At 39.8% G+C, this 255,454-nt stretch overlaps 6 protein-coding genes and 3 pseudogenes across 8 annotated transcripts; 6 read left to right on the plus strand and 3 right to left on the minus strand.

Annotated features, from left to right (window-relative positions):
• The first annotated feature begins 15,907 nt into the window (after positions 1–15,907).
• Znf483 (zinc finger protein 483) lies at positions 15,908–33,468 on the plus strand. The gene is made up of 6 exons (XM_090330426.1): positions 15,908–15,987; positions 17,877–18,363; positions 22,156–22,241; positions 24,405–24,531; positions 25,606–25,690; positions 31,873–33,468. The coding sequence occupies exons 2-6, from the start codon at positions 18,000–18,002 to the stop codon at positions 33,389–33,391; spliced, it is 2,181 nt and encodes a 726-aa protein (XP_090186552.1). The 5' UTR covers positions 15,908–15,987; positions 17,877–17,999; the 3' UTR covers positions 33,392–33,468.
• A 9,413-nt stretch (positions 33,469–42,881) lies between these two features.
• On the minus strand, positions 42,882–72,174 carry Ptgr1 (prostaglandin reductase 1). 3 transcript variants are annotated; one of them, XM_090330427.1, is made up of 11 exons: positions 72,074–72,174; positions 63,488–63,604; positions 58,719–58,833; positions 56,217–56,262; positions 56,020–56,076; positions 52,618–52,785; positions 51,906–52,023; positions 50,999–51,154; positions 50,192–50,300; positions 47,374–47,492; positions 42,882–43,020 (listed from the first exon to the last, which is right to left on the minus strand). In XM_090330427.1, the coding sequence occupies exons 3-11, from the start codon at positions 58,822–58,824 to the stop codon at positions 42,910–42,912; spliced, it is 990 nt and encodes a 329-aa protein (XP_090186553.1). In that variant the 5' UTR covers positions 58,825–58,833; positions 63,488–63,604; positions 72,074–72,174; the 3' UTR covers positions 42,882–42,909. The 3 variants fall into 3 exon arrangements, with proteins under 3 accessions (XP_090186553.1, XP_090186555.1, XP_090186554.1); XM_090330429.1 differs by lacking the exon at positions 63,488–63,604 and having other exon boundaries at positions 72,074–72,162; XM_090330428.1 differs by lacking the exons at positions 63,488–63,604; positions 72,074–72,174 and adding an exon at positions 61,660–61,732.
• A 118-nt stretch (positions 72,175–72,292) lies between these two features.
• On the plus strand, positions 72,293–93,526 carry Dnajc25 (DnaJ heat shock protein family (Hsp40) member C25). Its single transcript, XM_090330430.1, has 4 exons — positions 72,293–72,688; positions 85,150–85,302; positions 87,583–88,053; positions 93,099–93,526. The coding sequence occupies exons 1-4, from the start codon at positions 72,359–72,361 to the stop codon at positions 93,219–93,221; spliced, it is 1,077 nt and encodes a 358-aa protein (XP_090186556.1). The 5' UTR covers positions 72,293–72,358; the 3' UTR covers positions 93,222–93,526.
• Positions 93,527–97,494: 3,968 nt separating this feature from the next.
• Positions 97,495–102,362, plus strand: Gng10 (G protein subunit gamma 10). Its single transcript, XM_090330431.1, has 3 exons — positions 97,495–97,613; positions 100,841–100,972; positions 101,646–102,362. Exons 1-2 carry the CDS (start codon positions 97,533–97,535, stop codon positions 100,964–100,966), a joined length of 207 nt encoding a protein of 68 aa, XP_090186557.1. The 5' UTR covers positions 97,495–97,532; the 3' UTR covers positions 100,967–100,972; positions 101,646–102,362.
• Positions 102,363–103,744: 1,382 nt separating this feature from the next.
• On the plus strand, positions 103,745–105,297 carry LOC150065784 (thioredoxin domain-containing protein 9 pseudogene; annotated as a pseudogene).
• Positions 105,298–110,095: 4,798 nt separating this feature from the next.
• Shoc1 (shortage in chiasmata 1) lies at positions 110,096–186,503 on the minus strand. The gene is made up of 30 exons (XM_090330432.1): positions 186,414–186,503; positions 182,887–182,967; positions 178,748–178,856; positions 175,302–175,389; positions 170,914–171,095; positions 165,655–165,820; positions 165,329–165,431; positions 162,993–163,146; positions 160,634–160,735; positions 158,401–158,509; positions 156,531–156,619; positions 152,910–153,152; positions 151,189–151,233; positions 149,422–149,771; positions 148,548–148,644; positions 143,128–143,256; positions 141,811–141,987; positions 140,153–140,257; positions 134,405–134,583; positions 132,569–132,641; positions 129,522–129,591; positions 127,537–127,712; positions 126,485–126,602; positions 125,516–125,627; positions 120,058–120,179; positions 114,395–114,488; positions 113,356–113,487; positions 112,594–112,743; positions 110,848–111,772; positions 110,096–110,306 (listed from the first exon to the last, which is right to left on the minus strand). The coding sequence occupies exons 2-30, from the start codon at positions 182,929–182,931 to the stop codon at positions 110,206–110,208; spliced, it is 4,545 nt and encodes a 1,514-aa protein (XP_090186558.1). The 5' UTR covers positions 182,932–182,967; positions 186,414–186,503; the 3' UTR covers positions 110,096–110,205.
• LOC150065786 (transmembrane and coiled-coil domains protein 1 pseudogene) lies at positions 120,378–122,288 on the plus strand (annotated as a pseudogene).
• On the minus strand, positions 124,551–125,216 carry LOC150065787 (acyltransferase PGAP2 pseudogene; annotated as a pseudogene).
• Positions 146,140–146,702, plus strand: LOC150065788 (large ribosomal subunit protein eL6-like). The gene is given in 1 exon segment (XM_090329179.1): positions 146,140–146,702. A coding segment is annotated over 1 exon segment (534 nt). The 5' UTR covers positions 146,140–146,168.
• Positions 186,504–255,454: the final 68,951 nt, after the last annotated feature.

Below are 255,454 nucleotides of genomic sequence, written 5' to 3' on the forward strand. Positions count from 1 at the left end.
TAGATGACGAGTACACAGCATTGAACTCCAATCCTTTTTTTTTTTTTTTCTGTTTTGTTTGATTGGGAGCACTTTGGGGGTGATTTTTTTACTCATTTGTGTTTTTTAGTGATAAGAGCCTCCATATACTGGCCTGGAAGTGCTAAAATTACAGGCATGTTCCTCGATTCTGGAATTCATACTCTAATAGACACCCTGTATTTTTTTAATTTAACACTGCTTCCAGAATAAGTGTACAATGAAATACTTACAAACATGGGCCATGCATGATAGTGTACTAACCTATAATCTGTTCTGGAGGTATAGATCAGAAAGATTATTTTAAATGGCCAATGAGCCAAAAGTTCATGAGATCTCATCTCCTAATTAAAGCTAAGTCCAGTGGCTTTCCCTCGTCATCCTAGGTGAGAAGCATAGAATGATTGTAGGTTCAAGCCTTAAAGGCATTAGGAAAAGCCCTTATTAGGGAGATAAGTAAAAAGGGCCGGAGGCTCAAATGATAGAGAACTTGCCTTAAAAGTGCAAACCAGGGCTGGGAATGTGGCTTAGTGGTGGAGTACTCACCTACCATGCGTGAAGGCCTGTGTTCCATTCCTGAGTACCACATAAACAGAAAAAGGCAGAAGTGGTGCTATGGCTCAAGTGGTAGAGTGCTAGCCTTGAGCAAAAAGCAGCTCAAGAACAGTGCCTAAGCCCTGAGTTCAAGCTCCAGGACTGGCCAAAAAAAATGCAAACCAACTGAGCACTGATGGCTCACACCCGTACTCCTAACTACTCAGGAGGCTGAGATCTGAGGATTGCAGTTCCTGGCCAGCCAAGGCAGGAACATCTATGAGAATCTTATCTCCAGTTAACAACCAGAAAACAGGAAGCGAAGCTGTTCAAAGTGGTAGAGTGCTAGCCTTGAATGAAAAGCTCAGGGACAGACAGCATACAGTCCTGAGTTCAAACCCTATAGCCAAAAACACCCACAACAAAAAGTGCAATACCCTAAGTTCAGATGCCACTACCTCAAAGAACAAAAGTTATTGATCCAATCCCCTCAATAAATATGGTATCATACTCTTATCATTGAAGCTACAAAGGAAGCTGAGGTTGAGAAGATTAAACATAGTGCACACATCATGTGATCCCAGCAATGCTGGGAGCCTAAAGTACATGAATTATGGGGTTCAGAACCCCACTATCTTGTCTGTGTGTATACCACCAACAATACAGAAATGTGTAAAGACTTCTCCCTGCTCCCTTCACCCCATACCCACCCTACCCTAAATGCATTCTCCAGAAATTCACTGTCAACAGTTTGATACATAAAAACAGTTCTGTGACCAAAGTGACTATTCCTAACATCACAGTCTTTTTGTTCTATTGGGATGAAAGTGGCAAAGCAAATAGGCTAGGAACACTTTCCTTTGTGTTGACAGCCCTAAGCTCTTCTGTCAGAAGCTTATAGGCTGATCTTTGAAACCCAGGAGCTTATAGCTCTAGGCCCTAAAAACTAGAGGCTTAAGGCTCCAAGGTTTAACAGCCAGAAACTTTTAAGTGCTCTGGATGCTCAGGTCAGAGGCTTATTGATCTAGGTTTTGAATACCAACAGGCCACAGCGAGTCTGTTACAGCTCCTTAGTTTTAGATATCCAAGCCCTTGGCTCTTAACCATTCTTGGCTTTCTGGAATTCTCCAAGCAGCCAGGCTTGCAGCTCTCACTGAGGCCAGGGCAAGATACATCCTTCAAAGATATGCCCCAGAAACCCACTTCTACCAGTCAGGCTCTAATTTCTGCAGTTTCTACCATCTCCCAATAGTCTATTCAATTGTGAATCAATCAATGGATTGAACCATTGGGTAAGTCAGAGCTCTCCCTTTCCAAAAGCCCCCCATCTGTGGACATCTGATTGAGAAGAAACATTCCACACATATCGGATCCAAACCATAATAACTATGTTACATTTCTCCCTCCTTTATCTACTGAAATGATTGGATGACCATTATAAGTTGATAAGTAGTAGTTGAAAATATTTCTTGAAGCATGTTAAGTCACAGCAATACAGACTTAGAATGACATACCTATGACATTGGTTTACCTTGTTACCTCAATTTAATAGGAAAGTAGATTTCTGTAGCCTAACAATGCAACAGTGGTATAAAGACAAAACTCTTCCAGGCGCTGGTGGGTCCTAACTACTTAGGAGGCTGAGATCTAAGGATCTCAGGATTGCTGAGATCGGGGTTCAAAGCCAGCTTAGGCAGAAAAGTCTCCATGAAACTCGTATCTCCAGTTAACCACTCAAAAATTGTAAGTAGTGCTGTAGCTCAAGCACTAGCCTTGAGCACAAAGAGGCTTATGGATAGCACCAAGGGCTCGACATCGAGACTCAGGCCAAAAAAAAAAAGTAGCTTAAGACAAAACTATTTTGTAGATGCTGTATTCAGAGCAATTGTTATACTCAAAGCAATCAAATGATCTAAGCTTTATCCTGCTGCAAGCAGAAAGATCTAGGCTACCCTCCCAGATAAGAAACATGGACAGAGCCAGGCACGGTGGCTCACGCCTGTAATCTTAGCTCTTCAGGAGGCTCAGATCTGAGGATCAAGGTTCAAAGCCAGCCCAGGGACAAAAGAACTTGAGACTCCATTGAACCTCTAGAAAATGGGAAGTCAGGCTTAGCTCAAGGATAACCTTGAGCTACCGCCCTACCCTTGAGCCAAAGAGCTCAAGGACAGTGCCCAGGCTGAGTTCAAGCCCCATGACCCACAGAAAAACAAATAAACAAACAAACAAAAAACATGGATAAAGTTCAACCCAAGACAGAGAATGTGTGAAACATCTGCACAGTAGGCACTGTGCCCTGTAGGTGTGTGCGTTTCCTTTTACTGAGTTCTCCATCCTCACCTCTGCTTGGTGGAAAGAGGTAATTTAATAGTAATATAAAATACCAAACTTGGTGATTCAGAAGAAAGTTTTATTTTGTAGGTGCCCACTTTCCAGGATTTAACCTATACTTAAGGGGTGGAAAGAACTAGATTGCATTCTCAGGACCCAAGTTCATCCTAACTTCACTAAGAACTTTGTGGCTACCTACCCATGGAAAGTAGAAATTTCAGAGGAGAGGCCAGGAGGTTGGCCTAGTGGTAGAGTGCTTGCCTAGCATGCACAAAGACCCAGGTCAATTCCTCGGTAACCACATACATAGAAAAAATCTGGAAGTGGTGCTGAGGCTCAAGTGGTAGAGCTCTAGCCTTGAGAAAGTCCAAGGACAGTGCTCAGGCCCTGAGCTCAAGCCCAGGACAGGCAAAAAAAAAAAAAAAAAAAGAAAGAAAGAAATTTCAGAGGAGAGTACTGAGAAAGACATACATAAAAGGTAAAGATTAAAGAGAATAGGATTCCTAAATGCTAACGAAGAAAAAAGTTGAAGAATAAAAATCACTGGCTATGGGGGACAGCAAAAGACAGGATCAGGAGCCTTGCTGTCTGCATTGGAGCACCAGTTTTGTCACATTATTTGCTGCCTAAATTGGCTCAGTAGCTGAGTGACCTTGAGTAAAGTCAATTAACCTCTCTATACTTTGGTTTCCTTATTAGTAAACTGGATTTAATAATAACATCTTCTATATAAATCAGTAGTAAGGATGAATGTATTAATGTATGAATATGCACAATGAATGTAATGAACATTATACTCAATTGTTGATCCTATATGCTCCATGTATGCTTGTTGATTGACTCCTTTCTTTACGATAATATCTACACATCTTTCTGGCATGGCTAAGATTTTACATATGAACAAATGAACAGTCTAAATCAGAGATCCATAATAGAAAGAAATAATATGTTATTTTATGAACATGAAAGACGTTCTTCATTAAACATGGAGGATACTGCAACAAACTTGGGACATTAAAAGGCTTAAATGGAAATGGTATTGTCTTACTTGGCAATACCACTGGATGTATGCAGTTCTACTTTCAATATTCATAACAGAAAAGTAAAGTTTACTACTTCATACATTGGATATGCTGTCAAGTTGAGTTTGGTTTTTGTTTTTATTTTATCCTGTCCTGGGGCTTAACCTCTGGGCCTCGGCACTGTCCCTGAGCTTTCGTGCTCTACCACTTGAACCACAGCTCTACTACCAACTTTTCATGGTTAGAGACAAAAGTCTCACAGACTTTTCTCCTGGGCTGACTTCAAACTGTGATCTTCAGATCTCAGCTTCCTAAGTAACTAGGATTACAGGCATGAGCCAGAAGCAGCTGGCTCGACTTGCTATACTGTGACTTTTTATATTTAAAATCACAAAGGAGCTTTCCTTAAAGACTTTGGTCTAAGAACTTATTCTTGATCAGATTGCACTCAAAGTATATTTTACACAATGCTATTAGTATAAACCAAATAGAATCCTTTAATTTGGCCTACAGTTGCTATATTGGCCCCAAATGTCTTGAAGATCTCGTCATACATAGTGAACTATAACCTAACTTGGTGTGTAAACAGACTATGACTTGTTGGCAAGGAGAAGCTAAGTCTCAGCCAATCAGAAGGGGTGAACTCTTCAGACAGATACATTCTGTAGCCTACGGCGCTATCTCTGTACTTCACTTCCTTTTCTCTATATAGATATGACCCAGTCCTGTGGCGGAGCAGACTTTCTAAACCATATTTGGTTCAGACAGTTGTTCCTCCTTTCTGGAATGCCAAATAAAACCAGTTATGATTTGCAAAGTTATATGTGTTGTAATTTTGTGTTTTAACAAAACACATATTATCTGTCCAGTCCCATTAAATTCAGCTCTGGAATATTGTTTTCTAGTACTATAATTTATTACAGAGCAGATGCCTTATTCTCTGTAGCTGTGCTAGCTCTGTTAGCCTATAGAGCTTTGCCTTGGGTTTTTACATGAGCTCATAGAGCTTATTTGCCTCTATTAACATTTTAAATTTCAGAGGAAGGCTAGGGATATAGCTTTGTGGCAGAGAATTGCCTAGCATGCACAAAGACCTGAGTTTGGTCTCTAGCAATGAAAAAACAAAAGTTCAAAAATGAAAATCTACTTAAGGAAATTGGTCATGTAGGCAAAAAATAGATGTTTCTAGAATTTAGTGCCAGAAAGCTTTTTTATTTTTCAGGAAAACTTTAGTATTTTCTCTTAGTAGACAGTAAAGAATTCAGTAATTCATTTGTGATTCATTTTTTGTACTAATTTAGTCTCCAATGCCATTCCACTGTTGCACCACATTCGATTTATTTGTATACTCAGCTGTTTTATAAATGGGTGGGGAAGGACAAAGGATAGGCAATGATTTCAGCAGCTGTTGCAATATTCCAGGTGAAAATAACAGAAGAAAGCTGGATTTCAAATTCAAGGAACAATTGAAAGAGGTAGGGATTGGAGACCAGACACCATTCCCAATATTTCCAGTTTAGAAAACAAATAGGTTTACATTCCTAAACATTCCTATATAGGAATAGTTCTGAAGGTTGGGGGAGAAGCTGAGTTTAAAATATGTTGCTTCATTTAAACAAATAAAATTTCTCCCCTTCCTATCTAGTTACTTTCAAAATGGTAGAGAAAAAGGAGAGAGATACATAGAAAAGACAAACATCAAAGCTGTAAATAAATTAGAACATTTCTAAGCCAGCAAGAAAATCAATTATGACTATGAAAGGTCAACAGAGACAGATTAGAGATACACAACTCTCCCTGGGGCACTAGGACTGGGGTCAAGCACTATCACAACACTGTTAAAACTTTTAATGTTAATAATATGCCTTTATTTTTTTATTTTTATTTTTTTGCTAGCCCTGGGGTTTGAACTCAGGGCCTGAGCACTGTCCTTGGGTTTTCTCAAGGCTAGAGCTCGATCACTTGAGCCACTGCACCACTTCTGGCTTTTTTTCTATATATGGAATCGAACCCCAGTCTTTGTGCATGCTAGGCAAGCACTCTATCACTAGGTCAAACTCCCAGCCCCATAGTAGGCCTTTATTATGAGCATCTCCATTTGATGTTTACCTTTCCTTTAAAGCTAAGAAATAGATGACAGGGGACAGTTTGAGCCTAATTTGCACTTACAACCTTTCCCTGGTACCCCTATCTGCCTAGAGGGAAGGGCTGTCAGCCAAACACAAAGCCCAACTGTCTTTTGAATAATACCCCAGACATCTGGAGAAAGCTACACAACAACCACAGCTCCTTGCTTTCAAAACACAACTCTGACTTTTGACAGCTCAATTATTACAAACAAGCTAGAGTTGTACTTCTCACCTCAAAAGCCTCAGTGAACTCTAGCTAGATGGCTTCAGCAATTTCCACCCAGGCCAGAGAGCAGCACTACTTCCTTTGGTATCCTAGCAAAAAGCCCGTGATTGGTATAACACAGACCTTCATTAGCATGAGGAAGCAAGGTGATTGGTGCATGCACTGTGTGTCTTTTCTATTATAGTCTGCATTGATTGGTAAAGACATTCTAGCCACATGCCTGGCCAAAACAGATTATTTTTCCAGACAATGGAGAGATGAACTCTTCCTGTGCTGTCCTCTGGTATTGCAACCCTAAGCCCAATAAATGGTTTCTTTTGAGTGATCTTTTCTTATCTACTTTTTTGGTTGGTTGGTTTGGTTCCCTTTCTAGTTTTGTTTTGTTAGCAACAGGATCTTGTTTAATTGTCCAAATTAGCCAAGAAGTCACTGCATAGCCCATGCTGGCCTCAAACTGTCAATCCTCCTACTTTAGTTTCTCAAGACATAGTATTACAGACAAGTACCCATGAAACCATACAACACACAGTATCATGAATACATCTGTTATCTCCAAAGTTGCCTGTGTTTCCTGCTCAAGGCTGCAGTGCCAAGGCGCTGAGTTCAAGCTCCATAACTGTCAAAAAGAAAAAAAGAGAGCCTGGAGTATGGCCTAGTGGTAAAGTGCTTACCTAGCATGCATTAAGACCCAGGTTCTAGTCCTTGGTACAACATACCTAGAAAAAGCTGAAAGTGGTGCTCAGGCTTAAACGGTAGAGCTCTATCTAGCCTTGAAAAAGCCCAAGAACAGTGCCCAGGCCCTGAGTTCAAGCCTCAGGATGGCAAAAAAAAAAAAGGAAGAAAAAAATGTAACCAGGGCTGGGAGTTTGGCCTAGTGGTAGAGTGCTTGCCTAGCATGCACGAAGACTCAAGTTCAATTCTTTGGTACCACATACACAGAAAAAAGCCAGAAATGGTGCTGAGGCTCAAGTGGTAGAGCTCTAGCCTTGAGAAAATCCAAGGACAGTGTTCAGGCCCTGAGTTCAAGCTCCAGGACTGGCAAAAAAAAGGAAGAAAAAAATGTAACCAGGGCCGGGAGTTTGGCCTAGTGGTAGAGTGCTTGCCTAGCATGCATGAAGACCCGGGTTCGATTCCTCGGTACCACACACATAGAAAAAAGCCAGAAATGGTGCTGAGGCTCAAGTGGTAGAGCTCTAGCCTTGAGAAAGTCCAAGGACAGTGCTCAGGCCCTGAGCTCAAGCCCAGGACTGGCAAAAAAAAAAAATGTAACCAAATTATGTAACTGTAGATCCTCTGTACATTACCTTTATAATAACAATTTAAAAAAATTTGGTGGGCCATGGAGCTTGAACTTGGCCTGGGTGCTGTCCCTGAGCTCTTCAGCTCAAGGATAAAGCCCTACCTCTGGAGCCACAGCCCCACTTCCCATTTTCTAGAGGTTAATTGGAGGTAAGACTCTCAGGTTCTTTTTTTTTTTTAATGTTTTCTTTTTTCATATATTTTTATTGTAATTAATTGAAGGGTTACATTATATTCACCAGATAGAAGGTGCATTAATTCAAATACATTGATACCCTTTCTCATGACTTGGTCCCCATTTCCCTTCCCCCACCTCCACCCCTCATCTTGTTTTCCTCCCTTCCCTATCCGACTTTAAATAACCAAATATACATGTATACAATACATTAGATAACCAGGTGAAATACTGTAACAGTATGAGATAACCAAGGGACAGCAAAAGAGATGAGAGATAACATAGTACATTAAGGACAACAATCACTCATTATATGGCTTTTGTTTCTATATCCTGGAGGTCCTTTCATTTAGTATCATTCTATATGGCCTTATGTATTTCAGTTTTGTTCTATTGTAAATCTCTGCTAGGAGAGCCCAAGGTTTCTACTGATTATGACAAATGAGGGAAACCATTGAGCCTATGTTCCTTTGAGTCTGGCTCACTTCATTTAATATGATTTTTTCTAAGTCTTTTCATTTCCTTACAAATGAGATGATGTCATTCTTTCTGACAGCAGCATAGAATTCCATTGTGTATAAATACAACATCTTGTTGATCCACTCATCAACTGAGGAACATCTGGGTTGGTTCCATATCTTTGCTATGGTAAATAGTGCTGCAATGAACATCCTTGTGCTAGTGGATTTAGTATGTCCTTGTTTCTGGACAATTGGGTAAATGCCAAGGAGTGGAATTGCTGGGTCATAGGGAACTATGTTTAGTCTTTTGAGGAACTGCCATACTGCTTTCCATAGTGGTTGAATGAGTTTGCACTCCCACCAACAGTGTAGTAGTGATCCCTCCTGGCCACATCCTCTCCAGCATCTGTTGTTATTAGTTTTCTTGATCCTGGTCATTCTAACTGGAGTGAGGTGGAATCTTAGAGTTGTTTTGATTTGCATTTCTTTTATGGCCAGAGATGTCGAGCATTTCTTCATGTATCTATAAGCCATTCTTATTTCTTCTTCAGAGAAGACTGTCTTTAAGTCTTTGGCCCATCTTTTAATGGGATGGTTGTTTCTTTGGAGATTAGTTTTGGAGTGATTCAATTTTTTGAGCTGTTGATATATTTTAGATATGAGGCCTTTGTCCATTGTATGGTTAGTGAAGACCTTCTCCCACTCTGTAGGCTTTCTAGGTAGTGCTAGCTATGTCCTTTGCCATACAGAAGCTCTACAGTTCAGTGCAGTCCCACTTACCCAGACTGTCTCTGATTTGTTGTGTTTCTTGGTCCTTACTAAGAAAGTTTCGACCTGTGCCAAGGAGGCCTAGTGTATCTCCTATTCCTTCTTGTAAAGTTTTCAGTGTATCTGCTTTTACCTCCAGGTCTTTGATCCATTTGGAATTAATCCTGGTGCAGGGTGATAAAGAAGGATCCAACTTTAGTTTTCTGCAGATGCTTAACCAGTTCTGCCAGCACCACTTGTTGAAGAGGCTGTCTTTCTTCCATTCTATTTTTTTGGCTCCCTTATCAAAGATTAGGTGGCCATAGGTTTGTGGGTTAATATCTGGGTCCTCAGTTCTATTCCATTGGTCTTCAGGCCTGTTCTTGTGCCAGTACCAAGCTGTTTTGATAATTATAGCTCTGTAATAGAGTCTAAAGTTTGGTATTGAAATTCCTCCTGTGCTGTTCTTTCTGCTAAGAATTGTTTTTGCTATATGTGGTCTTTTATTATTCCATCTGAAATTTTGGATTGCCTTTTCTATTTCTTTAAAGAATGACATTGGAATATTGATGGTATGAGTCTCAGGTTCTTTTGTGCCAGGCTGGCTTTGAACCTTGATCCTCAGATCTCAGCCTTCTGAGTAGCTAGGATTACAGGTGTGAGCCACTGCACCCAGCGTACAATTTAAAAATTTTAATAGATTGTTTACAACTAAAAAATAAGAACGCTAAATAGAACCATATAACATGTATCTTTTTGTGTCTGGCTTCTCTTACATAACATACTGCTTTTGAGATTCAGTCATATTTTACATTTGCAGTATGTCACACTTTTTTCTATTGTGTAGTATTTCACTCTATGAAAGTGGGAGTCTATCTGTTCACCAGTTGTGTTTTACATATGAAGTACTCCCCACCCCGCCTCCAAAAAAAAAAACTCATGTGTTGAAATCCTAGCCTATAGCTAGTGGTAGTAATGGGAATGATTGGCTACCGACGGCTCTTGGACCCAGTCAAAGGATTAATTACTTGCTAGATTCATCATACTACATCACTAGGAACTGAAGCCTAGCTGAACTGTGCCCTTCTTCCTCTTCACTCCCTGACTGCCATGACATGAGCAGCTCTCCTCTGCCATGTCCACCGTCATGTCTTACTACAGGCCTAAAGCAACAAAGCCAGCCAGCCATGAACTAAATCCTCTAAAATCCTGAGCCAAACAAATCTGCATCGGCTACATTTTCTCATCATTGTGACAAAATATCTGTACGAAACAATCTAAAGAAGAAGAACTTATTTTAGCTTACAGCTGCATAGATTTCTGTCCATAGGTCTTTGACTTTGCTGATCTGGGCCCACAGTGAAATGGCAGGAGGAACGGGTGAAGGAGGCAGTAGCTGTTCACCTCATGGCAGGCAGGAAGGAAAGATAAAGAGAAAGGAACCAAGAACCAGGTATATAACCTCCAAAGGCAAGTCTCCAATGACCTGCTTCCTTCATCTTGATCCCCAAGTTTCTACCACATCTCCAAATAGGGCCATTGTCTAGAGACCAAGTATTCAACCCATGAGTCTGTGGTGGCATTTCACATATGAATCATAATGAAATCCTTCCTCCTTTAACTGGCTTTCTCAAGTACTTTGCTACTATGAGAAAAAGACTCACATAGTGTCCAGATGGGTGTGACATAAGTTAGTAGTATGTAACTTCAAATGAGCTCATAACTTTGTGGGAACATCTTGCTGTGTTTTTCTAGTCATCTTAGATGCTGTCTAACAATGCCCTCCACCAAATCTTTTTATTTATTTATTTTTATTTTTTAATTATTCAGGCTTCAGTAAAAAATTCTGCAGACCTCAGTAAATAACTTCAGATATGACCAGTCCCATATCGTCCTTGTATCTACATTCTTCCTTGCATCTATGCTTTGCCTTGCCTCTTTTCATTCCTTATGAGGAACAATGGACTCAGTACCTCACACTTGCTAGACTGGTGCTCTAGTATTTGAATTATGACTCCAGCCTTGCTTTTGTGATGATTATTTTTGGAGATAGAATCTAGCAAAGTTTTCTGCCTGAACTAGTGTCCAACCCCCAGACCTCAGCCTCTAGAGTAGCTAGCACCACTATTGTGGGCTGTTTCTGCCTCATTCGGGTTTCTATGTCCATCCTAAAAGTTTTTAGAGTCTTCACTTTGCAGAGCACTTATTTGTTTTGCATCTTCAGCTCCTTTTTCTCTAACGAATAATTTGTATTTCTTTTTGGACAGATTATTTCCGTTTCTTTCCTTTCTCTTCTGGGAACACTTCTGGGGCTTTACACAGCCAGGCTGGAGGGTGTTTTTTTGCTTCGTTCATTTTGTTTTGTCTTTTCAGGATAGGGCCACCTGGAGTATATCATGGGCTTCCTCAGCTCTGTGGTATCCCAGCTAAGCCAGGGAAATGAGAACTTGGTATCATTGAAGCAACTCGGGCATGTAAACAAAGGATCTCCAGATTACACTGTCAGGATCCTAAAGAGGTATCTCAAAGGCTACCTTGGGTAGAAGAAGCCTGGACTTCAGTCAGGAGTATCCTTCTCTCATTTGTATTATTGTACTAGAATTTTTTTTTTGAGCTAGGGCCTTGTGTTGTCCAGGCTGATCTTACTTCAATTCATGATCCTCCTGCCCCAGTCTAGTAAGTATCTTGGGTATACAGGCATATACCACCACACTCACACCCACAGTCAGAAAGCAACAACTTTCAAACACTTGTCCTAGAGTCTTGCCTGGAGTCCTAGTCTGCCTTCTCCCCACTAGAAACAGAGGAAAAGTGTGGTTTCTCCTACGAAAACTCTCTTCTATCCAGAGCTGGTCTCTTCTATCAGCTGCCACTTTACCATCTGATTGATCTTGGGCAAGTCTCTTATCTGCACTGTGTCTTATTTTCTGTAAAACAGAAGATAGAGAAGAGTGGTGAGCAGAAGCTTGGCTCTCTAGTTTCCTTAAACTGGAATGGTCCTAGAGGGAAGGCAGGAAAATCATCCTTTCCTTGATATCCCACTCTTCCTCTTCCTCCCTTCCTCTGCTTATTCTTCCTCTTCTCTATCTCAATCCCCCCTCCCCCAGTGCTGGGCATCAAAGTCAGGGCCTATCACATTCTGTGCAAGAACACTGCCTCTGAACTTTGTCCCAACACACTTCAATCACCTTCTATTGCCTCAGGTAGTTATAAAGGTCAACCCACATTCAAAGAAGAAAAATATTGATACTCCCTGTCACAGGAAGCATATCAACATTATACAGTAAGAAGAACTCATAAGACAAGATATGTATATGTATACACATATACATATACACATATATTTACTTATTTACTTTTTTTGGTTGTAGAGCTTAAACTCGGGGCCTGGGTACTGTCCCTGAGCTTTTTGTTTCCACTCAAAGCTAACACTCTACTTTGAGCCTCAATACTACTTCTGGTTTTTTGGTGGTTAATTGGAGATAAAAGTCTCACAGACTTTAAGGGTGGCTTCAAACTGTGATTCTCAAATCTCAGTCTCTTGACTGATTAGGATTACAGAGGCGAGCCAGTTAAGACAGGATATATATCAGTGTGACTTATTTTATAAAATGTAATCTTCCATTTGAATTCTTTGGAACTTTTCATGGTGTCTACCCATCAACAGTTGTAATTGTTGAGGGGAGCAGGGACTGGTGCCATCCAGAATGCCTAAGAGTTCCCCCGCCCCATTGTGGAAGGTCGACAATGGTACAGCCCAGCCACCTTGACCTCCCCACCCCCGCAATGAGGAGGGATATGTGGTACAGCCCAGCCACCTTTGCCCTTCTAGGGAGGGGCAACCTTGACCTTCTCCCCACCCCCATGAGGAGGGATATCCGCTTGGGTGGGGAGGGGCCCTGCTTTGTGTGGAGACCTTACCAATTTGTGCACCAGTTCCAACTAAGGTGATAGGTAAATTCGAACACTGGACTGTGACCTATTGGCTACCTGCGTGTGGCCGGAGCTGGTAATGGTCCCTTTGTGTAAGTGACTATCCCATTGGCCACCTGTGTGCCCACATGGGTTTTGCCCTTAAAAACCCTGCTTGAGAGCCACTCGGGGTCACAGTGTCAGCTCCCGAGTCTGCACTGAGTCCCTGGCCGGTCAGTTCACCATCTACTTCCCCAATAAATTCACCTTTTTATATGAGACTGTCTCTGTGTGGTGGACTCTGGTGGGACGTGGAATCACCACCTGGAGGGATGTGGAATCCCCTCCTCTTGACCCCATAACAGTAATAAATCTCCTAATATTACCACCTCTTCATGTTATGCATCTTCTTTCTAGTGTCACTCAAACTACATTTATTTCATGTCACCATTATCTAACCTGGGCAATTGCGACAATCTCCCAACAAGACAAATCTTTTCACTCCAGCCTTAGATCTTTCCAATCTCTTCATATGGAAGCCAGAAGTTCACAGCCCACTTATATATTCATAATAATGCTAATCTTCAAGACCTACCAGACTGCTTATATATGATGCTAATTTATTTGCACTTTCCTGTTTCCTTACTGATGCACAACCCATCAGTCATTACCATGATGGTTGATTTAAGTCACAAGTTGCATTTTGGGCTATGAGTTCTCACATATGGCATACTCTCTGGTAATATCATTTATTTATGTGATATTTCAACTAATTACACTATTTCTTAAAGGATAGTCCAGGGACCACTGGTAATAGATGGGCAAGAAGTTTTTGAAGAAACTATATGATTCTAAGGCATACCAAAGTTTGAAAATCACTAATTAAAAGTGTTTCTAATTATTTCAGTTAAAATAATGCGCTGGCCTGGGAATGTGGCTAGAATATGGTAGAGTGCTTGCCTAGCATGCATGAAGCCCTGGGATCCACTCCTCAGTATCATATGTACAGAAAAAGCCAGAAGCGGTGCTGTGGCTCAGGTGCTAGAGTACTAGCCTTGCGATAGAGACCAGGCCCTGAGTTCAAGCCCTAGGACTGGCAAAAGAAAAAAAAAGAGCTTATTTCTTTTAGGTTCTTCTGCCTTCTCTAATTTTCCCACTGATATCCCTTTTATCTTTAGCCATCCAACTGTGTGTAAGTGGGGTTGTGGTAGCAGGAGAATAATATACACTAAGTCTGGAAGCTGGGATTCTCCTTGACTCTGCAGCAATCCTGTTTCCTCACTCCCTTGCTGTTTATGAGAAGAACATAGTAGTTCATTTACCTGAGCTTGCTCTGAGCTTTAAAAGTCTTGGGGGTCTTGCTTCACTCTTTCCTTTGAGGAGAGAATGTTTTCCCATCTCCATCTCTTCAAGTGTCATTTCATTGTTGAATAAATCTCATTATTAGATGAACAATTCTTCAGAACAATTCATCACTGCAAATACCATTCACATACCTGACAAATATCCATTGAGCACCTCCTGCAAACACTTCTACAGATCTTGTGCAGAGCCTGGAAACAGAACATGGAGCAACCTAGATAAAAATATTCCTCTGGGGCCGGAAGTTTGGCCTAGTGGTAGAGTGCTTGCCTAGCATGCACAAAGACCCAGGTTTGATTCCTCAGTACCACATACAAGGAAAAAAAAAAAAAGCTAGAAGTGGTGCTGAAGCTCAAGTGGTAGAGCTCTAGCCCTGATAAAGCCCAAGGACTTTCTCAAGCCCAGGACTGGCAAAAAAAAAAAAAAAAAAAGGAAGGAAAGAAAAGTATTCTTGTGGAATTCATATTTTGATGGAGAAGCTAGAACAGTCAGTAGCTAGTAAGCAAGAAGATGATATGGTATGTTAGAAGGACAAACAGGTGTGATGTGGATTTCCTGCTACGCCAAGTCCTAGGAGAGTGTTCCAGGAGAACTATAAGAATGGGACCCCAGGAAGGATCACAGCAGCAAAGCAGCTTGGTGAAAAAAGGTGAGACCATCATGACTGCCACAGGCATGTATGCTAGAGCTCAGAGGTTATGGGAGAACAGATTTCATCAGGTCTTGTGAACCTCCAGAAAAAGACAAGAATCTCAGGCCAACTACTGTATAGGTCATGCCTGAAATCCTAGCTCCTCAGGAGGCGGAGATCTTAGGATCACTATTCCAAGCCAGCCCAGGTAGAAACCATCTGAGACTCTTTATCTCCAACTAACTACCCCTCCCCCCCAAAAAAAATTAGGAGTAGAGCAGTGACTCAAGTGGTAGAGAACCCGCCTTGAGCAAAAACTGCTAAGGAACAGTGCCCAGGCCCTGAGTTTAAGCCACAGGTCACCAGCATCAAAGCAAAGCAAAGACTACAAACTTGGATGACTCTGCATAAAGTGGGAAGGCTTTGCAGGGTTTTAAGCAGAAGAGAATTAAGTCGTATATTTTTTTTTGAAATGACTGCTCAGCTGGGATGTGGATAATGGTTTAGAGAAGAAGGGGTGAATTGAGAAGCTATTGCAACTGCCCAGCAGAGTCTAGATGGTGTTTTGCCATCTTTGGATGGTAATGGCAGGTGTGGAAGTCAGAAGATTCCTATTTAATTTAGGTGTTGGCTTTAAAGTTTGCATGCAATGCATGGCTCCTATATCACAGCAGTGGAATTTTCCCCTTTGTACTTCTGGGAATGATAGTAGTAGGAGAAGGTGAGGAAGGCTTGAGGTTGCCTAGAGCAGCATGTAGAACTCAAGGCCTGACGAAGTCCTAGGCCTCTAGGCCTCTAGGCCTCTAGGCCTCTGGCGCAGCAATAATTCTGCAGCTGACCACCCCCTCCTTCCCCCTCCCCCCCACCCCAGCTGCTTCCCAGTGACCATGCGCAACAGGGCAGGTGGGATCCTATGGAAAGCACAGGACTGGCTGGGAGCCCGCCCACCGCCCTCAGGGACTTGTAATTGGGAGTCTGCGCAGGCGCTCTGGCTCCCCGGGGCTTGCGCGCGCAGCCGCTGCAGCCTCAGGCGGGGGAAGCGCGTCGCGGAGCGGCTGGCTGCGGCTGCGGCTGTGGCTCGCGGCTGTGGCGTACCCAGGGCCCTTGGTCTGGGAGCTGTAGCGGAGCCGTCGGCTCTGAGTGAGTGAGTGCACATCTGGGGCGGGACGGGGGTGGGGGTGCGCAGCAGACGGCCCGCCTGAGCAGTGCACGGCGGCGGCGGGAGGCGGGTGTCCAAGTCATCTCCCCCCACGTCCCACCTGCGCCCTGGGGCTCACAACCTCGGCACCCGTGGTGTTTTGTGCGGGAGAATTCCGTGTCGTGACCCTGGCCGCGTGAGGAGGGTGGGGAGGGGCGTCCTGTGCCTCTGGATGGTTAGCAGCATCCCTGGGTTTGTTATCTTCGAAACCAGTATCCTTTCTCCCCGGTCCTGCTTGCCAAAAAAATTCCCCTAGATGACCTCCCCCCCGTCCCCCCCTCCCTTTGGGAACAAGCCCGCCCTCCCCTTCTTCCCCGGGAAAAGCACGTCAGCCTGCGTCACGTTTTCACCCAGCTTCTGGTGCAAGCTCTGGGGCTGGAGATCCGTGGTTCTCCATCACTACGGAGTCCCCGGTACCCGGCGAGGCGCTCGGCCCACGGTTAGCGCCTCAGGGCGGACAAAGGAGTGAGGGCCCCTAAGGTCGGACAAAGGAGTAAGAGGCTTGCTGTGTGCAGGCCCGCGCGCCCCCGCCCCCGCCGTGACTATTGTTATGGTAACGGCAGTGGTTAGGTATCCTCTCCCTGCCCCCCCCCCCCCCCCCCGCCGTGGGGCCTTTTAGACGGCCTTGTCGCTTCTAGGAGAGTGACCCTTAGCCCGACAAGTGCACCCCGGTCCCGGTGAAGCCCGGTCCCCACCTCCCGGTAAATAGCCATTGGTAGAATAAATAAATGGATGCCATTAGCACATGCCAGTCTGTGTGCCAAATTGCATTTCGGAGATCCCACCGAGGTGACAGTGGAAAGGAATCGCGTTTTGAAGAAGGGGTATAACAGTTTGGCAGGCAAGCCCAGAGAGGCAGCTTTCCGAAAAGATGGAGAAGCCAAGGAGGGGAGAATATAGAGACAGGAGGTGGGGGATGGAGGGTGTTGGTATTTCTTCGTGGCCTCAGTGCCAAGGAAATAAATAGCTAGAACTGGAGAAGACGTTCGTGCAGACATACCTCTAGATTGCCCCGCGTTGGCCTCTATCTGCGATAATTGGTCAAACAGGGAATTGCAAGCAAGGGGACAACAGCATCAGTTTTTTGCTTAGTCAAAAAAGAAATCCTTTGGCTGCCGTAGGAGGCTTTGAAGGAACCTGTGCTTTGGCAGTTTTGTGGAGAGGAGAAATAAATGGGGGAGTGTCTTAAAAAAGAAACAATGTTACTAGAGCTTGGTTATTAAGTATGGGAAAAATAAGGAGGAAAAGAAATTTGGTTGTCAGCCATGAAGTGAAGCTTCTGAGTTGAGCAACCGGTAGAATGCATGTGGCAATTCCCTGATGGAGGACATGCACTTTAACGTTTTTCACTGCATCTCCAGTGAATCTTTTCTGTTGAACTTTGTTTATGAAGAGCAGTATTAAGACTGAAGTAACTGTTTACCTGAAAAATATCTTTAATTGCCCTTAAGTAACGCTTGGGCTTTTGTATATACATTTTCCTTCAAATAGAATAGTTAGGCAAGTCTGTTGTAAACCTCTTGAAGGGGTGTCCATGTATGTATGTGTGCATGTATATATGTCCACATATGATGTATTTATATATTATAGAGTATAAGTGAATTCAGATACCATGTAAAACTGATACATATATAAAAATGCATATATATTTATAAATGAATGCCTATATCCATATGTATTTGTATATGTGTAAATATTTATATATTGCATATATATTTGTGTAAATTATTCATATCTATTAACCAGGTGTAATATCTGAACCAAATGAATGTTTTCAGAATTATCAACAGTTTGTGTTACTTATTTGATGTCTTACATTTCTTTTTGACAGTTTCGGCAAGACTATAAATTGAATCATTGGAGCCCTTGATAGTTCACTGTGTATAGCGTGTTGATGGACAGTATTGATATTCATATAGTCTGAAAGGAACTAGATTCCTGCTGGCGACACACAATGCAAGCTATAGTGCCCTTGAAAAAGATGACAGCCATCTCCCCAGACCCTGCAACCGTGGCCTCACATGCAGTAAACAAGGCTCCAAGAATGGATACCTTCAGGCAGAAGTTCAGGTGGTTTTGTTACTCAGGAGAGGTTGGACCTAGGAAAACCTTGAATCAACTCTGGGAGCTGTGCACACAGTGGCTGAGACCCGACATTAACACCAAAAAACAGATTTTAGAGCTCTTAGTGTTTGAGCAGTTCCTGTCCGTTTTACCTGGAGAAATGAGGATTTGGGTAAAGTCACAACGTCCAGAGAACAGTGAGGAGGTGGTGACCTTGATGGAAGACTTGTCCCAAACACTTGAAGAAAAGGAAGGTGAGAGTTATTGGTGGAAGAAGGAGGTAGGGGAATTCTCAATGTATCGAAGTGAGCTCCTAGCAAGGTACCAGTGGTTCACACTTGTAATCCTACATACTTAGAGGCTGAGATCTGAGGATCACAGTTCAAAGCCAGCCCAGGCAAAGAAAGTCTGTGAGTCTTTTATCTCCAGTTAGGTGTCAGAAAGCCAGAGGTGGAAGTATGGCTTCAGGGTGGAACACTAGCCTTGAGTGAAAAGGCTATGGGACAGCACCCAGGCCCTGAGTTCAAGTCCAGTACCAGCACACACACACACACACACACACACACACACACACACACACACACACAAATACACGAGAAAGAGAGAAAGAGAGAGAGAGAGAGAGAAAAGCTCTTCTTCAAAGGAAACCATTTTCTGCTAAGGATGAGTCTTAAGGCCAAAAGTAAGAAAGGGGTAATTGTAACTGTATACTCACAAATACAGTCTTGAGTTAAGCACTCCATTTTCCTGTCTATCCCAGAACTCATGGTAGAAACATTGTATATCACTGCAACATAATACTTGTTCAGAGTTAGAGCCTCTGTTTGGACATCTCAGCAGTATTATATCCTAGAAAGCAAAGAGATTTCCTTAAATGAATCCTCTTATATCTTTGATTATGTATGTCTAACTCTTAATATTTACTAGTTGTTTTTAATAAAGCTGCCTACAATTCCTAAGAAGGTAAGATGTCATTGTCCCTATTTGGGCCATGTTGGTGCCTTTTTTCAACAAACAAATAACTGGGTAACACTTGAGAGCAAAGCATTATCCCAGGAGTAGGAAATCAATTAGCAGATTAAAAAAAAAAAAAAAAGCTGGGCTCTGTGGCTCACGCCTGTAATCCTAGCTACCCAGGAGGCTGAGATCTGGGGGATCAAGGTTCAAAGCCAGTCAGGACACAAAAGGACCTGAGACTCTTTTTTTTTTTTTTTTTTTTTTTTTTTTTTTTTGCCAGTCCTGGGCTTGAGCTCAGGGCCTGAGCGCTGTCCTTGGACTTTCTCAAGGCTAGAGCTCTACCACTTGAGCCTCAGCACCAGTTCCAGCTCTTTTCTATGTATGTGGTACCAAGGAATCGAACCCGGGTCTTCATGCATGCTAGGCAAGCACTTTAACCACTAGGCCAAACTCCCGGTCCGGACCTGAGACTCTTATCTCCAATTAACCTCATTAACTTCAAGAAAATGGGAAGTGGGGCTTGGCTCAAGAGTAGGGTGGTAGCCTTGAGCTGAAGAGCTCAGGGACATTACCTAGGCCGAGTTCAAGGCCCATGACCCACCAGAAAAAAAAGGAAATGTGCTCTTGCCTAAATACAGCATATACATTTGAAGTGTTTAAGAACTCACTGTTGGGGGCCGGGAGTTTAGCCTAGTGGTAGAGTGCTTGCCTAGCGTGCACAAAGAACCAGGCTCGATTTCTCAGTAGCACATACATAGAAAAAAGCCAGAAATGGTGCTGTGGCTAAAGTGTTACAGCTGTAGCCTTGAGAAAGCCCAAGAACAGTGCTCAGGCCCCGAGTTCAAGGCCCAAGACTCCAAGACTGGCAAAAAGAGAGAGAAAGAGAGAGAGAGAGAAAATTCACTACTGTACTATTTAATATATATATATATATATATATATATATATATATTTTTTTTTTTTTTTTGGTGGGTCATGGAGCTTAAACTGGGCCTGTGCACTGTCCCTGATCTCTTCAGCTCCAGGCTACCACCCTATCCCTGGGCCTGGGTGCTGTCCCTGAGCTCATGGCTCAAGGCTACCGCCCTACTCTTGAGCCAAGTCCCACTTCTTGTTTTCTTAAGGTTAATTGGAGATAAGAGTCTCAGGTTCTTTTGTGCCCAGGCTGACTTTGAACCTTGATCCTCAGATCTCAGCCTCCTGAGTAGCTAGTGTTATAGGTGTGAGCCATCGAGCTGCCCCCCACGCTACTTAAATATTTTAAAGCTGAGAGGTTCTGGAAGGAATGTACCTTCCGTTGGGGAGCTTAGAAACAAACAAAATATTGCGGGACACAGTTGCTCACACCTGTAATCCTAGCTACTCAGGAGGCTGAGATTTGAGGATCGCGGTTCAAAGCCAGCCCAGGCACTAAAGACCATGAGACTCTTTTTTTTTTTTTTTTTTTTTTTTTTTTTGCCAGTCCTGGGCTTGAGCTCAGGGCCTGAGCACTGTCCTTGGACTTTCTCAAGGCTAGAGCTCTACCACTTGAGCCTCAGCACCACTTCCGGCTTTTTTTGTATGTATGTGGTACCGAGGAATCGAACCCGGGTCTTCATGCATGCTAGGCAAGCACTCTAACCACTAGGCCAAACTCCCGGCCCCAACCACGAGACTCTTATTTCCAATTAACCACTAGAAAACCAGAAGTGATGCTGTGGCTCAAGGGATAGGGCAGTAGCTTTGAGCTGAAGAGCTGAGGGACAGCGCCCAGGCCCAGAGTTCGAGCCCCACGACTAAAAAATAAAGAAATTGAAAGCATTTTTTGATGAGGTAGATATTAAAGATACATATTTGAGTTTTCATTCATAATCCTATCTCCACAGTTCCTACAACCTTTGTAATTTACCAACTGACCAACAATAGATGACTCATTAAAATATTTGTCCATTTCAGTTCCTGAATTTTTTATTCTGGATCAGCTCCAGAGCAGTCAAGGTGACAGTCTCACTATTATAAGTCCCTTTCAACCTTACTGAGTTTGCCAATAAGATGATTTTTGGAAAGTACCTAAGAAATCACAGCATGGGGGGCTGGTTGCCAGAGGAACCATCCTGTACCCCCAAAGAGGTTTGAAATTCATATCCCAGCCTCTACTAACACAGGGGCAAATGGGTGAACTAAAAATCAGTGATTTAATCAGTTACATGTACATAATAAAGCCTTCTTAAAAATCTAAAAGGATCAAGGAGGCTGAGCTCTAAGGATTAAGATTTGAAGCTACCCCAGAAAGGAAGTCCTTAAGACTCTTAATCTTCAGTTAGCCACCAAGAAGTTGGAAGTGGAGCCATGGCACAAGTGGTGGAACACTAGCCTTGAGTGAAAATGCCTAAGGGACAGTATCCAGGCCTTAAGTTCAAACCCCAGGACTCATGCGCGCACACACACACACACACACACACACTACAAAAGCCAACTAACCAACCAACAAAGCAAAAATCCCCAAAGGACAGTATTGGGAAGAGATATCCAACAGGATGCTTCCTGGAGATAGTGTTCCTGCAGAGGATGTTGATGGAATTTGTGTCCGGTTGTGCCTAAGCCTTGGGTGATTTCAGAGGCCCTAAAGCCTCTTCCAATGTGTTCTGCCCTATGCAACTGTTGCATCTGACTGTAGGCTAGGAAGTAAAGTATTTTACTGACTTCTATAAGCCATTCTAGCAGAATAATTCAACCCAAAGACAAGGGTGCAGGAGCACTAGCCATGGGTGAGAAATTGCAGAGGCTGAAACAGGCATCTGAAGTAAGGGACTGTGTTATCAGACTGAAATTTCCACTTGTAGAATCTAATGCTGTCTCCAGTGCCCAGTGTTTGAACTGACTTGAATTGAATTAGGGTTCTAACACTGAACTGGTGTCCACTGGAAGATGCATTTAGAAACCTGTGACCTTCCCCAACCTGCACATACATCTAGGAACACATGAGTTCTGTGTTGTGTAATGAGAGAAATTAAATTGATTTCCTCCTGTGTATCTGGGGAACATGGAAGAGTTTAGCTTGAAAAATCCATCTGAAAGATGATGGACTGCTTTTTTAATCTCCATCCTAGATCTGAGTGCTCAAGATTCTGTTGCTTGCAGAGAAAACTCAGGAGAAGATGAAATAGTGGCTGTTCCTTCAAACAAGGAATCAAGTGTAAGTTTTCTCTCATTGGTTTTCATCACTGATTTTGAAGAAGTAACTGGACTGTTAATGATGTAAAGATTCAAAAATCATAGACTAGAAATGTGGTTTAGTGGTAGATTGCTTGTCTAGCATTCATGAGGCTATAGGTTCAATTCCTCAGTACCGTATAAACAAAACAACAAAAAAAACCCCAAGAGGGCCAGGAGTTTGGCCTAGTGGTAGAGTGCTTGCTTAGCACTCACAAAGACCCAGGTCTGATTCCTCGAAACCACAGATACAGAAAAAAAAACAGAAGTGGTGCTATGGCTCAAGTGGTAGAACTCTAGTCTTGAGAGATCTCAAGGACAGTGCTCAGGCCCTGAGTTCAAGCCCCACAACTGGCATTTTTTTTTTTTTAAGTCAGTAAGACAAGAAACTTTACAGTTCATAGTTGAATTATCAGACCATGTCACGTCTGGTACTAAAGAAAGATGTTGAACAGTTAGCTCTAAATAAAATTGGGTATAAATGGAATTATATTTCATTAATATGGTTAAGAACATCTCTGTGACAGTGGTAGAATATAAACAATCCTCACAACGTGAGTAAAAAGCTGAGGAATTACTACTATGAATCAGTATTTTCTGAGTAGTCTAGGCATTAGGTGAGTAGGTGTGATTGAATAATTCTGGATTCTTTGAATGGGCCGGAAGTACCATCACAGGTATCCTTTATACAGAAGGACATGGGGAGATTGAACATAAAGAGGAGAGGACAATGCAAAGAGAGAGGTGTTTGGATTGACAAGGCCTAAAACAAGGGAGGCCAAGGAAGGCTGAAGTCACAATGGCTGGAAGAGGCAGGAAGTGGATTCTCTCACAGAGGCTCACAAGAAACTATAGCACTGTCATATGCTTTAAGTCCTATTTCTAGCCTCCAATACAGTGATAGGATTTCTTTCTCTTGTTTTAAGCAACCAAGGTCATGGTGATTTTTTTCAGGGCATTAACATACATATGTGCATGTGCCAGTTTTAGTTCTGAGGTTTGAATTCCGTATTGTCCTTGAGCTTTTTTTGTGCTCAAGGCTAGTGCTCAACCACTTGACTCATAGCTCTACTTCCAGCTTTTTGATGGCTAGTTGGAGATAAGTCTCTCAGACTTTCCTGCCCTGACTGATTTTAAACCATGATCTTCGGATCCTAGCTTCCAGAATAGCTAGGATTACAGATGTGAGCTCACAGATTGTTTTTGATTATATATATAAAAAAATGTTGCATATAACTAGAAGTTCACATTTGGAATGAAGTTGTTAGTAATATTGTGTACCTTTGCAATTAAGTTACATTATTTCTGAAATAATTGATGATGTAAGTTATGCCTTTCACTTCCAATTTGCCTTTTTTTTTTTTTTTGCCAGTCCTGGGCTTGAGCTCAGGGCCTGAGCACTGTCCTTGGACTTTCTCAAGGCTAGAGCTCTACCACTTGAGCCTCAGCACCACTTCTGGCTTTTTTCTTTTTTTTTTATTTTATTTTATTTTATTTTTTATTTTTGTAGTGGTATTTTTTTATTGTAATTAGTAAAAGGGTTACATGATATTTGCCAGATAGAAGGTGCATTAATTCACATACATTGATACCCTTTCACATGTCTTGGTACCCATTTCCCTCCCCCCCCCACACTCCCCACCCGTCTTGGTTTTCCCCTCTTCCCTATCAAATTTCAAATATCCAAATACAAATAAATTCAATATATCAGATAACAAAGTGAGATACTATACCAATATGAGATAACCAAGGGACTTCTGGCTTTTTTCTATGTATGTAGTACCAAGGAATCGAACCCGGGTCTTCGGGCATGCTAGGCAAGCACTCTACCACTAGACCAAACTCCCCGCCCCTAATTTGCCTTTTTAATCTTAGAAATCAATATAGTAGGAGTTAATTTGATCAATGTTAGACCATTTAGAGAATTGTTGCACCATATTTTACCACCAGACTCTGAGTAGGAAATTCAGGGATTGTGTAATACCTTCTTCCTACATCTTAGTAAAAGTGGTATAATAGCTACACTGTCTTGCATTGAAATCTTCAAAGATTAAATACCATCAGAATGGTTACTCTGTATCCAAACTTCTCAAATTCGTTAGCGTCAGGTTGGAAATAATGCAGTACAATTCTTGTGGTGTCCTAGGAACCCATACTGTTTGAAGAAGTGGCTGTGGACTTTTCCAGAAGTGAATGGAAGAAGCTGAAGCCTACTCAGAGGGAGCTCTATAAGGAAGTGCTGCTGGAAAGCTTAAGAAATCTGGAATCACTGGGTAAAGAAATTCTTCCATGGTCTAGCCTCAGTCTGTGTGCTGTGTTATGTGAAATGCTTGAAGTTTGTTATTCTGGGCATCGAAAAACTTAATAATGACTAATCCTAAAAATAGATCTTAAAAATGTATTTTCTGGGCTTGAATTTTGGCCTAGTGGTAGAGTGCTTGCCTAGCATGCACGAAGACCCAGGTTCGATTCCTCGGAACCATATATATAGAAAAGCCAGAAGTGGTGCTGTGGCTCAAGTAGTAGAGCACTAGCCTTGAGAAAAGCCCAACAACAGTGCTCAGGCCCTGAGTTCAAGCCCCAGGGCTGGTCTTTTTTTAATTTTTTTTGTAGGTCATGAGGTTTGGACTCTGGGCTGGGTGCTGTCCCTCAGCTCTTCAACTCAAGGCTACTGCCCTAAGCCCTTGAGCCACAGCCTCATTTCCTGTTTTCAAGTGGTTACTTGGAGATAAGAGTCTCATGGACTTTAGTGCCTGGGCTGGCTTTGAACTTTGATCCTTAGATCTGAACCTGAATAGCTAGGATTACAGGCATGAGCCACCATGCCCAGCTTGAAATATTTACTCTTAAAACTAGATCTTAGTTTCATCAAGTTGGGAGTACGGATCGTCATTTGTGGCCGTAAGTGCTATGCTTTTCTCCATTTCCTCCCTCTTTGAGTTCTAATATTGCATCTGTGTGTGTATGTGTGTGTGTGTGCGCGCGCGCGTGCGTGTGCATGTGTTTGCTTATGTGCATGCGCGCATGCATGCACCCACATGCTGGGCTTAAACTCAGGGCCTTGCACCCTTGCTAGAGTTTTTCACTAAAGGCTGGCTTGAGCCATAGTTCCACTTCTAGCTTTTTGCTTGTTAATGGAGATAAGAATCTCTCAGCTTTCCATGCCGGCGTTGGCTTGTAATTGAGATCTTCAGAACTCAGCTTCCTGAATAGCATTACACACATGAGCCACTGGCTTAATAATGCATTTTTAGTCCTTCCTGGAGAACCAGAGTCCTTATATAAATACTGTTGCATTTGTATTCTGTGTACAAACAACCATTTTATATTGTTTTCTCTATGAGCAGGCTTTCAAGTGTCCAAGTTCAACTTGCTTTCTCAGCTGAAGTGGGTTAAGTTGCCAAAACTGCTGGAAAAAGAACTATCAAAAGAGTCTAAACCAGGTAAGCTAGTAAAATGTAGATACGACAGTGCAAGTGGTTGTTTACCAAGTGAGTTGGGACAAGGCCTTATGCTGGGCAGGCACCTTGGTAAAATACAAAGAAAGATGGTTAAAGGAGAGGGTTACCTTCTTGGAATGTTAATGTTTTTGTTTTGATTTTGAAAATATAGGAAAGTTCATTAGCAAAGGAACATACTTTTTTTTTTTTGTGGGTCCTGGGGCTTGAACTAGGCCTGGGCTCTGTCCCTGAGCTCTTCAGCTCAAGGCTACCGCCCTACCCCAAGCCAAGCCCCACTTTCCCTTTTCTAGAGGTTAATTGGAGATAAGAGTCTCAGGTCCTTTTGTGCTCAGGCTGGCTTTGAACCTTGATCCTCAGACTCAGCCTCCTGAGAAGCTAGGATTATAGGTGTGAGCCACCATGCCCAGTGCAAAAGAACATACTTTCAATAGACCAAAAGCATGTCATTCCCAGAGTGAGATAACCTAAACCTAGAATATTCCTTTTTTTTTTTTTTTTTTTTTTTTTTTGTCAGTCACAGGGCTTGATCTCATGGTCTAGGGGCTGATCTTGAGCTCTTTTTCTCAAAGCTAGTGCCCTACTACTTTGAGCCACAGTGCCACTTCCGGTTTTCTGATGGTTAAGTGGAGATAAGAGTTTCATGTACTTTTCTGCCTGGACTGGCTTTGAACCATGATCTTCCTATCTCAGCCTCCTGAGTAGCTAAGCTTATCAGTGTGAGCCACCAGCTTCTAAAGAAGTATACATGTCAAGACATACTATGCCATAGAAGAGACTTCCTGGGGAAAATGATGAGATAAGGAAGTGATGAGATATGGAAGGAAACTTGACAGATCAAGAAGAGCTTTCTGCATGACACAGATAGAAATTCTGTGAATGAGAGGAAGAGGAAGGAAGAATGGGGAAGAAGGATCTTAACTTGAAGAACAACTTTTTTTTTTTTTTATTTTGGTCAGTCATGGGGCTTGAACTCTGGGCTCTTCAGCTCAAGGCTACAGCCCTACCCCTGGAGCCACAGTGCCACTTCCACTTTTATGGTGGTTAATTGGAGGTAAGAGTCTCATGGATTTTAGTGCCCAGGCTGGCTTTGAACTGTGATCCTCAGATCTCAGCTTCCTGAGTAGCTAGTATTATCAGCATGAGCCACCATGCCCAGCTCTCTGTCCTTTTTTTAAAAATTTATTTTTTCATCAGGGTAATGTGTAGAGGGGTTACAGTTACATTTGTAAGGTAATGTGTACATTACTTCTTGAACATTGTTACCCCTTCCCTTGTTTTTCTCCCTCTTTCTCTCCCAGTGAGACTCTTATCTACAATAAACTCACAAAAAGCTGGAAGTGGCGTCGCTCAAGTGGCAGAGCACTAGCCTTGAGCAAAAGAAGTTCAGGGACAGTGCCAGGCCCAGGATTCAAGCCCCAGGGTGGGAAAACAAAACAAAACAAAACAAAAACATGCTATTTATATCGGTGTGATGGTATCATATTTTAATAATGGCACAGAAAAGGAGCTGTAGGAATACAGGTTCCAGAGCCACCATGGTTTGTCTTACCATTTTCCAACTTTATGATGGCACAAAGGCATTTCAGAATTGGTAGGAACTGCACCTTGAGTTCTGAATGTCTGTCTTTTCCTTGGCTAACAGTACACAGTACAATACTGTGTTGTAAGGCTAGATGAGGGCTGAAACTGTAGGCACAAAGGGGAACAGCCAGTGCCCTGACTGTGTGTGTTGCTGAGCAGTGATGTTCACTAGCTTAGGCTATTAGATGCACTTCTCACTGTGGATTTTTTTCAATTCATGGTTTATGGTGGGGCTCACTTGGATGGATTTGACCCTAACATAAGTGGAGCAGTGTCTGTACAGAGGACCAAAGATTTCTTAGCACTCAGGTCTTTTTTGTTTTGGTCGGTCATGGGGCTTGAACTCAGGGTCTGGGCGCCGAGCACCAGTGCCTGGCAGCACTTAGATGTTGAAACAGGAGTTGACCTAGTAGAAAGAATATTCATCCATTTTTGTTAAAGGGAGAAAAGAAATACATATATGTTTAAATATATGGATGAGCTATAGATGGATTTTTAATAACTAGAAAATATTTGTATTAACACTGTTGCTCAAGATAGGTAGGGGTTTTGTGTCCCCTATTATCCTTCCCTGTATCTTCTTACAATTTAACTTTTAGCTTTCTTAAAATTTAACCTTAAAAAGGTCTATTAATACCTATATTTATTTTAAGAAAAGAAGTTATCTGTCTACATTGCTTTATTTCATCTTCTAACAGACTTATTTTTGTCAACTTGTTGAGTATTTCCAGTATGGTTATATAAGTAAAACATAACAGTGTAAACAATATTTTGAACTATTTAATTCCTAAAATTGGTTCATGCTGGGCCCCCGTGGCTCACGCCTGCAATCCTGGCTACTCAGGAGCAGCATCCAGGCCCAGAGTCTAAGCCCCACAAACGAACAAAGAAAAAAATTGGTTCATAAGCTTTTTAATTTCATTTTGTTCCTGTTGTTCTGGGAGTTGAACTCGGGATCTTGTGCTTGCTAGGCAAAGTGCCCTAACACTTGAGCCAGACCTCTAGCTCTTTTGGTTTTTGTTACTTTTCACATAGAGTCTTGCTTTTTCTAGGTGGACTTGAACTGAAATCTCCCTATTTATACTTCCCACATAGCTAGGATGGCTGGTTGCATGTACCACCATGCCCAACTTTAATTTTATTTTTTTGCCAGTCCTGGGCTTGAACTCAGGGTCTGAGCATTGTTGTTAGGTTTTCTGAAGGCTAGAGCTCTACCACTTGTGCCACAGCACCACTTCTGGCTTTTTTTTTCTCAGTATGTGGTACCGAGGAATCGAGCCCAGGTAGAGGCAAGCACTCTACCACTAGGCCAAACTCCCAGCCCTAAATTTTTTTTTTAAATTGTTTATTTATTTTTCTATGTCATGGGCCTTGAACTCTGGGTCTGGGAGTTGTCCCTCAGCTCTTCAGCTCAAGGCTATTGCTCTACCACTTGAGCCACATTGCCATTCCAGTTTTCTGGTGGTTAATTGGAGATGAGAGTCTCACAGGACTTTAGTGCCTGGCCTGGCTTTGAACCAAGATCCTCAGATCTCATCCTCTTGAGTAGCTAGGATTACAGGTGTGAGCCATCCGTGCCTGGCTCCAACTTTTTTTTTTGCCAGTACTGGGGCTTGAGCTGAGGGCTAGGTACTGTCCATGAGCTTTCTCATCTCTAGTGCTTTACTACTTGAGCCACAACTCCACTTCTGGCTTTTTCTGTGTATGTGGTACTAAGGAATTGAACCCAGGGCTTTGTGCATGGTAGGAAAGCACTCTACCACACTCCCAGTCCCCCAACTTTCTAAAAAATTTACTTCATTGTTATTTTTGAGGTGATGCACAGTGGGGTTACATTTATATACATCAGATAATAAGTACATTTCCTTTCACACAGTGTCACTGTTTCCTCATTCTCTCTCATTCTTTCCCTCTCATGTCCACCCACAAGTTGCATAGTTCAGTTTCATCAATGTTTAGTGCACTCTAGTGCTGCACTTCTTCACCCTTGGATTCTGTGCCCTCCACCACCCTCTCACAGATGTGCACATGAATACACCATGTATAAGGTAAAGAATACAGAAAAAAAAAAACTTATCAGAAAAAAAAAACTTAACAAAAAATTCTTTGTTTCCATATCTTTAAGTTCAATTCAGTATATATATTATTTTATACATATATGAAAAGGTGCTTGGGTATTGCACCTTTGTGATTTTCTCTTCTACAAGTATCCTCTTTTGGGCTTACCGTGTATGAGTATCTAGAACCTTGTGTAATTTGTCATATCCCAGTGTGTTTTAGAGCTAACTTCCTCCTATCAGGGAGAATATGTGTGGTTTGTCCTGCTGATCTTTTTAATATTATTATTTTATTTATTTATTTTGCCAGTCCTGGGCCTTGAACTCAGTGCCTGGGTACTGTCCTTGGGCTTTCTCAAGGGTAGAGCTCTACCACTTGAGCCACAGCACCATTTCTGGCATTTTGCTATGTATGTGGTACCAAGGAATCAAACCCAGGTCTTGGTGCATGCTAGGCAAGCACTCTACCACTAGGCTAAATTCCTGGCCCTGTCTTTCTGATCTTGCATGTCCAACTTTTAATGATTAAAATAGGGTTTTATTATCTTTTTGTTTCATCTAGCCTTGAACCACAGTCCTTCCCAGTAGCTAAGGTTATAGGAGCAAGCAACCACATAATTGGAGAAAAGTTTTGTTGTTTTTTTTTTTTTTTCACAAGTCCTGGAGCTTGAACTCAGGGCCTGAGCACTGTCCTTGGACTTTTTTTTTTTTTTTGCCAGTCCTGGGCTTGGGCTCAGGGCCTGAGCACTGTCCCTGGATTTTTTCTCAAGGCTAGGGCTCTACCACTTGAGCCACAGCACCACTTCTGGCTTTTTGCTATGTATGTGGTACCAAGGAATCGAACCCGGGTAGAGTGCATGCTAGGCAAGCACTCTACCCCTAGGCCAAACTCCCAGCCCGAGAAAAGTATTTTTGACAGACAAAACAGTCAATAACTATAAAAGAATGGGTTGAGAACTTGAGCAGGTAACTGACAAAATTTTAAATAGTTATAAAAATGTAAAAATATTCAAACTAATTATATTTAGAGAAACAATATTATGAATCAAATTTACAAATACTTAACAAAGATCATTTGATCAGCAATGAGTATTCACATGTTTGTATTCCTTAGGTATACTACATGCAATAGTATAATCTTTCTATCTTTTGGTTTACTAATTCTGTTTTAATGACAGTGGTGTGAAAATAGCATTCCCCCTTGGTGTTAGGGGTTGAACTGAGATCTGCATACACGCTTAGTATACACTGTCACTCAACTGCACCCCTAGCCCTAGAAAAGAATTGCTAAACAAATGATACAGTAGATTATTATCATGTAAGTGATTGTAGCCACCTTAGGAAGAATTAACAGATTAGAAACAGTTGTAAGTGAGAAAAGTGATAATATCTGCACATACTTTTCTATCTAAGATACAGAAAATATCCTAGAAGAAAATTCATGTAACTTTTGGGGGATTTTTGTATTTTATAAATTGTCCTTTTCTGGCATTTGAAAGTGATTATGTGGCCTTCTCATAACCTTTGAAAGTCTCACCTAGATGACACTGTGTTGTGATGAACATTTTGTATAAAATAAGTCAAGTGCATGTCCTTTTGTGTCTGGCTAACATGTATGTAATACATGTCCCTGAACTTTTTTGCTCAATATCAGTATTCTACCACTTGAGCCAAACCTCCACTTTCTGTTTCTTAGTGATGGAGTCTCATGGACTTTCTTATCTGGGCTGGTTTCAAATCATAAGTCTCAGATCTCAGTCTCCTGAATAGCTAGGATTACATGTATGAGCTATTGTTGCTCAGTTTATGTTGGTTATTTCTCTTTCTTTTTTCTTCTTCTTTTTTTTTTTTGCTAGTCATGGGGCTTGAACTTGGGGCCTGAGCACTGACCTTGGGCTTTTCTCAAGGCTAGCACTCTGCCACTTGAGCCATAGCACCACTTCCAGCTTTTTCTTTGTATGTGGTACTGAGGAATCAAACCCAGGTCTTCATGGATGCTAGGCAGGCATCCTAACCACTAGGCCAAACTCCCGGCCTCTTTTTATTTTTTTAATTAATGTTTTTCTAATGTAATTATAAAGGTGACGTACAAAGGGGTTACAGGTAATGAGAACATTTCTTTTTTGGACATCCTATATTTGTTGTTTTGAGATAGTATCTTGCTTTATTTATGTTCTTGCCAGCCTAGACTATGATCTTCCTTCTTGTATTTCCTTGTATCACTGGGAATGACAGGTACTTAGCTCCAAACCAAGACATTGTGCTTCCTCTGTAGCTGGGATAACAGATATGTACTACTACATCTAGCCAGAATTGGTTAAGATAGTATCCCTGGAACTCCAGTCTCTCAGGATTATAAGCTTAAGCAACTGTTCCCATTCTGGTTTATAACACACTTAATTGAGAACTGTCCAAGTAGTATTTCTTATAATCATTACTGTCTGTTCCTGTTTCAATTCTAAATATAGCAATTGGAAGCACTTTGTTTTTTGTTTCTTTTAGAGGATGAGCCTAGAAGTAATTTGGATAATCTTTTGGAAGAATTTACCTTAGAGAAAATAATAGAAAAATGCTTTGAAGATGATGGTTATGGCTTCATGACAGAATTCCAGAAACATCATGGCATTTCTGAGGAGGATGGAGGCAAACGGAGACAATCAAAAGGAACACAGAAAAAAACTCATAGGAAAGGTGATAAGGGAGAAGAAAGTGACACAGAAAAGAGCGTCACTGGAAAAAATTCCAAGAGAACTTCTGACCTAATTAAATATATGAGAGCTTATTTAAAAAAGAAGAAGTCTCAAAAGTCTAATGAAGGCAAAAAACCCTTCAGTTTCCATTCAGATCTTGTCTTGAACTGCAAAGAACATACTGCAGAAAAGTCTCGGAAACATAGTGAGAGTGGAAAGGGTGTTGCTCACTCTTCATCTCTAGCTGAACATAAGAAACATCGGAAAATTCACTTGAAGTCTCAGAAGTGCAGTAAATGTGGGGTAACCTTCACTCAAAGCTCATCTTCAAAGAACAGCACCTCTACATGTAAAAAATGTCGGAAGAACTTACGTCAAGATACAACTGCAAATAAAGATAAGAGACCTGAGAATGGAGAAAAAAGTCGTAAGTGTGGTAAGTGTGGAAAATGCTTCGGCTATTCTGCACTTACCAAACGTCCTAGAAATCTTACTGGAGAGAAGCCCTATACGTGTATTAAATGTAGAAAAGCCACCAGCAGTGGCTCCTCACGCTCATCAGGTCGTGGAAGTCCCACTGACGAAAAGCTCTGTAAGTGTGATGTGTGTGGGAAAAGCTTCACTGTCATTCACCACCTCATGAAACATCAAAGAACTCATACTGGAGAAAAACCTTACTCCTGTAAAGACTGTGGGAGGGCCTTCAGTGATAGCTCATCTCTTAGTCAACATCAGCGAATTCACACTGGTGAGAAACCATATAAATGCAGTGAATGTGACAAATCCTTTAGTCACAGCTCTTCCCTTACCAAACATCAGAGAATTCATACTGGAGAAAAGCCCTATAAGTGTGATGACTGTGGCAAAACCTTTAGACAGAATTCTTGCCTTACCCGACACCAGAGAATCCACACTGGAGAAAAACCCTATGTGTGTAAGGAGTGTGGAATGGCATTCACCCATTTTACATCTGCCCTTTATCATCAACGGCTTCATTCAGGAGAAAAGCCCTACAAATGTGATGAATGTAAGAAAGCCTTCTCCTCTCATTCCCTCCTCAGTCGTCACATGAGAAGTCATACTGGGGTGACACCTTACAAATGCAAGGAATGTGGGAAAGTCTTCAGGCAAAGTTCATCTCTTAATGAACATTTCAGAGTTCATACTGGAGAGAAACCCTACGAATGTGATGTTTGCGGAGCAACTTTCCACCGGACCTCACTCCTTGTAGAGCACGTAAAAATTCATGCTAGAAATAGAAAATACCCATGCAGTAAGTGTGATAAGGTATTTAAAAGTAACAATAGCCTTGTTAAACACCGGGTAGTTCACTCCACAGAGTGATTCATGGAACTAGGAAGGGGGAGGAGAATTGAGTCCAAATTTTGCCCTTCTTTTATTTTTATTTTTTTATTTATTTTTTTTTTGCCAGTCCTGGGCTTAGCTCAGGGCGTGAGCACTGTCCTTGCACTTTCTCAAGGCTAGAGCTCTACCACTTGAGCTTCAGCACCACTTCTGGCTTTTTTCTATATATGTGGTACCGAGGAATCGAACCCGGGTCTTCATGCATGCTAGGCAAGCACTTTAACCACTAGGCCAAACTCCCAGCCCCTTGCCCTTCTTTTAAAACCTGGGATGTAAAGTAATTAGGAACTGCAACTTTAGTGGCGTGGGAACTAGAAAAAGAACACTTCCTCATTCATTGCTCTTTGCTTTGATGACATAAATGGCTGGTAAATAGTGATTAGTTGGTAAGATCATGGGGAAAGTGAAGAAAGCATGTGAATGATTTTAAAAGCAAAATTGATATTTTTTTTCTGGGGATTTTTTTCCCCTCTCTTCTCCCTTCTAGTGTGATGGAAAGAGAAATTGACTGGACTCAGAATCTGAGCCCTGTCTCAGTTTACCAACCAACTCACCTTGCACAAATCATTCAACCTTTCAGAATTTTAGTTTCTTTGTTAGTAGAAGATACATGGCAGCCCGCTGCAGTGGGTCATGCCTGTAATCCTAGCTACTCAGGAGGCTGAGATCTGAGGATCAAGGTTCAAAGCCAGCCCGGGCACAAAAGGACCTGAGACTCTTATTTCCAATTAACTTGTAGAAAATGGGAAGTGAGGCTTGGCTCAAAGGCAGGGCAGTAGCCTTGATAGTGCTCAGGTCTAGTGAATTCAAGCCCCATGACCCCCTTTTCCCCCACCAAAAAAAAGAGAAGAAGGGACATGGCATTAATGATATGTAACTATGCTATGGGAACTCTGAAATTCATGGGAAAAAGTTAATCATTTTTTACTCTTTACACTTTTTTTTGTTTGTGGAGTAGAAAACTCCTTGCAGGATACTGGACTTCTTGGCTTAGTGAGAATATAGTCTACTTCTTGAATATGTGATACAAGACTTCCTAGAATATAATAAACAGAAATGTCAGGGAAGGTCCCTCTCTTATTTTTCTTTGAATATTGGCTCAGTGGTTTGGGATTCCAGAAAAATTATGCCTGAGCCAGCTCCACCATGAGAATAACAGAATTGGGAAGTCAGATCAGCTTTCAGAACAAAGAAACCTATTGAAAATGGCTGTCCTAGGTGGATTTTCTTTTGCAAAAGAAAAATATTTGATATAGTTGCTTATAGTAAGCAAAGGTTTCAATAGGCAGTGCATTCTGCATTCTGCTTATCACAAGTTAAAGGCTGTTAGATCTCTAAATTGCCAAATTCCTATATATAATCTGACTTTCCCACTTAAGAAATAATTTTTAATCCTTTGCCATTGTCAAAGTTACCTTATTGATAATAAGTAAAACTCAAGAAGAGAACATAGAATTGATAAGTTTCGGTTATATTTTCTGTTGTGGAATTAGAACAGGAGGAACAGAACATATGGATATTGGTAGCTATTCCTTAAAAACGTAATCGATGGGAGTCTGAATAAAAATTAAGAAACTTTAAAGACCCTGAATGAGTTAGGTTTGGGACTCAGGTTGTTGGGGTCCAGCAATGCCCCCTTGGCTCAACAGTGGTGAGAAATAAGTTCTTAATAAGAAAAATTACTAATCCAAGAAATTCTGGGTTTATGGAAGTAAAGAAGTCCCTAATGCTAATCTGAGAGCTGTAACTTAATGCACTTATGTTTGAAATACTACTTCTTGTAGGTATAAGGCTTTTTGTTTCTTCCTTATCCTACCTTTCTTCCCTCAAAGCCTGAAATTCAAGTATTATTAAATGACACTGATTTGCAAAGTTTATATCTGTCATTGCCAAATGGACCAATCAAACATTCTAGCCAGGGAAAGAAAATGACTACTAGGAGTCAATCACACTGGTTTAATGTTTCTCTGAAAAGGTATAATTTATAGAGAATTTAGGAAATAATGTTTACTGGTTAGGTTTCTTTCTTTTTTTTTTTTTTGCCAGTCCTGGGCTTGAGCTCAGGGCCTGAGCACTGTCGTTGGACTTTCTCAAGGCTAGAGCTCTACCACTTGAGCCTCAGCACCACTTGAGGCTTTTTTCTATTTATGTGGTACCAAGGAATTGAACCCAGGTCTTCATGCATGCTAGGCAAGCACACTACCACTAGGCCAAACTCCCGGCTGGTTAGGTTTCTTTCATAAGGGGATATTTTATCCTAATATCTATTAAGAATCAAACAAACATTTATCAAAGTATTACCATTCAATAAGTTTTGGTAAGTTCATTGAGTTGTACAACCCTCATATCCAATTTTTGGCATATTATTCTGATAACTGATAGCTAATTAGTATCCTTATACTTACTGATTTGCATTTATTCCTACTTCCCTTCTCTAATCCCAGGCAATGGATTTCTTGTCTGCAGATTTGACATTTTTTATTAATGGGATAAGTGGTCTTTTGTGTTCCTTTTTCATTAACATATTTTAAAATGTATGTGATTGATATCGTTTCTGTTAAAATTTTTGTTTTTTCATTTGTTTCAGTGTTAAAAGTGTTCCATCATTTGCATACTTTGTACGTTTACCATGGAAGGGTTTTTTGGGATCTTCCCCTCAATATTTGGCTTTTACAAGCAATGCTTGTGAACATTAATATGTTAGTCTGTGTAGACAATTGTTTTCATTTTTCTTCTCTCTCCCTCTCTCTCCCTCTCTCTTTCTTCTTTCTTTCTTGTCATGGGGCCTGAACTCTGGGCCTGGGCACTGTCCCTGAACTCTTCAGCTCAAGGATGGTGTTCTAGTGTTCTACCTTTGACTCACAGTGCCACTTCTGATTTTCTGGTGGTTAATTGGAGATAAAGTGTTTCACAGGCTTTCATGCCCAGGTTGGCTTTGAACTGCAGTCCTCAAATCTCAGCCTCCTGAGTAGCTAGGATTAAAGGTGTGAGCCACCAGCACCAGACTTATTTTCATTTTTCTTAGGCATTGGAGAGTGGAATTAATGGGTAAAGTGGCAAATTAACGTTCAATGTCTTAGTAAACTGCCAATTTCTTAAAGTAACTCCTCTCACTTATCTTATAATGGTGGTATATAAAAGAGTTGCCCCAGTGGTTGAAGTTGTATTTGTTATTTTCTTTTCTGGAGTATCTCTCTTGTGCTCATTACCCATTTATATATTTTATTTAGTGAAACACTTATTCAATCTCCTGTCTTATTTACAAACTGGATTATTAGTTTAATTATAACACATTCTTTATCTGGTCATCTTTTATCCACTATGAACTTTCTAAATACTGTACTAACTACAGAAGGAAACCATAAACCCATCTGTACAGTGTCAATAACCAACTTAGTTTAAGTAAGTATACACAGTTTTCTGAAGGCCATTCTCAGATAGTTAAAAATTCATATTTGGATTAACAGTTGTTGTTCTTGGTGGTGGTTGTGGGGCTTGTACAACTCACGGCCCAGGTACTGTCCCTGAGCTTCTTTGTGCTCAGAGCTAGCACTCTACCATATGAGCCATAGCTCCACTTCTGGTTTTTGAAGGGTTAGTCTCACGAGGACTTCTGTCCAGGCTGACTTCAAACTAAGATCCTCAGATCTCAGCCTCCTGAGTAGCTAGGATTATAGGTCTGAGTCACTGGCACCCAGCTATCAAAAAATGTTTGAATTTCTAGCCTTTATGAAATTGTTTTTATACACCTTATTTAGCATTCTTTTTTTACTCTGTGGGTGCTGAAGGCCTTGTTTCTTAAAGTCTTGTTGTAATATATTTGTCTGGGAGAATTTCCTTGAGGTCACAGGAAAAGGTAAGGCTTTTGTCAAAGAGCTGGCTTTTATTTTACTTCTTTTAAAATTCATTTTATGTAAAATATACATCATAAAAGTATACCTCTTGATCCCTTTTTGGTAGAGTTCGGTGATGTGTCTACTCATTTCTACAGTCATCTCTGTCCTGTCCTTCTCCAGAACTTTTGACGTACCCCATTCTGAAACTACGCATTAATAGTTTTCCATTCTTTCCCTCCCAAGCTCCTGGTAAGTGATTGTACTGTCTTTACACATTTAGTTAGTGTTCTGTTTGTGTCTGGATTGTTTCAGTTTGCATAATTGGTAAGCATTCCATTTGCTTAAAATCTTGGATTTCCTAGCACAGGAAATCTTAAAAAAATTTTTTTGTTGTTGTTGGTCATGGAGCTTGAACTCGGCCTGGGCACTGTCCTTGAGTTCTTCAGCTCAAGGCTACTGTCCTAGCCTAGAGCCTAGCCACACTTCCCGTTTTCTAAAGGTTAATTGGAGATAAAAGTTTCAGGTCATTTTGTGCCCAGGCTGGCTTTGAACCTTGATCCTCAGATCTCAGCCTCCTGAGTAGCTAGGATTACAGCCGTGGGTCATCATGCCCTGCCCCCCCAAAAAAAATATTGATAAGGAACCAAAGGTCATGCGTTTTTATTTCATTGGTTCCGAGTGACAATTATTCCATGCCTTTTATGTATGTGTAGTGAACCGTTCTACCATCTCAATCCTTATGACACTGGGAATCTGCTTCAGAATATGATAGAATACAATAAGTATGAATCACATATTAGAATAAACCAATGAGGGAAAAGTCATCTCTTGCTGTCTTCATGATAGAATCTGATCTATCTAGCTGAAATTCCTCAGCAGATAGAATTCTGTCAAAAAAAAGTCGGTCGTTCATTTGAGATTTTAGGCAAAAAAGATTGATGTTTCTTTTGTAAATTTTAATGTTGAAACATAATAGACCTAAATTTCCTTGGGCTTTGTCTTACATGATTCATCTAAAACTGAAGAAGAGTATTTGAAACTTTTCAAATTTTGAATCAACTGGTCTCTTTGTTATTAAAAAGAATATATATATATACATATATATATATAAGTATGTTCTCCGAGGAAAATGTGATTTGCTCATGTATATTCTAAGCATACTTGAAGTTTTCATTTTTTATGTTTCTAAGATTTCTCTTTTCACAGTTTTGTTAGTAAATTATTACATTTAAGATAATTTTTTTGATCTTTCCAAGATTCTTTTGAGTGTAGGGCTTGTGTAAAAAGCAAACTTTCATATCTAGCCTAGTTTACAGACCCAGAACCTATGAAAAGTTGTTTAGGTTATTTTCGTTGGAACTTTTGAGACATTAATGTGGATTCTCTTGACTAAGTTGCTGAGAAATTATGGAGGTGTAAAATTTGTCTTTAACTATTGTGTATTTTAACACTTGAACTGAATGAACAATTTTGTTTTGCTGCTGTAAATTGCGACTGCCATTAGTCTATCCTTCCATTGTGGAATGTATATACAGTGCTTTGCTAGTCGCTTTTTCTATGTACTGTACCAGTTGTACAAGCTTCTGAATCTGCACTGGTTGCTGCCTTAGTAATATGCCTTTGATTAAAATTTAAATATTTTTCCATGGTTTTACCTAGAAAACAGTGAATAGCTCAATTTAGGATTAGAATTTACATATGTGGTATTGTCTTCTGTCTGCATAGGTGTACTCTAACATGCCATCTGTTTGAAAATATTGAAGTCAGTCCATCATGCTATTCCATCTGTGCATAGAAAGAAGTCCAAAATGTAATCAATGTGTCGATTCTGACTAGACTGGTGATGTGTCTATGTGTCACATTAAAAACACACGGTTTTGTATGGGCGTTATAATACAACAGTTTTCTATGCTTCACAGTGGTGAAAGTGAATTGTGTTTCTGTTGAAACAATAAAGTTGGATGTAATAAAAACAGTACTTGATTGTGTTTCAGTATGTTTTCAGTCTAAAGATATGGCATAATTTACATTTCCAGAGCTCAGTAGCCTGAAGTGGCTACCATATTAGATCATACTGGGATGAAGCAATACTTGCCAGCAACAGAAAAACTACGTTAACAGTAGCTTAACCTCAGTAAAAGTTTATGTGCTAGATAGACTAGCAACGTTTTGTTGTTCCTCAACATTTACTAATCATCTGAAATGTGTTGACATCCCATGTCTGAAAAGCAGGGAAAGGGAGAAGCTGTACATTGCACTGCACCATGTTTTCAAACCCTGGTTTAGAAACAGTTTAAGCCATGGGTCACAAGTAGGTCAGCAGGTACCCTAGGGTATTGCAGAGGTCTCATGGGGACTTCCCAGCCCCACCGAAACAAAACCAAACCTAAGTGAAACTCAAAAGTTTCTTATTCAGGGGCTAGGAGGGTGGCCTTGTGGTAGAGTGCTTGCTTAGCATGCACGAAGACTTAGGTTCAATTCCTCAGTACCATAGAAAAGCTGGAAGTAGTGCTATGGCTCAAGTGGTAGAGCTCTATCGTTGAGAAATCCCAAGGACAGTGTCCAGGCCCTGAGTTCAAGCCCCAGGACTGGCAAGAACAAAACAAAAACAACAAAGTTTCTTATTCAGACTCTGGACTTTTGAGTTTGAGTTGACAAAACTATGTTCTTCATGCAAGAAAAGATAATGACCAGGGCCCGGGAGTTTGGCCTAGCGGTTAAAGTGCTTGCCTAGCATGCACAAAGACCCGGGTTCGATTCCTCGGTATCCCACATACACAACCAAGCCGGAAGTGGCAGAGACGAGACACAACCAAACCGGAAAAGTGGCAGAGACAAGACTGCGGCGGCGACAGAGAGCGAAAGAAGCGAGCTGAGCTGAAGTGAACAGAGCCCAACCGAGTGGTGGCCGGAGCGAGCGGGGCCGGAGCCAGCAGGACCGGAGCGTGCGGGAGCGAGCCGAGCCAGAGCCAGCGAGGCCGGAGCGAGCGGGGCCAGAGCGAGAAGGGGCCGGAGCGAGCAGAGCCAGGAGCAAGCGAGAGCTGGCCGGGCCGGAGCGAGCGGGGCCAGGATCGTGCGGGAGCGACTCGAGCGAGCGGGGCCAGAGCAAGCCAGGAGCAGGGCTGGGCCGGAGCGAGCGGGGCCAAGAGCAAGCTGGAGCGAGCCGGGCGGAAGCAAGCCGGGCCAGAACGAGCGGGCCGGAGCGAGCGGGGCCGGAGCGAGCGGGGCCTGAGCTAGAAAGGGGGCCTAGCCGGGCCGCTCGCTCGAGCGGGGCCTGAGCTAGAAAGGGGGCCTAGCCGGGCCGGAGCGAGCGGGGCCGGAGCGAGCGGGGCCAGAAAGAGAAAGGGGCCAAAAATTAAAAAAAAAAAAAAAAAAAAAAAAAAAAAAAAAAAAAAGATAATGACCAAAGACTGTGGCAAAAACAGTCTATGTGCTTACCATGAGCTGAAGACACCAGCCTCCCCTGTAGGTAGGTAAGGATCACAGAAATGATATCTGGTCTACAAAGATTTCTAAGCTGCAGGTTGCAAAACTTTCATGGCCTCCAGATCCTTAGTACCACAACTAATTTTCCAAAACACCCCTAAGCCAAAAGATACCTGCCAGTTCCAAACAGGGCCTGCAAAGTAAACAGAGTTAAGGAATGGATATCCTTCAAAATGTTTGTAGTATATGTATGCATGTGTTTTGTCTCATGCATTGCAATTTGCAAGTTTACAGCAGTACCACTGATTCTAACCTAGCATCAACAATGTTCTTATGTTTGTAAACTCCCTTTTCTTTTTTTCTGTTGGTCATGGGACTTGAACCCTGGGCCTGCACTGTCCCTGAGCTCTTCCGCTCAAGGCTAGAACTACCACTTGAGTCACGGCATCACTTCCTTGTAAACTCCCTTTTTTTTAAACAAATTTTGACCCCCCCCCATTGTCTTTGATCAAATTTGTCATCCTCTCTAGGTAACCATCAGTTACCACCACTCCCTTCCTTCTGTCCTCCACTCAAGCTCTGGCATCCAGCATTGTCCAGCGTTCTTGCTTCCACATGTAAACATTGTCCTTCTGCCTGGGCCTAAACAGCTCATGAGGGCCCCCATGGCTACACACAAGCTTCAGTCAAGGCTCTGACCTTCACACAGTGCTTGCGGGGCATGCTTTTCTATGGCAAAGGCCTCTTCAAACTGCTTAGGAATCCAACTGCCTGCACCAGGCCGCTGACTCCTATGTGGAAATGGTCCTCCCTCAGTGCGGTCACACACCTACCACAGGCCACCTCTCCATGTGGATCTCCTGCTTCCACTGCCTCGGCTCTCATATCTCTGCTCTGCTTGTGCTGCGAGCTCTCATACGAGGCATTCTTCTTCCTATTCCAATCCCTTCCTCGCCCAGCTTAGACTCCAGACCTCTGTCCTCAGGTCATGCTCTCCCTCTACTCCGTGACTTCTATGAACTTTGACATACCACGCTGGGAAGTCCAACTATGACCCAGAAGCCATATCCATTTTGCTTTGAACTCTTAACTCCTTTCACCAGGTGAAATGCACAGTCCAAGTGTCCCTGGCAGGCAGCTGGCCTTCTTGAAACGCCCCCTGCCCCCCTTTACTCTGAGCCACAGAAGTTTACCCCAAACCCCAGCAGGCAGCAGATACCATCTCACATCTTTAGAACAGTAGGAAGCCAAGATACAAAGAGTACTTTTATTTTTTAATTGTATATTCAAATTTCAAACAGTAAAAAGATAATACAACAAAGATTTCTCTAATTCCAATCCTCACAGTAGTCTCCAGAACACTCAACCATTTGAGCCACACCCAGCCCTCCAGTTCTCTCCTTTGAAGATAGTCATAGTAGCTTTCCAGAGTTTTTATAAAGATGTACCTTTTCCCTCATTCACTGTGCTATAATTTCATTTACCCCTTGATGTCTATGAAAGAAGAATTGATCAGCCAAATGGACATCTTCCTGATACTGTCCATAAAGCATAAAACTTAATTGAATAATTGTACAGTGGTCTCACTGTGTTATTTCCATATACGGATATAAGGTACTCTGATCAAATCCACCTTTATTAGGCTTTCTTACTCTTCTTCCCTTCCTTTTTAAAGTATGGCATAATACCTTTTATATCTTTACACCTTTGTGTTCTTTGGTAAGTCTTTAAAGATTTAAATTGTGAATACACCCACACACACTCCCAGTGTTATGTTTAAAAATTTTTGGCAGTGTTGGCAATGGTAGATTCAGACTTTGGTCTGTTTCATTATTGGACTCAAGTACAGCACAGCAGTGTGGGCCCTTAGACCTCTGATGTCAGCATGGTTCACTTCTGGCATCAATAAAGGTACTAGGGGTGATTTTCTAACTTAATTTCACCCACTTTTGCAGGGAGTTAGCTAACACTTATCCTCATTTTACTGATGAGAAATCAGAAATCACAGGCGGACTTTTGTACTCCAAAGCCATTATTATTATTATTTTTTTTTTTTTTTTACCACCACCAAGGGGGAACCAGCGAAGGTAGGAAAATGGATGATTGTTGATTATGAAATTTTCATTCTCCATTACTAATCACAGGCTACTGGAATGTGTTTTATTAGATAAGTCAACCTCATTACAGTTGCTGACTCTTAGATAATTAAGTGATGATTCCATGTGTCATTTTTCTTCATGCTTTCACTATTGTCTTCCCCAAATTATCTCCTTTCATCATTCCCATGAATGCTGCTGGCATGTTTTCAAATCCTTCAATAATATATTCTTGGTACTGGATTTTACCCTGTATTGAATCAACAATGAATACATCGATTTTTACATTTCAAACGACACTCTGTTCTCATCCTGGCCACAGGCTTACTAAGTACATTCTAGAAACCTTTAAAATAGGAGCTGGGGGTTTTGTTTTCTGTGAACTTCGTTTATTTGGGAGCCAGGAGCTGGTGGCTCACACCTATAATCTTTGCTACTGAGGAGGCTGAGATCTGAGAATCATGGTGTAAAGCCAGCACGGGCAGGAAAGTCTATGAGACTCAGTCTAGGTCCTTTAGTGCCTGGGCTGGCTTTGAATCCTGATCCTCAGATCTCAGCCTCTGAGGAGCTAAGATTACAGGTGTGAGCCATGCGCCCAGCTTTCTGGCTTTTTTCTATGTATGTGGTACCGGGGAATCAAACCCAGCTCTTCATGCGTTCTAAGCAAGCACTCTACCACTAGGCCAAACTCCCAGCCAATCATTTTTTATTTTTAAAAATTTTATCAAGACTGATTTTTTACATCATATTTCAAATGTCCTGTTTAACAAACAAGTATTCAAGAAGGCAATCTCTATACATGAGACTTTCATTGCCAGTTAACCACCAGAAAAACCAGTGGAACTGTGGCTCAAAGTAGAACAATAGTCTTGAGCAAAAGAGCTCAGGGACAGCACCCAGACCTTGACTTCAAGCCCCATGATTGACAAATAATGAAAATTAGGGGCCGGAAGTTTGGCCTAGTAGTAGAGTGCTTGCATGAAGACCTGGGTTCGATTCCTCGATACCACATATATATATAGAAAAAGCCAGAAATGGTGCTGTGGCTCAAGTGGTAGAGCAGTAGCCTTGAGAAAGCCCAAAAATAGTGCTCAGGCCCTGAGTTCAAAGCCCAGGACTGGCAAAAATTAAACAAACAAATGAAAATAAAAGTTGGGGCCGGGAGTTTGGCCTAGTGGTAGAGGGCTTGCCTAGCAGGCACAAAGACCCGGGTTCGATTCCTTGGTACCACATACATAGAAAAAATCTGGAAGTGGTGCTGAGGCTCAAGTGGTAGAGCTCTAGCCTTGAGAAAGTCCAAGGACAGGGCTCATGCCCTGAGCTCAAGCCCAGGACTGGCAAAAAAAAAAAAATTAATTTGGGGGTGCTGTATATGATGTATAGAACAGATTATTGGAACATTGTATGACAGCAAAAGAAATATCACCAGCTTGGGCTGGGAGTGTGGTAGGTGCTCACCTAGCATGCACGAAGCCCCTGGGTTCGATTTCTCAGTACCACATACACACAACAAGCCAGAAGTGGTACTGTGGCTCAGTGGTGGAGTGTTAGCCTTGAGAAAGCCCAAGGATAGTGCCTAGGCCCTGAACTCAAGCCCTAGGACTGGCCAAAAAGAAAGAAAGAAAAGAACTATGGCAAGCTACAATTCCGCAATTTTTAAGTAAATGGTATAGAAGCATTGAATAATACAATGCTCTCAGGACAAGTGGAAGGAGATGAAGGAGTTGCCCTTGCCGATGCAGAATCTTCTACATCCAGGGTGTAGAATCATTGTCTCTACTTGGTCCAGTTTAATCTGCCACTCTTTTCAGCTAAGGTTTCTTTTTTCCCCCCCCAATACATGTTTATCTTTTATGTAGAGAGTGGGAGTGAAGACTTCATGTCAGTGTTAGAGGTTTTTCATTTCCCTTTCTGTGATAAGGCACACCATCTACTAAGGAAAACCAGTGGACATTTTCAAAAACTTTTAAAGTTCTTGCTGGGCAGGATTGCAAGCATGATTTACTTAAGAGTCTGACATCTGAGAATCACAGTTCAAAGTCAGTCCAGGAAAAAAAAATCCTTGAGATTCTTTTTTTTTTTTCTCCTTCATCCAAGCTCTGGACTTAAACTCACTATCTGATGCTTTACACTCCATGACAGGCAACCTACACCTGAGTTATGCCTCCAAACACTAAGATTCTTGTCTCCAAGTAACCACCCAAAAAGCTAGAAGTAAAGCTGTGGCTCAAGTGGTAAAGTGCCAGTCTTGAGCTAAAAAATCCTCAAGGATAGTACTCAGACCCTGAGTTCAACCCCAGTACTGGCACTAAAACAACAACAAAACAACAACAAATTGTTTCTTTTTTTTTTTTTTTTTTTTTAAAGTGGCACTGTTTATTTTATTTTATTTTTTGCCAGTCCTGGGCTTGAGCTCAGGGCCTGAGCACTGTCCTTGGACTTTCTCAAGGCTAGAGCTCTACCACTTGAGCCTCAGCACCACTTCCGGCTTTTTTCTGTGTATGTGGTACCAAGGAATCGAACCCGGGTCTTCATGCATGCTAGGCAAGCACTTTAACCACTAGGCCAAACTCCTGGCCCCAACAACAAATTGTTTCTTTGCGTTCACTCCCCAGCACATCGGTTGGTGGGGGGGGGGGACAAAAATGACGACAGGGAAGCACTCTAGAAGCTGAGATGTGAGGATCTTAGTTCAAAAGCCAGACCCAGCCGGAATGTCCATGGGACTCTTATCTCCAATAAACTACCAAAAAGCCAGAAGTAGAGCAGTGGCTCAAAGTGGTAGAACATTAGCCCTGAGCAAAAAAGCTCAGGGATAGTGTCCACCCCCTGAGACTGATGTACACACACACAGGAGAAGGGAGGAGGAGGAGGAGGAGGAGGGGGAGGGGGAGAGGGAGAAGAGGGAAGGAGGGAGGAGGAAGGAGAGGAGGGAGAGGAGAAGGAGAAGTTAGCCTGGACTACACAGGGAGACTCTCTACTCCCTCTAAAAAAGAAATACATTTAGAGAAGATTGGAGTTTTTGTTTGTTTGTTTCTTTCATTTTGTACCAGTCCTGGGGCTTGAACTCAGGGCCTGGGTGCGGTCCCTGAGTTCATTTGTTCAAGTCTAGCACTCTAGCACTCTACCACTTTAAGCAGTTTCACTTCCTGTTTTCTGGTGGTAATTGGAGATAAGAGTCTCACAGATTTTTCTTGCCTGGACTAGCTTTGAACTGTGATCCTTAAATCACATATTTTTTTTGGGGGGGGGGCAGTCCTGGGGCTTACACTCAGGGCCTGAGCACTATCCTTGGGCTTTCTCAAGGCTAGAGCTCTACCACTTGAGTCACAGACCACTTCTGGCTTTTTCTATGTATGTGGTACCAAGGGATCGAACCTGGGTCTTCGTGCAAGCACTCTAACACTAGGCCACGCTCCTGCCCCTTAAATCTCAGCTTCTTGGATACCTAGGATTATAGACATGACTGGCCAGTACCTGGCTTTATTATTCTTTTTATGATGGAAAAAGTAAAGCTCATTATATTTAAAAAGTAATGGCAGTGGACTCTTTTTTTGGGCTTGCAGGATGATTCACTCTTCTGACACTGTCCCAAATTTCAAAGAGATGTTTGCAAACAGATTCACAAGTATCTGCAGCCCTGACAGGACCTTACGGCCCACAGCATGCGGGCAGTACAGCCAGGAGCCCACCTGGGCTTCCCCTGAGAGCATGTGTGCAGCTCACACACACCCTTTGCTTTGTTAACACGAGTCTGGGTGCTGTCACGGTTTTCCATCCCATTTCAGTGATTGGACTGGGAATTTATTGGAATTTAAAACTTAAAAGATCTTCCTATAAAGAGGTTATGGTTGATGGAATACAAATTGAATCCATAGCTGGGGCACTGGTGGCTCACGCCTATAATCCTAGCTACTCAGGAGGCTGAGATGTGAGGATCAAGATTCAAAGCCATAGAAAGTCCAGGAAATTCTTATCTCTAACAATCAGAAAGCCAGAAGTGGTGCTTTGGCTCAAGTGGTAGAGTGATAGCCTTGAGCTGAAGAGCTCAGGGACAGTGCCCAGGCCCAGAGTTCAAGCCCCATGACTGACCAGGAAAAAAACAAAAACAAAACCAAAAATACCCGCATCCATTGCATGATTTCTAACTCAGATTTTTTCCTGACTTCATACTGCTTTGAGTTTACTATATTTTCCTTATTTGATCTCCAGGAGTTCTGCCTCCAGCACAGAAATAAAAACTCTTAAAAAATAAAGAGGCAATGGCCCAGTAGAAAGGGAGAAGGGGATGATGCAATAAGGGGAGGGAGAAAGTAGTGCCTGATGGTCTGGGGTATCAAAATCCTGTTATACAGGGGCCGGGAGTTTGGCCTAGTGGTAGAGTGCTTGCCTAGCATGCACAAAGATCTGAGTTCCATTCCTCAGCACCACATACATAGAAAAAGCCAGAAATGGTCTGTAGATCAGGTAGAAGAGCTCTAGGCTTGAGAAAGTCCAAGGATAGTGCTCAGGTCCTGAGTTCAAGCCACAGGACTAAAAAAATAAAATAAAATAAAATAAATAAGGCTGATAAATAAATGAAGGGGTGACAGAAACTCCTTACCTCCAAGACCCATTGCAGCAATTCTTTCAAAGCTTTCTGGCGAACATCTTCAGGCCAGCGGTTGTAAAGGAACCCTTCCATGCGGAGCTGGTGGTAGATGATCTTCTCTGGAGATGGGCCTGAAAGAGGAGGGTGTGTTTCAGTGACAAAGCCCACAGTGAAAACATAAGCTACCCAAGTCACTGTTTTCCTCCTACTTCTACTTCCTCTGCTCTTTTTGTCCTGATTTATGGGGCTGCTAAGTATTACCATGTACTCTGCATTAGGAAGAATAATGGCTCTGAAAGACAGACTTAGAACCTGTGAATATGTTAAAATCGGTAGCAAAACGGCTTCTGCAGTTGTGATTAAACTAGGAACCTCAGATGGAGAGATTACAATGACGCAGCGTCATCAGTCATTGTAAATTATAAAGGAAAGAGGGATCCAGCAAAGTCAACAGTGAGGGAAAAGTAAAAATAAGTGATGATGGAAGTAGGGATAAGAGAAAGTTATGAGAGCCTCTAGTAGCTAGAAAAGGCCAAGAAATAGATTCGTCATTAGTGAGTCCAGAAAAAAATGCATCTGTTTTAGACATTCATTATAGAGTTTAACCTTCAGAACTATAAGAATAAATTTCTGTTAAGTACTAAGTTTGTGTTCATTTGTTACAGCAGCAGTAGGAAACCAATAAACAAATAGAATCTTTACACAAACCAGACAACCAAGGAACTCATGCTGGAGGCAAGACCAACCAAAAACTTCTCAACAGTTCTATGAAGGAGAAAGAGACCCCAAAGATAGCACAGGAACCCGGCACTGGTGGCTCATACTTGTAATCCTAGTCACTTAGAAGGCTGAGATCTGAGGATCCCAGTTCAAAGCAACCCCCGAGTCTCTTATCTCTAATTAACCACCTGAAAACTGAAAGTGGTACTGTTGCTCAAGTGGTAGAGTGCTAGCCTTGAGCCGAAGAGCTCAGGGACAGCACCCAGGCCCAGAGTTCAAGCCCCACAACTGACAGAAAGAAAGAAAGGAAGAAAGGAAGAAAGAGAGAGAGAGAGAAAGAAAGAGAGAGAGAGAGAAAGAGAAAGAAAATAAAGGAAGGAAGGAGGGAAGAAAGGAAGGAAGGCAGGCAGGCACAGGAAAAGTTTTCTGCACTTCTCAAGAGTGAACATCCTGACGCGGTGGCTCATGCCTGTAATCCTAGCTACTCAGGAGACTGAGATCTAAGGATCACAGCTAAAAGCACTAAAGACTGGCTAACTGGTGGGGCTGAAGATTTCCTCCCTATTCCCAAGCCTGTCACAGCATGAGGAAATTGTTGACTTATGATGGCTCAGATGTTAGTTGCATACTGGAAGAATCCTTTTCTGGGGAGCACAGGTGAATCTGAATTCTATAACAGCACAGGAGTGGCTGTAGAGGAAAAAAACTCTATAGGAAGAATTCAGCAGATTGGTCTTTGAATGTTGTTAATAGGATTCAGGGAGCTGAGTTTTCTCAGCCAGGACTGGGAGCTGTGGGATCTCTGTTAGTGTGAAAAGGGAAGGGACGAAGTAACTTTGGTACAAGAAAATAAAGAAGTGAGGGATGGAGGGGACACTAGGGCACTGGAGGAATCAAATGAAGACATGGAATGTATGAAGAGGCAATGCATGCCCCATTCTTTTTTTTTTTTTTGCCTGGGCTTGAGCTCAGGGTTTGAGCACTGTCCTTGGACTTTCTCAAGGCTAGCACTCTACCACTTGAGCCTCAGCACCACTTCCAGCTTTTTGCTATGTATGTGGGGTACCGAGGAATCGAACCCGGGTCTTCGTGCATGCTAGGCAAGCACTCTACCACTAGGCCAAACTCCCAGCCCTGCCCCATTCTCTTTTAGTGCAAACTGCCAGTATAGTGGAGCCAATGTGTCTTGCTGCTCCAAGAAATTTCTGGCTAAGACTGTGAGGGACATGGCAGCCTGCCTCTCCCTTTACCTGTATCAAGTCACCCTCTATACTCCTAGAAATAGGTCGAATATCTAAAGAGCCCAAGTATTCTGGTTTTTATTTTTATTTTTGTTAGTCATGAGGCTTAGACTCAGGGCTTAGGCACTGTCCCAAGGCTGGCACTCTACCACTTGAGCCATTGCACCACTTCTGGCTTCTTCTGAGATTTATCAGAAATAAGAGTCTCACAGACTTTCTTGTCCAACTGACTTCAAACTGCAATCCTCAGAACTCAGCTTCCTAAGTAGCTAGGATTACAGGAGTGAACCACCAGTACCTGGCTAAAGTGTTCTGGCTTTTTTGAATCAAATCATAGCTATCTTTTTACAACTTTGAAGGAAATAATAGATTTTAAAAACACCGAAAACTTTTAATCATTGATTCTTCTATATTTTGAGATTGTTATTTTTCTATATTGAAATCTAACAAGCTAATTTAGCACAAAATATATGTAATTAAGTCCCCCTTCCGTTCTGCCCTGGGTCCTGGGGCTTGAACTCAGGGCCTAGGCACTATCTGGGAGCATCTTTTTGCTCAAGGCTAGTTCTCTATCCCTTGAGCCACAGTGCCACTTTCTGTTTTTTCTGTATAGTTTTTGGAGATAAGGGTCCCATGGACTTTTCTGCCTAAAGGCTGGTTTTAAACCATGATCCTCAGATCTCAGATCCTGAGTAGATGGGATTACAAGTATGAGTGACCAGTGCCTGGCTATAATGAGGTACTATCCGTTACACTTGCCAGGAATATCAGGAAATCTAATATTTGGACAGCCACTGGCCTATCCATATCTGTGCACTGTCTACTTGCCCAGTCTTCCTATGTCAGAGATTGCGTGCGTGAGCTGTTACCTGGTGGGAGTGCACGATTGCTGTTATATGTAGAGATTGCCCCACAGATTGCAATTCTTCCAAATGTTTTCATCTGGGATATAACGGCATTTGAAAACTCTCCACCTACCTAAACAGACAGGGAAACACACACCTTAAGTAATCTAACACCTGACTTAGAGAATCAATACATCATGATCATTATTTCACAATATGGTTTTATTATTACAGGCATGAACCATCAGTGAGTGTCTGGGAATTTAAGATTTAATTTTTTTTTAATTTATTTCTTTTTTGCCATGCTGGGCATTGAACTAGGCCTCATGCATGTGCGGGGTAGACAAGTAATCCATGACTGAGCTATACCTTCCACCCAGAACTCTACAGTTTAAGTGAATGAAATATGTAATGTGTAAATTCTATTTCACAAATCCTTTTCTAAAAAGTCACGTGTGCTGGGCACTGGTGGTTCACACCTGTAATCCTAGCTACTCAGAAGGCTGAGAAGGCAGGATCGTGGTCTGCAGTCAGCCCAGAAAGGAAATTCTGTGAGACTCATCTCCATTAACCACCAGAAAACTAGAAGTGGTGCTGTGGCTCCAAGGCGCAGAGTGCTAGCTTTGATGAAAAAACTGCTCAGCAACAGTACCCAGGCCCAGAGTTCAAGCTCTGTAACCAACCCACCAACCAACCAACCAACCAACCAAGAAAAAATAAACTTCATATGTATATTCTTCAAATATTCTAAATGCGAACTTCAGAAGTATGAAATAAAATCCTTTACATAATGCTCTATTAATACATCAGATAGATCCAGTTTATACTTACATTATCAAAATAACAATCGTACCCATCCGGAGAGGCTTTTTTCAAAGCTTGCTCCAGAGATTCTTCTGTCTTATAGTTAAAAGCAACATCAATTCCAATCTTTTTCAGATAGGCAACTTTTTCATCAGAACCCGCTGATCCAACAACTGTGCACCCCTAAATGAGGAGAGAAATAGAAGCAATTAATGAGCCAGAAGCCTGGGTCAACTTCTATTCCCATAATATCCAAGGGCAGACTCCCCAAGAACAAACCTTACATCATCCAACTGTCAATCACTGGGACAAAATAATTAGCAATAACAACTTAAGCAGGATGTTGGTAGCCCATGCCTGTAATCCCAGCTGCTCAGGAGGCTGAGATCTGAAGATCTCAGTTCAAAGCTAGCCTGGGTAGAAAAATCTGTGAGACTCTTACATCCTATTAACCAGCAAAAAAATTGGAAATGGGACTATGGTTCAAGTGGAAGATCTCCAGATTTGAGCAAAACGCTAAGGAACACTGCCTAGGCCCTATGTTCAGGCGCAGGCATAAAGATACAGCAACAAAAAGAAATATGAAAGTGCTTACAAACTCACTACTCTAGATGGAGGCCATTCCTCTCCGAACCTGCAATGTTACTAGCTTATCTTTGCTACAGTTTTCTTCCCTCATTTCTCAATCTCTAGCCTCTAACGAATCCCCTCTTACTAGGCTGCAAAGTCCTGGAGGCCAGGGAAGTGCATTGTGCTCACTGGTTCATTTCCACTGCATACTGTGGGTCTCACATAAACGTTACTGGAGGAAAACTTAAATCCACACAGCTCAAGATCAAGAATGTTATAGCACATTTACCTTCTATTAGCCCGTGGGACTGCCTTACTGATAGAGAGGAGAAAAAGGAAACCCTGAGATTTCAATCCAAATTACCTTGAGCTTAGCTATCTGCCCCACAACAGAGCCCACTGCACCTGCTGCTGCATTAACCATCACTGTTTCTCCACTCTTTGCACCACAGATTTCCAGTAGGCCAAAGTAGGCAGTTAGACTAAAGGAAGAAAATAAGCATTTATAAGTATATTTGTTTGTTTTCCCTCTCCTCTCCACTCTCTCTTTCACTCCTGCCCTCTCTAGCCAAGGCTATCTATCTATCCATCTCATACATATGTACATATGTGTATGTTCACATGTGTATATATGTATTCTATTGTGTATATGATGTGTATCATATAGTTGTAACCACCCTTTTTTATGCATTGATCCACTGATGAACTCTTAGGTTGATGTTCTTTTTTTTTTTTTGCCAGTCCCGGGCTTGAGCTCAGGGTCTGAGCACTGTCCTTGGACTTTCTCAAGGCTAGAGCTCTACCACTTGAGCCTCAGCTCCACTTCCGGCTTTTTTCTATGTATGTGGTACCGAGGAATCAAACCCGGGTCTTCATGCATGGTAGGCAAGCACTTTAACCACTAGGCCAAACTCCCGGCCCCTAGGTTGATGTTCTTTCCTTCTTAGTCCTGCCATCTTTTCTTAGACCCATAATGTCTCAAGCCTCTTCTTGACCAAGTTTCAAACAAACCATTTTCAGAAAACCAGTGTATCATGTATTTAAACATGTATATCATGTATATCAAAGAAACTCACCCTGGCATGCCCACTGTGCCCAGAGCCAAAGACAGGGGTAATGTATCTGGCCAATCTGTTGGCAGCTTTTGTAATTTTTTTCCATCAGAAATGGAATGTGTTGTCCAGCCAGAGAAGGTCAGTACAATAGTTCCTGTTGGAAAAGCTGAGTTTTTACTTTCCACAACTCTGAAAGATAAAGCATATCATAGATCTGTGACTTGCCAGGCACTAATAGGTCAAGACTTTAATCCTAGCTGCTTAGGAGGCTAAGACCTGAGGATTGCAATTCAAAGCCAGCCAGCCCAAGAGCATACATGAGACTCTTATTTCCAATTAAACACCAGAAAACTGGAAGTGCAGCTGTGACTCAAAGTGACTAGTTCCCAAGATCTGTGATTGACAAAAAAGAAAGTAAAAAAGAAAGGAAGATTTAAAATAAATAAAATGAAAGTATCAGGTTAGGAATTTAATTCAGTGGTAGAGCTCTTGCCTACAATGCTTCAGGTCTTAGGTTCAAACCTCAGCATGCAAAATTTTAAAAAAAAATTGTGGTTGGGAGTGTAGCCTAGTGGTAGAGTGCTTGAATAGCATGCACAAAGCCCTAGGTTCGATTCCTTGGTATCACATACTCAGAAAAAGCTGGAAGTGGTGCTGTGGCTCAAGTGGCAGGGTGCTATCTTTGAGCAAAATGTGTCCAAGGACAGTGCCCACTGAGTTCAAACCCTAGGACTAGCAAAACAACAACAACAACAAAATAGTAATATTAGCAGGGCAAGGTGGCTCACCCCTGTAATCCTAGCTACTCAGGAGGCTGAGATCTGAGTATTGAGGTTCAAAGCCAGCCCAGTTATTAAAGTCTTGTGAGACTCTTATCTCCAATTAGAAAACCAGAAGTGGCGCTGTGGCTCAAGGGATAGGGCGGTCGGTACCTTGAGCTGAAGAGCTCAGAGATAATGCCTAGGCGAGAATTCAATACCCACAACCGGAAAAAAAAAAAAAAAAATGCAAGCAAAGAAAACTAGTTTAACTCAAGTAAAATAAAATCAATAAACAATTATAATCTTTTTTTCTCTCAATGTTATACGAGTCTATACAATTAATTCTTTTTTCCATGTGAGTAAGAATCCCTCTAACATTGCAGAGTTTTACAACCTTCTAAATTTAATGATCCTCCTATCATTTGATTATTTCTATTATCTTTCCTAATACAAATCACACTTCCATTAAAATTGAGTATGAAATTACTGTCTTCTTATACCTTTATCATTACTAGATAAAACACACACTTTTGTACTCTTGCTGTGCATTGTGCCAAGCTCCTTTCTAGAAGGTTGTAGAAACTCTTTGAATGAGCATATCATCACATCATCTCCAAAACCAGCAGTCTTTGCCAATTTAACAAACAAATACATATTTGTTTCTTTGATTATTAAAATACACACACACACACACACACACACACACACACACACTTACAGTGATGTAAATGTGTATGTGGGGAGTAAATCTAGCACTTGGGGAGAAGGACCAGGAAGATACCAGTTTTCTCTCAGTGAGTTTATAAGTTCCTGAAATCCCAGTAAAAATCAAAATAGAGGGCTGGGAGTATGGCTTAGTGGTACAGTGCTTGTCTAGCATTCACGAAGACCTGGGTTCTATTTCTTGGTACCATATACATACAAAAAAAAAAAAAGGCCAGAAGTGGTGCTGTATCTCTACTGGTAGAGCACTAGCCTTAAGAAAGCCCAAGGGCCGTGAGTGGTGGCTCATATCTTTAGTCCTAGCTACTCAGGAGGCTGAGATCTGGCTTTGGTTCAAAGCCAGCATGGGCACTAACACTGTGAGACTCTTACCTCCAATTAATCACTAGAAAAGGGGAGTAGGGCTGTGGCTCAAGGGGTTGGGAGGTAGCCTTGAGCTGAAAAGCTTAGGGGCAGCACCCAGGCCCAGAGTTCAAGCCCCATGACTCACCAAAAAAAAAAAAAATATATATATAATATAATATATAATACATAAATAAAATTTAAAAAACAGCCCAAGAATAGAACTTAGGCCCCGAGTTTAAGCCCCAGGACTGGCAAAAAAAAAAAAGTACTATGAAAGTCATTTAGCCCTTTTATAAATTACAATAAAAAAAATATAAAAAAAAATTTAAAAAAAGAAAGTCATTTAGACTTTAACATCACTCCTTATTACAACATAAATACTAAATGACTAAACTTTTTTATTTCCTTTTGGTGTTTTGTTTTGGAGACAGGGTCTCAGTAAGACAGGGCCTCAGTACATAGGCCAGGCTGACCTCAAATTCATGATCATCCCGTCTTAGTCCCCGCCTCCGCCTCTCCTCTCAAGGGCTAGGATTACACGCAGGCAACCATCACTACTTGAAAATTTTAACCAATGTTTGGGCACTGGAGAAAGATCATTAAAGATTCAAACATTCGCCATCCTTAACATTCAAAAAGCATTTGCAAATCAAAGATGGAAAGTCATGAAGGAAAAGGTCACAGGATATAAACATAATTGACCAGAAAATTGATTATTAACTCAGAGAAAGGTCAACAGTTTATTCATCTGAGATTGCCAAATTTGATAAGTGCTCACAGGTCAAAAGAAGCAGGTGCTTTTGTTCTAGTGATGGGAACAGGTACTCATACCATCTTTCTTTCTTTTGGTAGTGGCAGGGGTTCACTCTTTCAGTGGCTGTACCACTGGAGCTATGCCCCCCTAGACTGTTGTTTGTTTGTTTTTTGTTTTGTGTTGTTTGGCTTTAGTTATTTTTAGAATACGATCTCCTATTTTTGCATGGATGATAACCGTTCTATTTATACTTCCCATATAACCAGAATGGCAGATACAACAGCTATTTGTCGAGATGGACATTTATGAACTTTTTGCTTAAGCTAGCCTTAAACCATGATTTCTACCTCTCAAGTAACTAGGATTATACTCTGCCAGCTCCTCACACTTCTGTGTGGGCACTGTCCTTTAGCTTTATTCACTCAAGATTAGTGCTAGCATCACTTGAGCTACAGTTCCACTTGGGGCTTCTTGGTGAGTAATAGGAAATAAGAGACTTTCCTGCCTGGGCTGGCTTCAAACCACAACCTTCAGATCTCAGTTTCCTGAGTAATCCTATTACAGCTGTGAGCCACTAGTCCCTGGCTAACAATTCCTCCCTTGATGCTGCTTCTCTTAGGTATTGGTCACAATAACACAAGTCTGAACAACCCACCGTCCTTTTTTCCTCCCTTTCAATTAGTCAGGAAGTGGGGCTGGATTTCCCAGTTGCCTCCAGGATCAAAGAGTGAGTGGACTGTCCAGGGTAAAGGACTTTAGAAGCATTGGACAGAGACGATACTCAGCAGGAAGTGAAGGGGGCTGCATGTTACAAGTCTTGTTATCAACACAAATGATTACCTGGCCACCTGCTCTCCCATCATCATGTCGCCCTCCTTCAATCTTTTGGATGCCACTCTGGAAAAAAAAATCCATTCTTAGCATTAAGAGCATCTTGGAAAAGCTGTGTTAGTGCTACAAATTCACTTGGCTACTTGAGAAGGTGAGTATCAGAACTTCCACTTAAGGCACAGGAACTTTTAGGAGGGAAACAATACCTCATGTAAGGATCCACAGAGAGGAACAAGGCTTCAAGCAGGACCTCTGCAAAACAAAGCATTCCATGAGCAATTAGAAACTACTGTCTGTGCTATTTTGGATTCTAACTAAAGTCTCTCAGCACTATCATCCCTCCCTCCCTGACACCCAGGGCTTAGAGAGCAAACCCAGGACCTTGTGCATGCTAGACATTCACTCTAACCGTCAGCTACTCCACAGCCCTTCCTCTATCCTTGGATGGAAGAGAGAAGACAAGAAGGGCTCTCAGGAGACAGGATAGGAGGGGAGTTCAAAAGCTTCCTTTCTTTAATGAAAGATTGTTTTAAATGTTTATATGCTAGCCTTGAGTGAAAAAGCTAAGAGACCATGCCAAGGCCCCAAGTTTAAGCCCCATTAAAGTAATCCCCTCCCTAAAAAATTGCAAGAAGGATTAAAAAATGGGATGGGATGGGAAGAGGAAGACAGTATAAAATATGATTAAAGTATTTTGTATTCTTGGATATAAATATCAGAATAAAACTCAACCACACTGTACAATTAGTGTGTGTGTGTGTGTGTGTGTGTGTAAGAGAGAAAGAGAGAGAGAGAGAGAGAGAGAGAGAGAGGGGAGAGGTGTCAGTGACTTATGCCTGTAATCCTAGCTACTCAAGAAGCTGAGACTTGGAAGTGGCACTGTGGCTCAAGGGTTAAAGCAGTAGCCTTGAGCTGAAGAGCTCAGGGATAACACCTAGGCCCAGAGTTCAAGCCCCATGATAAGAAGGAGGAGGAGGAGAAGGAGGAAGGAAGAAGCAATAGCAGTAGAAACAGCAATAGCAGCAGAAGCAGCAGCAGCAGCTGAGACTTGAAAGACTACAGTTCAAAGCCAGCCAGGTCAGAAGAGTCTGAGAGACTCTAACTTCACTTAACTAGCTAAATGCTATACTAGAGATGTGGCTCAGTTGTAGAGCAGTGCCATGAGCAAGAAAACCCAATAATCAATTGAAGTGTTCAATAATGAGTACCAGAGAGAGGGAGGGGGAGGGGGAGGAGGAGGAGAGGAAGAAGGAGGAGGGGAAAAGGAGAGAGAGAAGGAGGGGGCGGGGGAGAGGGAGAGGGAAAGAAGGAGAGAGGGAGAGAGGGAGAGAGAAAAGCTCTCACATTTGGCCCAGTCCAGTTAATAATGATAAGAATAAGAATAGGTCTGGGACTGTGGCCTCATGGTAGAGTGCTTGCCTAGTATGCATAAAGCCCTGGATTCAACTCAGTACCACATACACAGAAAAAGCCGTAAGTGGTGCTGTGGCTCAAGTGGTAGAGTGCTAGCCATGAGAAAGCTCATGGACAGTGCCCAGGTTCTAAGTTCAAGCCCCAGGAGTGGTTTTAAGAAAAAGAGGGGCTGGGAGTTAGGCTTGGTGGTAGAGTGCTTGCCTAGCATGCACGAAGACCCGGGTTCAATTCCTCAAAAACAGCCAGAAATGGTGCTGTGGCTCAAGTGGTAGAGCTCTTGCCTTGAGAGAGCCTAAGGACAGTGTTCAAGCCCTGAGTTCAAGCCCCAGGACTGGTTTAAAAAAAAAAAAAAAGAGTAAGATAGGGGCCAAGAGTTTGGCCTAGTGGTAGAGTGCTTGCCTAGCATGCACAAAGACCTGGGTTCGGTTCGTTGGTACTACATACATAGGAAAAAAAAAAAAAAAGCAAGAAGTGGCACTGTGACTCAAGTGGTAGAGTGCTAGCTTTGAGAAGGTCCAAGGACAGTACTCAGGCCCTGAGCTCAAGCCCCAGGACTGGCAAATAAATAAATAAATAAATAAATAAGAGTAACGTCACTTCAATTGCTTTATATGATTTACTTCGTTTGATACTGTCAGCCATTTTTCGTAAGTCCTAGCTAAGATACTACTTGAGGAGCCACATATTGTAACCACCTTGTTACAGTACTCCCACAGGCTTTCCTTACCAATTCTAGTTTATGACAAAAAAAAAAAAAACATGCACTTTGCTTCAGTGAACCTCATGCATACATCTTCTGGAATTTTGATCCCAAGTCTGGGTGGACCATCATGATTTAAATGAGATTGCTAACTTTGCCACTTGATCCTTTTTGCTTTAGCTATTTGGGGGATGGGGCCATGCATTTATAAGCCTGGACCATAGTCCTCTTATTTACACTTCCCCTGCACAGCTGGTATGACAGTCAGGAACCACCTTATCCAGCTATTGGCTGAGATGGGATCTCTTGAATTTTCTGCCCAGCCTGTTTTTGAACTGTGATCCTTCCAATCCCAGCCTCCAGAGTATCTAGGATTACAGCATGAACCAATACAACCTGGGACAACCCTATTCTAAAAATAACAATTTGGCCCAGATAAGGCCTACATAATTACTCAGAAGAACCCAGACTAAACTACCAACCCTTAGAATTATGAATAAATACTTGTGTGAAGTAATCAGGTTTGGGGTGATTTGTTAAGACAACATAGGCTAGATGAAATAATCTCAACTCTGAAGTCCTGAGCACAACATACCTCCATTTTGTAAGGGTGGTAGCTCAGTAGTCTTCAGTTCAAAGTTACTATTTGTAGGGTGACCTTCGAAGTACTTCTTCAGTGTCCAGCTCTTAGCCTGCACCATCCTGAGTGCCTAGAACACAGCAGATGTGTGAGTACACAGCCCCTGACCCTGCACTGAGCCCAGAGAACATAACACTGCTACAGTAACATCTAACACCCACCATATCCATTTTAAGAGTACATATTAATTATATAAAGTAATGGTTTCATTGTGATAAGTTCACATATCTATATACACAATGATATTCATGATGTTTTGATTATATATTTGAGATACATAGATATATGCATATATATCTATATACCCTTCCTTTTCTCCCCTCATTCACACACACACACACACAGATTCCACATATGAGAAAACATGTTATATTTGTCTTTAGAGGTCTAGCTTATTTCACTCAACCTGATGATCTCTAGTTGCACCAATTTTCCTCCAAATGCCATGATTTTGTTGTTTTTTTTTTTATGGCTGATTTTATATTATATATATATATACACACACACACACACACACACACACACACACACACACACACACACACACACACACACACACATATATACATTTTTCCCCCCTGGTCCTGGGACTTGAACTCTGGACCAGGGCATTGTACCTGGACTCCCTTTGCTCAAGGCTAGAAATCTATTACTTGAGCCATTATGCCACTTTTGGAGGTTTTTTTTTTTTTTTTTTTTTTTGCCAGTCCTGAGCTTGAACTCAGGAGCTGAGCAGTCCTTGGGCTTTCTCAGGCCCAAAAATGGCAAAAAAAAAAAAAAAAAAAAAGAATCTCATGGACTTTCCTGCCTGAGCTGGCTTAGAACTGTGATCTTCAGATCTCAGCCTTTTGAACAGCAAGAATTACAGGGGTGAGCCACTGACACCCAGATTATTCACTATATTCTCCGTGCTGTGTTAATTATGCATTTCATATGTATAATTTCACTATATACCCATAACTTTCCTTTTATTGCATTTTCCTTATGCAGTCATCTATTGAAGGACATCTATGTTGATTCCATAACCGGCTGTTATTCATAGTTCCATAGTAAGCATAGTTGTATGGATATCCTTATTGTACATTACATAGATTCTATGGTAGTTCTACTTTTCATTTCATGAGAGAACCTTCGTAGTTATTTCCATCATGGCTGGACTAATTTACATTCTCATCAATGGTGTACAAGGGTTACTCCCCCCCTCTTCCATTCTCAAAGCATCCTTCACTTTTTTCTTTTCAATCCTGGGGCTTGAACTCAAGACCTAAGCACTGTCCTTGGGCTTTCTCAAGGCTAGAGCTCTACCACTTGAGCCACAGCACTACTTCTACCTTCTTTCTATGTATGTCCTATCAAGGAATGGAACCTGGGTCTTTGCGAATGTGAGACAAGCACTCTACTGCTAGGCCAAACTCCTGGTCTTTCTTTACTTTTTGTACTTGAGATGACAGCTATTCTGACTGAGTTAAGATAGAATCTCAGGACTATTTTGATTTGCATTTCCCTGATGGTTAGAGATGTTGAAAATTTTTTTCATATGATTATTGGCCATTTGTATTTCTTTTCAGAATTATTATTATTTCTTTACTTACTGGTTGTCATTTTTTCGTTAAATTTTGAATTCCTTTTATGTTCTGAATATTAATTTTCTGTCAGTTGAATAGCTGGTATTCCCTCACTTTGAAGTTACCTTTTCCCTTTGTGATGTCTGTGCAGAGCAACCCCACCAGTCAATCCTTCCTATTATTTCCTGATCTATTTCATAAAGTTCAAGCCAGAAAGTTAGTGTTCACGCTTGAAACTCGAAGTGTTTTCCCATAGTGGTTTCAGAGATTTAGGTCTTGCCTTAAAGTCAGCAACACTGATCTAGAAACTCTTTCAGATTCTGGGATAAGTGAAGGGTTGATTCCTGCTTCATCTTCTCAGGTCAAGCAAGATACCAGGCACACAGAACAGGCTTGACAGCATGCCTGTCTGGGCCAGGCCAAGGACACACCCCTCCGTCTCCAGGAGGCTATAGCCCCTCACCTCAGATGGAGCATTCCACTGTGGGCCTCACCAAGGACACCGCCCTGGGCTCCCAAGAGACCATAGCCCATTTAAAAAAATTTTTTTTCTGCTTCTTTGTTAAGCCCTATATAAACTCACCTCAAAAGGCTGTGTCCCTTGCGCAACCTCTAATCCCGCAGGAAGGTCTGTGCCTGTTACTGTTCCTGTCCTTCCCTGTTGGTGATCAAGTCCAGGCTATTCCTTGTCCATTCTCCTCCATTTTCCTAATAAGTATTTCATATCTATGATTTCCCTAAACTATAGGCATCTTATCATTGCTAATATATAGATGAGGAAACTTAGGTGTGAGGATCTCCTCACCACACACGCACACACGCACACGCACACCCCAAGGTATGGGGCAATGTAAACCAGCACGTTAAGTTCTTCCTAGGCACCTCTAGGCTATTGTTTCTCTACAGCACTGAACTGGATGTGCAAAGATTTCCAGTTTCTCGCCTCATTAAGTAGATCCTCAGAAAAAGTCAAACACAAAGAACCAAAGGCCGGTCTGGACACCCTCTTGCTCCCGCCCTCCGGAAAGCCACTCCTCCTTCCTCAAGCAGCCGCAGGGACGCACGGAGGCCACTGGGTGGCGCCGCCGCTCTACTGCTTCTGCGGGAACCAAGGTCCGTTTTGGGCTCCGGGGTGGACATCAAGAAGGCGGTTCAGGCTGCCCGGTGCTGCTCGGGCACCGTCCCTGGATTCCCACCCCGTCTCCTCTCCCGTACCAGAGGCCGGGCGGCCCCTCCGCAGCAAGCAGCTCTGCCCCCGCAGCAGGCCCCCCTACCCCCCCAGCCTGCAGGGTATCCCTCTGCTCCAGGTCGGAGGGAAGACGGCTACTTACTGAGTCCCCGAGGCTGCCCCGCGTGGAGTGCGCCGCTGCGTGGACTGCGCCGCCCCGGGCCCGGACGGGGACGTCTAGTGTGCGGGGAGGGCGGGGTTTCCGGGGCGGAGCTGGGTCTGCAGGATTGGGAGTGGCTGCAGGCCAGGGTCTAGGTGTGGCCCAGGATCTGATAGGCGTGTGTGCATGTGCTCACGAATAAAATTAAAACATCTCTTTTTTTAAAGAATAATATAGCCGGGCGCAGTGGCTCAAGCCTGTAATCTTAACTACTCAGGAGGCTGAGATCTAAGGATCCAGGTTCAAAGCCAGCCCGGGCACTAAAGTCCATGAGACCTTATCTACAATTAATCATTACAAAACTTGAAGTGGTGCTATGGCTAAAGGGTAGGGCTGGTAACCTTGAGTTCTAAAGTTCAGGGACAACGCCCAGACCCAAGAGTTCAAGCCCTGACAAAACAAAAACAAAAACAAAAAAATATGAAGGGGCGGAGAGCGTAGCCTAGTGGTAGAGTGCTTGCCTAGCATGCATGGGTTTGATTCCTTGGTACCACATACTCAGAAAAAGCTGAAAGTGGCTCTGCGGCTCAAGAGGCAGAGCACTAGCCTTGAGCAAAATGTGCCCAAGGACAGTGCCCAGGCCCTGAGTTCAAGCCCCAGGACTGGCAAAAAAAAAGAACATGTGGCCTTAGATTCAAGTCCCTGTACAGCGCGCGCGTGCGCGCGCGCGCACACACACACACACACACACACACACACACACACACACACACACAATACCTAGTGCTTAGAGTAGTATACACCCACTTAATGAAGCCCTACTGTGAACATCACTTATTTTAGGTACATCAAACATGAGAAAAATATGTTTTGGGGCTGTTAGATATTAGAGCAGTTAATAAAATGCAAGTGTGAATAGTCTCTGTAAAGAAGAATAGCAGGCTGGCATAAAGGGCAGAGAGGGCCTTGAAATGGGAAGTCAGGAAAAGCTAGAACCATCATGGGCGTGGGATATGGCTCCGAATGGAGTGCTTGGTGAGGATGTGCATGGCCTTGGGTTTGGTCCCTTATACCATTAAAGAATATTTATGTAATTTCACAAATATGCTATAGCATTATACACAGGATCTTGGGCAATCATCCTGAATCAGCTATAATAATTGCAGTGAATCCTAAGTCATGGTAGTCAAGCTAAGTCATGGCTGATAACATAACGACACATGGAGTTAGAATATGGAACAAAGGTTCACAGAAAAAGATTTCCTTTGCTTTACTCTCAGGGGAAAAAAAATAACCCCACTTCAGTCATCTAACCTTAGCTCTCAGTGAGCTCTGACTCAGCTACCTGAGAGAACATTTCATATAAAGACAACAAAATTGCACCACAAAAGAAATGTTTCACATCAAATAATAAAGATGGGTATAGCATAAAAGACAAACAAGAAATGCTGATGTGTTTTTGATCAGAACGGCTCTTGCTTGTGTATGGCAATGCGTGTGGAAAGCAGGCATGCCTGTCCCTGCCCTGGTGAGTGCGTCGGGAAGGTTTGGGAAACTTCTGTAATGCTCTTCTCACACCCCCAAGGTGCCCTCAGTTGGCATGGGAGGCTAACTGCTTCCCTTGCACACAGGAGAGGTGGCTCATATGGCACCAACTGTGAGTCTGGCAGGAGATGGCTAGCACTGGCATCTAGCCTTTCTAGTCCTCCTAGTAGCCAGGAAATACGTGTCACTGCATTATTACCTTCGTTGGAGCCATGGGGAAACTGAGAGGTAAAATAGCTTAGACATGCTTGTCAGTAGCAGAGTTGAGTGAGGGAACATTACTTACCAGTGCTGTTACTTCAGACACACAGGTCCTCTGAGTGTCTCAGCCATCACTCTCTCATCCAGGACTCCTCTAATGGCTCATGATGCTGTCACTGGGCTTCTTGCTGCCTCAGGATGGCTGGAGTTTGGGGTTGTGGCATGGAAAGGTGAAGAACTTGAATATCTTTTCCTCCCTCCCTCCCTTTCCCTCTCTTTCTCTCTCTCTCTCTTTTGCTGGTCCTGGGGCTTGAACTCAGGGCCCGGACCCTGTCCTTCAGCTTTTGTGCTCAAGGCTAACATCACTTACCTCCAGCTCTTTGCTGGATAATAAGACATGAGAGTATTACAGACCTTCCTGCCAGGGCTGGCTTCAGTGAGTCTCAGATCTCAGCCTCCTGAGTAGCTAGGATTATAGGCATGAGCCATCAGTGCCTGGCTTAGAACATCCTTTAAAATTTTTTTCATATATTTTTATTGTAATTAATAGAAGGGTTACATGATATTTGCCAGATAGAAGATTAAAATTTTTTTAAATAAAAGGAAGCAAGAAGGGCCGGGAGTTTGGCCTAGTGGTTAAAGTGCTTGCCTAGCATGCATGAAGACCCGGGTTCGATTCCTTGGTACCACATACATAGAAAAAAGCCGGAAGTGGTGCTGAGGCTCAAGTGGTAGAGCTCTAGCCTTGAGAAAGTCCAAGGACAGTGCTCAGGCCCTGAGCTCAAGCCCAGGACTGGCAAAAAAAAAAAAAAGGAAGCAAGAAAGTGTATGAAGAAGTAATGTCTGAAAAATATCATGAGGTTAAAAAGAAATACGGTCATGTAGAAAAGATGCATATGTAACCTTAAAGGAGATTACATTAGCCAAATCTAAGACAATTTAAATATCAACATAAATATTGAAGTATTAGCACTGATATAATTAACAATAACAAACATGTTAACCCATAAAATAAATTCCTATGAGTTCTTTAAGTGCAGAGATAAAGAAAGGAGGGTAGAATGTCAACTACTAGATATAGCTGGGATGATAGAATTAGAATTGCCTTAAATTGTTTTAATAATTTAAAACATAGGTGAAAATGTAGCAGGGAACAGCATATTTACAAAGTAAATACATGTATCTTTTCACAGAGTATTTAGTAAAGGGGAAAGGTGAGTTGCAAAGGAAAAGTCTTTGTAGACAAATGGCCAGACAATGAGGCAGACAGGATTTTATGCTGGCACCTCACTGGTTTCAAGCATTTGTTAAGGCAGTGGTCTCTGGGTAATTTTTCCAGGGTGACAACTTTTAGTAACCACATTTTTCCAATAAGGCTAGGATTTTCTGGGCAGACTTGATGGCTTGGCTTGTAACTATCTCTCACAAGTGCAGTATCACATTTACACACTTGTTACAACTGTTTCCCATGTCTCTTCCTTTAATCTATCTTTTAATCTCTCCACAGAGATACAAGACTAAATACAACAAGAGAATCAAGACTAAGACAAATACAGAAAAAAGTCGGCTGAGGTGGGGGCTTTCCCCCCATGAGTGGGACTGAATGAAATATCCTGAGAGTCAAGAAGTCCACAGAGGCACAAGTAAAGAGGATAAAGGAGTTTCATTAGACCGCTGGGGACTGTCCTGTCCTGGACTCCCAAGGAAGTCTTAGAACAAAGGGCAGCCCTGACCCCTAGTACGGCAGGCAAAAACCATAGTCAGGGAGCAAGGTACTTTCACATGCAAGTTAGCTGATTCACAGAAGCTAAATTTGCTGTTAGCCTTATCATAAGCAATTTTAAGGTCACATCCAGGCACCATTAGGGGCAGTTAACACTTGTGCAGCTGCCGCTGGACCTAGCCCTGGGGGTCAACAGGTGAGGTCAGGCCCAGGTGGACAGCATTCCGCAGATGCAACTGGAGACTGAAGATATGTGCAGTTTGGGATGGAAGGGTTAACAACTGTGGTCAGAACGAGTCTGACCACTTGATTTAGGGGAAAAGGGCTGAGGGCCTAAGATTGAGGTTGCTGACCCCAAAATGGCTTTCTTTAAGCTACATCTAAAACTGGGTTCTCACATGACCTGTCAACACAACCATATCCAGAACTCTCTACTATATGAGAGCACTCTTGGGTGGGCTTTAATCCATAGATCTTCCACCCAGAGGCTACAGAACTCTCCACAACTGGAAAGTCTGCTGAGTGAGCCATTCCCACTGGGACCCTCCCCATGGTTGAATGGGAGGTGTGACAGGGGTCCAGCATGTGACTTCAGGGAAGTGTGTGTGTGGGGGGACTGCCCCCAGGTGTGCCAGTTACCTAGGTAACATAAGGTATTTAAAGAGATTTAATCAGGATGGGGGAGTTGTCTTCACAGGACCATCCCAGCCTTGCCCATAGCTATTAAAATTACTAAGAGTAATTTTACTAAGTAAAATTTTACTAAGTAAAATTACTAAGAGTAATTTTAATTGTTCTCAAAACAAAATAGTGATTATAAATGTGTGAGATGAAGCAGAACCCCATTTCCGTTTTCTTAGCATCTCAGCCATACCAAGAATTAAATGAACGTAATTAAATGAAATCTACAATTTCACTTACTACAAGTCACTGAATTAATACAATTTGATTCAATTTCATTTAGTGCACATTAGAAGGAACCCTAGAAAGGAAGACTTGAAGAAGTAGTCAGAATCAGATACTTATATTTTCCATGGACCAAGACGAAGTTGAAACTACATTTTTTTTTTGGGGGGGGGGTGCCAGTCCTGGGCTTGAGCTCAGGGCCAGAGCACTGTCCTTGGACTTTCTCAAGATTAGAGCTCTACCACTTGAGCCTCAGCACCACTTCTGGCTTTTTTCTATGTATGTGGTACCAAGGAATTGAACCCGGGTCTTCTTGCATGCTAGGCAAGCACTCTACCACTAGGCCAAACTCCTGGCTCCTGAAACTACATTTTGTGAGGAACAGAAGAGTTGTTTTAACAAGGTCTACATGACATCCTGTCTTTAAGTATAAGGAACTTGCATGTGAGAATTTTATTTCCTGCTTTTAAGAAACACTAGGAAGGTCAGTATGACCTTGCACTTGCTGTCTTTCCATGCTTTTAATTTCAATGTGCTAGAATAACATCAATCCTTTTAGAGGTAATGCACATGCTAAATAGCATCAGTTAGCTTTCCACAATATAGACACTGATCATGACATCCTGTTATATCTTCAAAATGCAATTTGTACTTGTTAAACAGTAAAATATAACAATATAACCAGGTGGAATATTTTTGTGACTAGGTACTTGCTACAAGAAAGGAGAGAACACTCATGTTGGTAGTTTCTCTGTATTTCTAATGACATCTTTCTGAAGCAGCCCCTGATGGCTATTTTCTGGGAAAGAAATTCATTTAGGGAGTGAATCAAGAGTTAAATGCTTTTGACTCACCCTTGCCTTATGAACTGTGAGAACAGGAAAGCAACATTTACTTTTGGGCAGAAAGATAAACACGTATGGGTTGGAAGGGCAGAAGGGGGGAGGAAACTGGACTTTAATGCTGACCTGCCCCTTAACCTGCTAGATACCTGCAGATATCTCATGTCCCTGATGGAGTCCTATGACAAGGCATAGGAAAACAATGTCCAAGTTCAAAGTGCTATACAAATAGTGTCCAGATACTGTGAACATAAGGACCATAAGAAAATATTAGTGTTCAGAGAGGAAGGATTAGTTCAGTTTGACTTCCACTCACCATCTGTGCATTCTCTGCACAATTCCAGAACACTCCATCTTTTTCTAGAATGTCCCATTACATAAACAATTACATATTACTTTCTTAACCCTATGCCACTGATGTCCTGAGGGCAGACTGTTCCAAAGAGAATTGGAAGCTACCAAGAAGCACATTCATGAAATCCTCCAAAGGGGAATGACTGGCTCTATCTCCCAAGAGAAAACCAAAGTGGATGATTTTCCCACCACATTCTACATATTACCAGCCTGGAGCTGGATGAAATCTGGGGTTGTAACTTTAAAAAACCAGGGGCTGAGCTAATTGAAAGGACCTCCAGGATATTGAAACAAAAGCCATATAACGAATGATTGTTGTCCTTAATGTACTATGTTATCTCTCATCTCCTTTGCTGTCCCTTGGGTATCTCATATTGTTATAGTATCTCACTTTGTTATCTGATATATTGAATTTATTTGTATTTGGTTATTTGATAGGGAAGGGGGGAAAACCAAGACGGGAGGGGGGGAGGGTAATCAGTACCAAGACATGTGAAAGGGTATCAATGTATGTGAATTAATGCACCTTCTATCTGGCAAATATCATGTAACCCTTTCATTAATTACAATAAAAAAAAACAAGGGGCTGAGAGTTTGGCCTAGTGGTAGAGTGCTTGCCTAGCATGCATGAAGACCTGGGTTTGATTCCTTGGTACCACATACATAGAAAAAGCCGAAAGTGGTGCTGTGGCTCAAGTAGTGGAGCTCCAACCTTGAAAAAGCCCAAGGACAGTGCTTAGACCCTGAGTACAAGCCCCAGGACTGGCAAAAAATTTTTAAAAAACCCAAACAGTATATCAAATATATGCTATAGAGCCAGGAGCATGACTTGGGTGTTACAGTGCTTGCATGTACAAAGTCTTGGGTTCAATTCTTTGGTACCACATATGTAGAAAAAGCCAGAAGTGGTACTATGGCTGAAGTGTAGAGTGCTAGCCTTGAATAAGCTTGAGGACAGTGCCCAGTCCCTGAGTTCAAGCTCCAGGACTGGCAATAAATAAATAAATAAATAAATGCATTACAAAACTTGAATTACAGAATTTGAAGGTAGGGATGAGAAAGGGAAAGATGACTGTTTATTATTATTATTTTTTTTTTTGCCAGTCCTGGGCTTGAGCTCAGGGCCTGAGCACTGTCCTTGGACTTTCTCAAGGCTAGAACTCTACCACTTGAGCCTCAGCACCACTTCCAGCTTTTTTTTTTCTATATATGTGGTACCAAGGAATCGAACCCGGGTCTTCGTGCATGCTAGGCAAGCACTTTAACCACTAGGCCAAACTCCTGGCCCCATGACTGTTTATTATTAACATGATCAGAGTTGGTATGAATGCTAGTCCAGTTCAGTTCAGATTTAATTACTCCCCAGAAATGCCTTCATCTTCCTTACTTTTCTTCCATCACTCATCCCTTAATTTAATGCTAACCCTGAACAAAACCAGCTGCCATAACCTCTCCTACACTTTCCCACAAGCAGCAGGATATTTTGGGAGAAGCTCATATGACTAGGCTCTAATCCCAAAGGACTTATGGGCACAAGTCAACACTGCTCAGCAGCCCCAGTCATTCTCCAACATATTTGCCCTGGCATGCCAATTCATACACTAACCGCTGCTCACAAGCATCTTTCATTTTAGAAAGAAAAGGGAGAATACAGAATGAAACTCTATTACACAGTGAAGCCTCCTCCACAATCCCTTATTTTCTAGAAAAAAAAATCATTCAATAAAGATTTCTAGGGTTGGGAGTTTGGCCTAGTGATAGAGTGCTTGCCTAGCATGCACGAAGACCTGGGTTCGATTCCTAGGTACCACATATGTAGCAAAAAGCTGGAAGTGGTGCTGAGGCTCAAGTGGTAGAGTTCTAGCCTTGAGAAAGTCCAAGGACAGTGCTCAGGTCTTGAGCTGAAGGCCAGGACCGGCAAAAAAATTCTAAATGTTAAATGAAACATTACTTTTTGGTAACTAGTGAAGTAGTTAAATAGCCCATTGAAGTTATCTTTAGATAAAAGAGCCTCAGAAATAGAAATGACTAGAACAATGCAGAAATTGGCAGGTCCAGGTAGATCATAGGTATTGTGAGTGGACTTTGAAAGAAAATAGAACCTGGAAGTAGGCACTGTAAGGCACAATCTCAAACCCTGATTATGAACTCTAGATTGGTGTGACTTAGCTAACATAGTGTCAGAATGACACTATGTTTTCTGTCTCCTTTTGAGTCATTTCCAGTAAGTTACAAGATAATTGAGTAAAAGGGAGCGAATATTTTCTAAGGGCTTAAGTAGTGCTTGGAGTCATCTACTATTGGAATTGCAATCACCAAGTTATTTTGTAAGAAGTTATCTCAATTATTATTATCTTTAATTCTTATGAGCTTTGACACAGAAAACTGTGAGCTGTACCCCCTTCCACTGGCCTTGTTAAAACTGGCTACTGCTTCCTTTATAGTCTTTATAAATTTTTCCAGGTAAATGATAATTTGCATTCCTACTATTACTAGCCAAATTAATTATTTGAATTTCTGTTAACTGGTTTGAGATCCTTTTCTATGCATAACTATCAAGATCATTGGTATTTTAGATGATTTAAATGTATCTCCTTTTTTGTGTGTGAGTACTGGGACTTGAACTCTAGGATTGGGCACTGTACCTGAGCAATTCAGCTCAAGGTTAGCACTCTACCACTTGAGCCACAGCACTACTACCTGTTTTCTGGGGGTTAACTGGAGATAAGTCTCAAGGACTTTAATGCACAGCTGGCGTTGAACTGTGATCTTCAGATCTAAGCCTCCTGAGTAGCGAGGATTATAGGCATAAGCCACCATGCCCACGTTGAGTTTTATCTTTAGTTATTTATTGCCAGTCCCGTGGCTTAACTCAGTGCCTGGGCACTGTCCTTGAGCTTCTCAAGGCAAGCACTTCACCACTAGGCTAAACTCCTGGCTCCTGGAGTTTTTTTCCCTTTCCCTTTTTATTGACACAACTAGTCATATGGATTATTTACCATAAAGAAACTATAACCATTATAAACTTTGGCAATGAGAAGTCTGCCACAGAATCTGCAAAGGTGGGTGGCACCCTCTGGTGGACACCTTTGAAACCAACATGGTCTCTGACAGCTTTGGAACCAGTTGGCTTTCTGGTTTGGATCCAAGTAAGCAGGGATTCTGTCAGTTAGGATCAATCCATTAGAAGCAGCTTATATGAGCTGTGTAATTATTTCTACTATCCCAAATGGAAATAACAGAAGAATAGTCAAATTAGAAGACGGGTTTCTTCATAGAAGTGACTGATTGAGCTAGGAAAGAAAGGGCAGTAGATGTGAGAAAAACTGGAGATAATACAGTAAGAACTTCTTGCATTCATTAAGGATGGAGTTTAGGAGAGGTAAAGAAAGACAGTATGATATTAACGTGGGTTTTTTTTGTGTGTGTGTGTGGGTGGTGGTGGTTAACCAGCAAAGAGCCAGAAGTGGAGCTAAGGTTCAAGTAGAAGAGCATCAGCCAATCATTCAGCCAAAGTTCAAGACCCTGTGTTGATCCAAAACAAACAAAAAAACCGCTGTAATGTTACTCTTAAAATATATGTGCACTGAAATATTTCTTTCCCTACTTAGAAAGGAAAGGTTTTATTTTTCTGACTACCTGTGACTATTAGTAAGTGGAGAGTTCCATTTTAGAATAACTTCATATTTGGCCTATTTAGAATGAACATCCAATGAAATAAAGCTTATAGAAGTCTCAAGTCAATGTTGATATTAGAAAATGTTAATGGCATTCATATCAAAACTTAGAAATGCTGTTCAGATCACTCCATTTAATACAATGCTAAATGTAACTATGATTAATTAATTTTTTTTTTTGGTGGGTCATGGGGTTTGAATTTGGTCTGGGTACTGTCTCTGAGCTCTACAGCTCATGGCTACTTCTCTACCCCTGAGCCAGGGCACTGTCCCTGAACTCTTCAGCTCAAGGCTACCACCTTACTCTTGAGCCAAGCCCCACTTCCCGTTTTCTAGAGGTTAACTGGAGATAAGTCTCAGGTCCTTTTGTGCCCGGCTGGCTTTGAGCCTTGATCCTCAGATCTCAGCCTCCTGAGTAGCTAGGATTACAGGTGAGTCATCGCACCTGGCATGTGATTAAATTTTTAACCACATATTGTTTCCATATAGTCACACACAATACCTATGGAATACATGTTCTGAGAAATTATTTATCTAAAATTCAAATCTAATAGAGCATCTTTTTTTTTCTAGTATCCTTCTCCCTTGGAGACACTAGCCAGATCTAGAGTAATTTTTGTAATGCTTGAGATGGTGCTGCTGATAATCTAACGAGATGAGGGAAGGAATGCTGCTAAACATCTTAGAGGGCAGCTCCTTGAGTAAAGAGTTGTTTGCTTCAAAATATTGATTTGTGGGAAGGCTGAGAAATCCTCAATGTGAAGGTACAGCCTTTCAAAGTTTCTGGCAAAAAAATTTTATTCAATTTCGGAAATTCACAATGTGTTTTGGGTTAATAAAGAAGGAGTCCAGGGTTGGGAGACTTGGCTTTCAAATCCATATCCATTAGAACAGGAGGAGGTTTAGAGCTGAGGATGGTGATTCAAAGCCAGCCTGGGCAGGAAAGTCCATGAGATTCATCTCCGATGAACTTCCAAAAGGTCGAACGTGGAGCTGTGGCTCCAGTGGAGGAACGCTAGCCTTGAGCCCAACAGCTCAAGGGGCAGGGCCCAGGCCTTAGTTCAAGTCCCAGGACTGGAACGTGTACACACACACACACACACACACGCACCCCTATGCACTTATACTCCTGGAGCTATTGGGATACAAGTGTAATACAGCCGGAGTACCTTCCGCAGCGACGGCCATGATGTAGAAAACGCTGTGCATTGGTAGACGGGAAGGCAGGAGTTGCTCAAGAAGGCCTAACAGAGCTTTCAACCGCCCGACCGGAAGTGGCCTTGCGGCGCCACGGCGTTCTTCTCCCCTAGCAACGCGTCGCGGAGGAAGTGGTTGCTGCAGCGGCGCCTCTTGCGCCTGCGCGGAGGCGGCGCCGACCGCTGACGTGGAGCGAGGCCGCGGTGACTGAAGCTGGGTTGCCGTGTGGACTGCGGCGAGTCGCCGGGGTGGCCGGGATGGCAGCGCCGCTCGCTCGGCACCGGGGAGCCGGTGCTGCGGGCCCGCACCGACTCGTGCTGCTGTGGATGCTGCTGCTGGTGCCGCTGCTGGCGCGGCCCGCGGCAGCCCTGGTGGAGGGACTGTACTGCGGGGCGCGGGACTGCTACGAGGTGCTCGGCGTGAGCCGCTCGGCCAGCAAGGCCGAGATCGCGCGGGCTTACCGCCAGCTGGCCCGGCGCTACCATCCCGACCGCTACCGGCCCGAGGCCGGCGACGAGGGCCCCGGGCGGGCGCCGCCCAGCGCCGAGGCTTTCCTGCTGGTGGCGACCGCCTACGAGACTCTCAAGGTGAGGCTTGCCGGGCTGCGGGGAGAGCGGGGTCCAGGCGCTTCCGGTCCCCGGCCCGCCAGGCCAGGGCCTCGGCGACCTCGGTCACCCGGGTGCAGCTGTCACCTCGACCTTTAGAAAGCTCGCGTTGTTTACTCCCACGTGGCCTGGTGAAAGAGCCAAGTCGGCCCCAGGACTAGTTAGGATGGGAAGTGGGGAAACCGCCTTAGGCCTTGGGGTACCGGCAGACTCCTGCTCGTTTTTGACAGTCATGCTTAAAATGCATATAATTTGAACCTTTTCTGGGTTCGTGCAAACATGCTGTTTGACAGAAAGCAGGGATAGGCCTACAAATCCTGAGCGACAGTGGTTATGCCACTTTGATTTAACAGACATGTGACTTCTAAGGATGGTACGAATGGTGACATTTTCCTTGGGTTTAAAGAACTAGAAAAATATCCAAGAAGAGTAGTGAACCGACCAGTCAGACGGTAGGATATTTGACTCTTGGCTCTGGAACCCCCGAGTGACCTTGGGTAGCACAGTGAAGGCCACGGTAATTTCACAGGGTTATTATGGGGCTTTAATGGTAAGTGTGAGAGGCCCCTTATAGATAGCACTTACACACAGGTCCTCAATGATGTGGGGTAAAACACTGAGAATTTCCAGTAGGAAATGATTATGTCTGATATTTGTTTAGTTATTTGACAAAGAATGGCAACAGGGAGATTGAGCTTGCTTCTAAAATAGCAAAAACCATATAAGAAATCACCAAGTGTAAGCCATATTTGATGGGTGTATTTCTGCTTCAAAAGCCCTATCATGCTATTAAAACATTGCAATTGTAGTTCTTTTTTTTTTTTGTTCTACCCCCTAGACAAGTCTTTCCACGTTGTGTATAGTCTGCTTTCAATAACTACTTTTAGTGGACATAATATATACATTATATGCTATATTTAACCATAGATACACTATAATTTAACTACAAATTGTTTATTCAGAGTAGCTTTACAGAACTGGAAGTACCATTCACAGAGTTAGAGACACCCTCGTACTGCTCAGTATGAGGCAGCAAGAGCAGTTTGTATAATTTGGAATCATAAAATGGAGTGTTTAAATTCTCAATGTTGTTAGTGAGATGTAATTTTTATTGGCAGTTTACTGAGATTATAGGTAATAAGCTGGGAGAGTGTTGAAGCTGGAACTTAGTTGCCTATTGTTTAGGATAGAATGTGAGGACAGACTAAGAAAAAAGGAAAAACAGCTTACTTTCCATCCAGGGCAGCCCAACATGGGAAACCCCACCCAGCCAGTTGGTTTTCCTTCACCCCCTGTGGCAGAAGAGCTTGTGGTGCATACATCCAGCTTGTTAGTATGCCAAAGTCCTGCTGGTATACAAGGGAGCTAGCTAGCTCTGCCCAGATGGGAAGAGAGAGCAGTAGAATTGCTTTCTGCTGAGTTTGGTGGGGCTGGAGGGAGATAATTTTTGGTGAATGGGAAGAATGTTGGCGGCAAGCTCTTTCAGAATAGGTACCAGAGTTAGGATACAGCTAGAAGTAATCTTTCCACTTAAGAACAAGGTTTTTGTTTTTACGGGGGTCGGAGGGGCTGGTACTAGGGTTTGAACTGAGAACCTTGTACTCTTAGAGCTGGTGCTCTACCATTGAGCTATGCCTCCAGTCCAGCTTCTTAATTTTTTTTGCTAGTTAATTGGAGATAGGGCATCTTGGACTTTGCCCAGACTGGCTTTGACTCTCTGTCCTCAGCTCTCAGCCTTCTCTAGCTCAGATCATGGGCATGGGCCTCTAGCATCGAGCTGAAAACAAGGAACTTTTATCCAGTTAAAATCTACTATGTCCAGTAAAGGTAATACTTTTACTTGACTTTGGCAGGATGTTTGTGGTGGCTACCAATACCTTTAAACTGGGAACTAGAAACAGTCATATTGATGGAGTATTCCACAGCTATGCACTACAAAAGAGGAGGGAGGTGTTCCTTGAGAGAAAGGGTATCTGGAGGTAGTTTGGTCCTTTGAGAATGAGAACCAACAGAAATCTGAAAACTCTTCTATTAAGAATTTACAGAGGGCTAGTAGTGTGGCCTAGTGGTAGAGTGCTTGCTTAGAGCACATGAAGACCTGGGTTTAATCCTTGGCACCACATACACAGAAAAAGCCTGAAGTGGTGCTATGACTCAAGTGGCAGAGCTCTAGTCTTGAGAAAGTTCAAGGATAGTCCAGGACCTGAGTTCAAGCCCCAGGACTGGCAAAAATAAATGAATAAATAAATAAAATATATTAACATATATATAAATATATGAACATATGTTCAGCTTTCAAATGGAGCACCTCCAGGATCTGTTTCCTCATTACACTTTCCTTTACCTGGAATAAAGACAAGAACTGTGCTGTGTGTGGGTTAAAAAAAGTTATTGAAGACAAATAAGCACCCTGATTTTAGTTTTGTCATGAGGGAGAATGTCACATCTGCGAAATGAAAGCTGGATGAATGGAGCCATCCCTTTTGGAGGGCCTTCTGTCTCCCATTGAGGCAAAGGGGTCATCACCACTACTTTGCTTGTATTGTACCCTCAGACTAGAAGAAGGCTGTCAGGGGTAAGAAATCCAGGTGGACTTTGCTAAGAGCTAGCCAGGTAGGTTAGTGAGAAAAGGTGTATTCCAGTGGCTCCACAATAAAAATGGCAGGCAGAAGCCAATGTCTGGATGTTGATAAAGCACAACCGAAATGGAAACTGTGTACGAGACAAAAACCTACTGAAGTTGTTTTCGTCAAATAAGGATCCCATAGAGAGGTTTTGGGGGTTGTTTTGATTGTGATTGTCAAGAAGATAAGTGCACTAAGTATAGTTGATGAGACAAAAAGATGTGCCCCACGCTGGTGGTTCATTCCTGTAATCCTAACTACTCAGGAGGCTGAGATCTGAGGATTGTGGTTCAAGGCCAGCCCAGTCAGGAAAGTCCCTGAGACTCTTTATCTCCAATTAACCAGCAGAAAACCGGAAGTGGCACTGTGGCTCAAGGGGTAGGGCGGTATCCTTGAGCTGAAGAGCTCAGGGACAGTGCCTAGGCCTAGAGTTCAAGCCTCATGACCACTCCCCCCCCCCAAAAAAAAAAAAAGATACACTTGATCCTCACTATTTTAACAAAAAAGCTCCTGCTGTGTCTAGAGAGTGGGAGGAAGTAAGATGAGTAGTAATAGAAGTCAAAAGTACTGGTGAGGCGCTCTCACCAAGTCAGGCCTAGCGCACAGTCCCAAGCAATTTGTGATTCTAGATCTCAGCGAGACTGAAGTTACACTGATGTGTAAGTTAAGATGATGCAGTAGTATTTCACTTATTTGACTAGTGGATCTGAGGGAAATCATGAACTTTGGAGGTAAATAGACTCTTGCTATGTCAACATTGGGTTTCCTGAGTGGAATACTCTAGTCCCGCTCTTAATGTGGCTATAGCACTTATCACTGCATTGTTAATGTTGATGCATTGTTATTGGCCCTCCCCAATAAACCATGTTTCTCGTTTTGGGGTGAATATCCATAGCGCCTAACACAGTGTCTGGCACATCACATTGTAAATATCATTTAACTACACTCACATCTGAAGACAGACTCTGGTAGAATGCAATTTCTATCAGAGAGTAAGTATCTTGACATTTTGACATTGTGTGCAGCCTCCTTGTAATTTTAAAGAGTGACATAGATATATAAATTGCATAGTTATGAATGAAAAATTTCTATGTAAGAGAAAATTACATTTCTGCTTTTAATGTTCTTGGGAGTTTGCTTTTTAAGGTGAGAACAATTGCCATTTCTTAATGTAGATAATAAAAGAAATGTTAGAGAAACAGTATATATAGAAATAGAATAGATGCACTTTGGAAAACTGACTTGTAGAAAATAGGAAAGTAGTAGAAATTGATAGCATTTTTGCAAGGTCACAAGATGAGTATCAAACAGATCTTAGGAATATTGATGGCTTGAGAGTTAGCAGATAGGATGAAGGGTTACAGAAAGATAACCTATTCCAGCCTTGCCTTTAAGGGAAGCATCACAGAAACACCACAGTTTCTTTTTATCGGTTTGAGTAAGGTGATGGGGCTTAACATAAAGAGGATACTGAACCCCTTGCCTTGTTGTTACTGTGAATTCCTCTAACCAGCTCTGATACAGGTGCTGCCCAGGAATCCATGGCAATGGATTAGGCACAGTTCCTGACTAAGCCTTTAGTATAACAAGGGACACAAATACTTATTGTTTGGTTGTTGTTTATTTAGATTATAATAATATGTGTGGATTATACTGCAACCCAGAGGGGAAGCAATTATTTCTCCTTGGGAGATTAGAGAAAATTTGAGCTGGATCTGGAAAAATTAACAATGAAAGGCCATTTCTTTTTGGTTTTTTTTTTTTTTTTTTTTTTTTGGTGGGGGGCTAGTGATACTGGGGTTTGAATCTAAGGCCTTGGGCTTGTTAGGCAGGTGCTTTATCACTCTTGCCACAACTCCTCCAGGAAAGGGACATTTCTGAGGGAAGGAAAAGCTGGCCAACAGAAACAAGTATGTTTAAGTTTGTTTTAGAAAAGACATACAATTTGGGAGGCAGGGTGATGAATGAGTATTCCATTCACCTTTTCCATCAAAGATACTGTTATGTTTCTTCCAAGGACACTTTATTTTGGGGAAAAATCCAAATAGTGCTTTTGTGTGTGTGCTGGTACATTAGATTTTTCACTGTGAGCTCTACCACTTGAGTCAGTGCTTTACTTCCAGCTTTTTGGTAGTTAATTGGAGGTAGGAGTCTCAGATTTATCTGACCAGGCTGGTTTCAAACCACGATCCTCAGATCTCAGCCTCCTAGAGTAGCTAGGCTTGCATGTATAAAGAACTGGTACCTGGCCTAGTGGTAGTGTGTTTGACTAGCATGCACAAGCCTTGGGTCTGATTCCTTGGTACCACATATGCAGAAAAAGCCAGAAGTGGTGCTGTGGCTCAGGTGGTAGAGTGCTAGCCTTGAGTAGAAGAAGCTCAGGACAGTGCCCAAGCCCTGAGTCCAAGCCCCAGGACTAGCAAAAAAAAAAAAAAAGGAGAAGAAGAGCTGGAGGAGGAGGAAAAGTAGGTGGAGACCGCAGAGGAGGCAGTGGGAGTGTGGCTTAGTGGTAGAGTGCTTGACTACCATGCAGGCAAGCCCCAGGACTGGCAAAAACATACATACATACATACATACATACATACATACATACATACATACATACAATTAAAAAAAAAAGAAAGAAAACAACTGGTATCCTGCCTGAAATACAACTTTTATGGAAGGAACTTAAGCGTTTTAGGATTTGTTATCTTCAGTGTCTTGGAACTAATACACATGAATACTGGACAGCTGCATTCATGAAAATATATTATGTAAAATTTATTATAGTTATGATGCTGATAAAAAGCCAAATTAAACTGATAGACTGTAGTATAGAAATAGTCTTCATTTCAAATGCCTACTCTGGTTATAACTGCCTGGAACACTTGTAAGGAAGGGTTTAGAATCTTTTATGGGTTTAGTAGGAAGGAATGACATGTTTGATAATGATTTTTCCCGAGTCCAGAAGGTGTGGTAGCACTTAAGATTTTCTGTTGTGACACCTTAATTTCAGCCATTATTCCCTACTATGTTTGTCTGTGATACTGTGACTCTAACATATGTCACCAGTAACCAGTCAGTGCTCCTGATCAACCTGAAAATTATTAAGTTGATACAATTCTAGCAAGGAACTGAAGAGTTGACTGATACAACCATCTCCCCTACCCCTCCCCACCCCATACTGGGGTTTAAACCAGGACCTCATACTTACTAGCCAAGTGTTGCATCTCCAGCAGCTAATATTTTAATTTAGCTCATATAGACTTGTCATGGATAAATAGAACATTCTGAGGCATAACCAGAGTTCACCCCCTTCCACCCCCCCCCTCTTTTTTTTAAATGCCAGTATTGGGCTTATACTCAGGGCCTGAGTGTTGTCTCTGTGCTTCACTCAAGGCTGGAGCTCTACCACTTGAGCCTCAGTTCTGTTGCCACCTTTTTAGTGGTTAATTGATTGTTTCTATCCAGGCCAGCTTTGAACCTTGGTTCTCAGATGTCAGCCTCCTAACCAGGTTGGATTACAGGCATGAGCCACTGTGCTCTGGCTGCAAAGACTTATTTGCCATGTTCACAGATCTGCCACTTATAGGTTGGGAGCCTGTGGGATTCATGAAAAAGAGACTATTTCAGCAGACTGAAACATAGTTTCAAATTAGGTGATCAATGAGTTACTCTGATTAGGAGTTTGAACTTTATGTTTTGAATAGTTAAAATGGAAAAATGATAATCTGTTTGTTCCAGAATTTCGGAGCAATATAAAGTAGTTAGCAAGAGCAAAATGACTGAACTCATTTCCCTGGTCCTGAGAATTTCATCACTTCTCTTTTGTTACTTTACTGTCTTCTGGTTGTTTCAGTTTCTAATCATCTCACTTCATTTTGCTTCTTTAAAAGCTATACTTAGTATTTCTTCTTTACTGTCCACTGTATAACTTCCTCAACTCCATTTCATTCCAACTTAATTATAAAACTAATATATGGGGCCAGGAGTTTGGCCTAGTGGTAGAGTGCTTGCTTAGCATGCACGCAGACCCGGGTTCAATTCCTTGGTACCACATACATAGCAAAAAAAGCCGGAAGTGGTGCTGAGGCTCAACTGGTAGAGTGCTAACCTTGAGAAAGTCCAAGGACAGTGCTCAGGCCCTGAGCCCAAGCCCAGGACTGGCAAAAACAAAAACAAAAACCTAATATATGTACTAGCCCAGGTACTGGGAGCAGGTAAACAGTAGCACTCTAGTCTCATAATCTGTTAATTGCTTCTTATTTTTTGCTTTCCCTTCTCCCTTTCCCCCTGTTTCCCTTCCCCCGACATCCCCTCCTTTTCCCTGCCCATCTCCTTTTTCTCTTTCTTCCTTTTTCCTTTCCCTGTCCCTTCCCTCTTTTCACCTTCCCTCTTTTTTGTTTTCTTTTCCATTCTTTTCCCTCTTTCTTTCTTACCCTTTGCGCGCTCTGTCTCTCTGTCTCTCTCTGTCTCTCTCTCTCTCTCTCTGTCTCTCTCTCTCTCTCTCTCTCTCTCTCTCTCTCTCTCTCTCTCTCTCTCTCTCTCTCTCTCTCTCTCTCTCTCTTGTCAGTCCTGAGGCTTGAACTCAGGGCCTGCTTTTTCTGTGTCATTATTTGCTCTTGCCCCCCCCCCTCTCTCTCTGGCTATATATATATAGCCAGTCCAATGGCTTGACACTTAGGACCCAAACACTGTCCTTGAGCTTTTTCAAGGCTAGAGTTCTGCCACTTGAGCCACAGCACCACTTCTGGCCTTTTCTATGTATGTAGTACTGAGGAATTAAACCCGGGTCTTTGTGCATGCTAGGCAAGCAATCTACTAGTCCAAACTCCTGGACATGCCAATAGTTTTTGAAAAATTATATGACCAGTAGTAGTGACGCAATTAACAAAAAATACCAAGGAGCCAATTTAGTTTTTGAGCATGTAGAACTGGAGATGTTTATGTTTTACTTAGAAACTGTTCAAGATGTAGTTGAAAGGAGGAGGAGGCATGAAGAATAGCTGTGTCATAGTATATAGGTGATAATCCAGATCATGAAAGTTTTTGAGACTGTAGGACAAGAAGGTAGTTGCACTAGTGATCGGTGGACAGAGACTAGGAAAGGAAATAGAGCAGATAGCAGTTCATTTTTTCCTCTCTGGTAGATGTAATGGCCTGGAAAAAGTAAGAAAAGAAGCAATGCGTGTGTGTGTGTGTGTGTGTGTGTGTGTGTGTGTGTGTGTTTAAAATGTGATTAAATTTTCATTTGCTATTTGATTCCTAGCCTTAACTATCCAAAAATGGTTTTTACATTCTATGTAGTAGAAAATTTTTATGTAAAACTTACTGTAAAATCATACTATTGACCATTATACTTTTGAGATTAGATGATGCATTGCTCCTTCAAGGGCAAGAATATTGTGCTCCTTCCTCTGGGGAAGGGTCATGTTCCTAAGAGAAGGAAGAGTTCAGTGCTGTTTTTGCTTGTGGGTTTCCTCTTGTTCACTTTTGATCTAGATTTTGGTGGTTTGTTCCAGTCCTCCTGCATATGCCCAAGAGGATTGGGAGTGGATGGACACCAGCAGAAGCACCATTTATTCCTGTAGAGATTAGAGTCAAGGAATTAATTGCCCTGCTTGTCAAGGCTCAGGACAGAGAGGAGGAAGAAACAAGTATAAAGGTTTTGATTTGGGCAAGAAGTTGGAACTCCTGACCCTGGGACCTTAAGATCCACACTATTGCTGAAAGAGAAAGTACTACCTTATTGAAAGGTAAGATATTAAGCTGTTTAAAGGTTTAAGATATTTTAGCCACATTAGCATATTTTCATAAGCTATGAATTCAAGCAGTCATTTTTGGCCAAGCTGAAGTTTTTGTGATAGAATTACAATCCCATCCAGCCTTGTTGGTGAACTAGACACCATTGTGACTGGAGATATGTGTATAGGAGGCAAAATCTCTATAAATTCTGCTCATTTTTGAAATGATATTTACTCGATGCCAAGCACTGTGTTCAGGCCCTGGATGTACAAAGATTAATGAGTCACCTTATCTACCTTCTAGAAACCTATATTCAAGAAAAAGCAAAAAGAAAACAACAAAAAATCCTTATTACTATGTGATAAGTGCTATAATAAATAGGTACTTAGTGTAATAAAAGTGTTCCAAAAACGGGGTTGAAGTTAAGTGGTAAAGCACTTGCCTGGTATGCACAATGCCAAGGGTTCTATCCCCAGGGCCACAAAAGTCTGTCTAAGGCAGAAGCATTTGTAGTCTTTAAAAGCTTTTGAAGTTAGAAGAAAGGTTGGTTTCAAATTAGAAAAAGTGATATGTTCAGAGATGTAGGTATGAGAAGGCTCATATTGGAAAAACATACCAAATGCTAGAAATTGCTCTTTGGATGTTTAGTGCAGTAAAAGCAGGGAGAGTGATAAGTAGTAGTGCTAGGAAGGTATGTTTGGGCCAGCTGTGCATGCTAAGGGGAAAATTTAACTTTGGCCAGGGGGAAGCCTGGCCACACACACACACACACACACACACACACACACACTCTTGTTGGGCTATCTTAATTTTAAGATGAGTAGGAGAAAAAAAAATACATGGAATTATAATAAAAATGTACCTTCTACTCTCTGGTTGGATCCAAAATGAAAGGCGGTCCTTCTTACTCTTTTCTTTTTCCTCCCCCCCCCGCCTTTTTTTTTGGCTAATATTCTTGTGTTCTAAACCTTATAAGTTATAGGATTTTTAACCAAAACTGAGGGGCATCCCTTTTACTACATTGTTCCAACATTCAGTTTCTTCATTTTAGAGTGAAAACTGTAAGCCCTACAGTAAAATTCAGTAAATTGGGTATATGCTATAGTAACAAAGAGGTAACCAACTTTCTATTCTTTAATGATGATCAGATGAGGATCACAAGTTTATGATGATCCCAGGAAAGGCAATCATCCTGAGAAGAGTTAAAGGTCTTGTGATGTTCAGTGTTTAGGTGAACTTGAGGACTTTCCAGGGGCTCCGGATAGACCTCACGGGCTCTGCTGACAGTGGAGAGGCCAGACACAGGGGGATAGATTATGAAGTTGCTGGTGTTAAGAGCGTTAGTTGATTACCTCAGAGGACTTCATGGCTTGGTAAAGTCACAGATCTGGCAACAGTGAAGATGGTGGCCCTGGAGGAAGATCTAGGTGAAATACTTTAGGAGCAATGACTTGTGCATTCTATGGGTAGCCATGGAACTTGTGGCCTACACTCACTGGCTTCCATGGCACCTAAAGGTCTTGATGTATATTTCACTCAGAGGAGCACAGCCAACCATGCTAGACAGGCCTCTGAGGGAAGGGATGTTGGCTAGTTGTAGTTATCTGACTTCAATGTGGCATTTGGTTTCAGAATTACATGTAATTCTCCTGCAATCCCATCTATTCAGGTTGAAATCCAGAGGATATTGGTTCAAAGCTAGGCTAGAAGTGTGGCTTAAGTGATAGAGTACCAACAAAGGAAGCAAAGTGATGAAGTGTGAGGCCATGAGTTCATATTTCAGTGTCAGGGCAAAAAAATTGTGTAATTTAGTTGGAACAGCAAGAATTATGTTTGAAGAAATATGTTTCAAAAGTCATATGGCAAGATGAAAGGATCAAAGATTTCAGGGCCAAAGCAGGACAATTCTGTAAAATTAAGTCCTCCAAAGGAGAACGAGTGGGAAATAAGAAAATTCTGAAAGACTACCTGAATACTGAAAATAAGGTGTGGCTTTAGTTCTCAGGACTCTGTGAGATCTTGGTAAAGACTTCCCCTTTTAGGGCTGAGAGTTTGGCCTAGTGGTATAGTGTTTGACAAGTATGCACAAAGACCTATGTTCGATTCCTGGGTACCACATACATAGGAAAAGCTAGAAGTGGTGCTGTGGCTCAAGTGGTAGAATTCTAGCCTTAAGAAAGCCTAGGACTGGCCAAAAAAAAAAAAAAAAAAAAAAAAAGACTTCCCTTTTTAGATGACATGTAATGACAACCTGAGGAAGAACAGCGGGTTGATGTTTGGCAACTGTCACAGAGTCTGACAAAAGAGAACCAGGAATGGGCTTGACTGTAACCAGCCTAAGCTCCTTCCGCTTAACTACACCAACCTTCTGTAAAATAATCTTTACATATATTTATATGTAAATAACCAGTTTACTTAATTCTATATACTAGTAAGAGGTAAAAATATCTTAATCTATTGATCTAGGATAACTTTTCATTGTCACCTCATTTAAGTTCAGGGGTTTTCATGAACACAGGGAAGATTTCTATCATTAGTAAATTTCTTCCTTTGAACCTAGTCATGATGGAGAACCCAGGAGGCTCTCAGACCCCATAGCATCTGTCCAGAGTTGCAAGCTGCTGTTAGAGTTTAAAGTATCTTTAACTCAACTTTATGAAGACTAAATAGTTGGGCCTAGAAAGAAATCCTCTAAAGAAGTTGTTTCTGTAATGGTTTCTATTTCACTTGTATATAGAGGGGAAGAGTTTGTTTTGGTCTTGTCTTTTAACAATTTTGTGACATTAAGCAAGTTGAAAAATAGGTTTCATAACACATTTTAGTAGATTTTTCAATTTAGTTTGCTTAGCAAAACATTTGCATTTATTCCTTTTAGATGTTGATTAGAATTAGAGAAAAAACTTAAGAACTATTTTATTTGTGAACATTCTAAGTAGCATTTCAGGATGCTGTAATTCTTTCTACAGAGTTGATATGAATAAGAAGTTACCTTATGGGGCCTGGAGTTTGGCCTAGTGGTAGAGTGCTTGCCTTGCATGCACGAAGACCCGGGTTCAATTCCTCGATACCACATACATAGAAAAAAGCTGGAAGTGGTACTGAGGCTTAAGTGGTAGAGCTCTAGCCTTAAGAAAGTCCAAGGACAGTGCTCAGGCCCTGAGCTCAACCCCAGGACTGGCAAAAAAAAAAAAAAAGAAGTTACCTTATTTATCAACTAGGTTATGGCACTGTATTATAATGGTTAAGTATTATATATTTGTAACATGTTTTTGTACAATGTATGCCTTCGATATACACATCAACCATGTAAACATATTAGGACAGGTATAATTACCTCTTCATTGTTCTTGTACAGGTACTTGAACTCAGGGCTTCATACTTGTTTGGCTTATAGTTAGCACTGTACTGCTTGAGGTACACCTCCAGTCTGATATTTTTCCTGCCCTGGTGGTTGTCTTTGAATCATGATTCGTTGAGTCTTACATGCCACCCTGCCACTACCCTCCAGAAGCTAGTTTTGCAGGCATGAGTTACTGGCACCTTGCCAATATTTACCTATTTTGCAAAGGAAGAATGAAGCTCAGAGATGCTTATTGTTTGCTCAAGATTGTCAAGCTAGACGTTGATTATTGTATTGTTCTAGTGTCTCAGATTTTCTTTAAGATTGTTTCTTTTGCTGTCTAATTATTGCTTTCAACAAAGCTTTCTACACAAGGCTGGAACCTGATATATATATATATATATATATATATATATATATATATATATATATATATGTCCATAACAGTTGTTAAGACTATCAGCATGCTCTTAAGTTGAAGAAACATGGTGCTATTCTTACTAGCAGTGAAGTACTAGCTAGAAATGCTTGGTTAATGGTTAAAGTGTTTCTAGAAAGATTAATACTCAAAAATTATTGAAGTCCTAGAAACAGGCTTTTACATATGCCTCTGAAAAAGAGTACTGGGAAATTTTTTTGTTTGTGACAATTATAATTCTTTTAGTCAGAATGATCTTTTATAATTAGAAGATTTTAGATTTGATAACAAAGTGTATACCAAGGCCATTTCATGATGTCTTGTCATTTTTCAGGATGAAGAAACACGAAAAGATTATGACTACATGCTGGACCATCCAGAAGAATACTACAGCCATTACTACCACTACTATAGCAGGCGCTTAGCCCCTAAAGTGGATGTTAGGGTAGTGATTTTGGTCAGTGTTTGTGCTATTTCAATGTTTCAGGTGTGTATTTTCATGTGTATACATGCACAAATAGTTCCTATGGCATACACACGTTAAAGCTGTACAACTATTTTTTTAGGTAAATTTTTATGTGTGTTAGAAAAATCCTAGAAACTAGCTGGCAGTATTAGACTTCTTATCAATGAGAAATCTATGAAACTGATGATTATCATTGCATAGCTATGTCTGTCTTAGAATCCTGTGGTGTCTGTCCCATGACAGCCAGGTGACATCAATTTTTTTTTTTTTTTTGCCAGTCCTGGGCTTGAACTCAGGGCCTGAGCACTGTCCTTGGACTTTCTTAAGGCTAGAGCTCTACCACTTGAGCCTCAGCACCACTTCTGGCTTTTTTTATGTATGTGGTTCCGAGGAATCAAACCCGGGTCTTTGTGCATGCTAGGCAAGCACTTTAACCACTAGGCCTAACTCCCGGCCAACATCATTTATTTTTGAAAAACTTTTCAGTGATGTCTCATAAACTTGAGAGAAGGGGGAACTCCTTAATATGGCCTAACAGTTCCTGACTCTTATCCACTAATGCAAATAGTACTTACCATCCTTGTAATGATTACTGCATGCCCTGAAAGGTGCTGCTTCTTAGGGTGAAAACCACTGAGATAGATTAGAAAATGTACAGGAAATTTTATGTTGTTTTAAAATCCCACTTGAGGCTGCATGAATTTTCCCTTGAATTATGTGCTTAAACTAACTGTACCTTTCATGTTGCTCCTTTAAAGGGAAAGGATAGGTGACTAGAAAAAGCAGTTTGCAAGTCTGAACAATTTCTTCAGATTGATTTCCAGAGTGCTCAATTTGTGTAGCAAGAAATTCCTCTTGAAGGCGAGGGTGCTATATTTTAAATGGATCAGCTTTGCAGAAGTGTTACCCTTTGAAGAGGAGGGCAGGGATACTTAGACTTTGTTGTTCAGGACAGTGAAATACTCTAGTATCCCATCCTCCCTCTCTCCCTCTGTCTCTAATACATTGGCTATCATTTTTCAGTGTACTGATAGTGTAACTGTTAGTGTCATTCAATGAAATGGGGACTGAAATGTTTGAGGTGAAGTGTAAGGAGCTAGGTTTTTTCTGATAATAAAGTCCTTGGTGTCATTGAATATGAAGTTAACAAATTCCTGTCTAAATAAACATACTTTAAGTTCCAAATAGGGATTATTGTAGTATGGCTAGGAAAAGAATAAAAATGCATCATGGTCAGATGATGATGGCTCAGATCAAAGCTAGCCAGGACAAAAAAGTCTGTAAGACTATTATCTCCAATCAACCACTAGAAAAGCCAGAAGTGGAGGTTTGATTGAAGTGGTAGATTGCTAGCCTTGAGTATAAAAAGACTTAAAGATAGCTCCTAGTTAGCCCTCAGATAGCCCTGAGTTCAAACCCCAAGACTAGCACAAAAAAAAAAAAGAAAAAAAAAGTAATAAGTTGTCTGAGTTTGTATTCTGTAATTTTTTTTTTTTTTTCGGTCAGTCATGGGGCTTGTACTCTGAGTCTGGGTGCTGTCCCTGAGCTCTTCAGCTCAAGGCTACACCCCACCCCTGGAGCTACAGTGCTATTTCTGGTTTTCTAGTGGTTAATTGGAAATAAGAGTCTCCCAGTATTTAGTGCTTGGGCTGGCTTTGAACCATGATACTCAGGTCTCAGTCTCTTGAGTAGCTAGGATTACAGGCATGAGCCACCCTACCCAGCTATCCTGTGAATTTTTTTTTTTTTTTTTTTTTGCCAGTCCTGGGCTTGGGCTCAGGGCCTGAGCACTGTCCTTGGGCTTTCTCAAGGCTAGAGCTCTACCACTTGAGCCTCAGCACCACTTCTGGCTTTTTGCCATGTATGTGGGGTACCGAGGAATTGAACCCCGATCTTCGTGCATGCTAGGCAAGCACTCTACCACTAGGCCAAACTCCCTGTGGATTTTTAAAAAACTAATTTCTCACCAAATAATTTTTGCCATTGAATTCTTCTTCTTGTAACTAGGAGACAATTTTTTTTTTAACTACTGAAGTAAAATCTTTGAGATTTGCTATTACTGTTTTCTTTTTTTTGTTGATTTTTTTGAGATCTGATCTTGCAGTTCAACCTGGGCTGACCTTCAGTTCTCCATCCTTTTGCATCAGACTCCTGAAGGCTTAGACCACAGGCATTTCTTGGGATTTCTTATGACTGTGTGGATTTCTTGGGTGCTGGCATTTATAGAGTCTCTACTAGTCTTTTAGCTGAGGTGAATTTTGGTACTAAAAGTGGTCTATTTTTCTTTGTTTAATATTCTAGTATTTCAGCTGGTGGAATAGCTACAATAAAGCAATCAGCTACCTAGCCACGGTGCCCAAGTACCGTATCCAGGCAACAGAGATTGCTAAGCAGCAGGGACTGCTCAGAAAACCCAAAGAAAAAGGCAAAAACAAGAAGGCCAAAGAAGAAGTTCGTGATGAGGAGGAGAACATCATAAAAAACATTATAAAAAGTAAAATAGATATAAAAGGAGGCTATCAGAAACCTCAAATACAAGATCTGCTGCTGTTCCAAATCCTTTTAGCGCCCCTTCACCTGTGCTCATACGTGGCTTGGTATTGCCGGTGGATCTATAATTTTAACATCAAAGGCAAAGAATATGGGGAGGAGGAGAGACTATACATCATTCGTAAGTCTATGAAGATGTCTCAGTCCCAGTTTGATAGTCTAGAAGATCATCAGAAAGAAACTTTCCTTAAACGGGAACTCTGGATAAAAGAGAACTATGAGGTGAGTTATGGACTCTGCTAGATGTTATGATGAGGAGACCAAGGGTTTCTAACCTGTAAATTAACTTTAAAATTCTCTGGTTCAACTAATTCCTAGTCTTACTTGTTACAAGGAACAGTAGAAACAATGAAACAATGTTTGTGTTTGCAAGGGTATGCAAACAACTTTTTGTTGTTGTAAATGAAATTTAGTCTGTCCCAAGTTTGCTTCCAGTGCTAAAACCCTAGCTAGCCAAAGAGACTGGTTGAAAACTGGTGGGGGGTGGGGGACGGCAGTTTGCTCTAGTGGTAGAGTGCTTGCCTAGCATGCACGAAGACCTGGGTTCAATTCCTCAGTACCACATAGAAAAAAGCTGGAAGTGGTTCTGTGGCTCAAGTGGTAGAGCTCTAGCCTTGAGAAAAGTCCAAGGACAGTGCTCAGGCCCTGAGTTTCAAGCCCCACGACTGACAAAAAAATAAAAAAAGAGGGGAAGCTGGGTGCTGGTAGCTCACACCTATAATCCTAGATACTTAGGAGGCTGAGATCTGAGGACTGCAATTCAAAGCTAGCCTGGGCATAAAAGTCCATGAGACTCTTATCTCCAATTAACCACTAGAAAACTGGAAGTGGCGCTGTGGCTTAAGTAGTAGAGCACTAGCCTTCAGCTGAAGAACCAATCCTGGGCTTGGGCTCAGGGCCTGAGCACTGTGCTTGGGTTTTCTCAGGGTTAGAGCTCTACCACTTGAGCCACAGCACCACTCTGGCGTTCTTCTATGTATGTGGTACCGAGAAATCGAACCTAGGTCTTCGTGATCTAAAGCCCTGAATATGGTTTTAAAAAATTTTTTTATTAAAGAATTTATTAACATTGATTTTTACATCATATTTTAAATGATATATTTAACAAACAAGTATTCAAGAAGGGAATCTCTATATACAATCACTGGCACTTAGATTTTAGAACATAATTAAAATTAGGCTAAGGGTTTAGATGTCATAGATACATATTAATCTATGTAATAAAACATGTCTATAGAGTCATAATTTTTTTAATTAAAGAATTTATTAACATTGACTTTTTTTACATTATTTCAAATGACATGTTTAACAAACAAGTGTTCAAGAAGGGAATCTCTATATACAATCATTGGCACTTAGTTTTTCTCATGGGTCATGGGGCTTGAACTCAGCCTGGGCACTGTTCCTGAGCTCTTCAGATCAAGGCTACCATCCTAACCTTGAGCCAAGCCCCACTTTCCTTTTTTTTTTTTTGCAAGTTGTGGGGCTTGAACTCAGGGCCTAAGCACCGTCCTTGGACTTTTCTCAAGGCCAGAGCTCTAGCACTTGAGCCACAGCACCACTTCCAGCTTTTTTCTATGTATGTGGTATCGAGGAATCGAACCCGGGTCTTCGTGCATGCTAGGCAAGCACTCTATCACTAGGCCAAACTCCCGGCCCATCATTGGCACTTAGTTTTTAGAACATAATCAAAATTAGGCTAAGGGTTTGTATATCATAGATGCATATTAATTTATGAAATAAAACATTATGTCTATAGAGTCATAGGTTTTTATGTTTATGTAGTTATGTTTATATTTCCATACCATGTCCATAGCATTGGGTATGCAAATATTGAGTCCTCTCTCTTGTACTGTTTGGATCTAATAGCCACATAGTAAGGATACCATGCGCCTTTTGTTCCTTTGGTCTTGACTTGTCTCATTCAACATGATTCGCTCTAGATTCATCCACTTCCCTGCAGATGCCATTATTTTATCTTGTCTGTTGGCTATGTAGAATTCCATTGTGTGTGTGTATTTTACATACACACATATATATATATATATCACATTTTTTGTATCCATTCATCTGCAGTAGGGCATCTGGATTGTTTCCATTGCCTGGCTATTGTGAATAGTGCAGAGATGAACATAGCTGAGCAGGTGTCCTGATCATATCCTGGGTTATGATGTTCAGGATAGATGCCCAGGAGTGGTATGGCCGAATCGTAGGGAAGGTCTATTTTCAGTTCTTTAAGAAACCTCCATACTGCTTTCCAGAGTGGTTGAACTTGCTTACAATCCCACCAGCAGTGTCATAGGGTACCTTTTTCTCCACAACCCCACCAGCATCTGTCATTGTCTGAGTTCAAAATCTTGGCCATTCTTATTTGGGTAAGGTGGTATCTTAGGGTTGTTTTTATTTGCATTTCCTTTATGACCATGGATGATGAGCATTTTCTCATATGCTTTTCTGCCTGTATATGGCTTTTTTAAAAAGAATTTTGTAGTCACTTCTTATATATAATATCCTAATGTCCTCCTTGGTTTTTTTTGGTCATGAGGTTTGAACTCTGGGCCTGGGCGCTGTCCCTGAGCCCTTCAGCTCAAGGCTACCGCCCTACCCCTTGAACCACAGCCCCACTAATTAATTAGAGATAAGAGTCTCTGGTCTTTGATCTTTAGTGCCCGGGCTGGCTTTGAGCCACAATCCTCAGATCTCAGCCTCCTGAGTCGCTAGAATTATGCCCAGCCTAATATCCTTTTTTTTTTTTGGCCAGTCCTGGGCTTGAGCTCAGGGCCTGAGCACTGTCCTTGGACTTTCTCAAGGCTAGCTACTCTACCACTTGAGCCTCAGCACCACTTCTGGCTTTTTTCTATATATGTGGTACCAAGGAATCGAACCCGGGTCTTCATGCATGCTAGGCAAGCACTTTAACCACTAGGCCAAACTCCCAGCCCTTATTTTTAATGTTCTAAATAAGTTTTATTGAACCTAGTGTTTTGGTCTAAGATATATTTAAGTAAATATACAAATTGATGTTTTGGCAAATAAGTATATTCAACCTATTTATAAAAATAATATAAATATGGATACCATTTAGCTCTTAAACTATTTGAAAAGTTTTCTCCTTTAAAATTACTTTATAGATTGCTGTGTGGGTCTAAATTATCATATATGAGATTATCAATTACATGAATTATTGTGTTTTGTATAGGCCATTAATTCCTAATTTGTGCAAGTAATAGATTATTATAACAGATGATGTTGCTATGAAATTGAGTATGATAGCTTGCTCATTTAGCTTCAATTGACAACCAATGAAAATTACGGAAATAATTGGTGCTCTCTCTCTCTCTCTCTCTCTCTCTCTCTCTCTCTCTCTCGTGGGTTGTGTGGCTTGAACTCGGCCTGGGCGGGCACTGAGCTTTTCAAGTTCAAGGCTACCACCCTACTCCTGTGCCTGGGTGTTGTCCCTAAGCTTCTTAGCTCAAGGCTACCACCCTACCCCTTGAGCCACAGTGCTACTTCAGGGTTTCTAGTGGTTAATTGGAGATAAGAGTCTCAGGGATTGCTTTGAACCAAGTCATCAGATCTCATCCTCCTGAGAGGATCTGTAATCCTGAGCCAGGCTCACAGCTGTGAGCCCCTGTGCCCGACTAGTCCTTTGTTTTTAACCTGTATAATTGTATAACCTTTGGAGACTTTAATTTAAAAAGATTTCTTTTGAGCTGTTTCTGGTTAGTGGTGCTTTTAATCCCAGCTACCTAAAGAAAGGAGAATTGAAAGTTTGAAAAGTGGTAAAGCTTTGCCTAGCATGTTGGAGGCTCTGCGTTCATTTCCCAGTACTGAAAAAGAAAATTGAAAAGCCAACAATTACATATACTTTTATTGTCATTATAAACATGATAAACAGAGGGATTACCATTTCATAAGTCAGATAATGAGTACATTTCTTTTTGGACAATGTCACCCCTTCTTTCACTCCAAGCAATTATATTTGAAGAGAAAAGCAAATATAGAGCCAGGCATGGGTAGCTTAGGCCTCTAATCCTTGCCGTTTAACAGTTTGAGGCCTGAACCTGGCACAGTGTCTTACATCTGTAATCCTAGCTACTCAGGAGGCTGAGATCTGAGGATCAAGGTTCAAAGCTAGCCCGGGCACAAATGGACCTAAGATTCATCTCCAATTAACCTCTAGAAAATGGGAAGTAGGGTAGTAGCTGAAGAGGCTCCAGGACAGCACCCAAGCCAAGTTCAAGACAGAAAAGTCTTGAGAAGTACCAAAATAATTAGTAGAGGCATGATTCCGGCGATACCACATCAGCCAGAAGCAGCCATCTGGGCAAGTGTAAGGCTCTGAGCTCAAACCCTGGTACTGTTTTTTTTTTTCTGCTTCTGCTTTTTAAAAAACTAGAATTGACTTACTCTGGAGACAGATGTATATATATTTAAGGTCAGTTTTTTAAGAATTTATTAATGTTGATTTTTACATCATATTTTAAATGACAAGTTTAACAAACAAGTGTTCAAGGAGGGAATCTCTATAAGGTCAGTTTTTAAGATCCCACAAATTTGAAAGTCTGTTAAATTTATAGTATACTGTATTACAAGCATTAAAGTGTCAATTCTTTAATATTAGACTTTAGTTGTAGAAAGGCAATCTTAGGCGATTTAACTCAGCTTATCCATGATTTCATGCATGGAAAAGAATGCATTCCCTAGTTAACAGAAATGGGTAATAAGAAAAGAGTGCTACTTGAAGCCAGGCACATGGGCACACATCTGCAGCACTCAGGAGACTGAGTGAGGCAGAAGAATTGGGACTTTGAAACTCTGGGCTACATAGCAAGACTGTCTCAATTAAAGAAAAAAAAGTATATATTTTTTGCCAGTCTGGGCTTGAGCTCAAGGCTTGGGCACTATCCTTGGACTTTCTCAAGGCTAGAGCTCTACCACTTGAGCCTCAGTACCATTTCTGGCTTTTTTCTATGAATGTGGTACCGAGGACTTGAATCCAGGGCTTTGTGTGTGCTAGGCGAGCATTCTACCACTAGGCTAAACTACCGGCCCCAGAAAAAAAAAGTATTCTTGTACAAGTTCTTTATTTATTTAAGACACTAAATGTATTTTCTTATTTGCGTGTATTTTCTAATGAATAATCTTCTGAACACAAGTCAATACAGTTGTTGGAAACGTCTACCTAACATTGTATTTGAAAAATATAAAAATGCATAAAACCAATGGCAGATGTATTGTAAAGCTGTTTACTATTAAACTTTTAGGTGTACAAACAAGAACAAGAGGAAGAATTAAAGAAAAAATTGGCAAATGACCCTCGATGGAAGAGATACAGGAGATGGATGAAGAATGAGGGCCCTGGGCGGCTCACATTTGTGGATGACTGAAGACGACCAGAAGCCAACAGCCAGCACCTGTCCACCTTCATTGTGATGTGCTTTCCGTGACAAATGTACCAGCGGTTTCTCAGTAACTGAAATTTGCCAAATATGTGATTAAACAGAATAATGTAGATGTTTCAACCTTCCCTTCCAACTTTATACCTAAGACATTTATGATGGTTCCATTTTTTTTTATAATCTCTTTGTGAATTTGTTAAAAGATTTGACATGAAAATTTATTAGTTGCCATTAAAATTTTATATGTTTAGTTAAATTTTTGACATGAAAATTTATTAGATACCATTTAAACATTCTGTGTGTTAAGTGTTTGTTCTTTAATACAAGTATTTCCTTATTTGTCATACATTTTTCTGCTTTAACAGCCTCTACATTTTTCACAAACTGTAAGGAAACCATAGCAGCATTTAATTATATTATCGTGTCTTTCTGGACACATTTCTTCAGTGGAATTTTTCAACAATCATGTGGTCTTCATCATAAGTCACTATAGGAGTGAATATGTTTAAAACAACCTCTCTAGGAGAGTCTTTAGCTAGGACTTGTGCTGTTGCATCGCCCGTCATCTCAGTACTCGTGCTAAGACCCGAGGCTCTCCACAAGAGGGGCCCACCCTCCACCCTATGTCCTTGTGGGATGATGTCATTACAGTCTCTTTTCTAGGACTAAAACTATATGTGCAAAATTACTGCAGAAGGGGAATCATAAAAAGCCTTTTGTACCATAGGATTGGTCTTTTTGTTTGTTTTAATCCTCCCACGGGAACAGAAAAAGTATACTGGAAAGTTATTCATATAAAGTTCTTAAGTGGTGAAAATTCCATTGTATAGTAGAGCATTTACATGCATTTAAACTAGAAAGAAAATACGCATGTCTGCGTGCTGTTCTCTCACCCACTGAAATATATAAATGTTTTATGAATCAAACATAGTACGGTACCTGGGTATTAATAATCCTTCATGGTAGTGAACCAGGATTCCTACTGTTTCATGATAATAAAATGGTTGCAATATGTCATGTTTGTTGGTATAGCATTATAGATATTAAAATACTGCTTTTATATTACATAATTTTAAAAGATTAGTATATGCTAGCACCGTAGATATACAGGCTCTATTTCTAGAGTAAACAGATCCTTTAAAAAGCTCAGTCCTAGGCTAGACATAATGTTGCAAACCTGTAATCTCAGTTATTTAGTAGAAGAGGATTGTGGTTTGAGGCCAGCCCAGGCAAAAAGTTGAGCAAGACCTTATCCCAGAAAGCAAGTCCTGTGTGGTGGTACATGCCTATAGTTCCAGCTACTGAGATCCAAGGCATAAAGAGCTAGACCCTGTATGAAACAAAGTAGGGCAAGTAAGGCTAGGGGCATGGCTCAGCAGTGGCACACTTGCCTACCAAGTGTGAAGCCCTGAGTTCAAACCCCAGTGACTGTCAACGTATACCAATGAAAAGGCTCAGCTCAAGTATGTAATCATCACCTCAGTTGTAAAATAGTAATAGAATTGGATTATCATTACACTTCTCTTTTTTTTGCAGTTCTAAAATCCTGGTTTATTTTTGGAAACTTTAAGTGAAATGTATTATGCATCCATTCTTTGTTGTTGTTGGTGGTGGTGGCGGCAGTGGCAGTGGCAGTGGCAGTGGCAGTGGCAGTGGCAGTGGTGGTTTGAACTCAGGGCCTGGGTGCTGCCCCTGAGCTTTCTTGCTCAAGGCTGGTGCTTTGCCACCAGCACCATTTCTAGTTTTCTTGTGGCTAATTGGAGATCAGAGTCTCATGGATTTTCTTGCCTGGGCTGGACTTGAACCACAGTCCTCAGATCTCAGCCTCTTAAGTAGTTAGGGTTACAGGTGTGAGCTCCCACACTGGCCTGATGGGATCTTTTTAGATAATCAGAACTATAATCTGAACCTAAGTCACACAGTTCTGAGGTGGGTAGATTGCTTGTACTTGAGAAGTGTTCTTTTTTTGTGTAAAACTGCACATAATTCTCAGCCTTAATCAACATAGATGAGTTAGAGTAAGATACTTTTTGAGGTACAAAATTCCTATTCTTGGCTTTTACAGATGCTTTATCATAAAGGATGTTCAATTTTATCAAAGGTTTTTTTTCTGCATCTATTAAGATAATCATGTAATTCCTGTCCTTGATAACATTATATATATATATATATATGTATGTATGTATGTATTTGGAACCAGTCTTGCATACCTGGGATGAAACCAACTTGATTATAGTATAATTAGTTTTTTATTGGTTGTTGAATTTGGTTAGCAAGTATTTTATTCAGGATTTGCATCTGTTCATCAAAAAGGATTTTCTATAATTCTGTCTGTCTGGTTTTGGGATGAGTATAATACTGGCTTCTTAGAATGAGTGTTGTAGTGATCCCTCTTTTTATTTCATGGAAAAAGTTTGAGGAATATTAGTATTCTTTAAAAATCTTGTAGAATTCATTGTGAATCCATTGGGTCTTGGGATTTTCCTTGTTTGGAGACTATTGCTGTTTAAATCTTAGCACTTGTTTATAGATCAGTATAGTTTACATCCTCTTGGCTCAGTTTTGGTAAGTTGAGGTTATCTTGTAATGCATCCATTTCTACAAGGTTTTCCAGTTTGTTTAAGGTTTTCAAAGTATTCCCCCAGTGTTCTGGGTTGCACGTGTATTTGTTGTGGTTCCCCCTTTTCAACTCTAATTTTATTTTTATTATTTTTTGGTGCTAGTTTTCAGGCTTGAACTCAGGGCCTGAGCATTGTCCTTGGACATGGTTAGCTCAAGGCTAGTGCTCTGCACTTGAGCCACAGTGCCACTTCTGGCTTTTTCTGAGTATATGGTACCAAGTAATTGAACCCAGGACTCTGTGCGTGCTAGGCAAGCACTCTATCAGCAGGCTCTGCTCCCAGCCCTTCAGCCCTCATTTTACTGGGTGATTTCTTTTGGACAGATTGGCTAAAGGGAGTTTTAAATACTGTCTCTGTTAATATTCCCTCACTCCCTCTTTGATAGCAGCATCCTGATCTTCCTTTGGGACTCACTGCATATACTCTCTACCCCCACGCATGATTTTTTGAGTGTCTCAGTACATGCACACACAGGCACATTTAGCAGACCAGGTACATTTATTTAGAATCATCAGCTTCCACCACACCCAGAAGTTCTGAGGAAGAATTTGGGGATGGCCCTAGGGGTGGGGTTGACTGAAGCCCTCATCTTTCTCCTGACTGGAGCAGCCAATCTGAGCACTGGGACACATCCTTTTGAGTAGTGATTGGTTGTGGCTGGCGCTCCTGAGATCCATCCTGGGGAATTCTGCTGGAACTTTTGGGAAGGACGTCCTCTTGCTTGAGAGTTGGCTAGGCTGGGGCAGTGAGCACGGACTTTCCTTTCTGAGAGGCCAGCTACCACTGAAGAGGAGGCCGGAGCTCACGACGTAGAATAAGAGTCCAAAGCTCTTGTTTATGTAGGTTAAGCCACTAGGTTAACGGCCCTTGCACTTATAAGCTCTGACAAGGTGATTTACAAAAATGAAAGTCATGATTTAGTGAAAATCCCCTGAATTCTATATGTAATAGCGGGCCCAATTTAAGGGGGTGGAGGGGAGGGAAAAAAAGAAAGGACTGCTACAGGGTCTGTGTTGCTCCCGCTAGCCTGGACCTAGTTTCTTGCCTCAGTTCCCCAAGTGCTAGAATTCTAGGAATGAGCTACCATTCTCCCCTCATGATGCCCTTCAGTAGAGTGAATGCAAGATGGAAGTGAGGCTGGATTAGGTAACCGCAGCCCTCCATCAAACAAGAACACCACCAAAGCAAAGCGGGTGCCGGAGAGCAGACCGTGGTCATGGTCAGGGGGTGAGATGGGGTGAGTGACTGGGCATTTTACCCTACCTGGCTCGCCCGTGGTCTGGGGAGCCTGCGTTACCCTTCCCCTCCCTCAGGACCCAGCCCTCCCGCTGCTATGAGGAGGCCACAGGCGGGGGAGTCCGTGAGCAGCTTTAGCAGGTTGCATCCTTCCCTTGTCTCTGGCTGGTCCTCGGAGCCGCAGCTTAAGCCACTTTGCCCGCCTAGCCACCGGTCCCCATCTTGGTCCCAGCCACTGACGCCTGCGGGAGTCCTCTAGCATTAGCTTGCTCTAAGAGTAGGGAACCCCGCCAGCGCGCCCAGGACCCCTGACTGCGCCTGTCTGTGGGGCGGGGCCTAAAAGGGGCGGACCAGGGGCGGGGGCTAAAGGGGCGGGGCCTGTGGGCGACTCTTTAGCCCTCGGATCCCCCACAGCCCTCAGATCCCCCCCACTGCCGCCGCCATGTCTTCCGGGGCCAGCGTCAGCGCCCTGCAGCGCCTGGTGGAGCAGCTCAAACTGGAGGCCGGCGTGGAGCGGATCAAGGTGAGCACGCCCGCCAGCGGCGGAGGCCGGGGTGCTCCAGTCCCTCAGCCCGCGGGGCGGGGAGGAGAACGGAGGCTGGGTCGGAGGAAACGGCTGCTGACCCGGGCCCGGGCCCGAGCGAGCCGGATTCTGGCACCAGGGAGGCCCCGGCCCGGTCTCGAGCCTGACCCAGGCCCCGTGGACAATCCCCACGCCGCCCTGGTTGTCACCGCGTGGGCAGAGCCTCCGGGGGGAGGCCGGGACCGGGCTGGTGTTGGAGGATGGAGTCCGGAGATGGGGAAGGCGCCGAATGGACCGCACTCCACGATGGGGGACGAGAAAGGGCGCCCGGGGTTCTGGCGCTGGGGCGGGTGGATGGCAGGGAAGGAGCTAGGGGAAGCGGGTTCCCTGGGATGCGTGGGCCTTGAAATCGAGATCGGGACGCGCTCCGTCATGAGGCTGGAAGATGTTAGGAAGACGGGTGGGTGTGAAAAGAGCAGTACCGGAAGAGCGGAGCCCAGAACCTGGGGCCAGAGTCCAGGGGAAAGAGATGGCGAGCCAAGAGGAAGCGAGAGAAAAGGAAAGACGGGCGTTAAAATCGGGACCTGAGTGTGTTCACTGTTCAGATGGTTCGCTGGAGGCATCTGTTGTGCAAGAGGGTTTGGCAACCAGTCTATCCCTGTTGTGTGTGTGTGTGTGTGTGTGTGTGTGTGTGTGTGTGTGCGCGCGCGCGCGCGCGCGCGCGCGCGTATGTAGGGGTCCCACGTCCCCAGCATATCTGTCCTCAGGACTCCATGCCCAGCGTAACCAAATAATGAAACGAGGGCAAGAAGGTAAAGGGACAGTAGCTGGGAATGCCAAATTTCCGGTGATGTGCAATCTAAGAAGCTTTCGTTAAAATCTAGTTTTAAAGAAAGAACTTGTAAGTTAGAAAATGAAAAGTGTTTTGTAGTGGAGAGGAAGGAATGGAGAAGTGGAGGAGATGGGGGTCTGTGGGGCTCGGGATGGAACTAGGACCTTTTGGGTCGGGAAGAAGAGAGGAAAGGCTATGGTGTTTAGACAGACGTTTCTGAACATGGATTAATAGACGTGTGTGACTTTTATTTGTGGAAATAGCCGCCAGGTTCTCTGAGACTAGCGTCTGTGTGGGAGGGTGCAGTTTGTGAATGGAGTGGGCGCCAAGCAGGCACGTTTGTAGACTCCCTGTGACTCTGAGGACCCAGAAGCTGTGAGGTTGGAGACCCTTTGGCTGCTGGTAATTTACACCCCCCCCCCTTCAGTAACATTTGACCACTTAGGATTCTGAAGGTGATGGTGGTTGATCCAAAAGATGAATGAGCAGGGGAGTATGCCAGAGGCCAGGCTGTTTCTGATCAGGAAGCTGAACCTGGGCTTACAATGAAGATGATGGGGAGCCCAAAAGAGAGGAGATCAACGAGCAAGAGAGTAAAAGAAGCACATCGATGAGCCGGAATGGTGGAGATCAGGGAATAGAGCATAGTCAGATTAAGTTTCCACCCTCTTAATACCACAGAATGGGGATTAGATTTCAGCACATGAACCTTGGGGGACATATTCAAACCACGTCTAACCATAGCAGCCGGTTACTGTACCTCATTTATCTGGAGGCTATAACAACACAACTTGATAGTAATAGTTGAAGAGCAGTTGAACCATTTTCCTATAGTATGTGTTTTTATACAAAACATCTTTGCATTTTAGGAAAAATGCAACTTCAAGAAAGACGTCTCCAAGTAGCAATATGCAAGCCAGGTGCTGCTGGCTTCTCAGGACTCCGAGATGTGAGGTTACCATTTGAACCCAGCCTAGGCAGAAAAGTCAATAGATTCCATCTTCAAAATAACCAGATGGATTTCCCATGTATCTGCAACCAGATATTGGTTAGGTTGGTGTCTATATGATGGAGAGTACAGGTGTACCATTTTCATTCACTGTTCTGAAGTTGGTAGGTGGGGCTGGCTGGTTCTCTTCCATGTTCCTACCTCTCCTAGACTAGATTGGGCTCATTCAAGGTGGTAGTGCCACATGATGTGGAATTGCAGACTTGCAACTTGGCCTTTATTTCTGTTACATTTTATTGGTCTAAACAAGACCATCCCAGATTTAAAGGGTGAATAAATTCTTCCTCTTGATGGGTGGAACTAGAGGATCTTGGGACCGTGTTTCACAAGCGTAGTCTTACAGCTTTACCTAGATTAACTCCCTTTATTTGGCACATCAACCCAAGGAAATAGAATTACTAAATATGTTTCACCGATGAGAAAACAGGTAGAGGGAAGTTGAGTAACTTGCTCGACGTCATATGGGTAGTGACAGGGCTGAATTTGAGTTTAGGCAATCCATTTCTAGGCTCTGCATCTTTTTTGGTTTTTCTTTTTTTCAGTGGTGGGGAATCCAGGGCCTCACGCAGGTGAGCGCTTCATTACTGACCTATAGACCTCCACATTCTTCTTTCTTTCTTTTCCATGGTGCTGGGACTTGAACTCAGGGCCTGGGCACCATCCCTAAGCCTCTTTGTCTCAAGGCTAGTGCTTTGCCACTTGAGCCACAGTACCTCCAGCTTTTCTGAGTAGTTTTTATTGGAGATAAGAGTCTCACAGACTCCTGCAATCCTCAGCTCTTATCCTCTTAAGTAGCTGGGATTCAAGGAGTGAGCCACTGGTGCCCATCCAGATAGAATTTTTAACCAGCAAGTTACACTACATCAGAAATAAGGTGGAAGACCTGTATCCCTTATTTTGGAGCAAGCTTAAGTGTCTAGCTTTAAAAACATTGTAGCAGTTTGTCCTTATGGTAACCTAGATATAATTGACTGCTATATGTATTTGTATAGAGAACAAAGGACTGTGTCTTTTCCATTTTTAGTCTCAAAACTAAGGTTATTTGTAGCAGTACTGAGGTACCACCAAAACTCAGGACCTCAAACTTGCTAAGCAGATACTCTACCATGAGCCAAGCCTCTAGCCAAATGAGGGTTCTGAATGGATCAGAGATACAGCATTTTCTTACATTTGTTAAATAAAACTAAAGCATGACTATTTTTACCTGAATCATAGCAATTGTAACCTTTCTCCTTTGGGCTCCATTTGTTAGAATCGTTGAAAAAGAGCACTGGATGTTGTGCCAAGTGTGAGCTCTATCAGGATGTAGGATCTCTTTCTGGGTGTCAGCTCACCCCTGGCTGGATCTGGCTGTAAGCAGCCTGCGGTGCTGTGTCTTTGTTTCAGGTCTCCCAGGCAGCTGCAGAACTTCAGCAATACTGCATACAGAATGCCTGCAAGGATGCCCTGCTGGTGGGAGTTCCAGCAGGAAGCAACCCCTTCCGGGAACCCAGGTCCTGTGCTTTATTTTAAAGACTGGTGAGTGATGCCACATCATTCCTCTGGGACCAGTGCAGGGCTTCTCAAAGGATTTGGGCAAAGGAGGATTTTTGCTTATCCACTATTCTTGGGGGAATTGAAATAAGATCAGCAAAATGCACTTTTCTTTGAAGGGTAACTCGTGTCTGCAGTTACCCTGTCTGTAGACTGTGCCTCATTAGGGGCGCTAATTACCTTTGGTTATAAATCATGAGATGATAAGACCCTTATAGATGTAAGCTCTTAAATTGAGTTGACTGCTAGTAACTTTTTGACCTTGATTTCTCTTCCTAGTGTTATGACTGGCTATTTTGTGTATTTCTTGGGTCTAGAACTAAGAAGGCATGCACTTGTTTCTATTGTGAGCTGCTCAAAGGCTCTCAGCATATATATCTGCCAGTCCTGGGCTTGAACTCAAGGCCTGAGTACTGTCTTAGACTTTCTCAAGGCTAGCACCACTTCTGTCATTTTCTGTGTATGTGGTACTAAAGAAACAAACCCTGGTCTTGCATGCTAGGCCAGCACTCTACCACTAGTCCAAATTTCCGGTCCTTTTTATAGCATTTTTAACAGAGCACTTCCACTGTTCATCAATGGGGTTAGATTTTTATTGTATTAACATGTTACTTTTATATAGTTACTTTTATATATAAATATTACATTCTCTTTTCAGCAATGAAGAAATTCATTGAGGAATGCCTTCACGTACAAAGTGACAAATGCCTCCAAGTCTCAAGAAATCACTTTTCTCTAGCCAAATGACTATTAGATAGTTCAGATCTTTTCTGTGGCCTGGTTAGATAGCCAGAGTTATGTAGAAATTAACGGTTTTCCACTCAACTAAGGTAACTGAGTCAAAGAGTACAGTTCTAAATAATAATGACCTACTTCTTTTGCTGAAATGCTTTTGTATTAAGACAAACAACCACCCTTACCAGCAAATATACCAAAATGCACCTCTTTTATTAGTGAATTTCTGGTTTTGCTATATTTGGAATATTATGTATGTGTTATTTACTGGTTGTTTACATTTAGGAAGGAAAGCATTGTTTGTAAAAACAATTGAGTATTTGTAACTTGTTCCTAAGACTTTTATACTACAATGAAATGTGTTCTTTTCACAAACTTGCAGTTACTAAGTGAAGATAACGTATAAAATTAAGAACAGGCTTTACTAACCAAAAGATGTCTTTTTTTTACATGAATTTTCATTTTTAAATGACAATATAATTTGTTTTAAACATAAACTTGGGAGATGTATCTTAATAAATTTGGAAAGATTCATGTTAATGATGTGTATTAGGTTCCCCATCTTGTATGAAGCAAATCTGATCTTTTTTTTATTTTTTTAAATATTTTTTATTGTAATTAATAAAAGGGTTACATGATATTTGCCACATAGAAGGTGCATTAATTCATATACATTGATACCCTTTCACATGTCTTGGTACCCATTACCCTCCCCCCCACTCCCTCCACCCGTCTTGGTTTTCCCCCCTTCCCTATCAAATTTCAAATAACCAAATACAAATAAATTCAATATATCAGATAACAAAGTGAGATACTGTAACAATATGAGATATCCAAGGGACAGCAAAGGAGATGAGATATAACATAGTACATTGACAACAATCATTCGTTATATGGCTTTTGTTTCGATATCCTGGAGGCAAATCTGATCTTTTTCTTAAGTTCTTTTCCTTTATAGTTATGGTGATACCTTAAACCAAAACTACTTAGTTCTGTCTTTAAAAAATGTTTAAATTGTGACCTACAAACAGGACATTGAAAATAGTTAAAACAAAGTAATGTGAAAATATTACAACTAAAAGAATTCTTCATGTTACAAGGGTTTTGCTTGGATGATGTGCCTTTCATTTGTTTTCGGGATTTTTAGAATGAGACTTTCTGTTTGTACTCATCGTTGAAGAGCTTGGAAATAAAATCTCTGCCTAATTCATCATCTTCTGTGACAGTAATATTTTTACATTTTTGCATTTTAAGGTTACATGGATTTCCATTTGTTTGTGAGTCCGAGTGTTGGTATTTAAGTCCTTATAGAACTTTATAAAAATCTTGAAATGTAGATACATGGTCTTAATTACTGGCAATTATTTGCTCTTTGAAATAAATAGGTAGAAGTATCTTTGAGCATAGATACTATTATAGTAAAAAAAAATATGAGCCATTAGCTGAGAGTTCCTTTACCACTAAATTTCTAGGAGTATGTGATCTTCATGCTGTACATCTGATTATAATTCAAATATCATTTCTTCTAGTCCCTCTATTTGTCCTCTAGATCTGTTTTGTCTTCTTTGAAATGTCACACTACCAGTTATCCTTTGTCTGTTTTTCAAATGCCAATTGAAAACATTCATTATTTAAATATACTTCATTCTTTATCATTACAAGACCAGTTCAGTATTCCCATTAAAAATGAAATTACATGAAGCTTCACATACATATAATCCTAGCTCTGGTGTCCTTGCTACTGTGAATAGAGCGCCATGGTTTTTCCTGGGAAAAGTTCAGAGGGCCCCATCTCAATCAACAACAACAACAAAAAACTGAGTACTGTGGCATGAGCTTGTCATCTCAGCTACATGGGAAGCATAAATAGGAAGATTGAAATTCAAGCTATCTTGAAAAAGTGACTATTAAAAAATTAAGTTAGAAGAGTGGTAAGAATGAAGCTAGCAAGAATGAAGCTCAAGAATGATTTCAAATCCCAGTACATGAAGAAAAAAATCTAATTCTATTCCTTTAATAAAAACTGGATATGATAGCTCAGTGAACCTAGATTCATCTCACTTTTGAAAATAGATGTGTAAATAATGTGTAAAATATAAACAAGTCAAAGTTAGTTCTGTACCAAAACAAAACAGCATCTGGTTTATTTTTCCTTATGGGGTCTAGTTCATACCAGACTGTTTGCTCTTCCTCTACCCCATTTTTCTTCTATCTTGCCTTTCTGACATTAAACTCTGCTGATCCAAAGTGATTTCAGGTATAAAAAAGCTATAAAAGCGGCAGAAGTGATGGCCCATTCGTGGTCTAACACATCAGCTGCGAAGCTCAAAGAATCAGCCTTCTGGAGCTGTTGCTTCCAGGACGCCATCTAGAGCTCAGTTGAACAATACCACTTAGAAGAATGGAGGGTGATGCATCTGTTGACATGTTTTCAAAAGTCCTGGAAAACCAATTGCTTCGGACTACCAAACTGGTAGATCATTTGGATTCTGAAATTAAGAAACTGGACTAGATGGATGAAGATGAATTGGAGCGCCTCAAAGAGACTTTAGGTGCTAAGGAAAGCTCAACAGCAGAAACAAGAATGGCTTTCTAAACGACAAGGTGAATACAGAGAAATCCCTAGTGAGTGAGACTTGTTTCAAGAAGTCAAAGAGAGTAAAAAAGTAATTTGCCATTTCCACAGAGACACTACATTCAGGTGCAATATACTAGACAGACATTTGGTGATACTGGCCACCTTGAGACTAAATTTTTGAAGCTGAATGTGGAAAAAGCACCCTTCCTTTGTGAGAGACTGCATATCAAAGTCATTCTTACACTAGCACTGGTAAAAGATGGGAAGACACAAGATTATGTTGTTGGATTTACTGACCTAGAATATACAGATGACTTCACAACAGAAACTTTAGAATGGAGGCTCAGCTGTTCTGATATACTTAATTACAGTGGAAATTTAATGGAGCCACCATTATCAGAGCCAAAAGAAATTTGGAACAAATTTCAAAAAGCTGGGAAAAAGAACTATCCAAGGAAAGAAATATGATACAGACTCTGATGATGACTAGAGCTCAGTTACAAAGTGTTCGTTTACATGTAAATGTGTTTTTGTAAATTTCATTGGTTTCAATACCCAGATCATCAAATACTCATACTCTGGAATTAAAAAAAAAAGATACAAAAGCAGTCATCTTGTGTAGACTTAAACCATTTCTCCTAGTTGGGAAAGGCTTAATCCTTAGAAAGCTTCCTTTATATAACCCAGTGTTTGTGGTTTTTTTTGTTGTTGTTGTTTTTTGCCAGTCCTGGGCTTGGACTCAGAGCCTGAGCACTGTCCTTGGGTTCTTTTTCTCAAGGTTAGAGCTCTAACACTTGAGCCTCAGGACCATTTCTGGTGTTTTTCTATGTATGTGGTACCGAGGAATTGAACCCAGGTCTTCGTGCATGCTAGGCAAGCACTCTACCACTAGGCCAACTCCTGGCCTGTTTCTTTTTTTTTTTTTTAAATTAGCATACGTTAGTTATACTTGGTGGGCTTTCATTCTGCCATTTCCACATATGTAAACAATGTGTCCCTATCCATCTCACCCCTTGCTTCTGCTATTTTGATCAATCCCTGAAATAGAAAATAGGAAAATTAAGATAAATCTAAAGTAATGGATACCATAATCTCTCACTGCATGTGAAATGTTTTACTCTGTCTCTCCTTTTTTTCTCTTCTGCAGAAGTGCCAGGGAAAAAAAATAGTCTAAACTCATTGCTTTCTTTCTCTTGAATCTATTCTGATCAGGCTTTTCCCCCACTCTCCCCTCAAACCCTGTTCTTCCCAAGATCATCAGTGATTCACACATGGGTAAACCCGCTGCTTATCTGTCAGTAGCACTGTTGATTACTCTCTCCTTCAGGAGATATCTTCATTTGGTTTCTGCTGGATTGTCTCCTACTATACTGTTTCTCTCTAATGTCCTAAGGTTTACTCCTTGAGCTTCTGTGGTTCTTTTCCTTTTCTTTCTTTTTTTTTCGTGGGTCATGGGGCTTGAACTCGGCCTAAGCACTGTCCCTTGAGCCAAGCCCTACTTCCCGTTTTCTAGAGGATAATTGGAAATAAGAGTCTCAGGTCCCTTTGTGCCTAGACTGGCTTTGAACCTTGATCCTCAGATCTCAGCCTCCTGAGTGGGTAGGATTACAGGCATGAGCCACTGTGCCTGGCTTTTTTTTTTCTTTTTTTCTTTCTTTCTTTCTTTCATCCATCTGTTTACTATCTTGGCCTGTTATCCAATTTCATGCTTTTCAATATTACCTATGTTTATTGTCCTGCAAATTTATACTTCCTATTTATACATGCCATTGATCTTGAGGTGCATGTAATCCAAATACCTATTCACTCTCTCCACTGAGTCTCATAGGTGTGCCAGAAGTAACTGCCTTTAAACTAGCCCAGTTTGTCTAAAAATTATGCTCCTCTCATAGTATCACCATATTTGTACATGTTAATATTCTTGTAGTGTTTCAAACCAAGAACCATTATCCTTGAGTTCTTTAACCAAACAGCCACAACTTCAAAATAAATGCACATGTATAATTACTTTTATATTTATTGTACTCTTAACCCTCATTGTTAAAAGCTTGGAATTTATCTGTCCATATATTTTTCATGCCCAAACTGAAGTCACCCTAAAAAGCCATCAGAGAGAGCATGATTAAATATATACATTAAATTAAAAGGATATGTGTATATATAGAGTGCCATAACATGACATATGCATTCTTAAAACATCAAAATCACAAAAACAATAGGGGGTATGAGAAATGGGGTTAGGAATTTGGCATTCAACAATTTCAAAAGTAAAATAAAAAAGCTAGGAATGAAGGCTTATGCCTACAATCCTAGCTATTCAATAGGCTGAGATCTGAGGATTGAGGTTCAAAGCCAATCTAAGCAGGAAAGTCTGTAAGACTTTTATCTCCAATTAAACAAAAAAACCAGAAAGGAATCTATGGCTCAAATGGTAAAGTGACATCCTTGAGCAAAAAAGCTCAGGGGACGGTGTCCATGAGTCGAAGTCCCAGGACCAAAAAAAAAAAAAAAAAAAAAAAAAAAAGGCTAGGAAGCTAATCAAAATGATACTGCATACACGTGGACACACGTTATAGTCAAGAAAAACAAATAATTGTAATAAACATAGTTCTTTGTCTAGAAAAAGAGCTGAAATTTACATATGGTTCTATGGTCCTCACCCTCCCATGACCAGCCTACCTCGCTGGTGAGCATACTACAATCTTTCCTGCTTGTTGAAAAGAACTGGTGAGAAGGGTGAGGGAACAGGGAAATCAGTAGGGACCAGAAGGAGATGTTGAGAAGGGAGGCCACAGGTCTTGTAACTTGTGAGCTGTGGTGTGGTGAGGTGGTGGGTGGGGAAAGGCTTAGCCATGCAGAAAGTGGAAGCGTCATATAAGCCATTGAGCCATTGTAACTTACCTCATGAAGTAGGCGAGCATGTGTTGTGTTATTTTTTAGCTGACTCATTTCACTGTGTAAGGAAAATGGAGGCCGGACTCTCGATTGTCAACAGGTGAGGACTGTTCATTGAAGAACAGCGAAGGGCACGGAACTTTGGGACTGGAAGTTGTTCTAGGGACTGGATTTGGGGGTGGGCTTATATAAGGCTTAACAAAGAAGCAAAAATTAAAAAATGGGTCCTGGTTTTTTGGAGGCCCAGGGCAATGTTCTTGGCCAAGCTCACAACGGGATGCTCCAACTTGGGTGTGGGGGCTATTATCTCCTGGCGACCAGGGCAGAATGAGCTGTCTGTAGCAAGCATGTGAGCATGTACCTGGTGCTTTGCTTGATCTTGGGGAATAAGACAGAACTCAATCCTTCATATTCCATCTTTAGATACATAAAAATATTGGGCCTAGAGGGAAGAGGCCGATCCTTTACACTGGGCACAATTTTTGGAGTCTCGAGTGTACTGTGAACGAATTCAAGTGTCAGAAAATGTGAAATTCACTGGGTGCTTGTGGCTCATGCCTGTAATCCTACTCAGGATGAGATGTGAGGATCACGGTTCAAAGCCAGCCAGGGCAGAAATGTCTGTGAGGTTCTTTATCTCCAGTTAACCACCCACAAACCAGAAGTGGAGCTGTAGTTCAAACTGATAGAATGCTAGCCTCAGGGACAGCACTCAAGCCCTGAGTTCAAGCCTCATGATTGACAAAAAAAGTGAAATTCATCAGGCGTGGTGGCCCAAAACCAGCCCAGGCACTAAAGAATGTGAGACTCGTATCTCCAATTAATCACTATAAAATGGGAAGTGGGATTGTGGCTTAAAGAGTAGGATGGTAGTGTTGAGCTGAAGAGCTCAGGGACAATGCCCAGGACCAGAATTCAAGTCCCATGACTGACAAAAAAAAAAAAAAAGGAAAAAAGAAATTCATGTATTTCAAATTGTTTCAATAATATATCTACTCTTCTGGAACAGATTTAAATTTCCAGAGAGCTCTCTTTAAAAACAAAACAAAACATGGCCTCGTGGTAGTGTGCTTGCTTAGTATGCGCAAAGCCCTGGGCTCAATTCACGGGTACCACATATACAGAAAAATCCAGAAGTGGTGCTGTGGCTCACGTGGTAGAGTGCTAGCCTTGAGAAACAAAACAAAACAAAACAAAAATCCAGAAACAAAAAACCCAAGAAACAAAACAAACAAAAAAAAACAAGAAAAAAAGGATCTAGTATTTTATGTTTGTTTTTTCACTATTATGAACATCACTCCTTGTCAGAGCATGGAGATTTATTTTCTTCATAATGGTTTGTGGTATTCTATGGTGTAAATGGTTCACTAATTCCTATTTTTTAATATTCTTTTTTATTGTAATTAATAGAAGGGTTACATTATATTTGCCAGATAGAAGGTGCATCACTTCACAATCTGTATTTTTTTGTTTACTGTTTACCTACTGCAAATTCCATTTAAACTTGATCTCATTTTTATAATTAAGTATTTCTTCTAGACAATTAGAACTGTAATTGCTGGGTCAAAACATAGGCATCTTTCATCTTAATAGATGTTAGATAAACCAAGTTTTAAAAGTCTTTCAGACAATATGTTTTCTTTTCTCTACTATACTAGCCCTGGATATTTTTGAATTTTCCATTTTTTTTGCCAGTATGATAGGTGAAGCATAGTATTTTTTTTTTTTTTGCCAGTTGTGGGGCATGAACTCAGGGCCTGAGCACTGTCCTTGGACTTTTTCTCAAGACTAGAGCTCTACCACTTGATCCACAGCACCACTTCCACCTTTTTTCTATGTATGTGGTACTGAGGAATCAAACCCAAGTCTTGAAACATAATATTTTAATGTTCATTGGGTTGGCCTAACAAATGATAGATCTGTATTGTTGTTTCAAATGTTTATTAGCTATTTTTTTCTTCTGAGAAATGCTCCCATATTTTGCCCATTCTCTTTTTTGTAGGCTGTGGGGCTTGAACTCTGGACCTAAGCTCTTGAACACTGTCCTTAAGCTCTTCAGCCCAAGGCTAGTGCTCTACCACTTGAGCCGGAGAGCCACTTCTGGATTTCTGGTGGTTAACTGGAGATAAGAGTGTCAACAACTTTCCCGCCTGAGCTGGCTTTGAACTGTCATCCTCAGATCTCAGCCTCTTGAGTAGCTAGGATCACAGGCATGAGCCACCAGTGTCCAGCTTGCTCATTCTTTTTTATTTATTTTTATTAGAGAATTTAACAACATTGGTTTTCACATCATATTTCAAATGACGTGTTTAATGAACAATTATTCAAGAAGGGAATCTCTCTATTATTACTGGCACTTAGATTTTATGAACATAATTAAAATTAAGCTGAAGGTTTGTATGTCATAGATACATATTAATCTATGTAATAAAACATTATGTAGTGTTTGTACATCATAGATACATATTAATCTATGTAAGAAAACATGTCTATAGAGTCATAAACAGCTTGCTCATTCTTTAGATTGTCTTTTATATCATTTTGTAGGAATTCTTTGTACATTAACAATATAAACTCTTTTCTTATTATTTGGGCTGCAAACATTTCCTCATAGTTATTTCTAAATTCCTTTTGAGGAAGAAGGTAATACTTAAAAGGGAAGTTTCCCAAGCCTCATATTGCCCTAGTTTTTGGTGTTCGATGGTTGACTATGGAAGTGTCGTTACGGGAAAGGTAAGCTGTGATGGGGATTCTTTAGAAAGCTTGTGATGTTTAGGCAGTTCTGGAAAGTATTTTTGATATTATAATTATTATATGAATTTAGTAACTAGAAAATTTTACTTATAAAATGTAAGCCATAGGATACAATATGTAGTACAAAATTTTAATGTAGGAATACTAAGAACATTAAAAATAATGGCATTTAATACTAGATAAGCAAATCTAAATAATTTGCTACTAGATTATAAAAAGTAGTGGAATCTAGCATTTAACACTGTTCTTTTCCTCTTCAAAAAAACCTCAGCCGAGTTTGGCCATCACTTCTTCCTGGAACTTTTTCATATATTAGACGTCGCTTTTTCACTTGTGATAGTTGTGAGTACACTGAATCTGTTCAAAGGACAAAAAGGAAAACCATTTTATTGCATAAAATAGTAAAATTTAGTTATTGTTAAAATTTCTAAACTAGGATTAAAAACTATTATAAAATCTTATTTTAAACAAATGCATCTCTACCCACCAGTACATTACTAATAATTAGTATGTACATACTTTGTGTAAATACTGAAAATCTCCCTGGACTTCAATTTCTTCTCCTGTGAATTGACACTACATCATCTGGTTTCTTGGTTCTTTATATTTATTTTTTGGTTGATTTCTGGTCTTGAACTCAGGGCCTAGGCATTGTCCCGGAGTGCATTTGCTCAAGGCTAGATGTTTACCACTTTGAGCCACAGCACTACTTCTGATTTTCTGGTGGTGGGTTAATTGGAGATAAGAGTCTCAGACTTTCGTGCCCAGGCTGGCTTTGAACTATGATCCTCAGATCTCAGCTTCCTGAGTAGCTAGGATTATAGGTGTGAGCTGCCAGTGCCCAGCTTTGGTTCTATGTTTTTAAAATTGAAATAGTTATATAAACTATTAGTCTTACCTGTTAATGGTTCGTTGTTTCCTGAATTAGATGAAGATTCAAGGTGCCTTTTCTGTCCTGAACATTTTCCAGGTCTTTGGTACATAGTAAGGCTGTTGAATTCTTTTGCATTAGAATCAGATGCACTGAATGCATCCAAACTGGGAACAGATGGTAATTGTCTCCACAAAACATTTTTAGTCCCAACATTTGAACTTTCACATGTGAAGCTTTCCAATTCATCTGACAGAGACTTCTGCTCATTTTGAGAGTACCATTTGTCATACGTAGTCTCTACTCCATATTTCAAGTTGAATGAGTGATTTTGTTTCTTACATACATTTTTTCTAAAGTTCCCATGAGTAAGAGATTGAGGGACCTCTACTGAAAACATAGGGGCGGATGCTTCTGCTTCTGGTGGTCCTTTTTTCAGATACTTTATAAAATTAGGGGTAGCTCTCCTCTGAGTATCAACAGGTAATATTTTGGTTCCATGGTTTATTTGTGTGAGGCCTAAGGAAAAGATATCTGACCCAGGTTCATTCTGATTTGGAAAGGAGTTACTAACTGCTTTCTTTGATGCTGCATTGGTCAGGAAAGGATTGCTTTGTGTAACACTGGGGCTACAATTGGAGTCTTTGAAATTGCAGGTGGGAGTGTAAGAAGTCAGAGATGGTAAAATGCCTGGGGTTTTTCTTAGTTCCAAGAAAGAAGAGGTATAATTTGAAGGGGCATTTGTGTCTTCCTTCACTGTCTCTTGTGATTCTGAGTATGAGCAATAGTCATTATCATGCTCTTGAATGGCAGAGTCTGAAGAGCCAGAAGCCAAACTCTGAGAACTAAAGGCACTAGTCTCATTCCTGTTTGCCTGAGGCGATAAGCTTTGAGGTGATTTTGTCATGGAGGAAGAATTAATCTTGAATAAGGAGGTAATGCTACAAAAATGCTAAAAATAAAAAGAAGCTAATTAATGTCATACAATACAAACATCAGCCTAGTAGGCAATCATGTTTATGATAGGGAAAGCATGTCACTCAGATAAGGATGCTTATCTATATGAAAAGAAGGCAAAGTCTAAATGTCCACAGCTATTATATTGAACTATGTATTAGGATCATAAAATAATTGGTTCTATTAAAAGAAAAACACTATTGTTCACATCTATTTCCTAACCATTTACAATAGAATTCAATTTTTTCTTGTTTCTATATTAGTACATTAATATATTTTGAATTTTTTGTAGTTTGAAGGCAGGGCCTCCCACTTGCTAGGCAGGCACACTACCACAACTTGAGCCATGCCCCTAGCTGCAATAGATTTTTTTTTGCAAACTTTACTTTTTGAATAGTTTTAGGTTTACATCAAATAAAACAAAAATTTTAGTGACACAAGTTATGCATGAATACTACTTCCTTGATAAGAGTTTGAAAATTACTAGTAAGGCTAATTCTCTTTTTATTGCTAAAAGGAAGAACTTAAAAACTTTGGAAGAGGTAATGCACTGTGAACAAGAGAACAGGGCAGAGAACTATTTATGGACACAATATTGTTTCAAAATAATTCAGAGTATAATAAACTTCACTGAATTATCTATATAAAATAGATTTTAAATGCAAATGATGACTAACAGCCAATGAGCATTATATATGAAGTTTAGTTCAAATGGTTTCTTTGCTATGTGAGGTCCAAAACAAATTTTGAAACTCATAGAGAAAAAGATACTTAAATGGAAATGGGAAAAATATGAGAATATGTATCTTAACTAACCTTTAACACTTTTTCTGGAACACTGGGTAGAAGTTCCTGAAGCTGACATGGAGTTGCTGATAACAACCAGTGCAAAGAAGGCACTTTATTTAACATGAGCTGAGCCACCAGTGGATTAATGCATGGAAAATCAAGTAAGTACATTTCTTCCTAGAAGACAGTTTAAGGAATAATCAGCCAGCAGTCTTTTGAAAGTGACTCTAAAACGTTTGTCATTGAACCTACCACTTAATTCTAGCTACTCAAGGGGCAGAGGTCAGGAGGATTATGTTCAAGGCTAGCCCAGGCAAAAATTCACCAAGACACTCAAGAAATAGCATGGTGATGAACACCTCCCAGCCACATGAGAGCCACATAGAAGGATCAAGGTCCAATACCAGCCCCAAGCAAAATGTGATATCCTACCTGAAAAAATGGTTACTAAAAAGGCTAAAAGAAAGGAAGGCCGGGTGATGGTGGCTTTCGCCTCTAATCCTAGCTACTCAGGAGGCTGAAATCTGAGGTTCAAGGTTCAAAGCCTGACCAGGCACTAAAGTCTATGAGACTCTTATTTCCAATGAACCACCAGAAAACCGGAAGTGGCACTGTGGCTTAAGTGGTAGAGCACTCAGGGACAACGCCTAGGCCCAGAGTTCAAGCCCCACAAATGACCACAAAAAAAAGAAAGAAAGGAAAGGAAGGCAGGCAGGCAGGTAGACAAATTAAAATTTATGTATTCTTATTTGCTTCATAAATATCTAATTTATACATAAAAAAATAAACCTTAGATGGTAAAATTTCAAGCCATGATTTATCCAGCCATTCATGAGGATCTCTTTTCGAGTTCATTAAACTGTGGTCAGCAATTTGACGAATCACTGATGCAGTCTTTTCTCCTCCTCGGGTAATTACAAGCTAAAATATATAATTTTTATAATTAGGTTATGGGAAATATCAGAAATCAAACTAGCACTCAAAAACTTTGAATTAAGAGGAAAATTTAAAACAGTGGATTCTTTAAAAATACTGATAGATTTCAATAAATAACTCTTCTTAACTAATACAACAAACAAAATCAGCATGATTATAGTAAATGAGAAAATTAGTGAAGTTGGCCTTTGTTGTTGTTCCTAATCTCAGCATTGTAAAGAAGGCCTGATGATGTTCCTGGGCTTTTTTTCTCAATGTTAGCACTCTACCACTTGAGCCACAGTTGTATTTCCAGTCCTTTTTTTTTTTTTTTTTTGTCAGTCGTGAGGCTTGAGCTCAGGATCTGAGCACTGTCCTTGGACTTTCTCAAGGCTAGAGCTCTACCACTTGAGCCTCAGCACCACTCCTTGCTTTTTGCTATGTATGTGGTACCGAGGAATGGAACCCAGGTCTTCGTGCATGCTAGGCAAGCACTCTACCACTAGGTCAAACTCCCAGCCCCACCTTTTTTTGTCCTGGGGCTTAGACTCAGGGCCTGGGCTTCCTTTTGCTCAAGGCTAGTGCTCTACCACTTTGAGCCATAGAGCCACTTCTGGCTTTTTCTCAGTTTATTTTCTGCCCATGCTGGCTTCAAGTCATGATCTTCAGATCTCAGCTCCCTGGGTAGCTAGGATTACAGGTATGAGCCACCAGTGCCTGGCTCACTTCAGCTGTTTTTAGTGTTTAATTACAGATAAGAGTCTCGCAGACTTTCCTACCCAGGTTGGCACTGAACCATGATTCTCAGATCTCAGTCCCTTGAGTGGCTAGTGTTACAGACATGAACTACCAGCACCTGGCTAATTCTGGTTTATGAAAAATGTTTATAAACAAACATATAGGAAAATAATACCTTTACATCCAGTTCTTCAGATTTAAGGCCAGAGGAAACCAAAGCTGCATAAATCAGTGCTAGGTGATGAAGTGTCTTTTCGGTAAGATGATATCTAAGAAGAATTTTATTACTATGCTTTTACTCATTTGCAATCTTGTTGTATTTAAGAATTCACTTTGTTTTGCACATTTCATAATGGCTAAGATAACACAAGTGTGGGTAGAGTGATGCACATCTGTCCACATTGTACTCTTGAAAAAACATATTTACTGCCATTCTTTAATACCACTGTTAACTACAGGATGTGTCGGGCATGAAGGGTAAGAGGAGACATTTAACCCATCCCTTTATTAACCCTAGAGATGACCATGACCAAAGCCTAGCCAGCTAGGATACTCCATCTCCCTAGTTAAAGTAGTAAGTTCAGATATAAACATATGATTAGAGCTAGGATACCTAAAATATTCCCTGGATCTTTTCTCTTAAAAACAATTATGAAGAATTACTATTTTTCTTTTGCTATGGCTAGTAAGCAGGTCAAATATGAATGTTTGACTGCAGCTTATGTATTATTGACTCATGTAATTGAGAAGTTCAAGGGGAAACCTTCATGGATCTAGGAATACAAAAGCAATATAATAATGATTTGCTTCGTTTTTTGTCTCCTTTTTCCTTTGGGTTGGCATCTTTGTCAGGCAAGTTTCCCATATAGGTTGGCTCCCTGTGCTTGAACAAATAATATGGATCTTGTTAAATACTCTTTTTCCTTCAGTCTTAAAAGTTTGAAAGTTTTCTAGTCCTAAGCAGATGGTGCCTACATAACATTTTTTTTTTTTGCCAGCTGTGGGGCTTGAACTCAGGGCCTGAGAACTCCCCTTGTATTTTTCTCAAGGCAAGAGCCCTATCCTTGAGCCACAGTACCACTTCCAGCTTTTTTCTATGTATGTGGTGCCAAGGAATCGAACCCAGGTCTTGGTGCATGCTAGACAAGCACTCTACCACTAGGCCAAACTCCCCGCCCCCTACATAACATTTTAAAATAAAAACCTTAGGCCCTTTGTGTTTAAAAACCTTACATGCTGGACAGACGTTTGTAAGTACTGTCAGTTTGAAGCTGAGGAAATGACGTACTATTTTGTATGAAGTAGGAGAGAAGCTTCTTCTTTCCTCTGGACTTTGCCTCACAAGATTCTCTTGTTAATTCTGCATTATAACTTTATACTGTACTAACTCATATCCATAAACACAAGTATGCGATGAGTCTTCCTAGCAGACCATCAAACCAAGGGGTGCTCTCACAGACTACTGGCATCCTTCCTCAATAACTAATGGCCTAAACTACTATTCAGTTTCTTCTCTATTTTAAATTTCCCCATCTGGTCAGTTCATTAAGACACCTTATAAATGTAACTATCATCTGAGAACATAAAACTGAGATATTAAAAATCTGAAATAATTGTGCTTTAGAACATTACACAACCATGAGTGAATTATGACTACTTATATCCTTAACATAACAAAGCTACTTTAGAATATCACATTATTTTTTCATTAAAAAATTGGGTAAAGCTAAGTTTAAATCTCCTCTTATTCTCCTTTATACTTTAATTATTCCACCAGGATTATAGGTAGATACTAACCTAAAAACATTAGAAAATTTCCAAATCAGTTATTTATTTAAAATACATCCAAGTTCTGGATAAAGCTTTCAAGTACTCTACAAACAAGTGCCAACCTTAAAATGTCTTATAGCCCCTTTTCATCTTCAAAGTGAAAATCTCAGACTTGAATTATTTTTACTTTTTACTTCTAATAAAAAGGAAAACTATGCTAAATGATTTGCTAAAGGTTACTATTAGCAGAAAAAAGGAGTAAGATCCAAAGTGTTCACTTCTAAAAATTCCAATCTACATATACCCCCACATAATAAAAATTACATGGAGTATGATACAGTAATAAACAAAACAGTCAAACAAGAAGGTAAAGAAAAAAAGCACATAGGTAATGCCTAAGATATTTATGTCTTCTCTAATAACTAGATTTAAAAGTATACAAAACCTTCCATTTGATGTCTGTAGTATATTTTGTGTAGTATAATAGGAATAAAAACCAAATAAGCCTAGCTTGCAACTTGGTAAGAAAGATTCATTTAGCCAAGGAATATTTATCAAGCATGTATCATATAAAAGCAGTGTACTCTATGATATAAACATATTGCAAAAAGATAAATACAAATAATAGAGAGCTAAGCATTTCAAAACATAGAGACATCATATGTGAATATTTGTGTATCAGTAGAAAAGTTGAACAGAAAAAGTATTTGGGGAAAAAAAAAGTATTTGGGAATTGGTGCTGAAAATAAACACAGTCACCAGATGATTTGGTTTAAGTAAACAAAATATATACAAAAAAAGAAATTAGGTACAAAAATAGAAATGGGAAAGAATATTGATGAATCATTCATCAGATCCTTTGGTTGAATTGGAAAGCAGTGAAAAGTAAACCTGGGATTACATTCTAATGGTCATTTGTATATACCCAGTGACAATAAGGAATTGTGTAAAAGCTTTTTTTTCCCCCCGAGTCGTGGAGCTTGAACTCAGGGCCTGGGTCCTGTCCCTGATCTCTTTTGCTCAAGGCAAGCACTCTACCACCTGAGCCTCAGCTCCATTTCTGGCTTCTGGGTGAGTGACTAGAGATGAATCTCATGGACATTCCTGCCAAGGCTGGCTCCAAACCTTGATCCTCAGATCTTCTGAGTAGCTAGGATTACAGGTATGAGCCTGGTTTGTAAAAGCTTTTAAAAAATTATAATTATTTATTATTATTATTATTATTATTATTATTATTATTTGGTGGGTCATGGGGCTTGAATTCAGTCTGGGTGCTATCCCTGAGCTCTTCAGCTCAAGGCTACCACCCTACCCTTAAGCCAAGCCCCACTTCCCCTTTTCTAGAGGTTAACTGGAGACAAGAATCTCAGGTCCCTTTGTGCCCTGGCTGGCTTTGAACCTTGATCCTCAGATCTCAGCCTCCTGTGTAGCTAGGATTACAGGTGTGAGCCACCACACCCTGCAAAGCCTTTTTTTTTGTTTTAAATAACCGCAATATAACAAGAGTTTGGTTTTAGGGATATCATGAAAGCATGCAGCTCATCATGCAGAAGAGAGTAAAAGGCAAGAAGACAGTGGTAATCTGCTACAACAGTCTTTATAAACTGAGAATCTAAACTAAGATATTTTTGACATACATGCAGAAGGGAAACAGATGGAAGAGAAAGTCCAGTGGTTGAATACGAAAGATAAATTATTTTCTAGTCTTGGTCACTAAAATAAAGCAATTCCAAAAATAGCAAAAGGGCAAGTAAGTGGAGATAGAAATGTGCAGAGCATACAGAATAGAGTGACTTCAGATTTGAATATGTAAAGTTTGAGACTCTGGAATATCAAGAGGAAAATATTTAACAAAACATTAGAGATGTATGCATCTCAAAGAGAGATCACAGCTGCAAAATTAAATGTAATAATTATATACAGAGAGATAATAACTAAAGCTACAGGAGTAGATCAGATGTACAATGAATAGAATAAGAGAAGAAAGAAAACATAACACTTATTTAGAGACTAGGAAAAAGAAGAAGAAAGGAGAGAGGAAGAGAACAAGCAAGACTCACAAGAGGGGACAAGACAGGTGAAAAGCATGATGAACAGAACACTGACAGAGGAGATTAGGATATGATCTTCAATTCTAGCCCTGTTTCCCAAGTGGGAAGGGGATCAAAGCCTTCCAATTGGCCCTAAACCCAGTACAGAATTCAATAGGTCAGTAACTCCCCAAACATGACAGGCCAGCATCGGACAAGACAATCTTTCATTCCTCATATCTAAAAGATGAAGTGCCATCTTGAGAGAGGGCCTTGTTTCGATACCCAGCTACTTTAGGACATTAAAACAAGGAATAACAGCTGCTCAGGATATCTTGGAACATCTAGCCACAGTGCCTAGAGAAAAGATCATCACAAGAGGTGGGATGAATTTAATATAATGAGTTTGGGCAGCAGCTCATGCCTGTTATCCTAGCTACTCAGGAGGCTGAGATCTGAGGGTTACAGTTTAAAGCCAGCTCATGCACTAAAGATTGGGAGACTCTTATCTCCCATTAACCACCAGAAAACTAGAAGCCTTGGGCTGAAGAGCTCAGGGACAGTGCCCAGGCCAAGCCTCATGACCCACACACAAAAAAGAGTAATGAATACTAAAAAATATTAAAAAATACTAAAAAAAATTAAAAATGAGAGGGAAAGTGGTACTGTGGCTCAAGGGGTAGGGCGGTAACTTTAAAGTGAAGAGCTCAGGGACAAGGTCTAGGCTCAGAGTTCAAGTATCACGACCAAAAAAACACCACCACCACCACCACCACCACCACCACCAACAACAACAACAAAACATTCATTTATGCCAGGAGTTTGGCCTAGTGGGAAAGCGTTTGCCTACCATGCATGAAGATCTAGGTTCAATTCCTTGGTACCACATACACAGAAAAAAAAGCTGGAAGCAGAGTTGTGGCTCAAGTGGTAGAGCTCTAGCCTCGAGAAAGCCCAAGGACATTGCTCAGACCCTGAGTTCAAGCCCCAAGGGGAAAAAAAAGGCTGGGCACAGTGGCTCACGACTGTAATCCTAGCTACTCAGGAGGCTCAGATCTAAGGATCATGGTTCAAAGCCAGCCCATGCACTAAAGTCCTTGAGACACTTATCTCCAATTAACCATCTGAAAACCAGAAGTGGCACTGTATCTCAAGAGGTAGGGGTAGAGCAGTAGCCTTGATCTGAAGAGGTCAGGGGACAATGCCCAGGCTCCACGACTGAATTTCATCAAATATATCCATGTATGTATGTAAATATCACATTGAATCTCCTTTTACAATAAAATTCAAAAAAAGAAAATATCCTTCCCCCTAAAAAAGAAGAGAATTGATTAACAAAAAATATGAACATGACTTTCTCCATGGTTTCCCTCATTTGAAGTAAGTAGCACACATCCAGGATTCTCCTGGCAGAGGACCACAATAGATTAATAACTATGTGGATATGGTCACATAGGATGAAGATAAGCTAAATGAACTTCAGGATATGGAAACAATTTTTGTGTTTGTTGCTTTCAACCTACTGTGTGAGGTTAGTTTTTTTTCCCCTCCCCTCTCTCTTTTTGGTTGGTCATGGGACTTGAACTCTGGGCCTGGGCATTGTCCCTGGGCTCTTTAACTCAAGGCTACTGTTCTGGCTACTACCCTACCCCTTGAGCCACAGAGCCACTTCCACTTTTCTGGTAGTTAATTGGAGATAAGAGTCTCACATACTTTCATGCTCAGGCTGGCTCTGAACTGCAATCCTCAGATCTCAGCCTCCTGAGTAGCTAGAATTACAGGCATGAGCCACTGTGCCTGGCTCTCCCCCTGCCTTTTTTTTTTTTTTTTTTTACTGTTTTTGTTTCTTTAGTTTGGTTTCTCTCCTTACGATTTATCTCATGTTGTCACTGTATCTGGGAAAAAACATCGCAAGGGGTATCAATGTACAAGAAGTAATGTATCCACTACCTGATGAATGTAACTATAACCCCTCTTTATATCACCCGAACAACAGTATACTATTGAAAAAACAACAACAACAAAAACTTTTACCTACCCAGAATTTAAGGTTCCCTTGTTATATAATATTATCCAACAATCAATGTACTGGAATGATAATGCCATCAACCTCATAATGATGTTGTCTGATGCTCTCTCATAATTCAGCTCTTCTAGATCCTATCATGAAATAAAGAAAATGAAAAAAAAATGGTTAGGTTAAGTGTTGTTATAAAACTATTACTGTATTTCATTTTCAGTATGATATATTAAAAATGACCTGAGGAAGAGTATAGATAAGGACTCATATTTCATGGAAAAGTTAAAATCACACTGCAACTAGTAGGAGGAAAACTACAACATAGATATAAAACACAGATGACAACTTCAACAAAGAAGCATCATGGGTTTCTTAAGGTTCCAGAGATGAAGGTGTTACCTACTGAGTGTCCCTATTTTGGTGATGTCCTTTATGAACTAGGGTCTGGCTGCTCTAAGGCAATAAAATTATGTTAAAAAAAAAACATTCCAGGGAGGGGGTAGGGGGAGGGAAATGGAGAAAAAAACATGAGAAGGGGTAGCAATGTTTGTTAAGTAATGCACGTTCTATCTGGCTCTCTAAACCCAGAGAGATCGCCTCCTTAATTCGGAACAAATTTGGCAGTGCAGACAACATCCCCAACCTAAAGGACTCTTTAGAAGAGGGGCAAGTAGATGATGCGGCGAAGGCTTTGGGAGTGATTTCAAACTTTCAGTCAAGTCCCAAATATGGTAGTGAGGAAAATTGTTCTAGTGCTACTTCAGGTTCTGTGGGAGCCAACAGCACCACTGGGGGCATCGGGGTAGGCGCGTCCAGCTCCAAAACAAACACCCTCGACATGCAGAGCTCTGGATTTGACGCACTTCTGCAGGAGGTGCAGGAGATCAGGGAGACCCAGGCCAGACTGGAGGAATCCTTTGAGACCCTCAAAGAACATTACCAGAGGGACTATTCCTTAATAATGCAGACCTTACAGGAGGAGCGATACAGATGTGAACGATTAGAAGAACAACTAAATGACCTTACAGAACTCCACCAGAATGAAATCTTGAACTTAAAGCAGGAATTGGCCAGCATGGAAGAGAAAATTGCCTATCAGTCCTATGAACGGGCCCGAGACATCCAGGAGGCCCTAGAGGCCTGCCAGACTCGCATCTCCAAGATAGAGCTGCAGCAGCAGCAACAGCAGGTGGTGCAGCTGGAAGGGCTGGAGAATGCCACTGCCCGGAACCTTCTGGGCAAACTCATCAACATCCTCCTGGCTGTCATGGCCGTCCTTCTGGTCTTCGTGTCTACCGTAGCCAATTGCGTGGTTCCCCTCATGAAGACTCGCAACAGGACGTTCAGCACTTTATTCCTGTGGTTCTCGTTGCCTTTCTCTGGAAGCACTGGGATGCGCTCGTCGGCTATGTGGACAGGTTCTTCTCGGCCCCCAGGTGATGCTGCAGGAAGCCGCTTCCTCCCCTGCAGGTGTGCAGTAAGTCAGGCAGCACACCCCCTCTGACATTTTCCACAACAACAAGAGAGTTGAGTGAATCTGTTTACATTTAGAATAATGTTTTTTTTTCTTTAAGAGACGCAATTGCAATAGTATTTTTTAGATTTTATCCAAGAAGTTTTTTGGGCGAAAATCTTGGGTCATTTTTATGTAGCATGAATTTCTTGGGATGCGGATCTTCAGCAGTCCTTTCACCTGACCCAGCCATCTGGAGACACTGCAGGCGTTCTACCTGGGGCTTGAAGGACTGCACCCACCCACCCAGAGCATGGCACACCTGACGAGGCGATCCGTCCGGGCTCTCCGCCTCTGCTGGCCCCAGACTAACTCTACTGTGAAGTCCTACCACATTCCAGCACGTGGGTCTCCCGGCTTTCTCACCCAACATGGAGTGCCACCATCCGAGCCTGGCTCCTCAGCTTTGCCAGGACGGAGAAGGTTGTCCACGCAGTCCACGGCACGATGTGAAGTAGTCCCGTACATCCTTAATTCTGAGCGAATCTCCTTGGCCGCACTTTTAAGGTTTTGGTTTTTTGGTGTTTTTTATTTTATATATGTGTACAGTTACCAACTTAAAAAATAAAAAATCCGAACAGCATACTTGAAGAATGTAATACTCAAACTCTCAGTGCTTCCTTATGGTTTCTAATAGGATTTATTATTATTGTTGTTATTATTATTGGGTTTCTTTTGAAAAGGGTTGGGAGGATCTTTTATTTTTCCTTTGAAATAAAGAAGTGATGTTTTTAAATGAAAAAAAAAAACATTCCAGGGAGGGGGTGGGGGGAGGGAAATGGAGAAAAAAACATGAGAAGGGGTAGCAATGTTTGTTAAGTAATGCACGTTCTATCTGGCAAATATAATGTAATCCTTCTATTAATTACAATAAAATATATTAAAAACATGCCAGGCACTAGCAGCTCACATCTATAATCCTAGCTACTTAGGAGACTGAGATCTGAGGATCGTGCCTAGAAAGCAGCCTGGGCAAAAATGTCCACGAGACTTTTCTCTAAGTAATCACAAAAGAAGCCAGAAGTGTCACTATGGCTCAAGTGTTAGAGTGATAGCCTTGAGCAAGAGAAGCTCAGGGATACCACCCTAGCCCTGAATTCAAGTCCCAGGATACATAAACCCATGGAATAGCCTGTACTGTATGTTTACTCAAGGGAAACGAGAAAGCAGCAATTTAATGGACTTCTGAAGAATACCTATCTAATGGTTTAGGAAAACCAGTACTGGGATTCAAATTTAGGACCTAGTGACTATTAGATACATTTTAGCCATGCCTCCAACTCTTGATCATAATTCTTACATTGTTAACTTTGTTCATTAAATCATTCCATGCCATAAAACCTAGTTCCTACTCTCTACTCTTAACTCCATTAAATTATCTGCAATTGCTATTCCAATTAGGCAAACATATGAGAGATTACATTAAGAATTTTTTTCCATATTTTTTATTGTAATTAGTAAAAGGGTTACATGATAATTGCCAGATAGAAGGTGCATTAATTCACATACATTGATACCCTTTCTCATGTCTTGGTACCCATTTCCCTCCCCCCACACCCCCCACCCGTCTTGGTTTTCCCCCCTTCCCTATCAAATTTCAAATATCCAAATACAAATATATTCAATATATCAGGTAACAAAGTGAGATACTATACCAATATGAGATAACCAAGGGACAGCAAAGGAGATGAGAGACTTATACATCTTAATTTCCAAATCACATGTGCTTTTTAATGAGAATCTCTTTAAAAATCAAGTTACCTAGACAAAATCCTAGACAAATTTATGGATTACTAATCATTAATTAATAGAGTACACTGTTGTAAGTGGCTCTAAATCCTAGCTACTCAGGAGGCTGAGATCTGAGGATCATGGTTCAAAGAGATCTGGGCAGAAAAGTCCCCATGCGACTCCAATTAACCACTCAAAAACCAAAGGTAACACTGTGGTTCAAGAGGCTCAGGGACAAGGCTCAGGCCCTGTGACTTCAGGCCCCACAACCAACAACAATGATGACAGAAAGGTCAATGATACTTTGGCATCTTTAAAAGATCATAAAAATTGTAAGACATCAAAAGTCACGGGCAATGTCATTTTTCAGTTAATTTTATCAAATTAGTATATAAATTTACATATTTGTATGTATTTAAATGTATTTGACATTGTCTTTTTTTGGCAAAAGAAAAAAATTATTGTTATTTGCAATAAAATGTACAACTAAAAGATCTCAGAGTCAGTCTGAGGCCGTGGGGAAAATGGAGAAACACCAGGGACCCCATTATGCCTTTAACTCATCTCCCTTTGGAAAGAAGGAAGAGTCCATGTGCTAGTGATTCCAGAAGGAAAGAGATGCAGTGCTTGGGTTCTTTTCTGGGATGGGTTATCCTCCAGATATAGAACACTTCCATCAGATGATACTAGAGCCACACTAGCAAAGCCCTTGGCTATTCAACAGCACACCTTCTCCCAACATACAAAGCAACAGACCTGAGAAGCTGACATGGAAAAGTATATACCCTAGAGCTACACCAGATCAAAGAGGTGAAGTCAGGACTGGTATATGTGGGGACACTCAGCAGAGCACTATGGGCACAGGCCTGGATGTGCACAGTACCTTATTAGATAGCAATAGTCAAGTGAATGACCAGGAGAGATGACTGGTTTTCAGGTAGCAGCCACTGCTCAGCAGTTTCATACCTCAGTCAAAGGTTTCTAGGAAAAGGCCAAAAACTAGATAGAAAGTGAGTCATGAGCCTCAGGACTTTTTTGTTGTTGTTTAGCACCAAATGGTGGAGCTTTCGTGCCGGCTCAATTCTTAGGGCTTCGCAGTAAGGGTAATGTTGCTTGAAAGCCTCTTGCCTAGGTGAGGGCTAAGAGAAGCCATCCTTACTGGGGTCAGCCTTGTCCTGTACCCTTTTTCTCCCTTGCCCAGCTTCAAAAGGGCCCAGAAAGGACATGGACATAGGAAGGCCAGAGTAGAGTTTTGTTTCTAGGCAGTTGGATACCTCTTCCTAGCAGCATAGAAGGATTTAGAATCTTTTTTCCTCAGGTTGAGAGGTTACGAGCAGCTCTTTGTTCCCCAAGTCCCACCAGGCTGTCATGTGGAATGCCATGTTGGTAAGGACAACAGTGTATTCCAGGATGGCAAAGATGGTGTATATTCCAGCCTACTTTGTGCCAAAAGTAGACAGCCAGTGCCGAGAAGAAGGAGAGGAAGTTGATGATGAAGAGCCTCTGTTTCCAGCTGTAGGACTTGCGATCCTCCTGACTTACTGTGTGCTTCTTGGTGAGGCGCCAAAGAATGCAGGTGAGGCGCCAAAGAATGCAGGTGAGGAGCCTGTGACTGAGGGATGAGGGGATGAACACAATGAAAGCATTTTTGTGGATGGTGAAGTGCTCGGAGGAAGAGTCGTAGGTGAGCACTAGCAGTGTGAGGTTCTTGATGACCCTGAGAATGAAGTTGAGGTGACAGAGGTGGTGGTAGCCAGGACACGGTGAGGCACTGGTGAGGTAGTGGTTCTAGTAGCCGAAGGCTGCCAAGAAGCGGGGTGCAGCCGATGCAGAAGCGTCACATGTAGGCTTGCACCTCCCCACCGATGGCCGAGCTCACTAATGGCAGGTAATTGGGCACCTGAACTGGTATTTTTACAGCTCCCAGCTTCATTCATTTCTCTGGACAAATGTGGCAAGGTGGTAGAGGGTACTGTGAGATCCTGGGAGTCAAAGGGACAGGCTAAGAAGTGCGGAGCTCGAGCCTAAGCGGTGGGGTTCTGAGGCTCCCCCATGCCTCCATCCACCGCCCCTGCAGAAATCCGTACCAGGAGGCCCCAAGCGGTGGTGGTGAGGAGGGGCGCTCCAGCGCTGGCCTGGGTCTATAGACCGGAACTCCCTGGATGAGCTGGAGGTTGGGTGGGGTGGGGGCAGGGAGCGGCCCTGACATTGCCCTCTTTAAACTAAATTTACCTGTAAAATTACAGCAGTGTGTTCATCAATTGTTACCACCACATAATACTCCGTACTTCCAAAGAGTTTTAATGACTCACTGCAGCATCTTTCCACTAGTGTGATACCATAGCTGTAAAATATGGGGTTCTTGGGTGAGAAAAAAAATGAAATGGCTAAAATTTTTTCAACAACTGTTTTTCTGTCCCCCTGCTCATTAAATTACTTGAATTACTGTATTTTAATATATTAATTTACTGTTATAAAATTCAAGAAAGGGGGGCCAGGAGTTTGGCCTAGTGGTAGAGTATTTGCCTAGCATTCATGAAGATCCAGGTTTGGTTCCTTGGTACCACATGCATAGAAAAAGCCAGAAATGGTGCTAGGCTCAAGTGGTAGAGCTCTAGCCTTGAAAAAGCCCGCGGACAGTGCTCAGGCCCTGAGTTCAAGCCCCGGGACTGGCAAAAAATAGTTCAAGAAAGGAACTATAACTTATTCAGACTTATTCTGCATATAAACTAATTTAGATACATGTGGCCTTAGTTATTGTCAAGGCTAGTGCTCTACCATTAACATCGTATGTATTCTAACTCTTAAGAAATTATTTATGAAATCAAAACATTGTAAGACTAAAACAGTCCCCATTTATCATAGTTTTCTTTTATATTTTCCTTAAACTTGGCCTGAAGGAAGGTTACTGAGGACTGAACCCATGGCCTAAGCTCATTTCTATAACCCAAATCTATACACTGCTAGCCTCCTGCCTATGTTTTAACTATTTCTTATAAGCTCATAGAAGTATAAATTAATACAAATTCTCAGCAAAACTATTTTCACATGATATAATTTCTCATAGAAAGCAGATCAACACAATGCTACATAGAATATACACTAATAGAATAATATATAACATACAATGCTATATACAATAATAGATCCTGCCAACATAAAATACACACATTTACAAAAGTTATTAAATAAGTAACTTACTTAGATTCTAGCAGTTGAAGTATTTCTGGAGTATTAAGAAGTCCTTCAGTTGCAAAAAACACATATGGAATCTGAATTTCCGAAATAAAACCACCAAATTTATCGTGCACAGTACTACCTGAGATAAGAAAAAAAATTATAATATTTCCTTTTCTTTTCTTTTGTCAGTCATGTGGCTTGAACTCAGGGCCTAGCTTCTTCACTCATGGCTAGTGCTCTACCACCACAGCACCACTTCTGGCTTTCTAGTGGTTAAACTGCAGAATCTCATGGACTTTCCTGCCTGGGCTGGCTTCAAATAGCCATCCTTAGATCTTGGCCTTCTGAGTAGCTAGAGTTGCCTGGATGAGCTACCAGATTTTTGTTTTTGTTTTTTGCCAGTCCTGGGGGCTTAGACTCAGGGCCTGAATACTGTCTCTGAGTTTCTTTTGCTCAAAGCTAGTACTCTTACCACTTGAGCCACAGTACCACTTCTGGCTTTTTCTGTGTATGTGGTACTGAGGAATCAAATCCAGGGCTTCATGCATGCTAGGTAAGCATTCTACCACTAAGCCACATTCTAAGCCTTGGTTTTTTTTTTTTTGGCCAGTCCTGGGGCTTGAACTCAGGGCCTGGGCACTGTCCTTGGACTTTCTCAAGGCTAGAGCTCTACCACTTGAGCCTCAGCACCACTTCTGGCTTTTTTCTATGTATGTGGTACTGGGGAATCGAACCTGGGTCTTCGTGCCTGCTAGGCAAACACTCTACCACTAGGCCAAACTCCCAGCCCTGTTTTTTTTTTTTTTTTTTATACCCCAGTTTCCATCCCCCTCTTCTTTCTCTTTGGATAGGCAAACAGCCTTTCTCTGTTAAAAAATATTACTAAACACAACAATAATAAGTATATGTTCAAGTATATAATAAATATAATAAAATATACAATATAGTAAAATATAAAATATAAAAAGTAAGAAATTTGAATAAAGGAAAGATTTTCTTCTAAAAGTGGTAAATACAAAGCAGAAAACTTTTCTTCTAATGACAGAAAAAAGGATTTTGAATTATCTCCTTACTTGCTAAGATTGTGTCTGGAAGAATTACTTTAAAGGCCAGAAAGGGAATGTTCAACTTTTCACAGTGCATCTTCCAACAAGAATGTCCTGTATGATTGTATTCCACAACAAATGAGAAACTGCTCCAGGGGAAATCTGCTCCAATATTTTGGTTATTTACAATTACACAGGAATTTCTATTGAAAATAAAAAGAAAGCCAAGAAATGGAATTTTATTTGAATCCATTATTAGAAATAACTTCTAAATGAAATAAGACAAAGGCATTTTACAAACTAGGTTTATTATTAGTAGGGTAGCAAATGTTTTCCAGAAAAAAAGCAAGAAATAAAAGACATTACTGAGAACCAGGAAACAGAGGCTAGCACCTAGCTGCACAGAAAGCTGAGACCTGGAGGACTGCAGTCACAAGCCAGCCTGCACAGTGGTGCCCCCACTCTAACTCGCACTAACGAGCAAATGCCATTCTTTTTTTTTTTTTTTTTTTTTTTTGCCAGTCCTGGGTTTGAGCTCAGGGCCTGAGCACTGTCCTTGGACTTTCTCAAGGCTAGAGCTCTACCACTTGAGCCTCAGCACCACTTCCGGCTTTTTTCTATGTATGTGGTGCTGAGGAATCGAACCCAGGTCTTAATACATGCTAGGCAAGCACTTTAACCATTAGGCCAAACTCCCGGCCCCGAGCAAATGCCATTCTGTAGTTGTGGGCAATGCCAGCCATAAGCAACCAAGCTAAGCAGGAGGACAAGGCCCCGAGTTCAAGTCTCAGTACAAGCCAAACAAAACAAACAAAAAACCAAACACTGTTGGGCACTGGTGGCTCATGCCTGTAATCCTAGCTACTCAGGAGGCTGAGATCTAAGGAGCTCAGTTCAGAGCCAGCTCAGGCACTAGAAGTCTGTGAGACTCTTATCTCCAATTAACAAGAAAACTGGAAATGGCAATGTGGCTCAAGTGGTAGAGCAGTAGCCTTGAGCTGAAGAGCTCAGGGACAGAGCCCAGGTCCAGAGTTCAAACCCCATGACCAACCAACTTTTCCCCCAACCTCAAACAGTCCCCCTGCCAAAACAAAAAAAAACAAAAAGAAAAAAATAACATCCCTCACCCACTACCACACAACAAAAAAAGAATGGTGAAAGGCATGCATATTCATTCTCTCTCTCTCTCTCTCTCTCTCTCTCTCTTTCTCTCTCTCTCTCTCTCTCGCTCACCCACCCACCCACACACCCACACACACACACACACGCACAAGCGAGTACTTGAACTCAGGTCCTGAGCACTGTGCCTGAGCTTTTCTGCTCAAGGCTAGTACTCTACCACTTGAGCCACAGCTTCCTTTCCAGATTCCCTGATGCTTACTCGGTGATAAAAGTCTCACCAACTGCTCAGGCTGACTTTTAACCTTGATCCTCAGGTCTCAGTTTTCTCAGTAGTGAGGATTATATGTACAAGCCACTAGCACCTATAAGTTTAAAGTTTACCTAAATACTTCTGTTCTTAAGACTTGTGATGATAATTTGAGGATATTAAGTAAGATTGAACAGAATTTCTGGACAATTATCTAATGCACACAGCAGTGGTTAAAGTGTTCTATGCAAGTCATTTTTCAGGAAGAAGGAAGAGACATTGATTCATCCCAGTTTGTTTCTTCACTTTTTGGTGCTCTACCAATTCAAAAATTGAGACTCAAAAACTTTCTGGCTGGGCAGGCATTGAAATATGATCATCTACATGGCAAACTCTTGAGTAGTGAGGATTAGAGGCATAAGTCATCAGTATCCAATTATTTTCAGCTTTTATTAAATTTCTTACATTAAATTCTAGGAGAAATCCCCCTCTCATATTTAGAAATCAAACTCAAAGATCACACATGTTAAGCAAACACTCAACCACTAACTAATAACCCCAGCCCAAACACTTAGGATAAAAAAAAAATCTTCCCCTGTGGAAATGGTACATTTCTTCCCCATAGAAGAAAATACATTTTTACCTGTTCAAAATCCCTGTAGATTCCAGAAAGTCTCTTTTTCCATTTGAATGGAAAGTAGCCAATGTTAAACCTGTTAGGAGAAAAAGAATTTTTACAAGATCTTTTTCAGCTTCTTACTTTCAGTATATCATGTATTTTACCTCCATAAAAATGAACTGAAGATCTGTGAACCAAGAAATTGCTTAAAATACAATTTGCTGTATTACTTTTGTAAATCCAGTATATCAGAAAGTTTATGCTACAAGCAATACTTCTAGTGTTGTTTGTATACATAAAAAGAAAAATCTGAATTTTTTTTTTTTTAATTTTTATTGGCCCCCTTCTCTTTCTGGCCCCGCTCGCTCCGGTCAGGCTCGCTCCCGCACGCTCCTGGCCCCGCTCGCTCCGGCCCCGCTCGCTCTGGCCCTGCTCCGGCCCCTTCTCGCTCCGGCCCCGCTCGCTCCGGCCCCGCTCGCTCCGGCCTCGCTGGCTCTGGCTCGGCTTGCTCCCGCAGGCTCCGGCCCTGCTCGCTCCGGCCCCGCTCGCTCCGGCCCCGCTCGCTCCGGCCACCTCTCGGTTGGGCTCCGCTTGCTTGCTTTCGCTCTCTGTCGCTTGTTGCAGTCTCGTCTCTGCCACTTCCGGCTTGGTTGTGTCTCGGCTCTGCCACTTCCGGCTTGGTTGTGTATGTGGGATACCGAGGAATCGAACCCGGGTCTTTGTGCATGCTAGGCAAGCACTTTAACCGCTAGGCCAAACTCCCGGGCCCAAATCTGAATTTCTTATATAAAATAAAATTGGTTCCAAACATAATTTTTTTTTTGCCAGTCCTGGGCTTGGGCTCAGGGCCTGGGCACTGTCCCTGCATTTTCTCAAGGCTAGGGCTCTACCACTTGAGCCACAGCACCAGTTCTGGCTTTTTGCTACGTATATGGTACCGAGGAATTGAACCTGGGTCTTTGTGCAAGCACTCTACCACTAGGCCAAATTCCCGGCCCCAAACATAATTTTAAAGAAAACTTTTCTTCCTTTTTCTTTTCTTTTAGGCTGGCACTGGGGCTTGAAGTCAGGGCCTCAAGCTCCTGCTCAGCTTTTTTGCTCATAAATATTACTCTATCAACTTAAGCTAATGTCCTAAAGTAGACATTTTAAACTCATAACTGCACAGCTAATCTTACTTTGTTAATCATAGGAAAATTTTTTTGGTTGATTGTGGGGCTTGATCATAGGAAATTTTTATCTAGACAAAAATTTAACTTCTTAATTAAAAGTGCAAAGGAATGCATTTCAATGTGACACAATACTTTTTTTCTTTTTCATTACATAAGAAGTAAAGTATTTATTTATAGTTACATATTTATTTACTTGTTGTCAGTGTTGGGACTTGAACTCTGGGCCTGGGCACTGTCCCTGAGCTCTTCAGCTCAAGGCTACTGCCCTATCCCTTTGAGCCACAGCACCACTTCCCATTTCCTGGTGGTTAACTGGAAATAAGAATCTCACAGACTTTATTGACCAGGCGGGCTTTGAACCTCGATCCTCAGATCTCAGCCTCCTGAGTAGCTAGGATTACAGGCCTGAGCCACGGCAGCAGGATAAGTAGAATATTTATTGGGCGCCGTTTGCTTCTTACATTTCTTCCTGCTTCCTAATTATAATTCAATTTCTATTTTACTATTTAATCAAAATATAATAAATGTCAAAAATTATTTACCCTTACTTTCTGGGTATTCTTTTAGTAGATATACTGATTTAAGAATAAAAAACTCAGCTGGGTGCTGGCAGCTCACTCTGTAATCCTATCTACTCAGGAAGCTAAGATCTAAAGATCTGCATTCCAAACTATCCTGGCCAGTGAAGTCTGTGATTCTCATCTTCAATTAACCACCAAAAAATGGAGCTGTGGCTCAAGTGGTATGTATATTACAGTGTTATATTATAGTCTTACAATCTAGATAGATTTAACAACTTCTTAGACCCCACCTCCCTGACCTTCCCTGCCCTCTAGTTGTCTGCTCTTAAAAAGGATCAATTCCTTTTTTTTTTTTTATTGTAATGCATAGAGGGATCACAGTTATATTCGCCATACAGAGGGTAGGTACATCACTTCTCACACATTGATACCCCCTTCTCATGTTTTTGTCTCTATTTCCCTCCCCCAACCCTCTCCCAATCATCTTGTTTCCCCCCTTCCCTTTCCTATTTCAAATAAATAAATGTATATACAATATACCAGGTAACAAAGTCAGACTCTGTAACAATATGAGATTAACCAAAGGGCAACAAAAGAGAAGAGAAATAACATAGTACATTAAGAACAACAATCACTTAATACAAAGCTCTTATTTCCACATCCTGAAGATCCTTTCATTTAGCCTCATCCTATTTGGTCTTATGTATTTAGGTTTTGAGCTATTGTAGTATTCTGCTAGGAGAGTCCTAGAGGTGTACTAATTATTACAAATGAGGGAAACCATTGAGCCTATGTTCCTTTGGGTCTGGCCTACTTCACTTTTTTCCAAGTCTTTCTATTTAAAAGGATGAATTCTATATTATGTTAATTTCAAAAGTTGGTTAGGTTAAACCTTTTTAGTTCAATACATTTTTTTTCTGCCAGTCTTGGGGCTTGAATTCAGGGCCTGGGCTCTGTCCTTGGACACTTTTTCTCAAGGCTAGTGCTCTGCCACCTGAGTCACAGCCCTACTTCTGGCTTTTTCTGTGTATATGGTACCAAGGAATCAAACCCAGGGCTTCTCGCATGCTAGGTGAGCACTTTACCAGTAGTCTATGCTCCTGTCCCCAGTTCAATCCTTTTTTTTTTTTTTTGCCAGTCCTAGGGCTTGACTTCAGGGTCTGGGCACTGTTTGTGGACTTTCTCAAGGCAAGTGCTCTACCACTTGAGCCACAGCCCTACTTCTGGCTTTTTCTATGCTCCTGTTACTAAGGAATCAAACCGGGGTCTTCATGCATGCTAGGCAAGCACACTATCACTAGGCCAAACTCCTAGCCCCTCAATACATTTTTAAATGCTCAATTATTTATCAAATGAAGAATATCTGAAAAGTTTTTACCTTCTATTTTGTTGAGGATTTTAGTGAGCAAATGTTTTTCATTGTCCGAGTCCATTCTTACTATGATTAGCACCTAGTCAAAAGTAACAATTTCATATATGTGAATGATTATTCTTTTTTATAGTTTCATTACAGTGACAAAATAACAAATTTCACTAGCCATATGGAATGAATGAGAGCAGCAGCCTATAACCTTAAACACTCAGGGGGCTGAGGGGGCATCTTGAACTTGAAGCTAACTGAGGATAAATAGCAAAGCCTTGATCTTAAAGGAAAAAGAAAGACAAAAAAAATCCCTGAACAACATATTACTAATATTTATGTTGTAAAATAAAAATGACAGGGGCCGGGAGTTTGGCCTAGTGGTTAAAGGGCTTGCCTAGCATGCATGAAGACCCAGGTTCGATTCCTCGGTACCACATACATAGAAAAAAACCAGAAGTGGTGCTGAGGCTCAAGTGGTAGAGCTCTAGCCTTGAGAAATTTGTCCTCCAGAATTCTTTTCCCCTCCCCACATTCCCGCACATGACAGTGCTATGATTGCTGGTGGCTCATGCCTACAATCCTAGCTACTCAGGAGGCTGAGATTGGAGGATCATGGTTCCAAACCAGGAAAGTACATGAAATGCTTGTCTCCAACTGACCACCAGAAAACCGTAAGTGGTGCTCTGGCTCAGAGTGGTAGAGCAGTAACCTTGAGCAAAAGAGCTCAGGCACAGCACCAGGCCCTGAGTTCAAGCTCCATGACTGACCTCCCCCCCCCAAAAAAAAAGAGGACACAAAAGAGTAAACTCTGGTAATATCAACATCAATAAGAAAAATACTTTTGGGGTAGGGTAGGGTATTAACATTTCTCAAGCATTCCCACATATATGACTATCAATGCATAATTTGTCTTGATGCCTATTTTTACTCTTGTTAAATTTAACCTGGACAAGTGTGAATTTGTTGTAGAAAAAGCAATGATCTGTTGCTCTATTTTCTTAGTTATCATTACAGTTTCTTTCTCTGGAGCAGGAGCAGAAAATCAGTTTCAATTGAAAATTTCTCACTATTTTAGTGACTTAAGAAAGTTATTTAAGAAACTATGAATTTGAGGATAAAGATAAAGGTAGAACTGGGACAACAGAAAGAAAAGCCCAAATTAATTTTTATCTAGAGCTAGTAAAACTAAATGAAATGTTTTTCTGCTTGGTAAGATTTTAACAATTTTTTGCCTTAAATCTTCATTGATACTTTCATAAACTTCACATAGGGTGAGTAAATAACTTCAAAGCAAAATAAAACGTAAACAATCATGTCCGATGATAATCTTGTTCAATGTATAAAATAAATTACTATAGCCCTATTATACATGATCATATATAGCACATTATACATATATATACATATGTATATATATATGCTCATGTTCAGACAAAACTTTTGTTAATTAGACTGATTCAAGAAAAGTTCTCAGTGTTATGTTATCTTACTTTATTTTTATTTATTTATTTATTTATTTTGCCAGTCCTGGGCTTGAGCTCAGGGCCTGAGCACTGTCCTTGGACTTTCTCAAGGCTAGAGCTCTACCACTTGAGCCTCAGCACCACTTCTGGCTTTTTTTCTATATGTGGTACCGAGGAATCGAACCCGGGTCTTCATGAATGCTAGGCAAGCACTTTAACCACTAGGCCAAACTCCCGGCCCCTATGTTATCTTACTTTAGAAGGAACTGTCAAGGGGTCAAAAATACAAACTACTTCCTAGTTTCAAAGTTAAATGAAAAAAAATTCATGTTATATCCAAGTTATTTTTAAATGGATTACTTTTATCTACTTATTTCTAATACTTAACCTTAATTTGCTGTTCACTTCGCATCCATGTTAGGATTTGATTTTGCAATTCTTGTAATTTATGATTTGTTTCAGGCTTTTTATCTTTAATAAATTGTACAATCTTCATCTGTCTCCAAATATCATCCAAATAGGAGCCTAAAATGTTTTTGTAGACATCTTTTGCATTTTTCAAATATCCTATCAAAACAAAATGACAAAAAATTCTGTCTTTTTGTTCTTTAAGAAACTCTATAGTGGGTTATAAATGAGGCTTAATGGTAGAGTTCTTGCCTAGCATGTATGAAGCCCTGGGTTTGATTCCTCAGTACTCCATAAACAAGAAAGACGAAAGTGGCACTGTGGCTCAAGTGGCAGAGTGCTAGCCGTGGGCAAAAGAAGCTCAGGGACAGTGTCCAGGCCTTGATTTCAAGTCCCAGGATTGGCAAAAAAAAGAGATATTGATTAATAAGAAGTTCAAAGTTTTTTCATATTTATGTTTTAAACTGGTACACACACATCAAAATTGGAGAAACAAGGGAATGTGGGGAGGGGAAAAGAATGCTGGAGGACAAATTTCAAGATACATTATATCTGTACATAATGATGATATAAAGAGGCACCGGTGCTGGGCTCAATGGTAGAGCGGTAACCTCGCTGAAGAACTCAGGGACAGCACTCAGGCCCAGAGATCAAACCCCACGACCAACCAAAAAAAAAAAAAAAAAAAAGGATATAAAGAGAGCTGTTAAACAATAGAAGGTTACAGAGGATAGGGAAAGAGACCAATAGAGTGGACTAATTTGACTAAAATATACTCTATAAGAAATGCCATGGTATATTTATACCATAATGTATTTTTTTTGACAGCCCTGAGGCTTGAACTCGGGGCTTGAGCACTGTCCTTGGACTTTTTCAAGGCTAGAGCTCTTCCACTTGAGCCAAATCACCACTTCCAGCTTTTTTCTATGTATATGGTACCGAGGAATTGAACTCAGGCCTTATGCATGCTATGCAAGCACTCTACCACTAGGCCAAACTCCCGGCCCAACCATAATGTATTTTATATTACAATGTATTTTTTGTATAATTAATATACACTAAAAAGGACATACAACAGTCTGGAAGTGGAGATTGGTATGAGTGGGAGAAGGGATGGGCAACGGAGAGGGTGATTGAGGGTGACTATGATTGAAGTATTTTATATCCATGTAAGAAAAAAAAAAGCTGATGAAATTGTTTTAAGAAGGGGAACGGGAGGAGGAGATCAGGGAGAGGGCGAGTCTGGCCATAGTGCATTATATGCACATATGGAAATATTACAAAAAGCCCTCTTGTACAACTAATATGTAGTAATAAAAATATTTAAGAAACAAATATTATATATACTTATGGGGCATCATTTTACTTTTTTGGAAGAGTTCTGAAGATTGAACTCAGAGCCTCACACTTTGTAGACACCACTGGTGGCACTTCATCATCCCTCTTTGATTAGGCTACTTTGAGATAAGATCATTTACTTTTTTTGCCAGTCCTAGGGCTTGAACTTGGGGCCTGAGCACTGTCCTTGGGCTTTCTCAAGACTAGCACTCTACAACTTGAGCCACAGCATCATTTAGGGCTTTTTCTGTGTATGTGGTACTGAGTTGAATCCAGGGCTTTGTGCATGCTAGGTAAGCACTCTACCACTAAGCCAAACTCCCAGCTACCTTATATATATATATATATATATATATATATATATATATATATATATATATGGTATATATATATATATGTATATGGGTTAATCTGACTTGTGATCCTTTCATTTGTGCTTCCCTTCATTGCTAGAGATAACAAGCATGAACCCCAGTGCCCAGCCATTGTCTTAGCTGAGAGTTACATGAGCATTTTTTGCCTAAGCTGACCTAGACAAACTTCAGTCTCTACTTCCTTTTTTTTTTTTTTTGCCAGTCCTGAGGACTGGCTTGAACTCAGGGCTTGAGCACTGACCTTGGACTTTCTCAAGGCTAGAGCTCTACCACTTGAGCCAAGGCACAATTTCTGTTTTTTTTCCCCTATGGATATGGTACTGAGAAACTGAACTCAGGTCTTCATGCATGCTAGTCAAGCCCTCTACCACTAGGCCAAACTCCTGGCCCTTAATCTCTACTTCATAAGTAGCTAGGATTACAGACTTACCTTATGCAATGTTTAAATCAGGTTTAATATGCTTATTCAAATAGATACTTTCCTTGGAATTGGGGGAATCTAGGAAGTTCAAACCATCTGCCACTTTTTTTTGACCCCATTCTCCAAAATGCCACTTTTTATATTGAATTTTGTTGTCAGGGTAATGTATAAAGAGGTTATAGTTCATTCACCTGGTAGTGGATACATTACTTCTTGCATATTGATACCCTTCTCATGTTTTTCTCCCACTTTCCCTCTTCCTTCCTCTCCCATTGTTTTTCCCCCTCCCTTCCCTATTTCAAATAAATAAACATATATACAACATATAAAGTACCAAAGACTGATACAGTAACAACACTAGACAAACCATTCTTTCTGATTGCAGCATGAAATTCCATTGTGTATAAATACCACATCTTCATGATCCATTCATCTACTGGTTTCATATCTTACCTATGGTAAATAATGCTGGAATGAACATTGTTGTGCTAGTAGCTTTAGTATGTCCTTGTTTCTGGACATTTGGAGAAATGTCCAAGAGTGGGATTGCTGGGTCACAGGAAAGCTCTATGTTTTATCTTTTGAGGAATTGCCATACTGTTGGGAGCTGGAGTGTGGAGTTAGATTGACCCATGAATCTGCATAACTCAGTAAGATAACCACACAAAGATATGAGCTGTCATGTATGGCGCCATGCCTAGGAACTTCTGAGCTACACTGTCTGTATTGTGAGCTCCCTGACCTTATCGATTTATTGCTTTATTGCTTTATTGTTTTATGGCCTTGTCCTGCTTAACTGATCTGAGATTTACCACTGTAAAAATGTAACCCCTGGCAGTTCCCTGGTTTCAAGAAAGTATATGAGACTGGATTTAGAAATAAATTGGCGCTACAGTCTTAAGCTCACAGCCTTCTTGGGCTGCTGACTTAGGCTGTAGTCCTCCCAAACCTCATCTGTTTGTCTCTTTTCTATTTTTTCCTAGTCCCTGCTCCCTATTTCAGGAATCCTGGTCCACTGCTAACTGGCCCCAGCACCATACTGTCTTCCAGAATTTATGCTCCCACCAACAGTGTAGTAGCCTTCTCTTCAGGCCACATCCCTGCCAGCATCTGTTGTTACTGGATTCCTCTAACTGGAGTGAGGCAGAATTGGCCATAAAAGAAATGCAAATCAGGGGCCCAGAGTTTGGCCTAATGATAGAGTGCTTGCCTAGCATGCGCAAAGACCCAGGTTCGATTTCTCGGCACCACATACATGAAAAAAAGCTGGAAGTGGTGCTGTGGCTCAAGGGTAGAGTTCTGGCCTTGAGAAAAGTCCAAGGATAGTGCTCAGGCTCTGAATTCAAGCCCCACAACTGGCAAAAAAAAAAAAAAAAAGAAATGTAAATCATATGCAGGAGGCTGAAATCGAGATCAGGGTTCAAAAAGCCAGCCAGAGCAGTAAAGTCCATGACACTCTTACCTCCAATTAACCACACACACAAATAAAAACCAAAAAACAACAACAAAAAATAGAGTGGTGCTGTGAATCAGAGTGGTAGATTGCTAGCTTTGAGCAGAAAAAGCTCAGGGATAGCACCCAGGTATCAAGTTCAAGTCCTATGACTGACAAGGAAAAAAAAAAGATTTCATCTCAATGGAAGAAGCTGGTTATGGTGGAACATGCCTGTAATCTCAGTTACCGTAGGAAGTGTACAATAGGGGGATCATAGTACAGGAAATTGTTCAGGAAACAGGAGGATCTATTATGGTTATGTATTACTTAAGAAGCTAGTTTTCTTAAAAGACTACTGTTTTTATGCTACTTATCAAGGTAGCCAAATAGAAATGTCAAAGTGTAATGTGCTTTGGTAAATGCATTTCTTTGAGGAACAAAAATAATTCAGTCCAAGTATATATCTCCCAATGATATTCAATCCTAGAATAAATAGTAAAATATTTTAATGTGAGTTTCATTCAAGCAACATTCTATAAATATTATTTCTCTATTAAGTCCTGAACATACTGTATTTAGCCAGATTCTATATCCGGTCAAGTATTATAACTAGATTATAACAACCTTTAGAAAATCCAACATGGTAGTTTTCCTTTCTTCTTCAATTAAACCAGAAGAGATCATACTGAACCAAGCCATATCTGTCCATCCCCACACAAGCAAGGAGTGGGAGCTACACCCTAGTTAATATACCTAGAATAAATAAAATGTATGATGTCTTCACTATACTTCTAGACTTCTACAAAAGTAGACTCTTTAAACAACTTGTTTATTAACACATAATACAGAAATCTAGACTGAGTTTCCAGTGCTATAGCATGAGTTTCATTGTGACTTACTTCAGTGCTTATCAAAATCTTATTATAGGGAAATAGTACTTACATCTGAGTCATTGATAAAAGACCATGACTTAAACCCATGTCAAAAAGTTAATAATTATGTTGGAAGTAGGTTAGAAACTAAGTTATACAACATGATCAAATAGGTATGCCATTACTAAACAAACCTAAAACACCCAGCAATAAGAGAGCTAAAGATGTAATTCCTCAATGATTTTGGAATAAACATTTACAATATGCTCTGAATACTTTTTTGGGGGATTGTTGTTTTGTTTTTATGCTGGTACTAGGGCTGGAAGTCAGGGCCTGGGCTCTGTCCCTGAGCTTTTGTGCCTGAGAATAGTGCTCTACCACTTGAGCTAAAGCTCCACTTCTGCTTTCTTGGTAGTTAATTGAAGATGAAAATCTTATAAACTTTACTACCTGGGCTCGTTTTGAACCGCAATCATCAGAGGCCTTCTGAGTAGTTAGGATTACAGTGAGCCACAAGCACTCAGTTGTTTTCCCCCTCACACTCCAGGGGGGTTTGGGAATTGAGCTCAGTCCCTTGATCTGGCAAGGCAGGCATTCTACCACATAAGCCATTCCTCCAACATTTTTTGTTTTAGTTATTTTTATGACAAGGTCTTCAGGGAAAATTCTGAAGTTGACTTGGATTGCTCCTATTTATGCTTCCTGCATAGCTGGGATGACATTTGTGTCCCATGTGCAGCTACCAGTTGAGATGGCTAGCCCTGAACTACAATCTACTTGGTCTCTGCCTCCTTAGCATCTGAGATTATGGTGTACAGCACTACATCTATAATTTAGTTATATTTTATCTTGAAAAAGCTTAAAGCTATAAACATCCAATGAGAAACTAAAGCCTACATGGCGAAATGGTAAATCTTACATTACAGCAAATCTTACTTAGAGCATGATGGCAAATATATATAAGGCTCTTAAGGGTCTATAATTCAGACCCAGATTAGGGAATCCTAAACTTGCTAAGGACAATTTCTTTTAATGATATCACACACACACACACACACACACACACACACACACACACACACCCCACACACACACACACATAGTTTATGCTGGGGTTATGGCTCAGCATTCAAATAATAATTATGTCAAAATGCTCAGGTGTTTAGTGGATAGAAGCAAAAGAAAGCTCGCTCGCTCGCTCGCTCTCTCTCTCTCTCTCTCTCTCTCTCTCTGTGACTTTTTCAGAAATTATTTCAGATGAAATACAGAAAAAAATTCCTACACCTACCCAATGCTGTATCCAAGTTGCATGTTAAAAGGACATCTCTAATTGTTACCAGAAGGTGTAAGACAGCAGCATGCTTGTATGTCATTTCTTTTTCATTATTTGTACCTATAGAAACAAAACCATACCATAAAACATAAATTTTTTAAAGTATGTATAGGAATATGCTTAATAGCCAGCATTTATTACTGGGTGCTTGTTATATTCCAGAATGTAGAAAAAGTATACATAACAACAATCCTATTAGGGCGGTTTATTGGCCTCTTTTTTTTTTTTTTTTCCAGTCCTGGGCCTGAGCTCAGGGCCTTAGCACTGTCCTTGGACTTTCTCAAGGCTAGAGTTCTACCACTTGAGCCTCAGCACCACTTCCGGCTTTTCTCTATGTATGTGGTACCGAGGAATCGAACCTGGGTCTTCATGCATGCTAGGTAAGCACTTTAACCACTAGGCCAAACTCCCGGCCCTTATTGGCCTCATTTTATGGATAAGGAAATTGTCTTAGTGAGGTTAAATAACTATGTATAGTCAATTAGGAAATAAATATGGTGGGCCTGGCACTTGAACCAAATAAGTTAGCCTTTTAAATTCTTGTTGCTTTAAGTAATGTTCAATTATTACTATTATTGTTGCAAAAACAGATCAATGATATCCTAGCCATAAAACAAGAAAAAATTAATTTTTTTTTTTGCCAGTCCTGGGCTTGAGCTCAGGGCTTGAGCACTGTCCTTGGACTTTCTCAAGGCTAGAGCTCTACCACTTGAGCCTCAGCACCATTTCGGGCTTTTTTCTACGTATGTGGTACCAAGGAATCGAACCCGGGTCCTCGTGCATGCTAGGCAAGCACTTTAACCACTAGGCCAAACTCCCGGCCCCAGAAAAAATTAAATTTATAACTTGCTAATTGGTTCAGATAAAGGTGAAGGATCCTAACATTGAGGACAGTGGTAATAATTTGTCCAAAGATATGAACAAAAGAAATATTCATATAAACAAGCCAATTAGCTAATGTGTTCATATAGTTCTATGCACAATACATATATATGCATATACATGCATATACCTATGTGTATTCATATGTATATACATATATCTATGTATACATAATATTTTTTTTGCCAGTCCTGGGCTTGAACTCAGGGCATGAGAACTCTCCTTGGGCTCTCTCAAGGCTACAGCTCTATCACTTGAGCCACAGCACCACTTCTGGCTTTTTCTATGTATGTGGTACCGAGGAATTAAACCTGGGTCTTCATGCATGCTAGGCAAACACTCTAACATTAGGCCAAGCTCCCAGCCCTATATAACATTTTGTGTGTGTGTGTGCAAGTCCTGGGGCTTGAAATCAGGGCCTGGGGACTAACCCTTATCCTGAAAGAGATCAAATGGTTCAGAGGTTAACAATACTAGTTTCTCACTAGGAATCTATCAATATACACCAATTGGAATCTTCACGGAGAAGCAATGTCAGATGGTACTTCCTGTCTTTTTTTCTTATTTAACTCATCTTCCAGTCTCTGGGAATGAATATTATAGACTAAATTACAGCTATGCCTTCATCCTTTGTAATTTCTGCACAGGCTATTTTAAGTTTGTATATTTGATGCAATAATCCATATATTTATATATTCTTTTTAAGAATGGTGAGTTTGATTTATACTCACCTTGACGAATGGTATCACTTATTACTTTTTCTTGTTCTTTTAAGAAGAACCTCGTTTGGTCAAAAAGAACAGTAGCAAATTTCCAATTAGCAGCAGGCAAAGGATAGAGGGATGCAAGTTTTTTTAAGATGGGGGCAGCTGCTGATTCTAAGACACGGTATGCTTGGCACTGAGTATCTGAAAAATATGAGTTATAATCAATGTTTTTCATAAATAAGGATGATATGCTTTTTTGATAAACCAATTTAAACATTATCTTTTGGAAACCCATTTTTATTAAAATTATTTTGTGTAAAATTACAAGGAAAGACATTTCAGGATACTTATTGTAGGACTAGGCAAAATACACAAAAACTCTCAGAGCACTGAGAGTTTTGTTAGTTTATTTGTTCAAAAGTGTTTACTCAGTAATTTAACCTGGCAAATACAAAGGGCCTTATGAAGATAATCACACAGTAGTTTCTTTTCCTTTATTCATTAGTTTACAAATTTAAAGCTCAACTTGTAACAATGAGAAATTGCTTCTACTTTTCAACTAATGATATTAAAGATTTCCATAGTCTTCTGGAGACCATAAATGACCATAAATAAAAAAGGATGAAAAGATATTTAAGAAACAAATCCTGTTTCTTTGCTGACTTTATTAATGAGTATGATATACTGTGATTTAGGAGTCAAAAAGGATTCTTTTTTACAGTAGAACAAAAAGTTCAATCAATGCAAGAAAGAACAGCAACTTATTTAGGTTACTCTGATTGTGGGAAGAGAATCAAGAAGTCTTTAGTAGCTCATTTTCCAGACAAGAAGAGTCTGAGGAGTTGCAGTTTTTCTGATGAATGTAGTTAAAAGTAATTTTAATGAAAAAAAAAAAAACCCAACCAACCAGAGTATTAGAAGAAGGCAATAAGGCCAGGTATGGTGGCTTACACATGTAATCCTAGCTACTGAGGAGGCTGAGATCTGAGGATCGCGGTTCAAAGCCATCTGGGCACTAAAGTCCGAGAGACTTTTACCTCCAATTAACCACTAGAAAATTGGAAGTGGCATTGTGCCTCTAGGGGTAGGGCAGTATTCTTGAGCAGAAGAGCTCAGGGACAGTGCCCAGGCACAGAGATCAATCCCCACCACCAAACAAAAACAACAACAACAACAACAAAAAATGAAGGCAGTAAGAAATGGCTGAGACCGTGTACAGGGTATTCCAAGGTCTGAAAATAAGTCGAAATTAGAAGTGGAATGGAGTTTAGAAAATATGATATCCAAGAAAGAATTTTTGAATAAGTAAATGTGAATACATGTTAAAAGCAGGCTAATTACCTGATGCTTGAATTTTGATGACATTATCTGCTACTGTTTCTTCACTTAATTTCTTGGGAGTTTTGTTAGCAGAAACAATTGGACTTTGTTTTTGAAGCATCAAAGAACATTCTTGTTTATGTTGAAATTCTGACAAAAACATTAATATGTTATTATAATGATTTCTTTTAAAATACAATCTAAGTTATTGGATATCTTCATGGAAATACATCAGTATTAAATTGAACAAACAATCCAGACTAATGTATTTAACACCATTGGGTAGGAAAATAAATGATACAAATGGAAAGACAGGTAACATATCAGGATTTCAGTTTAGGCTCCATTTCCTCATCTGTAAAATATGAATAACTGTTTGCTTTAACAATAGTTAACAGTCGTTACAAGGCTGAGACACCAAATCCATATTTGACACATTAAAGCACATACCATTTTACCTCTTGTCTCTGTGGCTTTCCACATATCTTTCCTCTTGTCCCAGTCCTCTCTTCTGCTACAAACCTTCCTTGTCTGTCTCCATATTTTCTCAGATATGTCAAAGTTTATTACTCACAGTTTAGCTCAGGTAGCTTCTATCCAAAGTCTTATGTAACTGTCCACCCACTAGGCCAAGAAGTGCCCTCCCATTTACTTCCTCAGTCCTGTGTGCACAGACAGTACCTCTACACTACTCTATTATACCGTCAGCTTCTCAAGGTCAAGTAACAGCATATTATTTCTTTCTTTTTTCATTTTTTATTGTAGTTAATAGAAGGGTTGCACTATATTTGTCAGATAGAAGGTGCCTTACTTCACAAACATTGATACCCTTTCTCATGCTTTGGTCCCCATTTCCCTTCCCCCACCCCACCCCTCATCATTTTTCCCCCCTTCCCTATTCTATAGGATGAGGCTAAATGAAAAGACCTCCAGGATATAGAAACAAAAGCCATATAATGGGTTGTGTCCTTATGTACTATGTTATTTCTCATCTCCTTTGCTGTCCCTTGGTTATCTCATATTGTTACAGTATCTTACCTTGTTATCTGATACATTGTATATATGTTTATTTGGTTATTTGAAACAGGATAGCATCATACTATTTCTATTATGCCTGGGCCAGACTAATCAATAAATAGTAGTTTTCTTTCTTCTTTTGTAGGCTTTACAGAGGATTTATAGATAGACAGATATGAATTATTATTTTCAAGAAATATTATCAACTAATTATAATTTTTTCTGTCAGTCCTGGGGCTTGAACTCTGGGCCTGGGTGCTGTCCCTAAACTCTTTAGCACAAGGTTACCACTCTCCTATGTGAGCCACAGTGCCACTTCTAGTTTTCTGGTGGTTAATTGGAGATAAGACAGTCTTTTGTGCCCTGGCAGGCTTGTGAACCAAGATCCTCACATCTCAGCCTCCTAAGTAGCTAGGATTACAGATGTGAGCCACTAAAGCCAGCTTATAAATGATTCATAAACTGTAATAATTCTTTACTGAGATTTGTAAGGGGCCTAGTAAGTTATAGCATTTTTTTGCCCCAGTCAACTGTCCAATAAAGCAAGAAATAAAATATAACTTTTATTACTACTAAATGCTAAATTGGAGTAGAGAGTCAAATGGGCTTGCTCTCTAAGACGAGAACCGAGCAGAGTTATTTATCTAGTCCTATGGTATACCGGCCTGGGAAAGTGTCTCTGATGGGAAAAGAATATCCTTTCCTTCTCTCTCTTCTTTCTTTCTCTTCTTCCCCTCCTCCCACCCTTTCTCTCTGTCTCTGTATCCCTCTCTTTCTCTCCCTCCCCCCCCCCACAGGACCTCATGCTTTATGCTTGCTAGTCAGGTACTCTTATTTCTTGACTACTTGAATCCACCACACCACTCCCCGCCAGGCCTTTTTGCTTTCATTATTTTTCAGGCTGAGTTTCACATCTTTCCTCAGATTAGCTTGAACTGTGATCCTCCTTTTTATATTTCCTGTAGCTTGGATGTCAGGCTCACACCATCATACCCAGTTTATTGGACGAGTCAAGGCTTTCACTAAATTTTTCTTTTTTGCCAGTCCTGGGGCTTGAACTCAGGGCCTGAGCACCATCCTTGGGCTTTCCTCAAGCTCAGTGCTCTACCACTTGACCCACAGCATCATTTCTCGCTTTTTTTTCTGTGTATGCAATACCGAGGAATCGAACCCTGGTCTTCGTGCATGCTAGGCAAGCACTCTACCACTAGGCCAAACTCCTGGCCCTTTTACTAAATTTTTGCTCAGGCTGGGTTTAATCCATGATCCTCTTGACCTCTGCCTCATTGCAGGCATACACATCATGCCAGAGCTATTTTTTTTTTTTTGCCAGTCCTGGGCTTGAGCTCAGGGCCTGAGCACTGTCCTTGTACTTTCTCAAGGCTAGAACTTTACCACTTGAGCCTCAGCACCACTTCTGGCTTTTTTTCTATATATGTGGTACCAAGGAATTGAACCCGGGTCTTGGGGTGCATGCTAGGCAAGCACTCTACCACTAGGCCAAACTCCCGGCCCAACCAGAGCTATTTTTTAAATCACACAATTTAGATAACTTTTTCTTCCCCTCTAGGGAAACTGTATGAAGGAACAAAGAGGTCCTGAACATAACACTAATTAAGGAAATGTTAGGAATATAGAAGCATTTCTATCTAACATTTCTTTGTTTAATACACTAATCCTTTTTTTAAACAAAAGTACTTTCATCTTTCCCGTCTTGCAAGATGGCGGGGAGAAAAGGCTAAGAAGCTGAACACAAAGGTGAAGAAACCCATAGCCAAAAAAGCTGGTGCTGATGGCAAGGTGAAGAAAAAGGCTACCGCCAAAGCTAAAATGACCAAGAAAGCAGTCCCCCACTGCAGCTGAAACCAGGTACTGGTCCGAGGAATTGGCAGATATTGCTATGTATTCCTGAAAAGACATGTACAAGAGGAAATATTCAGCTGCAAAGTCCAAGGTTGAAAAGAAAAAGAAGGAAAAAGTTCTTGTGACTATCACAAAACCGGTGGTGACAAAAACAGTGGTACCCGGTGGTTAAGCTTCGGAAAATGCCTAGATCCTACCCCACTGAAGATGTGCCTCGGAAGCTGCTGAGCCATGGCAAGAAGCCCTTCAGCCAGCATGTGCGGAGGCTCCGGGCCAGCATCACCCCAGGGACCGTCCTCATCATCCTCTCTGGGTGCCACAGAGGCAAGAGAGTGGTTTTCTTGAAGCAGCTGGGCAGTGGCTTACTATTTGTGACTGGACCTCTGTCCCTCAATCACGTTCCTCTACGTAGAACACATCAGAAATTTGTTATTGCCACCTCCACAAAAATTGATATCAGCGGGGTGAAAATCCCCAAACACCTCACTGACGAGTACTTTAAGAAGAAGAAGCTGTGGAAGCCCAGACACCAGTAGGGCGAGATCTTTGACACCAAAAAAGAGAAATACGAGGTTACAGAGCAGCGCAAGGTCGATCAGAAAGCTGTGGACTCACAAATTCTACCCAAAATCAAAGCTATTCCTCAGCTCCAAGGCTACATGAGATCTCTTTTTGCTCTCACAAGTGGAATTTATCCTCACAAAATAGTGTTCTAAACCACAAAAGCCTAATTAAATCATTTATACATTTTTTAAAAAGTACTTTCAATCTTTTTGTCTTTTCTGGGTGTTTTTCCTCATTTAATGTTGCTCATATAGCTCATATAGATATGGTATCATAATTATGGTAACTAAAAAAGGATGTCTGTTAATTTTGGAGTGGATTACTTTATAAAACAAAATATGAATAAAATCTGGAAATATTAATGCATCTGGAAATCATATTTCTAAGATAATACTTTTTAGTTTGACATTCTTTTAATGACAAACTAAATTATACTTGAAGTCAGGGGCAAATATTGGCCAGAATGATCTCTTTAACAGAAAACTGTCACCTGGTTATAGGACTTTAAGAAACTTTGCATTTATACACACACATACATACAAAGGATCACACAATTCTGAAACCTTTTTTGTTTTAATTTTTTTTTCTGGATTTTTTTTTGCCAGTCCTGAGCTTGAGGTCAGGGCCTGAGCACTTTCTCAAGGCTAGAGCTCTACCACTTAAGCCTTGGCACCACTTTCAGCTTTTTTTCTATGTATGCGGTACCTAGGAATTGAACCTGGGTCTTTGTGCAAGCACTCTACCACTAGGCTAAATTCCTGGCCCAATTCTGAAATCTTTAAATGCTATTTTATACTTTCACCATATTTTTCATTGTGGAAAAATACACTAGCAAAATTATGTTTTAAGTAGATCTATAAAGTTTTTGTTACTCCTTTCTGAAAAGTATATGAAACTTGTAAGACATTCATTGTTGCATCCAGAAATAGTACATAGAACAGTAACACCTGTGTTCTAAGTTACAAAAACATTTTCAGCTAATTTGATCAGAGAAATGTATATCAAAATTATCCTAAAATACCTACTTTTTCTCAAACCAGAATTAGCATGACTTAATGTCATTTTTCTATACTGACATTTGAACTCAAAGCCCTGATTAGCTTGCTTGATAGCTGATGCTATACTACTTGAGACTCAGCCTGGCTTTTTGGTGGTTGTTTTGGAATTGGAGTCTCATAGCTTTTTTGTGTGTGCCAGATCTGACTTTAAACCTTGATCTTCCTTATCTCGGCATCATTAGCAGCTAAGCTTATAGGTGTAAGGTACCAATGGCTACCTGTTACACTACTTGATGTGGTTAGTAGCAAGAAATTTAAGATATTTACAGCTCAAAATTTTGGGGAATACTAAAATGAGCAGTAAGCAATAAGCAATTAATGGGCAAAGAAAGTCCTTAAATATACATTAAAATATAACTTAAAAACACTGAGATGATTTTTTTAGCTACAAGAGGGAAAAAAAGAATGGCAGAATAAACAACAGTTAGAAATACTATGAATTCAACTGGACACTAGTGGCTTATACTTGTAATCCTAGCTACTCAAGAGGCTGAAAAACTGAGGATTGAAGTTTGAAACTAGCCCAATCAGATGATTGGTAGAGTCCATATCCAAAGTAACCAGAAAAAAGCAGTGAAGAAGGCATGGTTCAAGTGGTAAAACAGGAGATGCCTTGAGTTCAAACCCCAGGCAGTATATACATGTGCCCAAGCATGCACATGTGTGCACATATACACACACAACTTCTATTAATTGATGAGATTCATATAATGAAGTTATATAGTATTTTATAAATAGTGACTTTTGTTGCTACCTGAAAAGTTTTATATTTTTGAAAATGCATCTAATTCTGTATCTACATATTCATATCCATCTTGTATATCATGAATCAATGGTATTTTGACCATTTTTATATTAAAATTTCTTTGCCTTCTCTAATTTATGCATTTACTCTTTGAATCTAGTATACATATACCAAAATATTACTAATGTACCCACCATCTTTTTTGTCATAGCCTGTGTCTTCAGTCTTGGAGGAAGAAGTATTGTATTTATTTCGCAGCATAATAAAGTTGCTCAAAAGGTCCAAATCATCCTCCCGTTTTTTATCACGTTCAAAAGATGCTTTCTTCATTTTTGCTGAGAAAGACGATTCATTAGGTGGTACGACAAAGTTATCTAAAAGATCCAAATCATTCTCCTGTTCTCGATCATGTTCAATTGATGTCTTCATTTTTGCAGAGCAAAATGACTCAGTAGGTAGAATGACAAAGTTTCCTGAAAGGTCCAAATCATTCTCCTGTTCTTGATCATATTCAAAAGATGCTGTCTTCATTTTTGCAGAGGAAGATGACTTAGTAGGTGATATGACAAAGTTACCTAAAAGGTCCAAATCATTCTCCTGCTCTCGATCATGCTTAAATGATGTCTTCATTATTGCAGAGGAAGATGCTTCAGTAGGTAATACAACAAAGTTTCCCAAAAGGTCCAAATCATTCTCCTGTTCTTGATCATGTTCAAAAGATGTTTTAATTTTTGCAAAGGAAGATGCTTTAGTAGGTGGTACAACAAAGTTGCCTAACAGGTCCAACTCATTCTCCTGTTCTTGATCATGTTCAAAAGATGTTTCAATTTTTGCAGAGGAAGATGCTTCAGTAGATAGTACAACAAAGTTTTCTAAAAGGTCCAACTTATTCTCCTGTACTTGATCATGTTCAAAAGATGTTGTCTTCATTTTTGCAGAGGAAGATGACTCAGTAGGTGGTACGACAAAGTTGGCTAACAGGTCCAACTCATTCTCCTGCTCTTGATCATGTTTAAATGATGTTGTCTTCATTTTTGCACAGGAAGATGCTTTAGTAGGTAGTACAACAAAGTTGCCTGAAAGGTCCAAATCATTCTCCTGTTCTTGACCATGTTCAAAAGTTGTTGTCTTCATTTTTGCAGAGGAAGATGATTCAGTAGATGGTACTGTACAGTCAAGTTCAATGTTATCTTTGTTTTCTTTCTTTTGGATTATTTTTCCAGCTAGTTCTTGATTATTCTTTTGGTTTTCTTCTGTTTTTTGTCTTTTTGCAGAGAAACATTCTTCAGACACATGCAGATCTAGTACTTCATTTGGTAAAGATAGACTCTTTTGTGGAAATGCTAAATGATCAATTTTAGATTTCTTATTATTAACATGTATGTCAGGTGAGGAACGACTTCTGTGTTCTAGCCATGCTGAAAACAAAAGAAAAGAATACTCAAGTGTCTACTATATCTAAATGAGGACTTTTCAGGACATTAGAAGGACATTTAGCTGTAGTTTCTAATCAACAATTTGATTCTGTTACACAGAATTTAATCGGCAAGATATGGAGATGCCACATTTTGAGAGGTTGAATTGGGAGTCTTTATTAGAAAGCCAGCAACTGTAGGTAAACTTCTATCTCAAAGAGCTGCAACCAAGAATGTCACTTACACAAAGCTTTTAAAGGCAAAAACAACATAACCAGTGTGAGAGTAAACTTAACAAAAGTGTTACATAGGCAGAGCAAAGTATACAGGGGAAATATCAGGGGAAATCAGAACCCAATTATCTAGGAGAAGCAGGACTTTCCTGGAGTCTAACAACTCACAATACAACTGCAATCCAAAGAATGTCCTCTATCACCTCTAGAGTTCTCAGAAAGTTCTTATATTCTATTAACTTTTATTAAGATGGCAATACTTAGACCCAGTATCCTTATTTCTCTAGTAGATGGTTTATTATTTGAAAAATCATTTTTTGGTCTAAATAAAATTATTATTATGCTGGTCCTGGTGCATAAATCCAGACCTGGGCACTGTTCCTGAACGTTTTTTGCTCAAGGCCAGTGTTCTATCTCTTGAGCTCCTCTTCTAGCTGTTTGGGTAGTTTACAGGAGATAAGAATTTCATGGATTTTTCTGTCCAGGCTGCCTTTGAACCATGATCCTCAGATCTCAGCTTCCTGAGTAGTTAGGATTACAGGTATGAGCCACTGGCACCTAGCCATAATTAATTTTTAAATGACAAATATTTAGCATTTTTTTCTTATTAGAGGGATTTAATTATTAGGTAAAGAAGTATTTCCAGAAAAGTCCTTTTGTGAACTGGTTTATAATGAGTCATACCTTGGTGCAAATCTTAGGTACCAGTCAAGCCAATGATTGGTAGAAAAAATTTGTACAGTTTTTTTTTTCTTTTGTCAATAGGCTTGAAATTGGGGCCTGGGTGTAGTCCTTGAACTCTTTTACTCAAGGCTAGCACTCTACCACTTTGAACCACAGCACCACTTCCAATTTTTCAGTGGTTACTTGGAGGTAGGACTTTTCTGCATCCCCCATAGCTCCAGTTGGCTTCAAATGTGGTCCTCAGGTCTTAAGAGTCTCTTGAGTAGCTAGGATCACAGTTGTGAGCCATCAGTACCTAGCTTGTACACATTATATATATAACTCATAAAGGATTGTATCCAAATATTTAAAGAACCCTTAGGCTAGAAAATTAAAAAACCAACCCAACTGCAATTTGGCAAATGATTTAAACATTTCAAATAAGATATATCTATTTTGCAAAACAAACAAATCTTGAAAATATACTAACTGAAAGAAACCAGTCACAAAAGGCAACAGATTACCTGGACATGATTCCCATTTATAGCGTATGCTCAGAAGAGACAAATCTATAGAGACAGAGAATGGTTTGTTAATTCAAAAACTTGGCAAGATGGGGAGTGACTTCTAATATACAAGGAGTTTCTTTTGGAAGTTATAGGTGTTCTAAACTGGTCTTGTGGTGATGATTGTACAAGTCTGTGATTATACTAGAACACATTGAATGGTTTAAAGTACTCTAAATGGGTCAACTGGATGATATATGAATTATATGAATGTCCCAATATCTCAATATGAACATATGAATATCCCAATAAAACTGCATTTTAAAAAAGATATGTAAATGGCCAATGAGCATGTTAAAGGATGCTCATTATCATCAATCATCAGGTAAAAACAAAATAAAACCACATGAAATACACAACACAACCAGCAGAAAAGCCTCTCATTGCTAACATAGCTACAGAGTAACTGGAATTTTTGGAATGCACAATGGTGAAATTATTTAGGAAATTAGTTAATAGATTCTTAAAAACTTAAACATACACCTAACATATTTACTTTAGAGACAAGATAACATGCCCACAAGACTTGTATGAGAATAGTCACAGTATTTTATTCACAATAATTGAAACATTGGGGAATAAATATTGGGGAGATAATAAACTCAAGTAATATTCCTGTGATAAAAATTCCTCAGCAACAAAAAGGAATGAACTAGTGATTTCAATTAAAGTGATTTTGTTTTTTTTAATGCAAATAACTAATTGCTAGTATAGCCATAGGTAAACCTGAAATTGTGAGTAGAGAATCTAGGAACAAAAGAGCTCATATTATATGATTCTATAAATAAAATTCTACAGCAAGGGAACTGACATGACAAACATAGCACAGTGGTTATCAGGAATCTCAGAAAAGGGGTTACACCTCTACTTCAAGTCTCATGGATTTTTTTCTGCCTAAACTGACTTTCACATAATCTTCAGAACATGGTTTCCTGAGTTTCTAGGATTACAGCCATGAGCCACTGGCACCCAGCAACAAAGAAAGTTTTGAGAGATGTTTACGTAATATGATTGAATGCCAAAGTTTAGTTGCTAGGTAAAACACAAAATATTGTTTGTGCTGGTATAAATAGAATATGTACTAACAATTAAGTATTTGCATAAGAAAACAAAATCACTTTAGTTGAAAATCATGAGAAATGTATGAACTAGTCAGGCGCCAGTGGCTCATGTCTGTAATCCTAGCTACTCAGAAGGCTGAGATCTGAGGATCGCAGTTCAAAGCTAGCCCAGGCTCTAAAGTCCATGAGACACTTAATCTGTAATTAACCACTAGAAAAGGGGAAGTGGCACTGTGGCTCAAGGGGTAGGGTGGTAGCCTTGCGCTAAAGAGCTCAGGGACAATGCCCAGGCCCAGGGGTAGGGCAATAACCTTGAGCTGAAGAGCTCAGGGACAGCACCCAGATCCAGAGTTCAAGCCCCATGAACAAAAAAAACAAAAAACAAAAAACAAAAAAAACGAAAGAAAGAAATGCAACTGAGAGTAGAATACTAGGACTTTAGAATTAGTCAAACTTGTTCATTTTTCTAGAAATGAGGCCCAGAGAAGTAAAAAGTCCCAATTTAGAAATACATTGAATGCTACAATTTATATTTTCTAACCACTGAGAAAAAATCCAGTATCTAATATTTCCTCATTAAAATATTCACACAAATTATACTTAGTATTATGTACTTACATTCTAAGGCAAGTCCTTTTTTAGGCAAGCTTATTTCCATTTTAGTGTCACTAGAAGATGGGATGTCATGGTGTAAGTAAGGATTCAGATGTTCCAAAGTTTCTGTCATTACTGGATTTAGTTCTACTTGTTTCCACCACTTTATCTTTACAGGACTAATCACAAGCCTTTCTTCTTTGATAGAAAAAATTTTTTTCAACTCTGTAACTGAATATTGACTATTGGGCTCTTCAATGCTTGGCCCTTAAAAATAAACAACCAACAAAACAGAAACAATGTAAAGCACAGATAGAATCAAAACACAGTGAACAGAACTATACTGGCCTTTCCCAATGAAATACATTTTCACAAATTAGACAAATAATGAATCCACTTATATCTGGTATTTTGTTTTTTAAGATGCTAACACTTTCATGTGGTTACTGTATCTGATTCTGTTATCTGCTATGTTGCATATACATTTATTTGTTTATTTGAAATAGAGAAGGGGAGGGAAAACAAGATGATTGGGAGGGAGTGGGGGGAAAGAGAGGGGGACAAAAACATTTGAAGGGGTATCAATATTGGAGAAGTAAAATACCCATTATCTGAATATAACTGTAACCTCTCTATACATTACCCCAACAATAAAATAATTAAAAACAGATGTTAACAATTGTAAAAGTCTGTTATTATAATAGTAGAAGTCACCTAAACAATTTATTTAAATCTTTGCAAATATTAAGAAGCTGAAATTTGTATTTATTAAATAGAAGGAACTATATTTTGTTAGGGCATGATTTATTTAATTACTAAATTAATATAGTTTATAATATTTTGAAGACTACAAGAGTGGTTAAATCAAAAACTCTAATTCATTATAATAAACATAAATAAGACATTATTTGTTCAGCTTTTATGGTGACTAACATCTTACATATTGTGGTACAGAGCTCACCACTTCATTTCTTTTTAGCCTAAATAGGAAAATGATAACATATGAAAGAAATAAAGTAACACAGCATTTATTATCATTATTTGTATTAAGGCATCTCATCAAAATCAGTATCACAAATTTTGAAATACTAATTTTATTTTATTTAACTTTTTGTTGGTTGTGGGGCTTGACCTCCCTCAGGGCCTGGGCACTGTCCTTGAGCTTTTGTACTCAAGGCTCGAACTCTACCACTTTGAGTCACAGCACCAATTCCACTTTTCTGGTGGTTAATTGGAGATAAGAGTCTTACGGACTTTCCTGTTTGGGCTGACTTTGAACCATGCTCCTCAGATTTCAGTCTGCTGAATAGCTAGGATTACAGGTGTAAGCCACCAGCATCTGACGAAATCCTAATTTTAGAATGGGGCTTTGGGGATAGTAATAATAAAAAATGCAAAGCCTGGTCAAACTGGCACTAGTATTAATAATAGTAATTGCTAGTTACCAAAAAATCTGACACTATGCTAAGTGATTTATATGCACTATTAAGCAATTTCTAAAATAGTAATGAGACAACTATTATTTTTCTCTTTGGTGAGGTTTAATTGATATACAACAAACAGAAAATCTTGTTTTATTTTTGAAATTGCAAATATTTAAAGTTTAGGCTTTATATATACACTCATGAATTCATTTCCACAGTCAAGAAAATGAACACATACATAACACCCCAGTTTCCTTGTGATTCTATATAGCACCTTTATAACCCTCATTCATTCCCTACTCCTTTCCAGTTTCATATCCCACAACTGTAGACTAAACTATAAATGTCCTACCACTGTATATTAAAATTTTTCCAGGGTGGAGAGTTTGGCCTAGTGGTAGAGTGCTTGCCTGGCAAGCATGAAGATTCAGATTCAATTCTTTGGTACCACAGAAAAAAACCCATAATGGTGCTGTGGCTCAAATGGTAGAACACTAGCCTTGAGAAAACCCAAAGGCAGTGCTCACGCCCAGAACCCAAGCCCAGGACTGGGAAAAAAAAAATCCCAGTTTTGTGCTGACGGATGTGAAGGATGAGATGGAAAACATTTGATCTAGACAAAGGAAACTGGGAAATAAGAGACCACCTTTGTAAAGAAGTGATGGCTGATGGCTTTCATCTGTTTTTCTGTACTAGATTCTTAATAATTTCTTTGAAACTTTCTGTTTTAATCTTTTCAACTGTGCCTAATATATTATTAAATCTACCCATAAGCTTTATTTGATTGTTTTAGATTTATATTTTGGAGAACTTACATAGTTCTTTTGCAATTTTCCTTGGTCATTTCTTGTTTCTTGCTCATATTTCTTTTTGTATGTTTTTTTAAATTTAAATTCATATTGGACTATGTGTCTAATAATTCTGATACATAATCTCCATGCAGGGTCTGCTGTTTCTGCTTGATCTCCTTGGTGACACCTACCTGGTAACTTTCTTCTGTTAGCTTCTTCTTACTTTGGAGAAGTTCTTTGCAGCATAGACTATAATATATTCAACCAGAAAGAGTGTATTTTCCTCTAGACAAGACCTGCTTATCTGAGTGAAGGGCACTGTCAACTTGAGACACTTTAAATTAAATCACCACCTGTTTTTCAAATTATATGTGTGATTTGAATTCAGACAGCAATTTAGCATGATGGTTGGCTTCTGATTAACAATATTGAAGGGGAAATACTTTTCCTTCAGCACTAGAAATTTACTTAGAGTCTTGTCTCCCATTGCTTTTCCTTTGTTATGTTTATTTACTTCCTGGAATACAGGATACATATGCTGCATTAGAAGTCAAATTCTAAAGGCATAAAAGATAAAACTGAGTTCTTCTCTCAACCATTTTCTTCTGCCCTTGTTGATAGTACAGTTTTTTGGTCTCCCAGTTTTATGTAGGGATCTTCTAACAGACACCCCATATATTTCTTGACTCTATGCTCCATGGAGACATCAAAACAGAAGTTCTAAGTGTGCAAGGTTTAGCATAAATCCTTGAAGTGAAAGATATCTTGGTGCTTTCTTGGGTGTTTGTTTTCACTCTGGTTTTGGCCTCCAAATGCAACTCATTGGTAGAGCCAGGTCTCTAGCCTAAATTTAAAATACCATTTTTTGTTATTTTTAACAACCAATTCAGACTTGGAAATAAAAACTATTCAGATGGGAATGTTTAACGTACTACCTGTATTTCATTTTCTCTTCTTCCCATGTATATAATTTTTTTCTCAGAAAATGATCAAAATCAAAATTTTCATATATTCCTATGTTTAACTTAATAAGCCTCTGACAGATATCTGGATATTTTAGCTTTGTGCTTAGTTCTGTAGTTTATGTTAATAATTTGCACGCCAGGCACCAGTGGCTCACCTCTGTAATCCAAGCTACTCAGGAGGCTGTGATTTGAGGATCATAGTTCAAATTCAGCCCAAGCATGAAAATCCATGAGATTCTAATCTCCAATGAACCACCAGAAAACCAAAAAAGTAGTCCTTTGCCTCAAAGTGGTAGAGTACTAACCTTGAGCACAGAAAGGCTCAGGGACAAAGCCCAGGCCCAGAGATAAAGTCCACAACTGATAAAAAAAAAGGAAGTTGTCAAAGAAAAATACTACACATTTCTCTTCAGCGTGTGTTTTCATCTATGCTTTCTATTTGGCACCCAGAAACAATCACTGTACCTGTATGCAAAAATGAGATCAGAGAGCTTCTGTAGAGTTCTAATTGCCATGACATAGAATATTTAATTGCTTCTTCAATACGTAAATTACTGAAAAGAGAAAAAAAGTGAAGTTTAATTTATTAAAAACAGACTTTTATGCAGAGTATTTTGTTGGGGCTTGGAATGTGGCTTGAGTAGCATGCATGGAGCCCTGGGTTCAATTCCACATGAATAAAAAGCCAGAAGTGGTGCTATGGCTCAAGTGGTAGAGTGTTAGCCTTGAGCACAAAGAGGCTCAGGGACAGAGCCAAGCTCTGAGTTCATGCCCCACTACTGGCAGGGAAAAAAAAGATTATTTTGTTCTAAGAAAAATATTTTATATTTTTTACACTCATACAAGCGAAAAAATAACTATTTTGTAAATGAATAAACTGAAATTCCAAATATTTACTTATTCCTTCCCTAAGAAGGCCTGGTCATAGATAAATTCTTTTATTATTTAATTATGCAACTGCTATTTGCCTATACATTACTCCTGCTTCAGTCTCCTTCAATGAAATCTAAAGCCAGAGGAGACTGACTGGGCATACTTTTTAGCACTTTCCTCCATATATTAGACAATACAAAGCTTATAAGCCATCAAAACCAGAAAAATGCAAAATAAGTAAAACTAGTATGCTTACCATCTAAGTGGAAATTTCCACTTGCTGTTGTTTTTGTTTGTTCATTTTGTTTACAAAATTGCTATCCTTGAATCTATTTGATGGAGAAACCATGAACCTTCTACAGCTAAGAATCAGAACTATGAGAAAGACTTCTGGTTCTACCTTCTCTAAGAATGTGTGTGTGTGCGTGTGTGTGTGTGTATGTTTTGGGGCACTCAGGGAGGAAGAGCGGAAATATGCCTGATGGTATAAACTACAATTCATCAGTAACTAATGCTATCATTCTTGATAGGGCAGAGGCCTAATGGACAAGCCCTTTATGTCTCAGACCTTCCATTTACACTGATGGAAAACTGATTATGTTGCTTCTCTATTATTAACATATATGCATATAACATGTATACACATATATGTATAAGTATGAATACTGCTAGTTAAACTGAAAATGTACAGTAGGAATAAGCTAGGTCTAAACTATCTCGTTTTATTCATATAATCAAAAATGTGGTCATATGATAGAAAAATCTGAATCTCACCAAGGTTTCTTTGATAGATACCTCAAAGTTATAGACAATTATTTTATTTTATTTACTTATTTTTTTTGTCAGTCTTGGGCCTTGAGCTCAGGGCCTGGGCACTGTCCTTGGGCTCTCTCAAGGCTAGAGCTCTATCACTTGAGCCACAGCACCACTTACGGCTTTTTTCTATGTATGTGGTACTGAGGAATCGAACCTGGGTCTTTGTATATGCTAGGCAAGCACTCTACCACTAGGCCAAACTTCTGACCCTACAGACAATGATTTTAAAGAAGAAAATGAAGAAGTTTCATTTTTTGTTCTGTTTTGCCAATCCTGGGCCTTGAACTCAGGGCCTGAGTACTGTCCTTGGGCTTTATCAAGGCTATAGCTCTACCACTTGAGCCACAGCACCATTTCTGGCATTTTCTATGTATGCGGTACTGAGGAATCAAACTTGGGTCTTCATGCATGTTAGGAAAGCATTCTAACACTAGGTCAAACTCCTGGCAAAAGAGGAAATATTTTGTTTCCATGTATACCACAGATATTTTTGCTTTTGAGAAAGTAAAGTTTTCTGAAGACGTATCTGAAATTGATACATTCTTTGGTCATAAAAAAAATACCTTCAAGCCAGGTGCCAGAGGCTCATGCCTGTAATCCTAGCTACCACTTTGAGCCACAGTGCCACTTCATAGACATTACTTACATTTTACAAATAGGAGAAAATGAAAATGTCTGAAGTTCTGTACATAACAAATTCATTGAAGACGGTTGGCTTATTGTGTTTAGGCTAGATAATGGTATTCCCAACTCTCCTGGAATATAAAAATTTTAAAGTTCATAATATTATATAAGAATAAAATTAAGAAGAGTTCATAAGTAATTATTATATATGATCCTTTTATCACAACAAAAAATTTTGATGAAAAGAAAGAGGTAGAGCTGACTCCAATGACTTATGCTTGAAATCCTAGGTCCTCAAGAGGCTGAGATCCAGACAACTGAGGTGTGAATCTAGTCTGAGCAGAAAAGTTGACTAGACTCCTTCACCAAAATAACCAGAAAAAAAGCAGGGCTGGAGGCATAGATCAGGTGGCAATGTGCTTGCCTAATAAGTACCTGGCACTGAGTTCAAAACCCTAGTACCACCAAGTGAAATTTGTTATCTGAGATACAAAATCTTACATTTCCATCTTTATAAGAAATTACATATTATCACATTGTATCTTGACTGCAACAGTGCTGACTTAAAGCAATTACAATGACAGCTAAAATTTACTGCATTTCTTATGTCAGTTAAATGCTAAGAGCTTTATGTGACTGGTGGTTTTAATTCTCACAGCTATGTTAATATGTAAGAGATAATACTGTTTTTTTATTCTATATTAAATATTAGTAAAGTTAACTAATAGTATTCTTCACTAGACTCTACATGACTTAGCATAGAAATACAAATATGTACAATGAACTTGAAAAATGGGTCATCATTTATTGAGAAGTAGAAAGGGTAGTTTCATCATTATAATAAATAAGGCAGTAAACTTTTGACTAGTTGATTAATGGAACCAGAAAAATATAACTAAACAATAATATCAATGATATAGCTAAGCAAAAATAATTTAGCATTATATTAGAATGTAAACTGACTCTGAGATTTCAAGATAAAAATAAAACAGTGATACAGCAGAGGATGATAAGATTGCTCTGAGAGATTAGAAAATTAAACTTTACAGAAGATCAATAAAGATCAGCATGATCTTAGATAAAATATAAAAATTTTATTTACAGAGCTATATTTTAGCATTTCTACTTTAAATATTAGTGTTATTTATTCCACTTTTCCAGGCTTTGTAACTCGCTTCTATTTATTATTCACTTAAAAAAAAAACTATCATGCGGTTTGAACTCAGGGCCTGGGGACTGTCCCTGAGTTTTTGAGCTCAAGGTTAGCACCCCACCACTTTTAGCCATAGCTCCACTTCTGGTTTTCTGGTGATTCAGTGGAGATAGAATCTTACTGATGACATTGGGCATGGTGGCTCACACCTGTAATCTAGCTACTCAGGAGGCTGAGATCTGAGGATCAAGGTTCAAAGCCAGCCCAGACACAAAAGAACCCGAGACTCTTATCTCCAATTAACCTCTAGATAAATGGGACATGGAGCTTGGCTCAAGGGTAGGGAGCTAGCTTTGAGCTGATGAGCTCAGGGACAGGATTCAGGCCAAGTTCAAGCCCCATGACCCACAAACAAACAAACAAACAAACAAAAGTATCTTACTGATGGCCTCTGCTGGCTCATGCTTGTAACCCTAGCTTCTCAGGAGACTGAGATCTTAGGATTTGTGGTTCAAGGCCAGCCCTAAGCAGGAAAGTCCAGAAGACTGTTATTTCCAACTAAGTAAAAACAAAAAAAAAATGAGAAAGATAGGCCAGGGACAGCATGCAGGCCCTGAGTTCAAGCCCTCCAATTGACAAAAAAAAAAAAAAGACTCCCGCAGACTTTCCTGCTCTGGCTGACCTCAGCCTTTTGAGTTGTTAGGATTACAGACATGAGTCATCAGCACCCAGCTATATTATTCACTTTTGACGCTGATAGCATTCTGACAGGGCAAATACAAAGATAAAAAAGTGAGGCCTCGTGGCAGAATGCTTGCCTAGCATGCACGAAGCCCTGGGTTCAATTCCTTAATACCACCAGAAGTGGTGCTATGGCTCAAGTGGTAGAGCCTTGAGAAAGCTCAAGGACAGTGACTAGGCCCTGAGTTCAAGCCCCAGGACTGGCAAGAAAAGAAAAAAAGGAAGGAAAAAAACTAGGATTATAATGATCATACTTGAAACAGGAAAACTGACTCACAGTAGACTATAAATGTGAATGTACTATACTTCTGCACCATGATAAGCATTCTGATAAGCAAAATAGTTTATTCACAACTGCTACCTGGTTCACTGCACTCTGGTTTACTCAGACTCTGAATAGTCAATATCTCTGTGGAACTGCATTTTATATCTTCAATATCAACTTCATGTTTAGTAGTGAGATCTGAATTAAAAAGGAAAAACTATCATGAACAAAAGCACTATTAAATTCATTTTTTGTAACATTATTCAGTGGCTTTTTCCTTTTAAAGTATCTTTGCTGCTTTACATTTTCCTTTCAGAATGAAGTAGAGATTTAGACTTCTAAGGAAATACTGATAATAGACCAGTAAATTTTCTCCCCACTCTCTTCCTTACACCACCTTTCTCCCTCTCCAACAGTCAACCAAAAGTATAAAAGGAGGCATAATGACTAGAATTAATTATAATTAATTATATTTTGAAATTCATTAGACTATTAAACTATTAACTATTATTAGACTATTGAAATTCACTAGATTGTGAGTACTTTCACTATACACAGAAGGGTTATTTTGTGAAGTGATGGATAAGTTAATTAGCTTGCTTATGGTAATCACTTCACTACATACATAGATCAAAATACCATGTTCTCTACTAAATACGTAAACATTTTTTTCTTTTTGCCAGTCCTCACACTTGAACTCATGGCCTGGGCACTGTTCTTGGGCTTTCTCAATGACAGTACTTTACCACTTGAGCCACAGCACCACTTCTGCCTTCTTCTATGTATGTGGTACTGAGGAATCGAACCCAGGTCTTTGTGCATGCTAGGCAAGCACTCTACCATTAGGCCAAACTCCCAGCCTCCAAATATTAAATATAAAGTTACTATATGACCTAGCAATTCCACTCCTGGCAAACACCTAAGAAAAATGAAAATATATTTTTGAACAAAGCCTTCACATAAATGTCCATAACAGGATTATTTATAACTTAAAGGTAGAAACAACTCCATCAACTGTTTGGATAAAATACAATGGAGATCTCTAGTGTAATAAGGTTTGGTTATAAAAAAAATGAAGTACTAATATAGGCTATAATACAAGTAAACTTAAAATATTATGCTAGGTTTAGGGATAGGAAGAAAAAAATGGGACAGAATGATGGAAGAGGTAGCATTGATCAAGATGTATTGTATTCATACCCTGACTTGTGGAACTGAAACCCTTTTGTACAACTACTTAAAAATAACTTTAAACAATGCTAAGTGAAAGAAGCCATTCATCTAAAGACCATAAATTCCATTTTATTAAATTCTCAGAATAGGCTAAACTACAGGTAATTTTATATACCATGACTACGGGAAATAAGAAAGGAACTATTGTTTGAGATATTCTCGTAATAAGTAATGTGACTGGTGTACAAAGCAGGTAGTTTTTTTTTTGCCAGTCCTGGGCTTGAGCTCAGGGCCTGAGCACTGTCCTTGGACTTTCTCAAGGCTAGAGCTCCACCACTTGAGCCTCAGCACCACTTCCAGCTTTTTTCTATGTATGTGGTACTGAGGAATTGAACCCAGGTCTTTGTGCATGCTAGGCAAGCACTCTACCACTAGGCCAAACTCCCAGTCCCAAAGCAGGTGTTTCTCTATGTTACTCATAGAGTAGCAACTCTTATACTGTATTCTCCTTAATATAAATGTGACAAGTTAAGGATGGGAATGTGATAGTAAAATTACTAGTTAAGTCTGTTGGTGGCAACTAATCCTGTTCTCAGTGGGTATATCACAGATTCCCTACCACTTGAACTGCAAACCTCTAGTTCCTTGAGCTCAGCTACTCTCATAAATTCCATTCAAGATTATCAAAGACAAATAACATTGCTAATGGAGGTATGGCTCAAGTGGCAGAATACCAGCTTTGAGCAAAAAAATAAGCAAGTATGAGAGGTCCTGAGTTGATAATGCTTTCATTGTACTTGAGAAAAACTTATACAAAATCAATCTAGTCATAGCTGTTTTACTTTTGTTCATAGATTTAGAAAAATGTAATTAATTTTAGAGACGTTTAAGCCTAAAAATAACATAAAAAGAATGACAAAGGTGAGATGTTGCTTTGATAGCTACTTTGTAGGCATGCGGCCTAACTTGCTTGAAATCCTGGTTTCAATTTCCAACACTGTAGAAAAATAGAATGGCAATATAAAGTCATATTAATCATAATTCTGAGATTGCAACATGCAACTTGTAGAATACTTTTTTTTAATGGTAGGTCACAGGGCTTAACTCATGGCCTAGGCACTTTCACCGAGCATTTTTACTCAGTACTAGTTCTCCACCACTTTGAGCCATAGCACCATTGACTACAGAACACTTTTATGAAATATTTTACAAAAATTTAGTAAGAACCAATAGGTATTAAGTGATTTTTAAAATAAGAAATATATTTATAATTAATTCTCACCTCCTTTCAAAAGTTTTTCACTATCATCTATATAATTTATTACTTCTGGCATTATATTTAATGACTCCTTTGGTTTTGAAGATGATGGAATATCAATTTTTTGTCTGAGACTTGTAGGTATTATGGATTTGCACTGAGAAGGTAATGTTGATGACTGAAATAAAATTTAAAAAAGCTTTAAGGAAGGTTTTCCAAGTAAATATTTTTAAAGCCAAAAAAACTAAATTTTAAAATAAATCCATTATCAATTTGTAAAAATGTTTTACATACTTTTACAAACTAGAAGTATAACAACTAAAAATAAATTCCTTTCCTAAATCATGTCCTCAGTAACATCTTCTATAGGCACTCGTTACCTAAGTATGGCAACCTTAGATGTAGAAGAATTTTCTTTTAGACCAATAACAAAAGTTTAAAATTCTAAATTAAAAATCATCCCTGGCAGGTGCTGGTGGCTCATGCTGGTAATCCAAGCTACTCAGGAGGCTGAGATCTGAGGATTGCCATTCAAAGTCAGCCAGGGGGCAGGAAAGTCTGTGAGACTTTTATTTACAACTAACCACCAGAAAATCAGAAGTGGCTCAGAGTAATAGAATGCTAGCCTTGAGCAAAAGAGTACTCTTAGGCCCTGAGTTCAAGGATCATTACTGACCAAGAAAAAAAGTTACCTGCAGGAAATAAGAGATGAAAAATGAGAAGTAAAAAGACATGATTGAATGGAAATAGTCTCTACTTTATCCCTATGGAATTTGCTATTCTTTTATTTAGACAGAACTGGAATACAAGTAAGGAACAAGTGATACGCACTAAACACACAGATCTAAGAGTTAACTAGAGAGGGGAATGACAACTGGAGTAAAGACACCAATGAGTGAATTAACACTTTGACTATTTGACTGCTGTGTGTTAAAATCTGAGCTGTAAGAAAATCATTCATTGCATTTTAATTAATTTACTGGTTCTGCGGCTTGAACTTGGGGCCTTGTGCTTTTGTTCATTCATGATTTGTATTCATCCTCTTAAGCAACACTTCTAGCCTGGCTTTGGCTAGTTAATTGGAAATAAGAGTCTCTCTGACTTTTCTGCCTAGCTAGGCTAGCTTTGAACTTCCACACACAGATCTCGGACACCTAAGTAAGTAGGAGTTCAGGTATAAGCCTGAAAGGAAGGAAATACTTTAAATTTCTTAAGAGATTACATGCATGTCTTTTGAATATATTAAGAAAAGCTCCAAATATAAACATTTTCAATTGTTATAAAATCCAAGTAACTTAATAAATGCATGCAATTATGGCCTAACATTTCAAGTTTGTTTAGCTGTGACTTATAGTTCCAACTGCTAGAAATCTTATGTATTAATATCATAATAACAAATTTAAGAGGGCTATCTTGAGAAGTTTGATCATTAATATGCAAAGATGCTATCACCCTTATTAGGCATTGGCAGTACCTAAAATAGTCATGGACAATTTACTCTTTCAATGAGATCTCTTCTTGTATAACTCATGTACTATCCTCTTTAAACATAACTCACAAATCAATATTTCTACCTAATTTCCTACACCAGACACCTTGGTTAGAATTACTGACAAAGGTTTTGAAATTGTTTATAGTTAAGCTCGCGTATCAGAACAGTTATTACGTAATATATTTGGGCAGGAACCAGACTTCAACCTTTTCTGAACTTAAGTAAATCCAGTATAGAGCTAACTGAGAACTTCTACTTCAGAGTAAATTTGGCTCCTTAATTAATATACATCCAATGCAATATCAGATACTTTAATATGATAATTGTAGTCAATTTAAATAACTAAAATTTATTTTAAAAAGCATGCTTCTTGGGCCGGGAGTTTGGCCTAGTGATTAAAGTGCTTGCCTAGCATGCACGAAGACCTGGGTGTGATTCCTTGGTACCACATACATAGAAAAAAGCCGGAAGTGGTGCTGAGGCTCAAGTGGTAGAGCTCTAGCCTTGAGAAATTCCAAGGACTGTGCTCAGGCCCTGAGCTCAAGCCCAGGACTGGCAAAAAAAAAAAAAAAAAGCATGCTTCTTAGCCAGGTGCTGGTGGTTCTCGCCTATAATGCTAGCTATACAAGAGGTTGAGATCACAGTTTAAAGCTAGTCTGTGCACGAAAAGTCCATGAGATTCTTATCTTTAATTAACCACCAGAAAACTGTAAGTGGCTCTGTGGCTCAGGTGGTAGAGAGCTAGCCTTGAGCTGATAGAGCTCAGGGACAGCACCCAGGCCCTGAGTTCAAGCCCCATGACTCACAATTTTTAAAAAAAGGCATGTTTCTTTACTTCCATAAACATTCTGAGAGAAAATGTTATTACCTCACTTAAACCTACTAATTTCTTCTGACAAAAGTTTTCTTCGTCCATATAAGATTCTTCTTTTATAAAACATTCTAAATCCTCTTGAAAAGAAAAACATTCCCTTGAAACAGAAAAGAAACAACCTGCATTATTGCTTATGAAGAGCAAATTATAAAACAAATATAGCCAATAAAACACATAGTGATCAAAATGTAAGCTGAGATAAAGCAATATTAAAATATTGATAACATCTAAACTTGTGATCATACAAAGAATGTTCTCTTATGAAAGGCATCTATAGCATTCAGAAATTACATACCTTACAGCATTCAGAAATTACATACCTAAACAAATTAGCTTCTTCAGAGATCTGTTCTTTGAAATCTAAAAGGAGACCTTTTACCATAAGTAGTTTTGGTCTACTTGAAAGAGTATTCAAAGTTGGTAGTTCACTTTTGTTGGCCACCAAATCATTTACAAAATGTACTTCATCATCTTTAATAAGTAAATCTGAAAAAAAGTAAAAATATAAAGAAATAAAAATCTAAGTTATTCAAAAGGATCTAGTTACTGTAATCAATCATTAGGTTTTTAACCTATAATTCTTCATTATATTATGCATATAAAGCATGTACCAAGCTGGGTGCTGGTGACTCATGCCTGTAATCCTATCTACTCAGAGGTCTGAGATCTGAGGATGGTACTTCAAAATAAACCACCAGAAAAGTGGAAGTAGCTCAAAGAGGTAGAGTGCTAGCCTTGAGCAAAATGAGCTCAGGGACAGCGCCCAGGCCTTGTGTTCAAGCCCCACAACCAACAGCAGCAAAAGAAAGAGGGGGGAAGGGGAGGGGGGGGGAGAGAGAAAGAGAGACAGACATAGGGGGAAGGGGGAGGCAGGAAGGGGCGAGGGAGGGAGAGAGAAAAAGAAAGAATAAAAAGCATGTGACATAGTATGAGAACATAAAGAAAACCTCAATATCCTGGGCATTTACCCAAATGTCCATAAATAAGGACAAACTAAAGCTATCAGCACAATATGAACATTCATTGCATATTATTTACCATAGCTAAGATAGGGAATCAACCCAGATGTCCTTCAGTAGATGAATGGATCAAGAAAATGTGGTATTTATATACAATGGAATTCTATGCTGCCTTCAGAAAGAATGACACCAACCCATTTGTAAGGAAATGGAAAGACTTGGAAAAAAACATATTAAGTGAAATAAGCCAGACCCAACATAGGTTCCAACATAGGTTTCCCTCATTTGTAGTAATTAGTGTATGTCAAGGATTTTCCTAGCAGAGGTTCACAGCTCAAAAGCTATGTGATATGGCCATATAGGATGAGGCTAAGTGAAATGAACTATAGGATTTGGAAGCAAGAGGTTTATCTTTGTGGTTGCTCCTTTTAATGTGCTATGTGAAGTTATTTCTTTTTTCTTTTTATTCACCTTACGGTTTATCCTCTGTTGTTACTGTATCTGACTTTGGTACCTGGTATATTGTATATTTAAAATAGGGAAGGGAAGGGGAAAAAAAAACCAAGATGCTTAAGAGGGGGATGGGGAGGGAAAGTAGGAGAAAAACAGGGGAAGGGGTAATCAATGTCCAGGAAGTAATGTACCCACTACCTAACGAATGTAATTGTAACCTCCTCTATACATCACCCTGACAATACAATTAAATTAAAAAAAAGAAAAGAAAAGAAAACCACTGGTTATTAGTGTCTCAAACCTGTAATCCTAGCTACTCAGAAGACTGAGATCTGAGGATCACAGTTCAAAGCTAGCCTGGGCATGAAAGACCCTGAGATTTTTTGTGTGTGTGTGGGTCATGGGGCTTGAGCTTGGCCTGGTCTGCCCTTGAGCTCTTCAGCTCAACACTAGCGCCCTATCCTTGACCCAAGCCCCACTTCCCGATTTCTAGAGGTTAATTGGAGGTAAGAGTCTTAGGTTCTTTTGTGCTTGGGCTGGCTTTGAACCTTGATCCTCAGATCTCAGCCTCCTGAGTAGCAACGGGCTTGTCCCTGAGATTCTTATCTCCAATTAACCACCAGAAAACTAGAAGTGTGGCTGTGGCTCAAATGGTAAGAGTGCTAGCTTTGAGTTGAAGAGCTCAAAGAAAGTAGCCAGTCCCAGAGTTCAGGTGCTGCGACCACCACCACCACCACCACCAACAACACCAAAAAAAAAAAAAAAAAAAAAAAAGAAAGAAAGAAAGAAAGAAAAGAAAAGAAAAAAAGGAAACCTAAGGAATAGCCAAGGGTTCTACAAGAGTTGTACATGAGTTCTACAAGAGTTGTATGGTGCATCAACTAAGACTAGTTTAATCAACAGAGGAAAATGTTTTTTGCTTCAAAAACAGGAGCAAGACTTAAAAAAAAAACTAAAAGCATTGGACTTTGGCTGACTCTGATCTTTTGTTCTCTGAATCATTTTAACCTATAAGGTCTCCATTCATCTCCTAGAGACTTTTATTTACAAGGAACAGAAATGAGGTATAGAGGTTCCAAATAAAGCCAACTCTGATTCCTTTATTTATTACAAAGTTACCTATACAGCACTGCTAATAAGCTAATTAAAATGAAAATAACATAATAAAGTATGTCTATATACCCATATAATTTTCATTTGAGAAGTGTGGGTTATCTTACATATAAAGAATCATTACTACAAAATAGTTACTTTTTGGACTAAAATTTTTCTCCCTGTATCTCCCTCCTGTGTTTGGGTTACTGTAGAATTTTGGCTATGTGAGAGCTTAAACAATTTGTGAACCATGAATAGGAACATAAGACCTTCCTTTATCCTTCAATGAAAAAAAGAAATGTATACTCAAAAAAGGAATTACTCATAAAGCCAAACGCTCAGTGTGAAAGCCATTTTGATCCAGAAGCCAACAGCCTGTTATTTTGGGCAGCAGTTTTCAAGTTAAGTGATGGTAAAATGTCATCTGAGAAGAAGAATATAGAGTTTTCAGGTAGTTATGTCTCTCACTGCTAACTATAGGCATGGCACACAAGTGCTAATAAATATGGCATAAGGTACACAGTCAGGGAATGTGCCTAAATGAGCATATCAAAAGAGACTATCTTATATACTAGCCTCCCAAGAGATGGCTTGTTGTAACCTGTTTATTTCTTGACAATTTTAGGAACTAAAGTTTCTTATGACACACTAAAAGAAAGCTAGTCAATTAATTCCATGTCTAAGGAGTGTTTATCTAAGAAAGTTAAAGATGGTTTGATTCCTATAATCAACTCTGCAAATATTAATGAAGTCACATTAACAGTAAAATCATTAGTAGTTTTTATTTCCATTTTTACTTTCCTCTCCCAAACACAGGCCTTCAAGCCTTCTTTCCAACCTATCCTCACATTCTGCTATTACTAGGAATATATGGAACAGCCATGAGGTCTTGTTTTCCAACTTTTTTTTTCCTCCCATGCTGGGGACTCAACTATGCTATTTTCATGGAGCCACTTGAGGGCAGTATCTCACCAGTCACATGTCCTTTGTAATAGTCCAAAAGGCTGTTTTAACAAGGCTAATGTTTCCTTATATTATTAAAAGTTGGTTATATAGCATTCCTCGGAATTATTACCACTACTATTATTTGTGTCCCACAGATATAAAGAGTGTTAATTAGTCACAAGGAACCAAATTTAAGCTAGTTAACTATAAAAAGAAGCAAAAAGAGAGGCCCACTGATAGGAAAGGTATCTTTAACTTCCTTAAAAAAACTCAAATGAGAGTTCACTAAGACATGTGACATAATTTATTATTAATGATTTTCTAAAATAAAAAGATGCTTATTGGGCTAGAGGTATGGATCAAGTGGGAAAGTTAACAGCCTTGAATGAAAAAGCAGGCAAGAATACAGTGTCTTGAGTTCAAGCTCCAGTACTGAAAAAATTGTTTTAAGCAGACCAACATATCTATAAATCTGGCGGTAATCAATATAGCCAAGAAAATAAATAAATGAGATTTCTAAGTTTATATCTAGTGATAGAGAAATACTTTGGAAATATAGGATATGGACAATTCATATATACTTGGGAAATTCAAGCATATTTTTCTTTCAATGTATACTTGATTCCAGCCAATGGTGGCTTTTAGTTTGTTACATCAATAATAACAGCTATGTAGAGTATCTTATTTTTACAAATATTCCTTTATGCATATGTACACAATTTAATATATCTATATGTTAATTTATCCTCCTCATTTGGTAAGAAGATAGAATAGTAAGAAGAAAATTTTAAATGATAAATGTCTTCCCCTTCTAAAAAATCTGAGGACAATTATTCCCAAATTGTGTCCCTTTGTGAGAGTAGATTTGGAGTTAAAATTAAAATCTGATTTCAAACTCAGTCTTCTCTTTCTGCTATATCATCTCCAGTTTAGACTTTAATCTTTCTCTTCAATCTACAAGGACTTATCTCTATAAGTCCATGTTTGTCAATGCTAATTTGTATACATTTGTATACTGTTTACATAGATAAAAATAACAAGAAATTAACCAATATATTTTTTACATTTAAGCTACAGTATTTCTTAAATGGTAGGAGTTAACTATATGAGACCCTTAAATTTGAGTAATCGAGAAAGGAAATAAGTAAAAGGAAGTCAACGCGCATCAAGTTTTACATAATTTGAGTAATTCTTCACTCTCTACTGAGGAGGTTTGGAACAGCTTCGATAAAATGTAATTTCAGAGGCCAGGAGTGTGATGGAGTGCTTGCCAAGCATGCATAAAACCCTGGGTTCAATTTCCCAGTACCACACATACAGAAAAAGCCAGAAATGGTGCTGTGGCTCAAGTGATAGAGTGCTAGCCTTGAGCTTTCTCAAGGCCAGTGCCCAGGCTCTGAGTTGAAGTCCCAGGACTGGAAAAAAAAATCTCATTTTAGTTAACTTTAAGTTTTCAACTACTCCATCTCTACTTTGCTATCTGAGTTTACATAAATTAGATAAATTTGAAAATCTTTAAGCATGTCTTAAAAGATAATACCTCGTCAGGCGTGATGGCTCATGCCTGTAATCCTAGCTACTCGGGAGGCTGAGGTCTGAGAATCACAGCTCAAAGCCAGCCCAGGCACTAAAGTCTGTGAGACTCATCTCCAATTAACCACTGCACTGTGGTGCAGAGGTCAGGCCTTGAGCTGAAGAGCTCAGGGACAACGCCCAGGCCGACGGGTAGGGCAGTAGCCATGAGCTGAAAAGGTCAAGTACAGTGACCAGAGTTCAAGCTCCATGACCGACAAAAAATAAAAAAATCTAAAAAAAAAAAATCTAACCCTCAATTTCAGAATCTAGTAATGTTATACTAGATTACTATATCATGAGCTCTGTTATCTGTGATACCAGAGTCATTATAGCAAATCTTTGTAGGTAATTCTGAAGTTCAACATACAAACAGTGACATAACACCCCATTTACAGAAAGCATTTTAAAAATGAAAGAAGGAAAATGTATTTGGTAAAGCTAACTCTAATATGATAATTATTTTTATAAAACAAAACTTAAAAATTGAACTAAGCAAAAATCTCACTGAAATGAGAAAATACATATTAAGAATTGCAGTAACAAATGCCATACCTTGGTTATGTGCTTGAAGTGCTTGATATTTTTCTAAATTTTCAATAGATGTAAAGATTGCACTGTCATCCTTGAGGGTATATAAGATGTCTTCTATGTTTGTTGGAGAGTCTGGGTTTGAACTTGGAACGATTTCTTCAAATACACCATTAATTGGATTCATTATTCCTGTAATTGCTTGTCTATGACATTATAAAGGTACTGTATAAACATTACTGATTTTATTGATATCCTATTTTAGAACATCTTATTAATAAATAGTGCATATTTATTATGGGAAAATGATCAAATTTTAATAAACACAAAAAGTCACCCAGGCCACAATGTTCTACATATATACTAAAATTATATAACTTTTAAAATATTTTAAATGGAAATACATAGTATTCATGCACATAGAAGCTTATAATCTGTTCATTTCTAGAAAACAAAGAAACATGGACACACTAACATGTTAATCAATGTATACTGGCTTCATTTTTGAATGAAGAATCCCATTATATCAGTGGTATATTTGGATCTTACATGTCTTCCAAAGGCCCACATGTTTAAGCTTTGATCCCATAATAGGGATCTGCTGGGCCACAGTCTGTGAGTAACTGCCCTCTTCTACCAAATGTTACATATCTATTAGATAGGTCTTTTTCTATAGCTCTAGGTTCTTATAAGATAGATAACTGCTCAGGCCCTTTGTTTCTTCAAACTTAGTGTGGTTCCCACTGTTTTTCTGTTTGTTCTGACTCTTTTAACATTGCCCATACCTGTTTTCTGATTGATACAGGTATAACTGACATTGTCTACATCATTAGGATATTGGCATTATAAGAGCTCTTCCCCAACAGATATTAAGATAAAATAAGTAACAATGTCAAGGGGTTAAAAAAAAGAACTGTTATGAATAAAATAAGCTGTGTAGACATCAAATAACATCCAGAGTATTGATAAGAGAATATATTTTAGTGACTTTAGTTTAAAAGAAGTCCAATGAAGGGCTGATACTTCTGCAATATCTGAATACAAAGGTTTAAAGAGGGTAACACATTGGCATATTTCAAGCAAAACTCAGGCCCTGAATTCACGCCGCAGGAAGTAGCCATATATATGACAACATGGTGAACCTTGAAAACTGAATTAGTACAAGAAGCCAATTGTGATCATATATTGTATGATTTCATTTATGTGAAATATTCAAAACAGACTAATCTATCTGTATAGCTTAGTGTTTTTCTGAGAGGTCAGGACAGAAGTTAGGTACATGATTTCTTTGTGTTGATGAAAGTGCTGTAGTAATGGGTGTACAACTCCTGAATACAGTAAAAAGTATTACGTTGTAAATAAGTCACTTGTAATAAAAATTACACCTCAGGAAAAGTATTCATATAAAACACAAACAATATAAAACAATGAAAGATTTAAAGTCAGACAAGACAGGGTGGAAATTCTAACTCCAGCCACTAACCATATAAATTTTGACAAAGTGATTCATGTATATGTATATGTATATGTATATGTATATGTATATTTTTTGCCAGTTCTGGGGCTTGAACTCAAGGCCTGAGCACTGTCCTTGGGCATTCATCAAGGCTAGCGCTCTACTACTTGAGCCATAGCACCACTTCTGTCTTTTTTTGTGTATAGGATACCGAGGAATCAAACCCAGGGCTTTGTGCATGCTGGGCAAGCACTCTACCTTTTGGCCATGCTCCTAGCCTGCAATTCATATTTTGAGGCTTAAGTTTCTCATACACTGTTGGGATATATGTCAGTTATCTTTCTGTTACTATAACAAATACATAAGATAATTTATAAGGACAACAGATTTGTTTTGGCTCAAAATGTTTTAGAGTTTGTAGTCCCAGATGAGTAGGTCCTGTTTGTTTGGGACTATGATAGTTCATCATGGTAGACTCATACTAGAATAGAAGTGCTCATCTCATGGCCGAGAAGTGAGGGGGAACGAAAGGAAAGGGTTGAGGTTCCTTTAAGGACCAATCCCCCAATGACTGAAAGACCTCTCCTAGACACAACCTCTTAAAGACTCTACCACTCCTGAACAGTATAATCTCGAGTCAAAAGGACAGCAGCAAAATATTCACTTCAAAGAGGTATTATGGGGAGCACAGGAAATAATTATATGTTCAATGTCCTATATTCAACTGGATTCATCTAAATGCAGTGAGACAAAGAAACAGAAAGTACTATGACACATTCTCCTTCATGCTCAGTTTGGCTATACTCGCCTAGAAGCTAGAAAGCTTGTGTGATTCTCTTCAAACTTTTTGCCCTTTGTCTTTGCCTATTCAGCTATTCCTATCTAAAAATTTTTTTAGCACTGTCCAATATGGCTGTGGAAACCAGTCATTGTATCCATATTCCAGTATCAGAAAGACAAAGCAGTAAAAGAGGAAAACATGTCTCTTCTCTTCAAGAACATTTCTCAGAAACTGTGTAAACTTTTGTTGCTTATATGTCATTGGAAAGAACTTAAGTCACATGGCTCTATTTAGCTGCAAGGACACTTGAGAAATGTAAATCTGCTTTTAAGTGGTGCTGAAGATCCATCTTATTTGCTATAGACTGTACTTGACATTGCAAAATGAGGTCCTTCTATTTTTCATATATGAATATTCTATTTCAAACTAGCTGTATCTACGTATCTTCATTGCATTCTCATTTTGAACATGGCTTTCAACATGTTCTCTACTCCAAAAAACCTTTTTCTCCATGTTGAATTTCCCTTCAATTCCCAGACCTGGTTCAATTCCTACTTCTCTGTGAAGCTGACCCCTCCTACTTACAAATGCATAGCACTAAAGATCACTTTGCATATTTTTATGTATAAACATGGTCCTTAGATCAGCAACACTAATAATGCCTAGGAGCAGACTCTAAATGCAGAATCTCAGGTCCAAACATCAGTTGAATGAATCAGATTATGCATTTTAATAAAATCTTCAGTTGACTTATACATAAAATAAAGTTTGAGAAGCACTCATCCATCATCATTCTATAAAGGAAGTAAGTCAGAGGTAGTAACTAGTGAAATAGTTTGCAGTTAATTTTTTTCAATCAAGACTTGAAATCTTCCTCTTTTAACAATACAGAGCCCCTTCAGTGCAATTTTGTGCTACTTCACCGACTACTGAGAAGTTGATTCTTGTTACAGATACTTTTATGTCTTGTGTTAATAATCATCTTACATTGTTAATTTTTTATGACCATATTATCTTACTAACCTAACAAATTCATAGATGACAAATAGTATCCTGGGTTTCACTGTATACAGTCTAGACACATTTAGGGTTCACATTTTTTTTTTTTGCCAGTTCTGGGGCTTGAGCCCAGGCCCTGACCATTGTCTTCAGCTTTCATCAAGGCCGCCCCTCTACCAGATGAGCCTCAGCACCACTTCCGGGTTCACAAAATTTTTGTTTTGTCTGTGTGTGTGTGTGTGTGTGTGTGTGTGTGTGTGTGTACACATGCACGTGTACCAGTCTCACAGCTTGAACTCAGCATCTGGTCATTGTCCCTGAGGGTTTTTGTTTTTAATTTTTGTTCTCCCAAAACAAGTGCTCTAGCAATTGACCTACACCTCCACTTCTGGCATTTTAGTGGTTAGTTGGGAGATAAGAATCTCAGACTTTCCTGCCTGGACTGTCTTTGAACTATGATCCTCAGATCTTCCCTTTCTGAAGGCTAGGATTATAGACATGAGCAGCAGCCAGCTCATAACCAGTTTTTATATTTCTTTTAATTGCAACTAAGGAAAATTTAAAAGTACTAGAGCTTAAAAATGTGAATAAAAACTTTCTGGGATCTGATAAGCATCTTGTATGAAGTTAAGCAATAGAATAAATCATTTATATTTGTACTAAAAAAACTTTATCTTATTTCAGTATTAGTAATATATAACTGGTCAGGTCTTCCTCTTATATGTCCGATGTGCTTATTTATGTACTTGTACTTTGTACAATGTATTACAACTACTTATTTATAAATCCAAAATAGCATTAAATCTGTGTTTTATAGTATAGGAAAAAAGTGATATTAATATAAAAGACATTCTATAGAGACTTTCCACAGAAGGTTACCACAGAAGGTAATATATTTGTCTCATCTCCAAATGTCTTTTGCAGCACAGAGACTAATTAAAATATAATAAATAGGGAAACATAAAAAGCCCTTTGTACTACTATTTTCAGGATAATAATAAATTTAATTTAAAAAGATTATTTAAATCACTTGTAACAGCCTCAGGGCTGTTTTTTTTCCACATAAAATAAAATTTGTGATTATATAAAGGACAGAAACTTTCCCTTTTCAGGAATCTCAAAAGCATACTGTTTATCATCTAATTATAAAGGAAAATTGAGGTTAAGAACACATACTTCTCAAGGAAATCTTCCACAAAGAAATCTGCTTTCCATTCATCCAATACTGAGTCATCTGTCATTCCCTGAACTGAAACCGCAGTCACTAGAAAAGAGCATTAATTTTTACACATTTAATTTTTAAACAGAAATTTTTTACAACAGCAACTTTTAAAACTTCCTTTTACACTTGATATAAGAAACTAAATAGTTGGGCCGGGAGTTTGGCCTAGTGGTAGAGTGCTTGCCTAGGATGCATGAAGACCCAGGTTTGATTCCTTGGTACCACATAAATAGAAAAAAGCCGGAAGTGGTGCTGAGGCTCAAGTGGTAGAGCTCTAGCCTTGAGAAAGTCCAAGGACAGTGCTCAGGCCCTGAGCTTAAGCCCAGGACTGGCAAAAAAAAAAAAAAGAAACTAAACAGTCATCTTTTATATTATGGTATAATTGTTCATAAATGTAATTTTACCTAAAGAGATAAGCATTTTTAAATATTTAAGTAATCAGTTTTATAATTATAACCTGCCTTTACCAAAACTCAAACGCAGTCAGAACAGTTTCACCTGAACTTACTATCCTTATAAATACAAGTTCTTTTTTTTGCTAAGCCAGTACTAGAATCCCAGATAGTCCTGTTCAAGAACTCATGCTATACTTCATAAGGCCTTCATTTGTCATTCCAGCTCACTCTCATGCATTATCCTTGAAGGTACATACTATTGTTAATAGCATTCTGGTACTTATAGTTATTTAAGTTTTTATGCATCTATAACTTGTTTTTCGAGTTAGATCCTAGGTTCCTTAAGGAAAGATATTGCATCATGTACTAGTTTCAGAATACATAGCCTAGCATCTACAACCATTAGCTAGAGTCAGAGTATGATACTATCATTTTTATTTCTTATTAATTTTGTTACTTTAAATGAATCACTTAACATCTAAGTCTGATGTTTCACTGAAAAAATATGAGAGTTTAGTAGTTAAGAGTGCAGGCTCTAGCCAGGCACTGATGACGTATGCCTATCATCCTAGCTACTCAAGAGACTGAGATCTGACAATCACAGTTCAAAGCAAGCTTTGGGAAGGAAAGTCCATAAAACTAGATGGAGAGCTATGGCTCAAAGAGCACTAGTCTTGAGCAAAGGAATTTAGGAATACCTAGTGCCCGAGTTCAAGCCCTACAATTAAAAAAAAAAAGAAAAGAGGAAAAGAAAGAAGGAAGGAATGAAGGGAAGAAGGAAAGAAGAAAGAAAAGGATATATGTTCTATAGGAAAGAAGGGAAAAAGAAAAAAGGTGACTACTTTTGAAAAATAGAGCAAGTATTTATGAATATATCATGAAAATCTTCAATAGGGATATGGGGCAGGGAAAGAGAAATAGGCTCTGTTGGTGGGTATTGAAATCTGACTCAGGGTCTTAAGGTTCCTAAATAGGGACTCTACCAGTTGAGCCACAGGTTTACAACCCTTTTTGCTTTGGTTATTTTGGGATAGAGGCTGATTTTTTCCCTGGGCTGGCCTGGACCACTGTGGCTGAGTTGCCAGGTATATATACCATACCTCAGCTTTTTCTGTTGAGATAGGGTCTCATAAACTTTTTTTCCCAGGCTAGCCTCAAACCATAATCCTCCTGATTGATCTGAGTCCCAAGTAATTAGGATGATGGAATGAACCTCTATGTCTATTAAATGGTTTTTATTGCTATGTTCTCCTTACCAGACTGAAAAACTACTAAAGACAGGGACTAGTTCTACATCTTATTAGTAACTGTGTTTTTAGTACCTATGTTTTGTACATAATATATGCCAAATAAATATTATTAACTGACTTGACTCCTTTAAGGGGCTACTCTGTGTATGACTTGATAGGATAAAAATGTTATAGAAATAGGTTTAAAAGTAATTTAATACTTAGTATATCATTACAACAAAAAATGATCCTAAGAAAAAGGTTATGATAAAACAAGTGTTTATTATGCTAGCATTTTAACGCCTTCATCAGTCCTATCTATCTATCTATCTATCTATCTATCTATCTATCTATCTATCTATCTATCTATCTATCTATCTATCACTTGCCAGTCCCGGGGCTTGAACTCAGGATCTGAACACTGTCCTTGGGCTTTCTCAAGGCTATCGCGCTACCACTCAAGCCATAGCACCACTTCTGGCTCTTTCTATATATGTGGTACTGAGGAATCAAACCCAAGTCTTTGTGTATGCTAGGCAAGCACTCTATCAGTAAGCCAAACAACTGGCCCATCAGCCATATATTTTATGTTACCTCATATCTATCAACATGCATGGGTGCCGGGAGTTTGGCCTAGTGGTTAAAGTGCTTGCCTAGCATGCACGAAGACCCGGGTTCGATTCCTCGGTACCACATACATAGAAAAAAAAAAGCCAGAAGTGGTGTTGAGGCTCAAGTGGTAGAGCTCTAATCTTGAGAAAGTCCAAGGACAGTGCTCAGGCCCTGAGCTCAAGCCCAGGACTGGCAAAAAAAAAAAAATAATTCTGGGGCCGGGAATTTGGCCTAGTGGTTAAAGTGCTTGCCTAGAATGCTTGAAGACCCGGGTTCGATTCCTTGGTACCACATACTTAGAAAAAGCCAGAAGTGGTGCTGAGGCTCAAGTGGTAGAGCTCTAGCCTTGAGAAAAGTCCAAGGACAGTGCTCAGGCCCTGAGCTCAAGTCCCAGGACTGGCAAAAAAAAACCAAAAAAAACAAAAAAAACATGCATGGGTAAAAATGTGGTTGCATATATACACTGGATTGTTATTCATCCATAAGTTATTTTATGGTTGAATAACTGGAAATCAAAAATCAGATGGAGAAAGAAATATTATATGTTGCTTCTCATATGCACAATCTAGACCTAAAAATAATAGTAGTGTAAAATGGAGGATACTATTTTGGGGTAGGAACCAGTAGGAAGTGAATGAAAAGAGAGGATAAAATGCTCAGGGTGTAAATATTACTGAAGTATGTGAACACATATATGGAAACAGAAAAAAAAACGTTTTATTTTTTTTATTGTAATTAGTAAAAGGGTTACATGATATTTGCCAGACAGAAGGTGCATTAATTCACATACATTGATACCCTTTCACATGTCTTGGTACCCGTTTCCCTCCCCCCCCGCACCCCCCACCCGTCTTGGTTCCCCCCCCCCCAAAAAAAAACGTTTTAAAAGGAAGGTAAATAGGGACAAAAGACAGTAATGTACTCTGGTAAATTTGGCCAGAGTACATTATATGCACATATGGAAAAATTATAATGAAACCCCTCTGTATAATTAAAATATACTAATATAAAAAGAATAGCAACTTGAAAAGTTCTTGATATTCTGATATGAACAAATGCAATGAGCTTTTAATGACTGAAGTACTGCATTTTTTCAATTTACTGGGGTAAACTCTGAAATAGTTCTTTAAATACATTTTTGAGAAATAAAGACACAAAACATACCTTTTGTCCATGGCCTCCTATAATCGTCATCAATATTGTTTCCTTCTTGACATAAACATGTAGGAGTTGGAATAAATAAACTTCTGTAGAACTTCTTTCTAACTAAATCCTATATATGAAGATTAGAAAACCTTTTAACATATATTCATTTGGCTCTGTCTTGACTTTCCAATAACTTCCATCACTCTAACCGTTCTCTCTAAATAGACTATCCCTCCTCTGACCCTCACCTTTAGCATTCAGTAGTCACTCCCTTATCAACACTACAGTCCACACAGAAATCCTCTGAAACAGCCCTGCTATTTTCCAGCTAACCCAGGCCTATTTATCTTCCAACATCTTAAGCAATATCTCCTCTCTAAAGCCTTCACTTGTGATCCTTAATTTCCCATAGAATCCATTATTCTACAGAGTCAGACAATGATACTTTCTTGTATTATTTCCCAAGAGTTTTATGTTTGCTGAAGGTTATAACATATTAAGAAAGTGCTAGAGATGGTAGTGTATACCTATAATCCCAGCACAAGGAGGCTGAGATAGGAGGATTAAGAATTTGAAGCTATATATAATTAATAACAGGCCAGCCTGAGTAATAAAAGATCTTGTCTCTAAAACAAAAGCAAACAAAAAGAAATGTAAGAGGTTATTATTTAAGAATAGTAATAATTTTTTCACAAAAAGTATTGACGTATGCATGATGTGAGTCATTACTTCACCTCTGAACAGAAAGAAGACATATTTTGAAAAAATATTTGAGGAAGAAAGGATCACTGTCTCATGATACTTAAACCATTTTCATTCTCTTGTTTAACTGATCTAATCTTGCAGGATCTTCATTTGTTAACAGCCTTATTTAATAGGAGTGGTGTCTTACTTATATGAATGGTTCTTAATACTATCTTCACAAATTGTACATGGGTCCTGCATATTTTACCACTGCTTACTATGAAATTTGTATTACAACATGAGGTATAGTAAATTAACGAGAAACTAAGATACCAAAAGCAAGGACAAAAGTTTGAGGATATTTGAACAACATTTTTTCTTCTTAACCTGTACTGGGGCTTGAATGCACAACCTTGATCTTGTTTGGCTTTTTCATTCAATGTCAACACTATCATTAGAGCACTGATTTCAGTACCAGGTTTTTACTGGTTAATTGGAGATGACTCTCATGTATTTCTCTGCTAGGACAATTTGTCAGCTAGGCTATCAATTGAGATCTGAAGATCTCAGCCTCCTGAGTAGACATAATTATGTGAACATCTATTACTGCTTTTTCAAGTAATCACTACATTAATAAACATGTTAAGATGATTTCTGATTCCCTGCAAACATTGTTTGTGTGTGTATGTGCTGTTCTGGGGTCTGAACTCAGTGCCTGGGTAATGTCCTTGAGACTTTTTGCTTATGACTAGCATTCATGACTAGCACTTCCAGCTTTTTTGGTGAATAAGTAGAGGTCAATGTCTCAGACTTTCCTGCCTGGCTGGCTTTGAAAGGCAGATCTCAGGTCTAAGCTTTATGAGTAGCTAGGATTACAAATGTGAGCTGCCAACTAAATCCACCAGCACAATGATTTTCATTGCAGCAATATTTACCATAGCAAAGATATGGAACCAACCTAAATGCCCCTCAGTTGATGATTGGATCAATGAGATGCGGTGTTTATACACAGTGGAATTCTATGCTGCCATCAGAAAGAATGACATCACCCCATTTGTAAGGAATGAAAAGACTTAGAAAAAATCATATTAAGTAAGCCAGACTCAAAGGAACATAGGCTCAATGGTTTCCCTCATTTGTCATAATTAGTATAAACTTTGGACTCTCCTAGCAGAAGTTTACAATAGGGCAAAACCTAGATACAAAGGGCCATATAGAATGAGGCTAAATGAAAGGACCTCCAAGATATAGAAACAAGATCTATATAAGGTGTGACTGTTGTTCTTAATGTACTATGTTATTTCTCATCTCTTTTGTTGTCCCTTGGTTATCTCATATTGTTACAGTATCTTACCTTGTTATCTGATATACTGTATATATGTTTATTTGTTTATGTGAAATAGGATAGGGAAGGGGGGAAAACAAGATGAGGGTAGGGGTAGGGGAGTGAAATGGGGACAAAAACATGAGAAGGGGTAGCAATGATTGTTAAGGAATGCACCTTCTATCTGGCAAATATAATGTAACCCTTTCATTAATTACAACTAAAAAAAAGACAGTCCCCTGCCAAGTTTATCAGGCTGTTTAGAAATTATCAATTTCCCTGCTTCCTCTTACCAGTGCTTGGATGCCAGCTATGTCATATCATGTGTGTCTTAAAAATAAAATTTTGAACACTCCAAAAAAAACCCAAATGTGAGCTGCCAATGCCATGCTATGATATGCATATTTTATAACTTTACATTTTCTTCCATCAGTTATGAGGGAATAATAAAACTTGAAGATGTCTGTATGCCTTTCTTATTTTCCGTAAATGAAACAGAATTCTAGTTTATTTGAGTAATTTTTTTTATCCTGGTAGATGATATAATAAAAATGAAAATTTAACCTCAAAATTAGGAGCATCAGAACAATAAACTAGTAGATGACAACTACTACTATATGTTTCTTAACAATGTACCTGGACTTGAATCTTGTTTCCAACATTTATATAAACTATTTTACGTGTCTGGACATTAATTTCTAATTTGAAAAGTTTATAGGGTGTAGAATAATACTGGACTAGTTACAATGAGCAAATGCTGTAATCCATTGGAAAAGCAAAGTACCAGTCCTATCAAAGGTTGCCAATACATGCTATTGTTATAACAAACATTACTATTTAGGAGGTGAGATTGGGAGGATCATGTTTGAAAGTTAAGACCGGGCGTATGTATCTGAGACCCCTTCGTAATGCTACAATGAGAAGTGAATAACACATGAGAGTCTGGCATTGGGAGGATCAAAGTTCCAGGCCAGCCAGGGAAATATAAAAGTCTGTAAGACTCCATCTCAATGAAAGAAACTGGATATGGTGGCATATGCTGTCATCCTACCTATGGCCAGAAGTAAAAACTATGAGAATAATGGCCGAGGCATGCACCTTGGGAGAAAGCAACATACTTTCACACACACAAAAAACACAATAAAAAAACAAAAAACGGCTTATCAACAGAGCACTAGCAAGCATGAAGTCCTGAATTTTAACACAAGTATGGCAAAAAAGAACCAACAAGAAAATACTTCAATATGTTTCCGTCATCCCCAGCAGTAGGAGGACTGCAGCCCAGGCTGGCCCAGGCGTAAAGCAAAACGAAACCTCACTAATAAAACAAAACAAAACAAAACCAAATAAACGAAATGCAAGTGGTAAGGGGAGCTAGCAGGGTGGCTCAAGTCACACAGTTCCTGCAAAGCAAGCAGGAGGCCCTGTAATCCACAGTGCAAGCCCCTCCTCTGCAAAAAATATAGCTAGGATTACTCTTTGGGTCATTTGTTTGTTTTGGAGCAGGGTCTTGCTATATGTAATCCAGGCCTCAAACTTGCAATTTTCTTGTCTTAATCTCTCAAGGGCTGGGTTTACAGGCATATACACCATCAAGCCTGGTTCCCTAAACCTTTTCAAGAAAGATCACTTTAGAGTATTAATAGAGATATCTCAACTTGCTAAGAGTTTCTTTTTTGTTGTTGTTGTTGTTGGTTGTGGGACTTGAACTCTCCGCCTGGGCATTGTCCCTGAACTCTTCAGCTCAAGGCTACCTCTTCTACCCCTGGAGCCACAGAGCCACTTCCAATTTTCTAGTAGTTAACTGGAGATAAGAGTCTCATGGACTTTAGTGCCCAGGCTGGCTTTGAACCTGGATCCTCAGATCTCAGCCTCCTGAGTAGCTGAGATTAAAGGTGTGAGCTACCATGCCTAGCTAGTTACTTTCAAAAAAATTCTGACGGTTTCAGATTCATGTTTAATTTTCTAATTATTTTCACTTTAAATCACCTTCCAAGAATGGACTTTTAAGGTGTAATACAAATGGTAAATTGTTTGAGATGAACTGAAAGCAAAGATTAAACTAGGTTACTACAAATTAACATGTAATGAATGCAGATAAAAACACTTTAGAACTCTTAGTAAATAGATAGTAAGTCAATAACACTACCTCATGTAAATAGTCCACTGCATAATACTTGAATGCTGAAAACATAGCTTCTTTGTTTTAAAGCTGTACCAATGTTAACATCTGAAAATATATAAATTAAATATTGTTAAAAAAACCAGGATTGGCTGCCAAGAACAGAACAAGAAATCTTTCACCAAAAAAATTGTGGTTCACTCATTTTAATAGGTTCTAAATGAATCATACAAGAACAATTATTATTGTGATTTTAAATCTAATATGCACATAATGTAGATACCTATAAAATTATACATTCTCTCATATTGTCTAATTCCCCAAATTATTGGTTTAATATGATTAATTTGTTGCACTCTGAGTCTCAGAATAACAAAGTGGTTTTCTTGTGATACTATTTCTTAAGTAGTCATAAAATCAAATAACCAAGGACAGAACACTGTGCTAAAGAAAAAGAATAGGAGCTGGGCACTGGTGGCTCACACCTGTAATCCTAATTACTCAGGAGGCTGACACTTGAGGACCATGGTTCAAAACCAGCCCGGACATGAAAAGTCCATTAGACTCTTATCTCCAATTAACTACCAGAAAATTGGAAGTGACTCTGTGGCTCAAGTGGCAGAGTGCCAGCCTTGAGCTGAAGAGCTCAGGGACAGCACCCAGGCCGAGAGTTCAAGCGCCAGGACCAACAATAACAACAAAAAAGAATAGGATTTGGGAAACTATCCCTTCTCTTACTTAGAAAGTAAAAGAAGCTAGAATTCACTAATCAATAAATTCTTAACTTGAGAATGCTGAGATAAATCAGATGGTTCCCATTTGTGTAAGAAATCCAAGAATGACAGCTTAGAAATTACTCTAGGATAGTATGTAGTTTATTAAGTAGTTCTTGGTATTTTGATTATTTAAAATGTCATGCTGGGAAAGGTGGCATATTCTGCAACATAAACACAGGAGGTTCCATCACAAAGATACTTACACTTTGAAGCTGACTTGAAACTAATAGTGCGTTTCAGGTTAGTCTTAGTTATGTTGAAAGACCCTGTCTCAAAAAGAAAGGAAGAGGGAAGCAGGGGAGCAGAGAGGAGGGGAGGAAAGTGGAAGGAAAAGGATTAAAGTGCAATGGGTATCAGTGACTAACGCCTAACACTAGCTACTCAGGAGGTTGAGATCTTCCAATATTTGAAGCCAGCAGATGCAGTCACTCCATCTCCAAAATAGCAAAATCCAAGTTGGAAGCACTGCTCAAATAACAAGAGCACAGCTAAGTAAGTGTGAAGTTCTGAGTTCAACCCCTTAAACCCACAAAAATTAAGTGGTTTGGGGGACTGTGATGTAGCTCAAGGAGTGCAAGCCCAGTATGCTCAAGGTCCTGGGTTTCCACTCCCAGCACCATAAATGTAAACAAATAAAACTCTTGGGAATTCAAATGTAAGCTGGAAGTTCCCATACAATAATTTTTCAATAAGATTTTCATCAATGAAATACACGTTCTAATGCAAACTGTCTTGCCTTAGTTTCATGATTATTTAAATTTATTTGAGATTTTCCCATTTCCTTATCTATAGGGAAGGTACTGTACCAGAAGGAAGATACCATCTACATTACAGGTCTACGAATGTTCTAATTTTCAATTATCATGTTATCCTTCTCCTTCTTTCTTCTTCCTCTTCCTCCTGCTCGTCCTCCTTTTTCTTTGGCCTAAACTCAAGCTCAAGGCTAGTAGTACTCTACCATTTGAACCACATCTTTATTTCCAGCCTTTTTGCGGTAGCCTTCCCAGGCTAGCTTCAATCTCAGCCTCCTGAGTAGTGAGGATTAGAGGCATAAGCAACCAGTATCCAACTTCAAGTGAACATTCCTAAGTATTCAACTGCTGTTGAGTACTTCTAAAATAATCTAGGATACAGTTATTTGAATGACAGAGGAAGTTTTTTTCAGTATTAGGAGTTTTTCAATTAAACTGAACTCAATATGTTATCTAGATTAGTTTTAATATGGTCAGATTCTGTGGTACTGGCAAGTATGGTGCGTGCCAATACATTTTTGTAGTACTTCACAACATGGAATTTTCTTTGTGACTGACAATATTTCCAGCTAGTCTTTTTCTACATACTGCACAGTAATTCCCTAAATTTTTTCTAACCATAATTTTGCTTACCTTCTCCATGTCTTTGATTCTAGAAATAAGACCTATTTGTCTTTCTTCCCATCAGCCCAGTACTATAAGATAGTTTTAGATCTGTGTACTTCAATGAAATTAACACATGAAATTCTTATAATCTATATAATAATGCAAATAATACATACTTGGCATGAATTTCAGTGCTTGACCTAAAAACACAGAAAACTTTCTTTTTTTTAAAATTTTTTGCTACCAGTCTTGGGGCTTGAACTCAAGGGCTAGACATTGTCCCTGAGCTTTTTATTTATTTATTTATTTGCCTGTCGTGGGCTTGAGCACTGTCCTTGGACTTTCTCAAGGGTAGAGCTCTACCACCTGAGCCCCAGCACCACTTCCGGCTTTTTTCTACATGTGTGGCACCGAGGACTCGAACCTGGGTCTTCATGCATGCTAGGCAAGCACTCTACCACTAGGCCAAACTCCCAGCCACTGTCCCTGAGCTTTTTAACACAAGGTTAGTGCTCTACTATTTGAACCAATTAATATTTCAATAATGAACTAGGAAAAGATCCACGTGTTAGTGAAATAAACAGATGCAGGCTACTTCCTTCAGACTTCTGGGAAGGAATTCAAAACCAAGCTGTGTCATAGAAAAGAGGAGAGAGGTTAACACAGAGAGACGGGCAGTTCTTCCTCACCAACTAAGCCTAGTGACTCTTCAGTGAGAAAGTGTGAGGGGATGGCTGTAAAAGTACATATATATATATATATATATATATATATATAAAACAACCAACTCAAATTTGTTATCTTTTCTGCGTTCCTCGAATGCTGCTCCGCCATGAAAGCATAACTGCCTGGCCAGCCACCTGCAAATTCTCCTCCTCCCTTGAGCCTCAGCACCATTTCTGGCTTTTTTTCTAAGTATATGGTACCGAGGAATGGAATCCGGGTCTTTGGGTATGCTAGGCAAGCACTCTACCACTAGGCCAAATGCCGGCCCCGGGGGGAGGTGTTTTTCTAATGGAGAGTGAGAAAAGATCGGGAAAGGGCTAAAGGAAGGTAGCTTGGGAGTCTTTCCTTGTGAGGCCCGGTAGGGACAAGGCCTTGGAACCAGAGTCCACCCAACCTTAGGGGAGAAGGGTAGCACGGAGGTCACAGAGGAGGCCGGAGGGATGCCAACCCCTACCCACACTCAGAAGGAATAACTGAAGGGTACAGAAGTTAGCAAATGGGTAAAGAAAAAGGTACTTTTAAATATTCAACTTTTTTTTTTTTTTTGCCAATACTAGAGCTTGAATTCAGGGCTCTGGCCTTGACAAAGTCCAAGGACAGTGCTCAGGCCCTGAGCTCAAGCCCAGGACTGGCAAAAAAAAAAAAGAAAACACCTTCCCTCCTCTCCTCTCCTTAAGTGCTCAGGGATTTTTACCTGAGGTAAAATCTGCCTCCCGGCCTTAGAACCATTAGCGTCCAACGCCGCCGACAATGGTGAGGTGAAAAGCATGGAGGGAGAAGGTTCCCGCCCACTGGACACGCGACTGTGGATGCGGCATGCTCCCATTGGCCAGCCCAGGACCGGTGACCTTGGATGCAATACTCACCGCTCCTATTGGCTAGTCCAGGCTCAACCATTGGTTCTTTGGTACGTCAGTTACAGAGCACGTACTTCCCGTAATGCAGTTGGGCACGCTAGTCCCGAGACGTGAAATATGGCTGAAGGTGGAGAAAATGGCGGCTAGTCTGAAAGAGCTAAGTGGTCAGAATTGAGCAGACCCTGGAGTTTGGCCTTCTTTGTAGCAGCAGCTGCCATATTACCAGCTTGACCTTGCCAGATATCACAGGACATTGTGGGAGGCTTAGGGAGGATTTAGCAATTCTAGGGATTCAAGGAAAGAGGAAAGGGAAAGGGAGGAGGAGCATGTGCAGGTGGCTGGCTAGGCGGTTATGCTTTCATGGTGGAACAGCATTCGAGGAATGCAGAAAAGATAACAAATTTGAGGTTTTTTGTTTTTTTATATACAGCCATCCCCTCACACTTTCTCACTGAAGAGTCACTAGGCTTAGTTGGTGAGGAAGAACTGCCCGTCTCTCTGTGTTAACCTCTCTCCTCTTTTCTATGACACAGCTTGGTTTTGAATTCCTTCCCAGAAGTCTGAAGGAAGTAGCCTGCATCTGTTTATTTCACTAACACGTGGCTCTCTTCCTAGTTCATTATTGAAATATTAATTGTGAAACACTGCGTAAGTGGTAGTACTTATAGTCACCTATTTCATTCTGTTTGTACACACTTGCACAATTTGATGCAGTAATAAGAATTAACATTTGACAACCAACACACACACACCCGGCATTGAAGTACATTATTTTGTATTCTTGGTGTTTTTTGTTTTGTCTTGTTTTGGGTTTTGGTTTATTTCCTTGTCGGATGTAGGGCTTGAACTCTGGGCCTGGGTGCAGTCTCTGAGCATTTCAGCTCAAGGCTAGCTCTCGACTTCTTGAGCCACAAGGGCACTTTCGATTTTCTGGTAGTTAATTGAAGATTAGTATCATGGACTTTAGTGCCTGGGCTGGCTTTAAATCACGATCCTCAGATCTCAACATCCAGAGTAGCTAGGATCACAGGTGTGACCCATTGGCGCCCTGCTATTTTGTATTCTTATGTGTTTCATAACAACCAGTGTTAAAATAATTTTAATTTTTCATACACCCACTGTAATCAGTAAAATGGTCCAAAGATATGTTTAGAAAAAGTTACCACTCTCAACCTTATTTCCAGAGAACGAATATTAATAAACTGGGTTGTATCATTTTATATCTTGCATATTCTTGTAAATTGATAGGTACACACTAATTTGGTTGACCAATGATCTAAAAATGGGCGGGCACCGTAGGCTCACTCGTGTAATATTAGTTACTCAGGAGTCTGTGATCTGAGAATCATGGTTCAAAGCCAGCATAGGCAGAAAAGTTCATGAGACACTTATCTCCAGTTAACTATCAGAAAAACAGAAGTGGTGTGCTTTAAAGTGGTTGAGTACTAACTTTAAGCAAATGAGCTCAAAGATAATTCAAACCCTCAGTTCAAGTCCTAGAACCAACAACAAAAATGAGTAACTTTCCTCAGCAGTGTATCACAAACAACCTACCTAGTGAGGATATACCAATGTCAGTGATTTTATTTTATTTTTTTGCCAGTCCTGGGAACTGAACTTAGGGCCTGAGCACTGTATTTGGGCTTTTCCTCAGGGATAGTGCTCTACCACTTGAGCTACCCCACTTCCTGCTTTTCTTTGTACCTGGTACCTAGGAATCAAACCTGGGTCTCCGTGCATGCTAGGCAAGCACTCTAACCACTAGGACAAACTCCCAGCCCGATTTTATTTTTTAAACAGCCAACTGATACAGTACTATTTCATTGTAAGCATGTCATAATTCATCCAAATATTGCACCACAAATGGACTAGAAGATTATCACCAATTCTGTCCTTGAAAAATAGTCACAATTATAGTCTATCTTTAATAATTTTCATAGCATAGATATTTGTTTTTACTTGTTGGCTCAAGTTGCAAGAACATTTTCAATATAAAGATATACCAATTTGCATTCCAAAATGCACAGCAGTATTAATAACATTAACAATGTAAACAAGTATCATTTTCTAGATTCCACACAGAAAGACTTTGATCAAGTCTGGCTTATTTCGTTTAATATGATGATCAGTTTCATCCATGCTTTTGAAAATAACAATTTTGGGGCCAGGAGTTTGGCCTCGTGGTAGAGTGCTTGCCTAGCATGCACAAAGACCTGGGTTCGATTCCTCAGTATCACATACACAGAAAACAGTTGGAAGTGGTGCTGTGGCTCAAGTGGTAGAGCACTAGCCTTGAGGAAAGCCCAAGGACAATGCTCAGGCGCTGAGTTCAAGCCCTAGGACCAGCAAAAAAAATAAATAAAACAATAAAAAAAGAACATTTTTATTTCATATGACTGAATAAATATTATGTGTTCTGGTGTGAATAGTGAGGCATTTATGCACTTTCTACAAGAACATTATATTTCACAATTTAAACTTAGTTGTACCAAGTGATATGGACTGTTTGATCTCTCTCCTTTTTCTTAGAAACATTGTGATCTGATAACACACAGTACTGAATAGATTGCACTTCAGAAATTGTTGCCAAACAGATGCATGAAATACATTTATCTCATTTTAATCTTAATTTTTCTGATTACCACTAAGAAGAAACACTGAGATTAAATCTCACCACTGAGAAGTATACATCCTTTGGATTTTTCTATGAATTGCCAAAGTAAAAATGCATAGAAATGTAAACATATATATGTATATGTATATGGCATATTTGTGTGTGTGAGCGAGGGAATGAGAGAGGGAAAGAAGAGAGAAGAGGGGAGGAGAGGGAAAGAGAAAAAAGGAGAATGGAGGAAGCAGTTTTTCTATTGGGTAGATTGTCTTTCTGGAAATCTTGTCTATGAATATATTAGTTAAAGTCAGATTTGGTGGGTAGTGGGGTGGTACAGCATCTGCCTAGCAAGCACAGGGCCAGGAGTTCAAACCTCAGTATAAATAAATAAAAACCCAACTTGATTATATAAATAACAGGATATTGCAAAATGACATGAAATTTCTTTGTCATGTGAAGTCCAGAGATAAGTAGCTCAGGACTGATACAGTAGTTCTGCCTGATAAAGTCCTCAGGGGCTTAACTTTCTTCTAGACCATTGCCCTAATATTTCTGTTGTTAGTCTTAAGTGGCACTATTTGAATTCAGACAGCAAAGTAGAAGGAAGAATGAGAGACTAAAGGACCTATGTCTTTTTGTTGTACTTTAAATTGTGAAATATAATGTTCATATAGAAAAGTAAGTGAGATGCATTATTGCTAATAATAGCTAAGCTATATACATACAACAGAGCATTATTCAGTTACAAAAAAAATGAAACTTAGTTTCAGGAAAATGGATGGAACTGAAAATCATCAGATTAAGTAAAATAAGGCAGACTCAGACAAATGTTATATATTTTCTCTCATTTGTGGTACCTATGTCTAAAAAAGGACACAAACATAAAGTGGGTACTATTTGAAGATAAGCAACTATTGAGAGGAAGGTAGGGTGAAGATGATCCAAGTACATTATATATGTATTCCAACATGAAACTCTATTAAAAGAGGGGTAAGAGATAAAAAAGAGTAATAGAGGGGGGTGAATGTTGTCAAAGTACATAATAGGTATTTTTGGAAATAACATAACAAAACCTCTTTGTACAATTAATATACATCAATAAAAAGTGAGTAAGAGTCTGGTGCAGTGGCTCATGCCTGTAATACTAGCTACACTGGATGTTGAGATCTGAGAATCATGGTTCAAAGCCAACCCAGGCACTAAAGACCGTGAGATTATTATCTCCAATTAGATACTAGGAAACCAGAAGAGGCACTTGGCTCAAGGGGTAGCCTTGAGCTGAAGAACTCAGGAATAACACCCAGCCCAAAAGTTCAAGTCCCATGACCGACAAAAAACAACAAAAAAAATGAGTAAGACAATATAGACTTAAAATATGTAAAGAAACATCCATAGAACTTACACTCCAGGGAAGAATGAACATTGTAAGAAATTCAGAAGCCCTGCATTTCCTTTTCTAATCACAAGTCTCCCTAAAGGAAGTAAGTCTCTCTTGAGACCTAGAGATTACTATAATCTTGACTTTATAGTAATTATTACTTTGCCTTTCTTGAAAGAGTTCCACCCAAGTATACACTTCTAAATGACATAGTTGGACTACTTTTGGATCTTTGCGTGATATGTTATTTTGGTTCTTGCTTCTTTTATTCAGTGGATAATGTGTATGTGAGGGTGAGTGTGTGTGTGTGCACGCACGTGTGCATACGTAATCAGTTCCATTGCTGAAAGATATTCCGTTTATATAAATAGTATCTCAATTTATTTAAACATTCTACTGTAGCTTGTTGTTATAATTTAGAACTTAAATGTTCCCCAGAGACCTATGTGTTGAAGATCTGGTCCCTAGCTCTTGGTACTATTCAGAGGTAAGAAAACCTTTAAGAGGTGGCAGGTCTAATAAGAGAAAGTTAGGCCAATGGGAGTATTCCCTGGGGGAACAATAGATTTCTAGCCTCTTCCTCTTCTTCTTGCTCCATGAGATGAAGAGCTCTGTCCTACTACATCCTCTCCTCCGTGATATGCTGCCTTACCACAGGCCTGAAAGTAATTCCACTGAAACCTGCACCTACACCAACACACACACACACACACACACACACACACACAATAACCTATCACCTTAAAAAAAAAAGGTATCACCTAATATCACCTAGCGGTACTAGGGTTTGTACACTGAGCCTTGTGGAGTTGCCACCACTTAAGATAAACTCCCAGGCCTTTTTTTGGCTTTATTATTGAATAGCATCTAATTCTCCCCACCCCCACCCCCAGGGTCATCTAGATGACAATTCTACTCTTCTGCTTCCCAAATTGCTGGGATGTTAGTCACATACCACTGTGTCCAGCTTTCTGTTTGTTGAGATGAGGTCTCAGAGACCTTTTCCCTAAGCGAGACTCAAACTAAGATCCTTCTGATTTCAGCCTCCTAAGTGACGAGGATTCCAAGATTAAGCCACCATACAAAGCAAGCTATTCTCTTTTAAATTAATTATTTCAGATATTTGTAATAGATTCTTTTTGTCAGTAGTAGGACTTGAACTTTGGGCCTGGGCACTGTCCCTTGAGCCACAGCCCCACTTCCCATTTTCTAGTGGTTAATTGGAGATAAGAGTCTCACAGTCATTATTGCCCAGGCTGGCTTTGAACCTCTATCCTCAGATCTCAGCCTCCTAAGTAACTAGGATTACAGGTATGAGCCACTTTGCCTGGCGTTTGTTACAGATATTGTTCAGATATTTGTAATGGAAAATAAATCCAGTTGATCTTTGGATTGTTATAATTATTGATAATTACAGGAAATATTGCTATCAATATCCTTTTACATAAATACATTTCTCTAGGATATGAATTTGGGAGAAATTTCTAGATTAGTGAATATACACCCGAACCATTTCCCATTGTAGCTGAGATGATAGTCATGTACCACGATTCCTAGGGTTTTGGGGTTTTTTGGGTGTTTGTTTTGTTTTTTTTTTTTGTGGGAGCCTTGGGGCTTGAACTCAGCTTGGATATTTGTGCTCAAGGGTAGCACTCTGCCACTTGAGCTACATCTCCATTTCTAGTTTAGGGCAGGTAATTGGAGGCAAGAGTATCATGACCTTTCCTACCCAGAGTAGCTTCAAACCACACTTCTCAGATGGCAGCCTCCTGAGTAACTAGGATTATAAGAATGAGCCACTAGTGCCCAGTGCCCATCATGCCTACATGTTCATTGGTTGAAAAGATATCTTGCATGTGTTTCCAGACTAGCCTTGAATTGCATTCCTCCCAAGTAACTAGGAGTATAGGCATAAGCCACCAGCTCCTGGCATACGATATACATATGTATGTATATGCATAAAATATATGTATATATGCTTATATGCACATATATGTGTTTATGCATACATGAACATATATATATGTATGTGTGTGTATATGTGTGTATCTGAGATTATCACTCTTTTTTTCACGTCTCTCACCTTCATCCTAAAATCAGAAATATTTAGCATGGAACAACTATTCACTGTGGAATCCTGATCATTAGCCTTTCTCTGAACATTTCTTAGTCTCCTACTCACAAGACACAAGACTTTGTACCTGCCTTTTTAGTTTTTAAAAGTTTTTTTTTTGACAGGATAATGTGTAGAAGGGTTACATTCGTCAAGTAATAGGTGCATTACTTCTTACACATTGATTCCCCTTCTCGTGTTTTTTACCTCACTTCCCTCCCCCAACCCCTCCCAATCATCTTGTTTTCCCCCCGTTTATTTTTGTACTCTAATCATATGTTGAAACTTTATTCTGCAAAATTCAGTTCAAATGCTTCATCTTCCCACTGATATTATGGTGAGAATGGTTGTTACTGTTTGTTATTTCAGTTTTGTCAGAATTCCATTGTGTGCAGCTTGTTTTGCTTGTGTCTGCCTCATTCACTAGACTGCAATCTTCATTCATGTCTTAAAATCTGTCACTTGAGCCAGACACCAATGGCTCACACTTGTAATCTTCACTATTAAGGAGGCTGAGATCTGAGGATTGAAGTTCGAAGACAGTCTAGGCAGGAAAGTCGATGATACTTTTACTTTGAATTAACTACCAAAAAGCTAGAAGTGGACTTTTGGCTCAAATGATAGAGTGATAATCTCTGTGGAAAAAGCTGAGGTAGTGCTCAGGCACTGAGTTCAAGCCTCAGGACAAGCAAAAATAAAAAATCTACCCAGATAGGCATCAAGGACTTACTTCACATAGCTACTCAGGAGGCTGAGAATGGAAGGTTATGGTTTGAAGTCAGCCCAGATAAGAAAGTACGTGAGACTCCTATCTCCAATAAACCACCAAAAAGCCAGGAGTAGGCCTGTGGCTCAAGTGACAGAGTACTAACCTTGAGGAGAAAAAAGGCCTAAGTGACAGTAAGACTGGCATAAAAAAAATCCTGTCACTCAGTCATTTTGAAATAACAAATATTACTTTCTGCGTTTATTTTAAATGTAAGTTTTCAGTGTTTTTTCTTTTACAGGGACCTTGATGAAGACTACACACAGGCAGGCACACATTGGCACAAAAGTGACCATGACTTGAAATGGCCGCTAATGAGTTTGGGATAGAATGGCAGATGAATTAAAACCAGATCATGCAGAAAATCTGGGTGTATGGAATGAAAATAGTATTGTGCAAAAAGTGTTGCATAAGTGTGGGTGCTAATTCATAGGTGTGTCTGCAATACTATCTTTTTAGCATTCATTCTTACCAAGTTGAGAAGAAACATCCAGCAGAACATACTCAGTCTAATTAAATGAGATAATTACTGTGGGAAGAGAGCTGTGCTTTGCTCAGTAGGGAAAGAAATATTTGCAAGAATAGATGGGACACCTAACATTTCAAGATGACACAGTGGTGAATTTTCAGCAATTTGTGAGACAGAGGCAGGAGTATAGTGAATTTAAGGCCAGACGGAGCAAAGTTAGTGAGATTTTGTCTCAGCAAAAAGGGGGAGGGATAGCTAGGGGTATGATTGAAGTACAAGTGGTAAGAGCACTAACCTAGCATGCTCAAGACCCTGGGTTCAATCCTAGGAGAAAAAACTGAACATTTTATATTAATGTAGTTTGCCTGTTTTTTCAAATGTAGAAACTAAATATTATAGCTTTTTAAAATAGCATTTGGCTAGATAAAACATTCACTTTATCTCATGTGTTTGGTCCCTTTCTCTCTACATATGTACATATATATATATATAGAGAGAGAGATAGATATAGATATAGATATATAATGAATCATTTGCATCTCACATGACATTGGATCTTCCACACACAGTTTTAAATGTTACATAAGATTCTGACCAGGACAAAAACTTTACTCATGCTTTGATTTGACTGTGCAACCCAGAAAAGCCAAATAGCTAGAATAGTGAAAACTGGGTCAACATTTCCTTGGGACAAAAGGCTAACTCTACACTGTAACATTTCCCTAGAAGTTGTCATATTGTAGAATCCAGAGAAATTAAGTGATTTGGCCCAAATTACATCAGTAGAGCTAGCACTTAAGAGTTCTTTGAGTGGGGGAAGGAAGTATTGGCAGGGTCTCACAGAGTTGCCCAGGCTGATCCCCAACATTCTGTGTTTCCCAGGCTGGCTCTCAGTTTGTGATCTACCTGCATGCAGCCTCTTAGGGGCTGGTGGATGATAGAAACTCAGCTAACCATGAAGAAATGCTCAACGTCTCTGGACATAAAAGAAATGTAAATCAAATCAACATTGAGAGTTCACCTCACTCCAGTTAGAATGGCCAGGATCAAGAAATCTAATAACAACAGATGCTGGCAAGGATGTGGCCAGGAGGAATCACTACTACACTGTTGGTGTGAGTGCAAACTCATTCAACCACTATGGAAAGCAGTATGGTGATTCCTCAAAAGACTAAACATAAAACTCCCATATGACCCAGCAATTCCACTACTTGGCATTTATCCACTTGTCCAGAAACAAGGACATACTAAAGCCACCAGCACAACGATGTTCATTGCAGCACTATTTACCATAGCAAAGATATAGAACCAGCCCAGATGCTTCTCAATAGATGATTGGATCAAGAAGATGTGGTACTTATACACAATGGAATTTTATGCTGCCATCAGAAGGAATGACATCGCCCCATTTGTGAGGAAATGGAAGACTTGGAAAAAATCATATTAAGTCAAGTAAGCTAGACCCAAACAAACATAGGCTCAGTGGTTTCCCACATTTATAATAATTAGTACAAGTTTAGGACTCTCCTAGCAGAAGATTATAATAGCTCAAAACCTAGGTACATGAGGTCATATAGGATGAGAGTATTTCTAGGATATGGAAACAAGAGCTTTATCTTGTGTGTTTGTTGTTCTTAATGTACTATGTTATTTCTCTTCTCTTTTTTTGCCCTTATGGTTAATCTTATATTGTTACTGTATCTGACTTTGTTACCTGGTATATCATATATATGGTTATTTGTTCATTTGAAATAGGAAAGGGAAGGGGGTAAACAAGATGATTGGGAGAGGGTGGAGGGAAATGGACGAAAAACATGAGAAGGGGTATCAGTGTGTGAGAAGTAATGCAACCACTATCTGGTGAATGTAACTGTAAGCCTTCTATACATTACCTTGATAATAAAAAAATTTTAAAAAGAAAAGAAAAAAAGAAACTTGGGTAAGCATTGTACAACAATTCTTCTGCCTTCTTTCCCCTATTGCCCCTCTCCAAAAGAAGTATTTGTCTTGAACCATCAATAGTGCCAAGGTTCTGAGCTTGAAATAACCCAAATTTCCTATGCTCTTGTAGCCATGTATATATGAAAGCCACCTTATTTCCTGCAAATGACTCCATATCCTCCTTGAATGAAAAATTGTCTTTGTTCACTTTAATTTTCTTGAAAAGTCTGTGTGGTCTCCTTTGGCATTTTTTTATACTTTTTTCTTTCTGTGATAATGATTTCTTTTCCTTTTAATTAACTACATTAATACTTATATTCTACCTTATTCCTTCAGTGAATGATACAATCAATACAAACACATTCTGTATCCTAGGATGAAAACAGATGAATCGGGCAGAGTACATTCCCCTGGTAATCATTATCTCCCCCCCTCCAAAAAAAATCCTCCAGAATTTAGTTTGTAAGTTTCTTCTCATGTATAGCTTTATTCTCTCCTATATATATTACTAATGCCTTTTCACTGTGTCTAAAAGGACTTTATTGTATTATATTCTAAAATACTTTCTAGAATTCTTTGATTAATCTGCTTCTTAGCTTTTTAATATTCACTATGATGCTATTATCTCTTGCCATAACTACTGTAATTCATCTCTGTTGCTCTTCTAACCTCCATTCTATACAGTGCTATAGAACGGACAATAAGTCAGCAACTCTTGTCAAAATCTTTTAGGAGTTAACCAATACCTATACATAATAACTATGATATATTATGCACCTTCAATTTGAAAGATACTAAGCTTGGTACTTAAATTAGTATTTATATGTCCATTAAAAGAAAAAAACAGGTTTAGAGGGGTTACGAGGTTTATTAAAACTTATTTATCTAGGAAGTAAAGAGCTAGAGCTCAAGTAGTATGCCAGTTTCTCTCTCTCTCTCTCTCTCTCTCTCTCTCTCTCTCTCTCTCTCTCTCTCTCTCTCTCTCTCTCTCTCTACATATATATATATATATATATATATATATATATATTTGCCAGTCCTGGGCTTGAGTTCAGGGCTTGAACGCATTGGACTTTTCTCAAGGTTAGAGCTCTACCGCTTGAGCCTTAGCACTACTTCTGGTTTTTTTCTATGTATGTGGTATCAAGGAATTTTGCTCTGGTCTTCATGCATGCTAGGCAAGCACTCTACCTCTAGACCAAACTCCTGGCCCCCAATTAATATATTTTACACAACTCTTCATTCCCAATCTGTCAAGTCAAACTCTCCATTTTTTCCTTCAGAACTCTTTGAAACTGTGGCACCATAGTTTTACTTGGTACTACAGATCTATATCCAACTAACGGTCCTAACAAATTACTGTTTTCTCTATATGTTCTTAACTTTCTTTTCTATTTGCTTCCCCTCATATAAGTAAGTCCTCTTTCTATATGATCTTTGTTACACATGTCATAGGTTCAAGACCTACCCCTTCCAATCCCAGCTCAGAGTTCCCAAATGAATTCCCTATTATCTCTGTCTCTCTTTCTCTCCCTCTCTCCCTCCCTGCCCCCTCTTTTGGTCTGTGATGGGACTTGAACTCTGGGCCTGAGCGCTTTCCCTGAGCTCTTCAGGTCAAGGCTACCACCCTACCCCTTGAGCCATAGCACCACTTCCAGGTTTCTGGTGGTTAATTGGAGATCAGAGACTCATGGACTTTCCTGCCCTTTAGACTAGTTTCAAGCCACGATCCTCAGATCCTAGCCTTCTGAGTAGCTAGGATTACAGGCTTGAGTCACCAGCACCCAGCTTTCTTCTCATTCTTATCCATGAGGATATGAGCTAAACTTAACATGAAATAAAAGTAGCTTCACACATTCCTGAACACCAGCTGTTCTCCATAGTTGGCAGCAAAATATGTACAGCTTTGGAGGAACTCCAGAGTGGCTGACAGTGGGACTGCTGGATATACAGCATGGCTGTAAACATCTGCATTTCCTTTTTTCTTTAGAAAAAGGAATGTTATACCCCCCTTTAGTATGTAGAGTCAATAGTATTGGAAGGTCTACTAGAAAATGAATGGGATTTGTACAGGGTAGCTAGTAAATCAACAGACTTCTTGGGGTCTGTGTGGCAGTCACATGGCTACTTCCATCCCCACAAGCAAATAGAGAACAAGAACAAGTCTGGCTTAGTCATTCATTTTTCTGTCTGCACTGAAGGCCTGAGGTACACACACTATGCACATCACAAGATATAACTATGTTTCCACAGGGTAGACAAAGAGATAAACCCTTAATAATGAGTCCACTGGCCTTCAGGGACTTCAGGAAAATATCAGTGGCAGAGTGGTCAGTGGATGGCAAATGGAGGGAGGAAGACATTTTGAAATCACTCTCAGAGATTGACATTTACTGGGAGAAAGTGCTTATGTTTACCTACCATGTAGAAACACCTGTCCCTAAGTTCCTGCATAAATGAGATCTGGGAATGGTCTTCAGTTAGTGACTCCCAGTCTCTTCCAATCATATGGACTCTGTCAAAAGAAAGAGGGAGCACTGTCTTGACACATAATGAAATAATATGATTTTAAATGACCAACACTTACATAGACCTTGCTATGAATCATGAACTGTTCTGATCGTTCACATATTTTCTGGATGTAGAGTTACATGTGTCCTGTGTCACCTTATAACTCTGTGGTCACTAGGAAGAAGCTTCTTAAACATCTCTAGTATTAAATTTCTTCATCTGGGAAACACTGTTAGGGTTGATATGGAAACAGATCAGATCAAGTGTATACAAGTCCCAGTTGGGTTTGGACACCTAAATGTCCTTTGACTCTTGTGCAACTGGTGTGTGCTGACAATTGTCATTCTGATAGTACATGATATAGTCCAGAATGGCTTGTGAATGTTCATTGGAAACTCCTTTTTTTCCTGTGGGATAATAGTCCTCTTTTCTGTGATGTTTTCTATAAACACTGAACAGTTTGGGAGCAAAGAACCTGATAGCATTCATCAAAATCAAAGGAGATCTAATAAGAAGGACAAGACAAAGTATTATGAAGTATCCATCAGGAATTGCCTTTTGTTTCAAGGTCCCAAGATTTAAGGTTTTTATTTCCCCAGAAAACATTTTATTTTAATGGGAAAGTACATAATTACTTATACTGCATTATCAAAAATGTTGATTCCTTATGAAGTGGCATTCACTAAAATAGGATGTTTCTTACATAGTTTCCTCAAAAACTTTAGGTATGCAATATCCATCACTACCAAAAAGTAAAGTAGTTTATGTTGATAAGTCTTAGTACTACAACATTCAAACCCAAGAAACAGCTCTAAGAGTGAGCAGCCTGCTTGCAAGTGAAGGAAAGGATAGAAGCACAGAAAGGGACTGTATGTCCTGCCCAATCACAGCTAGTAAAAGACAAGGATAAGGATTAGTCAGTGAACCTTCTTTTCTGTGATGGTACTTTTCAGAAGTGAACTTTGTTATTGTAGCTCCTTGATGTAATATAAGTAACAAAAGCAAACCACATTTTACTTTTAAATTACACACTTGCATGCACATACCCATAAGCACCCATAATATGGAGAAAAAAGTTCCTTCTTAAATAGTGACTGGCTCTGAAAACATAAGAGGCAACCTAAAAGCTGGACACATGAATTAACTAAAAGCAGACTCTCCCCATTGCATCTGTACCCTTTGTTCTGATCCCTTCTCTTCTACATCACTTTTTTTTTTTTGCCAGTCTTGGGCTTGGGCTCAGGGCTTGAGCACTGTCCTTGGACAAGGCTAGCACTCTACCACTTGAGCCTCAGCACCACTTCCGGCTTTTTGCTATGTATGTGGGGTACCGAGGAATTGAACCCGGGTCTTCACGCATGCTAGGCAAGCACTCTACCATTAGGCCAAACTCCTGGCCCCCCTTCTACATCACTTTTTGCAGTCACCTCCAAGAAAGATAAGATTTACCACTGAGAGTCATAATGAGGAAAAGGGTGAAACTGCCTGAAGGAGAGAGCGGCCAAAAGGGCAGGATGGACCATCTGCCAGCATCAGCGACTAACTTGTTCCTGTTTCCTCAAGAAGTGAAGTGATAACAGCTTCCAGAAACAAAGGCTCATAATGCAGGTATGACCGGGAATGTTTAAATCCTTATGTATATTTCTTACTCTGGCCCCAATTCTCTATATTTTACTTGAGACAAGTGTCTGTACCCTGAAGACAGCTGCAGATGTACTGAAATGCCACTTAATAAGTCTATTTCTGCCTTCACCATGTCTATTTGGCATATGGGGCAGAGCTAGTTCTAATGTGAACTTCTGGAGTTTGGGTGTGGGGAGTCTAAAAACCTGGTTTCAAAAATAAAAGGAAGCCAGGTACTGGTGGCTCAGGATTATAAATCTACTACTTAAAAGGCTGAGATCTGAGGATCAAGATTTGAAGACTTAAGACAAATCTTATGGCCAATTCACCAGAAAAAAAGCCAGAACTGGAGTTGTAGCACAAATGGTAGAGTGCCAGCCTTGAGTGAAAAAGCCACATGCAGTGTATTGGGCCCTGAGTTCAAGTCTCAGTAAGGACACAAAAATAAATAAATAGATAGAAAACTCTGATGAAAGTAAATCAAAAGATCTTCCACCTCCAAATCTAGTCATGAGGCATTTATGGAAGCATGATTAATGCATGATTCCAGTTGCTACCTGGAAGTGAGACTTTGGAGAATTTTGCTCACCTCTGCCTTTTAACCCCAGATATGACAATTAGACTGTGCTCAGAGGTTCAAGGTACACATCAGGAGGTCATCCAACTCTTGAGTTTTGAACATTTATGTTCTCTTTTTTTTTGCATTTTTTAATTGTAATTAGTAAAAGGGTGACATGATATTTGCCAGATAGAAGGTGCATTAATTCACGTACATTGATACCCTTTCACATGTCTTGGTACCCATTTCCCTCCCCCCCCCACACCTCCCACCAGTCTTGGTTTTCCCCCCTTCCCTATCAAATTTCAAATACCCAAATACAAATAAATTCAATATATCAGATAACAAAGTGAGATACTATACCAATATGAGATAACCAAGGGACAGCAAAGGAGATGAGAGACAACATATTACATTAAGGACAACAATCATTCGTTATATGCATTTATGTTCTCTTTACGCATTGTTTTATTCATCCTTTGTGAGTTATGGATCACCTATTTCCTCTTAATATTCAGTTAACATAGGTAAGGCCCCAGTTTTCTTGTTTTACTTAGAATATCCTTTCAGAGATATCTGAACCTGAAAGGTAGCTCCAAAGATATTCAATAGCATTTTGTTTTTGAGTTTTCAGTTTCTGAGTTTGGATTGACTAACATTATGGATAAATACATTGCAGTACACAATCTTCTTAGAAGAAACTTACAAAAATGCTGTATACAAAGATGTTAGGAAGACTTAAGAAGCAAGGCAATACATGTCCACTCTGTATATGTTACCATATCCCTGGTCCTTTCAATTTAACTAGTCTACAGAGATCACATCAAAGACAACCACCAGTGCAAGCTCTCAGTCCTCATATTTGCCTCTGATTCTTGATATTTATTGTATGATTCCCCTTTCTGTTTCCATACAGATCCAGTTATTACTGAGTTCTCAGCTCTCCAAAGCCCTCAGTTTTCTTAACACTCTCCCAGTGTTAATTCTAGCGAACTAATCTTAGAATATCAGTAAAGTAAGTCAATAGACTTTGCACCCATGGTCTGAGTTATATATAACCAATGAAACAGCTATCTAATATATTGAGATACTGAGGGGTGCTTTCCTTTACGCTGTTCTAAAACTACTTTTTCCATATCAGCAGTATGATATCAGTAGCTTCTAATGATACCATCTGTATAGACAGGAAGAAGAATAGTCAGATGCTAAAGTAGCTTCTTGAAATTTATAGCAGAGACATTGGGCTTAAAAGCAGAATTGTAAGAATTTGGCTATTTGAAAGAATGTATTTTTAAGTTTAAAAGCTAGGGTGTGAATAATCAAGAATCAGACTCCAAATATTAAGTATAGATAATAATTATCAGATTCAAGAAGAATATAGATTGATGTAAGAGCAATTTTCTTTGCCAAAAGGGAGTAAAATATCTAGCACTTGACACGGGAGAATTGACAGAAGAATTAGAATGAACATAAAGGAACTTGGTCACTCAGGTTAGTTTCTAGCTTTTATACCCTTCAACTTAAATCCCAAGATGAATATGAAAGAAATGTACCATCTGTTTTGCTGAGGTTTGGGGGCTATGTAAGAGCTGAAGATCTATCATCACACTCTCCAGAGCATCTCTGGTAGGATGGCACAGTTTCTAGTGAAGCCTTGGGCTCTGGAAGGGCAGATTCTAATATGGACGTTTCTTTTTTTATATATTGTTTATTGTAAATAATAGAAGGGTTACATTATATTCACCAGATTAACATGGACGTTTCTTTGGTATCCTCCTGAATGTTAGGGAGAACCTTTGAAAGTTTCCACGCCAAAGAATGGTAGTTTCTTTTTTTTTTAAATAATTATCACATGATTCAACAATTTCACTCCTAGATATTATTGTTGAGGCTGAGAAAATAATGCTCCAAGTTGGAGCTCTCAGAAATAACATTCCTTTCTGACCTTCTTGTATCTTCTACTCTTGTTTTTCCCTCTCCAAGACAAACCACAGAGACTAGATTTTCTCTTTTACAAGACAGGACATGGAAACTAGAATTAATTCTCCCCAAACAAGCCATAAAGCCTAAAAATACTATGTTAATTCACCACTTTTCTGACTTGGAACAGACAATAGAAAAATTCTCTTACCTATTTTTTTCTGATAATAGGGCATAAAATCCCCATTTCAGAAAGGGTCCTGCCCCATACTTACAAGGTAGGAGTGCTGCATAACTAGGAAAATATGAACAGGTAGGTCTTTCTGGGTTTTCCAACTTAGTCTGTTACTGTTACTGTTAGGTCATACCTTTTGGGGGGGGAAATAGAGAGAGAGACATAGACAGAGATAGAGAGAGACAAAGAGAGAGAACAAGTGTGGTTGTTCTGGAGCTTGAACTCAGGGCCTAGGCACTATCTCTGAATTTTTTTGCTCAAGGCTAGTGCTCTACCCCGTGAGTTACAGCTCTAGTTTCAGCTTTTTGGTGGTTAATTGGACTTTCCTAACCAGGGTGGCTTCAAACCTTGATCCTCAGATCCTAGCCTCCTGAGTAGCTAGGATTATAGGTGTTGAGCTAGTGGCACCTGGCAGATTATATATTTTGTTCCATCATATTTTTACCTGATCAAACTTCATTGAACCTAAATGTAAAAAATCATGGCTCCCTGAGTCTTTGCATTTTCAATCTGGAGATTCTCATGCTATGCCAAACTATGAGCATATGAATTTTAAACTAATCTTTTGATATAATGATGACCTTTTATAAAAAACAGAAAGAGGATCATCCCCTTCCCTTCTATAGTTTATAATGGAAAGAATTGAGAGTTAGTGTGTATTTGTACTCCCCTGACTATGGCAGCATTATTCATCATAACTGGAAGATGGAAACAACATAAATTTCCATCAGTGGATGAATAGATAAACAAAAGATGGCATATCCACACAATGGAATATTACTTTAGCCATAAACAATGGAACTCTTGGGGCCAAGAGTTTAGCCTAGTGGTAGAGTGCTTGCCTAGCATGCACAAAGACCCAGGTTTGATTCCTTGGTACCACATACATAGAAAAAGCTGGAAATGATGTTGTGGCTCAAGTGATAGAGCTCTAGCCTTCAGAAAGCTCAAGGACAGTGCTCAGGCCCTGAGTTCAAACCTTGGGACTGGCAAAAAATTGGAACTCTTATGAATACAATAGCATAGATAGACCTATAAAACATTATAGTAAATTAAATGATCCAGATGAAAAAAAGGATAGCTTCTATACCACTCCTTTCATATGAGATATTTAGGGTATCCAAATTCACACAAAAATGAAAGAGTAGTTACCTCATTCCTCAAAACAAGCTAGGATTTGCTCAAACAAAAAGTGGTAATACTCCATGTTAGAGACTTATCTCAGACATTGTAGTGGGAAAGAAATGCTTGAATACTGACCAAAGTTCAGAATATCCCATTTTTTAGTTTCCTCCACAGACATTTTGAGCCCATAGTAAGAAAAGATAGATACTGAGGATTGTTGCAGTGTTATTTTGGAGTAGTGTGAGTCCAGGTCCCCTGGTGGAGAACTGATTAAGTAAATATGCTTTTATCTGAACAAAGGCATAATGAGGACACTCTCCGTTTGCCAGTATGGAATGATCTATAAGATCTTTGAATGGAAGGAGAAAGGTGACTCCACATACTGATAATGGACAATCTGGACCTTATCAAAGGCAGAAGAGTTTACTCTAAAGAATCTCTGTGAAGGGCTAGGAATGTACCCTTTAGTGGTAGAGTCTTTGCCTAGTATACATGAAGCCCTGGGTTCAATTCCTCAGTACCACAAAGGCCAGAAGTGGTGTTGTGGCTTAAGTGGTAGAGCCTTGTGACTTGTCTTTTCATCCTCTTTATAGAGACTTTTTTTTTTTTTGCCAATCCTGGGGCTTGAACTCATGGCCTGGGCTCTGTCCCTGAGCCTCTCTTTGCACAAGGCTGTTAAATGTTAAGCAGGAGGAATGTGGGTATGGAACTTTGTCATCATAAAACTGCAGAACATTTAAGGATGAAGGGAGCATTGTAAAGTTCCCCAGAGGCAAAGGATGATTATCTAGAGAGTTCTGGCAGATTAGCAGCAGATGAGTATCAAAACAGTGGGAGTCAGAAAACAGCTTAAGGTGCTGATAAGAAATAACCACCTGCATAGAATTTCTTACCCAGACTATGATTCGTTAATAAGAGGAAAGAGATGCTTTCACACAAACCAAAAAGCAGTATTTTTTAGCCATAGAATAGACTTTATCCATAAAAAAAGAGAGAGAAAATGTAGTTATAGAAAACAATGAAAATACTATACTCTCAAAATATAGAGGCACTGTCTCGTATCGGTAATCCTAGCTACTCAGGTGGCTGAAATCCAAGGATCACAGTTTTATCTCTAAACAATTAGCAAAAAGACTGAAATTGGAGGTGTGGCTCAGCATTGAGTTGTAAACCTAAGCAAGAGCATGAGGCCCTGAGTTCAGCCCCAGTATGGGCACACACACACAAGTAATGGACTATTACATCATTTTAAAGTAAATATATGTATTTTAGAAACAAAATACAGAAATGTATCAGTAAGCTTAACTATTTCCAGTAGCAGAAAAGAAAATTTCTGAGTTCAAAATATAATTCTAAATATCAATGAGAAGCTGGCGCTGGTATTCAATACATCACTAAAGCATCCTAAGTTCTGCATTTGCACTAGAAGTATAATAGAAACACTGCATTAATACAGACTTTTTAAAGAAAAATATGCAACTCATGATATAAATAAAATTTCTGAATAAAAATGTCTATGATAATTATATAATGCAGTAAGGGAGAAAAAGCAAACACAGAAATGTTATCAGGTTCCAAATAGAAAAAATACACAAGAAAATGATAAACAGAAAATGCAAATGAAGATGGTAGAATTAAAATATGTCAATCACAAAACATACATGAATAGAACTCATCTGAATGAAGACAAAAATGATAGAATTCATCGAATTTAAAATGTTGACTTCTATGTGTCTAGAAGAAACCTCTAAAACAAAACTATTCAGAAAGATTAGAAAATAATGGACAGAAATAGCCCCTGTAAACAGTAGGCCCTTTAAAAACTGTGGTAGCAAAATTAACTTTTTTTGTTGTTGGCTGTGGGGCTTGAACTTAGGGCCTGGATGCTGTCCTTGAGCTCTTCAGCTCAAGGCTAATTCTCTACCACTGGAACTACAGTGCCACTTCTAGTTTTCTAGTGGTTAATTGGAGATGACGCTCATGGACTTTCATGTCTGGGCTGGCTTTGAACCACGGTCCTCAAATCTCAGCCTCTTGAATATCTAGGATTACAAGCATGAGCCACTGGTGTCCGGTTTGCAAAATTAACTTGGAGACAGTGAACTATGACATGATTTCAATCAAAGATGCGACAAGAAATACAGATGCCATTACCATGAGATTAGCAACAATGAATAATCATTAGTAATCATGAACTAGTAATCATTTTTGTTACATTTCCTAGGAATTCTGAAAAAGAAAATCTAATCCTAAATACTACCTGATCCAGCGTTAGACCTCCAGAGCAGAGTCCTACTGATGACAGTGTTCTTGATTGGCCTGTGACTTCTAGTATCATCTCAATGTGGTTGCAGGCAGAATGTATGTGTTAATGAGTTGACAAAGCAAAAACTAAAATGTGAAGACAGATGATAGAAGGGGAACTAACTGCACAGAAATTAATATAAATGGGAGTTAATAATGTGTGAAATTGATAAATCAAGAGGCTCAATGAAACAATATATGTATATACATGTAGATACATGCACATATATATACACATGTGCATATATATGTAGGTAGATATAGATGGACTAATAATCAACGTCCCAAACTTTGAATAGCTTGTGGAGAACACAAATAAGGATAAAGTGGGAGATGATGGGCTTCATCCTATGTGGAGTCATTAATGTTTCCATGAGTTACTGCATGTGAAGTAAATACAGAAATAAACATTTAAATACAACAATCATATCACAAAAGACTCCTTACTCTTTTGATCTGGACTGGTCATTATTTATGCATCAGGAAGAACATGAGTGCTGGAACGAAGTACTGAGCGGCATGTAAATGATGCTGCTGACAACCTTTCCTGCAGGCTGAATGCTATTCTTCCTCCCATTGGCTGGAGGCTGGCTTTCCAGGTATCTTATTAGTTTTAATAGCCCTGACTCTAGGCATTCTTTCCACTTAGTAGTGGGTGTTATGGTTAAGAGTGACTTGTGAGTTGGATGCAGGTGCCTCACACCTGTAATCTTAGCTTTCAGGATCCTAAGATCTGTGGATCAAAGCCAGCTCAGGAAAGAATGTCAGGAGAATCATATCTCTAATGAACCACCCAAAAGCTGGAAGTGAAGATGTGCTCTAGTGGTAGAGCACAAGCCTGAAGCATAAAAGCTTAGGGACAGTGCCCAGTCCCTGAGTTCAAGACCCAGGACTGGCACAGAGAAAGATAGAGTGACCTGTGTATTTGGGAGGAACCTACATTTCAGAGCACTATAAATGCTCACGAGTCAAGAGAGCATCAGATATACACCAAGCGTATTACTAAATGATGTGTTGTTATCTGTCAGATGCCAATCATTCACATTATTGTCTGGCAATTGCAAACCTGCACTTAGGGACTGTAGGGTGAGACATATGGAAATCATTGCTAGGTAGAAGCAGCATTTAGCCCAATTATTTATGCACCATGTCTGAATGTAACCTGGCTCAAGGCTGACTGTGGAATTTTGTACATCATTACATCACATAGACATGACCTGTATCACAAAAGATTCTCCATCCCTGCTCCACCCTCTCTCATTCCCTCCCTCTCTTCTTCCTTTCTTTCCAAATTTGTGCTCCTTGCACTCACCAGAGATGCTTTCATTTATGTGTACCAAACACTACTCCAACCACATGGTATCAAGCATTCCATGCCACGTTCAAATTTAGGAAAGTATGAAAAACAACATCAGAAGTTGGGGTGAATTTTATTAGACTCTACCCTAGGAACAAATAGGACAAATGCAAATTAAAATGAGCAATTTCATCAGCATTGTATCTGCTTGAGTAACTTCCTCTCCTATATCTGACTTGGATGATAGGTTTCTGTGAGCAATCCTAAGTAGAGATGTTAGAAATGTTTCCCTCTTCATCTGAGCTCTTTGAAGGAGGGTTAGTCAGGGCCACTGGCATGGTTGTGTAAGTTGGACTATGGAAAGGGTTAAATTGGGGCAGAAATCTGACATTTTCTCTGCCCACTGAGCCACAAAACTCATGAGGTACCATTTCCCATCCCTACAAAAGTACTGTATATTCCCGGAAGTAGGTCCATGTTCTCTGGAAGTGATGCTCTGGTGGGAATTCATAACCCACAGTGGAAACACACTGCTGAGAGACATATTCTTCACAAACAGAGAGGGGACATCACCATTCACCAGGGATTTCCTTCTTTGAAAGAGATTGTGCTAGCATTTTTCTGGATATACACTTGAAGACCCTAAAACATTTCTAGACAGGGAGGCAAACTTCATACTGGGGTCTCCTATTTTCTTCTCAATTGCTCCTCACATTGGTCTTATTATCTCCCAAGTAAATATAACTCCTAAATGGAAACGTATGTTCTTGACCTCACTGGTATTTTCCTAAGCAAAGCTTTTTATCTTTTCAGAAAGATACAAGTAGACGTAAACATTAAGAATTTAAGGGGCTGGGCATCACACCTGTAATCCTAGCTAGTCAGGAGGCTGAGATCTGAGGATTGCAGTTCACAGCCAGCCTGAGAAGAAAAGTCCATAAGACTCAATTAAGCCAGAAAATGCCAGAAGTAGCTCAAGTGGTAGAGTGCTAGCTTTAAGCAAAAAGTGCTCAGGGACAGCACCCAAGCCCAGAGTTCAAGCCCCAGGATTGGCAAAAAAAAAAAAAATTCAGGAGATGACACATTGAAATGCTGGTTTCCTAAGGTTTTTGTTGTTTCCTGGAAAAAAATATAGATTCCAGTTCTAGTTGTGGTTTTGGTTTTTACTCTCTGCTGCTCTTTAATAAATCTTTATGTTTTTCTGGGTTTTATTTTCTTGATCTGTACAATAAGATTAGACCTTTGTGTTAGGTCATGATTATACTCCATTGGCTTCCAGAGGTTGGAAATATAAAATGGGTTTAAAAGTAAGCAAAAGCCCTTTGCAGCCTATATCTAGGAGCAGGAATGTATAATTGGAAGAAATCATAGCTGAGCTACCAAGTCAAAATGCTCCGTGAGCATCTCCCTATTTAGTTCACGCTAAGGTTGGCAAGCATATAATTTGGTCCTGGCACACCAAACATTACTGCACTTACTTCACCTATTGTTTCTTTTGTTTATTGAACCCTGTGGAAGTTGTCAATCCTGCCAACTGTCTATAAGTATACAGGATGCTACAGTTAAAAAAAAAAAGCAACCCCATAGCTTTGAAGTCTTAGTTCCACCCCTTATAGCTATGTGACTGATTCTGAGTTTCCCCATCTGTAAAGTGGAGAGGATAATGCTGGTGTCAGAGCAGTGCTGTGAGGATTAAATGAGATTCCATATGAAATCATATAATGCAAGACCAGGATGATTGTGTTAATTTCCTTTTCTCTCCTCTCCCTTCCCTTGTTCCTAGTGTGCTAGTCGATATATGCACATGACACTAAAAGCTATTACTAGTTTACACCCTCAAGTGGAAGGACTGGCTAGTGGTGCAAGCTCAGGCATGAAACATGTGGCACCTGGCCGTCTGGGGCTTGAAAATTTTCACCCCTGACTTTTTTCTAGCATGAGTTTCATCTGAAGAGATGCCTTGTTAGAATAACAAAATAAGTTTATTTTTCTCTCTTTCTGAAGTGGTGGTGCCCCACTGCCACCCCACCCCTGCCCCCCTGGCTGTTATACTGGATAAGGTATGCCACTTAAGTGACATTGAGAACTCCTCCTCCATTTCAGTGCTTTCTGACATGCTGATTGTCTCCACAAAGCTCCAATAGTTTTCTTTCAATGAAATGTATACTCTGCAGCAACTTACCCCTATCTGTGTAAAACCAGATAGGGAATTGTCGGGGTCCTTTGTCTCCGGTCCCTCTTGGTTAGTAGTAGGAGGGATGAGGAGAAACACACCCCGAAGAGTCCAAGCCACGGTGTCCTCCTGCACTCAGCCTTCCTTCCCCAGAGCACCACAGAGATGCCACACAGCTTCATCAAGGCAGGAAAAACCTCCCTCCCCCCCAAACCCCCTCCTTCTTATGTTGGGTGCGGGAGCCTATCAGCACAAGGTGGGCAGGATAAAGAGGTCCACTTGTTTAACCCTACTACAGGACTCAGCAGAAAGTTATTAGACATGGCCTTACTTGGCCCTGACAGGGAATAAAATGATAACAACAATGCCTCCACAGTCGTACCAGCCCTAGGCCATTCTGTGAACTAGTCAAGCTTCCTCATCTAACAATGTCCCCAACTTTTAAATCTTCATGTTTAATCTTTACAAGTCTATGAAGATTAATGATTCAAGGAGCTGTGTGGTAGAAGGCTTACTTGACATGTATGAGGCCCTGAGCTTGATTAAATGAGTCAATATGTAGAAAATGACTAATGCATGATAAATTCTTTAAAAATATCTGTTATTAAGAATCAGGATGGCTTCAACCGGAGACCCTCTTTCCTTGGCCTCACAAGTGCTGAGATTATAGGTTTATGCAACCATCCCTAGTGTATCATGCATAAATTTGAAATCTCATTCTCTGAATGTTTAATGTGAACATTTTCTCTCGTTACATACTCACATTTAATGATAACTGCTTACATTGTAATTAAATCATAATCTAACCCTTTTGTAAGTCAGCTTCCAGGTTAATAAATAATTCATTATTGGCTTAAAAAAAGAATCATAACCATGATTGCTTCTTCACATGGTAAGTGGAGATAGTCTAGAACAAAACTGAGAATGGTCCAGTTGATTACAGTAGAATAGGGTAGGTGGAGAGGAATGAGAATCTAAAGAACTTGAACAATCCTTTTCAGAGATACGATCTAGCTACTTCCTAATCAGAGAAAACTTAGTCACCACTGCAATTGGAAGGAAAGCAGATGGTAGGTAGGACTAGTCAATGCAAAGAGAAGCACTCTGCCTGTTAATCTCCTACCTGGTTTTATAAGCAAGTCCAGGCCTCTTTTCCTGCCAGATAGGATAACAGCATTTTAGGGCCAGAAAGGATGTCAATTCTCATCTTCAATCACTTTTTTGCATCCATTCCCTATAAGGTCTCACCCATGGCATTAACCTTTACTTAGTCAGCTATGGTGAATATGGTATGTACATGTATCAGTGACCAATTAGCTCTACTAAGATTTGTGACATCTGACTGAGAGAAATTTCTTGGAGGCAAAAAGCAAAGTAGCTGTCCTGGCTCTGATCTCATTTATATATCCTGAGCATAAAAGTCAGAGTACAAGTGGTTTAGGACTTAGCTTTTTAGACCAGAGGGAAGAAGAAAGATTTGAACATATCAAGGCAACTTTGTATAATGAACACTTTGGTGCAATTAATACACTTTGAAAAAAACATTGTATGATAGGAAAGTAAAACAGTCTCAGATGTTAAAGTGGGCAACAGCAGGATGGGGAAAACTTATGAAAAAAGGTGAATGGGGATGAAAATGATCAGTAGAACTTATTTGCATATATGGAAATGGACAATGAAGCCTGTTGAAATTATTTCAAACAGGGAGAGGAGGATGGAAGAGAGTGATAGAAAGTAATGGTTGATCAGGATGCATTATTTACATGTGTGGAAATGTCACACACATAAAATCCCTTTGTATAACTAATACATACTAAAAAAAATTTAAGATAGTTTTGTGTACCAGAAATGAAGGACTGAAACTTAGGGTAATTACTCTTTAATACCTGAAATTATTTTCTCTGAAAATTATTAAATGAAGTTGTTTTGTAAGAAGAGGGAAGGTGAGATGCAAAAGGAATGGTGAAAAGTTTGAAATACCTGCACTGGGAACAGAAGAGGAAAAAGACCAGGTATATATGCCTTTTGTAAGGCCAAGTGGTCTACAATGAGTCCTGAGTACATTTGGTTTTGGTGGTAAAGACCCAAGTCCTCAGAGAGGCCAACAAATACTTCTGTTGGCAAATACTTTTCTGACTTTTGTATTACTCTGTCATGCCCAAAGTGGGGGGAAGGGAAAAGAAAAGAAAAGCAAGAATCAGGATGAGTTAGGGGTACTGAGACTTCTTGTCAATCAAACACTGCCTACTCCTAACCCCTTTCAACTTGCTGGACCAGCTGGAATTCTACAAGGTCTGAATGAAGTCAGGGAGTTGTGTAACCTTGTCAGAGTCTAGGTGGATACCCAGGAGACAGCACCCTGCAATGACTCAGGCAATCTGAATAATAAGGAGATTCTGCACTTGAACAAGTATACAGAATGAGGGATCCTTAGAGACTAGATGCCTTGGAAAAGTTCCCACATGAGGTCCACATATTATACTACCTCTAAGGTTATCTTCCTGGTCTTCCTTCACTATCACTCCTGAAGCATCCAAGCTGTGATAACTACACATCTCTTCTTCCTGACATAGCTCACCGTGGTTTCCATCCTGGGACACCACTTCCCCAGTTCCTTTGTCCATATTCTATTAACCATAGGTCCACAAGTAAGGTAAGCATCCTTCTTATTCCTACATTCTCTAGTAAAAATGTTTAACTCTGTCAAATTTCAGGTCTTGTTGAGTGCTAATGGCTTACTCATGTAAAATCTGACTTCTCAGAAGGCTGAGTTCTGAAGATCAAGGTTCAAAGTCATCCAGCACAGGAAAGTCTGTGAGACTCTTATCCCCAATAAACTACTCAGAATAAGCCAGAAGTGGAGCTGTGGCTCCATGTTAGATTTGAGCAATAAAAGCTCAGGGGCAGCACCTGGCACTGAATTCAAGCCTCAGGATTGGCACAGACACACAGGCAATTTCCTTTCATGAGGTTGTACCACAGCTTCCCTCCTTCACTCTGACTACCCACTCACTGGTTCTTTCCCCATACATCCCTCCATTCCCTGATTCACTTCTCACAACTATCACAAGCAATCACAAAGGCCAGGTAAATGATCTTGTCCAATAACTCTTTGATCTTCTCAACCCTGACCTTCCGTATAATCATACTCATCCCTATTCAAATCGTAGATCTGTAAATTACTGCAAAGAAGTCCACTTCTGAAAGCTTGAGCTGTAATATCCTAGCTCTGCTTTCAATCTTCCGTTTATTTCATCTTGTTTCTCCTAAATCTGATCGTTGATACTATGTTTGTGGGTGTGCACACACACATATGCCTGTGTGTTTGCATGCAGATATGGGCCTTGAATTCAGTGCTTAGGCACTTAGATGGAACTTGAGCCACAGCTCCTCTTCTTTCTGTGTCCCAACTTCCATCTTCCTACAAAACATTTAATACCTTCTAGAGAAAATTAAAAAATATGAAAGAAAAATTGCCTTGAATTTTTGTTCATCATTTCCAGTACACCCAAATTACTTTGATCTACTCAAATCCTTTCCTTCTTTCTTTGGTCTAAAGCCAATCTGAAGTTATAGCTCCTTATATTCAGAATTTTACTCCTTCCTACTCCTCCTGGGTCTACCTTCAGTTTTATACCTAAAACATTTTCAGGACCAGAACCATACAGTTGTCTTTTTTGGCAAATGTAAGTAAGTTTTATGCCTAACACTCTAGATCAAAGATTAAATTTTTAATGATACTACCAGTAATCTTGTAATCATGGAGAAAGAGAAGCTCATATTTAACTAGCATTTTAAATTTAAAAATTAGTTCTAAGTAGTTGAAATTCTTTTACATTAATTCATAAATTATATTTATTTCATCCCTTTCACTATAAACTGTTGTCAGTCTGTTTTATTTTCTTTAGATGTATAAAGTACTATCTTCTATCAAAATCTCAAATTAATTATTGTTCCTTCCTTTCTCAATGTAGTGAGTTTGTGCCTGTTTGGAGATGGGCTTTAAAAAATTATCTATAGGGCTGGGAGTTTGGCCTACTGGTAGAGTGCTTGCTTAGCATGCACCACAACCTGGGTTCAATTCCTTAGTACCACATACACAGAAAAAGCCAGAAGCAGTGCTATGGCTGAAGTGGTAGGGCTCTAGCCTTGAGGAAGGCCCAGGACAGTGTTTGGCTCTGAGTTCAAGCCCCAGGACTGGCAAAAACAATGATCTACACTTTCTATATTGTATACATAGCACAAGGAAGCTAGCTCTGACTACATTTTCCTAAGAATAAAGACTTTGTTTTGTAGCATGAAAACAAGATAAATAAATGCATAGTTTATGAGACTATGCCAGTGCAAAAATGATATAGGAGAACAGGAAGTTTTGAAGCTACAAAAAGGGGAGATGAGTCCTGGAACATCCAACTTTTTTCAGAGTGCCAGCCTTTTTACTCTTCTACATCTAAGGCTTTTAACTAAGCATTTTTTAGGATGGAAGTATGCCTGGGTGTTTTTTTTTCCTCGAGTTTTTCAACAGAGTTTTTACATTTTGAGCATGTCTGTTTATTTAGATATTTAAGTAATGTTGAAGACAATAGCATTATAACTGAGTCTCATTCCAATGTCTGGTGTATAATCTAGAAAATAAAATTCTCTAGTCTTAAAAATTGAGAGGAAAGGACAATGTCACTTGGGGATCTTTTGGCACCATTGAAGAACCACTTAGGGACAATGTACAGTTTAAATATAGATGTGTACACACACATAAATGAAAGGCTTTCCCAAACTCTAGTTAGCAAATGATCTAATTATTCTTCTTCTACATGTGCTTCAACCTCTTCCCTTGAGGTCATTTCCTCACAGAGTACTTGCTATACTCAAAGAAGGGGGAGGTAGAGGCTCGTCATTTCTGGGTATCTTGCCTTTGACTTTGGTTGAAATAATAAGGAGGCTTATCATATTCCAGATCTCTTCTGAGAAATTAAAATTTATGGCTCTGATGGATGATGGGTTTGTCAATCTCATTAGCTATTTAAAAATTATTTTATTCCGGGAGCCAGTGGCTCCCCCCTGTATATCTTAGCTACTTAAGAGGCTGAGATCTGAGGATGGTGGTTCAAAGCCAGCCTAGGCACAAAGTCCATGAGACTCTTACCTCTAATTAACTACCAGAAAACCAGAAGTGGAGCTGTGGCTTGAATGGTAGAGCACTAGTATTGAGCTGCAGAGCTCAGAGACAGCATGCAGGCCCAGAATTCAAGCCCTAGGACTGACCAAATATATTATTGCTTTGAACCACTAAGGTATCATACTCTTTCTAGCACACTTAGGCTATAAATATTATTGTACAGTACACTTGAACACACAGAAACTTGAATGAACAATTGACCCTCAGTTGCACTTGAATAACCAAAGTACATTTCTGCTAAAATGTATCAGTCTTTTTGAATCATAGGTCACCAAAGCTTAGATGGATGAAAATCTATAAGTGAACAGATAGACTAGAATTACAAGACTATTTTATAATCTATTCCTATTACTTTCTAATTTCCTCTTCTCTCTTTTTCCTTTCCTTTTTACACACACTTTTATTGAGCACCACAGTATGCCACATGCAGTGTAAAATATAAGGAAAGAGTGATGAACAAGAATCAACTTTAGGGCTGAGACTTTAGCCTAGTGGTAGAATGGCTGCCTAGCATGCACGGAGACCAGGGTTTGATTCCTTGGAACCACATACATAGAAAAAACAAGCCAGAAATGGTGCTGTGGCTCAAGCAGTAGAGCACTAGCCTTAAGAAAAGCCCAAGGACAGTGCTCAGGCCCTGAGTTCAAGCCTTGGGACTGGAAAAAAAAGTCAACTTTGCCTTTATCTCTGTCGAGTACAGAAATAAGAGAACATATCTGTTTCAAGGAACCTAAGTAGAATACTTGAGTTCCTTAGCTCAACTGGGTGATGGGAATATTTCTGTGGTGATACTGAAAATCATTTTTTAAAGACTTGGTAAAAAACCCCAAGAGAGCAAGAGGAATGGGTATTCAAATAAAAGATACATCATAAACCACCTTGTAGGCAGTTCATGGATAGATGAATGACATGGCTAGAAGATATTGTGTGAAAGTAGATACAACAGAGTCCTGGACACTCATTCTGATGATGACATCTCAGGAAAATGAATTTAGCCAATTTGAAATGCACTTTTTAGTATAATCTTTACCAAGCTAAGAATAAAATATGATTCTCATTTGATCAAAGCACATGGATACTAAATTTTAGGAAAGACAATGCAAAGAAAATTTTTCATCCATGCAACCTTCTTTTAGTAGTTACTTTTGCTATTTGCTGGGACCAGTGGTGATGAGTAGGAATGGTCAGGAGAAAAATTTCTCAATTGTTCTCAGCTGATTTTCCTTGGCAATGCATCATTCAAGTCAGAATTATTTTTATCTTTCATAAGACAGGGGCATGACCAATTGTGTCAAGTAGACTCCTAACTTCAAAGAGTTTCACATCCACTTGGGTTAGCCTTGGGGAATCCTGATTTTTATATGATGTGGTCCAAAAATCCAATTATTGAAGTTATAAGAAAGACTCTTTAAGGTCAGGATGTTAGTTTATTTTACATTCAAGGACAGAAAAGTGATATATCTTGAAACAAGTTCACACGACTTTTAGAATAGATCTCATTGATAGCTCTTTTGATCTATCCTTTTGATCTCCCTCTTTGCCCATCTCTTTTTTCTTTTCCTTCTGTTATCTTCTTAATTTATGTTTTATGCTTACCAGTCTCTCCTTGGGGATTTAGTTTTTTTTTCTGCTTGTAATACTTGAGTTTCTAACATATTACCTAAAAATTTCAAACAAATTCTCCATATTATTCCTTTCATGATCAATGCCTTTTCTAATTCCTTTTCTGATTTCTCAAATATCCATATCTATATCTATATCTATATTTTATTTTGTTTTTGTCGGTTGTGGGACTTGAACTCTGGGCCTGGGAGTTGACCCTGAACTCCAGCTCAAGGCTATTATTGTCTTACCCCTTAAGCCACAGCACCACTTCTGGTTTTCTGGTGGTTAATTGGAGATCATAAGAGTCTCATGGACTTTAGTGTCCAGGCTGACTTTGAACTGTGGTCCTCAGATCTCAGCCTCCTGAGTAGCTAGGATTGCAGGTATGAGTCACTGTAACTAGCTATATTTCTATGCTTGCTAGAACTACATTTAGTAAGATGGTATTTATTGTCTCTGTGTAACTGAGGTGCAAGTCTCTTGCAAATCATACAGTCTGTCATTGGCCCTATCTGGTTCAGCATTTTTAACAAGGATATATGTATGAAGACATATATGGTAGAATTATAAAATCTACAAGTGACTCAAAGTCAGGAAAGGTAGCTAAGCAGACAGAACCTTACAATGATTATAATTAAATGGAATGCTGCTGCTGTGAAATCAATAAAATAAAATTTAAATAAGACCTAGCATGTCACAAGTTTAAAGAAAATCTGTAGAAACTCAACCTCTTATGTGGCTACATTGATGGGTTTTACTGGAATATTAACTTAGTCCCAGAGCACAAAGCATCAAGATACCAAAAATTTTAAAAAGGCTAGGGAGCAGGGAGTGTGGCCTTTGGTAGAGCTTGCCTAGCATGCATGAAGTCCTGAGTTTGATTCCTCTGTACCACATACACAGAAAAAGCCCAAAGTGGTGCTATAGCTCAAGTAGCAGAGCAGTAGCCTTATGAAAGCTCAAGGATAGTACCCAGGCCTGACAAAAAGAAAGAAAGAAAGAAAGAAAGAAAGAAAGAAAGAAAGAAAGAAAGAAAGAGAGAAAGAAAGAGAATAATAAATTATTGGACTGGAACTAAAAGTAGAAACAAGATCAAAGGAAGGAATTATTATACCTCCTGTGTATTCATATATTATGTCAGAAATGTGACTTTCTATAGCAGGACTGAACAGATAGAATCAAGAGAGATAAGGACATTGAGAGGTATCAAACTGATAAGAGGGCCTATAAATCATCTCAGATGAAAGGAAAGAAACAAGTAGAAGGAGACCTGCTAGGCATTTCCCCTATTCCAGGACAGTTTGAGCCCAAGAACAAATATAAGAATATAGCAAGCATAAGCTCACAACCACATCTTTGTCCTATTGTATTGTTTCTCTCTGCCCAGCTCCTTCTATCATTATGAATTCTTTAAAAAAAGTCCTTTTTCTATCATTTGTCCTATCACCATCTCTATCTCTAAGTATAGACTCATCTTTTTTGACATCTTTAGATGTTTATTGAAACAGGATAAACAATTATTATTGAATTTCTAATATTAATATTTATTTTTGTTGTTGTTTTTCCATATATTTTATTGTAATTAATAGAAGGGTTATATTTTATTCACCAGATAGGAGGTGCATTACTTCACAAACATTGATACCCTTTCTCACAACAGAGTCATCTTTCTACTCTGGTTAGGGTTTGGACAAGATCAGCTTCACAGACTGAAGGACATACCTCTCCCCTCTAGGCCCATTCTTTTTATGTATCCCCAGGTGCATACAGATATCAGGTAAGCACCAAAATGTAAGTGCAGACTGCCTGACTCCAGCCTGGTAGTTTACCTAAGCCTAGCTGTAAACATCCCATCATGGGCTCAACTAGAAAGCACCCCACCTCCCTTGACCCAATAGCTTTTACATTAACTTCTGTTCCCTTACTCAGACCCCCTGAAACCTCAAGTCCTGTCCCAACTGTAGTGCACAACCTCCAATCCTGAGGGAAGGTCTGTGCCCCTTGCTGTTCCTCAATAAACAGTCCTTATTTGTTGAAGATCCAGTCCCACTTATTCCTTTTTCGTTCTCTTCCATTTCCCTAACATTTGATGCTGAAACCCGGGAGAGGAAAAGCATCAGGAGTACCTGGGTTCCCTCCACCCACCTCCTGGAGGCCTCTCATCGAGCTTTTTACCTTCTCTTTCTGAGGCCTTTCTCAGTCAGAAGCACAGAGCCCCCTGAGCTAGCTTTGGGTTATCTGTGTAAAACCAAAGAAGGCCTTATCTCTTCCCTTATTCTCTCTCCTTCTCCCGGTCCCCAGACTCTTGATCTATAGGAAGAAGTCTCTTCGCCATTTGACTGACTCTACCCACCATCCAAAAGCCTTCAGGGGGATGCCCGCCAGTTCTGTGGCAGAGGTACCCAACACAGGCTCTGGGACTCCAGAAGGCCCTCCTTCCTTTCCTGTCTGTGGGGTCCTTGGAGACTCCAGGAGTCTCTCACATTTTGCTGATCTCCTGACACGCTTTAATTAGGGTGCCCTCTCCTAATTATCAGATCCAACCTTCTGCCTTCCCAAACCCCTGGGAATGCCTGGAGCAGCGGGATAGGCCCTGTAGTCCTAACCAAATTTTCCAAATTTTCTCCCAGAGACATCCCATTGGCTTGCCCGCTGACTCAGCTGAGTGATTTAGAGTCAAAGAAAACTGACTTGTTTGTCTATTGAAATCTGGCCTCACTAAACAGTGGCCACCATTGGCCTGAATTTGCAACCTCCGATTTTACTCTCAATGACTTGAACAATTCTCCAACAAAATGGCAAGGGGTCCGAGGCTGCCTACACCCACGTCATTTTCTACCTCCATTCCAGGGATACCCCTTCCGCTTACCTCATTTTTCCCATCAAGTCCTTCCCTGGCCTTTGCTCCAGAGGCGCCCCTCTGCTTTCCTGTTCTGCTCACCAGGTGAGGTAATTTTTTTTTCTTTTCTTTTTCTTTGCTTTGTAGCAAGTTCCATTTCTCCCCCCACTGCTGTCTCCCCCTGTTGACCTCCAGAGTGGAGATCATTTACCATCACATCACCTCCATTGCCTCTGACAGCCCTTCGACTTGTGCCCTTTTGAGCAAGACACAGGCAGGGTCCCAGTGACCTCCTCTAGGTTCTCTCTTAAAGGCTAGCTGTCCTGGATCAGCATGTCCATAAGCCCAAGTCTTTCCTCCATCCTTGCTGTTGTAACTATGTTTTTCTTCTCTGCAGGCAGTCTGGATTCTCTAAGTAAAAACTGTCTACGCCAAGCCTGGGAGCAGACAGACAGATAGATTACCCAAAACAAACTTATCCTTTTTGCCCTCAGGACTCTAAACTATTCCTTTTCTCTTTCTGGAGCTTACTCACTTTAAAATCTGGATTCTTAATTTCTTCTTTAAGGCAAACTCCTCTGTGAGGTTGCTATAGGCGCCATAGAAGAACCCCCTCCATCCCCCAATTCTCTGCATGTCCTGAAGACTGACACCCACCTAAGAAAGGACAAAGGCCATGTGGTAGGATTTCATGTGACCTCCTCTCCCTCTAAGCTTTGCCAAAATTGTTTTAAGGTTTTCTATTATTGCTATCAATGTTCATTTAAGCATGAAGATTCTGTTAAATCCATTTTGTGTTGGCTAAATCTTAAGTTTTTCCCTTGTATTTTATTTATTGTTGCCTGTTTTTCTAGCATTGACCATGTAGTCCTATCGTATAATGGGTAAAAATGTCTTTTGCCATTAAAAATTTTAAAGCATACTTTACCATATCTTACCAAGCATACCTTACCAAGTGTGCTGTTTGTTAAAAAGAAGCATCTTTACCAAGGAAAAGGAATGGGACCCAGCTCCACTCCTAGCCAGTTGTGATGAAAGCCAATAGGAGAAAAGTTAGTAAAGAAAGCCTTGGAAAGGAAAACCAAGGAAACAAAAATAGAGAGAATTTGGAAAGTAAGAATTGTCTTAAAGATTTGTTCTAAAATGGAAGAAGGTAGAAGACAAACCCCAGAAAGTTTGAGTATGTAGCAGATGGTATGAATATATCTTATAAGATGGTAAAGTTGATATGTAATTAAGTTGACTATGTTTTAAATAAGATCAAGATTAATACATGGGTATAAAACTAGCATTTCGTTCTTATATTTATTTTTCTGCCAGTCATGGGGCTTGAACTCAGGGCCTGGGTACTGTCCTTGAACACTTTTTGCTCAAGACTAGCACTCTGTCACTTGACCCACAGTGCTACTTCTGGCTTTTTCTGTGTATGTAGTACCTGAGGAATCGAACCCAGGGCTTCATGTATGCAAAGTGAGCACTCTACCAATAGGCCACATTCCTGGCCCCCATCTCATTCTTTATGTCCACCTAATTATGTATTCTTAAGTTTGTCAAATAAAAAAAACCTAAGTGGCAACCAAACAAAAAATTTAAGTGTCAACCAAACCAAAATTCACTTAAATGTTTGGTTATGTCAAGGTCCTTCAACTGAACATCTTTCAATTCAAATGTCTGTTTCTCAAGTAATGAGTACCCTAAAGTGCTCAGTTTAGTTAAAATCTAACTAAATTGTTGAATCAGTTGCTGTTTTAAAACTCACATGTTTACCGAGTTTGTCATTATAGAATTTATCCTCAGACTCACAGAATGGCAGGTGACAAGAGAGACAGGAACAAATCTATCAAATTTAACTTTGATTCTTAATGTTTCAGGTAAGCCCTGCTTAAGAGCCGTTTCTATTTGATCTCCTTGTTGCTTAAATTAGGAAAAAAGGGGACACCCCCTCCAATGTGGCATTCAGCCAACTGTGACATGTCATCTCAGTAATGAGCAATGTCAAATATCATCCCAGCAAGGAGAAGCCTCCCAGACATACCTAGACAGCCCTGGCAACCAGGGACCACACAGAGACAGCTGGGAAGCCTCCTCAGCTAAGAAGTGATGGTGTCAGCTCCTGAATAGAGTCACTTTATGCTTGCCCTTTCAAAATGAACCAGAAGCCAAGAGATCAAAAGTTTGCCTATCTAATACTTACATTCATGCCTTTGTTATCTGCTATTTCTAGTTCCCATCCATACTATATAGTCCAGATATCTATACTCCAGTAACATGGTAATAACTCTTTCCCTGTAATATGCCAGGGCCTACTGGCAGCAAATTGGGGTTCCTGAAATAGGGGGCAGGGACTGGAAAAAATAGAAGAGAGACAAACACATCCTCGTTTATTCTCAACTCCAGGCTTATATCCCTTCTTGAAACCAGGGAACTTCCAGGTGTTACATTCATATGGTAAATCTCAGGTCATTTAAACAGAATAAGGCCAGAAAACAATAAGACAATAAAGCAATTGTCTGATACAAATCAAGGTACAGTTTGATTCCACTCTGGCTCCCAACAGTAATAGGCCACAATTGGGATTATGCTTCAAATGGAATTTTTTTGGTATGGGCCCAGGGCATGTTTTTCTATGTTATTCATACCAACTAGTCCTGCTACCTTGTTTGTCCCATCTCTCATTTTTCAAGTTTCTCTTTAACAGGATGACAGCCCTCACTCAGGATCCTACCTGAGGGTACATGAAGGCTATTCTATTACTGCAGGCAATCTGAGGCTTCGCTTACACTGCCCTGCCCTGCCCAGCACAGACCTGGATCTTGAATACGCCAGTGACTCCTCAACACCCCCACGTCAGCAGAAAGTAGGCAGAAAAGACCATGACCCCCTCAACCTTTTATACTTCTTCAGAGTTTCAAAGGATGGAAATCTGCTTTACTCTCAGAACTGCATGTTATTCCCCTCTAAGCCCATTTTTTTGTATATATCCTAAGATCCTATATGGAGGACATGCCTCTCCCCTCTAGGTCCATTCTTTCTACCCATCCTAAGATGGAATATGAAGGATTGACTCCCACCCTGTTTTCTTAGGTGCATACAGATACCAGGCAAGCACCAAATGTAAGGTGCAGACTGCCTGACTCCAGCAGGCAATTTACCTAAGTCTAGCTGTAAAGATCCCATCACGGCTCAACCGGAAAGCCCCCCACCTCCCTTAACTTTGCTTTTACATTAACTTATGCTCCCTTACTCAGAGCCCTTAAAAATCTCAGGCCCTGTCCCAGGTCTAGTGCATAAACCTGTAATCTTGCAGGAAGGTCTGTGCCCCTTGCTGTTCTGGCCTATTCCTTTTCGACGCTCCATTTTCCTAACATAGACAGGCTGCTACCATATGGGACCTTCTACTGAAAAGGCGGCCAGGGTCAGTGTTATGTCTCCTTGAAAGTCTTTATTTAAATTTTTGGTTTTTTTTGACAAACAAAATTTATTCATGTCTATGACATAATATATAATGTTTTTATATATGTAAAAATTATATCATGGCTCCATCAAGAAAACTAGCATACTTGTTTTGTTAATGTTAAAATCTCTCTTAGCCATTGGTCAGTATATAATACATAGTTAAGCATGCTATAATAGTGTATCCTTAGATCTTTTTGAACCTTCTTGAAATTCTTAACAAGTTTTGAACAATAGACCTGGCCTTTTCATTTTGTACTAAGTCCCATTTAATATGTAGCTAGATCGAAGTGCTGAAAATATCGTTTTCTTCTTAGATAAGCTTTTGTTTTACAAGAGGAGTTGTGCTACAGAAATGAAGTCCCAAATAATGCTGCTGGTTAGTAACGATAAAATTTATGGTTGCCAGTTAATCCCAAAGTGAAAAAGAGCCTACCTAAAACTTCTGTAAAAAGGGTCGAGAACTTCTGGTTCCTTTGTATCTCCCTCACAAAATGGTAAGTTAAGATAGGTACATGATCTGAGCTGAATGTAGCTGTAGGATCTGTAGTACATAGAACTTCATTCTACCCACTGGAGATCACAGGAGCTCTGACTTCTTCAGTGGAAGGACACTTACATCATATCTGCTTCCTAAATAATTGAAAAGGCCTTTCAAACAAATTAGTGAAGTCTGGTCTCCTTACCTGTTATGGGTATCATGTGACTTTGTTCATTAATATACAAGACAATATGAATTTGAGATAAACAATAGATACCTTTCAGCATGTACTTCAAATATTCTATGATGCATACTTATACTAAAATTATGTATCTAACGGAAATTCAGACATAATCAAATATTCTATATTGTATCTCAGAAACCTAGCATTTCAGGGACTCCAAACATCAAGAGATGCCTACTAGTCAACCTCTGGCATCCATTGCTATCTGAAACCAAAATGCCTCTGATATCAAATCCTGTGCTCCTGCAGCCCCTTCCTTCTTCTGTAGTTCCCAAGACAAGAGAGCAAAAGCGACTAGCAGGTCCTGAGCTTATTGAGCAATCATGTAACTTCCCCAATTCATATGGCTGATTCTCCCCATTTACCCAAATTCTCTTTCACAACTCTCCTTCCAAGTACAGGAAAATCACACAAGCAAAAGTGGCGGTTAGGAGATTTTGCAACAGCCACGGTGTCTGGTTTGTTCATCAGTACTTCCACTCCAGGATGTGACATCCAGTAAAGTTCCATAAGTATTGATCAATGATTGAATGATGAGTTAATTAAAGAATACATTCTCTGCAGGCTGTTTGTTGGGGCAGATGGAACAGAGAGTTATATTTTATTCCAGAGAGAACAATTTAGACCATACAAAATTAACATTTCGGCTTCACCACCCAGCATGAGAAGTGAGGTGGGGTGTTGAGAGGTTAATGACTTCCCTGTCCAGGCACTGGTCAGGAATTTGAATTTGTGGCTAGTAAGAAGCTGCCAACATGGATTAAATTCATACATTAGGAACAGTAAGAATTGTTAGACTACTTCAAAACCTAAGATTTATGAATACATGCACACTTTTTTTCAGCTTAAAAAATCCTTATGTTATGTCATTTAAAATATGACATAAAAATCAATGTTAATAAATTCTTTAATAAAACAAGTGAAAAAATGCTTATGTTACTAAATTCTGCTCTTCTAAGACCTAGCCTGAGTAATGGATGTATACAGATACTAATGATGTGCCAGCTACCTTCTGTAGCCCCTACAGAGCCCAAAGGCCAAAAGTAAATTGTTCATGTTTCTCTGTCTACATGTGGCTAAACTTTACCTGTACTTAAAAAGATAAGGTGTAGGCTGGGAGTTTAGCCTAGTGGTAGGGTGATTGCCTAGCATGCACAAAGACCCAGGTTCGATTCCTCACAACCACAGATATAGAATAAAAGCCAAAAGTGGTGTGGAGGTTCAAGTGGTAGAGCTCTAGCCTTGAGAAAGTCCAAGGACAGTGCTCTGGCCCTGAGCTCAAGCCCAGAAATGGCAATATATATATATATATATATATATATATATATATATGGTGTAGCAATTTGAAATGTGTAGTAACTGACTATGGAGGAAATGTTGTAAATGTTACCTAAAAACACAGTTAGTAATGGACACCCAAAGCAAGTCTTTCCACACGCAAGGTGTTATCACCACAGTCATTTCTCCCATGCACCATCCTTTTTAGGTTGTTGTACATGAAGGAAGAGGCAATCAGTGAGAGTGCATCTGAAATGGAGTTACTGGCATACTCAATCAGGCCCTGAGATATGGAGAAGCAGTAATAGAGATTGAGGGGGCTAGAGGTGAGAGGTATGATGTCCAAGGGCCTAGGAAAAAAGTTTTTTCATTTCAATGTGTTGTATATTCACTGAAAGGCAGAATGATGTGTGTGTGTGTGTGTGTGTGTGTGTGAAACTATTGATAATTAAGGGTGAGGTGTGGATAAAGGGATGGGACAAAAATGTACAAAGGAATGTAACAATATTTAGGGAACTAGGAATTGGATACAGGTGTGTACAGAGAAGTGAACACAGTTTCTCAGAAGAAGGGAACGAGAGCGGCAAAGAGAGAAGCTCTGAGACAGTTATGCCTGTAGACAGAAGTCATTTGTGTTTGAATAGGTTATATGAGTATATTTGGACAAAATCTGTGTTTGTGTGTGTGATCTTGCATATTCGTGCACCAGTATGTTAGGACAAAGTTTATATACATGAGGTAGATGACATCCTATTGTATTAGAGTATAGTAGACCTAGCACACGTTTATGACAGGGGTGTTTGTCTGATAAATGTTGTGTAGCCCTATGGTAATAATGAGACCCTGCAAGAAAGAAAGCCAAGTCACCGTGGTGACGTTTTAGTGCCCAACCTGTTCATCCTGTTTCTATTGTCTATGGACCAGGAAGGTGTGCTCATTGCTGAGTATAATAAGAGGACTTTAGTCCCCTCTGTATGGATTAGTCACTCATCAAAGACAAGTGAGCAATAAGATTCTAACATAGTACTTCCTCAATCATTCTCTAGCATGACCTTCTCTATGCTCTCCAAGAGCCCAAGGGAAGAGAGTATCCCCCCCCAACACACACACACACACACACACACACACACACACACACACACACACACACACACATACACACACACACACATAGTGTTTCCTATTGGAGGGTTTATGCCATCATCCCAGTATCCTAGCTACTCAGGAGGCTGAAATCTGAGAATTGTGATTCAAAGCCAGCTGGGGCAGATAAATCTAAGAGACTCTCATCTCCAATTAACCACCGATAAGCTGGAATATAAGAGAGAGACAGAGACAGACACAGCAAGAGACAGAGTCATACAGACAGAGAGAGAGAGAGAGAGAGAGAGAGAGAGAGAGAGAGAGAGAGAGAGAGAGAGAGAGAGAGAGAGAGAGATCAGCAGTTGTCTCAATAGAAGATGATGGTAAGCATGAATTTTACACAGCAAAGGTCAGCAAAGAGGTGGTGGTATTTTCACTGTGTGGTGAATGGTGGGAAGAGGAAGTGTAAAGAGTGATTCAGAAAGCTCTGGTTAAGATGTAGGATGGATGGTGATGACATGAACTGGAGTAGGGATTACAGGAGCTGGAGCAGCTTGAATTCATATTTAGTAACTGAGAAAACTCTGGGAACACAGAAAACTGGGTGTGACCAAGACAGGCTTCCATCACTCTCTCTAGCTGGTTTGATGAGATGCTTATAATTGTAATTTGAGTCATCTGTATTACTTTGGCACCGGAAGAACAGGCTGCAGCCAGTTAGAGTGGTTGAGGGAAGAATTAAGCAGTCACTGTCTCTGTGAATAGGACAAGAGAAAAAAGGATCTACAACAATCCTAAATGTCAAGACATTAAATAGTATGGGCAGCTGATGCCAAAGAAAATAAATGCATTGACTGTCTTTAGCCTGGGTCTTTGATAAAGCATGGTTCCATGGTTGTATGGAAGAAAGGGTAATAGAGAAGAGTGAAGGCTCTAGAACTAGTCAGAGTTCAAATCTTATCTTCACTATTAGATTATGACTGAGTCCATTCCACATGCATAGTTGAGATTTTTTTACTTTGTCAAATATCTTAAATAATACGCACATTTCCAGCTGTGATGTCTAAATAAATGGACATGTGTGGGAAATGTCAAGCTGTTAGAGTTATTATTTATATGAATTTGTCCTTGCTCTCATAATAGACAGCTATAAGGTCCTTTGTTCACATTATATAATCAGTCCTGAGAAGTGAAGTACTCAGACAACTTCTCCAAATACAATTGCTTTCTCCATAAACTTATTTTTGAAGTCCTGTTTAATAATTTTTCCTTACCAGTTGTGTCAAGTTGTGATTTTCCCATAAACATATGGTCTAAAAAGAGTCACTCTTAGTTACTATTCCATCTTTGATCTCCCATATTTCTCTTAGTAAAATATTACCAAAGATTATTTTGTACAGTTGAGATCTTGTATTATCCTGATTGCTATACTTTCAAGTCAAGTTGAAACATGTCAGCATGAATCTAATGGCATTTAATCAAAATTCTTAAAACAGCAGTGACTCAAAAATAGAGATCTGTTTGCTTTCTCATGTAAGGCCTGGAAGCAAGCATGCCTGTGTTAGCTTAATCAACATAAGACCACAAGTGATCCTAAATTCATATCTCAGTACCTGGATTTGGATCCTCAGACTTCCTTGTAGTTCAAAATGGCAGCTGCAGTGGGTAGCATCTTGTTCTAGTCACAGGATAAGAAGAAGAGAAAAAGTTACACAGGTAACAAAGAACACTTTCAGGTAAGACTATTTTCTTTGCAATGGCCCTTGATGAAAGTTCCAGAAACATTTGAGTTTACATTGCATTGACCAAAACTAACTAAAAGGGAAGCTGGAAAACATGTCAAATAGCAGCACACCTAGACAAAAACTAAGTCTGTTACTATAGTGGGAGAGAAGAGTCTGTATTGAGGTAGAAAACTAGCACTTGCTTTTCAAGCACTTCATTCATCCAACAAATATTGATGCTATTTTTTTAGGCACCTTTTCTAAATCAGGAAAAAGAGAACATATTCCCATCTTTATAGAGCTTACACTCTAGTGGAATAAATTTATGTTATTAATTTGAAATGTCAAGAATAATGACTAGTAATTAACATGTTGTGGATAACTGACATTAAAATAACTAGTCTATAATGTGATTTGTAAGTGAATACTATATGCTAGCCATGGTTTTAAGAATTTTACTTGGGACTCACGACTGTAATCCTAGCTACTCAGGAGGCTGAGATCTGAGGATTGAGGTTCAAATCCAGTCCAGGCACTAAAAAGTCTAAGAGACTCTTATTCCAATTAACCACCAGAAAACTGGAAGTGGCACTGTGGTTCAAGGGGTAGGATGGTAGCCTTGAGCTGAAGAGCTCAGGGACAACACCCAGGCCCAGAGTTCAAGTCCCATGACCAACCAAAAAAAAGGATTCTTACTTGGGGGACCTAGTGGTAGAGTGCTTGCCTAGCATGCACAAAGCCCTGAGTTCAATTCCTCAGTACCAAATATACAGAAAAAGCTGGAAGTGGTGCTATGACTCAAGTGTTAGAGTACTAGCCTTGAAAAAAGCCCAAGGACAGTGCTCAGGCCCTGAGTTCAAGCTCCAGGACTAGCAAAAAAAGTTTACTTGAGTTAGTTTATTTGAGGTTTGTAACAATCCTTTGAGATAGGTTTCATTCTTACATATGTGTTGTAGAGAAAGAAAACACACATTGAGTATTTAATAGCTTGCCTAAATTAACATAACTGGTGTAAGATTTGAATATAGGCCTACTAGCTCCAGATTGAATACTTAACTTCTATCTTATCTACTTCTCCTCCCTTGCCCCATAGGTTTCATTTGCTTTCTTTTCTGGCCATAACTAATTGGTTCTATGGTTTGTGGTTTATTGTTGTTGTTTTGCCAGTCCTGGGGCTTGAACTCTGGGCCTGGGCACTGTCCCTAAGCTTCTTTTGCTCAAGGCTAGCACTCTACCACTTCAGCCACAGTGCTAGTTCTGGCTTTTTCTGAGTACTTTCTTGGAGATAAGAGTCTTACAGACTTTCCTGCCTGGGCTGGCTTTACACCATGATCCTCAGATCCCAGCCTCCCGAGTAGCTAGGATTACAGCCATGAGGGCACCAGCACCCAGCTGGTTGTATGTTTCAGGGACTCTGATAGTTGGGCTCAGATCTTCCAGTGCTCCAGGGGTGGTGTGGAGGTAGTTGACAGTTGGGCAGAGGTGGGCTATACAATCTGTTAAGAGTGAGTAGGAGAACATTGTAATATACAGGATTTAGGAAATTATTTGGCTCCAGAGCTCTTAGCAAAGTATGAGGAAACAAGTAGGAAATGTTCCCTGCTTCTGAGAGCTGTGACTTGGATTAGGGTCCATGAAGGTGTCACTATTTCTCCAATCCAGAAACCTGGACACCATCTGGCTCTTTCCACTCTGTTACTCCCACAGGTAATACAGTAGTTGTTGGAGTGAACCTCCTAAATGTTTTAAAATTAGTCAGCTTATTGTAATCTCCATTGCTCACATCTCCAAACACAGGGCATTATTATTTCTTGTCTGTGTAATTCAGTAGTCACCCATGTGGTGAGTGACTTCCAATGAAACCCTTTGGGGGATGCTCATCATCCAGCAGCCTGATGATCTAATATTGAAAACAGTTCTCATCACCCCCCCAACCCCACCCCCGACCTGAACTCCTTTAGTGACTCCACAGTGTCTCATTTTCCATGCAGGCTAAATCCTATAGAACTTCTTGGGTATTGCAGTGTGAAAAGGAAGAAAGAGAAGTGAATTAAACAGAAGGAGCTCATCTATTGTATAGTCTTGAAAAGGCTTTAGTATTTATCAGGCCCCCACTTGAAACTGGGTTAACTCTCAGAACTACCTAATCTGAGGATGAGAGAACTGTATCTTTATCTCCCTTTAGGAGACTGATCAGCCATGGGGCATATGTTGAGTTAGATACAGAACATGACTTTGATGAGTCCTTTTAACCTTTCGTCACCCTCTTATGTCAACTCTTAGCCCTTCTGAACACCATGATCCAAACTCAACAATTCGTATGCCTTGAGTGTTCAGAACCTTTCACCTGAGCTCCTCCTCATTTGGCAATGGAAAAAGGGACCCATCCTCTCTTGCATCTTTCTTCTGATTCTCACCTTTCTCTCTGTCTATTTTATTCCACCTAGGATTTTCAAGTGTTCTACCACTGAACTGCACACTCAGCCTCAAGTGCATCTCAGGTCCCATATTGGACTCTTGGCTTCTTTTGCAAGGTTTGCTTTTTTTAGGGTCTCAGTTTCCTTAACTGTGGCAGAGGCCTCCTCTGACTCCACTACCAATAGGTGGTGAAAACATCCCAGAGGCTCAAGTAGTATGTATAGTGTAAACTTATCCACTCCCATCTCTGCTACTTCATCATGCTCTTATTTGCTTTAAGTGGAGAGAAAAACAAAGCTCTTGTATTAACCTACTAGTAGAGTGCTTGCCTAGCATGCACGAAGACCTGGGTTCGATTTCTCGGTACCACATACATAGAAAAAAAAAGCCAGAAGTGGTGCAGTGGCTCAAGTGGTAGAGCTCTAGCCTCGAGAAAAATCCAAGGACAGGGCTCAGGCTCTGACCTCAAGCCCAGGACTGGCAAAAAAAAAGTGGTAGAGAGCTAGCCTTGAGCAAAATATGCTCGGGAACAGCACCTAGGCCCTGAGCTCAAGCCCATAATGAACCCCATTCCCCCAAAAAAGTATTATTGAGGGGTTGAGGAGTAGTTCAGTGATAAAGCATTTGCCTGTTTGTGTGCACAGAGGTGTACAAGTGTATATTTGTGTGTGTGGCATGCACATATGTGCATGTATGTATGTGTATGTATCCCCCTGCTGCTCCTGGATAGTGGAGAGAATGGTCTGATAAAAGGAAAAAGATGCCACGTTGTTTAAAAATAAAAATTTACCCTGCTAGATGTGAGATCCTGCTGTCTCATTCTACTTGTTTCCTCTCTCTTGCTCTCTGGAATCATCTCCCAAATAAATTACCTGCACCCAAAGCCCTGTCCTAAGTTCTACTGTCAGAGGCACTCGGTGGAGGGAAATGTATCCCTCATTAACTCCTGGGCAAGTGCCACACTGTCATGTGTGCTCAGGAACAGGTTCTTCATAATCTTCCCTGTGATCCCTTCTGATCTAATCTCTGCCGCCTGCAATTCTCAACTGTTATTAGTGTAATTGCCGGGCCACTGAACAGAGGTTTTGTTGTTGATTTGTTGTTATTGTTGTTTTAGCTAGTTTCTCACTGTGTGCCCAGGCTTGTCTCAAACTCAATCTTCCTGCCTTAGCCTAAGTGCTAAGGTCATAGGCATGCACCACATGCAGAGACACAGAATTCTTTTTTGGAAATCGCTCCAATTACCATCCTTGCCTCAAACTACAGCTTACTTTTTGAACAGAATTTATCAACTGTGTCATTAACTAATTTTAATGACACTGATGGTTCGGGATGATAGAAGGTCATGCAATAATGAAAACAGCTTAGAGCCACGAAGCACTCAAGAGCACCAGACACCTAGATGGCTCGTATCAGCTGAAAAAACTATAGGATTGAGACTTTATAAAGTAAGTATATTAAAGGATACAGTGAAAAGGTACACAACATGAATGGATAGTAAGTTTTACTAGATATTTTATTAAAGCATATAAAAAGAGTCAAATGGAAATGATAATTAGAGAAAAATCCATTCAATGGTCTTAGCTAGAATTATAGAGATTGACTGCTTTATTTCTGGGCACTAGATGGTTTATTTCTTAATTGCTATATAACTCATTTTTTTGCCAGTCCTCGGCTTGAGCTCAGGGGCTGGGGGCTAAACACTGTCCTCGGGATATCTCGAGGCTAGAGTTCTACCACTTGCACCACAGCACCACTTCTGGCTTTTTCTATGTATATGGACTGAGAAATCAAACTTGGGTGGGTCTTTGTGCATGCTAGGCAAGCACTCTACCACTAGGCCAAACTCCTGGTCCCGTAACTCATATTTTTTAAGTTGAATACTTGATGTTGTGCATGGAAAAGATCAGGAAAAAAATGAATTGATATTTATGCCAGAAGTGTGGATATAGATCATTTCTCTGGGTCTAGTAGAAAGAACAATTGAATCAACTTAGTCATGAATTGAGAGGAGCAATTGTATTTTTCTTGGCCCTGATTACCAGAGGCTGGGAAAATGGCAATGTTTATTAAAGTGTACAGAGTTTCAGGTAGGCAGAAAGAATCTTTAGCAGTCTACTACACAGGATGGTGACTGAGATAATTGCATTTCTCAAATGTTTTTGTTAAGACCAGGTGCTGGTGGCTCATGCCTGTAATCCTGGTTACTCAGGAGGTTGGGATCTGAGGATCACAGTTCAAAACCAGCCCAGGCAGGAAAGTCTGTGAGACTCTTGTCTTCAATTAGCCAGCACAAAACCAGAACTGAAGCTGTGACTCATAGTGAGAGAGTGATGGCCTTGAGCAAAGGAACTCAGGGATAGTACCCAGGCTTTGAGTTCAGGCCCACAAGTGAAAAATAAAATGCTACCAAAAAAAGCGGGTGAAGCAATGTACATATTGATGTGACCATTGATGTACCAGCCCATCATATTTTACTCCCTGAATATATACCGTTATTCTTTTGCCAAGAAAAGATTTACTGCCCCTCCCTTTTTGAGAAAAAGATCTGGGGAATTGGGAAGGGTTTTGTACCTGTTCCCTCATGGCATCTGATTAGTGCTTTCATGCTAGACCACTTCAAAGGGCTTGACTACGTATTATATTATGTCCTTCATATTTCTTTTGAGCATGGCAAAGGAGGTCATGAAATGAAATTTGCTAGTAAGTGTAAAGTCTCCCATAATCATGGTTTATAGCCATACCAAAATAAAATATTAGAGCACACTTGTTATTCAAGAATTGTTAACATTTTAATCCATCTTCCTACTTTTTTTTTAACTGCAGTAGATCACTCCTGTGATCTGCTAAAGGTATCTCTCTCACACTATGTCTTTGGTGTAGCTTGTCGCTTTTTGGGAGCTTAGTTTACTTGGTTGTTGTTGTGTCCATTTTCCATTGCTTTTGTGACAAAAGTATTTAAGGAGAACATTTGAAAGGAAGAAAGGTTTATTTTGACTTGTGGTTCCCAAGATTGTCCACAGTTAGCTCTCTCTGTTACTGTGGGCCTGAAGCAAGGCGGAACCACAGACAGACATGTGATGGAGCAGACCTGCTTGCCTCCTAACAGCCAAGAAGCAGGAAGACAGAGTGGAAGAAACAGAGGCTGGATGTGCCCTTCAAGACACACCCCAGCAACCTACTTCCGCTATTCAGGCTACACTCTCTACAGTTTCCACCGCTTCCCAATAGTCCATTAAATTATGAACTCACCAGTGATGAAGCCACTGATTAGACCTTTGTGAGCCAATCACTTCTCAAGAGTTCCTCACCACTGAGCCTGGTACCCATGGCTCACACTTGTAATCCTAGCTACTCAAGAGGCTGTGGTTTGAGGATCATAATTTACAGCCAGCCTAGGAACAAAAGTCCATGAGACTCTTATCTTCAGTTAACCATCAGAAAACTGGAAGTAACATTGTGGCTCAAAGCGGTACAGCACTAGCCTTGGACGGAAAAGCTCAAGCCCCATCACACACACACACACACATACACACACACACACACACACACACACAAATGGAAAAGTTCCACTTCTGGACATTGCACTTGGGCTGAATCTTTAACATATGAGCCTTCGTGGCTATTTTATAGACAAACCATAACTACTGCTTTACAGGCTTAGAGACTTAAGAAAACATGAGTTTTTGTAGATTACATAATATGTGTGTATATGTGTGTGTGTGTGTTGTTATCATGAGTCATGTGATTTTTGAGAATTTCTATATCCTAATATAGTTTTTTTTCTCCAGAAAGACACTCTAATGATAAGTAAAGACACTGTAAAAATAAAGTTCCCGGGAAAGGCTCTGATTGGTCTAGTCATAATAAGCCTCCATCCTATGTTCTTTCTTGCACCAATCTCAGTGCATGGTGAAAGAAAGAAAATATTCAATGTATATTATTAAAGGAAGATATAGAAAAAATATCTAACAAACAAAAAAGTAACACGCTATAATGGGATAAATACAGATTGTTTCTAAAACTACCTTTAATTTTTTTTAAAGTATGTATCTGGAAAAATCACTGACTAGTAGAGTACACAATAAAAAATAATGGCCTCTCTGAATTGCCTTCTCAGAAGTAAGCGTACTTAGCAATTTTCTGAATATCCAACCAGAAAGTTTCTCTGCATATACTAATGCATACACATAAACATATACCTGCACTCAAAATAGATGTTTTTTACCCTAACCAAACCTCCACTTAGCTGACTCATAAGATTAACCAATGTGCTTCACTTTCCCTGGAAAACACAATGAATACCTCCAACCTCACACATCTGCTGCTACCTGATGAGCTTCATGCTTACCAAAAGTTAATTGTGTTTATTCTAAATCTGCTTATTCCAGTTATGGTTATTACCTTGTTTAATTTTTTTTTTGCCAGTCTTAGGCTTTAACACAGGGCCTGAGCACTGTCCTTGGGCTTTCTCAAGGCTAGAGCTCTGCTCTACTACTTGAGCCACAGCTCCTTTTCCAGCTTTTTCTAGGTATGTGGTATGGAGGAATCCAACCCAGATCTTCATGCATGCTAGGCAAGCACTCTAACCCTAGGCCAATCTCCTGGCAATTATTACCTTATTTAAGTGATTTGTTTAATTGCTATATAAACTGATTTAAATGAGTACAAAACAAGCCAGCATTTATACATAAATGCCTTGGAAATTAGCCAGAAGATAAACCAGTAATAATAATTAGGTAAAGTCTGCAAAGTCAAGAAAGCATTTACCTTGAGGCTGCTTCAAATTTATCTAAGTTTTCATTCCATTTAGGAACTCATAAATAATGTACTAAAATTAAACTCCTATTTTAAACAGAGTTCAGAAATACAGTCTATGTCTAGTTTGTGCCAGAAAGAAACATGAAACTAATCAATAAATTGAAACCCAAAGAAAGGGCTTTAAGTTCAAATTAAATTGTGAAAATACATTGAAGTATTTTTTTGCCAGTCCTGGGGCTAGAACTCAGGGTCTGAGCACTATCTTTGAGCTTTCTCAAGGCTAGCACTCTACCAGTTGAGCCACAGCACCACTTCTGGCCTTTATTGTGTATGTGGTACCGATGAATTGAACCCACGGCTTTGTGCATGCTAGACCAGCACTCTACCATTTGACCATGCTCCAGGTCAAATGGTCAAATGGTCAAAGTATGTTACTTTTATGACCTAAAACTAGCATTTTGATTATAACACCAGATAACAAACTTTATTTTGTTAGACTGAAATATTTTCATCCTGGGTGTATGCATGCTTGTATGGATAAAAAAAGAGATCAAGAGTATTCGAGAGTAGAGGGATAAGAATTTGTTCATACACCGACATATGGGCACATGTGTACTTAATATAACTGGCTTGATTCTTTATCCTTACATTTTACATCTAAACAATTTCTTTTGTGTGAAGGAGTTCATAGGAATCTATAGATTATCATGGCATTCGTATAGACACCTGGATAATTTCATTAGTGTCATTAAAGTCTACTTATTTGCAGATGATCCTCAGATCAATATTTTCTAGCATCTGAATTTTAATCCTGTTATTTACTCCTGCGTAACCATTATTTTTAATAGTGGTATAAAATGAAATTGTTTTATCATCTCACCATTTTGGGGGATTAATTTGATGTTGACATAAGTCACTGTCTGGCATTCAACTGGCAGACAGCCAGATCTTGAGACTCTAAGACAGCATCCTCAAATGTCAAGAGCTGGCAGTGATAGCTGGAAAAACAAGCGTATTTGGGACCATGGCCCAAAATTCTTACTATAGCCTCTCTAGCTTGGTAGTCTTAGAGGGGTAATATTTCCTACATAATGGCTCAAAGAACCTAACAGGCTTAGGTAAAAACTGGAAGACTTCTTACGTTTCTACCCTAGGTATCCCAAAATGTCACTGTACCACTATGAATTAAACAATTCTCTAAACCAGCCTCGTTTCAAGAGTATGGAATTAGATGCCACTTCTTAGAGAGAAAGGAAATAAAAATCCCTAGCTGTCTATAGTCTAGTATCGATGTCTAAGGAGAACATTATTTATGAGGATAGAGGCATGGCTCAGTGGATAGACACTAGCCAATGAGAGAAAGTAGCCAGTACCAAGTCTGGACCTAAAGAAAAACCAAATATCAGTTATAACACATCTAAACAAAATATCTTCATTCTTCTTTGTATCTGCTCCAATTTTTTAAGTCAACCATGACTGTCCTTTGCATTCTTATTCTGCATCCTATTCATTAGCAAATCCTGTTGGAATCATCTTGAAATATATCTTCAATCTAACGTCTCACTCTTTCCACCTCTGCCGTTATCACTGTAATATGATCCACTATCATTTGTTTTCAAGATTAGTTTAATAGTCACCCAACTGGATCATTACCTACTGCTCTTGTCCTTACGGGCACTTTCACACAATATTTCTCTATACAATATAGTCTGATTCCTGGTTTAAGTCAAACTGTGCCACACTGTGCATATGATGTTTCAGGGGTTTTCTATGTTAAAGTAAAATCTATACTTATTACTATGACTGTCAGAGTCATGCTTTTAAACCTGTACTTCTTACTGCCTAGAACTTTTCTTTCTTACATGTTTGCATGGCTTACTCTGGGAATCGCTTGATTACCTACTAGTTCCACCCCAGACTTGCCAAATTGCCATCTGCATTTTTGCCAAGATTTCTATCTGATTATGAGTTGAGAATAAGGATTGAGGAGCCAAAGTGAAATTCCAAATCTCTCCTAATGGTAGAGTAGTGAAATCATTGAGATAAGACATTATTGCTCTCACTTTCTAGATTTCAAAAACACAGCATTTGGATTTATTTCTTATCTATATGACCTAGAGTGAATTAGTTAACTCTCCTCTATGTATCATTAATTTAGCTCAGCCACCATCTAAGTATTCCACCCTGCAATTGATAATTCTGTAGATTAGTTGTAATCATTCCTCTCACATGGTGGGTCATATAGTTTGGTTCACTTCTAGTAGACTGACCTCAGTAAAGTTAGTAACTTGCTGGTGACTGAATACTGAGAATAATGATGGTTCCAATGGGGCTTTCCATGTGGCTGTGGGAAACAAAATTGCCTCCCTAAGGGTCATAACACTACAGATAGGCAAACTAAATACATAATTGTTCAGCAAAATTATTAATTAGGCCTAATGCTTGCACATAGATTAGATTTGATGAAAATAGCTAACATAATGTGGCGAAGGAGTAGCATCCTCGATTATCTAAAAAAAAAAACATATTCCTCTGCTCTTAGCATGGTAGTTTTGGACAAAGTAGGAAACCATTGTGATCACTTTTAACTCTTAGGAAAATCATAAAATGGCTTTTTCTTTTCATTTCTTTTTGTGCCTGTCTTGTACCTTGAACTCGGGATCTGGGCACTGTCCCTGAAATTTAGTGCTCATAACAGGAGCCACAGCTCCACTTCTAGCTTTTGGGTGGTTAACTGGAGGTAAGAATGGACCTTCCTGCCCAGGGCTGACTATGAACTGTGATAATCAGAGCACAGCATCCTGAGCAGCTAGGATTCCAGGCATGAGCCACTGGCACTTGGCTTAGCACATAAAATTTTTGAGGTTTAAGAAAAATGTACTTATAACTATACATCTCTCTTTGCATTGTCTTAGCCTGTAATCTTCAAATTATTAACTTAAATGTACTCCTTTAAAAAGGGGAATCAGCTTTTACCTCAAGGTCTTTGATCCATTTGGAATTAATCCTGATGCAAGCTGATATAGAAGGATCCAACTTTAGTTTTCTGCAGGCGCTTAACCAGTTCTGCCAGCACCACTTGTTGAAGAGGCTGTCTTTCTTCCATTCTATTGTTTTGGCTCCCTTATCAAAGAGTAGTTGGCCATAGGTTTGTGGGTTGATTTCTGGGTCTTCAGTTCTATTCCATTGGCCCTCAGGCCTGTCTTGTGCCAGTACCAAGCTGTTTTGGTTACTATAACTCTTGTAATAGAGTCTAAAGTTTGGTATTGAAATTCCTCCTGCACTGGTCTTTCTGCTAAAAATTGTTTTTGCTATATGGGGTCTTTTATTATTCCATATGAAATTTTGGACTGCTTCTTCTATTTCTTTAAAGAATGACATTGTGATATTGATGGGTATTGCATTGAATTTGTAGATAGACCTTGGCAAGATTGCCATTTGCACAATGTTAATTCTTCCAATCCAGGAGCATGGGAGGTTTTTCCATTTCTTCAATTCTGCTTTAATTTCCTTTTTCAGGTTTTTTAAGTTTTCATCATAAAGGTCCTTTACATTCTTAGTTAAGTTAATTCCGAAGTAGTTTATTTTTGTACTTTGAGTGTACTTTGTACTTTGAGACAATGATGTCTTTTTTAACCACTTCTGCTTACATTATGATAGAGTTTCTAATTGGGCAACTGGGTAGGAGAGAAATGAAAGGTACTCAATTTAGAAAGATGAAAGTGAAACCGTTATCTTTGAAGATGACAAAACCTTCCAGTTAAAACTGAAAACATCTTAATGACTCCACACAAAAAGCTATTAAAACTAATAAGAAAGTTCAGCCAGGTCGGGATTTTGGCCTAGTGGTAGAGTGCTTGCCTAGCAAGCATGAAGACCCAGGGTTATTCCTCAGTACTACATATGTAGAAAAAGCTGGAAGTGGTGCTGTGACTCAAGTAGTAGGGCTCTAGCCTTGAGAAAGCCTAAGGGCAGTGCTCAGGCCCTGAGTTCAAGCCCCAGGACTAGCAAAAAAAAAAAAAAAGAAGAAGAAGAAGAAAGAAAGTTCATCGAAGTCACAAGATGCAAAAGCAACATAGAGTTGTAATTCTATACACTAGAAATAATCCATAGGTACAAGTAAGAACAAAATTCTATTTATAGTAGGATTATTATAAACAGAATAAAGTATTTTGGGACAAATTTAAGAAAAGAAGTTCAAGTTTCTACATTGAAAACTAGAAAGCAGTACTGAATGGAATTAAAGAAAATCAAAATAAATGGAAAGGAATATCTTCATCATGAATTAGAAAAAAATCAATATTATTGTGATGTAATACTACTCAAATTCATCTATGGAACTAGTGTAACTTCTACACAAAAAAATTCAGTTGTTGGGGCTGGGAGTTTAGCATAGTGGTATAGTGCTTGCCTAGCATGCACAAAGACCCAGGTTTGATTCCTTGGTACCAAGCCAAAAGTGGTGCTGTGGCTCAAGTGGTAGAGCTGTAGCCTTGAGATAGCCCAAGGACAGTGCCCAGGCCCTGAGTTCAAGGCCCAGGACTGGCAAACAAAAGTTCAGTTTTCTTTTCTTAGAAATTGACTAGCTTCCCATAAAATTCATATTGAAACTCAGACACAGAAGAATCAAAAATAATCTTGAAAAAAGAACCAAGCTAGAGAACTCCCCCTTTGCAATTTCAAAAGTACTACAGATTGACAATAAGCAAGATTGTGTGTTACTGTAATACAAATATGTAAATAAATGGAAGTGGATTGAGAGTATCAAATTAATCTATATATCTATACATAATTGGTTTTTGACAGAGTACCAAGACCATTTATCACAGTCCCTACAGCAACTGCTAGAAACAATTTGATATCTACATGCAAAAGAATGAAGTTGGACCCCCTATCTCACATATTATAAATATGAACTGAAACTGGATCAAAAACTTAAACACCAGAGCTAAAAATATAAAAGAAGAAAATAGCTGTAAACCTCGTGACCTAGAATTAGACAGTGATGTTTTTCATATAACAATGAAAACAAAAGTGACAAGGAGAAAATAAAATAGGATAAAATTAGAGGGAAAAAAAACCCTCAAAACTTTGCGTTTCCAATGACACCATCAAAGAGGGAAAAGACAAGTCACAAATGTGGAATAATACTGTAAGTCACATATTTGATTATAAACTTGTAGCTATATGTAAGGAACTCTTACAATTCATAATGAAAAGATGAACTGAGAAAATAAAAAAGATTTCTTCTTATGCTTATCTTAGGGCCTGAATTCAGGGCCTGGGCACTGTCTCTGAGCTCTTTTGCTCAAGGCTAGTGTTCTACCACTTGAGCCACAGCATCACTTCTGGCTTTTTCTGAGTAATGTATTGATATAAGTGTCCCATGGACTTTTCTGCCTGGCTAGCTTTGAACTATTATCCTCAGATCTCAGCCTCCTGAGTAGCTAGGACCCATTGGTACCTACTTTTCTTTTTTCTTTTTCTTTTTTTTTTTTTTTTGCCAGTCCTGGTCAAGACCCAGGTCAAGACTCAGGGCCTGAGCACTGAGCACTGTCCTTAGACTTTCTCAGGGCTAGAGCTCCACTACTTGAACTACAGCACCACTTCTGGCTTTTTTCTATGTATATGGTACCAAGGAACTGAACCTGGGTCTTCGTGCATGCTAGGCAAGCACTCTACCACTAAGCCAAACTCCCGGCCCCAGTGCCCACCATAATAAAGTATACTTACACATTTACAAGGGTGGCTATAAAATATTTGGTGAGGATATAGAAATAAGAACTCACCTATATTGCCGGTAAAATTGCAGAATAGTATAGCTATTTGAAATAGTTCCTCAAAATGTTATAAAGTTAACACACAACCAAGCATTCCAGGGTATATACCAAAGAGAAATAAAAATATACATCCATACAACAAAAGTATGTTCATTATGATATTGTTCATAATGACCAAGGAATGGAACCAACCCAAATTCAACTCAACTAATTGAAGGGATAAACAAAATGTATTATGTCCATACAACAGACTATTATTTGACTTATAAAAAGCTATGAAGTGCTCAAAAATGATACTGTATGGATGAAATTTGCAAGTATTATGCTATGAAAGAAAGTCGCCATAAGGCTATACATTGGAATGTGGCTTAGTGGCAAGAGTGCTTGCCTAGCACTCTGAGCCTCTGGGTTCAATTCTTTGGTACCACATAAACCAAAATAAATAAATAAATAGTTTTTTCTAATGGCTACACATTATATAATTAAGGAACTGTCCAAGACAGACAAGTTTATATAGGAATTAAATTAGTAGTTGCCAGGGCCTGGGTAGAAGAAGGAAATGACTACTTTGGGGTGTGAGGATTTCTTTCTGCAATGAAACAAATGTTCTGGAATTAGGTAGTGATGTTATGCAACCCTGGGAATATACTTAAAATCATGGAAGTATGCACTTTAAAACAATGAATATCAAGCCAAGTGCAGGTGGCTCACACCTATAATCCTAGTTACTCAGAAGGCTGAGATCTGAGGGTCAAGCTAAACTTGGACAGGTCAAGGCCCTGAGACTCTTCTCTCCAACAGCTATCCAAAATCAGGAGTAGAAGTATGGCTCAAGTGGTAGAGTGCTAGAATTAAGCTAAGAAACAGTCCCCAGACATTAAATTCAAGCCCCAGTATCAGCAACAGATAGATAGATAGATAAATAGATAGATAGATAGATAGATAGATAGATAGATAGATAGATAGATAGACAGACTGACCATAAATAGTGGTATCTGACTATATCTCAATAAAGCTGTTATTTCAAAACTAAAAGCAAAAGTCACAATAGGAACAATCTTTTGTATTTAAGATTTCCTAGACATTTTCAGTTGTCTTGGAAATCAGTCTTGTGTTTGTAGTTCTCTTTCCAATGCTAACCCTCCACCCATAGATTCTATGACATCATTTGAGGTAGGATTATCCTTACTACCAGCTTCAACAGATCTTCATTTGACTGTTCTTGTCTTCTTTGTCATTGCCTAAGAGAAGTAGCAAATCATATTAGGGGAAAAGAAGGCTTAAGGTGGCTGTTAGGGAGTTGGAAATAACTAACACATTCTCTCTTGCTGTGAAGTACATGTTGGCAGCCTGCAACTTTAAAAGAAAATTCATGCCAGGACACTGTGGCTCAACCTCTAATCCTACCTAGTCAGTTGCTGAGATCTGAGAATCAAATCCAGCCTGGGCAGATAAATCTGATAGACTTTTATCTCCAATTATTCAGAACAGAGCTGGAAGTGGAAGCTTCAGTCTTCTACTTTCTGGACAGCTGTCTTCAGAAATTGAAAGCCAGAAGTGGTGCTGTGGTTCAAGTGGTAAAGCTCTAGCCTTGAGGAAAGCCCAAAGACAGCACTCAGGCCCTGAGTTCAAGCCCCAGGACTGGCAAAAAAAAAAAAAAAGAAATTGAAAGCTTTGAAGATGCACTTAAGCAAAAGGTTTTACAAACAGGGTACAAAGGAGCACCAACCCCAGGAAATACAAAAAGTGCACAGGAAGAAACTGAGGGTCCCACAAGCAGGCACTGAAGCACAGTGGTAAGGCGTGGCTGGACAACTGTGCACCGCTCTTTTGTTCTTAAGGCATCTGAGACAGGCATTCAAATGTAAAATTCACACACATATCATGACATACATATCATCACACGCATATCATGGATGCTAAAGAAGAAACCTATTCACAAAGTAGGATGTACAAATCCTTTGCTTGTAATCATGTAATTGGAAAAAACCAAACTACCCAGCCAAAGAATGAGTATCATACACATTAAAAAACATCAGGTGATCTATCAGTGAAAACGAGAGTGTCTTCCAGGTTGCAGTGCTGCATGTGTTAACATTTGGGGGAAACTGGAAGGGCAGTATGTGTAATCATATACTACTATTGGTGTTAAATACGCCACATGTTCACACACTGAGTCCCGGCTCGGTGTGAGGACGTAGCCGTCCAGAGGCCAGCTGCCCGGAGTTAGCTGTAGTTTTGTGGTGTTCATTAGCTCTACCTGTAATGTTTGATGTTTCTGAATTTGTATTCATATATTGTTTGTATAATGGCAAATTAATAAATTTGAAATAAAATGGAAACAAAAGCTGGAAGTGGAAGCGTGGTTCAAATGGTATTGTGCCAGCCATGAATGGAAAAGTTAAAAGAATGAGGCCCTGAGATCAAGTCCCAGTGCCAGATATAAAAAAAGAGAGGAGAGACACACAAAGAAACCAAGAGACAAAGACACAGAGACACGGACACAGAGAGACACACAGAAGCAGAGAGAGAGAGACAGGGGCAGCGAGACAGACAGACAAAGAGAAAAAGAAAGGAGGAGGGATGGAAGGGAGAAAGGAAGGAAGGGAGGGAGGGAGAAGAAAAGGAAGGGAGGAAAAGAAGGAGGGAGGAAATATGTAGAAAAATGAACAAGACAGGATTTCAGGCCGCTGGGGGGAGGGGAGGCAGCCAAAACCACCCTGGTACAGAAATACCACCTCCCCAGCCTTGGGCACGCTGAGCAGAAACTGCCCCCATAAGAATGCCTACTGATTATCAGTTCCGCTTTTACCCCAGCCATAAAAGCCCTGCTGCAATCCGACTGGGCACAACTTCTCTGGGTTCGCCCCAATAAACTTTCCTCTACTTACTTTATTTCTCCCTGCGTGCTCTTTTCTCTCCTAAAACCTTACAAAGACTATTTTAAAAAAAGAAGAAGAAAAGAAAAGAAAACTTAAAGACCAATGCCCTGACCGAGCCAGGCCTAATTTGCCTGGAACAATCTCAGTTTCCAGCAGTTCAGTCAGCCTGTTTGCTAATAGGGTCTCCTTTCTTTCTCCGAAGTGTCCCAGTGAGGGTAAACCATGTACACAGTCATGTGGCCTGCAACTGGACTTTCAACTACCCATGAATTAACTTATTAAACAAAATCAACGGTTTCTTAAATTATGTTCATTTAGGCTGTTTTCTGGCTGGCTCCCAGCAAGCTCCTTCCGATTCCTCAATTGTTTGAATTACTTAGATGCAAAATGTAGCCACAGGAACCGCCTTCCTTTCCTCCTCACCCGGCAATCTGTCTACCTCAGGATGTGGATGATTTCCTGCAAAGTCTTTCAAGAATGCTTGAAATAAAAGCAATCTTTTTAACCCCCAAACAATTCTTGTCATACCTGTCTGCCAACCCTTACTGAATTACACCGTGATGTACACTGTCTTCCACAGCTGGGGGCAGGGGATGGCGAGTTGTAAACTTTTTATTTTAAAATATATATTTTGTAGAAAAGATAAATGAAGTTGATAAAAATCTCAACTGGATTTATTTTCTTTCTGGAGAAAGAGGTGGGTAGGCACCAAAATACAACTAGGTAAATTGCAGAAATGACAAATTTGTATCAAACCTTCATTATTCACTCTTTATCTCTTCTTTATTTCAGTTACCACTTTGACTTAAATTTTTCACTTTCCCTAAGTCTTAAAGATGGCTATAGTGGGGCAGGGAGTTTAGCCTAGTGGCAGAGTGCTTGCCTAGCATGCATGAAGACCCAGGTTCAATACCTTGGTACCACATTACATAGAAAAAAGGCAGAAATGGTGTCGTGGCTCAAGTGGTAAAGCTCTAGCCTTGAGAAAGCCCAAGGACAGCTCCCAGGCCCTGAGTTCAAGGCCCAGGACTGGCAAAATAAATGGTTATAGTATTGGTACATTCTCTACTCCTTCCCTCTGGTCCTGTTATTTATGATCATTTGCTATCTCTAGCAGAATCACCCCTCTCCAGATAATTAAATCATAGTCTCATAAGAATATAATTTGTACGGATAGTGCTTATGTTCTATTTCCAATCTATTCAACTCTGTTCTCCTTTTCCTAGACATCTAGACTGTTTTTGTTCTTCACTCTTCGTTGTTTTGAATTTTTCTTCTTTTCTTTCCCACACAGTGCTTTGTTTGGTTTGGGTTCTTGTTAGTACCTTTAAGTAACTACAAAAGAATTACCATTGAACAAAGCAGTTTACGACTCAGTACATCTTGATCAATCTCACCCTCATTCCGCATTCTCACCCTTCCCTTCCTTTCCCACCCCTTCCCTAACTCTTTATTTTTTAGGATGTACAATGAATTCTTGGCTGTGTTTTTCCATTTTTTTCCTCTTCTTCATTCATCCATCCCTCTCATCTTGACCCCATCCCACCCCTTTTGCGTATTTGTGTGTGTGTGTGTGTGTGTGTGTGTGTGTGTGTGTGTGTGTGTGGCACATGTCTGTTTGTCTGTGGGTTTATACTTGTGTGTCAGAGTCAACTTCAGGTAAAAATGTTTGCAGCCTTCATTAACAGATGTTGAATAGCTGACAGAGAGTGTAGGTGCTTTTTGAAATGACAGGAAGAACAGGATTGACAAGCAAGCTTTCTAAATGATTTTCTGACTGAATAAACTCATAGTGACATGATGGAAAAAATATAGAAGGTGTTCTCCCGATCTAAGCAAAAGAACAACAACTCATCTTCCTTTGGAGGTAGGTTCCAATAAACTACTCAAAAAACTGTGTCCCAAGTGGTAGAGTACTAGCCTTGAACACCAAGAGGCCAGGGACAGCATCTAGGCCTAAATTCAAGCCCCAAGACAAGCAAAAAAAAGGGGGGTGGGAGGAGAGGGGCTAGAGATAAGTTGATAAGAATAGTTGGTGCTGGATTGGTTCATAAGAAAAATGCTGGATTGGTTCTGAGAAACAAGTCAATGAGCCAAACTCTGGTTCTATGTAGACTTGATAAGATTCCATAGGGAAAAAATTCTTAGGAAACTAATCAATATCAAGGTAGTGCTCAGGCCCTGATCTCAATCCCAGGACTGGAGGGGGAAATAAAAAAGATTTTTGAGGGCTGGATACCTGTGGCTTACACCTGTAATCCTAGCTACTCAGGAGGCTGAGATTTGAGAATCGGGGTTCAGAGCCAGCTCAGCACTAAAAATCCATGAGACTCTCATGTCCAATTAACCACCAAAAAAAATCAGAAGTTGTGCTGTGGCTCAAGTGGTAGAATGGTAGTCTTGAACTGAAGAGCTCAGGGCCAATGTCCAGACCTAGACTTCAAGTCCCTTCACTGACAAAAAAAAAAAAAAAAAAAAAGGATTTTGAGGACTCTCTTCTATAATATAATGACTTTGAGAATGTAAGTCTAATTAGTTACACTGAAATTCAGAAGAGGTAGTCTTTGTGTGAATCTAGTTCCCAAAATCAAATAACTTCCATTCACTGAGACCTGTTGGCTCACACCTGTATCCTGCATACTCAGGAGGGTGAGATCTGAGTATCAGGGTTCAAAGCCAGCCTAGTTAGGAAAAAGTCCATGAGACCCTTATCCCTAATGAATTACCAAAAAGCCAGAAGTGGAATTGTGGGTCAAGTGTTAGTGCACCAGCCTTGACTGAATAAGCTCCAGGACAGAGCTTAGGCCCTGAGTAAAGTCCTAGCAGCTTGTAAGGAAACTATCAAGTGCTCTCGGACCATGTTTTGAATCACTGAGAAATCTCCTTTCTAAGTACAATCAATTATCGTGGTCCAAAAAACAGAGTGGATGTGGTGGTCCCTTGGGATGCCATTTTCCTCAATGATGCCACTTCAACTCCATCTGATGTTCTTCAGTGGCAATGCTGCCTGGTCTTCCTGCTAGTAAAATCACATTTGTTTTCTTTCTGCCTTTGTCCGTAAATATGAATTATGAATTGCTCTGTATTCAACTGTATTTGGAAAATGGTCTTTGAGTCTCAGTTCCTCCCTGGGTTGTACCCAATATGTGGGGTCTGTTAGGTCAAAATGGTCAAGTATCCTTATTTTGAGACCCCATAAGAGTGCCTTGATTTACTGACACATCCCTTTTGTAATTTTTAACCTTTGTATCCAAAGCATGGGAAATCTGTGTGTCTAGAATATGACATAGTTATTGTTTGCTGAGAGAAAAAGAAAAAGGCAATACTGTAACTGGATAGGAAAACTATCCATTTGTTTACCTCATCATCCTAATAATACCTTCTAGTACTTCCACTCTTTCCCATTTTATGGCAAATGGCTTTTAACAATGTTAATTTAACTCCAGATGATCTAAAAAGAACTGAGGTGAAAAATGGAATGTAATGAGTCAACATCATGGAAAATCACTTGATGGAGGGAAGGTTCTATTTGCAAATTTATTGTTCATCAGATATACATCCATGTAAATTATATAACTTTCTAATCCTGATATATATATATATATATATATATACAGTCATGTAAACTTGTCTCTGAAAACTTTGCCCTATATTAGCCTGACATTAAATTTTCTAAGGTATATGTTATCAAAACTAATCGTAAACCTATTTCATAGCACTGTTTCGGATACTTCAGACGGCTACATGCATGTCATTCTAATCTTATAATTTGCTTGTATACAATAATTTATTCTAAGGCTTAAAATTTATTTTCTCCATGGAATAAAAGTGTATTTGTTCCTTACTGTTTGTGTTATTATTTCTCATATTTCATACATTGTCACCTACTTATATATACATGTATTTTTCTTTCTTTTGGGGGAATTGAAGTGTGAACTCAGGGCCTATGCTTGTATACTGTTATAAAGTATCTCAATCAATGAGAAACAGAGGATCCACATTTTGAGAGGTCAAATTAGGAGTCTTTATTGGAGTGCGAGTGGCTGCAGGTAGTCTCCTGTCTCAAAACACTGAAAGTTTAGTGAAGTTACCCTTTAAATGTAGGAACTCGTCACTTAGGGATCTTGACTTCAATCACAGAATAAGAATTCCCAGACAAGTCACAGAGGAAAAGTCAGCAGAGCTTTAATAAGTAAGTTAAAAAAGACAGCAATCACACACACACACACACACACACACACACACACACACACACACAAATGGAAGGACAGGGGCACACTCTAGCAGAGTGTGGGTGCTATCACAGGAGGTAGAGACACAGAGAGACCAACACAGTCACACGCACACACACACAAACTCCTTGGGCTGTTGGGGTATTTAGAGAGTAAAGGCAGGGGGTCTGGCTAAAAAGTTATGTAAAGCTGAGTTTTTTTGTCTTTGCACACCTGGCATTTTCTAGGTAACCAAGCATCCTGCCATAAAACAGATCCTTAATTTTAAGACAAAGAGGTACCCTAGTATCTGTATTTTGGGGCAGGTGACTTAAGTTTGGGGAAGCATTTTTCTCAAGAAGGCATGCATAAATGCACCCTTCTGGAACAATGCATCCTGTTGTCTCTCTTTATAGCAAAGATGGCATTTCTAAGTTTCTAACGACCATATTTTTAAGTTGCCTTCACCAGGCCTCAATTTCCTTAACTTATACTGCTTCATTTCCCCTGAAATGACTTTGTTCCCTTAATTTTAAGAGAAGTACATGGAGAAATAGCTCCTGTATTTCCTGTAAGCTGACTGTACCTCCTTTATCCCTAGACTATCTGGCTTCACAGAGCTGAGTGAATCAAGACATTTAGGGGAAAATGAAGGCCAGAATTCTCCTGTAGTAGAAGCACGGCCAAGGCTAATCAGATTGGCATCTGCAGTTCAATGAAGGACCAGGCCCATTGCTCAGGCACCCAATATCCCCACTTCACTACCATTTAAAATACACACCCACGCCTTTTTGCTTCAGTTATTTTGGGGATGGAGTTTTATGTTTTTGCCTGGGCTGGTCTGCACTATATTACTCCTGTTTATGCTGCCCATGTAGCTGAACTGACAGGTGTATGTTGTGTCCACTTTATACAATACCATGAGGAATCCTCCTAACTTTCCCCCAGACTGGCCTCAAAGCACATCCTCTCTCTATCTTCCAAGTAGTAAGAATTAGAGGCAGGAGTCAGCATGCTCAGGTATAGCTGATTTTATTTTAATAGGTAGAAAAAGGAAAGGAAGAATGGACCAAAAATCTACTGATCCAGATGAAATGATACTGATGGTATCAATCTCCTCTACTAAAAAATTATTAGGTCCAGTAGTTTAGCCTACTGGAGGAGAGAGGGCTTTCCCAGGATGCAGGAAGCTCTAGGATTCCTCAGTATTGTATACACAGAAAAAGCTATACATGGTGCTGTGGCTCAAGTGGTAGAGCACTAGCTAGCCTTGAGCAAAAAAAAGCTCAAAGACAGTGCCAAGACCCTGAGTTCAAGTCCCAGGACTTGCAAAAATACATACATACATACATACATACATACATACATACATACACATTACTGTAAGGTTTTAGGCAAGAAAAGAGCACACATGGAGAACTAAGGCAAGTAGAGGAAAGTTTATTGGGGTACACTCCCGGGTGAACCCAGAGAGGTTGTATCAGTTCCAGATCAGTGTGCCCAAGGCTAGGGAGGAGGTATTCTCCCATCGGCTTGACAATTATAATATGGCCTGGCCATGCCCTAGTGGCTTATGCCTGCTGCCCTAGCTACTCAGGAGGCTAAGATCTGAGGATGGAGTTTTAAAGCCAGACCAGGGAAGTTAACTCTATGAGACTCTTTTCTCCAATTAACCACCAGAAAACCAGAAGTGGAGCTATGGCCCAAAGTGGAAGAGCACTAGCCTTGAGCAAAACAAGCTCAGAGACAGTGCCCCCAGGCCCTGAGTTCAAGGCTCACAACTGACAAAATAAAGACAGAAATTATTATTATTATACAATTTCATAGAATAAAAAGTTTTATAGTAGGTATATTGTTGTAAAGCGAGTATATACAGAATATACAGAAGCCACTCTTCGTGGGTTTGAATCTTGGAGTCTTAATTAAAAGGCCAGTGACTGCATAGTGGACTCCCACTTCCAAGTCCAGCAGCCAGAAACCCCACTCAGCACAGGAAACAGGCTAGAGATGACAGAAACACTAGATACAATACCAACAGGCTAATTCAGCTTTGATAGAGAGCTGAACTGGACCCACATGGTGGTGACAGGAGAATAGCCAGGAGACAGGACACAGGATGCAAACATGGAGACACATGACATGGTATAATCATGCCTAAACTGGTTCAGGCTTAAATACACTCAGGTCTGGGGGAGGCAGGGTACTAGACTGACGGGTCTAGTAACCAATCAGTCAAGCGCCCACCCCTGTCTCCAGGGATGTAGGCACCACCCATTACATTAGGAAGGTGGGCTTCACCTTCCCCCCAAGAGAAGGACAAGAGTTAGACCCCCCTCTCCCTATGTAAAGCTTTTCTGGCCTTTGTTCTCATCTTGCCTCACCAGGAGGTTAGGCACCTGCATTGAATGAATAGCCTCTAATGTCTAGGCTTTCCAGCATTGGGTGGAGAATTCCCTACCCCCAGAAAGAGGTCATAGAATGGCTGGGAAGCCACCAGTCCCTAGCACCGAGTCAGACGCTGGCATGGCTGTGACTCAGTTTCCTTACTTAGGCTCAGCCAACTTACTTCAACATATTATCTTATATACATGATTACTTGGTTAGTTCAACTGCCCATCTTTCCTTCCTTTTTTCTTTCTGAAATGCAGGATTGGTTTGAACTCAGACCCTTTTGCCTGCTAGGTAGGTATTTAACCACTGAGCCATATCACTAACCCCACAACAACCTGTTTTGTAGACAAGAAATATTTGACAATAGAAATCACATGATTTGTTTAGTTCAAATGCAAATAAATGTATACCTGGACTTCCAATCTACCTGGTCTGACTTTCGGGGCATCTGCATTTACCCAGGAGTCTACATGATATCCTAATACAAAGCATTCTTAAGACAGAACATATTCTGTAGGGATCTGAAATACAGGACATCTGATTCATCCCAATAACTTTTGTTCTTTAGCAAAAGTCAAATTCACGTTTTAATCACATTGCTGGTAATTCTTTGAAATCATGCAATCAGAAACTGATTTTACCATCAAAAAAATCTTTCTTTTCTTTTCTTTTTTTTTTTTTTTTTTTGCTTTTTGGTTTTGCCAGTCCTGGAGCTTGAACTTGGGGCTTGGGCACTGTCCTTGAGCTTTCTCAAGACTAGCTAGCACTCTACCACTTGAGCTACAGCACTTTTCCTGTATATGTGGCTTTTTCTGTATATATGGTGCCAACGAATCAAACCCAGGGCTTTGTGTATGCTAGACAAGCCAGCTATCATTAGGCCATACTCTCGGCCCCTTAAATTGTTTTTATAAGAAAAAAGCACTTGTGGAAAAGACGACTCTTAAATTTTCCTTCCCCACTACCTTATTATCCTCTTAAATAAATTATTTTGAAATATTTCATGAAACTCCTCTTCATTGAAGATGTTTCAATTGTCTGTGCATCCCAACAGGAAAACATATATTTTAAAGTTCTGTACTAGGCCAGGAGTTTGGCCTAGTGGTAGAGTGCTTGCCTAGTATGCACGAAGACCCGGGTTCAATTCCTTGGTACCACATACATAGAAAAAAGCCAGAAATGGTGCTGAGGCTCAAGTGGTAGAGCTCTAGTCTTGAGAAAGTCCAAGGATAGTGCTCAGGCCTTGAGCTCAAGCCCAGACTGGCAAAAAAAAAAAATTCTGTACTAGACAGGAATATACTCTGCAAACACAACTTCAGGGACTGAATATCTACTCTATATTAAGTCAATATTGCACTTGTATAAATAAGATTGGCTTGCCAGGTGCTGGTGGCTCACACCTGTAATCCTAGCTACTTAGGAGGCTGAGATCTGAGGATCATGGTTTGAATGCAACCCTGGCAGAAAAGTCCGTGAGATTCTTATCTCTGATAAACTCAGAAAAAGCTGGAAATGGTGCTGTGGCTCAAGTGGTAGAGTTAGCTTTGAGCACAAAGAGGCTCAGGTCCTGAGTTCGAGCCCCACAATTGACAAAAAACAAACAACAAAAAAGATTGGCTTTGCAGTCTGACAAACCTGAGTCCAAACTCCATCTTCACTTAGATGTATCAGCTGGGTAGTTAACTTAATCTTTTTGACTACCAATTATATACTAAATAAGTATATAGTTCGTTTATACATATAAAATAGTTTAAAATACTGCCTGGCACAATATTTATATGATGCGCTCTCTCTCTCCCTCCCTCTCTCTCTCTCTCTCTCTCTCTCTCTCTCTCTCTCTCTCTCTCTCTCTCTCTCTCTCTAGCTCTCGCTCTCTCACTCTCTCACTCTCTCGCTCTTTTTCTCTTTCCTTCTCTCTACAATAAATTTACCAAGTACACACACATACACAGCTTAAGGCCATTTTAAATATTATGAACTTGAAAAAAAATAAACTAAATGAAGGCATAATTATAAAAAATAAAGAAAAGTGTTCAAACATTTTAAAAATAAAACATGCATGGGGGTATATTCAGAAATCTTTTAAGTTTAACTTCTTGAATCTAGCCTGAATCTAGCAAGCTTTGGATTAAATAAACCCAAAAACAAAATTTTACAAGAATGAGTACATGCTAAAGCAGATCTCAGGCATTTAGGTAAGAGCTTGGCAACAGACAAGGTGAACTCTTGTGAACTGCAGTCCTCTGGACCACACCCATGTATGTAAACACTCCACACAGCTATTTGTCAAGAGGATGAGGCCCTAAAATTTAGTGACAACCTGCTCGGAATCTTTGTATCAGGAGGAGACTATTCACTTTGTCCAGTATCTTAGGATCTGAAAGTTTTAACAAAGTCCACTGTCAAGTTAATCACCTGAACTGATACATAGCTTTTGTTTTTAACTAAGTCTGAACATATTTAGAAAAGAATAAAGATTAGGAATCAGGGCTCCTATCAGCATAAGCATCACACATTTCCAGTCAGCTGATTCTTTTTCTGAAACTTAGGAAGTCATTTATTTTTTTAATATTCTTTTTTATTGTAATTAATTGAAGGGTCACATTATATTTGCCGATAGAAGGTGCATTACTTCACATACATTGATACCACTTCTCATGTTTTTGACCCTATTTCCCTCCTGCCTCCCCCTCTGAAGTCATTTTTTTTTAATTGTCTTTAAGCAGTTGAACAAAGGAGTTGCCATTCAACAAAGCAGTTTCTGAATACAATCCATCTTTTTTCTTTTGCCAGTCCTGGGGCTTGAAGTCAGGGACTAAGCACTGTCCTTGGGCTTTCCTCAAGACTAGCGCTCTATCGCTTAAGCCACAGCACCACTTTTGGTTTTCTATTAATGTGGTACCATTGAACCAAGGTCTTCGTGCATGTCAGACAAGCATTCTACCAATCAGGCCAAACTCCCTGCCCCTGTAATCCATCTTGAATACAATGTATCACTCCTTTCATCATTCTACCCCCACACTCCCCACTTTTAGTTACCTATTTTTTAACCTTTTTTTTTTCAGTCAGTGGTGTGAAGCTTGAACTCTGGGCGTGGACTGTCCCTGAGTTCTTCAGTACAAGGCTATCACCCTACTCCTTGAGCCACAGCACCACTTCCGGTTTTGTAGTGGTGTATTGGAGATAAGAGTCTCAGGGACCTTAGTTTCCCCGACTGGCTTGCACCACAATCCTCAGATCTCAGCTTCCTGAGTAGCTAGGATTACAGGCGTGAGCCACTGGACTCAGCTTAACCTTATTTTTTTTTTTTTTACGTTTTTACTGGGCTGAAAATGTATGATATATCTATTTTAAAATAACAGACTAAGGCAGACACCAGTGGCTCTAGTCTGTAATCCTAGCTACTCAGGAGGCCTCAGAGGATCTTGGTTTGAAGCCATACCCTGGCAGCAAAGTCCACTCTTCTCTCCAATAAACTACCAAAAAGAAGCCAGAAGTGGAGCTGTAGCTCAAGTGGAAGAGCACTAGCCTTGAGAAAAGAAACCCAGGCACAGCATCCAGACCCTGTGTTTAAGCCCCAGGACCAGCATTAATAATAATAATAATAATAATAATAATAATGTAACAACACATTAACCACAAACAATGGAGCTGTGATTTAAATTTTGTTATTTGTTTTGTTTTAGTTTGGTTTGAACTTGAGGCCTTGTATTTGCTTTTTTTTCTTTTTTTGGAGGGGGGGAGGAGGCCAGACTTTCAATATGTGTAGTTCAAGCTGGTCTCAAACTCTTAGTCTTCCTACCCCTGCCTCTTCAGTACTGGGATTACAGGCATTTAAAAACTTTATATGATATAGTCACCAGACAAAATAAAATAATGGTATTTGCTGGGAAGTGGGAATTAGAGCAAATTATGTTGAGTGAGATAAGCCAAGACCAAAGGGACAAAAGGCACATGGTCTCCTTGATATGTGGATATTAGATGCAAACAGTACAGAAGCAATGACTCAGTACTTGGGTACTCAAAGTCATTGACATGAACTTGAAGATATAAATATAACTATATAGACATGTAAATCTATGATGGAATATATTTTCTATAGACACATGTATATTATATAGACTAATATGTATCTATGACATTCATAGTCTCAGCTTAATTTTAATTTTGTTCTTAAATTTATGTGCCAGTGATTGCAAATAAAGATTCCATTCTTGAATACTTGTTTGTTACACTTGACATTTGAAATAGGATGTAAAAAAAATCAGTGCTAATAAAAATTTAAAAAACTTTACATGAGAAAATGCATAAAATTGACAATAGAAAATATACCCAATATTGAAATCATTTGACTCTATCGATAGGGGACAGGTTTTTTATTGTAGGCCATTAGTGTGATTAGGTCACACTAGAGATTAAACTCATATCTCTACATGTGCTAAACACCTGCTTATTTACAGGGCAATGCCTCTAACCCTCGTATACTTTAACTCTTTCATTTTATTTTGGAAGATAAAGGAGGAGGCATGCGCTAGTTAATAGTTGTCCTTAAAAATGCAGAATGTGATTTTAAAAATACTTCACTTGAGTGATAGATGTCATGCATCTAAAGGCATTACTTATAAAATACAGTGTTTTTATATATACCTAAGATGTGCATTATGAGAACAAAAACCAATTATAAGTTACCAATGACTGAGATGCAATGACATTTCAAAAGTGTTAAAAATAAGCTTCCAGCTGGGCACGGTGGCTCATGCCTATAACCCTAGCTACTAAGGAGGCAGAGATCAAAGGATCACAGTTCAAAACCAGCCCAGGCACTAAAGACCATGAAACTCTTATCTCCATTTAACCACTAGAAACCCAGAAGTGGTGCTGTGGTTCCAGGGGTAGGGCAGTAGTAGCCTTGAGCTGAAGAAATCAGGGACAGCACCCAGGCCCAGAGTTGAAGCCCCACATAAAACACACACACACACACACCCATGGTAAGATTCTGCCTTGTGTGTGATGCATACCTGTAATCCAGCTATTCAGGAGGCTGAGATATGAGGATTGTAGTTCCAAGACAGCTCAGGCAAGAAAGTCTCTAATTATGACTAATTAACTACCAAAAAGCTGGAAGTGGAGCCGTGATTAAAGTGATAGAGTACTAATCTTGAGCAAAATAAACTAAGGGATAGCACCCAGGTCTGAGGTGAAAACCAGGGCAGGCACAAAAAGAAAGGAGGGGGGGGAGGAAGAGAGAGACTGACAGAAAGAGGAAAGAAAGAGAGGGGGAGAGAGAAAGAGAGAGAGAGGGGAGAGGGGAGGGGAGGGGGGAGGGGAGGGAAGGGAGAGGAGAGGAGAGGAGAGGAGAAGAGGAGAGGAGAGGAGAGGAGAGGAGAGGAGAGAAAGAAGGAAGGAAAGAAGGAGGAAAAAGATTCTGCCTTGCTGTAACTTTATCACCCTGTAGCTCCACAATGGGAATTTAATTTTTGATCACTGCTCTTTCACTGACTAGGCAAAAGACATCTCAAATCCAGGC

Source organism: Megascapheus bottae, chromosome 3 (genome assembly GCF_031878675.1).
Source record: "Megascapheus bottae isolate mThoBot1 chromosome 3, mThoBot2.hap1, whole genome shotgun sequence".
Lineage (NCBI taxonomy): Eukaryota > Metazoa > Chordata > Mammalia > Rodentia > Geomyidae > Megascapheus > Megascapheus bottae.

Bases quoted from the DNA above. Each gene is read 5' to 3' on its own strand.
- Shoc1 (XM_090330432.1), bottom strand. From the start codon at position 182,931: ATGTTTTCAGCATTCAAGTATTATGCAGTGGACTATTTACATGAG. The intron at 156,620-158,400 runs GTAAGTAATGTC...TTCTCTTTTCAG, and splicing joins TTTTCTCCTATTTGTAAAAT to TAATTTACGTATTGAAGAAG. The intron at 127,713-129,521 runs GTAAAAATGTAT...TATTTTCAATAG, and splicing joins TCTACAGGGATTTTGAACAG to AAATTCCTGTGTAATTGTAA.
- Znf483 (XM_090330426.1), top strand. From the start codon at position 18,000: ATGCAAGCTATAGTGCCCTTGAAAAAGATGACAGCCATCTCCCCAGAC. The intron at 24,532-25,605 runs GTAAAGAAATTC...CTCTATGAGCAG, and splicing joins AAGAAATCTGGAATCACTGG to GCTTTCAAGTGTCCAAGTTC. The intron at 25,691-31,872 runs GTCTAAACCAGG...GGATGAGCCTAG, and splicing joins GAAAAAGAACTATCAAAAGA to AAGTAATTTGGATAATCTTT.
- Dnajc25 (XM_090330430.1), top strand. From the start codon at position 72,359: ATGGCAGCGCCGCTCGCTCGGCACCGGGGAGCCGGTGCTGCGGGCCCG. The intron at 72,689-85,149 runs GTGAGGCTTGCC...GTCATTTTTCAG, and splicing joins CCGCCTACGAGACTCTCAAG to GATGAAGAAACACGAAAAGA. The intron at 88,054-93,098 runs GTGAGTTATGGA...TTAAACTTTTAG, and splicing joins GGATAAAAGAGAACTATGAG to GTGTACAAACAAGAACAAGA.
- Gng10 (XM_090330431.1), top strand. From the start codon at position 97,533: ATGTCTTCCGGGGCCAGCGTCAGCGCCCTGCAGCGCCTGGTGGAGCAG. The intron at 97,614-100,840 runs GTGAGCACGCCC...TCTTTGTTTCAG, and splicing joins CCGGCGTGGAGCGGATCAAG to GTCTCCCAGGCAGCTGCAGA.
- Ptgr1 (XM_090330427.1), bottom strand. From the start codon at position 58,824: ATGGTGCAGGCTAAGAGCTGGACACTGAAGAAGTACTTCGAAGGTCAC. The intron at 52,024-52,617 runs GTGAGTTTCTTT...TTCTTCCTTTAG, and splicing joins GGCACAGTGGGCATGCCAGG to TCTAACTGCCTACTTTGGCC. The intron at 43,021-47,373 runs GTAAGGAGTTTC...GATTCAATACAG, and splicing joins TGCTGCAATGGGTCTTGGAG to GGTAAAATCCAGTACCAAGA.